This window comes from Vicugna pacos, chromosome 27, assembly GCF_048564905.1.
Source record: "Vicugna pacos chromosome 27, VicPac4, whole genome shotgun sequence".
NCBI lineage: Eukaryota > Metazoa > Chordata > Mammalia > Artiodactyla > Camelidae > Vicugna > Vicugna pacos.
The window spans coordinates 6,981,017-7,268,228 of NC_133013.1; the positions used below are offsets into that span (position 1 = coordinate 6,981,017).

The window sequence follows — 287,212 nt, forward strand, 5'->3', positions numbered from 1 at the left end:
TGGAATAAACCAGTGGGGAATAGGACATGGTGCATGCTCCAGAAAAATAAACCAGTGGGGAATACTTTGCGGTGCATGCCCCAGTGGAATAAATCAGTGGGGAATAAGCCGCAGTGCATGCCCCAGTGGAATAAACCAGTGGGGAATACACCGAGGTGCGCGCCTAATGGAATAAACCTGTGGGGTATCCACCACGGTGCATGCCACTGTGGAATAAACCAGTAGGGAATACGACGCGGTGCAGGCTCCTGTGGAATAAACCAGTGGGGAATACGCAGCGGCGCATTCCCCAGTGGAATAAATCAGTGGGGTCTACGCTGCGCTACATGCCCCAGTGGAATAAACAGGTGGGGAAGTCACTGCGTTGCATTCCGCAGTGGAATAAACCAGTGGGAACTACACCGCGCTACATGCCCCAGTGGAATAAACCAGTGGGGAATACACCGCGGTGCATTCCCAAGTGGAATAAACCAATGGGGACTATGTCACGCTACATAACCCAGTGGAATAAACCAGTGGGGCATACACCGCAGTGCATGCCTCAGTTCAATATAACAGTGGGGAATACCCCGCGGTGCATATCCCACTGGAATAACCCAGTGAGGAATACACTGCGATGCTTACTCCAGTGGATTAATCAGTGGGGAATACACCAAGGTCTGTGCCCTAGTGGAATAAACCAGTGGGTTATCCACCACGGTGCATGCCCCAGTGGAATAAACCAGTGGGCAGTACGACGCGGTGCATGCCACAGAGGACTAAACCAGTGCAGAATAAACTGCAGTGCATGCCCCAGTGGAATAAACCAGTGGGGAATACACCGAGGTCTGTGCCCCAATGGAATAAATCAGTGGGCAGTACGACACGGTGCATGCTCCAGTAAAATAAAACAATGGGGAAATCTCCACATTGTATGTCCCAGTGGAATAATCCAGTGGGGTCTACACTGCACTACATGTCCCAATGGAATAAACCCGTGGGGAATAAGCCACGGTACATGCCCCAGTGGAATAAACCGGTAGGAAATACACAGCGGTGCATGGCTTAGTGGAATAAACAAGTGGTGTCTATGCCGCAGTGCTGCCCCAGTGAGAATGTAACAGTGGGGCATACACCACGGTGCATGCCCCATTGGAATAAACCAGTGGGGAATACACCACGGTGCTTGCTCCAGTGGATTAACCAGTAGGATGTACACCGTGGTGTACGCCCCAGTGGAATAAATCAGTGGGGAATACACTGTGGTGAATGCCTGAGTGGAATAAAGCAGTGAGTTCTGCACCTGCGTGCAAACCTAGTGATATAAATCAGTAGGCTCTACACCGCGGTGCATGCACCAGTGAATAAACTAGTGGGTTCTACACCACGGTGCATGCCCCAGTGGATAAACCAGCCGGCAATACTCCGCTGTGCATGCTCCAGTGGAATAAACCAGTGGGTTATATAACTCCATGCATGTCCCAGTGGAATAAACCAGTGGGGAATATTCCGCGGTGCATGCTCCAGTAAAATAAACCAGCGGGGAATACTCCGCGGTGCATGCCCCAGTGGAATAAACCAGTGGGGAAAACGCCGCGGTATATGCCCTATTGGAATAAAGAAGTGGGGTATCCACTGCAGTGCATGCCCTACTGGAATTAACAAGTGTGGAATACGCTGCAGTGCATGTCCCAGTGGAATAAACTAGTGGGGAATACTCTGCAGTGCATGCCCCAGTGGAATACACCGTGGTGTATCCGCCGTGGTGCATGCCCCACAGGAATAAACCTGTGAGGATTACCCCGCGGTGCATGCCCCAGTGGTATAAACAAGTGGGGAATACACCACGGTGCATGCCCTAATGGAAAACACCAGTGGGGAATACAACGCGGTGCATGCCCCAGAGGAATAAACCAGTGGGGTCTACACCGCGGTGAATATTCTGTGGAATAAACCAGTGAGGAATACACCATGGATTGATGTCCCTAAGGAATAATCCAGTGGGGAATACAACACGGTGCATGCCACTCTGGAATAAACCAGTGGGTTTTGCAACTCAGTTCTTGCCTCAGTGGAATATAGCAGTGGGGAATAAACCGAGGTGCATGCCTTCGTGGAATAAACCAGTGGGGTATCCACCGCGGTGCATACCCAAGTGGAATAAACCAGTTGGGAATAGGCCATGGCACATGCCCAGTGGAAGAAACCAGTGGGGTAGACACCGAGGTGCATGCCCCAGTGGAATAAACCAGTGGGTAATACACCACGGTGCATGCCCCAGTGGAATAAACCAGTAGAAAATAAACCGAGTTGCGTGCCCGAGTGGAATAAATCTGTGGGGTATCCACCACAGTGCATGACTCAGTGGAATAAAGCACTGGGGAATACAGCGCAGTGCATGCCCCAGTGGAATAAACAAGTGAGGTCTACACAGCGGTGCATGCCCCAGTTAAATAGACCAGTGGGTAATACACTGCATTGCATGTCCCACTGGAATAAACCATTGAGGAATACACAGCGATGCATGCCACAGTGAAATAAACCAGTGGGTTCTGCAACTCGGTTCATTCCCCAGTGGAATAAACCAGTCAGGAATACACCGAAGTGCATTACCCAGTGGAATAAAGCAGTTGGGTATCCACCGCGGTGCATGCCCAAATGGAATAAATCAGTGGGGAATACGACTCGGGGCATGCTCCGGTAAAATACAGCAGTTGGGAATTCTCTGTGGAACAGCCCCGGTGGAATAATCCAGAGGGGTTAACGCCGCGCTACATGCCCCAGTGGAATAAACAAGTGGGGAATACGCCGCGGTAAATGCCCCAGTGGAAAAAACCAGTAGGAAATACACCGCGGTGCATGGCCAAGTGGAAGAAACAACTGGTGTCTACATTACCGTGCATACACAAGTGGAATAAACCAGCAGGTTGTACACCGCGGTGTATGCCACAGTGGAAAAACAAGTGGAGTCTACAATGCGGTGAATGACCAATGTGGAATAAACCACTGGAGAATACACCGCGGTGCATATACCACTGCAATAAACCAGTGGGGAATACAACGTGGTGATTGCTCCAGTGGAATAAATCAGTAGGCAGTACACCGCGGTGCATGCCCCAGTGGAAGGAACAAGAGGTGTCTACACCACGGTGCATGCGACAGAGGAATAAACCAGTGGGGTATTCACCACAGTGCATGCTCCATTGGAATTAACCAGTGGGGAATACGACGCGGTGCATGCTCCAGTAAAATAAACCAGTGGGGAATACTCTGCGGTGCATGCCCCAGTGGAATAATCCAGTGGGATCTACGCTGCACTACATGTCCCAATGGAATAAACCAGTTGGGAATACACCGTGGTACATACCCCAGTGGAATAAACCAGCAGGAAATACACCGCGGTGCATGGCCCAGTGGAAAAAACAAGTGGTGTCTATGCCGCGGTGCATGCCCATTGGAATATAATGGTGGGGAATACACCGCCGTGCATGTCCCACTGGAATAAACCAGTGGGGAATACACCACTGTGCATGCCCCAGTGGAATAAACCCGTGGGGTACCCAACGCGGTGCATGCCCCACTGTAATAAACCAGTGGGTAATATGCCACAGTGCATGCCCCATTGGAATAAACCAGTGGGGAATACAGCGCGGTGCATGCCCCAGTGGAATAAACAAGTGAGTTTTACACCGCGGTGCATGCCCCAGTTAAATAAACCAGTGGGTAATACACCGCATTCCATGTCCCACTGGAATAAACCATTGGGGAATACACAGAAATGCATGCCACAGTGAAACAAACCAGTGGGTTCTGCAACTTGGTTCATTCCCCAGTGGAATAAACCAGTCGGGAATACACCGAGGTGCATTACCCAGTGGAATAAACAAGTGGGATATCCACCGCGGTGCATGTCCAAATGGAATAAATCAGTGGGGAATACGATGCGGGGCATGTTCCAGTAAAATACAGCAGTTGGGAATATTCTGCGGTGCAGCCCCGGTGGAATAATCCAGAGGGGTCAACGCCGCGCTACATGCCCCAGTGGAATAAACAAGTGGGGAATACACCGCGGTGCATGGCCCAGTGGAAGAAACAATTCGTGTCTACGCTACCGTGCATACACAAGTGGAATAAACCAGCGGGGTGTACACTGCGGTGTATGACACAGTGGAAAAACAAGTGGAGTCTACAACGTGGTGAATGACCCATGTGGAATAAACCACTGGGGAATACACCACGGTGCATGTACCACTGCAATAAACCAGTGGAGAATACACCGTGGTGATTGCTCCAGTGGAATAAATCAGTAGGCAATACACCGCAGTTCATGCCCCAGTGGAAGGATCAAGAGGGGTCTACACCGCGGTGCATGCGACAGAGGAATCAACCAGTGGGGTATCCACCACAGTGCATGCTCCATTGGAATTAACCAGTGGGGAATACGACACGGTGCATGCTCCAGTAAAATAAACCAGTGGAGAATACACCGCGGTGCATGTCCCACTAGAATAAATTAGTGGGGGATACACTGTGGTGCTTGCTTCAGTGGATTAACCAGTGGGGTCTACACCGCACTACATGCACCAGTGGAAAAAACCAGTGGGGAATACACAGCGGTGCATGCCTCAGTATAAATACCAATGGGGTATCCACTTCGGTGCATACCCAAGTGGAATAAACCAGTAGGGAAAATGACGCGGTGCATGCCCGAGTGGAATAACCCAGTTGGGAATATGCCGTGGCTCATGCCCAGTGGAAGAAACCAGTGGGATAGACACCGTGGTGCATGATCCAGTGGAATAAATCAGTGGGGTATGCACTGTGGTGCATGCCCCAGTGGAATATACAGGTGGGGAATTCACCACGGTGCATGTCCCACTGGAATAAACCAGTGGGGAATACACAGCGGTGCATGCTGCAGTGGAATAAACCAGTGGGTTCTACAACTTGGGGCATGCCCCAGTGGAATAAACCAGAGGGTAATACACGAGGTGTGCACCCCAGAGGAAAAACCAGTGGGGTATCCACCATGGTGCATGCCCTACTGCAATAAGCCAGAGGGGAATACACCGAGGTGCATGCCCCAGTGGAATAAAGAAGTGGGGTCTACACCGCGGTGTATGCTCCAGTGGAATAAACCAGTGGGGAATACACTGAGGTGCAGGCCCCAGTGGAATAAACCAGTGGGTTGTGCAACACGGTGCATGCCCCAGTGGAATAAACCAGTGGGGAACACAACGCGGTGCATGCTACAGTAAATAAACCAGTGTGGAATATGCCGCGGTGCATTCCCCAGTGGAAGAAACCAGTGGGTCTATGCCGTGCCACATGTCCCAATGGAATAAGCCAGTGTGGAATTCACCGCAGTGCATGCCCCAGTGGAATAAACCACTGGAGTATACACTGCGGTGCATGCCCCAGTGGAATAACCCATGGGGTACCCAGCGTACTGCATGCCCCACTGGAATAAACCAGTGGGAATATGACGTGGTGCATGCTCCATTAAAATGAAGCAGTGGGGAATACTCCGCGGTGCAGCCCAAGTGGAATAATCCAGTGGGGTAAACACCGCTCCACATGACCCAGCGGAATAAACCAGTGCGGAATCCACCACGGTGCATGCCCCAGTGTAATAAATGACTAGGAAATACACCGCGGTACATGGCCCAGTGGAAGAAACAAGTGGTGTCTATGCCAAGGTGCATGAACCAGTGGAATAAACCAATAGGGTGTATTCCGCGGTGAATGCCCCAGTGGAATAAACAAGAGGGGTCTACACCGTGGTACGTGCTATAGAGGAATAAACCAGTGGGGAATACACCGAGGTGCATGCCCAGTGGAATAAACCAGTCGGGTATCCAGCACTGTGCGTGCTTCAGTGTAATAAACCAGTGGGAAATACTACGCGGTGCATGCCCCAGTGGAATAAACTAGTGGAGTATACACTGCGGTGCATGCCCCAGTGGAATAAACCCGTGAGGTACCCACCGTGGTGCATGCCCCACTGGAAAAAATTGGTGGGTAATACGCTGCGGTGCATGCCCCATTGGAATAAACCAGTGGGGAATACAGCGCGGTGCATGCCCCACTGGAAAAAACAAGTGGGTTCTTCACCGCGTTGATACCCCAGTTAAATAAACCAGTGGGGAATACACCGCATTGCATGTCACACTGGAATAAACCATTGGGGAATACACAGCGATGCATGACCAAGTAGAATAAACCAGTGGGTTCTGCAACTCAGTTAATTCCCCAGTGGAATAAACCAGTGGGGAATACGCCGCAGCGCATGCCCCAGTGCAATAAACCAGTGGGGAATACACGCGGTGCATGTCCCACTGGAATAAACCAGGGTGAAATTCACAGTGGTGCATTCCCCATTAGAATAAACCAGTGGGTTCTGCAACTCGGTTAATGCCTCAATGGAATAAAGCAGTTGGGAATACACCAAGGTGCATTCCACAGTGGAATAAACCAGTGGGTTATCCACCGCAGTGCATGCCCTAGTGAAATAAACCAGGGGTGAGTACGACGCGGTGAATGCCACAGTGGAATAAACCAGTGGGGAATAAACCGCGGTGCATGCCCCGGTGGAATACAGCTTTTCTATTGCTGAAGATGGAGCGGACTGAGGCAAAAAAAAAAAAAAAAAAAAAAAAGAAGAAAAAAAGAAAAAAGAAAAAGTGAGCACTGCGCATGGTCTGTAAAGCTTTTTTTTTCTCTCCCTCCCTCCTTCCCTCCCTCCCTCTCACTACCTGCTACACCCCCACCCCCGCCCAGCCTGTGAAGCTAGGCAAGGCAGGAAAATCAAAGCCAGAAAGCTTTTCCTTTGAAGATTCTAGATTCTTGACCTTACATTTTGCTTTCACACTTATGTCCAGAAAGCCTGCTTTGAATTTGCCCTTCCTCAACTCATTTAGCTTAAAAAAAAAGAAAAAAAGTCTTGTTCCAGGCAGCACCATGGGAAGAGGGGCTTTCTATGGTAAAATGCTCAAGTCTACCTAGCTGACCCACTAAACCTCATAGATGGAGCCATGGGCCAGAAGAGGTTATGTTACATTCATTCAGGATAACAGCAGATTGAAAATACGCAAGAGAGGGAAAGAATAAACACCACGGGGAAGTAAAAAGAGCCTCATATTCTCTTTTCCATTGTTTGTATTGTACAAACGTCACTGGATACTTATCAGTGTACTGAGTATACTCAGTATATTCAACTATCAGTCTGTTTCTATTACAAACTTGCAAGTATTTGTACTCATGCTCAAAGAATAAAAAATACAGCAAGGAGTCTTAAACTTTGCTCGAAGAACCAAACAACAAACGTTTACTGAGCTCTGACTCATCTGAGAAGCAGTACAGCACAGTGATTAAGGCTGAGATGTTGGAGCCTGCTGTCTGGGTTTTGACTCCCAGTCCTCAACCTCCTGGCTGTGTGATCTTAGGGAAATGACTTAACTTCCCTGTGTGTTCTCGCCATCTTTGAAATGGGAATAATAATGTGAGAGTTAAAATGAGTTCATTTATACAAAGCCTTCGCACTAGGCCCGGGCCCCTAATATGTTATCAATGTCTGATGGTTATTTTACCGAAGTTGCTATTACTGTGTTTAAAATTGAGGCATGGAATTGTTTTTCTATATGCAGTTTTCTGACAGCACACTTAAGAACTATGCTGAGGCGTGACATATTTCTATAAATCATCATCTAACTGATTTTTAAAGTGCTCAATTGCATTGCATGATAGAAAAAAAGATTAGGGCAGAATAGGATAAAGGTTCACATTCGCCTGCAGCTGGAAGACGTGTTAAGATGTTGGAAGGGGCACAATACAGGAATTTGGGGAGTCTTCTTAAAGTCAGGACCTGAGTAGGAGAGATGCGGGATGCGGGGAAGGATGCCAGAAGGAGCGGGGGTGGGGTGGGGAAGGGGTTAGCTGGAGCAAGCTCAAGGCCGAGTAGAGACAGGTAGAGACAGGAAGATGGCAATGCAAAGGAGGCCACAGCCCTGCTGTGGAAAAAAGAAGAAAATACATTTACAATATAAATTTATCACCAACATCGCTTTACTTCACGATCACATTCATGCTGGTGAACCCAGAAATAAGGGGGAAACTACAAGTTTTCGACAGAATTTTCAATTCAAGGGTAACTTGTATATATTTTATGAACATAGCTGTTTGACAATGTTAAAGAAATTTCTCCCACCCTTTTATAATTCTGTGAACAGTAGTTCAAAATAGAAAATATTTGCTAAGAATTATTTTTTCCCCAATATAAAAGCCAACTTCTTAGTGGATTTATTTTAAAGTATGCTGATGTTGTAATACGTATATAGTGAAAGATAAAGTAACTTTCTCAATGATTATTACTAACGAAAACATAAATGCAACTTTCAGTCTTTGGAGATTGAAGATAATTGGATGAAGTGCGCTTTATAGTTCAACCAGAATTTTTTTTTTACCTAGGGTCTTTTGTCTCTCCTGTCTTCAACATTCTTTTCCCCACTGCTGTGTACTGGTGTGCCTTGGTCTCTTTTTTCTGTGTGAAAGGTATACTTCGGGGATGCTTTTTTCCAGATACTCCCAAGAAGCCACTTTTCCACGCAGAATCTCAGCATTGCCAGAAGGGGTTCAGTCGATTTAGCACGACGTGTGCGATGGAGAGGCTGCTATCAGCCGAAGGTCTCGCTCCTTCGCCCAGGAGCCCAGGTGAAGATGCTCTGGGGGGTCAGAGAGCGCGGGGAAGAGTCACGCTGTGCAGAAACGCCGGGAGGAGCGCAGCCCGTGGGGCTCGGGGCCCTCTCGGGACCATGGGGTGCCAATCTTGGGACCCCGCTTCAAGCTCCCAGCGAGATCCCCGCGCTTCCCCGCCCCCGCCGAGCCCCGCCCCCCCACCCTCCCGGCCTCCGACTCCGAGTCCATTCAAACCTCGCTTCTCTCGCCTCGTGCATTGTCAGGCGTGTAACTGGGGAAACTCCTCTCCGCCGGGACCCGCCTCGGAGGCGCTGCCCGAGGAGCGGCCGCCTCCCCGCCCCCACCCCGGAGCGCGCGGCGGCCACACAGCGCGCGCAGAGCCCCCCGCCCGGGCCCCGGGGCGCGCGGTGCGCGGCCGGCGGCTGACGGCTGGCGGCTGGCAGTTGGGTGGGCTGCTGCGGGGTCGCCGGACTGCCGGGCCAGGGACCTCCCGCGCCCACCGGCTCCCGCCACCCGGCTGCGTGGACCCGGCGCCAGTGCGGGGGCGGCGCGCCGCGGGGGCTGGGCGTCCCGGCGTCCCGCGTGAGCCCCGCGGAGGGATCCGCGCGCAGACCCGCCGGCCGTCGAGGGCGCGGCCGGCCGCCCGACCCAGTTCCTGTCCGGCGGCGGCGGCGGCGGCGGCGGCGGCGGCGGCGGCGGCGGCGGCGGCGGCGGCGGCGGCGGCGGCTCCCGGAGCAGCGAGGGGGCGGAGGCGAGGCCCCGCGCTCCGGAGGGCGCGGCGCCCGGCCCGAGGCCTGGGACCCCGCGCCCCGCCGCACCATGGCCCTGAAGCTGCTGCTGCTCCTCTTCCTGTTCTCGGGCTTGCACGCGCGGTAAGTGGCGCCCCGGCTCCACGTCCCCGGGGGCTCGGGGCCGGGCGGGAGGGCGGCGGGGGGCGCTGTCGGCCGGCCCGGAGTCCCCGGCGCACCCGCCGGCCGTCAGCTGGGCTGCGGCAGAGCCCGCCGGGGCCCGGGCCGGGCGGGGACGAGCCGCGAAGGCGGCCGGCGCCACACCTGTCCCATCGCCCCCGGACACGGCCCCCTTTGCCTCTCCTGGCTGGGAGGCTGCCGCCTTCTCTGCAGCCTGAAATATGGGGAGTCTGAGATTAACGGGCTCTTCTGGCGGTTTTAGGGTCTGGTGCTTTTATGGGGTTTTGAAAACCAGTTATCGCAGGGGAAAGCCGGCGATATCTACCTTTCACCCCTCCCCGAAGTGTTCCAGGGGCGCGCGCCGAGGCACACACACACGCCCACGCACACCCCCCCACATTCTGTATCATTTACATCACTGAAATTTCCCAGGACCCAGGAGTCACGGTTTCCTAGTTGCCCAGTTGAAACCAGTCCGGCGAGGAGCAGCCCGGCTGGAGGCAGACGGAGTGAGGCACGATATGCAGCTGAGAGCCCTGCTTCTCAGAGAAGATGTCCCTCCCCAGGTCCTGCAAACACACGCACAGTACCCACACACACCCCTTCTACATGAGTCGGTTTCACACACTCGGGCTTGCACAAACCTAGCCCTGCACAACAATGTTGAGATGGACAGTAAGGCTTCTACCTAGTCACTCTAAGAAATTACCTCCGCATAAATACTCTTCACCTTCCTTCCAGAGCACCAGCCAGCTAATGGGAGCTTAGAAATTGTCCAGGAAGAGATGAAGATGGCTCATGAGATTGGGAGGACAGTGGGACCAGAAGGGTTAAACCCCGTTGCTCTAAATGTAATTGGAGATTCTGGGTTTGGTTTCTTTACTTCTGTCTGGGGCTACATCTCTGGCCCAGAGCCTGAAGACTGCCCTGCGCTTTGAAAATTAGAACAGCTCCCTTCCTCTCTCCCAACCCCATCACCACCCCAAGAATCTTAGGGAACCCTTACCCTCCACCAGACACTTTTGATCTGACACGTCTTCATTTCCTGGATCTGGGAGTTAGCATTCCTTTGGTCCATATGCCCTGCAGGGTGTCAGCAGGTAATGCCAGGACGTCTTGTGTGTTCCTTTGTATTTGTGAAAGACCAAGGAACAAGGAAGACTCATTAACAAATCCTACAGCATGTGAATGGCCCCCCAATTCTCACTCCCTACCTCTGACAGGCCCTGAGGAAGAAGGTCCTGGCCCTCCCAACCACACCACTCCACTGGTTTTGGCTAAGAGTTGCGAGTGAGAAAGGCAGACCAGACCACAGTCTCACAGTAGCTCTCAGACACGCAGTGCACTCCTCGGGCCCTTCAGCTGAAGTTTCTTCCTGTCTCAGGAGAGAGCTGGGAAGGGAAATGGAAGTGTGCTCTCTGAGGTTGAGTCTGCCTGGGTGTGTCTCTGTTGACAAGCAGGCAACACTGAGGTCCCAACTCGTATCTAGATCAGGTTGTGACTCATTGACATGTCCTGTTGCCACCGCCTGGATGGAATGACTGCAGTTCATGGAAGGGAACTGCTTACTGTCCTCATCACTTTATGTGCTTAGTGGGACGATGTCTTGGTATCCAACTTAGAGCACTGAGGTTTCTTGGGATTCCCAGATACACAAGCTGTCTCTGGGGTTCTTCATCCTTCGCTCTTACTGAGGCAGATAGAACAACTTTAATATGTTCTATGTTTGGGTTGGTTCCATGCCTTGATAATAAACGTTGCTTATCAGTTGAAAGAAAATCCAAATTTAAAACTAATTTGATTGTTGTATGCCTCTCCTTTGAAAGTGTGCTCTTTGAATAGGTTTTATGGACACATAAAGTAATCCGGTGTCCAGCACCATCTTTCAAAACTTATTAATTATGAGGGGGTTCTCGTTTGCACTCTGCAATGCCTTCCTGGCGTTGAAGAGCCCTGGAGAAGGTTCTGACAGCTGTGCTCCGTGGTGATGGCTCGACAGCTCCATGGAGAGAAATGCACCCCATTCTGACACTTATTATGTAGTAAAACACACTAAGTCACACCTGGACTTTGGTGGCAACTTAAGCGGATGCTTAACTGCTTTCTGAGGTTTAGGAGCTGCTTTTTATGTTTACGGATACTTCCGATTTTGTCTCTGTCCTGGTGGTTGAAGAGAAGGTGTCAGACATGAAAATACCATCTGAGGTTTGAGCCCTTGCTTAACGATGATGGTACAATGCCAGTTGGTTTTCAAGAAGCAGCTAATTGCAGTGATGGTGTTTAGGATTCAACAACCCTAGTAACAGAACGCTCATAAAGATAGTATATAACCTGCTTTAATTTTAGGAGAACAGGTAGTTTTGTTCACATTCCGGTGAGCCCCTGAGATGAGATTTGGTTTTCCCCAAAGGGAGGCTTTTCTATAGGGCTGGTGGTCCTGCGCTCCCACCGGGAAGCTTCTGTTTCGATCCCTGAAGTCCTGCAGCAAACTGACGTGGGGTCAGGATTGGGAGGAGCCCAGTGGCGGCCACGGAGGGGCCAGGAGCACCTCTGCCCGCTGTGCACCCTGACCCAGCCCCAGAGCTGCGGGTGCCGTTTTACCTCCCCGAGAGGGCCCGGGCTGGAGAGGACGCTGCCGCTGTCCCTTTGTCTCCCCACCCCGTCACCTGCCCTGGCCTCTCAGGAAGACGCTTGCGCAATTTCAGGAAAACCCTCTCATCACCACTTTACCACTAGAGGGAGGGTTAGGCTCATTACCATACCTGTTACTGAAGTAGCTCAAACAGGTTCATGCTGCACAGCACAGGGAACTATATTCAATATCTTGCAGTAACTCATGGTGAAAAAGAATATGAAAATGAATGTATGTATGTTCATGTATGAGTGACGCATTGTGCTGTCTACCAGTAAATTATCAGTTTACACTGTAAACTGATAAGACTTCACTAAAAAAAAATACATATATATATAAAAGAAAGAAACTAAGGCTGTGTATACAGAGGACTGATGGGGAGTTAGTGTGCTCCTTCTGTGTGCATGTGACTCTGGGGGGCGATAGAAGGTACAGTGTGGAGAGCATGGTCTAGCCTTGTGCTGGTGAGCTGTCTCTGGGGGTGGGGGAAGGAAGCCAGGAAGAGGGGAAAAGGAGAAGGGGAAGGGAAGAGATTAAGAGACAGTAGAGAGAGAGAGGAGAGCACTGTGGGCGAGTTGGAACAAGTCCTGAGAACAGCTATATGTGATTCTGCCCAGGTGACCTGTCCTCTCTGTCCGCGGGCCCCCAGGTGCTGTTGCTCTGGACGAACCGCCAGGTCCTGTGGGCAGTGGCTGGCTCCCAGCAATCCATGTCCTATTTTTAAGATGATAAAATTAGTATTCCTGACAATATTCCTGATAAAATAAAATTCTCTACCATGACATTTTAAATTCTATAGTGTTATTTGTAAAAGTTCAGGTTGACAAATAATGAAATGAAGCGTATCACTTCTTGAATATGTCCCAGATCTCACAAGTTCCTTTTGATTGTAAGTATTATTCAGGGTGAATAAGAAAATCCACGGCAACTTGGAGTTCCTATGGATGATTTATTTTAACCTTCCAGTCAAGAAATAGAATTACAGTTTAACATCAACCTAGAAGAAACTTGAATGAAGCCAGTCTTCAAGACACACGTCATGCACTCATGATCAAAATCTCACACGTATGTGTATATTCATACAGGACTAGGCTGACACTGCTGTGGTCTGTGTTCAAGCTGCTGGCTAACACTCATAGGAGAATTCATGTACTTAGTATATGATAGACACATATGATTAGACATTACATATTGTAGCTATATATTGTATTATTATATATATATATGATTTAAAGATTTAAACAGTAAGATAATGAACTTTAAAAAGTTTACTTTTTTCTTTTATTTCATGTTCATTTCATGATTCTAAAAATTCACTTAAGGAAACATGGCCCAGAGCACAGCTGCCCTGAGATGTTGTTAACATTCTGGCTCCTGTTCGGGAAACTAAACAGAAATGAGCTTATCCTCAGGACAAATAAACCTCAGTGCAATTTTCTGTTTCTACGTTTCGTTCTCCTTGGTGAAGGAAAACGTCATTAAGGCATGCACGCTGACAGGCTGGGAGGAGGGTGTGTGTCCGAGGAGCCTTTTGCCCTGGGAAATGCAGTCCGCCTGGAAGTGCTGCTTTGCATAGAAGGGGACTCCTCTTTTCAAAGCCTGATCAGCTGTGTTGTTGGGACGGCCTCACTCACTCAGAGAACCAGCTTGTCATTTCGAGACCTCTCCATTTCAAGTGCGCCATCAGTATGTGTCAGCCCAGAGAGGCGGCTGTCAGGCTCAGCCCTGCACGGGACAGACTCAGAGATGCTCTGCGTTGACTTGGACCCATTTATGATGGGGCCGAGCGAGGAAGTGAGGAAGACATGTTAGAAAGGTTTTAATTTTTAATGTCTGTATTAGCCTGCTCTGTAAGAGATGAATCCCTTTGTGCAGTAGGATGTAAAGTCACCAGCCGTGTCCACCAACCAGCTACTGTTACTTGTCACTGCCCATGAGTGCTGGCCAAGCATGCCACCTCGTGATGTCCCTGTGTCTGCCTCCACCAAAGGCCCTAGTCCCATGAGAAGCACAGAGTCAGACTCAGAGTGACTACATTCTGCAAAAGCTGTTCTTACCTTCAGCTCAGATGAAATCTTGGTGGTGGGGACTGGAGACGGCAAGATAAAGTCACCGTCTGACAGTCGTCTGTGTTGACCGTCGGAGGTTCTCGGGTTGGATCCAAGGAGGGCTGATGATCTGCTGGTTGGCTGGCTATCTTGCACTGAATTACTTAGTATGATGTTTGTAGTTTAACACAGACATGGGGTCATTTTGTGACATTTAATGAAAGCACCATGCTATTTTAATAGCAGTGGCATTCTTCTTACTGGATTCTTTTCTAGTTTGTGTTTTGTTTTATTAGTTTTTTTTTTTTTAACTTTTAGAGGTAACCTGTTGGTTGGGCTGAGGGTACTGGGGACTTTCTACCTAGTCCATTGGATGCGTGGGTGGACCGTGCTGAAGACACTTCCTGGAGCCATTTCTACAACTTATATATCACACTTTGTGCCATAATTCCAGGTCCAGGAAGGTGGAAGAGGACGAATACGAAGATTCATCATCAAACCAAAAGTGGGTCTTGGCTCCCAAATCCCAGGACAGAGACGTGACTCTTATTCTCAACAAGCTGCTCAGAGAATATGATAAGAAGCTGAGGCCGGATATTGGACGTGAGTGTTGCAATAGAAAACACACTGTGAAGATATATCTTTTTAAGTTTTTATTTTAAGTAATTACAGATTCACAGATCATGACAGTAGGATGATACCAGACCAGGAGTTGATAATGGTGCAGTGCGTGTTGCTGGCTGCACGCCATCCTTTCACATGTGGATCTGGGTAGTGACCACTGTACTTCAGAAGCAGAGCTATTTCATTGCTGTGAAGATTTCTCCCTTTGCTACCCCTTAGAGTCACCCCCATTTCCCTCCTCCAAAATCTCTAACCTGCCAGCCACTAATTTGTTCTCCATGTCTGTATTTTTCTCATATTGAGAATGTTAAATATGTGCAGTGGCCTTTTGAGATTGGCTTTCCCTCGCTCGGCAAAATGATTTTGGGGTCCACTGAAGTTGTTGTCTGGACCCACTTTACTCTTTGTTACTGCTGAGTAATCATCCATGGCATAGGTGGACCACCGTTCGTTAATTCTCTTACTGAGGAGCGTCTTGACGGTTCCCAGTTTTTGTCTACTACAGACAAAGTGGCGGGGTGCGTTGCGTTTGCATGCAGGCATTTGTGTAGACGTAAGGTTATATTCTCTGGGATAGGTGTCCAGAAGTATGATTGGTAGGTCCTAGGATAAATGATAAACTGAACAAGTTTTTTTTTTTTGGAAACTGTGAAACACTTCCCAAGGTTTCTGTTCCATTTTCTTTTCCCACCAGCAGTGTGTGAGGGATCCAGTTTCTCTGGGTCTTCACCAGCAGTTGGTATTGTCGCTGTTTTTTATTTTAGCTGCTCTAATGGGTGTGTGTTCAATAGGTTGACATCTCACTGTGGTCTTTAACTTGCATTTTCCTAATTGTTAGTGGTATTGACTTCTTTTTATCTGCTTATTTGCCAATTGAAATATCTCCTCATATTAGTTGCTGCTTTAAAAACTGGATTATTCTTTTTTGAACACTTTTTTATTGAGTTATAATCATTTTACAGTGTTTTGACTAATTCCAGTGTAGAGCACAATTTTTCAGTTGTACCTGAACATATATATAATTCATTGTTATGTTTTTTTTTTCACTGTGAGCTGCCACAGATCTTGTATACATTTCCCTGTGCTATACAGTATAATGTTGTTTATCTTTTCTACATATGCCTGTCAGTATCTACAAATTTTGAAATCCCAGTCTGTCCCTTCCTACCCCCCACCCCCTTGACAACCACAAGTTTGTATTCTATATCTGTGAGTCTGTTTCTGTCCTGTATTTATTTATTTATTTACTTATTTATTTTTTTAGATTCCACATATGAGCAGTCTCATATGGTATTTTTCTTCCTCTTTCTGGCTTACTTCACTTAGAATGACATTCTCCAGGGACATCCATGTTGCTGCAAATGGTGTTATGTTGTTGGTTTTTATGGCTGAATAGTATTCCATTGTATAAATATACCACATCTTCTTTATCCAGTCGTCTGTTGATGGACATTTAGACTGTTTTTTCCGTGTCTTGGCTATTGTAAATAGTGCTGCTATGAACATTGGGGTGCAGGTGTCTTTTTGAAGTAGGGTTCCTTCTGGATACAACCCCAGGAGCAGGATTCCTGGGTTATATGGTAGGTCTATTCCTAGTCTTTTGAAGAATCCCCACACTGTTTTCCACAGTGGCTGCACCAAACTGCATTCCCACTGGATTACTCTGTTTTATTTATTTCTGCTACTTTGTTAAAAGTTCTCCATAGATTCTAGATATGATTCCTTTGCCCGATGTAGTTTGCAAATGTTTTCTCTCAGTATGTGACCTATCTTTTCATCCTTTCAACGAGATCTTTCACAGAGGAAAAGTTTTTAATACTGATGAAGTCCAGTTTATTGACTTTTACCCTTTTTATGGAACATACTTTGGAGTAATGTCCAAGAACTCTTCATGAAGCCCTAGTTTCTGAAGATTTTCCCCTTTGTTTTCCTCTAAACGTTTTATAATTTTATGTTTTACATTTAATTCATTATCAGTTTTGAGTCAGTTTTTATGTAAAATCAAAAGTGTGACGTTTAGAGCTAAGTCTTTTTTTTCCCTTTGCTTATGAACGTCCAGTGGCTTGATTAACATTTGTTGAAATGACTGTCCTTCCTCTGTTGAATTACATGTGCACGTTTGTGAAGTTAGTTGGCCTGACTTCTGTGGGCTGCTTCTGGGATCTCTGTTTTCTTCCATTTGTCTGTGTGACTATCACTGTGTCAGTGCCTGTAGTCCTGACTATCATGGCTATGTAAGGAAGCTTGGAGTGGGTTGGTAATTCACCCTCTTTATTTTTATTCTTCAAAATTATTTTAATTCATAACCTGTATTTGCCATATGAATTTTAAAATATCTTTCTATATCTACAAAAACTCTTTGTTAAATCTTTGTATCAATTTGGGAAGAATTGACATCTTTACTTGTTTCAGTCCACAAAAATTACATGTGTTTCCATTTATTTAGTTCTTTAATTTCTCACGTCCAGTGTTTTACAGCTTTTAGTATACAAGTTTTGAATATATTTTGTTAGATTTGCATCTAGGTATTTCTTGGTTTTGGAGTGCTTGTAAATGGTACAATACTTTAAAATTTCTTTTTCCCTTTGTTCATTGATGGTATACAGAAATACATTAACTTTTTGTAAGTTAATATTGTGTCCTCTGACTGCTAAACTCACTGGCTTTAGGAAGGTTTTGTTTGTTTTTTGATAGGTTACTTGAGATTTTCTACATACATCCCATGTCATCTGTAAATAAGATGTTATTTCTATATGCCTTTAACTGTTACTTTTCTTGTCTTATTGCACTGGCTAGGACTTCCAGTGCTATGCTGAATAGCAGTAGTGTGAGTGACATCTTGCCTTGTTCCAGATCTTAGAGGAAAGCGTTCAGTCTTTCACCATCAAGTGTAATGTTAGCTAGAGATATTTTATGTATATTCTTTACCAACTTGAGAAAGTTCTGTCTATTCTTAGTTTTCTGGGAGTATATTTTTTTTAAATCACGAATGAGTGTTGAATTTTGCCAAATACATTTTCTTCATCAATTTTTTTTTGTTATTTTTTTTTAGTCACTTAATATGGTGGATTACATTGGTTGATTTTCAAATATTGAACCAGGCTTGCATCCTTAGCATAAATCCCACCTAGTTATCATGTTTAATGATGCTCTTTTTTTCAAAAACTCTTTTCATATATTGCTAAATTCTGTTTGCTCATCCCTTATAATCCTTTTAATATTGGTGGGGCCTGTAATAGTATTTCTTGCTTCACTTCTGACATTGGTGATATGTGTCAGCTTTCTTTTCTCTTTGTCATCTTGCTAGAAGTTGGTTTCTTTGGCCTTTTGGAAGAACCAAATTTTGTTTCACTATTTTTCTGTTGTTTTTCTAGTTTCAATTTTATTACATTGTCCTTTTTATCTTTATCATTTGCTTTCTTCTGTTTGCTTTGAGTTTATTTTGCTTTGCTTCTTGGAGGTAGCATGGAAAGTCTTGACTTGAGACTGTTTCTTCCAGTGTGTGCATTTAGTGCTTTAACGGCCCTCTCAGCACTGCCTTAGCTGTGTCTCACAGAGTTTGGTATTCTGTATTTTTGTTTTCATCCAGTTCAGTGTATTTTTTTATTTCCCATGGGATCCCCCCCCTTACCTCATGGATTATTTGGAAGTGTGTTTTTAGTTTCCCAGTGTTTGCAGATTTCCCTCTTGCCTGTTACTGATTTTTACTGATTTCTAGTTTGATTCCGTTGTGATGGGAGAACATTTCTGTACGAGTTTAGGAATTCTTTTAAATTTGTTAATATGCAATTTAGGGCTCAGGATGTGGTTTGTTTAGGTGAATGTTCCAGGGGTGCCTGAAAAGAATGTGTATTCTGCTGTTGTTGGATGGATTGGATCCTGTTGTCTGATGATTTTGTTGAGTTCTTCTCTATCTTTGCTGATTTCCTGTTTAGTTTTTCTGTCAGTCGTTTTGATAGATTGACAGTTGATAGCTGTAGAGGTAGATCCTGATCTAAGACCAAGACAAGAGTGGTGTTCCGGGCCAGGAGAGAAAGGCACACCTATTCGTGGTGAAGACCAGAGAACACGGCTGTTGTCTCAGACACATTTGTCTTGGATGCACTTAGATTTGGGCTTGTGTCCTCTTCTCTGTGGGGCTCGGTTTCATTCAGAGTGCTGCAGCTGGCCGACCCTCACACCCCATCCCTCTGTTTTTCCAAGTTTGAGGCTCATGTCTCCGATTTTTTTGTAGCAGAATGTAGAGTTACTGTTCCAATAGGCATAGAACTTCAGAATCGTGGTGTGGCGCGCAGAGGGAGATGCATGTCCTGTGCAGTGTTGGAGCAGGCTTACTGTCTTTTTGTGTCTCAGTTGCCTCTTCCTTACGATGAAGGATGGGAACCAGTTACTCTTAAACTTCCTCCTAGCTTTAAGGTATTTATTCAGTGAGCGATATATCTAAATTGCCATTGCACAAGGTTCATAAATTCAACTGTCGACACGGTTATTCCATCACAGTTACATAGAAAGTCTCTCCAGTGCGAAAAGGGTGCAGCAATCCTGCATTTATGTGGAAAGAGAAGACTGAGAAAATGTTGTTAATTTCCTCATTAACTATCAGACACTGTGCTTAACCTTAGAGCAAAGATGAATGAGACTCGCTCGTTGCCCTTCTGAGTAAGTTTAGTCCAGTTGGTCCTTTGCTTGTACTGGAACACAGCAGAGCACCTTCCATGTCACTCAGCACCACCTTCACCCTCTGAGGTGGAAAACTGGGCATGGGTAGAAAGTGGGGTGAGCCTGGCTTCCAACCCGGGTCTCTGATTATAGCTCGATCACTTAGCCACTGAACTATTTATAGAAAATGCAAGGCAGGCCTACTCCAAGTCAGGGCCCCCCTCTTGCACACTCAGCACGACACCTGCAGGGGATGTACTGAGGCTTTCTCATGTGCAACAGGCAAGCCGAATTCACAATTACATAGAGATTTTATTTTTCCTTCATTACATAAAGAATATTGAATTTTCCCAATGAAGCAGCCCAATTTGAAGAAAGAACGCTTCTTTCTGAAAAGGCAGCTCTTCCAAAGCCTCATGTCATTTGGTCCTCAGAAGCCATTTTCATCTGTCAAAAGAGCTCTGTGGTTTTTGAGTGAAAGAGATTTAAAGAGCAACTAACTATAAAACCACAAAGCAGGGCGCTTCGCTTTGGTGTCACGACTTGACAGTTCCGCCGTGCGCGTGGTCGGGGCCTCGGAGCCGCGGAGGGGGCTGGTGAAGGGCCCCGGGATTCCTCTTTCTGTCTCATTTCAGTGCTCAGTGACGCCTGAGCAGCAGAACCCAGCACCTCACTGATGTTCAGGGTAACTGCCCGAGGGCAGCTCTCCTGGTAGAAGATGCTGAATTAGACACCATTTTCTTCCATGGTTCAACAGGGCTCTGCTCTAAGGGTTAATTTACTATAAATACACCAATTTCTTTTCTTTTCTCACTACTTTTTTTCCCACATGGAGCAGTATTTTATTTGTTGTAACCATGCTGACGCCCCATGGACGCACAATCAGCTTGTATTTACATGATGCAGGGCTGTGCATGGATCTGTCAGTAGTTTGTCCTCATTAGCAGTTTACATGCTCACCGTCTTCCTCGTTCCCTCCTTCGGCCAGTCAGCCCATATTTACTGAGCATTCCCTCTGCACTGAGCCCTGGGGTGTGGACGGGTTGGGGGAGCACCGACACCGTCTACACTCATGGTCTTCTGAGCAGAAGGGAAAGGGGAAGAGATCTGCAAGGATCTGATGATGGTTTTCCTGCTTTGGAGGAAAACTGGCCTGTTAAGGCTCTTGCTGGCTTAACCTCCTTAAAAACTCCACGTGCTTCTAGGATGAAGTCCAAGCCTCTTCAGCTCAGACAAAGGGAAGCTGTTCTCTGGCCCCTGCCTGCCTCTTTATGTGTCACCCCCTCTGCTGACACCCACCCTCTGGTTTTCTTCATCTGCATCCTTGCTCTGGTGGTTATCTCGTTGCAGCCTGTGGTCCTCTTCACCTCTCTCACACTCCCACATCGAGCTCATACCTACCTCTTCCAGCCTCAGTGTTTTCTCCCCCTGAAGTCCTTCCTCCACAGCCTGCACCCCCTCACCTTCCTGCTGGGCTGGATCAGTTGTCTCCACTCCGAGCTCCTTCTAGCATCAGCTTTTCATCTTTCAGATGGGATTAATACTTTTGAAAGACCATCTTGAGGATGATGTGATGCAGTGGAACCATGAAACCATGGCAGCAACATTTTTGTGTACTTTCTGCAAGTCAGCAGCTGAGAATTGCCCCCTAGGACACAATTCCTAACTCCTAACTTTAGGCACATCTGCTTATGTTGGCATCTCCCAATGTAGAAAGTCCAACTGCGTCCACAGAGATCCGCCGTCAGGAAATAAATGAAATGGCTTATCACTGTTATTGGCAACGAGAGAGAGAATCGGACAGACTCGTTTACATTGAGTGGAAGTCACACATCCACATGTTACAGTTAGCTTTCGTGATGCAAATTGATAATTTTGTTTTAAAAATACTCGCTGTTTTCCCAGCTGTTATCTTTCCTCAACTAGCTTCTGAATTCTGGATGCGTTTGATTTAGTTCCCCGTCTTTAACTATCCATCACTCTAAGTAATACTTCAGCTGTGTCCTTTGCCCATTCAGGGTAACGCAGGGTGTCATTCATCTCGGCAACAGAGCTTGTCATGTGAGCTCAAAAATGCCGGAGGAGGATAAACCTTTCAATAAGATAATGTTGAAAAGGAAGGGGAATGACCTGAGTAAAGTTTTCTCCCTTCAGGGTTTCGAGAAATCTGAAGCCCTCTCCAGAAAATAGATTATTAGAGAATGCAAATGCCCTCCCTGGCCGTAGTCTGGAGAGTCTAGGCCAAATGCAATCAGTATTGGGAAGAATAAAATTGGCTTTAAAAGGTGAGTGAACACTGTGAAGGCATGCTTAGTGCCTAGAAATGACCCAGAGGCTCATTTGATTCAGGCGAACATCCAAGAAGCCTCCTCTCGGCTGTGTCCGGGCCGAGAGGTTCACATGCTGTTCCCCTTGCCCAGGTGTGCATAGCTGGGTTTCTCTTCCAGGCTTTCCCAAAGCTCATTCCCCAGTTTAGTTAAGACTCCCAAATGTGGAATGATGGACCTCCAGTGTGAGAGGAAGCTGGCCACGTGGCCAGGGACCCCCATTCCCCCGAGCAGGGGTGTCCCACACACCCCGTAGGAGTCCGAGCTCGGGAGGAGATGCTCCTGGCCCTTCTTTGCTTCAGACTTGACGGAGGTGGAGGTGGCAGCCCGGCACTGATGCAGGAGTCCTGAAGTGACCCAGGCCGTCCCCACCGGGCACTGCGAGAGGAGCCCTGCTTGTTCCAGGGTCTTGTTCCCAATGAGGTGGGACAGTGGAAAATGCCTAGTGGGAATATGGAGTTACTTTTGTTGCAGATAATATATGTTAAAACAAAATAAATCAAAAGTGGGCCTTGAAGTATAATTTTTCAAAGCAAGTCTTATCATGCTGCTCTTTAATATCTTTCAGTGAAAAAATTATAAGCTTGATTGAGTTAGCACAGCACTATAAAATGTGTGCTTACAGACCCTTGGCCACAGGTGTGATCTCTCTGAGAAAGTCTGAGAAAGCCCCTGCGTGTTCCTGCCTTGGTCCTGATCTGTGTACCTGCGACAGCTCTGCCCACCTGGGCCAGGGTTTGGGGAATTCAAATTTTGAAATATGTGAAGGGCTGTATGGAGAATCAGATATTAAGACACTGTGATTTATATTGGTCATATAGGAGTATCCGTCATCCAGATGAGTTTCCAATTTTAAGAAAAAATAAGAGACACAGGGTTTTAAGTCGAAGGAACGCAGTACACATGTTGAACTTGTGGTGCGTGTGTGTATCAGAGGAGGAGGGAGCTGGAGGTAGGCTGTGGGGTATTTTGGGGTCCCTGGAGCATGGTGGACTAACAGGTCACAATCTGACTGGCTCAGCTGGGTGCTGATTTTTGGACCATTGCTCTGAAAACTCAAGTCAGACCATTGTTTCCTTTCTTAATGCACGTCGGATGACTGTCTCAGCTATGCTTGGGTTAGCCGGGCTGGTCCTCACCTACAAACCGCAGCCGACTATACAAATGGGTGAGCTGGCGTTTCCAGGCAATTACTGTATATCCAGAAAATAATTCAAATGTATTCACTCTCAGAACAGATGTAGGAGGAGAGGAAACAGGCATTCTTAATTGCTGTGCTTGAAGTAGAAGCTATGACTGTATACTTAGTTAGCTGATTCCCTCACAAAGTTAATTCAGATGCACAAGGGAGGTGGAGAACAAATTCTGTGGAGAAATTATACCTGTCATCTCTGTGAGCGACTAATTAGGTATCCGGAGGATGCGGAGTTAAGACCCACTGCCTCACCTGACACACGTCAGCAGGTGACCGTTCCCCACGTCTCCCCACCTTCACACACGTACCTCAGCCCTTAGGATTCCACGTGGCACGCTTGCCTGCCGCAGAACTCTGTGTAAGGCACCGCTGTATTATAGCTTCTGTGTGCAGTTCAATTCATTAAAAATACTTTTTTCCCCCAGGCTGTTTTTTTTTTTTCTTGTAGGGAACATATTGAGGTTTCAATGTACAAGAATTTGGTATTTTCTTATATGTAATTTGGTAAATAACTCAGGTCACGTTAGGAATACTCTGATGACTGCTCTCGACTTGAATATGCAGTTCAGTTTATAGAATAACAAATGACCTGTTTCTTAGTGTTTATTCATTGCTACTGCAGGAATGGAGCAAAATGGCTTCATGTGGATTAGAGAGTGTTCGAAAATGTGAGAAAAGATCTGGACTCAAATAATAAGTTCTTTTCTCAGTTAACAGCAGATCTGCTGACCTCAGTGACAGAGGTTTCCATCTATAAATGCGATAATTAAAACCACATCCAAGTCCTGTTGTAAGAATTCCGGGTTATAACACCTGGCCTGGAGAGAGGACCGAAAGTAGCAGGTGGCTTCTGTCCCTTGTGTCCCCAGACCCACAGCCTGTCGTTTCAGATCGATTTATGAGTGTGGGTTAGAGCCCTCAGACAGCTCTACTGTCAAGAAATCTCTGCCTTAAATTGAGATTTCTGTTGAGCTGTCGGCATTCCATCAGCCTGTCATTAGCATCTTGATCCAAAGTCTTACAGATCCTTTTATACAGTGGTGCTGTGCCCATGCTGATTGGCTTGCTATCCTGCTAATGCACATCCGAGGGACAAATGCAGATGTAGTAACAATCGCCTTCAGGCTGGTCCCCTTTACTCATTTCACCCTCCCCTTGTCCCACCCCTTTCCCTCTGGTAACCACTACTCTGTTCTCTGTATCTACATGTGTGATTTTGTCTGGTTAGGTTTGTTGATTTATTTTGTGTGTTTGCTTTATATATTGCATGTCTGAGTGAGATCATGCAGTATTTGTCTTTTTGTCTGACTTATTTCACTAAGCAGAATACCTTCAATGTCCATGCATGTTGTCACATGTGGCAAGATTTCACCCTTTTTCATGGCCGAGTAGTATTCCATTGTCTGTATATCATATCTTCTTTATCCAGTCGTCTGTCGATAAGCACTTAGCTTGTTTCCATATCTTGGCTGTTGTAAAGAGTGCCGCAGTGAATATAGCATATGTAATTTTTCGAGTTAGTGTTTTTGTATTCTTTGGATATATACCCAGGAGTGGGATAGCTGGATCCTATGGTAGCTCTGTTCTTAGTTTTTTTTGAGGACTGTCCATACTGTTTTCTATTGTGGCTGCAGCAGTTTACATTCTCACCAACTGTGTACTAGGGTTCCTTTTTCTCTACATTCTCACCAATATTTGTTATTTCTCGCCTTTGCTGATAGCAGCCATTATAACAGGCACGAGGTGATATCTCCTTGATTTGCATTTCTGCATTAATTAGTGATGTTGAGCATCTTTTCATGTGCTTGTTGGCTATCTGTATGTGTTCGGAAAAATGTCTATTGAGTCCCTCTGCCCATTTTTAAATGTAGATGCTTTTTTTTTTTTGATTCTTGAGTTGTATGAGTTCTTTACATAGTTTAGATATTAACCCCTTGTTAGATATATGGTTTGGAAATATCTTTTCCCATTCAGTTGTCCTTTTGTTTTGTTGATAGTTTCCTGTGCTCAGCAGGAGCATTTTAGTTTGATGGAGTCACATTTGTTTATTTTTTGCTTTTGTTTCCCTTGCCTGAGGAGACGTGTCTAGAAAGATACTGCTCTGACTTACATCAGAGAGCATACTGCCTGTGTTTTCTTCTAGGAGTTTTATGGTTTTAGGTCTTCCATTCAAGTCTTTAAAATTCATTTAGAGTTGATTTCTGTGTGTGGTGTGAGATAGTGGTCTAGTTTCATTTTCTTGCAGGTAGCTATCCAGTTTCCCCATCATCATTTATTGAAGAGATGATCTTTTCTCTATTGTATGTTCTTTGCTACTTTGTTGCAAATTAATTGTCCATATATGTGTGGGTTATTTCTTGGCTCTCAATTCTGTTCCATTGATCTCTGTTATATGTTTTTCTGCCAATACTATGCTGTTTTGATTATGATAACTTTGTAATATAGTTTGAAATCTAGATAGTGTGATACCTCTGACTTTGTTCTTTTCTTCTCAATATTGGTTTGGCTATTCATGGTCTTTTGTGTTTCCATATGATTTTAGAATTATTTGCTCTAGTTCTGTGAAAAACACCATTGGTGTTTTGATAGGAATTGCATTGTCTGTAGATTGCTGTAGGTAATATGGACATTTTAAACAACATTAAATTTTCCAGTCCAAGAGTACAGACTATCTCTTCATTTATTTGAGTCATCTTCAATTTCATTTAACAGTGTCTTATAGTTTCCAGTATACAGATCTTTCACCTCCTTTGTTAAATTTCTTCTTAGGTACTTTATTCTTTTTATTATGATTGTAAATGGTATTTTTTCTTAAATTCTCTGTATGCTCATTGTTAGCATACAGAAATACAACTGATTTTTGTATGTTAATTTTGTACCCTGCAACTGTACTGTTTTGGTTTTTTTTGGTGGAGTTTTTAAGGTTTCTTATATATAAAATCATGTCATCCATAAATAGTGACAGTTTTACTGCTTCCTTCCCAATTGGATGCGTTATTTTTGTTTTCTTGCCTAATTTGTTTGACTTCCAATGCTGTGCTGAATAAGAGCAGCAAGAGTAGACGTCCTTGTTTTGTTCCTGATTTTAGAGGAAATGCTTTCAGGTTTTCACCATCCAGTATGCTGCTAGCTGTGGGTTTGTTATGCGTGGCTCTTGATGTGTTGAGGTACATTCCTTTCAATGGATATTCTGTTGAGAGTTTTAACCATAAGTGGATGTTGAATTTTGTCAAATGCTTTTTCTGCATCTACTGAGATGACCATCTGGCTTTCACCTCCTTCTGTTAATGTGGCGCGTCACAGGGAGAGGCTTGTGGGTGTGGACTCACCCTTGCACTTCTGGAGCAAATCCCACTTGGTCATGGTGTATGGTCATTTTAATGCACTCTCGCATGCTGTCTGCTCATATTTTATTGAGGGTTTTTGCATCTATATTCATCAGAGACATTGGCTTGTGATTTTCCTTTTTTTGTTGTCTTTGTCTGGCTTTGGTATCAGGGTAATACTGGCTTTGTAAAATGACTTAGCAAGTGTTCCCACCTCTCTAGTTTTGGGGAAGAGCTTGAGAATGATAGGTATTAAATCTTAAATCTTCTTTTTTTTTCATTTTTCATTTCTAAAAGGTAGAATTGTTACAATTTGACTGCACACATACAATATATTGCATGTAAGTACGTACATACAATATACTGCACGTTATTTTTATTTGGTTAATGTATATATGCTGATTATTGTTTCTAAGAACAGTTTGGAGCTTTAGCTTTTAAACTTACATAGTTATCAGAGGAATAAAGCCAACTGCAAAGTAAGAATCAACAGAATCCACTCATAAAGGACAGTCAAATGTGCTTACACGTATTCAAGAAATCAGTCATGTAAGTTATAAATAATAAGTAGTTCATTTGTGTCTTTTTTTTTAAGACTCCACATGTAAATGATATCATATGGCGTTTCTCTTTCTCTTTCCGGCCCACTTCACTTAGAATGACATTCATTCTTCAGGTCCATCTGTATTGCTGCAAATGGTATTATATTTTTGCATGGCTGAGTAGTGTTGCATTGTATATATGTACCACATCTTCTATATCCAGTCATCTGTTGATGGACATTTGGTTTGTTTCCATGTCCTGGCTATTGTAAATAGTGCTGCTATGAACATTGGGGTGCAGGTGTCTTTTTGAATTAGTTTTCTTGGGGTATATGCCCAGGAGTGGGATTGCTAGATCACATGGTAAGTCTACTTTTAGTTTATTGAGGAATCTCCGTACTGTTTCCCATAATGGCTGCAGCAAACCACATTCCCACCAGCAGTGTAGGAGGGTTGCCTTTTCTCCACACCCTCTACAGCATTTATCATTTGTGGACTTCTTTTTTTTGTGTATATATATATTATTGAAGTCTTATCAGTTTACAATGTTGTGTCAATTTCTAGTGTACAGCATAATGCTTCAGTCATACATAAACATACATATATGCGTTTTCATGTTCTTTTTTACCATAAGTTACCACAAGATATTGAATATACTTCCCTGTGATATACAGTATGAACTTGTTTATCAGATTTTTGTGAGAGACTCCTGTACTTTGAAGTGAGAGACATTCTGCCAGAGTTCAGTAGGTGTTCTGTGTGATTCAGTGGGTTTGTAGATGTAATTCTTAGTGTATTTGTGGGAGAGGGCGAGCTGTGAGTCTCTCTACTCTGCCATCTTGGCACCTTCCCTTTGTGGACTCTTGAATGATGGCCATTCTGACTGGTGTGAGGTGATACCTCATTGTAGTTTTGATGTGCATTTCTCTGATTATTAGCGATACTGAGCATTTTTTCATGTGTCTGTTGATCATTTGTATGTCTTCCTTGGAGAATTGCCCATTTTTGGATTGGGTTGTTTGTTTTTTTGTTATTAAGTTCCATGAGCTATTTATATATTCTAGAAATTAAGCCTTTGTCAGTCGCATCATTTGCAAATAATTTCCCCCATTCTGTAGGTAGTCATTTTGTTTTGCTGATGGTTTCCTTCGCTGTGCAAAAGCTTACTGGCTTTTGACAGTTTTATATATAGTGTATCTTGGAGAAATTCTTTTTTGTGTTCTGTTAGATTCATGGATGTGTATACCTTGTTTCTTCCCCAGGTTTGGGAAATTTTCAGCTGTTATTTCTTTAAATAGCTCTCTGCTCCCTTCTCCCTCTCTTCTTGTAAGAGACCCACTATCCAAATGTTGCCCTTCGTTAAAGAATTGGCTAGCTCTCAGAATGTCCTCATTTTTCCCAGATCTTATTTCTCTTCCTCTTCTACTTGTCTCATTCTAGATTTCTTATCTTAGAGCTCTCTCACCCATCCAGCTGTTCTATTTCCAGGGCTAATGCACTCTCCATCGTGTTTATTGAGCTCTTCAACTCCAGAATTTCTGTTTGCTTCTTCTTAAGAGTTTCAGTCTCTCTGGTACCAAAAAGTATTCCTTCTGCCCATTAATTTTTATCCCTGAGCTCACTGAACTGTCTTTCTGAGTTGTCTTGTAACTCACCGAGTTTCTTCATGACAGCTGCTTTGAATTATCAGGTCATGGTATTCTGTGACTTTAAGTTTGGTTTCTGGAGAATTGTTGTTCCCTTCTTGTAGTACAGTGTTACTGTGCTTCTTCGTCGTCCTTCCTGAGTTGTCGCTCTGCCAGTGCATTTGAAATAGCAAATACTTGCTTTTTTTAAAACTTGATTCTGATGATTCAACAGGTTAGCAATTAGAGGCCTTTCTTTTGTTTTCCAGTAGGTGGTGCTACAGCACACATTTTTGGTTTTCTGAACGCCTCTGGTTACATTTGAGAGTTGGCACTTTCCACTTTCCACCGCCTCTTTCAGCGGTGTTGCCTGTGCCTCTGCGGTCACCGGTGCCTTGCTGTGGCTGGTGTCACTGGCCTCATTGCACAGGGCACTGGGATGGTGGACTCTTCCTCTGTATTGGGATCTCCTGGGTCTCAGGCTTGGTGGAGGTGAGGAGGTGGGAGGGGTTGGAGCTGCAACACCTCCGCCGTGTCTGTGTTGTCAGTGGCTGGGGGGACAGGGTCCCAGGTCTCACTGCCGCTGCTGCCCAGTTAGCTGTGTCCACTGGTGCCACAGTGGCGGGGAGGCTGAAGTCATACGAGCCGCCTCCCCTGCTGCTCTGGGGCTGGGGGACAAGGAGAGCAGGCCCCACCTCCGCTCTTCCCCTGGTTCTGCCTCCTCTGTGCTCCAGTCCGCCCACCTTTAGAGGTGCAGGCATGTGGAAGCCTCTGGTGTCCTGGCGTGTTGGGCAGAGCCACCTTTGTTGAGTTGTAGATGTTTCACTGATTGTAGGTTGAAGGACCAAGAGGACGTCTCACTACACTGTGATGCTGAGGCCACTCCTATTTTGCCCTATTTTTAGTTTCTTAAAATGGAAGATAAAGTCATTGATTTGAGACCTTTTTTTAATTTTGGTGTTTAGTGCTATAAATGTCCTCCTGAGTATTACTATAGCGGCATCCTGCAGATTTCAATATTTTGATTTCATTTACATTCAGTGAAAACATACCTACTAATTTCCTTTTTTTCCCCGACCTATGTGTGATGTTCATTTAGCTATGTGGTGTTCATTTTCCAAATATTTGAAATTATTCCATGTAACTTGTGGCTCTTGATTTGTAATTTATATCCACTCTGAGCATAGTTTGTATAACTTGAATTCTTTTAAATTTGTGACTTGTTTTGTGGCACAGAATGTGATCTATATTGCTGTACACTTGGAAAGCATGTGTATTCTGCTATTGTTAGGTGAAGCGTTCTATAAATTAGATCAGTTAAATGAAGTTGATTCATACTTCTGTAAAAATCTACTTGCTGATTTTTTAAAACCAATTTTTTATCAATTATACAGAGTAGGGGATTGAAATCTCTGGCAATAACTGTGGCTCCGTTGATTCCTCTTTATAGTTCTATAAGCGTTTGCATCATTAATTTTGAAGCACTGTTACTAGGGCTAAAATCATTTAGGATTTTTGTGTCCCCTTGATTAATTGACCACTTTATTATTAGAAAACTAATACCTTCATACCCGGTAATATTCTTTGCTATGAAATCTACTTTGATCTTTTTGTGTGTGTGTGTGTATATATATATATGTGTATATATATATGTGTGTGTGTGTATATATATAGATAGATAGATAGATAGATGATAGATAGATAGATATAATTGAAGTATAGTCAGTTAACAATGTTATATACTTGGTTTGATAGTAAAGTAGACATTCCAGGTTTCTTTTGACTGGTGTTAGTGTGGTAGCATCTTTCCATCCCATTACTTTTAATCTATATTTGTCATTAGGTTAAAAGTATGCTTCTTGTAGGCACCACATAGGTGGGTCTTGCTTTTTTGAGTCCAACCTAATAGTGTTTTAATTGGAGTCTTTAGACCATTTATATTTAATGTGATTATTGATGTGGTAAGAGTTGTCTGTCATCTTTTTCTTGGTTTTCTGTAGATCCTGTCTCTGTTCCTTTCTCCCTTTTTATGATTCCACTTTATTTGCTTTGTTATTAGCTATAACCCTTCATTTTGCTATTTAGTAGTTGTGTTAAAGACTGGTAGTATACATCTTTAACATAACCATAGTCTATCTTCAAGTGATATTAAACTACTTCACACATAGTATGAAAACATGGCAATAGTATATTTCTATCTCTTTCCTCCCAGACTTCATGCTGTTGTGGCCATTCTTTCACTTAAACATATGTTATGAGCCCTCCAGTGTGTTGTTACTATTTTTATTTAAATAGACATTCATCTCTTAAAGATATTAAATTATACATGAACCACACAGTCATGTCATCCATTTCTGGTGCTTTTCCTTCCTTTGTAAATCAATGTTTCTGTTTTTTATTGTTTTTCTTTTACTCAAAGGATTTCCTTTAACTTTTCTGTATGAGTCTGTTGGTGATGAGTTCTTTCAGTATTTGTATGCCTGAAAGTATTTTTAGTTTACCTTCCTTTCTTAACATCTTATTGAGATATAATCCATGTACCACAAAATTCATTCAATTAAAGTATACAATTCAGTGGGTTTTTTAGATGTTCACAAAGTTGTGTAGCCATGAGTTAAGTTTAGAACATTGTGATCACCCCTAGAAGAGACAGATACACCTTTTAGCAGTCACTCCCCATTGCTTCTCCCTCCCCTCTCTGAGCCCTGGCAACCAGCCACCTAATTTATGTCTCAGTAGACTTGTTCACCCTGCGCTTTGCATGTAAATGGAATCATAGAATATGTGGACTTTTGTGACTGACTTCTCTTACCAAGCATAATGTTTTTAAGATAGATGTATTTGATAGACTGTATCAGTATTTCATTCTTTCTGTCTGCTGGATGATGTTCTGTTGTATGGCTGTACCATGTAATAACAAAATTCCATGAGACGTTTTGATTGTTTTCACTTTTGGCTTGTCTGAATGATGCTGCTCTGAATATGTGCGTATTTTGTATGGACATATAATTTGATTTCTCAGATACACATACAGGGATGAAACTGCTGGATGGTGTCTTTTTTTGACCAGTGTTTATTTAGAAATATATTGTAGACTTTCTGCATATTTGTAAATTTATCAAATTTCTTTCTCTTACTGATTTCTAATACATTTCTAGTATGGTTAGAATACATACTTGGAATGACTTCAGTCCTTTAACATTTGTGCGGCTTGATTCATGGCCTGACACCTGCTCTGTCATCTAGAATTTTCTTTGTGAACTTAAGAAAAGTGTATTCTCTGCTCTTGTTGTGTGTAGTGTTCTGCAGAAGTCTGTCTGAATCTGGTCATTCTGTAGTGTTGTTCAAGTCCGCTACGCCCCTGTTGGTCTTCTGTCCAGTTCTGTTGTTAGCAGTAGAGACTGGACATCTTCAAGTGTGGTATGTTGTATTATCTGTTCCTTCTTTGAGTTTTGTCTGCTTTCTTCTTTATATAATTTTGAGCTGTGTTAATACTTATAATTATTGTTATTTGCTGAAATATTGACTGTCATGAAATATTCCTCTTTATCTTGAGTAGCATTTTTTAAACTTGAAGTGTATTTGTTTAATATTACTATAGTTATTCAATCTCTTTGGTTGCTGTTGGCATCTTTCTGGTTTCAAACTGTGTCTTTGCCCATCTTTTCCATCTTTCTGATTTCAAACTGTATCTGTGAATCTGGAATGTGTCTCCTGAAAACAGCAGAGTGTTTCATGTTGTTTTCATGTCTATTTAGATCATTTTCCATTAGTTTACATTTAATGATACTACTGATATGGTTAGGCTTCCATCAGACCTTTCACTTTTGTTTTCTGTGTCTCGAGTCTTCTTTTGTTTCCCTGTTCCTTCTTTACTGCTTCCTTTTATTTTCTGTCTTTCCTGTTATAACATTTTAGTTTCTTTAGTGATTTATTGAAAAACTTTATATTTCAGAGCAGTTTTAGACTTACAACAAAATTGAGAGGAAGGTACAGAGATTTCTAGTCGGCTCTGCATCCCCACACATGCATCACCTGCCCGTTATCCCATTGCCACAAGAATTGTGTATTTTTCCAAGGAGAAGCCTGCACTGATGCGTCACATCACACAAGGTCTGTAGCTGACTTAGGGGCCACTCTTGGTGGTGTACATCTTATGGGTTTGGACAAATGTGTATGACACGTATCCATCATTATAGTGTCATGCGGAGTATTTTCACTGCCTAGAACGCCTCTGTGCTCAGTGACCTGTGTTCACCTCCCCGACCCTGGCGACCACCGATCTTTCTAGTGTGTCCATACTTGGCCTTTCCCAGAATGTCATGCAGTTGAAATGCAGGCTTTTCAGATTGGCTTCTTTCACTTAGTAATAGGCCCTTAGGACCCCTCCATGTCTTTCCATGGCTTGATAGTTCATTTCTTTTTCATGCTGAATAATCTTTAATTATCTGGAGATAGCGCAGTTCATTCATTAACCTACTGAAGGACATCTTGGTTGCTTCCAGGTTTTGGCAAATATTAATAAAGGTGCTACAAATATTTCTGTGCAGGTTTTTGTGTAGATTGATGGTTTATAAATTATATTTTTGAATTATTCTCTTAGTGTTTGTAAGCCTATTACAATATATATCTCATCAAGGTCTTTTCTACTCGTAACAGTATCTACCTTAGATTATACTAACTTAATTTGAATTATATGTAGAAATTTACTCTAATAGCTCCATTCACTCACCCATTTTTGTTCCATTACACATACTATATCCCTGTATATTATAAACCCGATGACTTATTTTTATGTTTATTATTTACATAGGCTTATTTTTTTAAGTATGTTTATTATTTAAATGCTATTATTTATCATTTCTGAGCCTTGTCATTTCCTCCTGTGGGCTGGAGTCGTCATCTGGGGATCATTACCTGTTTCAGTACAGCTGTGTCTCCACCCTTCTTTGTGCTCTTGCTGTTAAACATATTACTTGTCTTTTGCTATTGTTAAATATATCTTATTAAATGTATTTGTCAACAAATATATTTGTTATATGTATTTTTATTTAAAAATACATTACTTGTCATAGGCTTAACAATGCAATTATATACATAGCGTTTTTTGCAATTGCCTTTTAAATCTTTTATAAAAGAAGATATATGCAATGATACTGCTTTTTCTAATAAGCTGCATAATTACATTTATCCAGGTTTTTTGCTTGTTTGTTTGTTTGTTTGTTTAGATTTGACTTACTGTCCCGGGTCATTTCCTTCCCCCTGAAGAATGTCCTTAGTCTTTCCTCGTAAGGCAGATCTGCTAGCAATACACTCTCTTATTTAGTTTAACTGGCGATGCCTTTATATTGCCTTACAGCTGACCCTTTAACAACATGAGTTTGAACTGTACAAACCCACTTCTGTGTAGATTTTTTTTTCTGTAGTAAATACTACAGTGCAACACTGTCTGTGGTTGGTTGAATCCACTGATGTGGAATCACGGGATGGAGGAACTGTGTGGTTATATGCTGACTTTTGACTGCAGGGAGGGTGGGTGCCTCCAAGCCCTGTGTTGTTCAAGGGTCAAATGTGTTTTGAAAGATAGTTTTTTATGTTTAGCACTTTGAATATGTCATCCCACTGCCTTCTGCCTTCCATTGTTTCTGATGATAAGTCAGCTTTTAATCTAATTGAGCTTCGTTGAATGTGATGAGTTACTTTTCTCTTTCTGCTTTCAGGACTTTCTCTTTATTTTTGGATTTCAACTTTTTTTTTAATTGACGTACAGTCTGTTACAAAGTGTCAATTCTGGTGTACAGCACAATGCCCCAGTCATGCATAGACATATATGTGTTCATTTTCATATTCTTTTTCATTTAAGGTATTCCAAGGTTTTGAATACAGTTCCCTGTGCTATACAGAAGAAACCTGTTTTTTAAAATCGATTTTTACATATGGTGGCTAACATTTGCAAATCTCAAACTCCCAAATTTATCCCTTCCCACCTCCTTTCCCCTGGTTACCATAAGATTGTTTACTCTGTGAGTCTGTTTCTGTTTTGTAGATGAGTTTCATTAGTGTCCTCTTTCTTCTTCTTCTTTTTAGATTGCACATATGAGTGATATCATGTGGTATTTTTCTTTGTGTTTCTGGCTTGCTTCACTTAGAATGACAATCTCTAGGACCATCTGTGTTGCTGCAAATGGCATTATTTTATCATTTTTTATGGCTGGCTGAGTAGTGTTCCATTGTATAAATATACCACAGCTTCTTTATCCAGTCATCTGTTGATGAACATTTAGGGTGTTTCTATGTTTTGGTTATGGTAAACAGTGCTACTGTGAACACTGGGTACACATATCTTTTCGAATTAAGAGTTCCCTCTGGATATATGCCCAGTAGTGGGATTGCTGGATCATATGGTAAATCTGTTTTTAGTTTCTTGAGGAATCTCCATGCTGTTTTCCCTAATGGCTGCACCAAACTGCATTCCCACCAGCAGTGCAGGAGGGCTCCCTTTTCTCCACTGAGTTTCAGCATTTTGACTGTGATATGTGTAAATGTGGATTTCTTTGTGTTTATCTTTCTCGGAGTTAAGTTTCCTAGAGGTGTTGATTACTGTTTTCCATCTAATACGGGAAGATTTTAAATTGTATTCCTCTGACTATACTCTCTGCTCCTTCCCCTTTCTCCTCAGAGTCCCATTATATTTATGTATTCAGGGAGGCCCTGCATTTCTCTGAGTCTGTTGATTTTTTACAATCTTTTTTCCTTTCTGTTCTTCAAATTCCAAGTTATCCTCAAGTTTGACAATTCTTTCTTCTACCAGCTTAAATCTACAGTTGAATCTCTCCAGTGAATTCTTTTATCTTGGTTATTATACTTTCATATTTTGGAAGTTTTATTCATTTTTTTTTGTTACCATTTCCGTTTCTTTGTTGATATTCTCTATTCCGTGAGATTTTGTTATCATACTTTCCTTTGATTCTTTAGATACAGTTTTCTTCAGTTCTTTGAATGTATTTAATGTATCTCTTTTGAAGTCTTTATTAAGTCCAACATCTGGAACCTCTCAAGAGTAGTGTCTGTTGTCTATTTTCCCCTCTATGTGTGGGTCATTCTTTCCTGTTCATTTGCATGTATTATACTGTTGTTTTTTTTTCTTTTTTCTGAAAAGTTGACACTTTAAATACTATATTGTAGCAGCTCTGGGTACTGATCCTCCATCATTTAGACATTGGTGGTGTTTTTGTTTGTTTGGTCCTTTTATTTGTTGTTTACATGTACTAACTCCAGGAAGTCTGTTTCTCCCAGAGTGGACAACCTGCGATATCCTTGCTCAGATCTTTTTCTGCCTTGTTTCCATGTATTTGCCTAACTGCTTAGTGGTTTCCTCTTGCCTGGGTTGGCATTTCTACTTATTAGCCGGATGTTTTCTTTAAGTCCCCAGTTAGATTTTTTTTATCAATGGCTGTTTGTGTGCCTTGGGAGCTGCTGTCACAGTTCAGGGATTTCATGTGTTACTCCACGTTCAGCTAAGGACTGGTAGCCTGGGTGTTCCTCCCCCACAGCTCCTGAGATGCTGCAGCCGTTGTCACGCACAGACAGCCCGACTCCCAGGCCTGCAGAAGGTTTTATTTAGAACCTATTTCATTAGAATTGCACCTAGGGCAGAACAGCGTGTTGTGTAGCAGTGTTTGGCCAGTGGTTGTGCTTAAGTCTCCGTGTCAGTGAGGCTTGCGGCCCGTGGTGGTGTGTGTGCCTGCATGTCTTGGGAATGTTTTCAGTGTGCTTCGTACCTTGCTCTGACTGGTCCTGAGCAGATACAGTTTAGGGCAGATGTACGGAATTTCTGACACGCAAGGTTGACCGCGATTCCAGGAAGGGTCTTTATAGATATCTCTTTCTCTGGTTCCCTTTGTTCAACTTCTGATTGCTCTGTTGATTTTCTTTTCTTTTTTTTTTCTTTTCCAAACCAGTATCATAAAGCTAAAAGCACCCTCTTAATAGCTCTCTACCAAGATCTATATTGTTCTCAACAACACCCTTAGGCACTTTGTGTCACTTTGTATCAGACGTCATCCTCCTTCTGTACATCTGCAGAATGCTTCATACTTAACGGCTTTCCTCTTCTCCTGGAAAGAACCTCTGTGCCACTGACATGTGCTGGAGACTGGGACAGTAGCCCGCCACTCCCAGAGTGACATCTCTGCTGTACCAGCACTGGGGGGAGGAAGGTTGGTAACCATGGTCTAGTTGGCTTCCTCTTATCAGCATGGAACCTCCATCCTACAAGTGAACAAGGCATGGGCATCTAGACTAAGTTTCACCCCCCGAGGAAGGACACCGTGGAGAAAGGGAACATGGTCCCCCCAGACCATGCCTACTTGAAATAGAACTCCTTAAACATGAGGCTGCGGGAGCGAGGGGACCTGCCCCTCCTGAGTTGAAACCATAACCCTAGACCTTGAGCCTGGAGGAGTAGCTGTCTTGGCGAAACCCGCTCAGCACAGGGTGACAGAATAGAGTTTCTGTTCGATGGGTCTGGGTGTGGGGCAGAGGGAGAATTTTGTGGCCAAAAATGCATAGACTCTCACTGTTCTTTCTTATTTAGTAGATTTTCTTAAATGACTATTTCTCTATTTCCTGTATTGCCTTAGGACAATTTCCAGAGCCTTTAAATTCTTCCCCCTCCCAGGTTTTTTGAGATATAGTTGATAAATAAAATTGTAAGGTATTTAATGTGTACATCATGATGATTGGGTGTACGTACGCATTGTGACGTACGTATACATCTAGCTAATTAACACATCCATAATGTCACAAGTTCACATATATGTGTATTTATTTATTTGGGACAACATTTAAATTCTACTGCCCTAGGTAGTTTCAGTTATTCAGTACAGTTTTACTAGCTGTAGTCACCGTGTTATACATTGGGTCCTCATACTTTTAACCAGTTAAATGGCTACTTTCTTTGGACGTGGGGCCACTGAGGCCCTCATTCTTCCTTTCTGGAAGTCCTGTCTCCTGCCTTCATTTTTAATATAGGATTCTGGATTGATAGACATTTGTTTGTTTGTTTATTCCCTTTCAGTCCTCCACTGTCTCCCACTTCCTTTTCCTGATGAATATGCTGTCATAATTAGCTTTATTTGTCTATATTTCATATGTTTTCCCCTGTTCTTTTTTTTTAAATTGAAGTACGATCAGTGACAGTGTGTCAATTTCTGGTGTACAGCACAGTTATCCCAGTCATGCATTTACATACATGTGTTTATTTTCATATACTTTTTCATTAAGGTTATTGCACAATACTGACTGTAGTTCCCTGTGCTATGCAGGAGAAATTTGGTTGTTGTCAACTTTTGTAGGTAGTGGTTAACATTGCACATCTCCCTATGGATCCTTTTGAGACTTTCCTCTTTGCCACTGGAGCTGAGCAGTTGGAGTATGATCTGCCTTCTGGCACTTTTCTCATGCTTGAGTCTCCTTGAGCTTCTTGGACTTGTGGGTTGATGGTACTTTTTATTACATTTTGACAATTTCAGATATTATTTCTGCAGGAATGTATTTTTTCTAGTTCCCCTCATCTCTCTCCACTTCACTCTAGTTACGAGTATTTTAGGCGGCTTGAGTTTGTTCCATAGCTCCCTGATGTTCTTTCCATCACAGAGTCTTCTTCGTGTAAGTTTCCTTTTCGATAAGTTTCTGTTGCTGTATCTTCACCTTCATTGTTCTTTTCTCCTGAGACGTGGAATCTGCCGTTTACCTTTTCCTGTGTATTTATCATCTCATATGTCCTAGTGTTTACCTCTAGAAGTTTAATTTGTGTCTCATTATATCTTCCATGTCTCCACTTAACTTTTTGAACATCCCTGTTTTTTGAGTATTTGGGATACAGTTAATAACTGCTGTGACATCCTGGCTTCTAACTGTAACATTGTGTCGGTCTGGGTCAGTCCCTGTGGACGGATCATTCTCCTCATGGTGGAGTGTGTTTTCCAGTGGTCGGCTCTCCTCTTCCTCTCAGTCGGCATTTCAGACACCATGACTTCTATCTACCTTGCTGACGACCAGATAGTCTTGTGCTCCCATGAATATTCTTGGGCACCACTCTGAGGTTCAGTTATGTTACTTGGAAACAGTTTGGTCCTTTGGATTTGTGAGACGGAAGGGCTCTGGCAGGTTTAGGACTTGTTACCCTCCACCGCTGAGTCAAGACTTCCCTGAATACGAAAAACCCAGTGAATTCTGAATTTTCACCTCTGGCTTTTCAGACTGGGCACTGTTCCCAGTCATATGGGGACACAGGAAACTGTCCCATGATTCTTCATATCCGGTTCTTACGCTGACTCCCCCTAGTGCTCCTTGCACACCTGTGCTGGGTGCCACTGGGGTCCCTCTGCAGTCCTCTGTGATTCTGTCTGCACGGCCCTTTCTTCTTCTCGGTTGTGTTCTGGGCACTCCGATTGCTCTGGTGGTCTCCTGGGACCCCCATTCATCTCCTCCACTCGGGAATCCATGGAGCTCTGCCTGGATACTTTGTCCTGAGCCACAGCCTGGCAGCTCATCCGAGGCAGCACGTGGGGGCAGTTGTAAGGCTAACCTTGCTTGTTTCCAGTCTCAGTGACCATGGTCCCTCATTGCCTGATGCCCAGGGCCTTGAAAATGGGTGTTTGCTGTATTTTGCCTGATGTTTATACTGTTTTCAGTAAAAGAGTAAAACCAGTTCCTGTGACTCCATCCTGAGTGGAAACAGGACGGTCTTCTCTTCCTGGCTGGGTTTGGTATCGCAAGCCCTGTGACCTCTCTGTAGGCCAGCATTTGTGGCCCTTGACTTCCTTCTCAGGGCCGCTTTATCTGAGGAGCTGCTACATAAGCTGGCACAGCGGGACGGCGCAGTGCTTCTTTTCAGCCACTTCCTTCCTGGGATACGTGCTCCTTATTCAGTTGTGTTTGTCCCAAGGCAGACGTGTGCCGTGGTGAGTCACTGCGCTCACACTGGCTTTATACCCAGCACTCTGTTCCCAGACTGGCCCATGGTGGGTTGTGGGGAGAGTGGGGGACGGGCTCTGTTTCCTCTGAGTCAGCCCCCGAATCTGGGTGCGTCAGCCAACTACTGCCTAGCTCAGGAGCGGGCGGACGAAGGGGCTTTTTCTTGGAGGGAGAAGCCCACCGCCCAGCGTTTTAGACTCTAGTCAGGGCAGAGCGGACTCTTTAGGGAGTATTGGGGTGTTGTTAGCGAACGGCAGATGTTGTAGGGTAGCTGGTGTGTGCAGGGATCGCATATATGTTTTTACAGCGATTACATAGGAAAACACTCATTTTTACCTGGGTCAAGTACAACAATGAAAAAGCTTAAACTTTTGAAATGTTCCTGTCAGTAAACTTAAACTTCCAACAACAGACAAGTTTAAAAAAATGATCACTACTTTATTCAAGTATTGGGAACCCCTCTGCCGTTGCATCACTCAAGCCATAGCTGTAAGGCAGTTTGTTGAAGCCTGTTGCCTGGACTCGCTCCCTGATGGCAGTGCTGTCAGAGCTCATTGGCCCCGGGGAAGCTTTCAGTGTCATCCCAGGACCAAGTCTGTGTGGTGTCTGAACCCATCTGTGTCTCCCTGGCAGCAGGCCAGTCTTCGTGGATAACAGTTCCTTTCTCAGTGGATCGTTCTGATTTCATAAACTTCTTTAGAAAATTTCACAACAGGATCATGGCAGTATTTGTTTAAACGATTTAACGTTTTCCCTCTACATTTAAATTGCTAAGAACCTTAATGAAATAATCTGCTTTGGGTGCAACGTTGCATTTTCCCTTTGCTGATTATTTGCATTTTTAGGTTAAAAAGAGATTGTTTTGTAAAACTGGGATGTGTGAAATAGTATAAAAAATAAAAAACTCACCTCCCTACTCAGAAGTTATCACAGGAATATTTTGACATTCTTCTTTCAGGCTTCTATTAAAATTTTATTTATTTATTTATTTTTAAAATTTTATTGAGTTATAGTCAGTTTACAATGTTGTGTCAATTTCCAATGTAGAGCACAATTTTTCAGTTATACACAAACATACACATATTCATTGTTGCATTCTTTTTCACCGTGAGCTACCACAAGATCTTGTATATATTTCCCTGTGCCATACAGTATAATCTTGTTTATCTATTCTATATATACCTGTCAGTATCTACAAATTTCCAACTCCCAGTCTGTCCCTTCCGACCCCTCTCCCCACTTGGCAACCACAAGTTTGTATTCTATGTCTATGAGTCTGTTTCTGTTTTGTATTTATGTTCATTTGTTTTTTTCTTTTCTTTCTTTTTTTAAATTTTAGAATTTTTATTATTTTTTTTTTTAGATTCCACATATTAGTGATCTCATATGGTATTTTTCTTTCTCTTTCTGACTTACTTCACTTAAAGTGACTTTTTTTAGGGACATCCATGTTGCTGCAAATGGTGTTATGTTGTCTTTTTTTGTGGCTGAATAGTATTAAAAATTTAAGTATAGTGAAATTAGAAAGTTTAGTAGTCTTCACCTTTCCATGTAACGTTATGTAGTTGGTAACTGAGTATCATGAAATATTGTAAAACTGAGTATCATGAAATATTGTAAAACTGTAATTTGTTTTGTATTTTTCTTTTGTTGGATGTTTACTTGGTTGAAAATTTTTCTTTACTATAAACACCACCAGTGCATGACTTCTTATCCACATTTGACATTACTATGAAATAAACCACTCCAGGCTTTAATGTCTTAGAACATGTTACTGTGTGATTTGGCAGTATGAGCAGTAATCAGGTGGGGTGGGCTTGGCTGGGGGGACAGCTCAGGGCTGGCTGGTGCCTGGTGGCCTCATTGACCTGCCTGGGCTTCAGATGGGATGATGGAACTGGCCGTGACACCTGGGCCCCTCTGTCTGTGTGGTCTGTCTCTCCACATCATCTCTTCCTCAAGGCGGCTAGTCTGGGCTTGCTTACGGAGGAGCTGTTGGAATTCGGATCGAACCAGAATCAGGTTATGTGTAGACGTCACACAGCATCACTTCTATGATGACGTGTTAGTTCAGGTCACAAGGCGAACCTAGATTAAGTAGACTGTACCCTTGCTGGTAGAGTTCTTGGCTGTTTTCAGTCTACAATGCCAATTTTTCCCTAACTTGAATTTGTAGAATCAGAACTACTTGTCTGGAGGATGCAGACTTTGCAGACACATGTCCTTGCTGCTCACTTGTGCCAGCAGGGCCTGGAGGTGAGCGCCCGTCTCCAGAAACTTACCAGTCTTCTACTTCTAGATCAGAACCTTGAGCATCATTAGTACAAGATACGGTGAAAGGGAATGAATAGCTTTATTCGGTCACCTCAATAGTTACTGACTCTTCCTGGGACCAGCGCTCTGGGCTTTATGTAGGCATACATTTTCCAGATGCAAAATTTTGGAAGAAGTTTCCCCAATGAATCTTATCCACTGTCCATCTTCCCTTTCTAGAGAATAATACAAACTGTCACTGAACGTATCATAGTTACTGTTACATATGACACTGGTGGTGAATGAAAATTAGCCACAATTTTCCCAGGGTGTGAGTCATTTAAGCATAATTCAGCCAAATAATTATTTTAGATACATTATTTTAAAATGTAACAGAAAACATTCACATCTAGAAACAGGGTTGAAAATATATATGTATTAAGGTACTCAAATATATTAGAACATAGTCACTGAATATTAGCATTAATGTATGCTGTTACCATAGAAGGTTAACAGCGAACCTCAATGGATAAAACCAATGACGAACTCTTTAAATAGTCTCACATTATGAACGTTTGATTTGCACCTCAGGTGAATGTGCACATGCCCTTAATTTTAATTCTAAAATTGTGATAAACAATTGTTCTTCCAAATATAGATGGGTTAGGAAACTGATATTTTTCTTATTTTTATTGAAATATAGTTGATTTACAATGTTAGTTTCAGGTGTACAGCAAAGTGATTCAGTTGTACACATATATACGTGTATATATATATATATATATTTCACTTTCTTTCCCATTATGGCTCATTACAAGAAATTAAATATAGTTCCCTGTGCTATGCAGTACGTCCTTGTTGTTTATGTATTTTGTATATAGTAATGTGTTTCTGTTTGTCCCAAACTCCTGATGGGAGAGGAAACTTCTGTCACTCAAAGATTCAGTCAAAAACAGAATCGGGGTTCAGTGGCCTGGATTCTGCTCTGATAGAAGCTGACAGGCATGTGTGGCTTCTGTAAATAAAACTACCTACTTAATCCAGCTGTTGTGTTCAATTCTCAGATTGCTTGCTTAAGCACTGGATGTTGGCAGCTTTCTTTTTAAAAAAAAGCAGTCTCCCTTCACCACTTGGTACCAACCCCTTGCGAAGAGGGGACAGAATTTTTCTAAGCCGGAAGGAAAGGAAAGGGGACGATGTTAATGGGATGGAGGCCCAGCAGACCACCCTCTCGCTGGCTTCCAGGGGTCTTCTTGCGCTGAGACCTCTGCATCCCTGCTCGGGGTGAGGTTTGGGGTGGGAGGGGGCTTCCCCTGAGCTTTCTCAGCCGTCCTGGTGACAGGCTGGGTCAGAGGAGAGTTCAGAACCTGTTCCCCTTTTTATAATAGCTGCGGCCCTGCGGGTGTGGGGAACGCCGTCAGAGGAGAGAGTGAGGGCAGGGTGAGGACTGGGAGCTGGGGGAGGGGAAGGAGGGACGGGGAAACAGCCTCCAGCAAGGCTCTGCTGGGAGCCTGGTCCCGTCTACCAGGGGCTTGTCCGCCAGCTGCTTCGGGGTCCCAGGGCTGCTGGGGCTGCCTCGGGGTGGTGGGGCGGTCCCGTCCCGGCAGCCCTGTGTGGACAGCGGTCTGTGTGGAGCCTCCGTCCGCGCTGGAGCGGGGCGGCTGGCCCTCGGGGTGTGCTTGCATTTCTTCTCACTTCTGTCCTGATTTCCTCTCGCCAGGATGGCTATGCAAACTGGAAAGTGCTGATCCTCCCAACACGTTTGTGTTTTATCTGGCGATATGTGTGGATTGAGGCGTTATTAGGGTCCAGTAATAAATACATACGTACACACATACACACGCATCAACATAGGTAGATAGGAAAATAAGAAAACAAAACAAAAAATAAAGCTCTAGCCAGATAAGGAAGAAATCTGAGGAAGATGGGAATCTTGCCGTGTGTTCTAATGCTTCCGATGTGTGTTCAGTTGACTCGGGCGTTACTCAGCGAGCTCACTGCCAAGACCACAGGGCTGTTACAAACGCTCGGTAAATGCTAGCTAGTGTTGTTCTTGTGGCAACGGTAGTTCTCATCCTCAAGGCAGACCCTTTTGAGGTCCTGTGTTGCAAACATAGTGCCAACAATGTAAAGAATGGGCAGCCAGGAAGGGCTGGGCATACTCCAGTGGTCGCGTGCATGCTTCAGCGCAGAACTGACCCCTTCTCCAAAGACGGGAAGCCTTCCTAGGGTGGGAGCCCTGTGTTCTCCAGCCAGTGGCTCCTAACCCTGAAAAGCTAACGGTGCTTGAGCTGTTATCTGCCTAGACTGATGCGTCTCATCCTTAGATCCACCCCCCCACCCCCCACACACTTACCCAGGAACCTTGTCCTCTCTCTGTTAACACTTTGTTCCGAAAGAGTCTTCATTATGGAATGCCCGGGCCATAAGGAGAGAGAGGGTTCTACCTTTAGCAATCAGAAAAAGCAGATTATGAAATATTCTAGAAATATACTAATGCTGCTTGACCCTTTTACGTAGAAAAACAGAGACAGCTTCACTATGGTCAAAATTACCTCCCCAGACGTTCCTAAATGAAAAGGAGGCCTAGGGTAGCACCAGCTTAGATTTGGGGAACAGCAGAGTGAGATTAAATTAGGTTTGGTGAACTCTGTGTTCTCGAATTGTTTCCACCCCATGTTCAGCCTTCTCTCTCAGTGACCTTCCCTCCCTCCGTATTCCCTTTGACCTGTTTCATCCTCCTCTCTTTTCTCATCTCCGTTCCCCTCTTTTTAACAACCCACGCGTGTCGCAAACTCTTTGTTGTCGTAGATCCAGGGCTTACCCAGTTTCAAAGAGCTTCATTTCCATTCTGTTTCCCGTACCACTGTCCCCAGATTTGGACATAACTCAGAGCTGCCTACACACTGAAATTCTTACTCGTATCATATTTTTATTTTTATTTATTTGGGGGGGTAATTAGGTTTATTTGTGTATTTTTATTTTAATGAGTGGTACTGGGGATGGAACCCAGGACCTCATGCATGCTAGGCACACACTCCACCACTGGGCTATACCCTCCCCCCTTACTCTTATTTTGAATTCTGACCACAGCATCTACTCTTTACTTCTCCAGCTCTCTTAGCCCTTTCAGAAGTGTCCTCTCTCTTCACTGCATCCTGTGCAACCTTGACACCTGCTCCCCTTTGCTTCAGTGAAATGCCTTCTCCTTTGTCACTGTCCCCTCTGGCTGCCTCCCACCACCCAGATTCCTTCCTGGACCATCACTAAGTTATGTTTCATTCTCTTCTTTCTCTCTTTTAAAATCACCTTTCAGTATTTGTGGCTTCAACCACCATCCCCATGTATTAATACATATTTTCCAAAATCTGTGACTTTGGCCTGGACGACTTTACGGCCTAGATCTACGTTTGCAGCTTACTTCTGGGTATTTGAGGTGTGTGGCTCTGTCAGAGTCTTTATCTTCACATACACAGAAGCTTTTAAAATGAGCCCCAGCTGGCCTGACAGTTATGCGCCTCACCCTTAGGGCCTTCCACTGTTGCCAGAACCATCTGGATAAAGTCCGCTGTGATACAGAGGCTTTCCTTGTTAAAACTCTTCAACGTGAAAGTTAACCTTTATTCTGGCAACAAACTTTTATAATGTTTTTTGTAGTAAACCTTCCTTCCGACATATTTTTCCTTCTTTCTTCCATGCACGCTGAATACGAGTTACAAGCAGTTATCTAATGATGCCAGTGTGTTTTTAGTGACTTCCACCTTCCACCTGCTCCTGCTGTCCCCACTGCCCGGGGTACCTGTCTCTCAGTGTAGCCTCTCTTCAGAAAGGCCACTTGTCCACTGAGCTTTCTTTGCAAACCACAGTAAACGCCCCATGTGTGATTTGCACAGGACGTGTTACTTTCAACATCGTTCTCTTCTCAGACACGTGTTTCTCATTTCCCTTATTTCACCACAGGGGTCTCACAGGCCCTTCATGTAATTTGTCCCCGTGTTCTGCTTGGTATGACATTTTGTCATAGTGGGGCCATGGAAGGTTTGGACTGAATTAAGTCAGATACTGTCTAGTAACCACATAGCCAGTCTTTTCCTATGCTCTACATTCCTCCTTGCAGATCCAGGCTTCCAGATGCTGTAATTTCTTTAAATCGTATGAGGACTTTCTTTATTATTTGTACAGTGCAGGTCTCCTGCAGACAAATTCTCTCAGACTTTGAAGACATGTTTATTTCCCCTTTCTTTCCAAAGGAATACTTTTTTTGGGGGGGTGCAGAATTATAAGTTAACATTTTGTTTCCTTTCAGTACTTCAAAAACCTTGGACCACTGCTTTCTGTCTTGTATTACTATTATTATTTTTTTATGCTGTGTTAGCCATCATTTTCCCTCTTGGTATAATTTACCTGTATTTGGCTGCTTTTAAGATTTCTTTAAGGACTGCTCAGCAGTTTGCTAATGGCAATCTTAGGAATAGTTTTCTTTATATTTATGATTCCTGGGGTTTGATGAATTACTTATATCTGTGATTTGATATCTTTCATCAGTTTTGGAAATTTCTTGAATATAATCTCTTTGAATTTTTTTTTCTTTCCACTGTCTTTCTGGGACTCCAAATTTTTATCCTTATAACTCATTAGATGTAATTGGAATGTAATTGCTTATTCAAAACCAGTTACAGGCCAAGCTATATGAACTGTAGAGGGTGTTGATGGCGACAGGGGAGTGAGGCACTGTGTCTAAGGTAGGCACCCAGCCCCACCCCATGGTCACTCTGTCTTGGTACCCAGGTTTGTTCCCTTCAGAGTACTCACCACCCTCAAACACCAGGTTTATGGATCAGGTTATTTGCTTTGTATCTGTTTAACCCACTGTGATTTATGCTCCATGAATGTAAGAGCTTTGTGTCTTGCCTGTGGTCTGTCCCCAGTTCCTGGAACTCTGTCCAGCTTGGTAATCACTGGCTGATGATTTGTTGAATGAATAAAGAATGGTAAGTAGGAAGGCAAGGATAGGTAACAGGTCAGTATTAACAAAACCTGTTCACTGTAACACTGGAAAACTGAATTGTGAAAGTAGATTTACAAAGAAAAGTAAATAATTCAGAATAATTCAGTGAAAAATCTTTTGTTTGTACTATTTAGGTTTAATCAGTTGTAATAGGGTGAGCGAATTTCACAGCTGGCTTTTGACAGCTTTTAATACTTCATAGTAGTGAAACCATACAGTATGTGTCCTTTGGTGACTGGCTTATTTCATTTAACATAATGTCATTAAGATTCATCCATGTTGTAGCATATGACCGGATTTCCTTTCCTAAGGCTGAGTAATGTTCCGTTGTGTGTATACACCACACTTTCTTTAATTCACTCCTGATGGATAGAGAAGGTGTAAGGTACATCTGCTTTGCACAGGCCGATGGACATGGAGGTAACTCCCTCCTCCCGGCTGTTGTGATGTGCAGAAGTTTTTACATTTAATATGATCCCATTTGTCTATCTTTGCCTTTGTTGCCTGAGCTTCTGATGTCACATGCAAGAAATCACTGCCAAATCCAATGTCACGAAACTTTTCCCACGTGGTTTTAAGACTGGGTGTCTTGAAGTGTTGTCTTCCAGTTAAGAGCTTTGATCCACTTTGAGCTGGTGTCTCTCGTGGAGTTAGGTCAGGGGCTGGCTCTGTTCTTTGGCTTGTAGCTCTCCACGTTTCCCAACATTGTTTGTTGAAGACTATCCTTTCCCAATGGAATGATAACGTAGTCTTGGCACTGTTGTGCAGAGTTACTTGGCCGTGCACCCAAGGGCTTACTCCTGGGTTCTTTGTTCTGTTCCGTTGCTTAATGTATCTGTCTTTATGCTGGTGCCACACTGTCTTGGTTACTGTTGCTTTGTAGTTGTTTCAAAATGGAGAAGTGTGAGACTGCTGACTTTATTACTTTTTTTAGAAGGCATTTTTGCTCCTCAGGGTTCACATGTGTTTAAAATTCCCTTGTGATTTCTGACTTGATCCGTTGGTTTAGGAATGAGTTAATTTCCACATGTTTGTGGATTTTCCTGTTTCCCTTCTTGTACTGACTTCTAGTGTCATTCCACTGGTCAGATGGATGCTTTGTAGGTGTGATTCCAGTCTTTGTAGATTTGTTATGACTTTTTAAAAAATTTGCTTGTTTTGGGGGAAGGTAATTAGATTTATTTATTTACTTAAAGTTTATTTATTTTTTTTATTGGTGGGGAGTTAACTAGGTTTACTTAGTATTTATTTATTCTTAGGGGTGTTACTGGAGATTTCACCGAGGACCTCATGCGTGCTAAGCTTGTGCTCTACCCCTTGAGCTATACCCTCCCCCCAGGACTTTTTTTTTAAATGGTAAAACATGCAGCTTATCTTGAAGAAAGCTCTATGGCATTTGATAAGAACGAGTGAATTCCGCGGTTGTTGTGTTGGAGGGTCTTGTGTATGACTCTCAGTGCAGGTGGTCTGTAGGGATTTCAGGCCCTCTGCTTCCTGACTGGTCTTCTGTCCCATTGTTGGATCTGTAACTGAAAGCAGGGGGTGGAAACCTTCTGCAGTCGGTGTGTTGCTGTCTGGTTTTCCTTCAGTTCTGTCAGTGTTTGCTAGGTGTGCTGGGGAACTCTGTTGTCAGGAGCATATATATTTATAATTGCTACGTCCTCCAGGTGAGTTGGCCTTTTTAGCATTATGTAATGACCTTTGCCCCTTGTGACACAGTTAATAGTGACTTATCTTGTATCATAATTAAAAGTGATTTATGCGCATACATTACTATACTGCAGTGGTCTAATTTGTCCATGTACTTTTTCACCAGGGAGTTTTATGTTTCTGTATGGTTTTGTGTTGCTGTTTATTGGTGCTCGCTTCAGTTTGAAGGCATCACTGTAGCATTTCTTGTAGGACAGGTCTAGTGGTCATGAACTCCCTCAGCTTTTGTTTAGCTGAGAAAATTGTAATTTCTCCTTGACTTCCAAGGGCAGTTTTGCTGCCTGAAGTATTCTTGTTGGCAGTTTTTCTTTCCTTTCTGCACTGTGAATGTATCACTTTTTTATCGTTTAGCCTTCAAAATGTCTGCTGAGAGCTTAATGATGATCTAACAGGAGCTTCCTTACACGTGCTGTGTCACTTCTCTCAGCTTGCCTGTGATTTTCTACAGCTTTATGATACTGCATCTCTGGGTAGGTCTCTTTAGGTTTATCCTATTCGGAGTTTTTTGAGCTTCCTGAGTTTGTATCTCCATTTCTCTTCTCCAAGTTGGGATGTTTGGGGCCATTATTTCTTCTAACAGGCTCTCTGCTCTTTCTCTCTTTCTTCTCCTCTTAGAGCGCCCCCATGCATGTGTTGCTCTGCTTGGTGGTGTTCCAGAAGCCCCTCAGGCCCTCCTCACTTTTCTTTGTAATTTCTTCTTCTTGCTCTTCTGTCTTGGTAATTTCAGACATCCTGTCTTTGAGTTCACTGGTTCTGTCATCTACGCCGGACTGCTGCTGATCCCCTGTGGTGAGTATTTCAGTTTAGTTATTACATTCTTCAGCTCTAAAGTTTCTGTTTGGCTCTTCTTTATGATTTTTCTCTTTTTCTAATACCCTTCATGTTTTCCTGATTCCATTTAGTTGTCCATCTGTGTTCCGTTTTCATTTATGGAGCGTCCTTATAATGGTCATTTTGAATTCTTTGGTAATGCATATTTCTGTTTCATTTCCCAGAGATTTAATGTTCTCCTTTGACTGAACTGTGTTTCTCTTTCTTTGTATGCCTTGTCATCTCCTGTGGGATTTAGGCATTTGAGAAAAATCAGCCCCTTTCCCCAGTCTTCGCGGTCTGGTTTTGTACAGGAAAGACTTTTCACCAGTCTTCTGACTAGAGAGGCTGGCGGTCTTGCAAACCTTGTCTGGGGGAGTGCATCCTCCCAGGCTTTGGCGTGTAATCTACCAGAAGTGGTCTGCAGATTTCTCTCTGGGAGCTCTCTCTGGTCTCCAGTCCTGAGCCCTTTCTGGTGCCGGAGTGTTCCCTAGTGTCTCTCTGAGGTACTACAGACTGCTGATGGGCCAAACTGATTGCTTTTGTTCTCAGTATCCCCCAGCCTCGTGTCTCCTTCCTGGAAGGGCTTAAAATCAGGGAAGACAGAAACCATTCCCTTGGGCAGCCCTCCCAAAATCAGGTCATTGAATGTATGTTCCACGTTTCTCTTCCCTTCCCCTGGGGGGAGTGGGGAGCTGGGCGTCTTCCCTCAGTGTCAGGGCCCTGGGGAGCATGTGCTGTGGATTTTCCCCTGGGCTCCCTTGTGACTGGCATCTAGCTCACCCGAGGGGAAGGACCCTCTTTGCTGCCTTCTGAGTTTCTTGCAAAGGCGGTTGGTCCGGGTATTGTTGCCAAGGTGGGTCTTCTGTGGGGAGGAGGATCTGGGGCTCCCTCTTCCACGGTCTTGCTGATGTCACTCTGTTAGGCGTTTGAAGTCCAGTGAGCTCCGTCAGCATCTGGACCGCCCACACTGTCTGCAGTCTTTTCACTGCTTACCGGTGGGCCGCGGTTGGCTTTCTACACGTGCTCCCGAGTGAAAACTGTTGGTGGGTGCTGTTTGGTATTCCCAGCCAGACGGTAGAAAGGAGACGTTGCTATTATAAAGGGAATTGTTAAAAGTTATCTTTCCTGTTATAGCTAATAACGTTTATGGTTGGAAGGAAAACTTACTTCAGATTCTCAGCTTGCACTGGAGAAAATGAGTCCCAGAAAATTTAAATTGCTTTTACAAGGTCACATGGCCACTTCAGAGTCAAATTTGTAAGATTATAAGACTTCTTGCAGGTGGTTTTCTCATTTTGTTTGTGTTCTTACCACCAGACTCTGATATGAGGTGGAAATGTAGAGGAGCTTTTTGGAGCACCTCCTTCTTGGAGCTCTGAAGGATTTGAGGTTCTTCTGAGAATGTGAATTCTCAGACTTTCTACTTCAGTAATACATTTTACGTGAGTGCATGCAGATGTGGGATCTCGCTGTTTTACCATCTTTACCACATTGCTTATCAAATCTGACCCAGGTCTGAGGTAACGGCAGTTTTACCTTTTTTTTTCAATTAAAGTTTTTTTAATTGGGGTAAAATATACATAAAATTTACCATTTCAACCATCTTAAGTATGTAGTTCAGTGGCATTAAGTACATTCATAATGTCGTGCAACCATCATGCTATTTCCAGAACTTTTTTTATTTTTATTTTTTACTGAAATATAGTCAGTTTACAATGTTTTGTCAATTTCTGGTGTACAGGCACAGTGCTTCAGTCACACGTGAACATACAGGCAGTTTTATCTTGATCTTGGTGAACTCTTTTTGGCCCAATTGAAATCACACGGTGAGCCTTGAAGTTGAGAGGAGAGAACCTCAGGGTTGAATCCACAGTTCTGGCTTCCTGGGGGTGGGGTTAGCTATGAACCCAGGAGTCAGAGCTGTCCACGTGGGAACCCAGCAGACCTGAAACAGGACCCAGAGCAGTGGCTGCCTCGTCTCAGTGTTGCAGCACCGAGACGTTTCTGCATGGACCTAAGGCCTTGGCAGAACTGTAATATTAGCCAAGTTTGCCCATTCGATGTAGTACCTCTTACCCCAGTGCCTTCATCCACCCGCCTGGTAACCTAATATTGTCCAAGCTGGAGAAGAGCATTTGGAAACACACCTCCTTCCAGATCGCATAGATGAACTTACTAAAAGCCTCAGAGACAGAGTGTTTGCGTGTTAAGAAGCACCTGGAAAGCTTATTTGCGATGATGATGATGATGATGATGATGATGATGATGATGATGATGGTAAGCTCCCTTTGAGGCCATTGTTCCCCAGAACCCTGCTGTGCTTTTTACCACAGTGAAGCCTCTGGGAGGGTGAGGGTGGGCCTCTGGGGCTATGCTTCTGTGAGGCTGCAGACTCCTGGGTAAGTCACCTCCTCAGTCATGTTCTGACTTCCAGTCTGTAGGTGGGCATGAAAGTGGTGCTGCGTACTGAGTCAGTGCAGGGCGCTTACCAGAGTGCCGTCTGCCGGCTGCTGACAGTGGAAGGAAGTACTTGAAGTGGGGGTGGTGATGGGGTTGGGGGGCTGGTCTGCCTCGTGCGCCATCTTGCCCAGGGGGACTCTTGGTTCAGGGAAAGGAAGGGGGCATTAAGCTGGAGGGGCCAACAGCACAGGAGCCCCCACTCCCTTTCCTCAAAGGCCAGGAAGGTTGCAAGGGAGGTCCCCAGCTATCGGAAGAGCCAGTATTTAACTATAATCTATTTAACCACCATGGGCAAGAGAGTTGGTATTGTTTATTTCTCTTTTCCCCACTCACTTGTTGATATTTAAATCTTTCTATCAGTACCTTGAAACTTCTTATGAAAAAATACAACTTTAAGTGACCAGGGTTATGGTTAGGCATAAATATTATTTGGAAAACAGCAGATGTGAGATTTTGGCATTCTTTTCTGTGTCTGGTTCCAGGGGTCCCAGTGATCATAGCAAAACAATGTACTGAATGCCTACTGTTTACTTCACAGCACCCCCTCAGCACCCCATCATGAATTAGGTTCTGTTGTCAGCTCATGGTAGACACAGGGGGACCAAGGCACAGAGAGGTTAAGAGACGTTTCAAGATTGCGGAGCTGGGGAGGGCAGGGCCACTCTTTGCGGCCAGGTGACCAGGCGGCGTGCCCCCCTCGGCTGTCACCCATGGAGCACATCTGCTCAGTGCTCTCTGGGGCCTCCGTTCCTCATCCCCTGCTGCTGCTGGTCTGGGGGCAGCTCGTGAGGGTGGCCTCTGCGGCAGCTGCAGTCACCCCACTCCGCAGTCCTGTCCCTGTCAGCACTCTCAGCCCAGGTTCCGTCTCCTCCAGCCTGCGCTGCGCTCATCCTCTGTTTCCTGCTTGTTTATGAGGGAGTAAAAGTGGCCCCACCTGTTCTCTTAGTGCCGCTGTCAGGGAGCTAATCTAATCTCTGTTGTAACAGGTGCCTATTTTTGGGAGTATCCTAGTCTTGGACAGTCTGTTATCAGCTCTCTGCCCGTTTGACGGCTTGAGTCAGCCCATGGTCACTGTCAGGTTCCAGGGGACCTTAAAAAGTCACTCTTCCTGCTGCAGTGTTTAATCTCATGCGAACATTTAACATGTAAAGCCCAAGTAAATATAATAACCTAAAACCCATAATTTTCAGGAACCAGGGTCACACACCAGTTCGCAGGTGTTTACTGTGTCCAGGAGCTGTGGCGGGTGCGCGGGGGAGGGGCGAAGGTGACCTGCATGTGAGCCCTCCCCTCCAGGGGCCAGCCCTGCTCACTGGAGTGTTCAGGGGTGCTCTTGACCTAACAATACGGAGATGAAGAGAAGGACTATATATATGTATGTTCTTAGCTTTTAAAAAAATTTTTAATTAATTTTTTATTGAAGTATAGTTACAACGTGTCAATTTCTGGTCTACAGTATAATGTCCCAGTCATGCATATGCATGTATATACATATATTTTCATATTTTTTTATTTAAAGTTATTACAAGATATTAAATATAGTTCCCTGTGCTATACGGAAGAACTCTGTGTATCTATTTTATACATAGTAGTTAGTATCTTCAAACTTCCCAAATTTATCCCTTCTCACCCCCTTTCCCCCCTATAACCATGATTGTTTACTGCGTCTGTGAGTCTGTTTCTGGTTTGTAGGTGAGTTCATTAGTGTCCTCTTTGTTTTTTTTTTTTAGATTCCACATGTGAGTGATCTCATATGGTATTTTTCTTTCTCTTTCTGGCTTACTTCACTTAGAATGACCATCTCCAGGTCCTTCCATGTTACTGCAAATGTAGTATTTTATTCTTAGTTTCTTCATGTACATTTTCCTAAAAGACCCCAGACACTTATTCCAAACCTGTATGAGACTGTCTTTAGTAAGAGGTGTTACCCAGATGACTGGAGAAGACCCACGTGACTGTTAGTGCTGGTCCTCGCGGTCTTTGAGGTCTGCGCCTGCAGCACGCTGGGTGTTTTGTGCACTGCTGTAGCCTCGTTCCTCGGGGGATGGATTCCTGCCTCTCCGCCTTCCCCAGAGAGCGGACATGGGCCGACCAGGACCCCGTGAATCACATCGCGTGGGGCCGAACTAAGCTGGCGGCTTCCTGTTTTCTCTTTTTCTTATCTCCCCCAGTTTTGTAAAGTAAAATATATCATAGTAAATTCAGTGGCTTTACAAAGAAACTTCTGGGGGTTGTGAGAAACCAGCTCCATACAACGCTCCATTTCATTGTGGAAAAATTAGGAGATGTGGAATCAGGTCATCCTGTCTGCCACTGGCCCTGCTCTGGGAGAAGCTTGGAGCTGATTGAGTTGTGAGGGCTATGACATCCTTGACTTGTTGAATGACATCTGTGCCTACCTCTCGGAGCCCAGGGCCAGAAGAGTAACCACCCAGCTTGGTCAGACAGAAAAATGAAAGGTGTTTCTTAGGACTGCAGTACCACTGGGCAGCAGTGAACTGGTGGTGGTGACACAGAAATGTGTTATTTATTACCTGTTGTATTTATTCAGAGTTGGCATTTTAGACATGTGCTGGGAAGTACCCATTTGTGACCCTCAAATGGGGCCCCTTAACAGGTAACTGTCAGGCAGTTTGGAAATAAAAGTCGATTTTTTTTCCCGCAAGAGGGGCTGAAGTGTGTTTAATAGGTATGTGGGACTGTATTACATCTGGTTTTGGTTGTCTAGCCCCAAAGAGATTGACATCAAGATTTTATTTTTCTGTTAAAATATAATCTATTTACTTTTTGCCATGACACAATTTCTTTTGTGTCCCCAATAAACAAGACAAAGAGTCTGTTCGCCTCCAGGCTCCAAGTAGCATTTTGGAGAAGAAAAGTCAACAGCCAGCGTGGCCCAGTCCTGCATCTCCCCCAACAGGGCCACCGTGACCCATGCCGTTTCCTGTCTGTGTGTCTGGGTTGTGCCCTCAGCTCATGACTGATTGTTCTAGGAAGAGGGAGCCCAGGGTGGGTGGAGAAAAGCCATTGCTTCTGCTCCGGGGGTGAGTGGGGAGTGCAGCCTTTGGCTGCTCCGGCTTTGAAGGGGCAACGGTGGCTGACATGTAGCCAGGAGTCCCCGTTGCATCAGCATGGTTCATGCACACTGCACAACTTGTGAGTTTGTGATTCTTCTCAGACATACTAATTCTGGATTTTTCGAAAAGAGTGCCATGCACATAGGTAAGGTAGAACTGAAATGAAGGATTGGGAGTGAATCCATTTTTGAACTAGATGTGGGGACTCAGTTCCACCCGCCCTATTCTATGCTCTTTTTCAACAGAATTTCCCCTCTTACTCAGAAAACTGCCATCCCTCTCTCCCTGTTCCTGAGTTTTTTCTTTTTTTTTTTTAACCTCTTAGTAATTCTTCATCCTTCTCCCGACTGTCCAGAGTTTAATTAAAAAAAAATTCTGGTTAAATACACATAACATAAAACTCGCCGTCTTGGCACTTTGAAGTGTGCATTTCAGTGGCATTAAGGGCGTTCACACTGTGGTGCGGCCGTTACCCCCATCAATCTCCGGAGCGCTCTTCATCTTGCAAAACAGAAACCCTGTATCCTTTAAACACTAAGTCCCCATTCCTGCCTCCCACCCAGTGACAGCCACCATCCTGCTTTCTGTCTCTGTGAACTTGACTCCTGTAGGTCTCTCACACACGTGGAGTCATACAGTGTGTGTCTTTCTGTGATGGGCTGATTTCACTCAGCCTAATGTCCTCAGGGTTCATCCATGTGTCAGTTTATCGTATGACCATCTTACTGTATATATATTTATATTTATATTTAAAATTTTCTGTATATTATGATGTTTTGACATTTAAAAACCTTTCCTGGCTGGGGAGAGACTGCTCCCCCCAGGGGTAAACAATGCATAGAGGTGGCCGGGGGCCCAACCTGGGGGGAAGTAACCAGTCCAGGGCCACTCCTCCTCTGTATGGCCCATGCACCCCAGGAGCCAGTACCCCTCTGTCTTAATCACCCCAGAGCCAAGTGCCCGGCCACTGGAGACCACCCCTGTGTCCCAAAGCCCACGGGAATGATTCAGACGAGCCAAAACAGCCAGCCCTGCCTGTTTACCCTGCCTGCCCTGCCCCTCCCTCAGAAACCCCGATTCAGATCACGGCCTGGGCGCCTCCTCTCTGGCCCTGTCTTCTGCCTCCTGGCCACCCTGGTGTCCTTCCCGTGCAGTCCTGCAAAGCATGCCGTACCTCCTGTCTCTAGGACCTGGGAGTAAAAAGACTTTGTTTTCCTGAGCCTCTCCTCTTGCAGCTGCACCTGACCATCACATAAACAAACGTGAAACAGTCGGAATCCCCTTGCTTCTAAAGGCAGAGTAAGAGTCCCTGTGTATGAACTGCACGGGTTTACCATTTATCCCTCTGTGGGCTGCTTCCACTTTCTGGCTGTTGTGAATAGTGCTGCTGTGAATATGGATGGACAAATACATGTTTGAGTCCCTGCTTTTAATTCTTTTGGGTACATGCCCAGAAATGGAATCGCGTGGTCGTGTGGCCATTCTGTGCTTAAGTTTTTGAGGAACTTCCATGCTGCTTTCCACAGTGCCCGCATCGTTTGACCCTCCCACCAGCAGTGCACCAGGGTTTCAGTTTCCTGTATCTTTGCCGACACTTGTTATTTTCTGGGAATTTTTTTTTTCTGACGGCAGCCATCGTTATGGATACAAAGTGGCATTTCATTATGTTCTGATTTGCATTTGCCTAGTGACTAATAATGTTAATTACCTTCTCATGTGCTTATCGGCCAGTTGGATGTCTCTTTGGTGAAATGTCTAAGTCCTTCACCCATTTTAAAGTCAGGTTGCTCTCCTTCATTGTTGCTGAGTTGTGGGAGCCCCTTTTATTTGCTGGGTATATCCAGATACCACTTACCACATACGATTTGCAGATGCCTTCTCCCATTCTGAGGGGTGCCTTTCCACTGCGTTGGTTGTGTCTTTTGATGCACAGAAGTTTTTAATTTTGATGTAGTCCAATGTATTTATTTGTTTTTCTTTGGTTGCCTGTGGTTTTGGTGTCATATGCAAGAAATCATTGCCAAATCCAATGTCATGAAATTTTTCTCTTAGCGTATTCTTCTAAGAGTTTTGTAGTTTCAAATCTCACCTTTATGTCTCGGATCCATTTTGAGTTAAATGTTGTATATTGTGTAAGGTAAGGGGTCAGCTTCACTTATTTTGCTCGCAGATATCCAGTTTACCCAACACCATTTGTTGAAAAGACTTTGCCCCACTGAATGGTCTTGGCATCTTTGCTGAAGATCGTTTGTCAGGGCTTAATCACGAGGCTTTGGATTATAAACCTTGAGTCTCCTGTGGCCGGTCTCTTTCCTGGGTACCACTGTCAGATCCACTCTCCTAAATGCTCCTTTTACCTTAGCGTGATGCTGCTTAAATGAGCATTTGCTTAAAACAGTTTATTTTCCCCAGATTATGTGTGTGTGTGTGTGTGTGTGTGTGTGTGTGTGTTTTCCAAACTCTTATCTCGTAAAACCTTTATTTATCCAATTGCACTCAATACTCACTTGGCCCTTCCCACGTCAAGTTGTTAAGGCTTTACATCTGTAGGTCTTTTTTATTTAATGAGATTAAAAGCTGTGGAAGCCTACAATCTAATAAGTACCGTGAAAAAACCAGAAAAGGCTCTTGCAAAACGCAGGTCCTCAGCTGACCAACTTCACACAGCCTTCGTCCAGCATCACGAAAGGTGATGCAGCCTTCGGAGACAGAGCACTTGCTGAATCCAGTTAAGCTGAAGAAAGATGCTACTTTACTGTTCACCTGAGTTGGCAAAGCTCAGTCTGAAATGAATAGCCCTCTTACGAAATTTAAACACTATATACGTGGTTTGTAGACTTGTATTGGGGTGTTTTCCAAAATGCTAACAGCCTTTTGAAGCTAACGTGACTTGGTTGTACCAGCAGATGTTGGAGTAGTTGGCTCCCATTTATAATCATTATTTCCATTTTCGTGGAAGTCTGGAGAACATGGCTCAGGCTGCAGACTGCTGGATACATAATTTAACAACAGACTGTGAGCATAGAAGTGCTACTCATCCTTCCGAAAGCGGAGCGCAGAAGTCCACTTATGAATGATCAGCTATTCAGTGAAGCTGAAGAAGCTCCTTGAAGTAATTGCAGATGTAAACACTCCCGTTTCCATGGAAACATGCTGCATTCACATGCAGAGGTTCGGGAGTCTTGTTCCCATTTGGAAGGGAGCTCCTCCTTCTCGGGTGGCCCGGACCCCCGGCTCAGAGGTTGGCTGTCTCCGCAGGCTCATTACCGGTCTCCCCAGTTCCGTTTCTGCCAAGGAACAGGAAACCGATTTTCTTTAAGGTTAAATGAGCCAATTTTACCCCTAAAGGCACAATGTTAGATGTTATGGTTTCTTATTATATGAATTTTATGCCCTCAAAGTTGAAACAGTAATTCCTCAACCTGCTAAAGTGTTATTCTTTTTTTGTGTGTCCGGATCTGAAGTCTGTGATATGGGGGTATGTGTCTTTAGGTTACACTCTTAACAATAATCAGTATTTCTTGTCTTCCTTCAGTGTATGTGCTCTCTGGGTCTTTGCTTTGAGTTGCAACCAGGTGATGGATGAGTAACCTGAACTATACCTGGTATCAGTCTTCACTTGGGTTTGGCTTCAGAGCATGAATTTGACATCAAATCTGTTTTGCAATATCTTCTAGTTCATCTTTTTATTTTTTTTTTGTTGTATGATCAGGTAAACAAATGTTACAGAGTATCTTTATAGTCACGTCTCACTGGCAGCTTGAAGTGTATAGATGTTCTGTTTTTCTAGAATTTATTAAATATGGGTAAGAATCTTCCATCCTTTAGAATTGTGACTACAAGGCAAGTCCCATCTCTTTCCAACCTGCCCCTGGCTGTGCATGTGGGATGAAAGGAGGCTGGGCAGCGCTTGCCTTGGTCCTTGGCACAGAGTACTAACACACACGTGTTTTTCTCCACAGTGAAGCCCACCGTCATCGATGTGGACATCTATGTTAACAGCATCGGTCCCGTGTCCTCAATAAACATGGTAAGACGCTGGTTTCTTTTCTGACCTGACGGTCTTTCTGTCTGTTCTTGCTCGCGTCCTCACCGTGAGTTTCCGTCCGAGATTGATCGTGTGGTTTTAAACTCATGGGTTTCCGTCCGAGATTGATCGTGTGGTTTTAAACTCACAATTGGCTTCTTAAACCTGTGGCAATTGTTGGTAGCTTCGGTGTTGGAAATGGTAAAACTCGAGGAGTGGCGTTCGTGACGCTAGCAGTGGGTCACTGCTCTGAGGATGGATAGTGTCTCACCCCCCGCCTTGTCCGCACGTGGATCTCCAGGTGATGTGATTTGCGCTTGTGCTGTCGCTGGCTGAGTCTGACCTCACTGATACTGAGGATGAATAGAAACGATGTTTGTACTTTTGTTCATTCTTCATGATCCAGAGGACCTGCCTTTCATTAGTGTTTCTCAGGAAAGGATCTGAGATTATCCGGCTCATACCTCTGTCTGCAGTTTGAACTCTGAGGGTAAACATGCTGCCTTTCTTTTTTTTTTTACCAGGAGAAAGTATGGGACCAAGTATGTGGTTTCCCCGAGTCAGGTGTTTTCACAGACAAAAGCAAAGTGAGCCCCAGAAGTAACTGTTCGCAGGCTAGAGATTGCCTTCCCTGTACCAGGGGTTGGCTCTTAGGAAGGGGCTGTGCTGGCATCTGTCACTGCAGGCAGATCGTGCGGGATTCCAGGAGCAGGCACTTGCCTCACCCACCCGGCGGTGGCAGGAGCTCCTGGACGCAGGGGGCCTCCTTTGTGCTTCCCCGCTGCACAGTGGCTCCTCGATTCGGGGGATGCATGAGGCTGACGGGGCGTTCGTTGCACGGTGCCAACTGAAGATGCCATCCTTTCATTGTATGATTCTGTAGTTGGACGTAACCCTTCCAAAATGAATCGCAAAATCATTTCTTTTCATTGCCAGATAATGCAAATGTTCATCTTCTCTCTGATGAATATATAAAGGTTCCATGTGGGGGTGAAGTGATACTCAGTGGGGGTGACTTACTTAAAAATCCCTCATGTCACCCGTAAACTGGAGATGGGGCACCAGCAAGGAGGTGACGTGAATAAAAGAGGGTTTACCGCATACAACCTGTGGGCTGCAGATTGTGAACGTAAACTGCAAGTGTGACAGTCCCCTCCCCTGGTAAATAATTCTTCGATTGACCACACAGAGTCATCACTTCTTAGTTTGCTTCTTATTCTGGCGTTCTGTTATGTTAGTTACACAACACTTCATTCAGACGCTGACCCTACAACAGAAGTGCCCCCATGGACACATAGTCACAATGTCATTTTAGGGACAGCGGCTTGCACCTGGGGGTCTGGGGGTTTTTCATGAACTCCTGTAACGTTGAGATCCACTTTGTGCCCAGGGTTAGGCTTTGCTGTTGGAATGGACAGACATCTCTGTACGAAAACCCTACACCGCAGGAGAGGCTGAGAGTAAGTGACACAGGGCGATAAGGACTTTGTTAATGACGGGCACCCCGCCCCCGGAAAGCCTGCAGTTGGAGTAGATTGCTCCAATGAGGTCTTCTCAGCCTGACGCCTGGCTGCTAGGCAGGAGCCTGCCAGGTGGGACAGCGTGGGAAGGTCCCCGTGAAAGGGTGGACGGCAGGTGTGGCACACGGTTGGGGTCTGAGGGGCTGACGTGCTGCTTGAATGCCACGTGGTGGTGGGCGGAGCTGGGTTGTGCGGGGGCTGAGGCTCTGACCGTAGTCACGTCACCCTCAGGCCCCAGACAGACCCCGCCCCGGGGAAGTGTGCGGACACTTCCATGTGAGGTGTGTGCACATCCAGCTTCACGAGAGATTAGTTCAAATCCAGATTTATAAACAAACCATCAGGGAACCCAGGAAACCAGAGCAAAGACAGGTGCAGGGCTGAGCGACCAGAGGAGGGAACATGCAGGACCCCCGAGGGAGGTTTCAGAGGCCTCAGAAGGTAGGGGCTTCTGCGTTGCTTTTTTTTGTTTTTAAGTTTAAACTTTTATTTTTGAAAAGATTTATTTTTCTGGAGCTGTTTTAGGTTCACAGCCAAATTGAGAGGAAGCTCCAGAGAAGGTCCCATATCCTCCCTGCCCCTCCCCCCACACGCATAGCCTCCTCCACTATCAACATCCCCCACCAGGTGGTACATTTGTACGAGCAGTGGACACACGCTGACATGTCATCATCACCCAAAGCCTGTAGTTGACACTAGAATTCACCTTTGGTGTTAACATCTGTGGGTCCGGACAAGCATGTAATGACACGTTTTCACCGTTACACAGAGTAGTGTCGCTGCCCTGAAAATTCTCTCTGCACATCTGCTTCCTCAAGGGTGAGTATTTCTAGCTTTTGTCTTCTTGGCACTTTGTTTAGAAGTTGGAATGATACAAGGCTTCTCACGTTGCTGAGTACGTCCCATGTACCCACTCTGTCTATGAAACCTAATGACACAGTTTCAAAAGAATGTGAAATGCTTTAAAGTGGACCTCGTGAAAAATAAGAGCAATTTAAAAGTAGAGAACTGACTGTTTAAGTGGGTTTTGGGGACTGAGTCATCAATAATAATTTTAAAAAAGGTGAGAGAGACTAAAGCAAATTTAAAATACATTCTGCGAAAAAGGCGCAATTTAGAGATGTGTACAGGATTGAAGGATATAAATTTTTATTGAGGTTTTGACCATAAGCTAAATAAAGTCTTGTAAAATTATGCCCCCCCAAATAGTCATTTAACCATCAAGTAAAGAGAGGAAACAGCTGTTTCTTCCTCCCCTTCTCCTCTTTCCTACTTGTCTGCTTCTTTTATTGGTGTTATTAGTACTGAAGATTCAGTTTCAGACATCCTCTCCACTAAAGAAAAATGAAGTTGCATTTCAGTCTCTTGTTTAACAGATTGATTTTCATTATCTTGTCTCTCCTGGAGTTTTTGCTTTTTCTGGTTACAGAGATTAGAAATGGTTCAGCTGGGGTGAGGAGAATCTTTCTTTACAAAGCTTCAATCCATCCTCTGTCTTGGTTGTAATGACATATCGAAATGTGCACAGTTCCTCACAGAGATGGTGCATGGTTTGTTTCAGGCCCATAGGGGCTGCATATGAAGAGGCTTGAGAGTTTATTTTTGAGAATTTTCACTGTAAGAAACCTTTCAGGAAAGGAACAAAGAAAACCAGTGCTTGATACCTATTCTTGGCCATCAGCCTGTGTTGTTGGATCTTCATGAGATTGAGGGAGAGAAGATAGGTCTTTCCCACTTGTGTGTTGGTGAGCGAGCTGGAGCCCACGGGGACAGAGAACCCAGAGCCCTGGTTCTGACCCCACTGTGTCTCTGCGGTTGGTGTGAACCACAGCCCAGCCCCTGCAGAGCTAAAGCTCTAGCTTGGGACTTGAGATGAAACAGGCTCAAGGGTGAGTCTCCCACTAGGACCCCTTTCTTTTATTAAAAAAATAAATTAATAGAGCTGATTTTTTTTAAGCAGTTCAAACTTTTTCCCCAGCTTTGTTGAGATATAATTGACATGTAACATTATATAGTTGAAGACACAGTACCTGGTGCTTGGCTGTGCATACACATTGCGAAATGATGACTGCAGCAAGGTTTGTTAATGCTTCCGTCACCCGACTTAGTTCTGTTTTTGTGATGAGATCTTTTAAGATCTACTCTTAGCAAGTATCAAGTGTATAATACCGTGCTGTTAACGGTGGTCATCATGCCATACGTACATCCCTGCAACTTACTCATCTCAGCACCTGGAAAGTTGTTCCCTTCGACCAACATTTACCTGTAAGTAAACCACCTCCTATCCCATCCCTGGAAACCACCGATCTACTCTCTGTTTCAATGATTTCAGGTTTTTTAAATTCCACATATAAGTAAGATCATACAATTCTTATCTTACTATGTCTGACTTATTTCATGTAGCATAATTTTAAATTTGCAGAGAGATTGGGTAGAAATCACATAAAGTTCCCATATATTTCTGTGTGCGCATGCACGCTTGCGTGTACACACACACACACACACACACACTCCTCCTGCTGTTAACATCTTGCGTCAGTGTGGTACATTTGTTACCATTGATGAGTGGATATTGACACATTGTTATTAACTGGAATCCACAGTCTGCGTTGGGATTCATTTTTGGTGCTGCATGTTCTGCGGGGTTTCACAAGTGTGTGATGACACATATAATGTGTTCACCATTGTTGTACCATCCAAGGTGTTTTCACTGCCCTAAAAATCCTCTGTGCTCCACCTGTTCATGCCTAGTTCCTCACTAACCCCTGGCAGCCACTGATCTTTTTACTGTCGCCATAGTTTTGCTTTTTCCAGAAAGTCGTATAGGTGGAATCATAGAGCATGCAGCCTTCTAAGACTGGCTGATTTCCCTCTGTTTTTCAACGAGCTGGTATAAGCTACCATCTGAGGGTATCCAGGACCTAGTGGTTGAGTGGATATGATGTGACTGTAACAGCTGGTTGTGACTGTGTGTTACCCGGCAATTTAGGAGGAGGCTGTGGAGATCAGAGAGACAGGTTAAAAATCACTGGAATATGCTCCGTTATATGACCCATGGCCTAAAAGGATAGAACTTGCAGGAGGGCGTGCAGCCAGGGGTGGGGTGGGGGAGCGTATGCAGCTTGCTGTGACATCTGTGAACCTCATCTCTGCTCCTGGCACTTTGGGCTGCAGTTTTGAGAGGTGAGCTCAGTGACTATGTGGAATCACAGAAGGCCAGGAGAGAAGAAAGTAAATTCCATTCCAGAAGGGTCTGTTGTCCCTGGAGGATGTCCATTGCTTTGTGAAACTTTTCTGAAGGATCCTCAGCTCAGAAAAGTCCATAAGAAGGGGAGGCTGCCGCACCACAGTGCCACCCTTGTTCTGGTCTTTGCATTTGTGCTGCTTAAGATCCATCTCAGTTTTTGAGTCTGTAGTTTGATATCCTTCATCAGGTTGGGAAAATTTTGGCCATTATTTCTGAAAATATTGCTTCTGCACTGTTCTGCCTTTTCATGTTCTAGGACTCCAGTCCTGTGAATGTTATGCATTGCTCCCAAGTCCTGTTTGTCCCTTAGGATTTCTTCCCATCCCTTTGCCCCCCAGGCTCACTCAGTGCAGACCTTCCAGCCTGCATCTCAGCATCTCAAGACACTCCTCATGTGTCTGTTACCTGTGAGAGCCGTCTGTTGAGTTCTTAATTTCAGTTACTGTGATTTTTTTTGCATCTTTTTTCTTTTTAGTTGAAGTCTAGTCAGTTTACAATGTTGTGTCAGTTTCTGGTGTACAGCATAATGTTTCTGTCATACACATACATACATATATTCATTTTCATATTCTTCTTCATTGTAAGTTACTATGAGATACTGAATATAGTTCCCTGTGCTGTACAGTAGAAACTTGTTGTTCATCTATTTTATATATAGTAGTTAGTACCTGCAAATCTCCAGCTCCCAGTTTGCCCCTTCCCACCCCTATTCTCCCTGGTAACCATACATTTGTTTTCTATGTATTTGAGTCTGTTTCTGTGTTGTAAATAAGTTCATTTGTCTTTTTTGAAAATTCCACACATAAGTGATACCATACGGTATTTTTCTTTGTCTTTCTGACTTCATTTAGAATGACAATCTTCAAGTCCATCCATGTTGCTGCAAACAGCAGCATTTCATTCTGTGTTAACGGCTGAGTAGTGTTCCATTGTATAAATACACCACGGCTTCTTCATCCAGTCATCTGTCAGTGGACATTGAGGCTGTTGCCATGTCTTGGCTGTTGTAAATGTAAACAGTGCTGCTGTGGACATTGGGGTGCATGTATCATTCCGAGTTACTTTCATTTCTAAAATTTTAATTTTGCTTGTTACTAATAGACATCGATTTTCTGGTGAAATTCCACATCTTGCACTCTGTTTTCCTGAACGCATTAATCGTTAAATTCATGGCTAACAGCTGTAGTATCTGGTTATCTGTGGTACCGTTTCTGTCATCTCTTTTGTTGCTTGGCGGCGTTTTTTGTCTGCCTGGTAATTTTGATTGTGTACAAAAGTGGCAGAGACTTCCGGCACCATCCCTCTCATGTCTGGAGGTCGGAGCTGGCATAGGGGCTGTTCTACCATCTTGCTGAGGCTCAGGTGAGCTCTGGTCCCCTCCAGCCCTGAGGACAGCTCCCCAGGGGGCCCGACAGAGGGCTCAGGATGCTTCCCAGGGCCCCGGCCAAATGGTCCCGAACGCTAGTGTTTATGCCTCTGGTGATGTGAAATGGCTGCAAATTCTGTTCTTCTTTTTGAGCCATTTTTCTCCAATTGCTTTTTAACCTCTTGACCCTGTGCAACTTAGTGTATGAATGTACTGAGGGAAAGCCCATGTTGTTTGGCTCATTTCCCCCATCATCTCTTCTCTCTAAAGCTGTGGCCCTCCTCCTGTTCCTCCTCGCGCTCTGCTGGGTCCTCACCCTCAGCAGCCACTCCCCACCCAGCATCAGAGGCTGGCGGGAGGTGAGCTCTGCGGAGAGCGCACTGCCCGCATGAACCTGCCTCCTTGGTGTCTGGCCTCATCAAATAACGTCCGGCTTTTCTATTGTTCTTACTGAGAGTTCTGGCCTAGGAGAAGCTGTCCCGTCACAGCCATGCATTTTCAACCGACATTTTAGGTTTAGTTAGAATAAGGTTGAATTTCTAATAGTCGGCAAGGAAGTAGTTTGGAGCCAAGAGTTAAGTCCTGTGACGCTTTGCTGTGGGATCTCCTTCTCGCTTCAGTAACCTTCCCAGATGGCTTCAGGTTAGTGAGGAAGAGAGAGGTTTTCTAAACTCCAGCGTGTGCAGGTTTCCCCTACAAATAATGTCTCTTTGAGGGAAACTAAAGGGAGTTAGTGATGTATTTCTTCTAGCTGTATCAGCGCGAGGGAACAGAGCTGTGGTCTGTGTGTTAGCAGTTGTTTAAGAACATGGTTTTGTATGTAGCTTTAACGTCCTTTTAAGAAATGGAAAATAACATTTTTATATGTAAAGCTTGTGTGCTTGAGATTTGATTTATCACTAGACAGAAAGCCCTTTCCAAATAGAAATAATAATGATGGTGTCTACAATATACATGTTATTAAGTAAATCAGTAGAATATATTGAGAGAGCCACGCAGGATGAATGGAAATGATTTCTGGAATTAAGAAAAATCTTCAAAAAGAGAAGATGATATTGAAAAGCTTTGAAAGCTAATAAAGGCTTTTAAAACCAGAGCTCCAGTGAACCTCAGTCTGGAGCAGGCGCCCATTTGACTGTGAGCCCATGAGGCCAAAACCCTCCCCTCTTTCTGGTCCCTTGGGATTAAGTCGAGAGGCCCCAGCGGACGAATACATAAGACTCTTGCGCACCAGCTCCTTCAGGTGTGTGAATAGCTTACTTTTCTTTTCATCTTGAGCTTTTCCATTTCTGTTGGATATCTCACAGTTGATTTCCCTCACTCTTCACAGCGTGGGCTACAGTTTGGACCTCGGAAAAGAACACTGTTTTTATGGTGCATATAAAAAGCGTTTTCTGAAAGGGAGGGCCGCCCCGCCCTGTCGACTCCAGTCCACCATTGAAGTCCTTCCCCAGTGTGTTAGGGTGTGACCTTATTGAAACAGAGTCACTGCAGTGTATCTAATTAAGGTGGGGTCTTACTGGAGAAGGGTGAGCCCTACTCCAGTATGACTGGTGTCTCTGTAAAGAGGGGAAGTTTGGAGGCAGACACGCACACAAGGGGGACTCCATGTGAAGACGAAGGCAGAGATCTACAGGCCAGGAAATGCCAAAGATGCCAGCAAACCCACCAGCAGCTGGGTGAGAGAGAGGCCAGGACCAGATCCTCCCTCTGGGTGCTCAGATGGAACCACCCCTGCTGACACCTTGGTGTTGGGCTTCCAGCCTCCAGACGGTGAGATGAGACATGGCTGTTGCCTGAGCCGCCTGGTTTGGGGCACTCCGTTACGGGAACCCTAGCAAACCGACCTCGGGCTCGTCCCCCGTTTTGCAAGCTCCAGCCGTTTCTAAGAGATGCTCACTTTTCACGTGACCCTGACTTGACCAGGGAGGACGCAGCTCCCCCCACCCTCACCTCCCTCTCTGGGGACCTCTCCGTCCCTGGACAGCTGCTCTCCTGCTTAGGTTCCGTCCGTCACTGTCTCGCGGGTCCCAGAACTGCCCGGTGAGGGAGGGGTTCCTGTTCCACTTGAAAGCGGGACCACGAGACCCGCCTGTGGAGAGTAAGTGGAAGTCGGCCTGGAATCCAGGGCTGGTCCTGGGGTGTGAGCGCTCCTTCCTGAGTGCCCTGCTCTGAGAAGCCGCGCTGTTCCCTTGTTCTGGAAGAGCCAGGCTGGATCCTGTGACTGGGCGCTGCTCCTCTCAGCTCCCGGGCAGCAAGGCTTGCTGCGTGGGCATGGGGGTTTCAGGGGGACACTGGACCGGACCCAGTGCAGTGGGAGGACCCAGATGTGGGAGGGAGAGTGGCGCTCCGTCCCCCTGGGGCATACATCATGTCAGGTCCTTCTGGCCGCTGCACCCCGGGTATGACCAGGGCTTGTGTGTCCCAGGGTCAGGATGAGCCCCGCATGTTAATGACACCCCCACAGCCGTGGTGGCTGGGACACCCCCTCATGGGTGATAACCACTTGTTTACCACCGTCTCCCCCGGGAGACTCTGAAGTCCCCCAGGGCCCAGATGTATGATCTCTCGTCCCCCAGCCTGGCACAGATGCGTGACTCAGAGCAGGCTTCCAGTCAAGACCTGGGCGGCGAGGATGAATGGGGAAGGAATCAAGCAATCTAAGAAGCTGCTTAGCAGAGTCCGGTGGGGAGCATGTGGGGATGGGAATTCTCGGGGCAGGGCCTTACGTCTTGTTCGCACTGCCAGGCACAGGACACCACACACCCGTGTGGACCGGCCGTGCTCACCCTTATCCTCTGATTTAGGTTTGAGAGGCCCAGAGCCCCAGGGCACTCCCCAACCTTTGTGCCTCTCATGATACCCGCCAGCCACGCGGTGCTGCGCACGTGCCTGTGTTTGGTCCCTTTTTCCTTCCGGTTTTATTGGTGCACAGTTGGCACGCGGCTCTGTGTAACTGTAGGGTGTGCAGCATCACGACTTGGTTTACATGCATCTTGAAATGATGACCACAGTAAGCTTGGTGCCCGTCTGTCATCTCGTATGCATACAGGCTTTGTTCTAAATCGGTCTGATATGAGCACTCATTTTGCCCAGCTCCCTGTGTGTACTTGTGTGTGTGAGGTATTGCAGTTACATTTCCCAGCCTGGTACCAGCGGCCTTATGTGGGAGATGTCCCGTGGGGCCCAGCACCGCTGTCCTCTGCCCACCAGAGCTGAATGATTGGGGCGCCCCCCCGATGTGGGCTGACTTAGCCCTTCTTTGCGTCCGGGCTGACTGCTGTGGGCGTGCTTGTAGTCGGTGCTGGCCCCCGGCCTGGTGGCTGCCGGGCCCTGGCTCGTGTGGAGGCTGCTGGCTGCTCGTAGGTGGGGCTGGGTCCTGGAGGGGATGACGGGGGGGCCTGGGGCCCCAGGGCTGCTGTCGCTTTGCTGGTGGGCAGGGCTGGGTCCGGGAGCCCCACTGGTAGATAGATGGATTCAGGTCCTGAAGCAGCTGAGTGGAGGACCTTGGGAGGGGCCTGGGGCTGGTGCCAGCCCCCCAGTGGGTAGGACTGGGTCCTTGCACAGCTGACTGCTTGACTTAGGGGTCCTGGGATTGGTGCTGGCCTGCTGAGGGGTGGGTGAGCCCCCAGTGCTAATAAGCTGGAGGGAAGATTACAAAAATACATTTTGTAATCTTCCTTAATTTAAAGAAAGTCTTTATTGAAGTTCTCAGTCACTCTGGGGCATGGAAAGCTCTCACAGAGCTTTCTCATAGGTCATTACAGAGGTTTCTCATAGATCAGCTCACTCTTCCAGGTAAGGAAGAGGCCAAAAAAAGAAAAGAAAATGGAATCAAGTACTGAATGTTTCAAACAGGGCCAGGGTTATGGGCTTCTGGCCACCTGCTGGAGGCTTTTGTTTTTCCACCTGGACAATGGGTACGGAAGAGCACTGTCAAGACTTTGTGGATCCTGAACTCTTTGAAGTAAACAAGGAAGAGCAGTACAGGGTCAGAAAAAAAGGGAGAGATGGACAATATTTTTATGATGTGTTTCTGCGTTGAAGGTTCAAGCATGTGCTGTTAGACCAGTCTTGGGTCCTACGAGAAGTCAGTGAAGGTATAAAGAGGAATGTGCTAGAATCACGCCTGAAAACTGCTGAGGCAGGAGCGCAGCTGGAGGGGACCAAGCAGCTGCGACCCAGCACGGCGTGTGAAGGGGGCCAGGTGGTCATCACCAGCATTCCCAGAGGCCCAGCTCTGACCGGTGCTGGGCCCCCTGGTGTGCACGCCAGCCCACGCCTGGTGCGCGCTCCAGGCCCTCCTGCTCCGGTGCTGCTCCACTCTGCAATTGCAAAGAAGCAGAACACACACCTACGGGGAACAGAACCAGCCCAGAGCCAACACTCAGGGCTTCCGCTCTGGCAACTTGAGACCCACTCCGCTGCCCCAAGACAGTTGACAGCCACTGAGCAAAGGAGAAACTCAGCTCACACCTGGGTCTGGCTCTGGACCCTGCATCTGCAGCCCAACCTCCTACCAAGGTGCCAGCACACCCTGGGGGAAGACGTGACCCATGCGCACATCAGATCCAGCTCCCCCACCAAGGCCACAGGACACACACACACAAACGGCACAGGGACACTCCCACACAAGGACACTCCTTCAAGACCAGGACAACTGACCATTTCACTGATTTCATAGAGAAAGTTAAACAAAATGAGAAGCCAGAGGAATTTGTTACAAATGAAAAGTACAAACAAAAAAAAACCCTGAAAAAAACAACAAATGAAACAGAGATAATTACCAGATAAAGAGTTCAAAGCATTAGTAATAAGAATGCTAACTGAACTTGGGAAAAGAATAGATGAACACAGTGAGAATTTTAACAAGGAACTAAAAAACAGAAGAAGAATCAGTCAGATGTGAAGAATATAATAACTGAAATGAGCAAGTCACTAAAAGGAATTCACAGAAGACTAGGTGGTACAGAAGAACTCATAAGTGATCTGGAAGACAGAATAATGGAAATCACCCAATCAGAACATACAAAAGAAAAATAAATTTTAGAAATTGAGAACAGCTTAAGGAACCTCATGGGCAATAAGTGTACCAACATTTACATTATGGGGGCCCCCGAAGGAGAAGACAGAAAACAGTTGAAAATATATTTGATAAAATTGCAGCTGGAAACGTTCCAAAGCTGAAGAAGGAAACAGATATCCAGGACAGGAAGCTCAGAGGGTCCCGAACAAGACAAACAAAGTAAAACCTATCCCAAGACAAATCATAACTGAAACAGCAAAGGTTAAAGATAAAGAGAGAACTCTCAAAGCAAAGAGAGAAAGACAGAGTCACATACAAGGAATACCCGCATGACTGTATCAGCTGCTTTTTCTGCAGAAACTTCACAGGCTAGAAGAGAGTGGTGTGATTTATGTAAAGTGGTAAAAGAGAAAAACCTACAACTAAGAACACTACACAGCAAGACCGTCATTTGGAATCAAAAGAAAGATGAAGAACTTCTTACACAAGCAAAAACTAAGAGTTCACCAATACTAGATGGACACTGAAGGAAATGACAAAGGGTCCTCTCTAATTGGAAAAGTAAAAACTACAAGAAATGAGAATCTAAAAGAAAAATCCCACTGGTAAAGGCAAATATACAGTAAAAGCTGAAGGTCAATCATTTAAATAAGCTAGTACAAAAACAAAGACACAAATATTGCAAAATGAACTATAACTACAGCAAACTGTGAAGGGACAGACATGAAGATGTAAAATATGACCTCAAAACAAAATGGGGGGAGGGGAGTAAAAAATGTAGATCTTTTAGAATGTGCTTGAACTTAAATGACTATCAGTTTAAAACAAGTAGATACAGTTATAGGTCAACATATATGAACCCTATGGTAACCACAAATAAAACACAGCTACAGTAGATACACAAAAACTAGAGAGAAGGGAACTCAATCATAAAAACTAGAGAAACTCATCAATCCACAAGGGAAGAAACTAAGAGAAAAAAAGAAAACTACAAAAACAACCAAAAAACAAGGGACAAAATGGCAATAAATACATACCCATCAATAACCACTTTCAGTGTCAACAAACTAAATGCTACAATTAAAAGACAGGGTGACTGACTGAAAAAAAATGGAATCAATCTATATGCTGCTTATGAGAGATTCACTTCTGAACTAAACACACAGACTGAAAATGAAGGGATGGAAAAAATATTTCATGCAAATGTAAATGAAAAGACAGCTTGGGGAGCAATATTCATATCAGATTTTAAAACAAAGAAGAGCACTGTATACTGATAAAGGGATCCATACAAGAAGAATATAACATTCAGGAAGATACATGCACCTAATATAGGAGCATCTAAATATACAGAGCAATTAACAGACATAAAGGGAGAAATTGACAACAATAGCAGGGCACTTCACACCTCACCTAAATCAATGGACAGATCCTTCAGAGAGAAAAATCAGTCAGAACACAGTGGTCCTAAATGACACTTCAGATCAGTTGGACTTAATACATAACTACAGGGCAGTTTATCCAAAAACAGCATAGTAACATTCTTTCCAAGTGCACATGGAACTTTCTCTAAGTAAATCACATACTAGGCCACATAACAAGTCTCAGCAAATTTAAAAGGATAAAATTTATATCAAGCATTTTTTTCTGAACACAATGGTATGCATGAAACTAGAAATCTAGTGTGAAAAGGAAAATGGAAATACCATAAACCCATGGAAACTAAAACAATTTGCTACTTAAAAAAAAAAAGTGAGTCAGTGAGGAAATCAAAGAGGAAATCGGAACATACCTCAGGAAAAATCTATATAAACACAACTTTGAAAATCTTATGGGATGTAGAAAGAGCAGTTCTAAGAGGGAAGTTTATATCGATATACAATTACCTTAAGAAACAAGAAAAATCTCAAATGAACAACCTAACCTACCACTTAAATTTTTAAAAAGATCAGTGAAAGCTCAAAGTCAGCAGAAGGAAAAAATAATAAAGATCAGAGAGAAAATATATAAAACAGAGACCAAAAACTAAAGGAAGGAAGGAAGGGAGGGAGGGAGGGAGAGAGAAAGAAACAGAAAGAAAGAAAGAGAGAAAGAAAGAGAGAAAGGAAGGAAGGAAGGAGAGAGAAGATCAGTGAAGCCAGGAGCTGGTTTGTTGAAAAGATAAAGAAAACTGATAAGCCTGTAACCAGGCTCACCAAGAAAAGAGAGAGGCCCAAATAAACAAAATAAGAAATGAAAGGTGAGAAATAACAACTGATAACACAGAAATACAAAGAAATCATAACAGAATACTATGAATAGTTACATGCCAACAAATTGGATAACCTAGAAGAAATGGATAAATTTCTAGAAACATACAATCTTCCAAGACTGGATTAGGAAGAAAAAGACTATCTGAATAGACTGATCACTAGTACTGAAGTTGAATTAGTAACCAAAAGAATGCCAATAAATAAAAGTCCACTAACAGACAACTTCCAGAGGAATTCTATCAAACAAGAGCTCATACCTATCCTTCTCAAACTAGTTCAAAAAAATTGAAGAGGAGGGAACATTCCCAAATTCATTTTATTAAACCACCATTACCCTGATACCAAAACCAGACAAAGATACTACAAAAAGAAAGAAAATTACAGGCAAATAACTATGATATGTGTGGATTTTTAAAATCAACAAAAATTAGCAAACTGAATCCAACAATATATAAAAAAGATCATACACCATGATTAAGTGGGATTTATACAAGGGATGCAAGTATGGTTCAATATCCACACATCAATCAATGTGATGTATGACATTAACAAAAGGAAGCATAAAATCACACAATCACCTCAATAGATGTAGAAAAAATATTTGACAAAATTGAACAACTACTCATGATGAAAAAAAGCTCATCAAAGATGGTACAGAGGGAGCAAATCTCTACATGATAAAGGCCGTTTTTGAAAACCCACAGCTATCATACTCAGGGCTGAAAAGCTGAAAGCTTTTCTCTAAAATCATGAAAAAGATAGGGTTGCCGACACTCAACACATCTATTTAACACAATATTGGAAGTCTTAGCCACAGCAATCTGACAAGAAAAATAAATAAAAGTCATCCATATTAGAAAGGAAGAAGTAAAACTGTCAGTATTGGCGGATAACATAACAAACAGAGAACGAACCCTAAAAGCTCCACACACACACACACACAAACTCTTAGACTAATAAATGCATTCAGTAACACTGCAGAATATAAGATTAGTATACATACATCTACTGCTTTTCTATACAGTAACAATGTACTATCAGAAGGAGACAGCAAGCGAGCAATCCCATTTAAAATCACATCCAAAAGAATAAAGTCCCTGGGAATAAACTTAACCAAGGAGGTGAAAGATCTGTATGTACTCTGAAAACTGTAAGACACTTATGAAGGAAACTGAAGAGGACACAAAGAAATGGAAAGATATTCCATGTTCATGGATTAGAAGAGTTAATATTGTTAAAATGGCCATACTATCCAAAGCAGTCTATAGATTTACAGCAATCCCTATCAAAACACTTATGACATTTTTTCACAGAAGTAGAACAATTCTAAAATTTACACGGAGCAACAACAACGAAAAGACCCTGACTAGTCAAAGCAATCTTGAGAACCAAGAAGAAAGCCAGAAGCATCACACCCCCAGACTTCAGATCATACTACAAAACTACAGAGATCAAAACAGCATGTTACTGGCACAAAAACAGACACACAGATCAACAGGTTCTCCCTAGAAATAAACCCAGGCACTTATGATGGTCAATTACTCTTATGACAAAGGAGACTATAATATATAGTAGAGAAAAGACAGTCTCTTTAGTAAGTGGTGTTGGGAAAACTGGACAGCTACATGTAAAAGAATAAAATCAGAACATCTCACATTTACAGAAATAAACTCAAAATGTATTAAAGACCTACAGGTTCAAACAGAAACCATAAAACCTCTAGAAGAAAACATAGGCAGAGCATTCTTTGATACAAATCTTACCAATATTTTTTTGTGTCTGTCTCCTAAGGCAAAAGAAATAAAAGCAAAAATAAATTAGACCTGATTAAACTTAAAAGCTTTTGCACAGCAAAGAAAACCGCCGACAAAATGAAAAGGCAACCCACTTAATGCGAGAAAATTTGCAAATGATATAACATAGAAGGGGTTAATATCCAATATAAGTAGCTCATACAACTCAATATTAAAAAAAATTCAATCTTATTCAAAAATGGGCAGACGACCTGAATAGACATTTTTCCAGAGATACACAGATGGCCAACAGGCACATGAAAAGATGTTCAATCATCAGAGAAATGCTAATTAAGACCACAATGAGATACCACCTCACACCTGTCAAAATGGCTATCATCAAAAAGATCACAAAAAACAAATGTGGCGAGGATGTGCAGGAAAGGACACCCTCTTGCACTGTTAGTGGGAATGTATCTTGGTGCAGCCACTATGGAAAACAGCACGGAGGTTTCTCAAAAAACTCAAAATAGAACTCCCATATGATAGATACATCAGTTCTACTCATGGGTATATATCTGAAGCAACCAAAAACATTTAATTTCAAAAGATACACGCACTCCAATGTTCATAGCAGCATTATTTATAATACCCAAGACATGGAAGCAATCTGAGTGTCCATCAGCAGATGAATGGATAAAGAATATGTAACACACACACACACTCAGCCATAAAAAAGAATGAAATATTGCCATTTGTAACAACATAGATGGCCTTAGAGGAATTATGCTTTGTGAAGTAAGTCAGACAGAGAAAGACAGATACAGTATGTTTCCACTTTAAAATCTAAAAATAAACAAATACATATAACAAAACAGAAGCAGACGCACAGACAGAAGAAACTAGTCATCACCAGTGGGTAGAGGGAAGGGGGAGTGGCAAGACAGGCGTAGGGGATTAAGAGGTACAAACTACTAGGTGTGATAAAGTTAGACACAAGACTATATGGTACGACACAGGGGGAAAGGCCAATATTTAATAATGACTTTAAATAGAGTATATTCTATAAAAATACTGCATCACTGTGTTGTACACTGGAAAGTAATACTGTTTTCATCAATTATACTATGATAAAAAAAAAAAAACTCCTTGGGATCCACAGAAAATCCTTTCAAAATAAATTGGAGTTTTCTTTGCAAGCACTGCTGTTTGCATTGAGGCTCATCTAGAGGGAGGAGAGAGCTCAGAGGCAGAGCTCCTGCCCAGCATGCACAAAGTCCTGGGTTCAATTCCCAGTAACTCCACTTAAAAAAGTAAGTCAATAAATAAACCTAGTTACCTCTTCCCCTAAAAAAATGTTTTCAAAAAAGGCCTTGAAGTTCATCCAGCTCATTAGATTTACCTGATCTGCACACTCTCGCCCATACTGGCCACTGGATTAGGGCCCAGAGGCACCACAAGACAACGCTTCAGCATGAGGGTGCGTTTCCGCTTCCTTATGCTGCCCGGTCAGTTAGAGGTTTTATAGTCTGTGGAATACTGGTTCTGAGAAAAGTCTGACAAAGAAGAGATTTGCCCTGACATCTTGCTTGGAGGAAGTTCTTCGACAACTTGTACAGTCTTTTCCACTGCTATTTGTTTCCTTTTCTGGTCCACATTTTACACTTTTATCTTTTCTGCGTGTTGTCCGTCTTACCTAGATTGTTTTGAAGGCTGTACATTAGGTATTTTTAGAGTATTGACTAACCTGTTAAACCTTTTTGCCCGTTCATTTTGTTAGTCAATACTGGATTTCTTGTCTTCCTGAAGAATTGAAAGGGAAGTGGTCTGCCGTCATGGACACTTCATGGGCACTGGGGCGATTTACTGGGGAGTTACCAGAGGAACATGTCGCATGCTTGGATCTTCTGGGATTAACCAGGCTTTACAGCCCGCAACTGGACCACAGAAAGCCATTTTTTCTTTCCTCCAGGTTCCACACCCTGAGGCTCCTCAGGGCTGAGCCCTTCCTCGTGATCTGGTCTCCACATGAAGCAAGGAAGTGGGAAACCTTCCCTCAGAATGCTCTGAAGTTTTGTGATCAAGATAATTCCCTGACCCGGAAGACAGACAGCAAGACTGGTCCATGTCAGGAGTTTGATGAGGGCAGGACAAGGGAATAAACCACTCCTACCAGGCATGACCTTTTTCGTGTCCTCCACTCTGGTCAGCAAAGGAAGTAAGGCAAAATGACAGAAAGTATTCAAGAGAACAGCATTCTTCTTAATTCGTTATAAAAAGATAATGGCCAACTCACCATGGTTTGTACTTTGGATAGATGCTGGCATCTGTATTTTTGGAGGACATGACCCCAATAAACAATAAAATCAGTAGGACACTGTGACAGTTAGTTTTACATGCCAATTTTACAGGGTCAGGGGACGCCAGGTAGCTGGTAAAACATCTGTTCTGAGTGTGTTTCTGAGGGTGTGACCAGAAGAGATCAGCACTTGGATCCTTAGACTGAGCAGAGAAGACAGCCCTCCCCAGTGCAGGTGGACACCATCCAGTTCACTGAGTGAGTGAAGTGGATGAAAAGCGGGAGGAGGCAAACGTGCTCTCTGCCTGCGCTGGGACGTCCGTCCCTCCTGCCCTCATTCCTCGGCGCTCCTGGCTCTCAGTCTGGACTAGAACTACAGCACTGGCTCTCCCGGGGCCTCCAGCCTGCAGATGGCAGACCGCACTCTGCTTAGAAAGGAGACCACAGCCTAATCGTGACCTAAAATGACTGAAGTCAGAAGAATCAACCACTGTAGCTTGTCTCTAGATTTCTCAGCATGGAATGCAAGCCCAAAGAATTCAAAAGACAGGTTAAAAAAAAAAGGCACTACTGACATGTATCGAATTTGTGGATTGTGTCCTGCGCCCAGACCCACCTGGTCACACCTGCACGCCATGCAGCACTGACACGCTAGAGCTCATGAACAACGGAAACAGAAACGTACACGGGGAAATATACACGAGGTTTTGTAGCTCACGGTGAAAACGAACGTGGCAGTGATGGTACATATGTTCACGCATAACCGAGGGACACAGCATTGTAAACTGACTGTAACTCAATAAAATAAAACTTAAAAAAAACAGAAACGTAACAGCATTTGAATCATTTACCTTTCACCCTGCAGAGGAGACAAATTTCTTTGTCATATGAATTAAGAAATGATCAAATTCAGAAGAATGAGACATTATATTGTAAAACTTTTATACACACATTGTATTTTTAAACATTCTACTTTATTTTTGTAAATATATTGAACATCATATTGTAAGCCAGCTAATCATGCGTAACTAGTACGGATGTTGTAATACGTAGTACAATAACTAGTTGTGGTATTTTATTACTAGTGGACTATAGTTTCATTGTATCCATAAACGATTAACTTATAATTTGTTGACTGAATAACTAGTTAACAAAATAGTATATTAAACAGGAAGAAAACATACAAAGATGATACATTATTATCGATTTGGAAATGAAATACACAAGTGTGAACATAACCGACCCCAGAAGTCTGGATGTTAAAGTTCCGACTCAGCACCATCTACATTCCTGTGTTTGCTTTTTCAGAGGAAATCTTGGTCTGTTTGGCTAGCAATGACTTTCCTGCCAGCAAAATTCTCAGACCCTCCTAAGATCCACCCTGAGGTGGTGTTTTATCGGAAGAGCAGCAGCAGGAGGATGAAGTGGTTCGTGCCCGCTTAGGAGCAGGTGGAGGCGGGGCATTCAGAGGTGGGAGGACCCTACTGGGGCAGAGACCCCCGCATTTACGGCTGAGCTGGAGCCTGCCTCAGACGGACAGCGGGCAGCACCCCGGAAGGCCAACACACTCATCCAAGGGGCTGAGAAACGGGTTCAGGCGCAAGACCAGCAGAAGGAGCAGGAAACAGCCCAGTGCAAACACATTCTTCCATACATGACAGAACACACAGCAGTTTTTTTTGTTTTTTCTTTTCTGAAGCTAATCTCACGTCATCCAAGCGCAAGTGGATCACATTAGAGTCTAGGCTCACTTTGTTCGGAGACTGAATCTCACTTAAGAATCTGCATATGCACAGGGATTACCTTTACGCCTTCCTCTGCTGACGACTTGCCTTGCCTCTGCTTCTGAGACAGATTGCTGCCCATCCATCTCAGAACAGGGGACGGGAGCTCACTTACCACAGATCTCATTTAACATGTGTCAGAGAGCATCCCGGGCACCTGGCGTGATTATCTCATCAGCCCCCACCCCGCTGTCTATGGCAGAGGGAAACAAACGAGCTCGGGGGGGCACACACACATGGGCATCTGGTGTCACAGGGCTGGGCGTGCTCCCTCTGGGCCCCTCGCCTCTCCTCCACCCCCACTGCGCCCCCACCCTACACTCTCACAGGCCGTTAGTCTACAGCAAAGGAGGCAGAATGACACAACGGGGAGAAGACAGCCTCTTCAATAAGTGCTGTGGGGAAAGAATCCAACTCCCACACACCATATAGAAGATGAACCGACAGTGGACTGAAGACCAGAAACTATAAAACTCCTAGAAGAAAACACAGGCAGTATGTTCTCTCACACTGGTCTTAGCCCTTCTTTTTGGTTGTTTCCTCAGGCAAGGGAAAACAGAAGCAAAAACAAATGGGACTACAGCAAACTAAAAAATTAAAAAGCTTTTGCACAGTGAAAGAAACTGTCAACAAAACGAACAGGCCACCTACTGAATGAGGGAAGATACTTACAAGTGATCTCTGATAAGGGGTTAATATCCAAAATACACAAAGAACTCATACAACTCAATGTCAAAAAAAATAAATAAATAAACTACCTGATCAAAAAATTGGCCGAGGATCTGAAGAGACATTTTTCCAAAGAAAACACACAGCTGGCCCACAGACACACGAGAAGCAGCTCGACATCGGTACTCATGGCGGGGAGGGCAGAGGTCAAGGGGCAGAGTGCATGCTTAGCACACATAGTGTCTCAGGTTCAATCCCCAGCACCTCCTCTAAAAATAGAAATAAAGAAATAAATAAACCTAGTTACCTCCCCCCCAAAAACAAAACAAACCAAAAATCACTAATCATGAGGGAAATACAAACCAAAGCCACAGTGAGACTGTCCTGGATTGTACAGTAGTTTGCTTAAGTAATGCTCTGATTTGTGGGACTGCTGCCTGGGTCAACATGGCACGTGAAAACAAGGCACTGCTTGAAGGATCGGATTCACCGGGACCCAGGCTGCCTCCTTGCTCGGTGTCTGGGTGCAGACCCATCTCAGCAGGTCGTGTGCCGGTAGGAGGTGCACATGTGGAGCCCGGGCTGAGGTGACCAGCAGGTGCAGGTGGCCCAGAGGCTCCTGGAAGAGAGTGGGGACTGGCTGCACCAGAAGAATGTCTAGTGTCTTAAAGTAGAATTGAGAGGGAGGGCGCTGGGGTCAGGGGAAGTCTCACAGAAGGAACCATTTCAGCAAAGACCTTCAGGAAGTGAGGGCACAAACCTGGTACACATACGGGAGGCCCAACCCCTGCAGAGGGACGGGCCATGCCTGTCTGTGCAGGGCAGGGGTGAGGACGTGGTGCGGTCAGTGAAGGCAGGCGCTGGGGCGCACAAGCAGCACCCGGGCCGACCCAGGCCTCGAGCTCCCACCTGGCTGGAGGGTTCTGAGCCCAGAGGAACCACAACCGAGCTGGGCACACAAATCAATCGCACTGACAGTATTCAAGCCCTCACACCTCTGGGGAAAGATTTCAAAGGCAACTTCCAGACTGGTGTTGAAGAGGAAGACATCTTCCTTTCCTGCAGGAAAACTGTGATGCCGGCTCTCACGGAGCCGAGGGGTGCTATGATTTTCTGGTTTTACGCTGTTAGCATAAATGGCAGTCTCGGGAGTCTGAAACCTGCATGTTGTTCTCAAGCAGCTAAAAGTCTGGTGTTTAGTGCCACTGGGGTTGGTGCAGGAGTGGGGAGGAGCAGGACCCAGGCTGTACCCCAGGCTGTACCCCCCGCTGCCCCCCAGGAGGGGCCGCACACCGCAGCGCTACTGCCCACACTCCCAGAGTCCTGATGCTGAGCACCGGATCAACTCCTTGTGGTCTTTCTAAACACCTCCCTGTCTAGGAGTCTGCTTCTGATGTCAGCCGTGGGCCTGGCACCTGGAATTGACAAGGGCTCCCCTGGAAATTCTGACGTTTCCCAAATACAAGTTCAAAAGCTCTGGATCAGAGGCTGGGCTGGCCCAGAAACAGTGTCAACAGCCCTTCTCAGGAAGAAAGAGAGACTGGGCCCTCAGCAGAGCAACCAGCACAGGAGAGGCCCGGCCCGCCTTCCAGGAGCAGTGGGGCCGTGGCTGTCGGGGGAGGGGCGTATGAGGCCCTTCTGCCCCGCCCGCTGCAGGACCCTTGGCCAGAGCCTCCTCCCAGGCTGCGGCAGGACCCCCCTCGCCCCGAGATGCAGCTGCTCCATCCAGTCCCCACCCCCGCCCCCGCCGAGGTGCAAGAGCCCTTCGGGTGTCACCCTGCCTTTCCCTCCATTCACTAAACAGAAATGAGCTATTCTCAATTCATTTGTTTGAACCCCTGTTCATCTGATTCTCTTTTTTTCTGTAATTCAGTTGTTTCACAAATTAAAATCTTATTTGGGTTCAAAACATTTAGCAAAATGACCTTGATTAAAACCTAATAGCTCCAAATAAAGATAAAGTGTACAATTAAGTTGTCTCCCAGGCCGAGGTAATCCATCTTGCCTCCACTTTTAACCCAAAAATACATTCACAACTGCCTCTCCCAGATCACTAAACTCGGTAGCAGCCTGATAGCAAATACAGTATTATTTCTTTTTTTTTTTTTTTTAAAAACAGAGCCTGGCCATGATTCTCAGAAGCTAAAAACAAGGATGCTTGCAAAGTATGAATATGCACCACTTTAAAATCTGGCATTGCCAGAGATGTCTCAATAAATGGAGTATGATGCAAAGGGAACTGCCCTGAACTTTTCACGTGCAAGAAATATGAGATCTGAGAATCACAAACGCAAAACGAGGCCATACGTGAGCCCCTGTGTCCCTCTCCTCGGAAGTACAAGGCTTTTCCTTTAGTCTCGCAGGCCTCCCCTGAGTCTCAAAAGGCTGACTCAAGAGCGAACCATCAGGAAATGTGAGGATTTAGAAACAAGGAATACCTGCTGGACCCGGAAACTGGTAACAATCTGAACTACAGACCTTCACACAGCAGAGTCACTGAACTCCCAGTTTCCTGTAAGATACAGATAAAGGCCTGACGCACACTCCTAACTTGCTCTTACAGAAAGCAGATCCCCCACCAGGTGAAAACTACCATCTGCAAGCACGCAGACCCCAGACAGGCAGAAACCAGAAGACTGGGGATGCTCGACACGCCACCATGATGCCAGCCATCCAAGAACTGAGCACTGATCATGAGAACCGAGAGCTGATCACGCACCCTGCAGCTCCCTCCCTCACACTGCCTTTAAGAACCTTTCCCTGAAAGCTATCGGGAAGTTGGGGTCCTTTGAGCATGAGCTGCCCATTCTCTTTGCTTGGCACCTGCAATAAACGCTGTACTCTGCTTCACCATGACCTGGTGACAGAAGACTGGCTTTATGACGTGTGGGTGAGTGGACCCAAGTTTGGTTTGGTAACAACTTCTGATCTGTATGGCTAATTATGGTAAGTGCTTATGGCTCCCTCTAAGCCAGGCCACAGGTGTGACAGTCGTGCGTAAGACTCACAGTGATGGAGGTGCTCACACTTCTCCAGTGAGTCTACACACGACTGTATGAGCCAGGAGCCAGGTACAGGTCCTTTACCCAACTTGGGATAATGTGCACTCCTCGGCTTTTTATTCCTCATTTGTGCCAGTGATGTTGTTAGAGCAGGCAGATAGCCAGGTATGAGCAGAGAAAGGGGGATGCAGGCCAAATGGCAGGAAGTGGACAAAAAGGAGGGGAACAGGCCAAATGCAGGAAACCATACATCATGCAAACAACAGGGGTCCCTGGACACAGAAAGAAAACCAGGACCTCTGGGCTGATAAGCGGTCACACATTTTGGGGTGACAAGTGGCTGGAGGCTGACAAAAAAAGGTGAAAAAAGGCAGGAATCTCCAGTGTCCAAATGTAACCTTTTGCTCATTATGCCCTCATTTCAATAAAATGAGCCTTGCAGATTAGAAGTACCCATCATGCACCGATGCCATGACACTTCCGAGCCAGACTAAATAAGGACAAAAATCCCTCCTCCCCTCTGGAAGGTGGAGCTGGCATGGAAATCAGGGGATATGACCCCAAACCCCTCCCTCCCCAATGAATATTCCACCCATTTATTTTCACACCCTGTGTAACCAACTTGCCAAAGCAGCTCAGGGCAGCTGCTCACCTGAGTCGGCCCGCTCTCCCTGTGAGAATACACTATCCATCCCTTAACAAACCCTCTCTACTTTCCTGACCTCCCTGACTCGTCTCAGTTCTTTCTGTGATGGGACAAGAACCTAACTGCCGGCAACCATGTAAGAACCACAAGACTGGAAGGTCCCACTGAGGACAAGAACACTTGACCAGAATGTTCCTTCAGAGCACAGCCACCTCACAATGCCCAGCGTGTTGGGTTTTACATGAATGTGTGACGGTTTGTCCCTGGAAAGGAAGCAAGCATGAAGAATTATGCAATGACTAACTGAGTAAGCAACTGACACCATATGGTGCCACTACAGACATTCTCTTCCGAGGTCTTTCTCCACCTCGGTAACAAAGGATTTTAAATAAGGAACAATGTATGTAAAACAAGATTTACAGGTGTGCCCATGATGGCAGCTGCATTTGGCTACAGTTTTGCCTGAAGACATCAAATTATTCTAAGCGTCTGTGAGCTGCAGATGTGTCTGATTATATTCTGACTCTAAAAGAAGAAAAGCTGGAAGACAAAACTGTAATGAGTGTTCTCTTCCACTCCCAGACTGGAACAATATTTTAAAAGCCTATTTTGGGCCTATTCTCAGACCTCCAGAAAGACACATTTCCCATACGCAAGAGCAAGGAAACGTGGACGTGAGGTGACTTTAAAATCTGGAGATCAAAGGATTTCCTGTCACGATTTTAAAGAGCAAAAGAAGCACAAAGGACCAGCAAATAACTTTGTACTTCAGTTACCCAGAGTGGGGAACAGTCACACCTAATGCAGCTTGTGGAGCCAGCCAGGGCTCTCTGGAGTCCTGGAACCCCGATCCCGGGCTCTCTGTGTACCTGGAGCCTACAGACACCTTAACCCCCACTCCCCACCACAGGACCCTTTGCATACCTGCATTTTTGCAAGATAAAAAAATCTTTCCTTGATATGCTTTTGCCCTAACAAAACCCACCACCCCAGAAGATAGCCTGGCTCATAATCCCCTAGGCAGACAGGCCTCACATCCTGCCTGCATCAGAATCTTAAATCCCATTACTCAGAGAAGCCCCTGACAGACCTCACAACCAGTCAGGGCCCTGTGCTTGGACTGACCATTCAGGGGAGCAGCCCCTACCCCTTGTGTGCACAGCCCCCTTCCCCCAGTAGAAGACCCTGCATGCTCAGCCCCAGTGCTCACACAGGCGCCTCCCTGCTGTGTGGCCGGCTGTTGTCTGCAGCAGGGCATCTATTAAACTGTCCCTTCGTTCTTAACTCCTCGTGGTCTTTGGTAAATTCTTTTACCACCCACGCACCGGCCCACTTTGGTCTCTTGTTTACCAGGAGGAACAATGGGCACAGGCCGGGAAAAGCAGGTCCTAGGATGGAGTTTCATTGCTCCAAGTCACAAGGTGGTAGAAAGGTATCCACTCCATAGAGACACATTTCATCACCATCTGCTGTGTTCCAGGCACTGGGTGGATGGTGAAGTTAAAGATATGTCAAAGATGAAGAAGAAATACTATCGCTGCCCTTAGAAAACTTAAGCTGAATGCAAAGAGGGATTAGAAAGTGCAGGAGATGCGAGGAGTGAAACTAGTGGGTGACAAACTAGGTACGAAGGGATGAGAGCCTTTTGGATGGGGAGGCCTGGGAAGACTCTAAGCCAAGACCTCAGTAGCCAGTCCAGGGCAGAGGTGGGAGAGGTGGGAGGGAAGAGAAAACCCAGCCAGGGCCAAGGGAGCGGTGGTCGCAAAGACCTCTTCTGGAAAACACAAACCAAAGAGCGTGTAACCGAAGGAATAAGTTCTGCAGAGCTTGGAGAATGGAGAAGAAGCAGGATGCTGAAACCCTGCAGAGAGGTGGCTGCATGCCGCCCTGAGAGGGGAGACAGGTGGGAAGGGCCGTCTGGAGTGAAGCCAGACCCCTGTGGGAGGTGCTGCTGGATGCTCTGGGAAGGGGCCCTTGACTAGGCACCTTGACGCTGGTTCTGGAAGCATCGGAACGGCTAGAGGCTGGCTCGACTGCTGCAGACGTGGGAAGGGCCTTATCCAGGCATCACTGATTGGACCAGAAAGCAGGGGGAGCCACAGACCCCAGCCCAAGTTCCCTCCACCCAGCACCCAGTGATCAGCCTCCGGGAGCAGTTGGCGGATGGGTGACCTGAGGTTCCAGGTCACCAAGGAGGGCACTGTCAGGGGCTGGAGCGGGGCTGGTGGACAGCCACTTACTGACGGGCTGGTTGGACCGGAGGTGCGCTGCTGTAGAGAACAGGAGAGACATGTGATGGGACAAGAGGTGAGACAGATGCATAAGCCCTCACAGCCTCCACCAGGAGTTTGTGTTGAATTTCAGGGACCGGAGGAACTTGTTGGGGGCCTTTGGGATGAGAAACACAGGTGGTAACCTTGGTGATGGCGACCTCAGCTGTCACAGCGCTGTCTTTGTGAGCTCGCCGCATGCTGGCCCCCACTCTCAGTGCTCTGCCTCCGGTTCCCATAACAACCCTGTGAGGCAGGACCTCATAGCCCCATTCTACAGAGAGAACCGAGCCACAGAGAGGTTGAGCAATTTGCTCAGCGGCAATTTGCTAGGAAGTAATTTGCTTAAAAGCTTGGCAGCAATTCAAGGTCCTGATTAACTTGGGGAGGGGGAGCATCACCATGCAGGGAGTCTAGAATCAGGCCAGCAAGACATCCAGAGCTTAGTCCCTGCACTGGGGAGGTCCTTTCATGCTGAGGGGCAGCCGTGACCACTTCTTGCACCTGAAGAAACCAAGTCCAACTTACAGATGCGACCCAGGGAGACATGCTCCAAGCGCAGAAGGCTATCTGGTTTTATGCCCACCCCTCCTTCCACCTAAAGAAACAATCACAAGCTCAGGTGGTCTCTACATCCTCCAGAGACCTGCCCTTAGGGCCACAGGGGCCGAGAGGGGCCCCCGATGCGCTCTGCCCTACTTGGGGCAAAGAAAGCATAACCCAAGATTTAGGTCTCAAAGGAAGACTAGAACTAACATCAGAATGAATCTCATTGGTCTAAGGATGGATCATAAGGCTTTGGGATCACTAGCCCTCCCTGGAGTTAACTGGACGTAAGCTGGGCACGTGCCTCAACTGTGTGTGTGTGTGTGTGTTACATCTACCGGAGGCTGGCCCTAACCATTCAGGGGGAGCCAAGGAGACTGAGGCTGGGCAGTGGAGTTTTAAAACTTTATAAACTAGATTATGATTGCATTATCTACTATTTCTGGACTGACCTGCTGAGGAAATGAAACAAAAAAATAATATTTGCAACCTTGCAAAAAATATTGTATTTTCTCGGGAGAATTTTGGTCTAATGCTGTAATGAGACCCAGAGTCATTGGGAAGTTTTGATTACATCTGATGAGCATCCAAGCTGGACTTACAAGTCCTTAGCAGTTTGCTTGGTCCTAATTAAAAACATAATTCTTGAACAGTCAGTCACAGCAACACGTTTTTCTGTTAACTCAACACATTCCACAGGACTTAGAGGGAAAAAAAAGAACTCAAATGTTTGCGTTTATTGACTCACTTGAGGATCGCGCATTCAGAGTTCGCTAAGTAGTGATAAAATATATTTGGAAAATGTAACTGCCTGCTATTTTGATCACCAACCAGCAACATTTCTGATTATACTAAGTAAACTCTATTTTTCAGTAATTAAGTACGTATCTTTTTATAATTTAATATTTGGCATAAAAATGAAGGGGGGGAAATGAGAATGTCTTTAACCAAATAAATATTTTGTCTTCTAGGATCAGATAATATAGGTAAATGTTAGAGTTAGTGTGTTATCCTTCATATGACTTAAATTGCAGACCTGATGTTTAAAAGGACCTAAAGTTCTGCTTCAATTCAGAGACACAGAGAGCTGGAAGGAGCATTGCTTTCAGCCATGCAACAAAAGAAAGCTCAGAAAACCTCAAATTCATGACTTTTTGGACCCTATTAGAAAGACAAGGTCACAGAATAAATCAAGTAGCACAAATGCTAAGGAGGGACAGAAGCCAGCAGGGAGAGACGGTCTTAAGTATTTACTTACCCGAGAGAGACATCACCAAACACCAATGCGGGTCCAGGTAGGGGAGGGAAGCAAGATTTTATAACGAATTTCTGAAGGCTGTGCCTATGGGCTCAGTAAGAATGTGTGAGGTCCCTGAGGGCTGCAGCCCGGGGAGTTCTAATCTTTTGGAGGCTTTTGCTCTGGGAATCCACCCAGTGCCACAGGGGAGATGCGGGGAGGGAGGGGCTGAGAAAGCGCAGGGTGACAGTGGCTGGGAGTGGGCAGAGTGTAGGCACCTAAGATCTCCTTTGGCGTCTCACTGCAGTTGAGAGAGGGGCAGACTCACTGAGATCCAGCTCCCTTAAGTCACAAAAGCTCTAAAATCTGCAGGGTGAGGACACCCAAACCACAAAGGGCACTGATGGACACCGTTGGAAACTGTGCTGCGGGAGGGGGCAGAGGTAAAAGAGAGGCTCAGCTGATAGCCTTATGGGAGTCCCCTTGTATGTTATTTGTTGTTTTCTCTTACAAATTTGAATATTGTCCCTGGGGAAGAGGCATGAATCTGAGTGAAGAGAAGATGGCATCACGTCTGGAGATGGGGCAGGCGCACCTGGAAGTCCAGACTTCCAAGGTTAGGTTCACAGAAGTGGCAGTGGTGCACTGTAATAAACCACCGCCACGAACTTCAAGCCCAGAACAGCTCCCAAAGAGACAAGCACAACAGCCCACACTAGGGACCTGGCGAAGGAAAAGACTTGCTGATTCCCACACCTAAAATGTGTGTACCCTGGTATCTACTGTCCTGTGTGAAACACCAGCCTTCAATAGAAAATTACACACACACATTTTGTGGGAATTGGATGGATTGGTGCAGCCACCATAAGAAATAATAGAGAAGTTCCTCAAAAAATTAAAAACAGAACTACTGTATGATCCAGCAATCCCATTTCTGGGCATTTATCCTAAAGAATTGAAATCAGAATCTCAAAGAGATGTTAGCCCTTGTGTGTTAATTGTAGCATTATTCACAATAGCCAAGATATGGAAATCACTCAAGTGCCCATCAATGAATCAATGGATGAAGAAAATGTGACATACACATGCAATGGAATATGATTCAATCCTAAAAAAAAAAAGGTAAAACTCACAGCAACATGAAAGAATCTTGAGGGCATTACAGTAAGTGAGATAGCCAATCACAGACAGACACCGCGTGGTTCTACTGATGTGAGGATCTGAAATAGTCAAATTCATAAAATCAAATTGTGGGACGGTGGTTGCCAGAGGCTGAAAGGAGGGATAAAGGAGAGTTACTAATTAAAAGGCATAGAGATCCGCTGTACAACTCTGTACGAGTAGTCAACGCAGATGCATTGTGCACTTGAAATTTTATTAACAGGATAGATATGTTGCATGTTCTTTCCAAAATAAAAAATAAAATAAAATAAATAAAATTGAAAGAAAGAGAAATTCTGACCAAAAGCTAAGATGGAAAAAGAGAAAGAAAAAAGAAAAATTGGTCTTATCACAGGTTTTAATGTTTCTTATAATCCTTAAGTTCTGTATTTATTAATATGTAAGAATGGAAGGCTTTTGGCTTCTATCTTGAATGTAATAAACATAGTTTTGCAAAACAAATGTTCTTTATTCCTCACTCCGTTGACATCTATAGTCATTCTAGTTAATGTAAATATTCACATTAAGAATTTTTAATTTTCACACAATATTCTTGAAACTTTACTAAAAATTAAGTCATTACTACAGCAAAAAAGAGCTTATCTACACATAGCACTGTTTCCCAAACTAAATCTTTGCTTAAGTTTTTTAAAAAATACTTTAAGCTAGTTCCAGTTTAACATCTCTTCCTTGATTTTGCACCACATTTAGATTATACTCACCCAAAAGTAGCAGATTCAGAGAAACTCTTTAGGTATTAAGAGCTCTAATAAAAGAATGAGTCTTCATTGAAACTGTGAAACAGTTAATGTGATAAATTGTAAAGTACAGATACTCAGTTTTCTTTTTTTTTCATTTTTCAGTATTATTAGGTAGAATTATTACAGTCTGGCTGCACGTATACACCATATTGCATGTAATACATATACACAATATACTGAACATATTTTTAAATTTACATATATGTACTGTTCATTGTTTTTAAGAATATTTAGAGCTTTAGCTTTTTAAACTTACATAGTTATCAAAGGAATAAAGCCAACCACAAGACAAAAATTAATTTAGAAAGATACATACACCTTACTATTAACAGTAACATTATTTATAATCACCAAGATATGGAAGCATCCTAAGTGCACACCAATAGATGCACAGATAAAGCAGATGCAGCATGTATGTGTAATGGAATGAAACTCACCCATAAGAAAGAAGTATATTTTGCCATTGTGGCCCTTCGTTCACTTCTTTTTTTTTTTCTTTTCACTTCCAAAACCAGAATTTTATAACTGGCATTAACATTTCCATTGCATTAAAAAAATATACCTAGAAATAAACTTAACTGAGGAGGTTACCTATACTTTGAAAACTGTGAAATATTGATTAAGGAAATTGGAGATGATGTAAAGAAATGGAAAGATATCTTGTGCTCTTGGATTGGAAGAATCAACATTATCAAAACGGCCACACTACCCAAAGCAATCCATGGGTCCCATGCAACCCCTGTCAAAATATCCATGACATTCCTCACAGAACTAGAACAAGCAGTTCCAAAATTTATAAGGAACCACAAAAGATCCCAAACTGCCAAAGCAATCTTTTGTAGGTCTTTTTTTTTTTCTCTCTATCTTTCTTCTTTTTGTTCTCTTTTCTTATGGTTTGATGACTAGAGAAGTTCCTTTAACATTTGTTGTAAAAGCTGGTTTGGTGGTGCTGAATTCTTTTAGCTTTTGTTTATCTATGAAGCTTTTGGTTTCTCCATCAAATCTGAACAAGAGACTTGTTGGATAGAGCATTCTTGGTTTTTCCCTCTCATCACTTTAAATGTTAAATTTAAATCATGCCACTCCTTTCTGGCCTGTAGGTTTCTGCTGAAAAATCAGCTGATAGCCTTATGGGAGTCCCTTTGTATGTTATTAGTTGCTTTTCTTTTGCAAATTTGAATATTTTCTCCTCCTTAATTTTTGTAACTTGATTACTATGTGCCTCGGTGTGTTCCTCTTTGGACTGATCCTGTGTGGAACTCTCTGCACTTCCCGGACTTGGGTGACTATTTCATTTCCCAAATTGGGGAAGTTTTCAGTGATTATCTCTCCAAAAATTCTGTCAGGTCCTTTCTCTCTCTCTCTTCTCTTTCTGGGACCCCAATAATGCAAATATTAGCGTGCTTCTTGTTGTCCCAGAGTTCTCTTAATCTATCCTCCTTCCTTTTCATTCTTTTCTCTGTTCTGCAGTAGTGATTTCCACTAATCTGTCTTCTAGCCAATTGATCCATTCTTCTGCCTCATTTAGTCTATTCTTGGTTCCTTCTAGTGTGTTATTCATTTCAGTGATTTTTATTCTTCAACTCTGTTTTGGGTATTCTTTATAGTTTCTAACTGTTTGCTAAAAACTTCACTTTGTGCACCTACACTCCTCTTGAGTTCTCTGAACATCTTCACCATCATTAGTCTAATGTCTTTCTCAGAAAAATTGCCTGTCTCTTCATCACTTATTTCTTCTTCTGTGATTTTATCTTAGGCCTTGGCCTGGGAGATATTCTTTTGCCACCTCATATTGTCTATCTTTCCATTTGTATTTTTAGGTAGGTAAGTTATGTCTGTCGACCTTGGAGAGGTGGCCCTCTGTGGGAGCCATCCTATGCGTCCCAACAGTACACTCCTCTTGTCACCCAAGGGCCAGGGTCCAGCTGGTCCCAGTGTAGAGTCTGGCCTGTGTTTGTGGATTCCTTCTACAGGCTTTGGGATTGTTGTTTCCTTACTTCTAGTGTCTGCCCCTGGTGGAGGAGGCTGGACTAGAGGCTTATGCAGGTTTCCTGGCAGGAGTTGCTGGTTCCTGCCCTCTGCTGGGTGAAGCTTGGTCATGTACCTCTGGTGGGTAGGGTCCTGTCTAAAGGCCTTTGTGGCTCAGGAAGTCTCCTGGTGGGTGGGGCTGTGTTCCCGCCTAGCATGTTGTTTGGCCTGAGGCTTCCCTACAGGCTGTTGGGTGGGGCTAGGTCTTGGTGTTAATGATCCAATCAAGGTGTCAGCCTCCAGGAAAGCTCATGTAGATGAACACTCCTGAATGTCCATCACCAACTTTTATGTTCCCTGAGTGAACTGCAGCCGTCCCCGATGTCTCCAGGAGACCTTTCAAAACAAGCAGGCAGGTCTGGCCCAGGTTCTAGGAAATCACTGCCTCTGCCCTTGGACCTGGCACATGCGAGATTCTGCACACGTGTCCCAAGAGAATGAAGTCTCTGTTTCACTCAGTCCCATGGGGCTCTGGGAGCTAAGCACTGATGGCCTTCAAACCCAGATAACCTGTGGTCTCCTCCTCCTCCTAATGCCAGCACCCTGGGCTGGGGAGCCTGACATGGGGCTTAGAGCTCTCACTCCTGTGGGAGGGCCTCTGCGACTCAATTATCCTTCAGGTTGAGGGTCGCCCACCCAGAGGGCATGGGGCCCAATTATATCATGAACACACCACTCCTACCGCCCTGTTGTGGTTCCCTCTTTATGTTTCCAGTTGAAGAAGAGCTTTCTTGGCTAGGTCCCAGCCTTTTTCCAATGGTTGTTCAGCAGTCGGTTCTGGTTTTGTTGTCACCAGGAGGGATGAGCTCGTGGTCCTCCTGTTCTGCCATCTTGACTGGAAACCCAGATACTCAATTTTCAGTTTGAGTAATTTCGTTGCTCTTCCTTGCTTTACTGGGTCATAGAAACAGTAAGTAATAAATCAGGGTAAGGCAGGAATGTCCCAATGATAAACAAGTTATTACTTCATTATTTCCCAGTCTGTGTCCACAGAACATTTAGTCCCACAGTATTTACAGGCCCTGATTGACACTAGGCATTGCATGGGGTTGGGGGAGAATTCTGTGCTTGATAAATTCTTTCTAAGTTAGATCTTCTCAGAGCCTTTCAGTGTATGTGCTGATTCTTTAAGAGTGGGCAAAAATGCTCAGTGTTTCTCCAATGTATTTCTCTTACAAGGACATTGTGTGTGACTCACAATCCATGGAACAAATTAGATCAGCATCCTGTTAGGGCACAGGTGTCCTAGGGTAGAGGATTATGGCAGGATTAGAGGATTACAGGAGGGAGGGACCAGGTGACAGTGGCACCTCAGGTGCCGGCAGGTAGTGGACACCCAGAGTCAGTCGAGCACTTATAGCTTCTGTTCCTGATGGGGAGGGGTTAACAGCAAGCCAGTGTCCACAAAAAACAGAGAAACTATAGTGAACTCTTGAGCTGAGGCGGACAAGTGGATGCTAAGGTCTGGAGAGACAGGAATATAACAGAAACCAGAAAAGGGGTGTTTTGCCTTCTTTGCTAAAAACCTAAGAGCATTAACTCCCAAGTATGTCGTGAATCTCCATTGCTCAGGGCTCTAATCCAGCCTTGGCTGCCCGTGCCCTCATCCTTAACACTTGCAGGAGATGTGTGGCTTCAGGAGGGTCCACACGCCATCACGGTGTTAGCCACCCTGGTCCAGGTGTTTTGCAAACGTGTGTCTCAAACTCTGCCAAGCATGCCAGCTGGCCAGAGACCTTGTTCTAGTGCAGACACTGACTCAGCAGATCTGGGCCAGAGACTGAGATCCTGCCCTTCTAACAAGCTCCCATGTGATGCCTGTGCTGCTGATCCATGGACCACGATTCGAGGAGCAAAATTCTAGAGCATCAGAAAGAATCCTTCTAACACAAACCCATCACAGTTTATTTCCATCCAGGAGAAGTCTATACCTGTTCTCGGTACTAGACTTCTTGGGCTTGGCTATCGTTTCAGACACTAATTTGATCTCGACATCGCTAAATCCAACATCAGTTTTCCGTCTTCATCTTAGCTGACCTATTCGCTGTATTTAAGCCTTGTGATGGCTACTTCTTTCTAGAAGTGTACGTCCTTTGACTTGACTTCTGGGATACCGTATGGGCCTCATTTTTGTCCTTCCATGGTTCCTGCCCGTCTCCACAGTCTCTCAGGATTGAAGTGCCTCCAGGCTTGGTGCTCAGGACTTTCCGTGTCTCTCCTGACGAGTTCATCTAGTCTCATGGCTTTAGACAGCCTCTGTACCCTTGGACCACTTTCACCCTCAAATGTGTATCCTCAGCTTGCGTCTTTTCCCTGAATCTCAGTCTTACATCTTCAATATCCACACGTGGATGTCTAATACATGCCTCAACTTGCTCTTCGTTTATAAATGTGCTCTAACCAAACCATGTTGCATCTCAGTTAATGAATGTTGCTTTGGCTGAAAACCTGAGAAGCATTCTTAATTCTTTACTTTCTGTCCCCCTCTGATCCATGGATACATCCCATGGCCTCTGCCTTACAAACACACACACAGCACCACTGGCCGCCACCAAGCCAGCTCCATTCCTCAGCCTGGTTTGTGTCCTTGTCTCCTAGGTGGCCTTCTGCTTCCTCCCTTGCTCCCTACAGTTTATTCCCCACACAGTAGCCAGCAGGATTCTGTTAGCAAATAAGATAAATTATACCATTTCACTGCTCAAAACTCCCCACCATCTTCCTAGATTACTCAGGGCCAGTGTTCTTACACTGGTGTGGACTGAAATAAAATGCACAGCCTTGAAGCTGAGAGTTATCTTTTATTCAGCAGACTAAGTGAGGACTCAAGCCTGGGACACAGCACCTCAGATCGCTCTAAAAATCTATTCCAAAGAGGCAGCGTAGAAGCCAGGACACATAGGTTTTTGCAACAAAGACTGGTCAGAACATCAAAATAGTGCTGTTAATGAAAGAAAATTTGACAAGTCAAGTTAAGGAATTCTGTGCTTTTCTCTGTGTGGGAAGGTGCAAAGGTCTGGGCTCACTGAAATCATCCCATTGAGAAGCACCTAGCTGTCTAAGGTGAGTATCCTGTTCTTCCACATCCTGAGTCCCTCAGAGAGCACAGTAGGGGTGGAAGCAGAGGCCAGGCTGCCTGCTTGTCTGCATCCTGAGTTCCCTCTGCTCACTGTCAGGGGTGGCGGTGGCAGCTGATGACTTGATGGACACAGCATCCTTTGTTTGCTGATACGACTGGCAGTATTTTTCATTCACAATGGCTCTCAAGCATCTACAAGATCTAGCGTCCCTTTCCCTCCCCTTCCTGCTCTCACCGGCCCCAGGCATGCTGTCTTCCCAGCTGCTCCTTGAACTCTGAGGGGACCACCCGTGGGTCATTTGCACATGCTGCTCCTGCAACCTATCTTCCTGCAACATGCACACGACCAGCTGCCTTACCATTTTCTGGTCCTTCCTCAGACATCACCTTTTCAGAGAGGCTTTCCCCAACCCTTCTCCTTAAAATTAATCCCAGTGTACACTCTCTGTCTCCTTTTTTCTTTGGCATTTTCTTTCATCACTCATTTAATCATCTGAGATACTTGACAAATGACTTATTTATCGTGTTTATAGCCAGGCTTCTGCCAACCCCAGCACTAGAATGTGACCTCCATGATGGAGGGGCTTCAGAATTCTTTGTTCACTGCTGTATCCTCAGCACCTAGAATTGTCCTGGGTACCTGGTTCCCAGTAGAAATTCAAAACATATTCATTAAGCAGACGAGTAAATGAATGACTTAGTAAGTTAAGTGGCATTAGTGATACAGTTTTATTCAGATGGTTCTGGATAAAGGATTTGTAAAGATCTTTGATGAGGGTGACAAAATGCATCTGGTGTGATATAAACCATGAGCTTGGGCTACAGTTATTGTCATCTCACCCTCTCCTCCTCTTGCTCATCTTTCTCTACTGAGTCCTCTGCCATCCACCAGCTGTAACAGCAGGCAGGTCAACGTCCCCCTCCTGAAGCTCTCCATTTTTTCCCCATCCCCATTACCAAAAGATCAAGGTCTCTTTGAAAACCAGATGTTTAGTTTCATCCACAAACCGGAGAGAAGCGACATCACACAGGGCCCGTCGCAGCCTGCTCTTGCCTCCCACTGTGTGAGTCTGTCATTGTCGAGCCCTATGTTAGGGCTCTTTGGCAGGTGGCTTCTGAATTGCCCTTTCCTGTCCTTGTCCCAGCTGGAGCTGCAGTAATGGTCTCCGTTAAGTACCACGATTATGACCCCGAAATTAAAAACGCCAACAATCCTCCTGGAAGTCCAAGCATTCTGCCAGGGTTTTAGCCCAAGACCCTCTGACAGTGAGCAAAGGTCAGTCCTTAGCCTCGAAGAACCCATAGGTTCTTACACTGGCTGTGCTCCTGAACGTCACTAAGGTAGCTGAATTTCAGACAGTCTATCTCTCTTTCTGCCCTTGAGCTCTGGTACAGGGACCTCTAAGCTGCCTTGAGAGTTTCCAGTATCTGAATCTTTGGAGGAATGATGGGGGTCACATACAGCCCTTTTTACCCCAAAGACTTTGGCATCCTTATACAACTCACATGCTTCTCATTGACCAGTTCAAATGCAGAACGGAGACTTTATCTAATCTCAAAAGCAGAACCACCTCCGGTCGTCATCCTAAGAGCGGGTATGCTCTCCCCTTCATTCGCACAGCCCTCTTCACAGCCTCTGCTCCCTGTGACTTCCTTACCACTCAGAAAAGCACTTGTCAACGTTAAAATAATGTGACATCACCATCATTCTGGGAAACATTTAAGATAACTGGACACATTATTCAGTAAGAGTTTGAAATTTATTCTAAATGAACTGAGAACCACACAACAGTTTGAAACATGGTAAGAACACAATCTGAGTTACATTTGAAGAGAATAACACTGGATTTGGAAGGAGTATGTTTTAGAAGAGCTGAGGTAAAAGTGAACAAGTGGCACAGACAAGACGTGATAAGAGCTTGGGCTAGGCTGGTGGTAGCAGACACCGAAAGAAGTAAAAAGGGTCAAAATGTGTTTTGGAGATGAACTGGATGGGAGGGTGGAGAGTATGAAGGAGGAAGATGACTTCCAGATTGTTGCATGAGCAATCATCTGGGTGGTAGTGTTGCCGGTAGATGTAGCCAGTGTCCAGGTTCTTGTTTTGCCACAGAAAGAATTCAGAAATGGAATAGGGAGGTTAAGAAAGTAGAGTGAGGATTTATTAAGGGATGGATAGTACACTCTCAAGGAGGGAGAGGGCAGACTCAGGTGAGCGGCTGCCCTGAGTTTCTTTGGCAAGTTGGTTACATAGGGTATAGAATTGAATGGGTGGAATATTCATTGGGGAAGGAGGAGTCTGGAGTCATAGTCCTTGATTTTCATCCCAATTCCACCTTCGTGAGGCGAGGAGGGGTTTTTGTCCTTATTCAGTCTGGATTGGAAGTGCCATGACGTCAGTGCATGATGGGTGCTTCTAATCTGCAAGGCTAATTTTATTGAATAAATGAGGGCATAATGAGCAAAAGGTTACATTCGGACACTGGAGATTCCAGCCTTTTCCCACCCACCTTTCTTTGTCGACCTCCAGGATGCTTGTCACCCCAAAATGTGCGACTGCGTATCAGCTCAGAGGTTCCTGTTTTTCTCTGTCTGCCCAGGGACCCCTGGTCTCTACATGATGCAGGGTTTCCTGCATTTGGCCCGGTGCCCCTCCTTTCTGCCCAGTTCCTGCCTTTTGGCCTGCATCCCCCTTTCTCTGCCATATCTAGCTACCTAACTGCTCTGTAGTGCCATCTGTCTCCCTCTTTCCTATCTGTCTATCTATCTATCCATCTGTCTATCTTTCACTCATCTATCTACCTATCTATCTATCTAGATTTTAAAAAAGATTTTGGGAAGGTCATATTTGGTTGGAAAAAAACAGTCATGACTTCAGCTTTGAACACACTTACGCTGAGAACTCTGTGAGACATTCAAGAGGAAATGTCAAGTGAGCCATTGGATGTTCAGTGAAAACATTTCACTGGTTTGCTCTTTCCTAATTCTAAGGGCTCAGACTCAGCTCCAGCCCACTTGAGTTGGTAGGGAATTGAGTTGTCCCCCTCCTGCAGGAAGAAGATGTGAACTTAAAAAATGTTTGTGGCAGAAAAGGTGTCATTCGTAGTCTAAGCAAAAATTATTAAGCAAGAGAAGAAAAGGTTCAGAATGTGGGCCCAAGAAACTTTAATATGTAGGAGAGGATACGCAGAAGGTGTGCCAGGAAAACCAGTCTTGTCTCCATCAGGATGAGCGTTAGGGTGAGTTTCAGGGTCCCCAGGGAGTTGAAAGAAGGTCTTGACTCTAAGGAAGCTGTCAGAAAGAACATTTACCTCCCCTGCTTCTCCACAAACCAGCACTGACATCACCTCAGAGATGTCTGAAATGCAGACCCTTAGCCCCTAGACTTTCCGACTCAAAGTCTGGATTTTAACATGAAGCTCTTGCGACTCGTGAGAGGTTAGTGCCCTTGAAGCTCTCCTGCAAATCCCTTTTTCTCAGCCTTGACTGCACATTATTTTCACCAGGGGAGATTTTGAATCCCCAAATATCTAAGTTACAACCTGGAGAGATTAATCAGAATCTCTGTGGGGATGTGTTGAGGGGAGGTGAGACCCAGATATCAGTATATTTTTAAGCTTCCCAGATGAATCCAGTATGTGGACAGGTTTGAGACCAACTGATGCCAATACAAGCAAAATTAATAGGGGTGTGTGTGAGAGTACCTTTAAGAGGAAATATGTTTACCCTACAAAGTTCAGGTGCAAAAAAAATAATTCATTGTTCTTTCCTAATTCTAAGGGTTCAAACTCAGCTCCAGCCCACTTGAGTCGGTAGGGAACTGAGTTGTCCCCACCCTGCATGGGAGCTTCTCTGTATCTGTGTCTGTACGTACATCACCTGTACTAGCTCAAAAGAGCACATCCTTTATGATTCCAATTTTATTAGATTCTAGAACCAAACCTAGAAGCCAAAGTAATCCTTGATGACAAAAATCAGAAAGTAGTTCTCTCTGGTACGTGGGTGGGGGGAGTTGACTGAATTTACAAGGACGCTTTCTGGCATAATAGAAATATTGTATATCTTCACAGAATAGAACAGTCTGTGTATTTTACTATATGTAAGCTATGTCTCAATAAAAAATACAACTATTGGGAATAAAAGTGTTGGCACAGCTGGATAACCAAATGGAGGATGTCATAAACCAGGACAAATTTCACAAGAACCTAAGAACTTAAAGAAAATAAAACTAGAAGATGGATAATTAGAAGACACAGCAAAATCTATTGCAACTTTAGAGCAGGGAAGGCCTTTCCAAGGCTCATTCAAATCTACAAGCCAAAAAAAAAAAAAAACCACTACAAGCCAGAAAGAAAAAGGAAGAACAGTCATAAGTTTTGTTGCCCTTTTTTCTCTGCTTAGACTTTCAGGTCGTGCTTAATTCCCCGAAGTGTGTTTAGCTTTAAGATCTAGCACATTGTGAGTAATAAACATGTTATTATACTTAAAGGCAACCTGAAGTGTTAAGATGATGACTTCAGGCATACGTTGGGGGAGGGAGATGGGGAGGGGCGGGGGGATGTTAAAGATGGCGGGTAAGTGCTAAAGGGGAAAAGACTGGAAATGGGCTGCTAAAGAATTGTCACCAATTGAAAACTCAGTGAAGCCTGGTCAAGTTCAAGATCGTGGAAGTAAATACTGCAGAATCTGTAGGTAGAACCTGGTCAGGAGACACTGGCATGGGATGGGAGCGTAAAGGGAGTGGCGGGCACAGCATGTTGGCATTGCAATTGTTTTTAATGTCGCGTCCAATTTATTTTGCTTTCAAAATATATTTTCACACATCCCAAGTTTCTTTTTGCCCGCTATGTTTTGGTTTTTTTCTTAACTATTATTTATTAATTCATTTTTGCAGGAGGAGATAATTAGGTTCATTTACTTATTTATTTTTAGAGAAGGTACCAGGGATTGAACCCAGGACCTTGTACATGCTAAGCACACACTCTACCACTGAGCTGTATCTTTTTCCCTTAGATCCTGATTTTTTAATCTCTTTTTTTATTGAAGTATAGTCGGTTTACAATGTTGTGTTAATTTCTGGTGTACAGCCTAGTGATTCAGATATATGCACACATCGCTTTCTAAACAGGAGTGGTGATGTCAGAAAAACACAATTTAAAAAAAATTTCATAGTGATCTAAGACATTTTAACTTGAAGAATATGATTTTTTTAAGCTATCAGATTAGAAAAAGAACACCTCAGTGTTCATGAGATAAAGATAAATATATTTTTGAAATATTTGTCTAGGTTAAGGGTATAGGTGGATTCACCATCCTGAAAAATTTTGCTTAAGCTTGACCGAGCAATTTCATTCCTAGAAGTTTGTCGTAAACTTATTATAAGGATATCTGCAAGGATTTACCAAGAAGGATATATTTCAGCATTATTTATAATATCAAAAAATTGGAAATGACCACATAGGTATCTCCATGTAACAGCATGCTAAGAGAATCATTATTATACGATATGTGATTAGTGACACTGATTCATGTTTATGATAAAGTGAAACACAGAACCTATGTCACTATATACAACATGACCTCATGTACATGCTCATACCTACATGCACGCACAGCCCCAGGGTTCTAGCCCAGTGCAATCTGGATAGCTGCCTTGGGTGGTTAGACATACAGATTTATTCTCACTTGTTTATTTCTAGTATATTCTTCAAGAGCCATGTGTATTTCTTGTGCAGTATATAAAAAAAAAAGTTAACACTGTAAAAAAATTATATTCTGGACCAGAGCAAGTAGTTAAAGTATATAAATACGAATTAACAATCAGGAAGAAATACACGACAGTTGTTACAACTGAATCATAAATTTGGCACTGAGCTCCCAGGCAGCCAAATCATAAAGGGAAACACTCAACTTTTTAATCCTCATTGCCATGAAGATTAAATACATCATCTCCAAGGGAAGGAAAGCTCTAAATGGAATTTCTTACATGAGGCACTTTTCATTTCAGTTTTATATCTTTATTTTTGGCTCCCTCGGTTTTTCTGTCCTTTGAGTAAGAGTGATATGATTATGGATTTTGTTGTTTTAATTTTTTAAAAATGGGACCAGCATCTATTCTAATTGTTAAAAATCACATGCCATATAACAAGTTGTCAACAGTCAGAGCTTTGCACATATATTTGTCACAAGATTTACTATAACAGGATTTTTATCTCTAGCAACCAGAAAAGCAAATGTGATTTTTAATTTATTTTGTTTCCACTTTGTCATTCCTATGCTTCATGTCTTTCTGTTTTCTCTTTTCCTCTTTTAACGACACTGGCAATATGAATGAATGAATTCGGTCTCTTTAAAAGCAGTTCGCAGAGTCACTGTAAAAAGTAGGTCCATTTCCTACTTTTAATAAGCAGATTCTAACTGGATGGCAATCTTTTTGGCATCTGCTTTCATTATTTCCCGTTCAACTTGCAGCTCCATACAATGTCATAAAATATTTTGATTTAGGCTTCTTCCAGCATGATAGAGAGTTTTAGCTGAATTCATAATCAGGGCTAATAGCCATTTCAGTCCAGGTTTCCCTTTGTGCCATCCCACTTAAAACAATTTAGCACTTGATTTTTGAAAGACCAGCATCAGGTTGTCTCCCCACTTCCTCCCATCCCAACTTGGTTTTTCCCCAGAGTACAGCCACTATAAATAGCACTTCATTAAAGGTGGTGAGCACTTGCTCTGCCTGGCACAACATTCACGAGTTTGCAACGTGCAAATTATCCTCACCTGCTTTTCCACAAGTTTGCAACGTGCAAATTGCCCTCTCCTGAATTTCCCCAGGGCTCACAATGTGAGCCTTCCAAGGCAATTCAGGATTCGAAATTATGTCTGTGTCTTTAACAACAGCAACAGTGAGGGGGAAGGGTAGAGCTCAGTGGCAGAGCACGTGCTTAGCATGCTTGAGGTCCTGGGTTCAATCCCCGGTACCTCCATTAAAAAAATTAAATAAATTAACTTAAAAAACGAAAACAGCAACAGTGATTTTTTTAATGTCCATTTTTTAAAAACACCTTTATTGTGGTATGGTTCCTGCACAGTAAACTACACATATTTCAAATGTACACTTTGATGAGTTTTAATAGATGAAATGAAACCATTACCACAATCAAGATAGGTAACATTTATTTCCATCACAAACCCAAGAGGTGCAGTTTTTGAAATCCCAATTTATCCCTTCCTATTCCCTTTAACCCCAGGTGACCGTAAGTTTGTTCTCTATGTCTGTGAGTCTGTTTCTGTTTTGTAGATAAGTTCATTTGTGTCCTTTTTCTTAGATTCCACATATAAGCAATATTATATGGCATTTTTCTTTCTCCTTCTGGCTTACTTCACTTAGAATGATGATCTCCTGGTCCACCCATGTTGCTGCAAATGGTATTATTTTATTCTTTTTTATGGCTGAGTACTATTCCATTGAATATATGTACCACAACTTCTTTATCCATCCATCTGTCGATGGACATTTGGGTTGTTTCCATGTCTTGGCTATTGTATATAGTGCTGCTATAAACACTGAGGTGCATGTATCTTTTCAAATTAGAGTTCCCTCTGGATATATACATAGGAGTGGGATTGCCAGATCATATGGTAAGACTATTTTTAATTTTTTCAGGAATCTCCATACTGTCCCCCATAGTGGCTGCACCAGTGATTTTTAAAGAAGTCTCTCACCATGAGGTGACTCTAGCAGTAGACTGGGACCCATGTCCCTATCCTCAGCCTGTTCCTCCCAGCTTAATTTTTCTCCCAACTCCCTGATAAGATGCAGCAAGCATCAAATGAAACATGAATCATACTAATACTCACGATTGTAAAAATGCTCCACACATATCTGTGCATTCGTGTAAGACATGTGATAAATGCTATATGCATACACTTTTGGACACAAATAAGATCAATGCTTATCTATACACATTTTTATGGAGGCAAACTCTAGTTTTACCACGAGGAATAACAGCTTTCAAGCAAAGAAAATCCAAGGGGGAGTTGGAAGGTAGAGTTACTTCCCCAGTCCCCAGCCACTTAGCTTCTTGCTTCTAGAGACAAGGATGCTAGTGGTTCCTCCCCACCTTCCCTTCCTGGTTCCAGGCCACCCCAAGAAGGCACACGCTGAGAAGTTTGGGTGCAACATTTTTATGGAGAAGAACCGGGAAGGGGGCAGAGTTCATGAGGAAGGTGGCCCGGACGAGTGAGATCGGTGGGTAGGTTGCTGGGGCCGAGCTGGGCAGAAGAGAGAGGGAGGCAGCCACTGGGCGGTGGTCAGATCTCCCCAGGAGGGCATCAGAGATGGACAGGAGGCTGAGACCGTGGAGGGGCACACACAGAGGCCACAGCCCCAGAGAAGCCAGGACACAACCACAGAAGGGAGACCGACACAGAGCCGCGCTTTCGGACGGTGGGCGGCTGGGGGCTGGGGGCACAGCTCAGGGGGTCGCGCACGTGCAGGAGGCATTTCAGTTCCCAGTGCCTCCCTTTGCAAAGAGAAAAAGCAAAGAGAAACCAAAAGAAAGTGGGAGGCTCGATGTTCTGACTCTTTTACTTCATGTGATGCACTTTTATGGAACACGCGCGATAACTTACAGAGGATAGCAGTCTGTTAGGGCTTCCGTAGCGAACTGTCAGAGTGGGGGCCTTAAACAGCACACTTGTGCTTTCTCGTGGTTCTGGGGGCTGGAGGTCCCAGGTCAAGGTGCCGACAGGGCTGGTCTCTCCTGAGGCCTCTCTCCTTGGCTTGTAGACAGCCGCCTTCTCCCTAGGGTCCCACATGGTCCTCCCTCTGGGCGTGACTGTGTCCTCATCTCTTCTTCCTATAAGGACACCCGTCAGATTGGATCAGGCCCACTCCAGGGACCTCATTTTAGCAGAATCACCTCTTTTAAGACCCTGTCTCCAGACGGAGTCACAATGTGAAGGTCCCAGGGGTTAGGGCTTCAACCTATGGGCTTTGAGGGGACACAGTTCAGCCCTCAACACAGGAGAGACCCTTAGCAAATATAAATAAGGCATAAAATGTAAAGAAGACCACCAAATTCAACACAGGCAGCAATAGAAAAAAAGCTCACAAAATGTCGGGGGAAGGAAAGTGGTATGCAGCCCTAACGACCAGGTTGTTTGTGTGACAGAAAAGTCATGCACCCACAAGCAGAAAGAGGGTCTTTAGCTACCCTGTAAAACTACCCAGACTTTGCCAAGTTTGTAGACACTGCCTCACTTAAACATCATACCCAACGGCTTTTCTAGAGACACTTTCTCCCCCTTCTTCCAAGGGGACTCGGGGCTGATGGGTCAACCCTTGAGATAGTTTTGCACACACTGTCTGTGGTGCACTGTGGTAGGTGCCCTGACCTGATGCTGGGGGTCCCAGTGGACCTCTGCCTCTACAGAAGTTCTGTTCTGTCACCACACGTGGGACATGGGATAGGTCTATATTCAGTGACAATCTAGTTCGCAGAGAAAGCCAGCGCCTCGCTCACCTAATGACTCTTGCCAAGTGTTTGACATTTTCAAGGAGGTCATTTATAATTGTGAACCTGGCCAAAGCTTCTTACTGGAAACACTAATACTCGTGATGTCAACACACCATGGGGAGGTTCTGCCCAAGACCCTGTGGGCAGGGTCCCTATTTGGCTCACCTGTGACAACATGTCCATAGCAGCTGGCAAAGAGCTGGTGCCCTCATTCCTTGGGCCGCCTCTTCCCCGGTTCCCATCCCCTGCATCCGGGTGGGTCCTCCCCGCCAGCCCCAGATCATGGTTAGTGCCCCATATAGCTGGTGGTTTCCAGGACCAGCTCAGACCTGTGCTGACCATCAAAGTTCACTCTGACAGGTGAGGCCGGAGCCCTGCTGGCTAGCTCTTGTGAAAACCTCTCTTCACCATAGGCACTTGGTATGAGGGCTATTTATTTTTGGTTTAGGAAATGGAAGGAAACTGGCAAAAAAAAGTACACATTTAATTCAACAAAGGATTACAGATTATTCTGGGTGTGGTGTGTTACTAGGTAATTAAGGGAACTCTAACGGGAATGAAACCTGGTCTTTGAACGCAGGGAGGCTTCAGTCTGTTTGCACTGTGCTTGCTGACGCTGACAGAGTTCAGATTTCACGAACAGTATTTGCCTTCGGAGATTATTCTGATTAAGTCTTCCTACTCAGCTTGACCTATTTAGGCTCTTGGACCGCCTTCACCTGTCTGTTCTCTGCAGTAGCCACCTTTTCGCCCCTCCCCTCCCATCCAAAAAGGCAGTGAAAAGTAAATGGTCTGATGATGGCTTTTTCTAATCTTATCAGAGCACAGCAGAAGGGGACAAGAAGTTCTGTCGCGCCTGCCCTGCCAGGCTTTCAGCAAGCATAACGGGCTGTTGTGTAACATTTAGTTTCAGTCTCTCGATTCCCTGTAAACACTGGGAGTCAAGGTCTGCATGAGCTCGGCAGGCAGTATCCATGGCAACAGCACCTACAGCAGGGTACTTAGCATATGGGAAACAAGGAGCATCACCCACTCCTTTTTTCCAAGAGATCATCTGATGAATAATTGAATATGAAGCAAATTGAAACACTCATGCTAACCGACACCACTTCCATACTGCTTTTTAATCTGTATTTGATTCACACCATTATGCAAAAACACAACCAAAAAAAAAGAAGAAAGAAAGGAAGAATGGAAGGAAGGAAGGAGGGAGGAAGAAGGAGGAAGGGAGGAAGGGAGGAAAAAAAAGGCAAGCAGACATCCTGCTTTGGTTTAAATATTTCCAATGACTTTTTTTTTAATTGAAGTATAGCCAGTTACAATGTGTCAATTTCTGGTGTACAGTATAGTGTCCCGTCATGCATATATATACATTTATTCATTTCATTTTCTTTTTTCATGAAAGATTATTACACGATATTGAATATAGTTCCGTTTGCTATACAGAAGAAATTTTTAAAATCTATTTTTGCGTATAGTGGTTAACCTTTGCAAATCTCAAACTCCCAAATTGATCCCTCCCCACTCCCTTTCCCTGATAACCATAAAATGGTTCACTATGTCTGTGATTCTTCTTCTGTTTTGTAGATTACTTTTTCTGAAAGAAAAATACAATAAAGATAGTCTTGGTGAATTTATGACAACTTCAATGCATAGAAAAAGTCAATGGAAAACGTTAAACATGTTGGATAAATATCAAGGTTTAATTGTCTCATGAAGACACAAAACTGAATCATTTACTAAGGTTTCTTACACATTTCTGCTACTTACATGTATTTCTTGCCTACCCTTGATTCTTACATGAACACCCTGCTGTGGCAAACACTTTGCATCCATGAGTAAGAAAGAAGGCAAGAGGGATGAGACAGAAAAGGGACTGAGTGGTGTCCACCATTTTTAACTACCCTATTGTGCCAATTAAATCAATCACCAAATTCTAGTGTGTCAGAAATGGCTATATTCTCACGTATCATCTTTTTGTGCCTAAAAGAACTGAGAGAACGCTGCATGATCAGAACCCAGGCTTCACCTAATTTTTATCACCCTGAATAATATTCTTTGCAGAGACACTGCCCCAGTCTCCTGAGATGACACCACGCATTTTTCTAAAAGGGCCAAACTTTGATTTCCCAATATTCGCCTGCATCTCCAGCCCACCTTTTCAGAGTTGGATAAAACTGGGAAAACTGAATAAAGTTTACCCAAAAAAAAGGCAGTGCCTACAGAGGTTTAAAGAGGATTTTATTTATGTTGACAGTAGACCCATTGGTGTCTTTTCTCAGCTGCATCACAGACATCTTGTAGTTGTGTCTAATTGATGTTCACTCTGAAAATTCATCCCACATTTTGCAAGTGATTTTTACAGCCAAAGACAGCACTTTTGTGCAGTATGTGTTAAGTGTATCTCCTGTCATCAAATAATAACTGTCTGGCATGGAGCTGGATGTGTAAATATAGTTAGAGACATCAATCAGAAAAACACAGGAGAACATTTTGTTTCATGAATAATCATGGTTCTACAAAAATTTTAAATATGCCTGTAATGTGTTTACGTATTTATATAGTCTTGCCTTATATTTGAAATTCTGTATCACTAAATGGAATGTATTATTATAATCTGCATTTCTTGCTAACATACAAAGACTTCTTTTCATCACTCATGGCTCTGCCACAGACCACTCACCATTATTCCCTGGCACCAAGGTCAAACCACCGACATGTTGTCAGCTTTATTTTCCTTTTCAATATACCAGTGAGATTTTATATAATACAGAAGTATTGGTGCTGATTTTAATATGTTAAATCAATGAAAAGGGAATTATGAATCACATATGCATGTTTGTACTGCATCTCAGAAGGGTGGCACATCTGAAAATAGACTAATATTTTTTTCTTTTTTTGCATATATTTATTCTAATTTTTATTTTATTTATTATTATTTTTTGTTTTTCCCCTCAACGGAGGCCCTGGGGATTGAACCCAGGACCTTGTGCGTGCTAAGCACGTGCTCTACAACTGAGCTATCCCCGCCGAGAATAGACTTTAAATTGTACTTGTGTTAAAATTAGGGTTGTATCAAAACAATAAAATAAGCCAACTTTAAAAACTTTTCTTTGTTTGGGACTATTTTTATACCTGACTATTAGGTGTAAAATAAGCTACAAGGATACATTGTACAACATGGGGAATAGAGCTGTATTTTGTAACTCTAAATGGCGTAGAACCTTGTTACAGCAACCTGACTCCAGGAAGAGACCACGTGACACTCGGAGGGTGGGAGAACTCAGGTTTATTATGCTGCGGGGCCCAGAGGAGTTAACACTCCAAGCTCTGGACCCCGGCTGTAGGTTTACACAGGTTTACTTTTATGGGGTTTTAGATTTTGATTAAGTTTGCTCCACATGCAAATGAGGTGTTAGAAATGGGCTAATCAGGAGTGAGCTTTTGGGAAGCAATGGAATTTTAGGGGTAATTTTCATTTTCCTAGAAGCAAGCCGTTTTACAGAAGCGCAAAAGCAGGAAGGCAACGGCCCCACATGGGAGGTCTTGCTGGCCCCTTTGTGGGTTTTGCCCCTTCAGCCTTTAAAATTGTAAATCACTACATTGTACACCTGTAACTTATATAATACTGTAGAGAAACTATACTTCAATAGAAATTTTTTTTCATGTTTGGGGCTATCTCCTGGGTGGCATGGATGTTCTGACTGACTACCTCAGAAATTGTTAAGGTAGGTGAAAATAAAAATAATCATTGAAAAAAAATCATATGAACTGGGAACCTTGTTTAAACGCAAGTGCAATGTGTTTTCACTAGCCCAAGGTCATTTTGTTCTTCAGCCATAGCTAGAAGACTCGTTTTGTGAAACTGTAAACATGAGGAAGAATGCTTCTGGCAAGCATCTTTGACATCAGTGGAAACGATCTGGGTTAGAGAACATTGCTGAAGATGAGACTGGGACGTGGCTGTCTTTATGGAGGAGAAGGGCATGATGGCAGCGGGGGCATAAGGAAAAAGAGGACAATGATGACTGTGTCAAGGAGTCAGAAAAACTAAACAACTATAAATGTGTATCGATATTACAATTCTTCACATACTATTCATCATCTTTCTTGCCCTTTTTATATTAGTTGACATTGGCCACTCTTGAATAAGTTAAAATAAATAAACAAAAATTAAAAATATCCCTGTGACTTCCAGAACACCACGCCCTCCAGATGGTCCTCCTACCTGCTGGCCACACCTGCCCACCCTCCTTTGTGCGTTTCTCTTCTTCTGCTTTTCCTATAATTTGGGGGTCCCCATCATGTTCTCTTCTAAGCCCATTTCCCTTCTGACTCTGCACACGTTTTTGCTCACTCTAGGGGTGTACATTACCATCTGTACATTGCCAGAAATCTTTATTTTCAACCCAAATTGTTCTCGTGGGCTTCAGACAACCTACTGGGTTTCACCGCATGTAAGTTCCACAGATACTCCAATCTAAAACTCAGAAATCTCCTTTGATTGCTCATCTGCCTGAGTTCTATCCATAATCTAAGTTGATGATATTACTGCCAACTCACGTGCTCAAGACAAAAACTTGGACGCCAGTACCCCTTCTCATATGCCATCAATCACCAAGCTTGACCAATGTTACCTCCTAAATATTCTCGATTACATTCACTTTTTTTTTGTCTCCACCTACAGAACCCTAGACCAGGCTCTCATTTCTCTTCCCTAAATTGTAACAACAGTTCTGTTCCTTTACACTTTATATTCCACATATATCTAGAGATATCTTAATAAAGCATGAATGTGTCACGTTATTTTCTTTCTTAAAATCCTTGTGTCACTTTTCCTCATTGTTAGGATAAAGTCTTTTGTTTAGTTTTATTTTTTAATTAATTAATTTTATTAGTTGAAGTATAGTCAGTTTACAATGTTGGGCTAATTTCTGGTGCACAGCATCGTGTTTCAGTCATACACATACATACATGCATTCCTTTTCACATTCTTTTTCATCATAGGTTCCTGCAAGATATTAAATATAGTTCCCTGTGCTATACAGTAGGATCTTTTTGTTTATCTGGGTTTGAGGATGCTCCTTATATTTCCAAAGTAAGAGATTGGAAAGTTCAGTAGGTATTCTGTGCGAATTGTTCCGTATGTAGGTGTAGCTTTTGATGTCTTCGTGGGAGAGAGAGGGTGAGCCGTGCATCCTTGACTCCGCCACCTTGGCAATCTCTGCTTGGAAAAAGCCTTAACTCCTTGACATTGCTTAAAAGATGCTCACCTCTTAACTGTAGCTATGGTTTTTCACCCTTGTACCCTGCCCTTCATCAAAGCTGAATTCCTTCTTAAAATGAACCATACTATGGTACATAGTCTTCATCCAGGTGTTACCTCTATCTGGAACACCTCGCTGCTGCCATATGCCTTCTGACTTTCCCTCCAGAAACTAAATTAACACATTAATATCAAGTATCCTCACTCTTCCAGGAAGGCTCCCCTGATCAGCCTGCCCCCAACACTGAGATGCCCTTCCTAAGTACTATTGCACACTTAAATTTTTTTTAATTGTCTTAAAAAGATACAAATGAACTTATTTAGAAAACAGAAAGAGGCTCACAGACATAGAAAACAAACTTATGGTTACCATACAATTTTTATTTTCCCTTTCATAGATTTGTCAATGAGGGGATTGTGTGTTCAATTTAACCATGAAAATGAGGATCATGTCGGTGTTACTCATTGCCACAGCCTTAATTGTTAGCACCACCCTTGAGTTTTAGTAGGTAGCTGATATGCTTTTTGAGTGAAAAAAATGCATTTTTTTCACCATTCCAGATGTACGTACTCATTTAAACCAGTCAACTAAAAACAAACACCTTTTTCCCTTAGCAAGTTCTAGCTTTTTAAAAAAAAATCCATTTTAAACAACTCTCTTGTGTCACTTAAAATAAGGATAATTCCTTTTATTCTGTATTAGTCAAGGGTTCAAAGCACACTCAGTAACACAGATTCAGATAAAAGGACCTGGTTAAAAGGGTGAGGACGGAGTGGGTGATGAGACTTTGCACCTGTGACAGACTCATCTCAGAAGCTACAATGAGGATGGACTGATTTATCGGTTAAATATACTCACAAGTGCCTGATCTCTGTTGTCCTGTAAAGTTCACTTTAAAAGGCCAGTGATACAGAAGGAAGTCATGAGGTCAAGATTCCACTTTTCCCCAGTTAGCACTTGCAGATCTGTATTCTGACTAAGCTATTCTCAGTGAACTATCAAATCAAATGTCTCCTGCAGCAAAGGCTGGCATAAATCTAACATCTCTTTATTCCTTCCAACTTAATAAGACAGCAATGGCATTAAATTCCCCAACTAGACAGCTGACCAGGTGATAAACACCTAAGATGATAAACACAGAGACAGAAAACAGCCAGCAACGGACAACAAACCTGCAGGAGGAGAGAAACATCAGAAACATCGACCAGGCGAAAAAGGGCCATTGGACCCCCAGGAGCATCGCTATTAATAGAACACGCATTGACTGTTTTAAGCACAGTGTGTTCAGACTGCTTGCAGGTACTTCTGATCAGCTTCAAAAGATGCCAAATTTTAGGTCTGTTCTGCCTGGTTTGGCAGCTGAAATAATAGACCGTCAGAAATTTCCCTTACTGGTACTTTCTTTCATTGCGTTATAAATTGCTTTTCCTATAGTAACTCGCTGGGGGCAGAATAATAACCATGCCAAAAATGTTAGAGTAAATAATTAAAAACAACTACAATTTTAATACGTTTTGTCCTGTACATTATTTAATGCTAACTTGCAGTGAAACTGCTGAGGAAGTGTTGACTTTGCGCACCCAGCAAGTGCAGGAATTCCCTTTGATGATGGAGGCAATAACAATAAAAATCAATGATCATCGCGTTCCCGTAAATGACCTACACAGAGCCCCCAAGACTTTCCATCTATTCGCCCTTTGAAGCAGGCCTGCTTTCATCGCTTCTCTAATCTGCCATGATCAATAAACACTGCCACAGATTGTATTTCCTGAACCTAATACGATCTCAAAATTGTATTGTTTCAGTTGTTTTCTTTTTCTAAAAGACTTCATTTTGAAAGTATATACTCCAGAATTTTAGAAATCTTTTAGAAATTTTAGAATTTACCGCAGGTTTTAGAGATGTCTATGTGAGGCATGATTATTTTATCCAAGTCTTTCTCTGGTTCTTCCTCAAACGTGGGCCAGTCTGAGGTCAAATGGCACTTTGCTTCAAGAGCCCCCTGCACCAGGAAAGCTTGTCAGCTTTCTGAAGTTACCATTCAGTCCTTCCATTTGCCATTTGTCTTGGCATTATGTAAAACTGAATGACTCATTGATTCTAAAAATATTTACTGCGCTCCTATTATGGGTAAAGCATATTAGTAACATTGAGACGGAAAATGCATGGCTGACCCCGCCTTCCAAGAGTCCCCAGCTGGTGTAAAGGTAATACAACGTGTATGCTAAATGCAGCGGTGGAGCCATGCATTCTGATTTTTGCCAACAAAGAGGAAGACTTCTAATTGGACTTGGGAAGGGGGAGGGACCAAAGAAGGCTTTCAGAAATTCACTGAGGACTCACTTATCCATTCTAAACACCTTATATATTTCTTCTCAGTGTTTATACTTCAAACCTCTATGAATTGCCATTTATTACTGCCATCATTATGCCATTTTTAAAGATAAAATGTGGGGCTGTCGAGAGATTTAAGTAACTTGCCACAAATCCGGATTACGCAGAGCTGGGGGAGCCTGAATTTTAACAAGAGCAGTCTGGCTGGAGGGCTGTCACCCCTCTGGACAACTGGGGCTAGGTCAGTCTTGTTCTTCAGTGGATCATTTGACACTTACTGCCTGGAAATTTTAGTTAACATTTAAAACATCTTCTTATGTCCACAGACACTTTATAAGCATTCAGAGGTTAGAAGCCCTTCAGGCCAGCGGAACAGCCAAGCAGGAACTTAGAATTTATAGCTGAGTGAATTGAATTTAGTCCAAATGCCCTGAGGGTTGGAAAGCCTCTACGCACCTCCATCCACACCAAACTCTCAGGCCAACCCTAGCTGGACTGAAAACCAGTGGAGTCCTATTTCCTGGCACCAAGTGGTAGAAGAAAGAACCCTGGCCCAGTCTTGGAAGACTATGTGCTAATTCTGGCTTTTTCTCTTATTCCCTTGCTGTTTCCTGGCATCAAAAACCGATCATATGATCTTTCTGCCGCTTGGACTTTACCTCCGCAAAATTGTGAACCTAATACCTGACTGCCTGCCACTTATGATTTGGGTATAAAATTAGACAGTTTATTGGAACTGCTATGCAAACTTCAAAGCACCAGAAGGAAACACGGTCATTCATGGTGTCCGTGCAAAACAGGTAATCAGCCGAGGTGGAAACGGCAGTGTGTGCTGAGTCTTGTTCCCTCCCCGTAGGAAAGATTTCCACTTGGCTTCCAGGAGACCACATCCGCCTGGTTTCCCACCCCGCCTCCACTTCACTGGACGCACCCTTCCAGGCATTTTCTGTTGGCACCTCTTCATCTTGACCTTTTAAAACGGAAGTACCCCAGACCCGGTCCCGGGTCCCCTTCTCTTCTCTCCCTCACTCTCTGCGTCATCCCCGCCCCCTTCTACATTTAATGTTAAGTGCTATGTAGATGCTAGTGATGCTCAGACTTACACCTGCAGTTCAGGCTTCTCTCCTGAGCTCTAGATCCAGTATCCAGGGTGATAGTTAAAAAAAAAAATAAAGCCAGATCATGTGACTAACTCCCTGCTCAAAACCCCCCAATGCCTCTTGATTTCACTCGAGGGGAAGCTGATGTCCTTACCGTGGTGGACAAGGTGCCACCTGTGCCAGCCCCTCCTAGATCTTCGGACATCCCCTGTGTCTCCACCGGGCTCCCCGGGCTCCAGCCACACTTGCCTCCTCGCTCCTCCTTAGACGTGCTGGGCACTCCTTTGCCCAGAGCCTTTGCACTGCTCCTCCCTCACCTTGGGCGCCCATCCTGCGCGTGTCCGCATGGCCAAAGCCCTCGACTCCCTCAGTCTCCTTCCAAGGAGGCCCATCCCAGACCAGCCTGTTTAAAGCTGCCACCTGTGTGCCTGTGTCCCAAGAGCCAGGAGCACATGACTCTGCTGCATTTTCCCCTTAGCTCTTGTCACCTTCTAATACACGGGGTCATTTGCTAGTTATCTGGTTGTTATGTTTGCTTTATTGTTTGCCTCTTTTATTCACAAGCTCCATTAAGGGCCAAAATGGTTTTTGTCTGTTTTATTCAATGATGTTTCTCAAAAACCCAGGATACTGTCTAGCATACAGCACACACTGAGCATCCACTGAATGAATTCCAAGGTGCAATACAGACATCTGTGTCAAAATGTATCAGAAAACATCATATTTAGAAATCTTGAGATAAAAGGAGGGTAGGAATGGATATACAAACCTACTGAAAAATGCTTTGAGGGGCCAAACTCCTAGTCCCCAGACTTCACTCTGTGTCTCCCCTGGCACTGCAGACCCAGGACCAGTCTCCCCTCACCCTCAGCAGGAGAGTGGAAGGATTTTTTGAAGAAGTAACTAAAACAAAAAAAAATTTTCTCTTCCTAATGTTTTAAAGATTTATTTTTAGTTCCACTTGAGCAAGAAGGTAAACAGTCTCCTGGTCCCCAGGGTATTTCTCCTCCTTAAAAAAACTTGAAGCTCCTTCAATCAATGATGACAAAATCCATTATTCCACAGTGAGAAAGAGCCCCAAGCCTAAATGCTTTTTCAGAACATTTGTACCTAATCTAATTGAATCGAATCAAAATTCTAATGAAGGAATCAAACAATAAGTATAAATAGCTGATATTGGATGCCTTCTTTTATTTCCATAAAAGGAAGAACTTAAGTGACTTAGAAGGTTCAAGGTACCAGATCTTGGGGCTGCCCCAGTGAAGGGAAGCGGAACATGACAGGCTGAATGTGACAGGTGTGTTAGTTTAGACGGCGTCACAGTCGGTCATCCTTGGCTGCATTCAGCAAGCGGAAGTTTTACGGGCTCTGCTTGGGAACAGAGTAGGGGTAGCCCTGAACCACAGGCAGGCCCTAGGTTGGCCCTTCAAGGCCCCTTCAGGCGTCTGGGACCCCCCGGGGGAACCTGGCTCCAGATAAGAGTCCAGCGGGGTGAGGACCTGGCCCCAGAGTGAGTGTTTGTGCCCAACGAAATGCATGTTAAATCCTAATCCCCAATGTGGCTATGCTTAGACGTGGGCTGTCCGGTGGGGCTTTGGGTCATGAAGGCAGAGCCCTCCTTAATGGCATTAGTGCCCTTACAAGGGGCACCCCGGGGAGCTAGCGGCCCCACCTTCCCTGTGAAGACCCAGCCGGGAGACAGCCATCTACGAACCGGAAACAGGTCCTCACCAGACGTTGGATCCGCCAGCATCTTGATCTTGGGTCACAGCCTCCAGAACAGTGAGAAATGAATGTCTGGTGTTAATACATCATCCAGTCGGGGGTGTCCCATCTGCAATGTCCAGTCTGCAGTGTTCTGTCACAGCCACCCAAGCAGACTGCTTCCCTTTTGCTGCCCCATCTCTGTTTCACACTCCTATGTCCATTTTTTTTAACATGGTCAGTATATACATATATATATAAATATATAAGATTATATATAAAATATATAAATGAAAAAATATAAATATATATGAATATATATGTAAATATATATAGATAAAGAGGACTAGTTAGCCAAGTAATATTGTTCTTAAAACAAAAATTTATATATAAATATATAAAAATATATTTAATATATATAAATATTATATATATACAGAGAGCGAGCGAGAACTAGTTAGCCAACTAACATTGTTCTTAAAACAAAAATTAGGGGGTGGGGGGCAGAGCTCAGTGGTACAGTGCATGCTTGGCATGCACAAGGTTCAATTCCCAGTGCCTCCGTTAAGAAAAATAATAATAATTAATTCTAGTATCAAATAAGAAGAGTTTGGTAAATGCCTTCAGTTTAGCCAGACTACAGCACAAGAAGGAATAGTTTGTATAAATACAGTTGTCTCTCTGTTGAGTGAACTTCTCACTTCCCGTTTCTCAACTGGCTATTTTTCCAGAAATAATTCCCACTTCATACCTGTCTCAAGACTCCTGATGCTCTGCTTGTAAAAATATTGCCCATAATTCTTCACATCACCATCAGCCCAGCACACATGTGGGCACATAAAACTGAATTGAAGGGTCCGAAAGGGAAGTATACTTACAGAAAAATGTTTTCCATAATCCCTTCCTCGGTTCAACAGTGTCTCTATTCAGGTGCTAACAATAATAGCAAAGATCAGGGTATATTCTCTGATTGTAATTTGATTGATTATTTTTTTTTAAATTACCGATTTGTTTTCTTATTTTTTTAATGGAGGTACTGGGGCTTGAACTCAGGACCTCATGCATGTTGAGCACTGCTCTACCACTGAGCTATACCCTCCCCCATCTATTTATTTTAAGAATATACCATAACAATGTTCTTCCCTCAGTTCCGAGAATAAGTTAGACACCACCTTGATTGGAAGGGGTCACACAGAGAGGAGATATCAAGAAACACACAATGCTTTTCCCAAAATTTCCTCACGGCCTCTAATATGGATATCTTTCTCATTTACACTTTCAGGATTCCTGTTGTTACTCCCATGTCTTACATAAAGACCATGGTCCATAAATAGCTTTGCCTATTAAATCTTAACATGTTGGAGAATTGCCTATTTTTCTGTGATTTATCAGTTCACCGGACTATTACATCCACTTTCCCTGTATTTGGTAAAACGGTCTAGAGAAACTGTGAAATTATCTCATGTTGTTAACAGAAGGGGCAGCTTAAATCCATAAACAACTTGTTAGCACAGGTTTCAAATCTTTAAATATTCACTTGGTATGAGTCATGCTCAAGGCCTTCCTTCCATATTATTTCTAAATGTACAAAAAACAGAATTGATTGGTTCCTGAAGCCAGTTTTATGAGCTCAGTCCTCAGTGTCCACCCCCACCCCAGCCTTGGTTATCAGTTTCTTCAAGCTGGATAACAAGAATGCCCCCAAACCCTGATCTTGCCCAAGAGTAAACAGAGCACCCCAGATGCACCCCATGGCATTTGGAAGCCTCATGCTAACAGAAGGACCATCTCTCCTATTGGAGAGAACACCGAGGAACCACAGATGGTTCAGGAACACACAACAGGGGCCAAGTTTTAACATTTCAGTGTTGCCACATTGGGTTTTGTTTCCCAGTAATGATGCAGCCAAGTATCTTGAAATGCCTGCCCCTGGCAGGAGGCTGCTTCTCGGTGGTTCTTGCTCCACAGAGTTCGTGTTCCAAGGATCCCATTGTTTCCTTCATCGGATGGAAAATTAAAGTCAGTGCAACCATCTAGTCATACTTGTGGTCCAAAGATGTCATACTGCATTTTGAATCTGGGCTACTTACAGCTCTGGGAAACACAAATAATTGGAAAGCATTTTATTTTTCATCAGTTTCTCAAAACCCCTTTACCAAGTGGGGCGGTGTTACTGAGGGGTCATTGCGAACGCAGTGATGGGCGATGGGCTGTTACCTTTTTACCCAGAAAGCAGCAAAATGAGGTGGTGAATGAAAAACCCCACCAGAGTCTTTCCTTAAAAACTGATCATTGTCATTTACCAAGATCTAACACGTCACCTGAAGTTGGATGTGCCTGCTTATAAAGTGTGTGCAGTGGGAATCTGGAAGATGTGAGAGGAAGTCTAGAGAGTCCACCTGCCCTGTGTCGGAAGGGCTCAGTGCAAGCCCTGAGCCTCCCCGGAGCCTGCTGGGGCTCCAGCTTCTGCTTTCTCAAGATAGGTATGGTTTTTCAGTCAGGAACTGCAAAGGACTTTGTGTGGAAGGTCTCAGACCGTGCTCAGGAGATGCACTGCCCCAGTGGCCTCACCGGCTGAGGCTTGCGTATCAGGCTGTGTGCCACACGCTCGCGCTCCTTTGGAACCTTTCCTTGCAAATTGAAAACAGCCCCTAAAAATTAAAAATCAGGTCATTGTGACAATGAATATATATATGTTCATGTATAACTGAAAAATTGTGCTCTACACTGGAATTTGACACAACATTGTAAAATGATTATAAATCAATAAAAAATGTTTTAAAAAAATCAGGTCATTGGAAAAGCAATTTCTTTAAGGACCAGATTGCTGAAACTGCCTGGGTTTTCTGTCCCTGGGATTCCCCCTGCTGTCTATCCCTGGCCCCGCTGTAATTAGACATGGGACACTGTTCACTGGAAAGGACAAAATGCGCCTCCCTCTTTGGTTGCGTGGTCTTGTACACACAGCTACATCGTGCGAGGAGGCTCCCTCTGCCTTTGGTTGGCTAACCACGGAGCGCTGAACCCATCCCAGCAGAAGGATGAAGGCTTCCCTGAGCGCACGTGCAGTCTGATGGTCCAGCCTTGCTGGCCCCCAGGGAACGAAGGTCACGGGCCGGCTCTGACAAGAGCCCCATCAGGGTGCGTAGCCAGGGCAGAGGGACAGTGAAGTTCAAAGCAGTGACCTGAACCACCTCTGACTTATGCAAGCACGTCTATACAATCCTTAAATCAACACCAGTTCCCCAGCCATTGAAGTGGATTTGCTTATTGTAGGTGACTCCGCAGTCATGGGCTTGTGTGCTGGTGAACTTTGCCTTTTCTTCAGTGACAAGTTTTCTCACAAGAGACCACCGCAGCGCCTCTGATTCTATCTGTGCCTTAGATAGAAAGACATTAAAACAACCTAGAATACCTTTAGGGTGGCATGACCACGTGCCCTCAGCCATAGATCTGTTTCGTGAGACAGTAATTCCAACTTTGGAGATTTCCACCATACATTCAGCATTCAGGCTTTCTGTGAAATATAATGAATTATCTCCAGTTCTAATCCTGTCTGTTTTATTTCAACCTTTATTAATTTATTTAGCGGAGGCGCTAGGGATTGAAGCCAGGACCTCGTGCATGCTAAGCATGTGCTCTACCACAGAGCTATTACCCTCCCCCTAACCCTGTCTGTTTTATTAACCAAGACCTGGAAAGGTGAGGGATTTGGAGAAAAAATAAGTGCATGATAAATTACCAATCGTCTATAAAGGGCATAACAAAATGAGTTGCTAGTAACTGATTATTACAATGACTTTTCCAAGGAGGTTGGCAATACCTGAATCCTGTTCCAGGTCAGTTACTTGTACCTTCCTTGTCTACAACCAAAGTGAATGTGTGATAGTATGTCCAGCAGAGCAGGGAAAACAACACACGTTTTTGGGTGGGTCTTCAATTCATAAACTAGGCTGTCGCATGAGGACATTTTGCACCCTAATGCTTTGGGCTGAGGACCCACACCTGAGCCTTCTGATGAGCGTAAGTCAGTCCAAACCACAGGTAGCTCAGAGCTGACTGACAGGTGGTGGCGGTGTGGAGCCTTGTTACCACTGCAGGCAAAGGCCAGGCGAGGAGGAGGACCACGTGGTACGTTGTGCCTGGAAGCACTGGCACCCCCTGGGGCTGTGGTTCAGTAAGAGCCTCAATTCCTCGAGCTGCAAGTGGTGAAGACTCAGTTCAGCCTATGTCAAAGGCAGGCTTTCTGACCGTGGATGGGGGAAGAAGGCTTAGGCTGGTGGTAACTGGAAGCGGGGTCTCCTCTCCTCCTTTGTCTCCCTTGAGACTGCGGCATGGTGCTCACACGTCTGCACTCGCTTCCTCCCAAGTCACTGCCAAACAGAAAAGGAGGCACGTGTCTCCTGGCGTCCATGTAGAAAACCCTCAGGGACACTCTGAATATGGCTGACTTGGGTCTTTGTGTCAAATACTGTGGCCAGGAAGATGAAGAGCGATGGCTCAGCGTGATTTTGATGCTTACAGTCATGCCCAGGGATCAGGGTCTGCTGCCAGAGTCAGTGCGTCGTGTATACACGTGAGCACGGGGAGCCAGCACTGCACACACACAGACGGAACCCCTGTGTGCAGCCATTTTCCAGAACATGGTGAATCAGAGCACCATTCTTTTGCTCTGGGGTGAAGTAAGGGTAAAGGTAGGTGGAGAGGAAGGGAGGACCCTAAAAAATCAACCTTCCTTCCTTCCTTTCTTCCTTTCTTTCCTTCCTTCTTTTCTTTCTTTCTTTCTTTCTTTCTTTCTTTCTTTCTTTCTTTCTTTCTTTCTTTCTTTCTTTCTTTCTTTCTTTCTTTCTTTCTTTCTTTCTTTCTTTCTTTCTTTCTTTCTCTTTCTTTCTTTCTTCCTGTCTTTCCTCCTTTCCTCCTTCATCTCTTTTTTCTTGACATAGGAAAACATTTACATACCTCTGACTCCCTTCAGTGATGACTTTAAGAACACACTGAGGACGTGAGCGGTCTGAAAGTGAGGTGGTGCTGAGACTCCCTTTCGGTCTCCCCGGCCTTGTCTGCTGGTTTCGGTAGCACATCCCGTGGCATCAGTAGGATGCTTCCATCAGTGCCCCATCTTGCATCTTCATTTTCTCCACTGGCCATAACTGTAATCTGGTACACATTTTTTTAATTTACTACTAGATTACCTCCTGGTATGAACCACAGGCATCAAAAACTGAGTTTCTTCACTCTTTACTCAGACTTGATTAAAAGTTCCCTTTTATGCAAGGGCTGTTAAAGCTTAAAGACTCAGAACCGTGTCTCCAGTCACGCTGTGACAGCACCAGGGCCAGAACGCAACATCCTCTGGCTCTCAATCTGCTGTCAGGTCGAGTTTGGTTGTACCATGGAGCCTCGTGTCTTATCCATGCAAAGTTTAGCATTATAATTTCAAAACCACACTTTTACAAGGTTTATATGCTAAATATTTAATAATTTGTATAATCATTTCAGTTTTATACATTACTATTCATAATACTGCTATAAAGCCAAACCAAACTTTCCTAACCTCATAATAGCTTCCGATCGCTGCTGTGACAAACTATCACAAAAATTGCCACTTGAAATTTCACAAATCTATTGTCTTACACCTCTGGAGGTTAGAGCCCTAAGATGAAGTATCAGCAAGGCTGCCTTCCTTCTGGAGACTCTAGGGGAGAACCCATTCCTTGCCTTTCCCTACTTCTAGGGGCCACCCACATTCCTCGGCTTATGGCCCCATATCACTCAGACTCATGCTGCCAGCACCGCATTTTCTTCTCTTGCCCAGACTCCGCCACTTTCCCCTGTCACTTACAAGGACTTCCGTGCTTGGAAGTCCTTATACATTAGACTGGGTCCACCTGGTTCATCCAGGATAATCTCCCATCCCAAGATCCTTAGCTTAATCACATCTGCAAAGTCCCTTTCCCATGTATAGTCACCGGTTCCGGGCGTGAGTACCTGGACGTCTTTGGGGACTGTTCTTTTACCTACCGCAAGTCATCTGGAAAAAAGCAGAGAGAAATCTGGAAAAAGAGGAGCTGCTGCAATGTCCCTAAGTGGCTCCTGGAACTGTAAGCCAGACCTTGACCAAAAGAGCCTCACACAGAACACTCAGGCGGTGAGGACCCTGCCTCTCCTGGCTCACCTGATCCACGTGACCCAGCTATTGAGTGGGGTTTCAGGGGGGCCTTCCCGGGAGACTGGGGCTGTGGAAAGGGGGTTCCTTTAGCTAAAAGACCTGTGTGACTTAGGGGGAGGTCATGGATAAGCAATCCAACATGTACAGGACTGATGACAAGCTGTAGACCCACCCCTGGGGTTTTGTGTAAACCGAGCAGAGATCCAGGGCTTTCTCATGAGTTGGGGGTGGGGGTGGGACCTGCTTGGAGAAGGTGGGTCTGCTGTGAGGTAAGCATCTCAGGAGGTCCCGGAAGCCCTTGCTGCTGCCTTCTTTTCACCCTCAGCCACTCCGTTTCCTTTTCTCCTGTCTCATTATTTTGTCATTGTAGTGGAGCATTTGCTACAGATGGCCACAGTTAAAACAGGCTGGGCTTTTCAGACTGTACACGTGCCACCACCCCGGGGCCAGCGGGGCTGGGAGGACCAGGCAGAGGAGGGGGCAGGCACAGGCCCCCTCCACCTTTATCTCACGGCTCTGGTTGGCGTACAAACAAAACAGCGACAGGAATATAAAGCCTGCTCTTGTGAGGGGATAAATGTCCTCAGTGCATCATGGGCATTCTACTTATTCCTTAAGCAATTTTTTGACTAAAATATAATTGATGTACAATATTATATAAGTTATAGATGGACAATATAGTGATTCACAATATTTAAAGGTTATGCTTCATTTATAGTTATTATAAAATCCTGGCTATGTTATACAATATACCCTTGCAGATTACTTACGTGCTACATAATTGTTTGTACTTCTTAATCCTCTGCCTCTATTTTGACCCCTCCTTCTTCCCTCTCCCCACTGGTAGCCACTAGTTTGTTCTCTGTATCTGTGAGTCTGTTTCTTTTTCATTATATTCACTAGTTTGTTGCATTTTGTAGATTCCACATATATGTGATATCATACAGCATTTATCTTTCTCTGTCTGACTTATTTCACTTAGCATAATACCCATGTTGTTGCAAATGGCAAAATTTCATTATTTTTTATGGCTGAGTAGTGTTCCATTGTATGTATACTACATCTTCTTTATCCAGTCATCTGTTGATGGACACTTAGGTTGCTTCCATATTTTGGCAGTTGTAAATAATGCTGCTATAAACATTGCAGTGCATGTATCTTTTCAGTTTTTTGAGAGAGGGGAAATTCGTGTTTTTGTTTCTTTCAGATGTGTACCTAGGATGGAAATTGCTGGGCCTGATGGTAGTTCTGTTTTTAGTTTTTGAGGAACCTCCATACTGTTTTCCACAGTGGCTGTATCAACTTACACTCCCACCAGCAGTGGAGGAGGGTTCCCTTTTCTCCACACACACCCTCTCCAGCACTTTTTGATGCTAGCCATTCTGACAGATGTGAGGTGATCTCTCATTGTGGTTTTGATTTGCATTTTCCTGCTAATTAGCAATGTTGAGCATCTTTTCATGTGCCTGTGGGACATCTGGATGTCCTCTTTGGAAAAAAAAAAGTTTATTCAGGTCTTCTGCCCATTTTTTAACCAGGTAGTTTTTTTTTTCATGTTAACTTAGATGAGCTGTTTATATATTTTGACTACTAACCCCTTATCAGTCATATCATTTGCAAATACTTTCACTCATTCTGTAGATTGTCTTTTCATTTTGTCAGTGGTTTCCTTTGTTATGCAAAAGCTTTTAAGTTTAATTAGGTCCCATTTGTTTACTTTTGTTTTTATTTCCTTTGCTTTAGGAGACAAATCCAAAAAAATTTTGCTACAATTTGTGTCAAAGTGTGTTCTGCCTGTGTTTTCCTCTAAGAGTTGAGTATTTGGTCTTACATTTAAGTCTTTAATCCATTTTGAGATTATTTTTGTACAGGTGTTAATGTTATAAATTCATTCTTTTACATGTAACTGTCCACTTGTTCCAGCACGACTTATTGAAGAGATTGTCTTTTTCCATTGTATAGTCTTGCCTCCTTTGTCACAGATTAATTGACCATAACTGCATTGCTTTATTTCTGGGCTCTCTATTCTGTCCCGTTGATCCAGGTGTCTTTTGATGTGCCGACACCTTACTGTTTTGATTACTGTGGCTTTGTAGTATAGTCTGAAGTCAGGGAGCATGATTCCTCCAGCTCTGGTCTTCTTTCTCAATATTGTTTTGGCTATTTGAGCTCTTTTGTGTTTCCACACAAATTTTTAAATTATTTATTCTAGTTCTGTGAAAAATCCCATTGGTATTTTGATAGAGATTGCACCGAATCTGTCAATTGCCTTGGATAGTAATTGTAACAATATTAGTTCTTCCAATCCAAGAAAATGGTATATCTTTCCATCTGTTTGTATTGTCTTCCGTTTCTTTCATCAATGTCTTATAGTTTTCTGAGTGCTGGTTTTCTACCTCCCTAGATAGGTTTATTCCTAGATGTTTTCTTTTTTTTGGTGTGATTGTAAATGGGACTATTTCCTTAATTTCTCTTTCTAATAGTTTATTGTTTGTGTATAGAGATGAATCCGATTTCTGTATATTAATTTTGATCTTGCAACTTTACCAAATTCATGGATGAGCTCTGGTAGCCTTCTGGGGTGTCTTTCAGATTTTCCATGCATAGTATCAGGTCATCGGCAAACAGTGACAGATTTACTCCTTCTTTTCCAATTTGGGTTCCTTTCATTTCTTTTTTTTCTCTGATTGCTGTGGTGAGGGCTTCCATTACCATGTTGAATAAAAGTGGTGAGAGTTGGCATCCTTGTCTTGTTCCTGATCTTAGAGAAAAATGCTTTCAACTTTGTAATTAACATTTTTAACTTTTAAAAAATACTGTGTTTGTCTAAAGTACTGCTGAGTAACTCCAGATGTACAGATTCATTGCTTCAGTAGTATCAGGAGACAGGCATCAACGTGTCCCCAGATGGATAGTAAGTCAGAAACTTCCCTAGAGACTGGACCAGGAGTCTTTCCCATGGTAAACAGGAAGTCAGGTAATGAAGCGGAACACGAATATTCCTTCAGGGGATGGAGAGACAAGGCCCTTCTGGGTAAGAGGACATTATGTAAGGAGCCTATGAGATAGGTCCAAAGTCAGATTCTTCCTCTCAAAGAACAAAGCCTGGTGGGTTATCAGATCTGGGCCCCAGTATGCATTTGAGCCCTGTAACAAAGTGGCCCTATTCTGAATCCACACTTAGGAAGCAGCCCCTAACCTCACCTCCGCTGGGACTGTGCCGAGGGGGTCTTGTGCACGTGACAGCTGTGACTTTACTGGACATTGTGAAATGGACAGTCTTCTGGCCTAGGTAAGACCCTAGGCTTGGGATGCTCAGCCTGAGGGAGTGGGGGTTCTCGCCTGGCCAGTGCCACTCTGTGGGCGCCTCTTTGAGTAATGCGTATTTGTTTTGTTCCTTTGCACACTTAAAAAAAAAAGAACATGCCCATTATGATCCATATCTCCAGAAACACTGAGTTATGGAGCACAGAACAGAGAAACTCCCCCTAGCTGATCACACGTTCCTTATTAAGTGCAGCATGTCAGAGTCTCAGAGTGTTCCGGGGGCCAAACTGGATGACCCCGGGATCCTACCTCAGAGCAAGGAGGCAGCTGCAGTGTCCGGCATGGTCTGCCTGAATCTCAGCTAGACCATCATAACCTGATGGTGTCCCCACCCATCCTATGAGCTTCACCCTGGGGCCCATCCACACCCACTTTCTTGAATTCCTCCCCATAGAGGAAAGCCCAGTGCAGAGACTTGCGGATGAGCCTTATGTCTGCAGCTGTTCTGGCTTTGTGAGAACTTTGTCTTGGCGGCCTTGCATGACCCTTTAGAAATCACTTTGCCACTACCCTGTCCTTCTGTTGTCTCGTGTGCTCATGTTGCATTCTGGCAGTTCAGAATCTCTGCCTTTTCCAGTCCGGGTTGTGCTCCCATCACAAAGTGTCCACAGCATCGTCTAGTCCTGGGCTCTCAACATACCTGCAGTACCTGGTACCTGGGGTCTGATCAAAGTAGCTTACTTCTGAGGATGAGCTAAGTTGGTGTTTTAACTTCTTGAAAAAGAGCTGGATGACTTGAAGAAGCATCAGTATAATTCATAGATTCAGCATTTCAACAATATGGCACAATTTTGTCTCCCAGACATTTTTAGGGAGAACAGACCAGATGTGTGGGTGAGCGGAGGGGAGGGGGTGACTGCCTGGGTGAGTGGACTCCGGGAATGGTGCAGAAGCCTCTTTCCCCACTCAGTTGTGCTCAGCAAACCAGCAGGTGCAAAGTTATTTTTAACTGAGCTCCACCCCGTGGGTCTACACAGAACTGACGCTGTCTATTGAGACCAGCTTCCTGCATATTTGGAGCGACTCATGGACCCTGTGGGGACACGTCAGTTCATCAACTGTAGCATTTATAAAGATGGGAAACGTTTTAGAAAAAAATACTTACCACCCCAAAACAGTCCCCAAAAGAGCACAGAGGTTAAATCCAACGTGTCCCACTGACAGCTGGCTAGTGCCACTGACCTCTCCAGTAGAACTTTCCATGGTGACAAATGCTCTATATCTGATCCGGCCAATACAGCAGCTTTTAGACACATGTGATTATTGAGCACTTAAAATGTGACTTGTGTGACTGGGGAACTAAATGTTTAATTCTGTCCAATTTTGATTAATTTTAATGTAAATAACCAGATGCAGCTGGTAGATATCATATTGTAGAGTTCAAGGGTAGCATGGTTTAGCTTATGGTAGTGAAATCTGTGGTAATGGCTACAGAAGGAATGTAATTACTTAAGAATCATCCTCTTGCCAGCCCTCTGTGTACTTGGGATATTCTGTTATTTCTAGTTTTAAAAGGAGTATAATAGGACTCGGTAAATTTTGCCACTTTAATCAAAGCTTTTCGCATTGCTCATATACTTGGATAAGTAAAAAGACCATACCTGTAAGCTGTATTTTAAACTGACCTCACTTCCAATGGCAATATAATGACACTGGCTTTTTCATTCGTGAGGCTAATAAACGCTATTGTATCTTTTACGTTTATTTGTGAAGATTTTGATGGCCAAAGAAAAAGCAGGAAACTCTTTGAGAAAATTTTATGTCTTTGTAGTATTTCAAAAATAGAAACTTTGAGAGGAGAAAAAAAATTCAATCACAATTACCTCCAGCAACATGGAATTTAGGAATGCTGGTCCGCAGACCTCTGCAAATGTTTCACGCAGTCTGTTGGTGAAAGTTGTATCTCCCTAGCAACGAAGCAGCAGGGAACACTTTTCCTTCCAAGGCAACTAGGCACGGACTGAACAGAACCACGGTTTGTTTTATTCTGTAGAATGAAACAACAAATCACATTTATTGAGCACTTGCCAAGTGTCAGACACTCTTCTCTGCAACTTACATGTATTAACTCCTTTTAATCCTTATAATACCATCACAGTGTTGTTTGCTATTATTATTCACATTTTGTAGTTGGATGAACTGAGAGAGAAGTTGGTTGGACAAGTTTCCGAAGGTTATAATACTAGTGAAGAACGAGGCTTCTAGCTCTGTAGCCCTGTTGACACACGTTCACTGATATATTTAGTCCCCACCATCTGATCATACTTGTACTAACTCGTGAGAGTATAAAACTGAAGAAAACCTTTTCCCCGTGCACCCTGTCTATTCAGAAAGACACATAAGTAAGTCAAAAGATAAAATTTATTGTAAAAGGAGTGTTTGATGTGTTTAAGTTTTTGCATTTACAGCCCTGAGTCCCATATGCATGTGTTTTTACCTCTTCAGCAGTCTGGTTCCTTTCCTTAAAGATCTGTCAATCAAGACTGTTGGTCAACAAGGTCTGGGAACGAGCTAGAAAATGCAGATTCCCAGGCACGACCCAGAGATGTTGATTCAGAATAGGTGAGGGGATGCCTTTGGGGTCTGGCTTCTTTCACGTAGCAAAGTGTGTTTGTTTGTTTTTCTTTAAGGGGAAGTGGTAATTTGGTTTATTTATTTATTTTTGTAAATAGAGGTACTGGGGATTGAACCCAGGACCTCTTGCATGCTAAGCACACGCTCTACCCCTGAGCTATGTACCCTCCTCCCAGCAAAAAGCTTCACCTGTATTCTTGAGTGAATTAGTGGTCCATTCTCATTTACTGCTGAGTCTTATTCCAGCTTATGGACCATCACAGCATGTTTATCCATGGCGGGGTGACAGGCATCGTGCCTGGTTACAGTTTGGAGCTACTATGAAAAAAAGTTACCACAAACATTTTCATGCAGGTTTTTGTGTCAGCAGACGCTTTCGGTTCACCCGGGTGAATGCTTAGGAGTGGGACTGCTTGATGTACAGTTAATTTTACAAGCTGTTGTTGTCCAGAGTGGTACTGTCATTTTGCATTTCCCCCAGTGAGAAATGAGATTTCCTGATGGCCTGGATCACTGCCAATGTTTGCTATTCTTTTGTTTGTTTTGCCATTCTAATAGATGTATATTGGTATCCCCTAATTTTCATTTCCCAAGTGACAAATAGTCAACCTTGTCAAATAAACATCTTCACCACCCTTGTATTTTATTTGGCGAAGTGTTTGCTCGGATATTTTGCTCAGTTTTCAAAGCTGTGTACTTGATTTTCTTACAGATGAGTTTTAAGTTTTCTTTGTACGTTCTAGACACAAGTCCTTCATCATGTAAGTGACTTTTACAATGCTTTCTCCCAGTCTGTGGCTTGTCTTTTCACTTGTTTAACAATGGATTCCCCAGAGCTAAGATTATAATTTTAATAAAGTCCAGTTTCTCAGCTTTTTTCTTTTATAGATGAGGCTTTTGTTATTGTATTCAGATTTCCTCCCATTTATTTCGGTCTATGACCCATTTGTATAAAGTGTTAAGTATACATCAGTTCATTTCTGTGCATGTGAACATCCAGCTGTAACAGCACTGTTTATGACAACTGTCCTTTGTCCATGAATTTGCTTTAGCACCTATGTCAAAAATTAACTGACTATATATTTACAAAACAGAAACAGACTCACAGATACAGAAAACAGACTTACCAAAGGTTACCAAAGGGGAAAGAGGTTGGGGGGAGGAATAAATTAGGAATTTGGGACTAACATATACACATTACCATATATAAAATGAACAACAGGGACCTACTGTACAGCACAGGGAACTGTATTAAATATCATGTAATAACCTGTAGTGGAAAAGAATCTGAAAACGTATGTGTATATATATCAGTTATAAAACAGTTTATTGAGATTATATATATATGAAACAGTTTACTGAGATTTTATTTGGCTGTCATGCTTCTATAGATCATGCAGTGAAAAATTAACATCTTAAAAACAGTCTTCTCATCCACAAACATGCTGTACTTTTTCATTTAGAAATTCAAAAAATTTTTTAATTTAAAATAATTTTTTTTCTTTCATCGGTGTTTTGAAGTTTTCAGTACACAAATGCAACACGTGTCCTGTTTGATGTGCACCTAGGTACTTGTGTGAGTGTGTATGTCTCTTGGAAGTCATTCTGTTTCATCATTTCAAATCCCAATTGTTCAGGCTGGTCCCCACCTACTTACTACAGATGACTTTTGTATATTGCTCATGTACAGAGGTGAACTTGCTAAACTAACATGAGCTCTAATAGCTTTTTTTTTGTAGTTTCTTTTGAATTTTCCATATACGATCATGCTGCCTGTTAATTAATACACTTTTATTTATTTTCCTTTCCTTTTTTCCCCTCCTTATCTCTTGGGCTAGAACTTCCAGGACAAGGTTGTTCCTGATTCTGATGGATGGGGGGAGGAGATGTTGCATCTTTCTTTTGTGGATAATCTTTATTAGGTTAAATAATTTTGTTTAATTCCATTTGCTTAGAGTTTTTCTTATGAATTGATATTGAATTGTATTGAGTGCCTTTTCTTCATCAATTAATAATGATCATATGGGTTTTCTAATTAGTCTGTTAATATAATGAATTACATTAATTGATTTTCAGGCACTGAGCCAATCTTGCATCCTGACAGGAACCCTACTTGATAATGACATGTTACCTTTTTATGTATTCCGTATCCAATTTGCTAACAATACTGTGTTGAAGAGTTTTACATCTATGGTCACGAGACATTTTGATCTTTGGTTTTCCTTCGTGTGATGTCTTTGTCTGGCTTGGGTGTTAGGGTAGCGTTAGCTTTATAAAACAGGCTGGGAACTGTTTTCTATTTTCTGGAAGAGGTTGTAGATAATTTATATTATTTTTCTCAACTATTTGGAAGAATTTGTGAGTGAAATCATATGGACCCAGAGTTTTCTTCCTTTTTCTGTAGGAAGAGAGAATATATTTAACTGAAAATTCTATTTATAAGAAATAGAGCACTATGCATATTCTCCCTTTTTTAAGTAAATTTTGATTGAATTTTATCTTTAAAGAATTAGTCAATTTTGCCTAATTTGTTGAATTTATGGTCACAGAATTGTTCATAGTATTTCTTATTTATCTTTTTAATGTCCATGAGGTCAGTATTAATGTCCCCCTTCTTATTTCTGATATCGGAAGTCTGTGGGGTTTTCTTTTTTTCTGTCAGTCTGGCTAGAATTTTATCAGTCTTGTAAAAATCTTTTTAAAGAACCAGCTTTTAGTTTCTTTTTTAATGTACTTTCTGTACCTTTGATTTCTCTGTATTTTCTTATTTTTTCTTTCAATAATTTCTACTCTAATGTTTATAACTCGCTGACTTCTGCTAGCTGTGGGTCTACTTGGTTCCTTCCTCCACTAGTTTCTAAAGGTGGATATTTAGATAATTGATTTTAGAACGTCCTTATTTTCTGTCATGTTTGCTCAACACTGTAAGTTGCCTTCTAACCACTGTCTTAGGGACAGCCCACTAAATCTGACATGTTATATTTTCATTTCCGTTAACGTCATTTTTTTTAAATCCCCTTGGGACTTCCTCTTTGATCCTTGAGTCATTTAAAGGTGTGTTGTTTACCAATTTGAAGGTTTTTGAATACTCATTGATTTCTAGTGTAATTCTATTATGATCAGACATATACGTCACATGATTTCTGTTCTTGTAACTTTGTCGTGGGTTTATTTGGGCTTGTCTGGTATCCCAGACTACGGTCCATCGCGGTGAGTGACCTGTGTGCCCCTGGGAAGAGTTCGCTGCTGTGGGTGTGTGAAGAGCTGGTGGGCAGTGCTTGTGTGACTGTGAAGAGGAGCCCCCCGCCAGCCCCCACGCCTGCCCTCTGCCAAGGCGGTTTAGGCCCTGCGCGTGCTCCGTCCACCTGCGGAGGGTGCCCGTTTTCTAGTCCCTCTAGTGTTCTTACCACCTGGGCTTTCTTCTCCCCTCACTCGGCAAACGACGAGCCCTTTCCACAGAGGGACTAGCTTCCCATCATGTGAACATTTTATTCACTCATTTTGATCATTTTGTCACTCAGCAAATGTTTGTTGAGTGACTACTGTATGCCAGGCTGAGAATACCATCATGAACAAAAGAGAACAGAAAACCCCAGCCCTCAAAGAGTTTGTTTTGTGGTTCTGTTCTTTCATCCAAGCCTATGAGTAATTAGAAAAGGTACCCACAATTAGCCTGCCATCCTGCTCCACTTTCTAGACTTATGGTGCCAGTATCACAGGGCATCTGATGGTGATTCTGAAGCCCTCTTTACTAGGAAACGCACATGGGGAAAGACTGGGAGATGAACGCTGGTGACAGCTTCCTCTATGCTGAGCCCTGGGGAGACAGCTGGTAAAGGACTGCTTCTTTGTTTGCTATAATCTTGGGCCACTGCTGGCCACTAGACCCAAGGGCCTAAGGGGCACACCCCCTTAGTGGCAGTCACAAAATCAGGGGGTGTGTTGCAGCAGACATGTGTACAAGCTCCTTCCAGGGGGATGCTGGCGACCTGTGAAGGGCAGAGGGTCCACATGAAGATGGAGCCTGTCAGCCTTCCCCATCTCTGAAGAAGACTGCAGCTGGCCATCATCTCATGGTCCATTTTCCTGTAACAGTGTGAAGACACAGTTTCTCTCTGTGATTTATAGTCTCCTTCAAAAACAGCCAAACATCACCATCATTGGGGAGGAAGATATTTTCCTTTACCCTTAAGTTCTTCTGGCTGTTACCAAACAAAAGTTCATGTGTCCCACGCCCAATAAGGCCAAACAAACTGAAAGGCTGGAATTTGGAGCAGAGAAAGGTTAAGTGCAGGGCCAAGCAAGGAGGATGGAGAGCTCATGGTCAAAAATCCTAAACTCCCTGAGCCTTTCCAGGGAAAGGGATTTTATAGACAAAATTGGGGGGGGGGGGCAGCAGCGTGTGTGACTTCCTTCTGATTGGTTGGTGGTGAGGTAGCAGGGCAGCGCTCCAGGAACCTTGTGCTCAGCCTGAAGTCGCCATCCCCCGCCTGGGTGGGGGCCTTACTTCCTGCAGAAGAACTCAGATATTGTCACGTCTATTTCTTGATGAGGAGCCAGGACCCTGCCTCAGGGCTGTGCTGTTATTTCCTGACTCTCTTCCCTTGTTTCTGAATCCCCTCCCTTCCCTGATTAGCAACAGTTTGACTCTGCCCTCTGGAACTCAGGGGAGGTCAAGGAGGCTGAATGAAACCTATTTCTTACAAACAAGAAATGGGAGACACAGAAAGAATTTGTACTGGGGAGGACCCCACAGGGTCCTGCTCTGTTTCAAGGCTGGTCTAATAATTAGACTGACATGAGACGGACTAACAGGAGGAAATGAAACAAAAGTTTAATGACACATATACATGGGCGAGACCCAGGAAAACTGAGTAACTCCCCCAGATGGCCTCATCTTGATGCAGGAAAACGGATGTGGGCATGAGGAGGGCTGTGTCCCAGGTCCCGGCTGAACCTCTGAGACGTGCCCTGCCAGGTGTGGGTCCTTGACAGTGCAGGAAAGAACTCAAGTGCAAGCCACTGTTGAGTAAAGGTAGATTTATTTAGAGAGATACACACTGCATAGAGTGTAAGGCAAGGGAAAGGCAAGGAAAGAGGTGTGGGAGTTGGGTGCTCAGATTAAAGTAAAAGTAGGCACACATTCCACGGACAGTGCGGGCCGTCTCCAAAGAGGAGGGAGTGATAAAGGGCGCTAGACGTGGTGTTGCCAGTTTTTATGGGCTCTGTAGTTTCACAGGCCTACAGGTGGGACCATTCCAACTGCCCTGGGGAAGGGGCTGGGATTCCCAGGAACTGGGCCACAGCCACTTTTTGACCTTTTATGGTCAGCCTGGGAGCTGTCATGGCCCCTGGGGGAGTGCCATTTAGCAGCTATTATCACAGTGAGTGTATTTTGAAGCTCAAGGTGTTAGAGCAGGCAGTTAGCTAGATATGAGCCATGAAAGGGGGACGCAGGCCAAATGGCAGAAATTGGGCAGAAAAGAGGGGCACAGGCCAAATGCAGGAAATCCTGCATCATGTCAGCACCAGGGGTCCCTGGGCAGAGAAAGAAAAGCAGGAACCTCTGGGCTGATACACAATCACACATTTTGGGGTGGCAAGCAGCCTGGAGGCCAACAAAGAAAGGTGGGAAAAGGCTGGAATCTCCAGCCAAACGTAACCTTCTGTTCATTATGCCCTCATTTCAATAAAATTAGCCTTGCAAATTAGAACTACCCATCATACATCGACACCATGACACTTCTGATCCAAACTAAATAAGGACAAAAATCCCTCCTCCCTTTGGGAAGGTGGAATTGGGATGATATTCAGGGAATAAGACCCCAAACCCTTCCCTCCCCAATGAATATTCTGCCCTCTCATTTTTACATCTTATGCAACAAACTTGCCAAAGAAACTCAGGGCAGCTGCTTGCTTAAGACTGCCCGCTCTCCCTTTGAGAGTGCACTATCCATCCCTTAATAAATCCTCTCTTTACTTTCTTAACCTCTGTGTCTTGTCTCTGAATTCTTTCTGGGATGGGACAAGAACCTGACACCAGCTACATCTATAAACTCCCAATAAAGGTCTATTGGAAGTTAAATCTTCCACCATCTCGGTGATAATTGCTGTGTCTTCCTTTTAATGGCTGTGCCCTGCCCCCTCCCCTCCTGTCTCATTATGAGAGTAGATCTCATATTAATACCACATAGAAAAAAACACAAAGGAGCAGAGGAACTTTTTGGAGGCTATCTTGACCTTCGTGATGGTTCCACAGGTGTATCCATATGTCCAAACTGATCAAATTGTATGTTAAATATGTGCTGCATTCTGTGCCTCAATAAAGCTGTTAACAATAACAGGGGTATCTTTTGTAGGCCAAATCTGCACAGTATCTGCTCAAATTTCCTAAAACTGCTCTAAAAAAATAAAATCTAGTGTTTTTTAAAAAATGATCCAATGGTCCCAAGTAGATGCAAGGGAAAAGTCAAGTCAGAGGCAGACAGTCAAAAGGTGAGAAAACAGCAGGCACCAGAAATGAAGATGTGAGAAACCAGTTCCGGAGACAGAGGGTAATAAAGTGCAGTTAAAAAAAGCTCAAGACTGAGGGAAAAAACTGCACTGAATAGGAGGGAAATAGTATAAAAATAGCACAGAATATGGAAAGAAAAGCTTGTTCTTGCAAGCTGACTGCCTTGTAATCTCAGGGGGAAAGCTCATAGTACAAGTATATATATATCTGCTCTTCAAAGAGTTTTCCATCTCAGAGGCTCCTTTGAAATGCAACTTCCTATTTAGAAGCCTGGCTTTTCACATTTTCCTCTGATACCTGGTCCTGTTTGTGGCAAATGAAACCTACTGTGTACAGCTGGAAGACACTAGAGGCAAACATAAGTTTGCTGTTTTTCTGCAGAGAAAAACATGCACAGTGTTTTTCCTGTTGAGCAAGAAGTGTCAGCAGGATGGGAGAGGGCATTGTAACTCGTAGCACAGCCTCCAGCATCACAGGCTGCTTTCCAGGTTTTAGACTATTTCAACCATTGATTGGACAAAGATCATTTGGAGAATGACACAGGTCAACTAAAAAGGATCCTACTAAACATAGCACTATTGAACTTAGTAGAAGGTGTAGGGAAAGTGGACACATGGTATAGAGTAACAAATTATTTGTTGAGCACTTATTATTTGCCACGACTCACTCTGCCAAATGTATGTCACATCAACCCTGAGAAGTAGACACTATGGTTAACCTTTCTTTAATCATGAGGAGATGGACTTTGAGAGACAGACACACTGACCATCACATAAGAGCGGAGAGCCGAGATGAGATGTCAGCATCCCACAGCGTCCCATGCGGTCCTCAGTGATGGTGCCTGCAGATGAAGGATGCTCGCTGTGCACTGTGGCTTACAGCTACTATTTCTGGTCCATACAAGTCTTTGTAAAGCAAGGGCTTATTCTTGCTTTACTGATGCGAAATCCAAGTCTAAATAACTGATAAGCTTATCCAAGGTCACATGGTTAATAAGGAGACAAGTCAGAATCTGAACACAAGCCAACTGGACTCCAGAATGGAAGGGATCCTTGTTTGTTCTGTTTTGATTAATATAGTAATATCATCATGGGTACGTAGCTTCCAATACATCACTGACTGGCTGTTGATGCTGAGCACATATTCGTGCTCTTTTCTTTCTGCTTGTAGACAAGTAGGTCATGTACCTCTAGTGTTCTATCTAGAGTTGGCCAAACAAACAAACAGAAAAAGTCGTTGAACAGTTAAGCATGGTGAATCTAACATTCCTCTTCAGTTTGTCTCCCAGAGGATGTTCTATCAAGTAAACTTAATCAATGGTTTATTCATCACTTTTTTTTTTGGTACATGAAAAAGGAATTGTCTGCAAGAGAGAACTTGGGAATTGGTAAAGGAATTTTAATTTCCTGAGAGTTAGATCTCAGAAAGAAATGGCTTCAGGAAGCCAAGAATTCACAACTGGTAAAACTGTCACTATATGCAGATGACATGATACTACACATGGAAAACCCTGAAGTCTCCACACAAAAACTACTGGAGCTGATAAAAGAATTCAGCAAGGTAGCACGGTGCAAGATTAACATACAGAAATCAGTTGCATTTCTTTACACTAACAATGAAATATCAGAAAAGGAAAGTAAAAAAAAAAAAAAACCCTTTTAAAACCACATCCCCCCAGATAAAATACTTAGGAATAAATCTGAGCAAGGAGGTGAAAGACATATATGCAGAGAATAACAAAACATTGATTAAGGAAATTAAGATGATGTAAAGAAATGGAAAGATATTCCATGCTCTTGGATTGGAATAATTAATATTGGTAAAATGGTCATACTACCCAAAGCAATCTATAAATTTAATATGATCCCTATCAAATTACTCAGGACATTTATCACGGAACTAGAACAATCCTAAAATTTATATGTAATCACAAAAGACCCAGAATTGCCAAAGCATTACTGAAGGAAAAGAATGACGCTGAGGATTAACCCTCCCAGACTTCAGACAATACTACAGAGCTACAGTAATCAAGACAGTATGGTACTGGCATAAAAACAGACATGTGAGTCAATGGAACAGAATGGAGAACCCAGAAATAAACCTACAGACCTATGGTCAACTAATCTTCAACAAAGGAAGCAAGAATCTACAATGGAGAAAAGACAGTCTTCAGCAAGTGGTATTGGGAAAACTGGACAGCAGCATGTAAATCAATGAAGCTAGAACACTCCCTCACACAAAAATAAACTCAAAATGACTTAAAGACTTAAACATAAGACAAGACACTATACACTGCCTAGAAGAAAACATAAGCAAAACACTTTCCAACACAAATCTTACCAATATTCTCCTAGGAAAGTCTACACAGGCAATAGAAATAAAGCAAAAATTAACAAATGGGACCTAATTAAACTTACAAGCTTTTGTGCAGCAAAGGAAACCATAAGCAAAACAAAAAGACAACCCATGGAATGAGAGAAAATATTTGCAAAAGATGAGACTGACAAGAGCTTAATTTCCAGAACATAAAAGCAGCTCATATGACTTAATAAGAAAAAAACAAACAACCCAATCCATAAATGGGCAGAAGACCTAAACAAGCAATTCTGCAATGAAGACATACAAATGGCCAATAGGCACATGAAAAAATGCTCAATATCACTAATTATCAGAGAAATGCAAATCAAAACTACAATGAAGTATCATCTCACACCACTCAGAATGGCCATCATTCAGAAGTCTACAAACGATGAATGCTGGAGAGGGTGTGGAAAAAAGGGAACCCTCCTACATTGTTGGTGGGAATGTAGTTTGGTGGAGCCATTATGGAAAACAGTATGGAGATCCCTTAAAAAACTAAAAATAGACTTACCCTGTGATCCAGCAACCCTACTCCTGGGCATAGGTCTGGAGGAAACTTTAATTTGAAAAGACACCTGCACCCCAATGTTCATAGGAGCACTATATACAATAGCCAAGACTTGGAAACAACCTAAATGTCCATTGACAGAGGACTCGATAAAGAAGATGTGGTATATTTATACAATATACTCAGCCATAAAAAAGAACAAAATAATGCCATTTGCAGCAAAATGGGTAGGCCTGGAGATCATCATTCCATGTGAAGTAAGCCAGAAAGAGAAAGAAAAATACCATATGATAGTACTCAGATGTGGAATCTTGAAAAACAAAACAAAACAAAAAGACACAAATGAACTTATTTGCAAAACAGAAACAGACTCACAGACATAGGAAACAAACTTATGTTACCAAGGGGGAAAAGGATGGGAAAGGATAAATTGGAAGTTTGAGATTTGCAGATACCAACTAATATATATAAAATGGATAAACAAATTTCTATTGTATGACACAAGGAACTGTATTTAATATCTTGTAGTCACCTAGAATGAAAAAGAATATGAAAAGGAATATCTGTATGTATATCTATGACTGAAGCATTATGCTGAACACCAGAAATTAACACAACATTGTAAACTGATTATACTTCAATAAAATTAATAATAATAAATTTTAAAACTCCAAGAAGTTTAGATTTTAAAAAAAATGAATCCACCGCTGGACTATCTACACTGAACCTACCAATTAGTTCTACCATTTATATTGTCAGTAGATTAGAACCCCGGGGTCCTGCTTGGTCTTTGTGTGACCTGGAAGGAGTCTCAGAACGAATTTAACTTACCCCCCGAATTTTTCAAGTGAGAACAACTGAGATCCTGTAAAGTAAAATATCTAGCTAAGTTCACTTGTTTTGAGGTGGAAATGAGAACACAGAATCCCTCTTCTCTTGTATTCCACCCAGTTTTCAGCCTGATGTCCAGGGATGGCCAGCACTGGCGTTTCCATGGGCTCAGAGGTCAGCTGCTCCAAAGTGCGCGTGTGATGAAATCCGACTGCCAGTGTGTGGAGCAGTGTGGGTCTGGGAAGGGCCCGCCCCCGCCCAGCACCCTGCCCTCCCCTGCGGTAGAGGGACTGTTCCTCCACTTACCCTTGGATGTGCTATCACACCCACTTTGATGCAACTGAGAGGAAGTGATTTAACCCTTGTCGATATCACCCACCTTCCAGCACAAAGTCAGAGGCAGAATCTTGGAAACTAACGTTCAGGGACCGTGTCATATTCAAGGCAGCAGCCTAGCACTTCTCACACCTACGTCACCTTGTTGAATCCCGCTAACGACGTTGTGCGGGGTAGTGTGTAATATGACTGCACCACGGGGGAGAAACAGGCTCACAGAAGGCCAGTGACTGTTTTTCGCTGTCGGGAAATGAATGGATGGAGGTCCGTGGCTCCAACGCCCAGACATCCTGAGCAGTGTTTCGTTAGAGCAATAACCTCATGTTGAAGCAGCCCAAAAACAATTCCTTTTCCCAAGTACGTGATGTAGAGCCAAGGCCGTTGAAGATTTTTCTTTTCTTTTTCTAATTAGAGGGAGGATGTTAGAAAATAAAACTGCAAAACGGAAACCCAAGCTGGTAAGACTATGGAAAAATGGATGCTCAGGCTGCACTTATATATCTACAGTCAACACGCAGAGAGGCTAGATTAATAGAGCAGAGTGGGATGGTGATTACCCTGGTAACGAAATCTCCATTAAGCCCTGCTCGAGGAGAAAATGAGACGCTCCAACATCTGTCAAGTTCAACCAGAGTTCATTGAGCGTAGAAAGTGTTACATGCTCTTTTTTTTTTTTTAATTGGCGGTAGCAGAATAAACACAGATCACCTAGTGTCTGGGAGCTCAGAGGCTCAGAGCTCGCATCAGGGTCCAGGGAGCGACGCGGAGTGACCCAGCGGTACCCACACATCCTCCCCGCAGCCAATCAGAATTATTCCCATGAAAAAGTAAACCATCGCCTGAAATTCCACCGTTTCACTAAACCAAATTTAGCCCCCCGTTTCAGACTGTTGAAGGAGCTTGTTAGCCCTGGGGTTGGCTTCAATAATCAAAGCCATCTGGCCTTTTTTTTAATTGTCCTTCTTGTCTAACTAGATGGAGAGGTGGTCTCCATCAAAGTTAGCTTTTCTTACCTTCTTGGGCAGAACAGTTTAAGCAAACCCCCTCACATGAAAAGAACAATGGTTCTATCCTTGTGTTTACTGACGCCTCACCCCCAGCCTCACTGCTGTTTACCTGTCAGCATCCACTGTCGGTTCGGTAAAATCTTACCAGACTTACCATTTTTAAAAATTGAAATATATTTGACCTATAACATTGTGTAAATTCATAGTGTTCAACATGTGTTTTTTCTTTATTTCAAACAACTTTTTTTGGAGTATAGTTGATTTACAATGTTGTGTTAGTTTCTGGTGTACAGTAAAGTGATTCAGATATAGATATAGATATACACACATACCCTTTTTCATATTCTTTTCCATTATAGTTTATTACAGGATATTGAATATAGTTCCCTGTGCTATACAGTAGGACCTTGCTGTTTGTTTTATATATAATAGTTTATAATTTATCCCTCCTCCCACTTCCCCCCCTGGTAACCGTAAGTTTGTTTTCTATGTCTGGGAGTCCGTTTCTGTTTTGTAAATAAGTTCATTTGTTTCATATTTTAGATTTCGCATATGAGTGATATATGATATTTGTCTTTGTCTGACTTACTTCACTTAGTATGATAACCTCTAGGTCCATCCTACAACGCATTGATTTGATACATTTATGTATTGTAATATGACTGCCAATGTAGCAATAATTAACACCTCTATTATATTATATAATTTTCATTTCTTTTTAGCGGTTGGAGTAATTAAGTTCTACACTTCTAGCAAGTTTGATGATTGTAATATAATATCATTGTCTATATTCACTATACTGTGTATTAAGTCTTTAGGGCTTGTTGCAGTTTATGCCTGGAAACAACACCCCTCCTGGCCCTCCATTCCCTAGTCCCTGGTAACCACCGTGTCACTCTGTTTTTATGAGTCTGGCTTTTTTCGATACCACGTATAAGTGACACTATACAGTATCTGTCTTTCTCCCTCTGACTCATCTCACGTAGCATAGCATGATCACAAGTTACAGGATGTCCTTCTTTCTCATGGCTGAATAATATTCCACTTGACTCACATGAACATAAAAAGATGCTCAACATCACTAATCATAAGGAAAATGCAAATCAAAACCACGATGAGATTATCACCTCACACCTGTTAGAATGGTCATTATCAAGAAGTCAAGTGTTGGAGAGGATGTGGAGAAAACAAACTCCTTGGGCCCTGTTGGTAGGAATGTAAATAGTTCAGCCACTATGGAAAACAGTATGCAGGTGCTTCAAAAAGTTAAAAACAGATCTACTATATCACCATACTTTTAAAGGCATATAGACACATAATTGTACCCACTAGAAGTAGTGTTTTGTGTTGTTTGCTTTTTTTAGACACCATTTCGCACTGTTTTTTTCACTCAATAGTATGTTTTGGGATTTGTTCATTCCATAAAAATCGACCCTATTATATCCAACTGCTACAGTATATTCTCTAGTATGCATTGTCCATTCCATTATTGGTAGTACCTCCCAATTTTTCTTACTGTTCACAAACAATGCTCTGAAAACCACCCTTGGCCATGCCTGCTTGTCTGTGTTGGGTTTCCTTATGATCGTATGGTAGATTCACGCGGCATCAGTTTCATCCTGCCCCTGCCGTGCCTCTCGGCAGGCAAAGCACATCCCCTGTCCCATCACGTGGTGATCACCACATCCAAGTGGATGCTCTGCTCGTGGCAATTTGGTCCAGCTCTACCTGTTGCCTTGGGAACAACACATCTGAGATCAGGGCTGCTTCCCCACCTGTGGCTCTAGAATAGCAGCACACGGAGAGAGGACCAGAGCTGACCTGCAGCCCCGCCATGGGGTGACGGAGAAAGAGATGTTTATGGTTATCCCATGCTGAGATACTACATTCATTCAAAGCCATGCACAGCAGAAGCTGAAAAGCACAACTGAATTCTGAGAAGTAGAAGGGTTGAGTCATAAGTTTAAGTTGATTCCACAAATATTTTGAGATGGATATTTTGAGCCTCATGTTCTAGATTCTGGAGATGAGAGCAGTGAATAGCAGTGAAGAAAGCCAAATTCCCACTCTCAGGTTGCTTACATTTTGTGCATATCATAAAAATTTCAAATTTTAAGAGACACTGCCAAGTTGCCCTCCTCCCTATTTATTTATAAAGAGAAAATGAGGAAATGAAGGGTCCTTACTCTTTCCAGCTTGCTTCTCTTCTGTTCTCCAGTCGTCGAAGAAATGTTTTCACCCTGATCATGGACTCAACGAAGCTGGATTTGCACTAACCCTCGCCCTGTGGACACTGGCAGCCAGTCCAACCACTGGTACTCAACTGGCAACATCGTCTTCCAGCTTAGCTTTGCTTTGACCCCTCAGCATAAAGGGATGGCTCTGGCTTTACTCACACGCCAGGGACAAATGGGACAAATGGGATTATGGAAGGTCATGGTGACAACAGCACATAGCCCAGGATGGGAGCAGACCTTTCTGTGGTTACATCACCAAAAGGGACCATAGAGCTGATGAGGCTCAGCATGGTGGAGAGAGTGGAGTGAGCAGAGGGAGAGCAGCTGGTCCTGGATGGTAGCGTTGGCACCTGGAGCCCATGGGTCCCACCGTGGGAGAGATGCAGGGGTAGGGGGAGGAAGGGGAGAAGAACCTGACTCCAGGGCTCAACTTCCCCAGGCAGAGTTGCACCTCAGATGTGGCAGTATCCCCTTGCCATCGTCCTGAAGTCCTGGCAGCTGTGGACACAGTCTCGGTCCCTGCACATCCCCTGAGTCACACATCGCTCACCAGTCCTTTCTCTTCTGTTCTCTTCAACACCTAGTGTCCTTCTAAGGAGGTGGCCTTGTTCTGAAGTACTCAGTGAGGCTTCTCATGCCTTTTTTTTAATATTTATTTATTATTGTATTTTTTAGTAGGGGGTAATTAAGTTTATTTGTTTTTAACGGAGGTGCTGGGGATTGAACCCAGGACCTCCTGCAGGCTAAGCGTGTTCTCTACCACTTGTGCTATACCCTCCCCAAGCTCCTGGCGTCTTGATGGACAACTGTTGTCAAAGCCTTTTTTAGAGGGACTAGGACCAGCTACCTGCCTCCGAGAAGGCACTGGTTCCCTGGAATTTCCATCCAGCCAGTCTCCTCTATTCTTAGTGCTGCCTGCCTCTGCTTTGCTGGGTCGCTCTGGGCTCCAGTCTGTTCTTGGCAACTTCCTCTAACTCCTGTCCTCCCCAAACCTAGTTTCTGTATCTGCTCTGGGGTCTGTGTCACTGAGTCCTCGTGCTTCCTCCCAGCCAGTGCCCAAGTTTGTAACCAACATGCCCACGTGCTCTTGAATTGCTTGAATACCAATGTCTTTGGAAAAATACCTACAGGGGTCTTGCTTTTGAATCCTACTCTGGGCTTAGAAAGAGCACACCCTCCAGCAGTCAGCCGCAACCACACAGGCACAGTAGCAAACATGTACACGATGATACAATGCGTACTCTTTGCACGTACTAGTCTAAGAATTTTACATATATTTATCATCACACACCCCTATGAGTTATCTCCTTTTTAAAGGTGAGGAAATTGAAGCACAGAGAAGTTAAACACCTAACCCAAGGTCACACAGCTATTCAAAAGGCATCCTTGAAAGGAAGCCAAGAAACTCCTAGGTGATACAGTTCTGGAGACAGAACTAATTTGTTTCCACCAAATGAAAGAATTTCCTAATTAACATCATTGAAGATTGCTTACAAATTTTAAAGGTGTATGAGCCCAAATGTGTTCCTACATTACCATAATTTCTGAATATATTTTCTGGAAAAGTAATTTGAATGAAGTTTACTCTCAATTTAAAAACAAAATAAAAAGATAATCTCAGTTCACAGTCTGGGCTCAACCTTGCCTTTACATGGAATATTAAGGAGGCAAATAATGCAGTGGTGAAAACTAAGGCATAAAACCACAGAATTTGCTAATTCCTTGATTGTAAGGAGTGAGGGTGAGGTGGCAGTAGAGAATGACTCCCACGTTTCTGGTTTAGATCCAACCTCCGGTACTTGCAAGAGAGCAGGCTAATGGAAAGGCACAGTCCCTGACTTTGGGGGTAATAAGCTGAGTGACTTGGCATTGAGTTTTGGCTCCCTGGGGACTGTGAGTGAATGCACGGTGCCGTCAGGACCGCCTGCTGCATGGACCGTGCAAGTGCTCAGTTTGAGCCCTGGGAAGTTGGGAAGTCAGGTTCCAGCCTGTTTCTAGGCCTCAGAGCTTCCCCTCTCTGCCTGTGACCAGGGAAAGGCATCAAACATGGGACCAGCATTTTCCCACCTGTAACGTGGTGATACAGTAAGTCCTGCTTCATAGAACCAGGAATCACCAACATATGGGCCAGTGAACAGTAGAGTGAAGCTTGAGTGAGCCTTGGTAAAGCCCATGTGAACACAGCTGTAGCAGACGTAGCTGCAGCATCTCCTGGCAGCCCTCCTTGTCCCCAGAGAATCCCATAAGGCCATTGATGGATGGCCCCTTTCAAGGACACAGATGGTCCACCAAGAGAGGACTTGGTGACACTCTAGATCCCTACGTCTTAGGGCTCTCCTTAGTGAAGGGTTTTAGATTTTACTTTGTTTTAGGTAAACTGATTCTTCCAATATATATCAAAAATCTTACAAACTAGACAACAACAAAATAACGGAGTGGAAACACCAACTCGCCTGTGTCCTCGACTTTCAGAAATAACTTCCAAAGCTGGAAAAGTGTTTTCCATGTCCGTGAGAGTGTGGACTTTGCGGTCTGCAACACCCAGCTGCGTGGGGAGGTGCTCCTGCTGCCTCAGGATACATGATTGAAATGGGGTGGGTGGAACAGGATGAGAAATTCTCACTTGTTTCAAAATAAAACAGCAACCATCTAGAGAAATTATTTCTACAAACACATCCTACTTCTAGGCTTGGAATGCCTGACAGCCCACTTAACTATTTCGTTGTTGGTTTTGTTTTGGTGGGAGGGGTAGGTAATTAGATTTATTTATTTTTAGGTTCAAACTCCAGGACATTGTGCATGCTAAGCATGTGCTCTACCACTTGAGCTATACCCGCCCACCCCCCAAGGGTTTAAAATGAATCACAGTTTGAATTTGTTTTCACCCCGTCAGGTTGATGATTTGGCATAGAGGGAGATGGGTGTGATTGATTCAGCTCCACAGACAGAAAGCAAGATTTAAAAAAAAATGAGGCCATAATGGAAAACTAATTACAGTAGCAAGGAGAGCATCGTCTTTGCTGCAAAGGCATGTTGTCCCTTTATTTGGCCGCGCTGGAGAAATTATTAGACAAAAAGAGAAATTAAAAATGGTGGCACCCAGGGCACATTCAACTGGGGTCATTTAAGACATATACATAACATGTTGGCTGGGAAGAGAAATTGGGGAAGATCTATCTAGTTACAGACTTCCTGTCACATCCAGAAAGTGGCAGTTTATGGGGGAAGGGTATAGCTCAATTGGTAGAGTGCATGCTCAGCACACAAGAGGTCCCGGGTTCAATCCCCGGTACCTCCTCCAAGCGGAAATCAATGAAGAAACCTAATTACCTCCCCTCTGAATACAGAAAGGGGTAGCTTAGCAGTGCAGCACCGGGGCCCAGATTCCCTGATTCCTGGTCTCATTTGATTTCCAGTGACCAGGCTTTATTTTTATTTATACTTCCTGTCCTCCAGTTCAAATGCGCAACTTCTCTGTGCAGCATCCTTTGGCCCCTCTGGCCTGGAAGTGCTCTACCCATTTCTGACTCCCATGCCTCCACCCTCTGGTAGGCTCTGGTGGTGACACTGTACTTCCTTCCATCATTTTCGCTCAGCCCATGGCTTTTTTCTGTTGGGCCCAACCAGGTGACCAGGATGGAAGTTTACTGCTGCTTCTTGGAGATACTGGGAAAAAGGAAACAAGCCGGGCTTACTCCAGAAGGTGAGAAGTAGCATTTATTTTAAGAATTAAAAGACCCTGCCCATTGCTCACTGGAAAAGCTGTAGCATACCGTGGCTGAGTGTAATTCCACATCAGTAAAACCGCAGGCGTCTACTCTTTCTGTTTAAAAAGTGTAATTTCCAAAAGGAGTCATCTCCTTGAGTTACTCCATTTTATGATAAGTCTACATTTAATTTTCAATAATGGAAAAGAGAAACAGAGCTCCAAATGTAAAGGGATTTTACACAGTCCAGGCTGCGTTTAATTATAAATACCAGTAGGTATAACAGCAAGGCACTGAGCAGCCAGGTGGCTGTGAAATTTAGTTACCATGGCAACAGCGCAATTACAATGATGGGAGGTCATGCGACTGTTCCGGGTGGGCCTAGAAAGTCTGCAAAAGGAGGAGAATTGAATGGCCTTTAGTGACCGCTTCAGAACATAGGTAGAAAAATCATCTCTGTGAGATAGGGGAGGGACTCCCTTACTTTTTTGCTGCAGGGCAGATAGAGTTGTAGAGTTGCAGTTCCATTTATTTACTTTGTCGGTGAAGGAGGAGGAGTTGGCAATGACCTTTTTGTTCCAGCTTTATTGAGATAGAACTGGCATGCAACACTGTATTAGTTTCAAGTGCACAAAGTAATGATTTGCATAAGTGTGTATTGCCAAATGAGCACCACGAAAATCCTACTTAACATCCAGCACCTAACTTGGCTACAAAGTGTTTTTCTTGTGACGAGAACTTTTAAGATCCACTCTCTTAATTAATATAGTAGGCTGTTTTATTCTCCAGAAATCCATGATCAATGAACCATAACCAATATATGAGGATCAAAACAGTGATTTTTTTTCAGAGAATATGTGTTTCCCTCAACCCCCATCACCGTGCTAACAAGTATGGAGTAAAAATAACAGTGGAATACAACTTGGAGAGCTGCAAGAGACACTCTCTCTTTTTTTAATTAAAAAAACTAGGGGGTGGGGGCATGGTAATTAAGTTTTTGTTTATTTATTTATCTTTAATGGAGGTGCTGGGGATTGAACCCAGGACCTTGTGCACGCTAAGCACACACTCTACCACTGAGCTCTACCCTCCCTACCAGGAGACACAGTGATTTTGGGGAATTTGAGTCTTCTAAGGAATTGGTCTACATCATATCAGTTTTCAAATTTAAGGCCACAATGCTGATTGTGGTATTCTGTTGTTATTTCTTTAATGTCTGTGGGAGTGATGTTGATGCTGCCTGCTTGAGTCATGATATTGCTAACTTGTTTTTTCTTTATGAGCCCCGCTAGAGGTGTACCAATTGTACTGACCCCCTTTGAGAACAAGCTCTCTATTTTTGTTTCTGTTTTTTTTTCTGTTCTGTTTTCAATTGTATTGACTTGCTCTAATTTGTACTGTTTCATTATGTCTGCTTGCTTTAGCTTTAATTGTCTCTTTCCTTGTCTTTTTGTGGCCTGATAGCTCAGTTATATTTAATCACTAAATAATATTCTGTTGTATGGATATGCCACAGTTTATCCATTCACCTAGTTAAGGACATCTTGGTTGCTTCTAATTCTCAGCAATTATGAATAAAGTTGTTAAAAACATCCATGTGCAGGCTTTTGTGCAGACATAAGTTTTTAACTCACTTGGAGTTAAATATACCTAGGAGAGCAATTGCTGGATCATATGGTAAGCATATGTTTGATTTTGTAAAAACACTGCCAAACCATTTTGCATTTCCACCAGCGGTGAATGGGAGCATTTGTTACCGTACATTCTTGTCAGCATTTAGTATTGTCAATGTTTTGAATTTCAGCACTCTAATAGGTATACAGTGTTATCTCTTTGTTATTTTAATTTGCAATCTCTGGTGACTTATGATGCTGAGCATCTTTGCATGTGTTTCTTTGTCATCTGTGCATCTTCTCTGGTGAGACGTCTGTTCAGATCTTCCCCTCATTTTAAAAATTGGGTTGTTTTCTTATTGTTGAGATTTAAGAGTTTTTCATCTACTTTGGATACCAGTCCTTTATTGGATGGGCATTTTGCAAATATTTTCTCCAAATCTGAGGCTTGTCATTTTACTCTTTGAACAATGTTTTTTGCAGATCAGTTTTTCATCTTAATGAAATCTAACTCGTGGGTTTTTTCTTTTGTGGATTATGCTTTTGGTGTTGTATCTAAAAAGTCATCACCATAAGTAGATACATACATACATACATAAAAAATAAAAAGTCATCACCATAAATAAGTAAATACATAAAAAAATTAAAAATCATCACCAGTCCCAAGGTCACCTAGATTTTCTCCTCTGTTATCTTCTCAGAATTTACTAGTTTTGTGTTTTACATTTAGGTCTATGATCTATTTTAAGTTAATCTTTGTGTAAGGTTTGTGTGTAGATTTTTTTGCACGTGCTTGTCTATTTGTTGAAAAGATTATACTTCCTCTATTAAATTGCCTGTGCTCGTTTTCAAAGACCATATTTATGCAAGTCTTTTTCTCGGCTCTCCATTCTGTTTCATTGATCTACTCACCTGCTCTTTCACTAAGACGCACCATCTTGATTACTGTAGCTTTGCAGTAAGTCTTGACGTTGGGTAACGTCAATGCGCTCTTAAGTTGTTCTCCTCCAATAATGTGTTGCCTATCCTGGGTCTTTGCCTTTCCATGTAAACTGTAGAACCTGCTTGTCGGTGCCCACAAAATAACTTGCTGGGATTTAGGAGACGATTGCATTGAATCTATAGATCATGTTAGGAAGAACTGACATTTGACAATATTGACTTTTCCCTTTCATGCACGTGAAATATCTCTATTTATTTCAATTTTTTAAATGTGTTTCAGTAGAGTTTTGTAGTTTTCTTCATAGAAATCTTGTATATTTACTTATAAATCTTGTACATATTTTGCTAGCTTTATATCTATTTCTTTTGGGGGGAAGGTTGCCAAAGTGAATTGTATTGTGTTTTAAATTTCCAACTAATTGTTCATTGCTGGAATGTAAGAAAACAATTGCCTTTTGTATGTTAACCTCATATCCTACAATCTTTCTGTAATCTCTTTCTAGTTCCAGGAATTTTTCTGATGTTGACACTTCAGGGTTTTATGTATAGACAATTATGTCATCTGTGAACAAATAGTTCTATTTCTTTTTTTGCAACCCTTTTCTTGTCTTATTGCATTAGCTAGCTTTTCCAATATGATGTTGAATAGGAGAGGTGAGAAGAGATACCCTTGCCTTGTTTCTGATCTTAGTAAGAAATCATCTAGTTTCTCACCATTGAGTATGACATTAGCTGTAGAATTTATAGATGTACTTTTTACATTTGAGAAAATTCCCCTCTCTTCCTAGTTTGCTGAGAGTTTTTGTCATGAATGGGTGTTGGATTTTATCAGATTTTTTTTGTGTATCTATTGACATGATCATATTATCTCTGCTGATGCAATGGATGACATTTACTGTTTTCCAAATGTTGAAATGTTGAAAATATTGCATATCTGGGGGGAAAAAAATCCCATATGGCCATTACATATAATTCTTTTAAACATTATTGAGTCCAGTTTACTAACAAATTTTTTTTAGGATTTTGCTTTTCATTCTCTTTTATTTCAAAATATGATGTTAAATTTCTCTTGAGACTTCCTTTTCACCTATGTTTTATTTTTAAGCATTTTTTTTAATTTCTAAGAATTGAGATTTTTCAGATATCTTTTTAAATTGATTTCCAGTTTAATTTTCTTATGGTTCAAAAAATACTTTGTATGATTCTTTTTTCTTCACCCTGGGGCCAGTTCAGCTGTGGGGCTTGGAGGGCTGTGTGCTATGGAGGCCTACTCCCATGTGGGGCTGAGTCCCAAGGCCCCCGATGCTACTGCCACCCCACTCACAGGGCTCAACTTGGCCACCCTGCCTGTATGATTTATAGTCTTTTAAATTTGTTAAGTTTTTTTGTGTGTGTTTTAGTAAATGTTTCATGTGTCTCCTGGTACTATTGAGTAGATCATTTTATAATGTCAGTTAGGTCGAGTAGATTGGTAGTGTTTCTGTCATCTGTATATAACCCTACTGGTTTTCTGTCTACTTGTCTTATTAGTTACTGAGAGAGGAGTATTGAAATATCCAGCTATAACTGTAGATTTGTCTATTCTTGTTTTCAAATCTACACCAGCTTTTAATTTCGTATAATTTTTAGCTCTCCTGCTAAGTCATTTTACATTCCTTCATTCTTAAAGGATAATACTAAAATATACTGATAATTCTGGGCTGACAGATTATTTTTCTTCTAGCACTTTAAACTTGAAACAACATATCACTCCATTTTTTTTTCTTGGTTGTATGATTCCTGATAAGAAGATGATCATAATTCTTATCCTTGATTTCTTTTAGGTTATCACAGTGTGTGTGTGTGTGTGTGTGTCTGTGTGCACGCAGGCACTTGTGTGTGTTTTTCTCCAATGTTTTGGTATCTATCACTAACTTTAGAGAATTCTCAGCCATTATATTTTTCAATAATTTCTGCTTCTCCAAAATCTTCTTAGGATTTCCAATTTTTTGTGGTGTCACCCAGCTTTTGTATTCTCTGTTCTGTTTTTTGTTGGGTCTTAGGGAGTTTTTTGGTTGCTCATTATTCATTTTGGTTCTTTTTTCTCTCTTTGCCTTTAGCTTAGGTAATTTTCATTGTACTATCTCTAAGTTTCTGATTCTTTGCTCAGCTGTGTTGAGTATGATGATAAGCCTATTGAAGGCATTCTTAATATCTGTAGCTTATTTTTATCCTTTTCATATTTCCTTATTTTCCTGAAAAACTCTTGGCTCTTACATGTTCTCTACTTTTTTCATGAATCGTATTTATTGTAAATTCCCTATCTGATAGTTCCTACATCTGTGTTACATATGGATTTGACTCAAAAGCAGAACCTTGAAGAGATACTTACACAATTATGTTCATAACAACATTATTCATGGTAGCCAAGAGGTGGAAGCAACCCAGATGTCTATCAATGGATGAATAGGTCAAGAAATTGTGGTATATTCATACAACAGAATACTATGCAATCTTAAAAAGAGAAAGAAATCATATCATATGCTGCAACATGGATAACCTTGAAGACATGATGTGAAGTGAAATAAGCCAGTCACAAAAAGACAAATACTGTTTCATTCTACTTGTATGAGGTACCTAAAGTAGTCATTTTCATAGATACAGAAAGTAGAATCTTGGTTACCAGGGACCGGAGTGTATGAGTGTTGTACCTGGAGCCTGCTATGCAGCTATTGATCTAATATCTTCTTTCTAAATCTTATCAACAAAGGCAATCGTTTTATGCAGTTTGCTTTACGTGACAAGTACAGAAATAGATCTTTCTTCTCTTAACCCCAGGCTATATGTGCTCTCTTGTTCTTTTTTAATATATTGTTTGGAAAGAAGTTGACTATGTAATGATCTATAGGCCATCACATTGGTCAATTATAATGACGTCATCATGCTGAATGAATCTTGAAAATGGAATATAGTGAGCAGCTCTTGTGAGATTCACGTATATCTGATAAGTTCTACAAAAGTTCAAGAACATAACATACCATTGAGGTGTCCAGGGACAGTGAAAAGAGGAGTTAAATGTAAAAGCATTTAGCAAAGTCAACATTTCCTTGAAGAAATGCAAGAGAGTCAGACTTCAGAAGACTTGGCAAGTCAAATCATAGCAAGCATTTAGATGGGAAAGACTTCTACAAAACTGTCAAGGTTAATGAGTTTACACTTAATCTGTTTGTGATGGAGGAAGAGTAATTTTCTCGCATGATTGTCATCTCCACAAAGGCATGACACATCCTCAGATATATTCAGTTTTTAGAGTTCAAGGTTGAATTTCTTTTTGCTAGAGAATCAGCAACTGATAGAAAATTCTCATGGTTTTATTTATTCTGCAGGCTAGAACTCTACAGGTTGTTTTTTAAATTATCTCAGGGTACAAAGTGTTTTTTTTTTCTTTTTAACCTGCCTGTGGGATGCATACCCACAGGGGATGCAGGGGAAGCTGTCAGTTTTACCCCAATACCACACATCAGAAAATGCTCCTTCCGTTTCTTCTTTCTTAGGCTTAGAGGTTTGGAGGTTCTGGTGATCAAGAGAGAAATGTTTCCACTAGAGAACACAGTCCTGGTGGCATTAAGCTGAGACTTGTCCACTTGGGGCCCCACATGCCCCTGAAACTACACACGGTTAAGGAAGTTCACCCTACTGCTCAGTGTGGTATAGGTTTCGGGCGAGCTTTACTAGTGGGCATCTCCCCCTGATGACGCTGTCGCTGATGCAATGTAGTTTTCTCCCAGTGGGAGCACTTGTTTCTTGAACAAACACAAAAATAGCTGGATGTTGACAGGAAAAAAATGGTGGACTATGTTGGGCTGTCTGCTTTTGCTCTTCTGGCCCACTCCCCACTCTCTGCATCCATCGGTGCCCAGGATGGGTTCCTCTATGGTGTATTCCCCCAGAAACCCCCATCTTCTAGCTTCCAATTGGGTTTGCAAGAGATATAAGGACAACGTGTGACCGATCATTCACTGAAACCCTCCACACCGGGCTCCTGGGTGGCCAGTGTCGACCTTCCTCTTCAGGGAACCCACCTTCTCGACTGTGGCCTTCTCTCAAAGCCATGGTTTCCTTTCCAAAGTCCAGTGGCCTCTCTCCAGCAATCCCTGCAAGCCTACAGGAGGGCTGGGGTTCTTACCATTGCTGGCCCTAGAGTGCCTCACTGTGCTTTGGCACCTTCCATGCCTTTGCCCATGTTGTAGTGGGTAGTTGTTTCATCAACGCTTTCTTCAGTAAGCCACCTGTTCCCTGTTGGGATGCTGATCGTAACCATCACAATTTCATAAAACATCAGGGGATGCAAGTGACCATATCAAAAATCACTCTCTCATAGCCTGCTCTCCTCCACTGAAGTTATTTACTAGGATTGCTTAAAATGACCTCATATCAGAGTGTAGAATTGAACACATCTCTAAAGATGGATGGCCCCCTCTCAGAATTCTGTGGAGGAACTCAGACCCCAGACAGCCATTGGACTGAATGAGCTTTACTGTTCTTCTAACCCTCCCAGCACAAACTCTTACTGGTTTCCACCTGGCTTGGAGTCAGTTTCATGTATTCTTACCATGTGAGTACAGTGTGACCATTTATGAGAATCTGGTCTTGGTAGTGAAGGACTCCAGTATTTTCCGGAAGGCAGATCATATGATGCTGAGTCACTCTGTGTTTCTTAAGTCAGAATCTGGAAATAAACCCGGATAATGTATTATCCCTCCACTGTAAAAGGCAGTCCAGAGATGTTGGTCAAGAATGAATATCAAAAGGACAGAAATTCAGAAATAAAGAATAGAGTTGAGCCCAAATCACTGTGTAAAAGATGAAAGATGAATTAAACTGCTTGATATGTAATGCTGTAACAGCTGAATAGCTTGGAATAAGATGGGATGGAGAGAGCTAGAAACACTGGAAAGACAGACCAAGCAAAGCCATCATTTACACTTTGTTAAGTGACAAAGTAAATCTTATATAATCACAAGGCTTTGTTTTCTAACCTTTAGTTTTCCATATGGAAAAGTGTTTTTGGTACTTAGAACAGTGTGGTATGTAGTTAAGTCCTCAGTGAATATTTAAGAGAAAGAATAATACTTCTATATAAAATTGTAGGAGCAAGCTTAACGATTCCTGTTATAATTGGTGTAGATGTGTCACAATTTAAAAAGATGTCAGTCAGCATTATAAAGTAGCCAGCTTCTGTTTATTATGGCAGGAAGACGAGGGTGTCAGGAAGAACTGAACCCTCTCACACGTGTACCCAAAACTCTAGCACAGGAATATGAGAAGCTACTCATGAATGCCAGGCACAAGAATGAGGGGAAGCAGGGTGAGGAGACATCTTCCTCCCTTGGTAACTCAAAGCTGGATGACAAAAGGAGCTTTGAGTTTTCTCTAGCTCTTCCAAAGATCGTACTCAATTCCATCCCAGTTCCATTGTGCTCTCGCTTCTGTTATTCTCATCACCCTGGGGGGCCCAGTTGTCAAGCAATCAGAAAGCCAACAAGACTATTGCTTTGTACAAAGTTCTTGTCCTTCACCCAGGAGCCTACAAGGTGACTGGAATTCCTCCATTTTCCATTCTGTCGGCGTACAAGAAAATGCATTATTTTCTTTGTAATAGTCGTGCGATGTTATTTCTCTAGTGCTGTGTGAGCTGCCTGTGAACTGGAGGTCTAGCACAGCTGCTGCTCCCTTTTTCTAGGGAGAGGCAGGTTATCCACAATTGTGGGTGGTGAGATGTTGAGCAGAGTTCACATCCTCCCAAGTGGTCACTGAGTCTGCTAGCTTCTCAGTGGTTAGTCTCATGCAAAGACAATTGAAGACAGAAGAAAGCAGGTAAATGAAACACATGACTGGTAGGCATAAAATGTATTTTGTGATGTGATTGGCAATGATGCATTTAACTTGTCAAATTCTCTGAAATGGATCTCTCAGTTTGAGAGAGTAATTCTTAGTAGCCTGGGAGGTATGGGTCTATCTGAATCTCAGAATACTGTGTGGTTACATTTGTAACCAGAGAAGTGGTAAAAATGCCATCCCTCATTTTTCAATGAAAGTGATCTCCACAAAGTGTTTTAAAGAAAAGTCACCTGTTACTAATAAAACAAATCACTTTCTCTCTCATATTTAGTGTTTGGTAACCATGGTGATATGTCCTGATTTTTGTAGGCTATTATTTTTAAGATAATTCCTTAAGCCTATTTAGATGTAGCACGTCTTACAGACTGCAGTTTCGTACAATAGTACTTTTAAGGCATCTAGACTTAATTATTTTAAAACCTTTAATAAATGCTCAGATTCAAGAGCTCTACAGAGCCAAAGTCTAGGAATTAGAAAGATGCCATCAAAAAATTCTATTGTACATTTCTCTTCCCAGCCTGCAGAGTTTTCAATCCTGATACTACAGCAGAATCTCCTGGGGGAGATTTTTTTAACCACTGATGTCTGGGCTCTAACTGAATCAGAAAGTCTCAGGTGAGATGGGGGAACCATGCATATTTCCTAAAAGATCCCCTGGGTGATTCTAATATGCCCCCATGGGATAGTACCCTTGGCTTCTATTCTATGAAATGAATCAAGAGATTGATTTAAGTTTCAACACCCCGAAGTTCTTGAAATTTTTTACGAAAATTCCACGGTCATAATCTCTTCCATCCACATATGGAGGGAAGTCGAGAGCCAGGCATTCTCTGACAAGTAATTCTCTTCCGTGGGGAAGATGAGGTTGTCAGTACCTGGGAGATGATGAAGTGAAGACGAGGGGAACCACGTCATGCTCCTCCCTCTCTGGGTGCCTCTCAGTTCCTCTGCTGTAAGCAGAATGTGACTCTAAAAATAGCACAATCAAGTGAGATACCTTGAGAGGAAAGAAAAAAGAAAGACTGAGCTGCTTCCTCAGCATGTCTCTTTTCCTGGTACATTTATCGGTTTATATTATTAACTATAAGTCAGATTTTATTTGGAACTATATTCTGCTTGTATCAGGATTTTTTACTTACTCCATCAGAATTCTTTAATATGATTTTATTTTTAAAATGTTAAGAGCTCAGGGAGTGTGTTTCCAGAAACTTACAGCAATTATTCTTGCTTTAATTGTCTATATGTTTGTATAAAACATGCTTTTTCAATTCAGAAATCCATGGAACTACCTTTAAGTGTAACCACAGAAATATCAGTAAATGTAGTAACTATAAAATTAGATGAGACTCTCAAATAAAACTCGATCTTTACAGCATATAAACTGTCATATATGGGAACTGACAGCTTTCATATGGGAGCTTCCACGTACATCACCAGCCTTGTGTGCTTTGAATTGCAACCTTGTCAAAAGACACTCTGAAAAGACTGATGGGTCTTATTCACCTAAAAAATGAAGAGAATTGCCGATATGCATCAATATAGAGAAAGTAGAATATAGCCCAACCAACACCTTGATAACATCTATACCAAGGAGGGCTTCCCCAGAAACTGTCAAGCAGATTTTGTAAGGTAAACAAGTCAACTCAGAAGAATGGTTAGCCTTTTGAAAAGAATTACTTGGACTTGAATTAAGAGACTACCATTATACCTACATTCTCATTAGGTTTTGAGACACAACTTACACTGTTTCTTAGCTAGTATGTTCAAAAGAGGAATAGGACCACTTTTCCACAAAGCGTAAACTAGCAACATATCATTCCTGGCTCCCCCAGCTGGCCCTGGACCATGCTGTGCAGTGGAAACCTGGAGGTGGCTGGGACAACTCCGCTTCAGTGGGAATGTCTAAAATTACTATCCATTGGATACTGCTATTAATGCTATTAATATCTAATACCAATATCCAATAATGTATTCAGTATACAGACCAAACATACACTCTTCATAGAAAATGTGGCCATCAAGAATTGGAATACCAGATTTTCCTAATTAATCCTGTAAGAGGAAAAAAAATGGAAATACCATAAATGATAGGAAATAAATGGCAGTAGGTAACCTAGGCAAGAATAAATAAGAGAAGTAACTTTCTTTCTTTAGACATTATGCATTAATGGATAACATATAACTTAGTGATAAGAGCAGGTTCTAAAGAGAAACTTTGACAGTATATGTGCAGATGTGCTGCTTTAAGTTTCACAGTATTCAGCTCTCAATGCAGACCTAGAAAGAACAGTCAAAACAGGATTGTTTTATGCCACCAACTCATTAGGATGGTTTGTGTTGTAAAAATAATAAAGATGGTGATGTCATCATCATCTGATGATGGTGATGAAGATGGTGATGATGGTTAAGATGGTGATGATAATGGTGATGTGGATGATGATGGTGATGCAGTGATGATGATGGTAATGATATGGTGATGATGATGATAATGGTGATGATGATGATGGTGGTGATGATGGTGATGATGATGATAATGGTGATGATGGTGATGATGGTGATGATGGTGATGGTGATAATGGATAATTAAGATTTATTAGGTAGATGATATGTACAAGCACTGTTCTAAGACCTGTACAGGTGTTATCCCATTTAATCTTCATAGTAACTATGAGGTGGGTATCATTATAATCTCCATTGTACACATACCTGATGCTCAGGGACATTAAATACCTTGCTCAAGGTCATTATAGCTCATAATGCTAGGGCTAGGAATGAAGTCCAAATGGGAATCTGAAACCTATGCTTTCTACATATATAGCATGCAAATATATGGTGACTATTTTGTAAATACCTGTATGTTACCCTGCTTCCCCAAATACAGCAAAATTCCCCATGTAGAGTCTTAAACTAGTCATGTTTGGGCGTTACTCAAACAAATGGTATTTTATCTTATGAATAGCTGGTACCACTTTCTCTGAACACCTGACCATACCCCTCACAGAAGCCTGATCTTATCCTCGCTCCTTCCTCTGCTTGCCTCATCACACAGCTTTCTGCATAATATTGTTATGCAAAGAAAACCAGTACCTGGAAATCAAGTGTTTTTCCTGACAAATGTTCCTCTTTCAGTATTTAGACAAAGACAATTACTGGTAGTAGAATTTGACATTCTACCTAATGTTAGTTAACATGACCCGAGGAAGTACTGAGCAAGTACATATCAAAGTATTTTTCCTTTGGCCAAATTTCAGGTGAAATTTCCCATATGTTTCACTCGAAGGGATAAAGTTAGTGCTGTGGAAATATCTTATTTTTATCCAGATCAAAAGAAAGGTTGTGATTATGGTGATGGTTCCATAGGAGTATACAGCTATCAGAATTCATCAAATTGTACATCTGAAATATGTGTAGTTTACTGTACTGAATTATACGACAACAAATGTGGGTTTTTTTTTTTTTAAAAGAAAGGTTGTGAAATCTGTTATTACCATCATTCTTCTGGGTTCACAGATGTGACACAGAGCTGTGAAGTGACATGATCACGGCCACAGAGTTAGGAAAAGCAGGCTAAATCTGATCAGTCATCCATCAGTGCACCCCAAACTATACAGTAAGCTGCAGAGCTGTGACCACAGCCAATGCAGCAGACCAGATGCCTAAGAGAGCAAGTGGCAGGCCATGCTGCAGGCATGTTGTCAACACAGCCTCACTCTAGGGATGCTTTCCCAGGACTTGCAAATGGAAAGCAAGAGAGCTTTTAAGAACACTGTTTTTTTTTTTTAATTCATTCTTTCATTCTACAAATATTTATTGAGCACATACCATGGGGCCCAGCAGACAGGCCCTGTCCTCCATAAGCTCAAAGCACAGAAGGGGGACTCCTTACCCAGTGCCACTGAAGCCTTTTATAAAAGGGCCACTCAGCAGCTGAGTCTTGAGGAACCAGTAGCGTAGTCTTTACCCTGAGATGCTGCCATGGAGAAGGGTAGAGCAGATGAAGGCTTGGGAAAACAACCTGCTCAAGGAGCTTGATGAGCTGGGACATGAGGGGCATGTGAGGCTGTGTGTGGGGAGAACAGAGCAGTCGGGTCAGATAATGGAGAGCTTTATGAGAGAAGTTATCTTGGAAGCCAACAGGAAGGACTGGAGAATCTTACTAGGGAGAAGAACACAACCTAACTTGGAGAACTGTGGGGTGATTGCAGAGGGATGGAGATGAGTGAAGGAAGCACTTTGGAGGACTATTGCTTGGGTTAGAGTGAAATCACAGTGAGGGTTTAAACTGGAGAAGTAGTAAATTAATGGAGTAGGGCACGGTGACTGACTTGATATGTGGGCTCAATATGAAGGTTGGCTTGTATTTTGTTTTGATAATTGAGGAGATGTTTGGTGTTGACTAAGGGAATAAATCCAGGAAGAAGTGTTCAGGGGACTGAAGTGGGGAGGGTAACATGATGAGCTTGAAGTGTTTGCAAGATGCTGAGATGAATCTGAAACAAAGTGTCTGAGGCTGAGGAAGGTGGACAAAGCTGAAAAAAGAAACTGGAAGTTTTCTGCAGTATTTTACAGATAAAGCCAAGGAGGCAAATAGGTTGGGTCAAACAGATCTTATCTCATAAGAATAAGATTCATAGACAAAACCATGAGGAATAGCAGCATTTATATGGCACCAAAACAAGGTAAGACAAAAAACCCACCAAAAAAAAAAAACCAAAAAACAAGCAACAACAACAACAAAACCAAACAACAGATTGTTTGGAAAATAATTGTTTGAGTTGTTTTTGGAAGAAAGCCAACAGAATGGAGTGGCATAAAAAGCAAGCTTCCAGTTTCAGCTCAGACATGCATAGCACTTGGAAGTCTTTCTTACAATAAGGAAAAGTTAGAAAAAGAAAATCTTGGTGACTTTTCTTGACCCCAGCAGAGAACTGAAGTTTCAGGGTGAATCATCATTACAAAATCAGGAGAGCCCTGACATATCCAGAGAGATACAGCTCTCAAGATTTGCTTACCTGGAGCAGAAGGATGCCTTAAGCCAGTAGGAATACTTAAATAGTAACATTGATGACCTGCTGGATGCTGATTCACTCCTGGGGAATTGCAATCACAATGATAATGCTCATATTTTTGCAGGTGACTCCTCTAGAAACTCCACCAGATTTTCACAAAAGGAGTCCAAGAAAGCTCCCAACATGGCCCTGCCTGGAAAAGGGGAAGAGTAATTAGTTGCCTTGAAACCCTTCCCAAGGCTTCTACCAAATAACGGAAAATTCTGAAACCTTAACACTGTTGGAAAAAAGGACTTCTGCCCCACTGTGGGCTGCTCCAGCATTCCTATTTCTAAGAGAAAAGGAAATTCACAGTGAATAGAGGACAGAGCATAAAGGAGCAGACACAAAAGCAAATGGTGGCTTGTGGGAGATATTTAACACCTAGAAGGATGGTCCTAAAACACTGCTGAAGGCAATAGTCATGAGTCACAAGCCCACTAGAAGAATGATATTTAATCAGAAGATTAGAGGATGTCCTCCTCCCACATATTCTAAGATGAAACAAATAATCTTCCATTAATAACAGCAGATTGCAGTTAAAAAAAACTGCAAGACACATACTGTCTAAGGAGCAGTATAAAGGGAAACACAGAGGACAGGAGGGGAGGGAAAATACAAGTCCATTAGAGGAATTTGAACCTTCTGCTGCCAATAGCAACATCAAGCATTAAATGTAGCCCAACTGATAGATTAACATAAATTCTCATATGAAAGGAATTTACCTCCCTCAGTGCTTATTACCCTGTAAAACATGACTGGATCTCTACAAGCATTAAACAAGAATAAACATAGTGTGACTGGATAAAGAAGGTGTGGTACAATGTGGTACAATGGAATACTATTCAGCCATAAAAACAGACAGCATAACGCCATTTGCAGCAACATGGATGTTCCTGGAGAATGTCATTCTAAGTGAAGTAAGCCAGAAAGAGAAAGAAAAATACCATATGAGATCGCTCATATGTGGAATCTAAATAAATAAATAACAGAAACAGACTCATAGACATAGAGTACAAACTTGTGGTTGCCAAGGGGGCAAGGGGTGGGAAGGGACAGACTGGGATTTCAAAATGTAGAATAGATAAACAAGATTATACTGTACAGCACAGGGATATATATACAAGATCTTATGGCAGCTCCCAGTGAGAAAAAATATGACAATGAATACATGTATGTTCATGTATAACTGAAAAATTGTGCTCTACACTGGAATTTGACACAACATTGTAAAATGACTATAACTCAATTTTTAAAAAGTTAAAAAAAAATGAAATGTATTGCCACTGACCTACCTGGTCTTCCATAAAGTTCATTCTCATAGAAAAGAAAAAGAATAAACTTACTGTGATGACACAAAGCAATCATCAGAAACAGACTCAGATATCACATAGATGTTGGAATTATCATAGAAAGAATTTAAATAACTATGATTAACATGGTAAAGCCACCAGTGGAAACAGTAGACAACATACACCACTAAATGGAAATAGTAGCAAAGGGATAGCAAAACACTGAAAACAATCAAAAGGAAATGCTAGGAATCAAAAGCACATTAATCGAAATGAAGAATATTTTGACAGGGTCATCAGCAGATTCCACACAAACGAAGAAGAAATCGATGAACCTGGAAGCTGGTCAATGGAAACTTCACAAAGGGAAACACAAAAGTGATGTAAATAACAGAAGAAACTTCCCGGAATTGTGGACACTATCAAAAGCTATAACATACAAATAATTGGAATGGCAGAAGAATGGAACAGAAGAAATATTTGAAGAAATAATGACTGAAAACTTTCCAAAATTAATGACAGATACCAACCACAGATTTTAAAAACTCACAAAATAACAAGCAGAGTATAAAATTTCAAAAGAAAAAATGGGTCAGATCATATTCAAATTGCAGACATAAAAAATAGAGAAAATCTTGAAGGAAGACAGAGGGAATAAAACACCTTATTTACAGATGAACAAGGATATGAATCATAGCAGATTCTCATCAGACACCATTCAAGCAAGAGAACAGTAAAGTAAAAATCTTTAAATTGTTAAAAGAGAAAAACAGCTACCAGCTTAGAAACCTACATCTTATCCCACCTGACTTGCCCAAGCACTTTGGTTACAGAACATCCACTTGTAGGTGGCCTTTTGGAACCACCTCCATCATTGGGCTTGTTTGCTTGGATCAGTTTTCCATCCTCCCCTTTTACATCTTCCTCCAGTCGTGAGGTTTTATATGGCCCAGGGCTAAGCCTAGTCAAATTGCACATGTGTAAGGGTTTGCAATTCTTTTCTTTCCTCTCACAGCATCTGTTGCAAGGTAAAAACGGAGCTTACTGCCCTGTACCAGGCTCTGGCCTCAGAGCTGGAGAAACAGACTTGAACATGAAGTACCCTTTGAGCATCTCAAAGTTATCGGTCCCTTAGACAGAGTTTCTCCAGTCATCCCTCTGTTGGATAATGCTCCTATCTTCTAGAAGAGCTCATGAGTCCAGTATTTTCTGAACTGTTACCTGTCTAAACCTATATTCTGTTAACCTTGTTGTTTAAAAGACAGTTTAGATATAATAAATCCTTTGTCCCGCTTTATTTTCTTGAGTGTCTTGAAAATGGTTCACCTGTGTTGCTTGAGTTTTATGTCACTTTTGGAGTGTCTGATCCCAACCTGTGTCTCTTGCCTTTATATATTTTTTTGTCTTTTTTGCCCTGAAGGCCCTGACTTTTTTTTTTTTTTTTACTTTTAAGGTCTGAAAGTTTTGTCTTGGAGTTAATCTTTCTGGGTTAGATTTCTCCACATATGTTGTAGAACTTTTCCATATGTTAATTTCAGGCTCCTTTCTTCTTTTATTTTTAAAATATGTCTTGGATCATAGTTTTAAATGTTGGTTCTGTTCCATTGTTTTGTTTTCATATTATAATTATAAGAGTGCTGGATCTCTCTTTTTTTTTAAATTGAGTTATAGTGAGTTTACATGTTGTGTCAATTTCTGGTGCCCAGCACAGCACTTCAGCCACACATGCACACACACATATTCACTTTCATATTCTTCCTCACTGTGAGCTCCTACAAGGTATGGAATGTAGTTCCCAGAGTGCTGGATCTCTTGTACTCATTTTCTATGTCAACTATTTTAACTGATCCTTTTGACTCCTCTCTTCATAAATCAAATTTTCTTCCTCTTGGATGTTTTCCTGCTTTTTTTTTCCAGTATAACTTATTACATTTTTAATCAAATCTATTCTCCTTGGGAAACCTGTGGGTCCACACAAAAGCTACTAGAGCTGATTGCAGAATTCAGCAAGGTAGCAGGTTACAAAATTAACGTTCAAAAATCAGTTGCATTTCTTTACACTAACGATAAATCAACAGAAAAAGAAAGTAAAGAAACAATCCCCTTTAAAATAGCACCCAAAGTAATAAAATATCTGGGAATAAATCTAACCAGGGAGGTGAAAGAATTATACACAGAAAATCTAATTTGATTTTTTATTCCATTTTTTTTTCCTGGAATTTGAAAATCTCTTTCCTTTTTTTTTTCTGCTGTTGTTGTTCCTCTTTTCCTATTCTTAGTTTTTGTGCATCTGCTTTAATATTTTTTAAAGGATCTCTATTTCAGTTTAGAGTGCTGTGTTAAAGGGTTTTTTTTTTCTGATGCTTGGTTGTTTATTGGGTTAGGAATATTCTTCAATAGACATATGTTGATTTTCATTGTCTTTTTTTCTTCATTCAGTAGCTTTAAACAGATCAAGATTTAAGTTTGTTCATTTTGTGAGCACAGTTGATATTCCACAGTGAACTATAAGATTTCCAGTTCTAGAGTATCCTTTTTTTCAGTATAGCAAAGAAGAGTAATGTGGTTTATTTAATAAATGGCTTTTTTAATGAGTGTGTTGGGAGTCCCCAAAGACTCATAGGACTTGGAAAGCTTTTGTATTCCTCATTACAGTTTATTACAGCAAAATGATAGTTTAAAGTTAACAACAGAAAAAGATGCATGTGACAAAGTCCAGGAGAAACAAAGTGCAAGTTTCCAGGTGTTCTTCTCAGTGGGATTATACTAATGCAGTAAAGGTATGTGACAAGAGGTACAGAGCGGTACCAACCAGGGAAGCTCACCCAAGCCTTGATGTCCAGAGCTTTTATTAGGAGTCAGTCACACAGACCTGCAGCAACTGCATTATCTACCCCTGGCAGCCAGACTCCAGCTTCTTTTGAGCAAAAACAAGCATTCACATGAACTGCTTTTGTTAGTGTCAACTCTGATCAGGCTACTCTGCCTGTAGAGGCTTTCTTATTAGGCAGAATATTCCTAAGACTTGGAGCTTATCTCCCAGAAGCTGGCCAAGGGCTTTTGCTGGGAATGTGCAAGGTTTTAGCCACTCAGGTCTGCTGAGTTAACCCTTGTCTGCACAGAAGAAGATGGGCTGTGGGCCCTTTGGATTTCCCCTTTCCTTTCATCTCCCAGAACCTACATTTCTTTTATTGCTTCTTCTCCTCACTAGCCAGTACCCAAAGGGCTCCTCATCTTCTCTATTTTCAGCATCGTCACCCACTTTCGCCTCAGAAGCAGTGCATTTTGGAGACTGTCCCCTCAAGCCCTCTGTGCTTTTAAATCTCTTCCCTAAAGTCAGTTCTTTGAAATTCTAGGACTCCTTCAGGTGGTGATGTTTGTCCAAATCTTAGGCTTTCTTGTTTCTTCTCTCTTACATAGAGTTCATCCAGCTTCTTCTACTTGCCCCAATTCTTCCAGGGGAAGCTTGAGCTCCACTAAATCGAATGTTTTTTTTTTTTTCATTTGTTTAGAAGTACTCTTTTATATTGTCTCTAACCTTCCAGTTTTGTTAAGGATGTGGCATTTTGTGTGGTTTTATGTATTTTTCTTGTTAATCTGTATAGTCATTGTTGATTTCTTTTCTTTTTTTTTTTTTTTCATTTTGTTGTGTTTTTGAAGATTGTGGTGAGATTTTGATTAAGTAATTTCCATGATCTCTGATCTCTTTTACTACTCTTTTCACAGCTACACTCCTTCCTTTGTTTTTCCTACACTGGCAATATATTTAAATTGGATTAGAAAATTAAAAGCAAAACTAGAAAAGAAACAAACAGAAAAACACAGCACCAAAAGCATGCACTTATGTTCATGTTTCATGTTCCCTGTACCTTCTCTGTATATAAATAAGGATATAGAGAGATATACACATTTTTATTAAAGTACAAATTTTTAAAAAATAGAACTCTTTCTACATATGCTGTTTTATATTCTATTATCATTTGTTATATTGCAAAAACATGCTCCCTTCAAAAGTATGTATCCAAAATTATCCTGTTAAGTGGTCATCTTGCATAAATATACTTAACACACTTTTTGGTTGTACATTTAAGTGTGATTCATTTTTCTCAATATTTAAAGGTAAACTATAGTTCCTTTAAGAGTCCCTGTGTTCTCATCGTATTTTCTCTTTCATTCCTCTATACAAATGATAATATATTCAAAAGTTCATCTGAAAGTTGTTTATATGACTATTAATATGACTTGCTGTCCATATGAACTGTGTAAGGTAACAGTATAAGTCATTAATTATCACTTCCATTAGAGAATATGAATAGTGCCTGTTCAGCTTACTCTACAGTCTTTTCCCCTTGACTTCAGCACCACTACAGGAGAAAAATCGAGAATTTCTTCTTTGATTTCTGAAATTCAAAGTTCAGTGGTTTTAATAGAGTTCCTGTGAATTTCAGTTTTCACTTGTGAGAGGAACCGTATTTCAGAAATTCACTTTTAACCTTTTGGGAGCTACTTCAATAAGCACAAATCTGCGCCCAGGTAAGAATTTTGCTGTTGCACTCAAAATAATGAAAACTCTTGTTTGTGACGTATTCTCAATGGCAGGTGCTGTTTTCATATAATTGGATCTGCTGAAAGAAATAGAAATATTCACAAAGAAGTAGATTTTAGAATTAAATGGAATAACTTCAAATCATTGCCTATTTTATTTTTCATAGTTCCTTGTTCAGTTTTGAGCTACTAATTGAGAGCTATGCATTCTTTTTCTTTTTTGGTGGCCTTTAAGTTATTAACAAATATACTTGAACAAAATAAATAATCAATGTCTACATCCTCCCAAAAAAGATAAAAGTCTTAGCATGATATGTCTCTACTTCTCCTCTTCTATTTTTATCTGGCATTTTGTTACCAGATTTACAGTGTAAAACTGAAAAACAAGTCATTTATGCAAAAGTATCTTCCACTAGTATCTTTGATCATTTTTTTGTATCCTATTTCTTCATCATGCTTTAATTTTCCTTGCTGAAATATAATTTCTGCTCATTTTTGCAGAGTCTGTCTTAGAAAAAAATTCCGAGTTCTTTATGATCTAAGCGTCATTATTTTGCTCTTACATTTGAGTGAAGTTCTCCTTAATGTAGAATTCCACTTTAAAAAGCTCTTTCTTTCAGCACTTTTAAAATATTGTTCCATTATCCTCTTAGGGTTATTCTTGTTAATGAGAGACTAATGTTAATCTGAATTTTGCTATTTGTAGGATATTTGTTTTTCTCTCTGGTAATAAAGAATTTTTTCATGTTTTCTTTTTTATTTTGGTTGTTTTCACATCTGATTCCAGGAAAGTTATCAGGTATATATATATGACATGCGCAGAAAAGTTCAAAAATAAAGATGTCCAGTCAGTGATTTAGCACAAAATGCAATACTTTGTGTAGTACTTGTGTAACACCACTCACAAGAAAAGAAATTATCATAACTCCAGAAACATCACTTATGTCAGTCACCAGCAAATTAAGATTAAAGGATTTATCTCATTTTGACAAAGAACATCTACTAAAAACCCATCACCATATCACTGGTGAAAGACTGAATACTTTCCCTCTTAGAGTGAGAACAAGCAAGGAATCCACTTTGATCCCTCTTATCCAGCATAGTTCTAGCCAGTGCTATAAGGCAAGAAAAAGAAATAGAAGGCACACAGATTGAAAAGGAAGACATAAAACTTTGCTTATTTCAGATGATACAATAGTTTAATAGAGAATTTCAAACAATCTATAGAACAAACAAATTGCTAGAATTTAGAAACATGTTCAGCATATCACAGGACATAAGATCCACACCCCCAAATCAACCACATATCTATATACTTAACAATGAACATGTGGAAACTAAAATTAAAAACACAATATCATTCACAATCACTCTAAGTTTAATGGTATACTTAACAAAGTAATGTACAAGACCTGTATGATGAAAATGACAAAATGCTGGTGAAAGCAATCAAAAAAGACCTGAATATGGAGAGAGGCATATCATGTTCATGAACTGAAAGATTCAACATAGTCAAGATGTCGATTCTTACCAAATCGATCTGGAGGTTTCTATTAATATCTATCAAGACCCTGTCAAGGTTTTTTGTAAATGTAGACAAGTCTAGTCTAGTCTAAAATTTATATGGAGAGGAACAGAACTTAGAGTAGCTAATGCAATCAATAAAGGAGAATAAATTGAAAGGAATTACTCTGATGCGAAACATTACTATATAGTCACAGTGATCATGATAGTGTGGACAGTGTGGACATTGTGGCAGGAGAGATACATAAAGCAATGGGACAAAGTAAGAACCTAGAAATAGACCTACATGTAGTCTCAACTGATTTTTGACAATGGTGCACAAGCAATTTAATGAATAGCCACAAACCAATTGGATCATAATCAACCAATCCAGTCATAGTCAAAAAAAATTAATCTTGAACTTAACCTTATACCATATGCAAAAAAAAAAAAACAAACTCAAAATGGGCCACAAACTTAACTTTAAAATGTGAAACTATAAGGAAAAAATAATAGAAACCTTTGGGATATAGTACAAGGCAGTTCTTAGACTTAACCTAAAAGTATTATCCATAAAAAGAAAATTCAATTAATTGGATTTTCACAGAAAATTTTGCTGTGAAAGCCCATGTAAAGAGAATGAAATGACAAGATACAGATTTAAAGAAAATATTTGCAAAATACATATTTGACAAAGAACTAGTATCTAGAACACATATAGAGATCTCTTAAAATACAAAGTAAACTAAACAACCTAATAGACAATGGGCAAAAGGTATAAGGAAATTTTTCATCAAAGAGCATGTGCAGATGGCAGATAGGAAGATGCAAAGATGTTTAACATCATTATCCATTTGCAAAATGCAAATTAAAGCCACAATGAGATATCACTGTATACATATCTGAATAGCTGAAAGAAATAATACTGACATGAAATGCTGGCAAGGACATAGGAAAACTGGACTGCTCACACACTGCTTGTGTGGTACAGCCATTCTGGAAAACAGTTTGTCAGTTTCTTATAAAACTAAACATGCAATTACCATATGAACTAGCAATTAATTGCACTCCTGGGCATTTATTGCAGAAAAATGAAAACTTATGTTCATACATTTAAAAAAACTTATGTACATGAATGTCAGTAGCTTTATTTGTAATTGCCCAAAATTGGAATCAGCCCACAAGTTCTTGAACAAAGCGAATAGATAAACTGTTGTACACACGTCCTAGGGCGATAAAGAACAATCTACCAACACATGAAACAATTTGGATGAATCGCCAGGGAATTATGCTTAGTGAAAAAAAAAATCTAACCCCAAAAAGTTATGCATTGTGTTTTTCCATTCAGGTAACAGTATTTTAAATTAAAAATGAAAAAAAAATGGAAATGGAGGACGGATTAGTAGGTGCCAGGGGTTTGGGAGAAGGAAGTAGGTAGAGTTATAAAAGGGAAACAACAGGGATCTTCATGGTGTTAACTGTTCAGTATCTTTACTCTTGCAGTGGATGCACTAACCTACACAGATGATAAAATTGTGTAGAACCTAATAACCACACTCATATGTGAATATACGTGAAACTGGGGAAATCTGAATAAGAGTAGTGGATTACATCAGTGTTAATATCCTGGTTGTGCTATTATGATTTTGCAAAATGTTATCATGGGGGAAAAATTGGGCAAAGGCTACAAAGTGTTTCTCAGTATTATTTCTACAGTTGCATGTGATTCTGCACTTACCACAAGAAAAATTTCAACTAGAAAAGAATAAATACTAAGAATAGAGCAGACCAATGAGCCCATCCTAGTAACAGTGACTTATTCCTGAGCAAAAGAGCTCTACCTTATGACAATGCTAAAAAGGGATATGAAATTAGTCAGCTCTCAGGGTGGGAACCACTTGTATTTTTCAGTTGTGATGTGCAGTCCCCTATACACTAAATAAATACCACAAACTGAGCCACATTGCACTTTTTGGAAATGTCACTTCGTTTATATGATTTAACTGCTAAGGATATACAATTATTTTCTCTCTGAGAGACAGTCTAAAGCATGGGGGATAGTTAATGTAGGAATGAATAAACAAGGTAGGCACATGGGGAGGTCATGTGCGTTGGGGTCTCCCAAGAATTAAACATGTTGTCCTATGATTCCAAGGTGAAGGGTGAAGGGACTACCTCTGGATGGTGGGGGGGACCTGGGGTGAGGCAGGAGGGATCAGCTTGATTTGCAGAGGCTGTTATCTTAGGACTTAGTAGGGCACAGACTGGAGGTGGGGACATGAGTGTGAGGAGAAGGAGCCTTGTCTTGGGGGGTCGGATGTGGCAGGAGGTGGGGAGGCACGGACTGGGTGGGGGATCGGAGAGCTGGAGGAGTGGGGCTGGGGGCTGTGGCCTGGCTCTTGGTCCCTGGTGGTTCTGGTTGGGTGCCAGGACCCGTCGATGGCAGGATGGGGACCTTAAGGATGGAAACCCCGCGGGGCGGGTAGGGGGTGGGGCGGTGCCGTCCCACCGCCAGGCCCCGCCCCCCCAAGACCGGCCCCAGTCCCCACGTCCGTCCGCGCTGGGGGCGGGAGGACGAGGGGCGTGCACGCGCGCGTGGACGGACAGACTCGGGGACGCGGACCCCCCAGAGCGTGTGGAAGCCGGGCGGGAGCCGGGCGTTCCCGGACCAGCTCCCGGAAGAGGAACGCGGCCTGGGGTCTGGGCCGCCGCTTGCTGTGCCTCCGCTGCCGTCGCCGAGCAGGTAAGGGGGCGCTGGTGGGGGCGCGAGGGCGGGGAGCCGGCGGGTGCGGCGGCCTGGGCTGCGCGTTGGGAGAGGCTCGCGGGTAGCGGTGCGTGGTTGAGGCCCGGGCTGCGCGACCCGTTAGGATCCTGAAGTAGGTCGGCGCCACCGCGCGGTTCGTGGTGCCCATCCCTCCCCGCCCCCCCATTACTAGTCCGTGAACGCCGCCTCTTGTCTGCAGCTTATACCCGGGTTTGGGAAATCGGGTGCCGCCCCGGGAGATAGGAGGGAGCCGTTCCGCCAGGGAGCACCTCCTACTGGCCTTCAGGCCATGGCCTGCTCCGGGAGGCGCGTGCGGTGCTGTCAGGGTGCGGCGGAAGGGAGGGAGGTGCGGTGGCATCGGCGGCGGCGGCGGCGGCGGCGGCGGCGGCGGCGGCGGCGGCGGCGGCGGCGGCACCCCCGCGTGCGGGAGAGGAGTCTGCTTTTGGGAGCGGGGTGTGCCCTTGGGAGCCTGTGAAATTGCTCCTGTCTCCCCCGCGTCCTGTCCTGGGGGCCGGCTCTGCTTCCCCATGTTGGCGGGGTGCACTTCTGGCCATCAGCCTGCTCTTGGGAGGCGGGCGCTGTGCGGAGAGTGTTTGGGGGTGGGGGTGGGTCGGGGGTGGGGGGCGGCGGCAGCGACAGGGAAATGAAAGCAAAAGCCCGCGCCCGCACAGGGCAGCCCCAGTCCCGCCATCGCCGCCGCCTCCCCCTGACAGCACGGCTCCTGCCTTCCAGGAGCAGGCTGACCTGTACCCTGAGCCCCGCGAACCTGGGGCAGCGGAGGCGGAGGCCAGGACAGGCCGCGGGGTCATTTGAAACAATCCACAGGCTCGCAGAGGCGAACCCCTAAAGCCGCCGCTGCCGACACTGCCTCCGACCGTGCCGCGCCCGCATCTTGGGAGCAGGCTGACCTGGGGACGCGCCTGGGGCAGCAGAGGCTGCCCCCAGGCCGTGCCGCAGCGGGTGTGGGGGCAAATGGGCCAGTTCGCCAGGGGCGGCGCCCCTTTTCCGCCGCTGCCCCAGGATCGCGGGGTCACTTGTTCCCAGGTCAGTGGGCCCCCGGAGGCAGGCGTGGTGCGGTTTGGGGGCGGCGGCAGAGAGGGGTGCTGATCCCCCCCCCGGGGGGAGGGGAGATGGACTTGCTCCCATCTCCCCGTGGGCCTGTCTTGGCTGCGGCTTCTGCTGCCCCAAGTTCATAGGAAGCATGTCTTCCTGTCAGCCTGCTCCTGGGAGGAGGGCGCATTGCGGTCAGGGGGCAGCTTCTGCGGCGAGCAAGGACTTTCCCAGGACTGGGCTGTACTCAGGGTAACTCACTCTCCTTTCCTCTCTTGCTTCCTCAGTTGGTGGCTATAGCGGCTTTTCTGTTTTAGGTTGTTACCTATACCGGGTGTGGAACATAGGTTTCTGTGCTATACAGAAAAAATTTTCTAAAAACTCTGTTTTGTATATCGTGGCTAACATTCGTAAATCTCAAATTCCCAAATTAATCCCTTCCCACCCCCTTTACCTGGAAACCATAAGATTGTGTACCAAGTCTGCGAATCTGTTTCTCTTTTGTAGGTGAGTTCATAGTAGTGTTGTGTTTTTCAGATTGCACGTATCCGTGATATCATATGGCATTTTTCTCTTTGTGGCTCATTTCACTTAGAATGATGGTCTCTAGGTTCATCCATGTTGCTGCAGGTGACATTATTTTATCTTTTTTTTAAGGCAGAGTAGTAGTCCATTGTATACATTGGACTACTTTATCCAGTCATCTGTTGCTTCATTTAGGTTGCTTCCATGTCTTGGCTGTTGTATATAGTGATGCTGTGAATACTGGGGTGCAGGTATCTTTTGCATTGGAGCTCCCTCTCAGTATATACCCAGAAGAGGGATTGCTGGATCATAGGGTAAGTTAATTTTTACAGTTTTTTGAGGCATTTGCATACTGTTTTCCGGAATGGGTACACCAAAGTACGTTCCCACCAGCAGTGTAAGAGGGTCCCGTTTTCTCGACACCCTCTCCTCTCCAGCATTTATCATTCGTGAACATGTGCGTGACGGCCATTCTGACCGGTGTGAGCTGATACCTCACTGTAGTTTTGATTTGCATTTCTCTGAGAATTAGTGATTTTGAGCATTGTTTTGTGTGCCTCTTGGCCATTTGTAGTCTTCACTGGAGAAATGCTCGTTTAGGTCTTCTGCCCATGTTTGGGTTGGGTTGCTTGTTTTTTGTTACTAAGTTCTATGAGCTGTTAATATATTCTGGAAATTAAGCCTTTGTCGGTCGACTCATTTACAGATGTGTTCTCCCATTCTGTAGGGTGTTGTTTCGTTTTGCTTATGGTTTCCTTTGCTGTGCAAAAGCTTGTAAGTTCAGTTAGGTCCTGTTTGTTTCTTTGTTTGTGCTTTTATTTCTGTTGCTTGGGTAGGCTGCCCTAGGAGATCATGGCTGAGCGGTTACGTCAGGTAATGTTTTGCCTGTTTGTTTTCTTCTAAGATTTATAGAGTCTCGTGTGCATGTTTAAGTCTTGAAGCCGCTTTGAACTTCTTCCTGTGTAGGGTGTGAGGGAGTATTGTAACTTCGTTGATTTGCGTGCAGCTGTCCAGTTTTCCCTACATCTTTTGCTGAAGAGACCGTGTGTACTCACTGTGTGTTCTTGCCTCCTTTGTCAAAGATTAATTGAGCAAAAGTTTGTGGGCTTATTTCTGGGCTCTCTATTCTGTTCCGTTGATCTGTAGGTCGTGTTTCCCCCCCCCCTTTCCAGTTTTATTAGGTAGAATTACTACAGTTGAACTGCACATACCCATTATATTGCCTGAAGATACATACATACAGAATACTGCACTATCTTTTAGTTTTCGTGTATGTGCTAACCGTTTTGATAAGAGGTTAGATTTTGAAACTTACATACTTACCAAAGGAAGAAAACCAACTACAAAGTAAGAATCAACAGATTGTGGTAATCCAATCACAGAGGATAGTCAGATGTGCTTAAAACACATATTTAAGAAATCAAAACGATAATTAGTCCATTTGTGGCCTTACTCTTCCTGTTGTTATTTTTTAGATTTCTCGTATGAGTGATGGCATATGGCGTGTTTCTTTCTCTTTCTGGCCCGCTTCATTTAGAATGACAATCTTCAGACCCATCTGGATTGCTGCAAATGGTATTATTTTCTCCTTTTCGTATGGCTGAGTAGTGTTCCATTGTATATACGTACCACATCTTCTTTGTCCAGTCGTCTGTCGATGGGACACTTGGGTTGTTTCCGTATCTTGGCTGTCGTAAATAGTGCTGCTGTGAACACTGGGGTGGGGCGCCTGTGTCATTTTGAATTTTATTTTTCTCTGGACATGTGCCCAGGAGTGGGATTTCTGGATCACATGGTACATCTATTGTCAGTCTTTTAAGGGACCTCCATAGTGTCCTCCATAGTGGCTGCAGCAATCTGCACTCCCACTGACAGTGTAGGAGGGTTCCCTTTTCTCCACACCCTCTGCAGCATCTCTCACTTGTAGTCTTCTCAGCAGATGGCCATTGTGGCTGGTGTAAGGTGATGTCGCATTGTACTTTTGATCTGCGTTTCTCTGGCAACTAGTGATGCTGAGCATTTTCATGTGCCCGTTGGCTATTTGTGTGTCTTCACTGGAGAACTGCTTGTTTATAGGTCTTGAGCCCCTTTTTGGATCCGGTTGCTTGTTTCCTGGATGTTAAGGTGTCTGAGCTGTTTGTATGTTTTGGAAATGAGTCTCCTGTCAGTCACTTCATTTGCAAAGATTTTCTCCCACTGTGTACGTTGTCCTTTCATTTCGCTGACGGTATCCTTAGTTGGGTAACAGCTTTTAAGTCTAATTGGATCCCGTTTGTTTCTTTTTGCTTTTGTTTCCAGTAGTCCAGGAGCTGGTCCCAGAACTGTGTTGCTGTGATGTACGTCCGCCAGTGTTGTGCCTCTGTTTTCCTCCAGGAGTTTTGTAGTGTCTGGCCTTACGTTGAGGTCCTTCATCCGTGCTGAGTTTATTTTTGTACGTGCTGTTAGAGAATGTTGTAATGTGAGTCTTTCACAGGTAGCGGTCCAGTTTTCCCAGCACCGCTTACTGAAGAGATTTTCTTTTCTCCCTTGTATGTGCTTGCCTCCTTTGTCATGGATTGATTGACCATACGTGCGTGGGTTTCTTTCTGGGCTTTCTGTCCTGTTCCACTGATCCCGTGTGTGTGTTTTGGTACCAATACGGTGCTGTTTTGACTGTAGCTCTGTAGAAGTATTGTCTGAAGTCTGGAAGGGTTATTCCTCTAGCTTTGTTCTTCTTCTTCAGTAGTGCTTTGGCAATCCTGGGTCTTTTGTGATTCCATGTAAATTTTAGGATGACTTGTTGTAGTTCTGTGAAAAAATGTCCTGGGTAATTCGGTAGGGATCGCATGAAATGTGTAGAGTGCTTTGGGCAGTATGGCCATTTGAAGATGATTCATTCTTCCAATGCAAGAACGTGGGGTGTCTTTGCATTTCTTTAAGGCCTCTTTAATTTCTTTATCCAGGGTTTTGTAGGTCTCCACATGTCAGTCTTTGACTTCCTGGGTCAGATTTATCCGTAAGTATTTTGTTTTGGGGGATGCAGTGTTGAAGGGATTATTACTTTTCGTGTGAAGAAGTGCCACTCATTCCTGTATGTTGATGTTGTGTTCTGCTACCTTGCCAAATTCTTCTATTAGCCCTAGCCGTTTTCTCTATGTGGAGCCTCAGGGGTTTTCTATATATAGTGTCATTTCATCCAGATGTAATGACAGTTTTAGCTCTCCTTTTCCAAGGTGGATCCTTTTTCTTTCCTTTGCTTGTCCAGTCACTGTACTAGGACTTGCAGTACTCTGTTGAATAGAAGTGGTGAGCGTGGGCAATCCTTGTCTTGTTCCAGATTTAGCAGACAGGCCTTCAGCTTATTTTGGCCTAGTATTACGCTGGCTGTAGGTTTGTCATGAGTCACTTTGATTATGCTGGGGACATGTTCCCTGTGTTCCCTGTGTACCCACTTTGGTAAGAACGGGGGCTTGGTGTGGTCAGGGGGCTTGGGAGGATGGTGGGGCAGTAGCAGGGGCAGGAGGAGGGGGGCTGCCCCTTGGAAGCCAGTCATCTGCTCCCATCGCCCCCACAGCTGCTGCCCCGGGTTGACTGGACCCACGTCTTTAGGTCAGGAGGCTGGCATGGTGATGTCAGGGGCGAGGGTGGCGGTGGCGGGAGTGAGGCAGCTGTGTGCAAGCCCTGCGTTTACTCTCATCTCCCCAGTGGCCTGGCTTTGGGACAGCTTCTGCTGCCCCAGGTTTGCAGGACTCACGTGCTTAGGTCACGACCCTCCTCCCTGGAGGCCGGCGTGGTTGGATCAGGGAGCAGCGGGGTGACTGTGGAGGTGGAGGTGGCGTCTGAGGCAGTTGCGGTGGGGGTGGGGGCCTGCCCTGTGGCAGCCTATGGGTTTTCTCCCCTGTCCCCCGTGGCCTGGCCTGGGGGCGGCCTCTGCTGCCCCAGGCTCCCTGGAGGCATGTCCTCAGGTCAGCCTACTCCTGAGAGGCCTGCTTGGTGCAGTCATTGGGGCGCGGCGGGGCGGGGGGCAGCAGCAGCGACAGTGACAGCGGGAAATGGGAGCAAATTCCTGCTCTAGCATGGGGCAGCCCCAATCCTGTCATCGCTGCCGCTGCTGAGTCCCCGCTCACCACACCCCGTCTGCCTCCCAGGAGCAGGCTAACAGGGAGGAGGAATTCTTTTCAGGAAGCTGGGGCAACAGAGGCTGCCCCCAGGCCAGGCAGTGGGGGAGATGGGAGCAAGTCGACTGGCTCTCCCGGGGCAGCCCCCCTCCACGCTTCTGCCTCTGCTGCTGCCTGGTGTCCATTCCGGGCCGGCCTGCCCCCTCCCTCCCTCCCAGCAGCACCATCAACTAGCCAAGGCCCCCTGGCGAGTGGTGTGCAGCCCAGTACCACCCTGATCCATCAGCTCAGAGGAGGCACTGGGCCGGGGGTGGGGGTGGGGGCGGCGGCGGGGGGCCCAGTTGAGAATGGGAACTGCCTCCAACCCCCACGTGGGCCCAGGAGCCTGGGACACAGGCCTGTGTACCCACACAGTGCCAGGGATCCCTGCCTGGCGGCTGTTGCCATAGTGATGGGAGCCCAGACCGGCCGCCCCCCTCCCCCCCCGCCCCCCTCCCCCCGCGCTGCTGGAGGGGTGAGGGTGTCAGCTGGGATAGGGTTGCACTCTGGGCTTGGGGGGATCCCGCGGTGAGAGGGGGGACAGGCTGAGGGATGAGGGATCGCTGGGAGTGGAAGTGACCAGGCTGAGGGGTAGGGGGTGATTCCAAGGTGAAGGGTGAAGGGACTACCTCTGGATGGTGGGGGGGACCTGGGGTGAGGCAGGAGGGATCAGCTTGATTTGCAGAGGCTGTTATCTTAGGACTTAGTAGGGCACAGACTGGAGGTGGGGACATGAGTGTGAGGAGAAGGAGCCTTGTCTTGGGGGGTCGGATGTGGCAGGAGGTGGGGAGGCACGGACTGGGTGGGGGATCGGAGAGCTGGAGGAGTGGGGCTGGGGGCTGTGGCCTGGCTCTTGGTCCCTGGTGGTTCTGGTTGGGTGCCAGGACCCGTCGATGGCAGGATGGGGACCTTAAGGATGGAAACCCCGCGGGGCGGGTAGGGGGTGGGGCGGTGCCGTCCCACCGCCAGGCCCCGCCCCCCCAAGACCGGCCCCAGTCCCCACGTCCGTCCGCGCTGGGGGCGGGAGGACGAGGGGCGTGCACGCGCGCGTGGACGGACAGACTCGGGGACGCGGACCCCCCAGAGCGAGTGGAAGCCGGGCGGGAGCCGGGCGTTCCCGGACCAGCTCCCGGAAGAGGAACGCGGCCTGGGGTCTGGGCCGCCGCTTGCTGTGCCTCCGCTGCCGTCGCCGAGCAGGTAAGGGGGCGCTGGTGGGGGCGCGAGGGCGGGGAGCCGGCGGGTGCGGCGGCCTGGGCTGCGCGTTGGGAGAGGCTCGCGGGTAGCGGTGCGTGGTTGAGGCCCGGGCTGCGCGACCCGTTAGGATCCTGAAGTAGGTCGGCGCCACCGCGCGGTTCGTGGTGCCCATCCCTCCCCGCCCCCCCATTACTAGTCCGTGAACGCCGCCTCTTGTCTGCAGCTTATACCCGGGTTTGGGAAATCGGGTGCCGCCCCGGGAGATAGGAGGGAGCCGTTCCGCCAGGGAGCACCTCCTACTGGCCTTCAGGCCATGGCCTGCTCCGGGAGGCGCGTGCGGTGCTGTCAGGGTGCGGCGGAAGGGAGGGAGGTGCGGTGGCATCGGCGGCGGCGGCGGCGGCGGCGGCGGCGGCGGCGGCACCCCCGCGTGCGGGAGAGGAGTCTGCTTTTGGGAGCGGGGTGTGCCCTTGGGAGCCTGTGAAATTGCTCCTGTCTCCCCCGCGTCCTGTCCTGGGGGCCGGCTCTGCTTCCCCATGTTGGCGGGGTGCACTTCTGGCCATCAGCCTGCTCTTGGGAGGCGGGCGCTGTGCGGAGAGTGTTTGGGGGTGGGGGTGGGTGGGGGGTGGGGGGCGGCGGCAGCGACAGGGAAATGAAAGCAAAAGCCCGCGCCCGCACAGGGCAGCCCCAGTCCCGCCATCGCCGCCGCCTCCCCCTGACAGCACGGCTCCTGCCTTCCAGGAGCAGGCTGACCTGTACCCTGAGCCCCGCGAACCTGGGGCAGCGGAGGCGGAGGCCAGGACAGGCCGCGGGGTCATTTGAAACAATCCACAGGCTCGCAGAGGCGAACCCCTAAAGCCGCCGCTGCCGCCGCTGCCGACACTGCCTCCGACCGTGCCGCGCCCGCATCTTGGGAGCAGGCTGACCTGGGGACGCGCCTGGGGCAGCAGAGGCTGCCCCCAGGCCGTGCCGCAGCGGGTGTGGGGGCAAATGGGCCAGTTCGCCAGGGGCGGCGCCCCTTTTCCGCCGCTGCCCCAGGATCGCGGGGTCACTTGTTCCCAGGTCAGTGGGCCCCCGGAGGCAGGCGTGGTGCGGTTTGGGGGCGGCGGCAGAGAGGGGTGCTGATCCCCCCCCCGGGGGGAGGGGAGATGGACTTGCTCCCATCTCCCCGTGGGCCTGTCTTGGCTGCGGCTTCTGCTGCCCCAAGTTCATAGGAAGCATGTCTTCCTGTCAGCCTGCTCCTGGGAGGAGGGCGCATTGCGGTCAGGGGGCAGCTTCTGCGGCGAGCAAGGACTTTCCCAGGACTGGGCTGTACTCAGGGTAACTCACTCTCCTTTCCTCTCTTGCTTCCTCAGTTGGTGGCTATAGCGGCTTTTCTGTTTTAGGTTGTTACCTATACCGGGTGTGGAACATAGGTTTCTGTGCTATACAGAAAAAATTTTCTAAAAACTCTGTTTTGTATATCGTGGCTAACATTCGTAAATCTCAAATTCCCAAATTAATCCCTTCCCACCCCCTTTACCTGGAAACCATAAGATTGTGTACCAAGTCTGCGAATCTGTTTCTCTTTTGTAGGTGAGTTCATAGTAGTGTTGTGTTTTTCAGATTGCACGTATCCGTGATATCATATGGCATTTTTCTCTTTGTGGCTCATTTCACTTAGAATGATGGTCTCTAGGTTCATCCATGTTGCTGCAGGTGACATTATTTTATCTTTTTTTTAAGGCAGAGTAGTAGTCCATTGTATACATTGGACTACTTTATCCAGTCATCTGTTGCTTCATTTAGGTTGCTTCCATGTCTTGGCTGTTGTATATAGTGATGCTGTGAATACTGGGGTGCAGGTATCTTTTGCATTGGAGCTCCCTCTCAGTATATACCCAGAAGAGGGATTGCTGGATCATAGGGTAAGTTAATTTTTACAGTTTTTTGAGGCATTTGCATACTGTTTTCCGGAATGGGTACACCAAAGTACGTTCCCACCAGCAGTGTAAGAGGGTCCCGTTTTCTCGACACCCTCTCCTCTCCAGCATTTATCATTCGTGAACATGTGCGTGACGGCCATTCTGACCGGTGTGAGCTGATACCTCACTGTAGTTTTGATTTGCATTTCTCTGAGAATTAGTGATTTTGAGCATTGTTTTGTGTGCCTCTTGGCCATTTGTAGTCTTCACTGGAGAAATGCTCGTTTAGGTCTTCTGCCCATGTTTGGGTTGGGTTGCTTGTTTTTTGTTACTAAGTTCTATGAGCTGTTAATATATTCTGGAAATTAAGCCTTTGTCGGTCGACTCATTTACAGATATGTTCTCCCATTCTGTAGGGTGTTGTTTCGTTTTGCTTATGGTTTCCTTTGCTGTGCAAAAGCTTGTAAGTTCAGTTAGGTCCTGCTTGTTTCTTTGTGCTTTTTATTTCTGTTGCTTGGGTAGGCTGCCCTAGGAGATCATGGCTGAGAGGTTACGTCAGGTAATGTTTTGCCTGTTTGTTTTCTTCTAAGATTTATAGTGTCTCGTGTGCATGTTTACGTCTTTAAGCCACTTTGAATTTATTTCTGTGTCGGGTGTGAAGGAGTATTCTAACTTCATTGATTTGCATGCAGCAGTCCAGTTTTCTCTACATCTTTTGCTGAAGAGACTGTCTTCCCTCCATGGTATGTTCTTGCCTCCTTTGTCAAAGATTAATTGAGCAAAAGTTTGTGGGTTATTTCTTGGGTCTCATTTGTGTTCCAGTGATCTGTATGTGTGTTTTTGTAAGAATACCGTGCTGTTTTGATTGTAGGTCTGTAATACTGTCTGAAGTCTAGGAGGGTTATTCCTCCAGCTTTGTTCTTTTTCTTGAGTAATGCTTCAGTAATGGTAGGTTTTCTCTGATTCCATACAAATTTTAAGATGATTTTCTCTGGTTGTGTGAAAGATGTCCTGCGTAATTTGGCAGGGATCTGCATTCAGTCTGTCGATGCCTCGGGGCAGGTATGGCCATTTTAACAATATTCTTCCAATACAAGGACATAGGCTATTTTTTGTTTTCTCTAAGTCCTCTTTAAATCCCTTAAGTGTTTAATGGGTTTCTGCATGTAAGTCTTTCACGTCCTTGGTTAGATTTAATCCTAAGTATTTTATTTTTCAGATGCAGTTTTAAAAGGGAGTATTACATTCATGTGAAGGAATGCCACTGATTTCTGTAGGTCGATGTTGTATTCTGCTACCTTGCCAAATACTTTAATTAGCTTTAGTCATTTTTGTGTGGAGCCTTAAGGATTTTCTATAGACAGTATCATGTCATCTGCATATTATGACCATTTTACCTCTTCTCTTTTAATTTGGACCCCTTTTATTTCTTTTTGTTGTCTAGTTGCTATGTGTAGGACTTCCAATACTATATTGAATAATAGGGGTGAGAGTGGGCATCTTTGTCTTGTTCCAGATTTTAGTGGCATATTTTTCAGTTTTTCACTGTTAGTACTGTGTTAGCTGTAGGTTTTTCATAAATAGCTTTTATTATGTTCAGATATGTTCCCTCTATGCCCACTTTATTATAAGCTTTTATTATAAATGGCTGAATTTTGTTTTGCTTTTTCATCATCCATTGAGATGACCACATGGTTTTTGTCCTTTATTTTGTGAAGTGGTATATCACATTGATAAATTTGTATTTTGAACCATCCTTGTGTCCCTGGGATGAATCCAGCTTATGTTGTATGATGTTTTTTATGTGTTGTTGGATTCTGTTTGCTAATATTTTGTGGATGATTTTTAGATGTATGTTCATCAGTGATATTCACCTGTAATTTTCGTTTTTAGTAGTGTCTTTGTTTTGTTTTGGTATATGGGTGATGGTTCGTAGAATGAGTTTAGGAGTATTCTTTCCTTTTCAATGTTTTTAGAATTTGAAAAGGATCGGTATAAGTTCTTTGTATGTTTCGCAAAATTCCTGAGTGAAGCCATCTGATCTGGACTTTTGTTTGAAGGGGGGTTTTGCTAATTTCTAGTTATTGCTAATTGTTTCATTTCTTGTGATTGGTCTATTCTAGTAATCTGTTTCTTTTGTCATGGTGGACTGTATGTTTTCAGAAACTTGTCCATTTCTTCTAGGTTGTCCAATTTGTTTCCATATAGTTGTTTTAGTATTCTGTTATGATATTTTGTTTTTGTGTGATACTGGTTTTAGGAGCTTAGTTTTTAAATGTTTTTAAGATTGGCGTAGCAAAATTCACATTCAGTAAAGCAATGGTTTATCTCTTGTAAACTGACTAAGTTGATTATTTTTACTATCTTGAGCCTTTGCCCAAAAATCTAGTGTGATCCTCACATCCCTTCTGAAAGGTTTTGTTTCAGAGAGGACTTAGAAGCAAGACAGGAGCTGTGGTTGTTCCTAGGAAAACACAGTGGGTGTGAATGGACATGCTCATTGAGGGGGTTGTACACAATTCATTCACCTAGTAACTGTGATATGTTAATTTATTCATTGATCTATCTTGACATCATAGCGTATCTCTGGACATTTTTTCCTGTTATATTGATGTACATGTCTTTTTTTTTTTTTAGCAATACCATACTGTCTTTATTTAGTTTTTATAGGAAGTCTTGAAATCAAACAGTGTAAGTCTTCCAACTTAGTTTTTTTCCAAAATTGTTTCAACTATTCTAGGTCTAGTCTTCTTGAATTTCTTCTAGGAATATTTTATGTTTCAGAGTAGAGATCTCTCGCATATTCTGTAGAATTTATTCCTGAGTAGTTAATATTTTCATGCAGTATAGTTAATTTTTATACACTGACCTTCTGTCTTGCAGCTTTGCTAAACTCACGTAGTAGTTCTAATACCATTTTTTTGTCGATTTCTTAGAATTTTCTATTTGGGACATATCTGTGAATGAAGAAAGTTTTACGTTTTCCTTTTTTTCATATATATGATTGTGTGTGTGTGTGTATTTTGTAAATTTATTTTTTTGCTTTATTTCACTGGCCACAATCTCTAGTGTATTTTGAATAGAAGTAGTGAGAGGTCCTTGCTGTGTTCTCAGTCTTATGGGCAAGCATTCAGTCTTTCACTGTTAAGTATGATGTTAGGTGTAAGTTTTTCGTGTGTGCCCTTTATTATGTTGAGGAAATTCCTCTTAATCCTAGCTTGTTAAAATGTTTTTTTCTTGTTTAAAGTCATGATTATATATTGAATTTTATCTCATGCTTTTTCCACATTTATTGATAGGATCCTGTGATTTTTCTTTTAGTATGAAATGCATTGATTGATATTCAGTGTTAAACTTACAATCTTGCATTCTTAAAGTAAAATCGTTGTCTGATTTTGGTATTAGAGTAGTCGTAGTCTCATAAAATGAGTTCGAATTTGTTCCTTTTCTGCTTTCTGGTAGGATTTGTATTACTTCTTTCTCAAAATTTGGTGAAATTCAGCAGTGAATTCAGAGCCTGGAGTTTGTGAAGTTTTTAACTATTAGTTTAATTCACTTGATAGACAAAGTGGTGTTACTGGCTTTTTTATTTTTTCTTGAGTGAGTCTTGATATTTTGGGTCTTTACAGAAACTTGTCCATTTCACCTAAGTTGTCAAGTTTATGAGCATAATGATGTTTTATTATTCTCTTTTGAATACATGTATGGTCTGTAGTGTTACTATTTTTATTCCTAATGTTGAAAATTTGTCATTTCTCTTTTTCTCTTTATTAGTCTGGCTAGAGCTATATGATACTACTGAGTTCTCAAAAAATTAATGTTTGGGTATCACTGATTTTTCTCTCTTGTTTTTATGGTTTTAGTTCCATAATTTCTACTCTTTATCATTTCTTTCTGATTTTGTGGATTTAATTTGCTCCCCTTCTGGTAGCTTAAAATGGAAGCTTATGTCATTTATTTGAGGCTTTTTTCTTTCTTAATATAAAAATCAAAAAAAGAATAAATTTCTTGCAGACAACTGTTTTAGCTACATATAACAGTGTTTTTTTTTAACATTCCATTGAAAGTCCTTTTTATTTTATCTTGTGATTTCTTCCTTGACCTTCATAGTTTATTTAGAAGTGAATTACTTAATTTCCAAGTATTTGGAGTACTTTCCAGTTACTGTTTTAACTTAATCTTTTTGTGGTCAGAGAAACGACTTGGTATGATTTCAGTTCTCTTTAAATTCATTGAGAGTTGTTGTACGTCCTAGAATATGATCTGTCTTGGTGAATGTTTTAAGTGTATGTGAAAAGAATGTTTATATGCTGTTTTGGGTAGTGTATTCTGTAAATGTCCGTTAGATCAAGGTGGTCAGCTTCATTTTCTGACCTCTTGTTCTGTCAGTTATTGTGAAACAAATGTTGAACTGTCCAGCTATAGTTGTGGGTTTGTCTCTTCTGTTCTGCTTTTGCTTCCTGTATTTTGAAGTTCACTCCTGACAGACATTAAAGGTTGTCCTGTCCTCTTTGTCCATTGACCCCTTTGTTATTATGGAATGTCTCTCCATCCTCAGTATTTTTTGAGCTGATAGTATAGTTGTCCCAGCTTTCTTTTGATTAGTGTTTTTGTGGGATGTCTTTTTTCCTTCCTTGTACTTTTAACCTGTCTTTGTCTCTGTTGAATCTGTGTCTGTGTGTGTAGACAGCATGGAGTTGGGTCTTGTTTTTGTTGTTGTTGCTGCTGATGTTTGATCCAGTCGGCCCATCTCTGCCTTTTATTTGGAGTTTTTTTTTTTGAAAAAGACCATTTTATATAATGTAATTATGATTTGTTCAGGTTTCAAGCTACCCTTAGTGTGGCTAGTTTTCTATTTGTCCTGTGTGTTCTTTATGTTGTTTTCCCACTTCCCTGCCCTGTTTTGAGTTAAGTTGTTGTCGTTGTTTAAATGAACCCCTTTTATCTCCACTCCTGGCTTATTAGCTGTGCCTCTGTTGTTTCACAATGGTTACTCTAGACTTTGCACATGTTTAACCGATGATAGCTAATCTTCAAATAATATACCAGTTACGTAGAGTGTACGATCCTTGAAACAATAAACTTCCATTTCTCCCTTCCTATTTAGTCCTCCTTCACTTCTTCATGTTGTGATGCCCCACAATACATTATTGTTAGTGTGCTTTAAATCATCTTTTAAATTTATTAAAAGTGAGAAGAAATCTTTATATTTACTCAAGTATTGATACTTTCCAGCTCACCATTCCTTTAAATTCACATGTCCATCTAGATGGTGTCATTTTCTTTTTGCTTGATAAACTTTCTTTTAATGTGTCTCACGGTGCAGCCCTGCTGGCAGTTAATCCTCTAAGCTTGTGTTTGCCTGGTATTATATCATCTTCATTTTTACTTGGTGTGGAGTTCTAGGATGATAGCTTTCCCCTCTGTAGGTCCCCATCTGAAATCTCTAGAGAATAAGCCATGGGCTGAACTGATAAACAAGCTGTGAGGAAAGTCATGCATCCAGGCTGGATAAGAAATGGCCTACTTAATGTACCCAGTATGGACAGCTGGCTGGCCAGTGACGGGTAAGATCCTCAGAGGAGGACAACCTAAGACAGGCACGGCCGGCTGGATAAGAAATGGCCTATTTGAAGTATCCAGTATGGACAGCTGGCTGGCCAGTGACGGGTAAGATCCTCAGAGGAGGACAACCTAAGACAGGCACGGCCGGCTGGATAAGAAATGGCCTATTTGAAGTATCCAGTATGGACGGCTGGCTGGCCAGTGACGGGTAAGATCCTCAGAGGAGGACAACCTAAGACAGGCGCAGCCGGCTGGATAAGAGGTGGCCTACTTAATGAAGTTTCGTGATGAACTTTAAAACAATTTGTCCTTGATCATGTAACATCCTGTGCTTACTGCAGGAGCTTGGGGACCTAAATAGTTTTAAGATTATTAACATTGTTATAACTTAGATGATATGGGAGGCAAGGTGCATGTCCTATATAAACCCTTTTCTAAGAATCAATAAACAGAGAACTGCTTTGCCACTATCCGCATGGTGTTTGTGTGTACATACTGTGCCACCGACACCCTCCCTTGTTAAGGATGTCCCTCCATTGTCTCCTGCCGTACATAGTTTCTGAAAAGCAGTTTGCTCTCATTCTGTCTTTATTCATTTTAGTGTGTCCTTTTTTCTCTAATGTTTAAATTAATTTATTTATCACTAAGTTTGATGTGATGTACCTTTGTGTGGTTTTCTTCATGTTTATTTAGGATCTGTCGTGTTTTCTTGGATCTGTGGGATTATGGTTTTTATCATCATTTTAAAATAATTTAGCCATTACTTTAACATTATTTTTCCTATCCTCTCCCTCTCTCCTCTTTCTCACCCCAATGACATGTGTGTGATACAACTGAATATTGTCCCACCAGTCGCTGATAATTTGTTAATTTGTGTTTCAGTCGTTCTTGGTCTCTCTGTGCTTCATATTGGATAGTTTTTATTGTTGTTTCTTAAAATTTCCTGATCTTCTGCAATGTCTAATTTGCTTTAATCCCAACCTTGTGTTTTCCTCTGTTGGAAGTGCCACTTGATTCATTTACTTTGTATCTACCATTTCTTTGCTTCCTTTTGCTCTACCATCTTACTACATGGAATATATTTATAATTCTGTAATAGTTTTGTTGAGATCTAATCATATTGGTATATAATTTACCCACTTATACTGTATAAACCAATGTCTTTTAGCATATTAACAGAGTTGTGTAACCATATGCACAATCTAAATTTTAGATTATTTTTATCACCCCTCAGAGGAACTCTGTCCGCTTTAGCAGTCAGTCCCCATTCTGTCCTTCTCTCCAGCCCAGGCAACCACAAATCTACTTTCTGTCTCCATAGATTTGATTACTCAGGACATCTCATATAAATGGAATCGTATGTGTTCTTTTGTGACTGCTTTTTTTCCCACTTAGCATAATGATTTCAAGGTTCATCCCCATTGTAGCATGCTCAGTACTTCATCTCTTTTTATTGCTGAATAATAATCCACTGTATGGATATACTACATTTTACTCATTCATCAGTTGATGGACATTTGGATTGTTTCTCCTTTTTGGCTGTTATGAATAATGCTGCTGTGAACACTTGTGTACAGGCTTTTTTGTGTGGACACAAATTTTCATTTCTCTTGGGTATGTACCTAGGAGTGGAGTTGCTGGATCATATGACAACCATATGTTTAACCTTTTAAGGAATCACCAAACATTTCCCCAAGAAGCTATACCAGTATAATATTGTTTAATGTTCTCATCTGCTAATTGCATTCTCTCTTGTCATTTCTGAGCCTTTTTTTCTGTTGATTGCTTTTTCTGCTGGTTATGGGTCATAATTTCTTCTTCTTTTGCCTGCCTGATGATTTTTCCTTGGATACCAGACATACATTGTTGGGTGCCAGATTTTGTTGTAGTCCTTCAAACAGTGCTGGACTTTCTGGCATGCAGTTAAGTTACTGGGACTTAGTTGTATCATTTTGAAGCTAGTTTTTAGGCTTTGTTAGGGCAGGTCCAGGGCAGCTATTAGTTTAGGGATGATTTAGCTCCATTCCTGAGGTGGTGCTCTTCTGAGGATTTTGTCTGATGCCATGTGTATTAGGAATCATTTCCACTCTTGCTGGTGGAGCCATGAACTATTCCTGGCCCTGTGTGAGCTCTGGGCTTCTTAGACCAACTGTTCTCTGGTGCTGGTCTCCCCAGCTTTATTTTTTAAAATATATTTTTTATTGAAGTATAGTCAGTTTACAGTGTTGTGCCAATTTCTGGTGTACAGCACAATGCTTCAGTCATATAGGAACATACATGTATTTGTTTTCATACTCTTTTTCACCATAAGCTACCAAGATACTGAATATAGTTCCCTGTGCTATATAGTATACTTCTTGCTTTCCCCAAATTTAGATAATCTCCTCTTGCACAGATCAGAATTCAACCTGACTCTAGGGCAACTCTGTGCTGTCCCCTCCTCCCAGGGGTGCTGTCCTGCCAAATCTAGCCATCTTGGCCTCCCTGAATATTGATCTCTGTCCCTCAAACTCAGTGTGACTAGTGTCCTCTGAGTTTTCCCTTCTCTGTACTGTGACTTGGAAACTGCCTCCTGGCACTAAATTCAGACAGTCATCAGGCTTGCCTCTCTTTTTTCACTGTTCTCAGGAATTAAGTTCTATGCCCAGTGGTAGAGCACTTGCTTATTTGCATGCATGCGGTCCTGGGTTCAATCCCTAGAACCTCTATTAAAATAAACAAATAGATAAACCTAATTACCTCCCCCCCCCAAAAAAAACCCCACAACAAACCAAACAAAAAACATCTTTTTTTTTTCAGTTTTATTAGGTAGGATTCTGACAATTTGACTGCACATATACAATATATTGCATATAAATACATACATACAATATATTGTACATATTTTATGTTAGTTTATGTATATGTACTGATCATTGTTTCTAAGAACAGATTAGAGCTTTAACTTTTTAAACTTAAATAGTTATCAAAGGAATAAAGCCAACCACAAAATGAGAATCAACAGAATGCAGTAATCTGATCATAAAGGACAGTCAGATATGCTTACACATATTCAAGAAATCAGTCCTTAAAGTTATAAATAATAAGTTCATTTGTGTTTTTTTTTCTTAAGATTTCACATATAAGTGATAAATAGCATTTTTCTCTCTCTTTCCAGCCCACTTCAATTAGAATGACCATCTCCAGGTCCATCTGTGTTGCTTCAAATGGCATTTTTTATGGTTGAGTAGTATTTCATTGTGTGTGTAAGTATATGTATAAATGTGTGTGTATATGTATGTATGTGTGTATATGTGTGCGTGTAGGTATATGTATGTGTATATGTGTGTGTGTGTGTGTGTGTATGCATGTGTGTATATGTGTGTGTAGGTATATATGTGTATATATGTCTCTCACAACTTCTTTATCCAGTCATCTGTTGATGGACATTTGGACTATTTCTATGTCTTGGCTATTGCTGCTGTGAACATTGGGGTGCATGTGTGGTTTTGAATTTTATTTTTCTCTGGATATATGCCCGTGAGTGGGACTGCTGGATCACATGGTAGGCCTATTTTTAGTTTTTTAAGGAACCTCCACTTTGTTCTCCTTAGTGGCTGTACCAGTCTACACACCTACCAACAGTGTAAGGTTTTCCTTTTTTCTATACCCTCTCCAGCATCTATCATTTGTAGACATAATGATGGCCATTTTGGCTGGTGTGAGGTGATACTGTAGTTTTGATCTGTATTTCTCTCAGAATGAGCGATGCTGAGCTAATTAATGTACCTGTTGGCCAATTGTATGTCTTCATTGGAGAATTGCTTGTTTAGGTCTTGTGCCCATTTTTAGATTGGGTGGCTTGTTTTTTTGATATTAAGATATATGAGCTGTTTATATATTTTCTGAATTAGTCTGTTGTAGTTCACATCATTTGCAAATATTTTCTCCTATTGTGTAAGTTGTCTTTTAATTTGGTTGATGGTATCCTTAAGTGTGCAAAAGCTTTCAAGTTTAATTAGATCACATTTATTTTCACTTTTATTTGAGTTACTCCAGGAGGTGGATCAAAAATATACCGCTGGGATTTAGTCAGAGTACACTGCCTATGTGTGTGAATGCACGTGCCAGGGTACCTGATCCTAAGCCTGGTGCTCCCACAAGCGCTCCCCCCTCTTCCTGATGTCATCTTACACTGGCCTCCCCCTCTGTGTGCCTTGTGCGGTGCCTCTGAAGGTGCCCAGTGCTCAGGCACCAGCCATAAAGTGCAGTGGTGCAAGGAGATCCAGTGGGTCAGAGCACTGGCAGCTGCGTGGATCCCTTGGTGAGCTGGCTGGCTGACGTGCAGTTGGGCCATGTCCCCAGGCACCTGCTGAACTCGAGCACCTGAGGACGTCTACACTGAGGAGGGTGTGAGCCACCATGCCAAAGCTGCAAGTGGACCTGGAGCGGGTTGCGGGAGCCATTGGGGGTTGGGGGGCCAGGGCTGTGCGGCAAGATAGACAGCTTGGGCCCCACGAGTGCTCCGTTTTGGGGGTGGGGACCCTGTGGCATCCATCACGGCGCCCTGGCACCTGAGGCTCCCAAGGATGCAGGAGCGAGCACCGAGCGGGTCTTCGTGGAGAGGTGACTTTTTCCACTTGGCCCTATCAGCGGGGGACCCAGGAAACAAGGGAATGACAGCAGGTGCCTGGCTACTTTTCCTATCAGCGTTTTAGTCCGCCAGGCCAGGGTCCTCGCTGCTGCCGCTGCTCCAACCTGCTGGAGCTCCTTGCACCTTGGGTCCTTATGGCTGGCATTGGTGCACTGGGCTCCAAGGGAGGCACCATGCACCGGGATGGTGGGCACTCAGACGAATCTTCGGGCGCCTCCAAACCCCCGCTTTCCCCCGCCTTACCCGCCATTGCCCATGCAGCAGTTGGGCCTTGAGGCACACACTCTTCCCAGGTTGTGCCTGCCAAGCTGGCTGGGGCGGCCAGGGTGAAGGCACATGCCAGGGTAACGTATTGGAAGCCTGGCACTCCCCCAGGCACTATCCCCGCCCCTCTCCTGCTGTCGTCTGGCATTGGCCTCCCACTCTGTGTGCCTTGTGCGGTGCCTCTAAGGGTGGCCAGGGCTCAGGCACCAGTCATCAAGTGCAATGGTGCAAGGAGCTCCAGAGGGTCATAGCGGTGGCAGCGGGGAAGATCCCTGGGCTGGCTCGCTGACGTGTAGTTGGGCCATGTCCCCAGGCACCTACTAAACTGGAGCGCCCAAGGACGTCTACGGTGAGGAAGGTGTGAGCTGCCGAGACAAAGCCGTGCACGGACCTGGTGCTGGTCTTGGGAGCCATTGAGGGTTGGGCACAAGAGGGCTGAGTGGCAGACAGCTGGGGCGCCACAAGGGTGTCTGGGTTGGGGTTGGTGCTCCTGGTGCAACCTTGCGCAGAGCTCTGGCATCGTAGCTTCCCAGCAGTGACATTCTCTGCTTAGACCCTCAAGCTGGTGGACCCTAGGAATCCCGGGAGGGAGCGCAGGACGCCTAGGGGCTGTGCTCCCCATTTAGGCTAGGCACCGCGAGAGGAAGGGAAGGGCAGCAAGTTGCACCCCCCCACCCAGAGTGTACCAGTAGGCTGACCGCTTCTGGAAATGGCTGGCTGGCTCACGGAGCCTAGGGTACGCGCAGTGGCGTGATGTGCTGCCGGAAGCCTGAAGGAGTCACTCAGGCCGGTCGCGATGTTCGTGTGACCAGGAGGCTGACAGACTGCGCCAGGAGGGTGGCCACAGGCTCTCCCCGGGAAGGGGGAGGCTTTTTAGGATCGGTTACTGATTGAGGCTCAGGATTCTGTAAGGACCCTCCCCTGGCAGCAGCTGGTTGGCTTAGGGTAGCAGGAAGATGTAATTATTACAGTCTTCCCAGTGAGGGGTTGTGGCGGCAGGCATGGTGGCCCCCTGCTGGGCCAGGTGGGTGCCCTGCTTCTGGCACCCCCGCATCACGCACGCTACCCAGAGAGACTTGGAGTGGAGTTCACGCCATCTGGTGGGTCTGGGGAAAGGTGGAGAGGTGTGGCAGGGCACAGAACCCTGGGGCCTGGTGTATTTTCAGGGCGACAGTGGCGAGAACCAGTCCCGGGGGCCAGGGGGATCTGCTTCTGAAACTCAAGAGTGGCTCCCTTGGAGCTCACTCTCTGCCCCAAAGTGTTCTTATGGCTGCCTGCCTGTCGCTTCCCCCATGAATGCAGACTTGGCAGATTTCTGGATTCAGGACTTTTCTGCGTGGCTGGCTCCTATGGAGCAAAAATAAAGTGATCATCAGGGATTCCTTCCTGTGATTCATGCTGTCAGTGCAAGCTGTGGGTGGTTTTGGAGCCGGAAATGTAAAGCGCACCTGTGTTTTCTGTCATCAGAGGAGAACTTCAGACAAGGGCTTTCCTGAGGGGCCTCAGCCCCGGGGGTCCTGGGGCTTTGCTCACAGTAACCGTGGGTCCTGGTGGACCGTGTGTCTGACTGGAACTTGCAGGCCTGGTAATCTGTGACTTCAGGAGGACTTGCTTGCAGTTGTGAATTAACTGTATTATTAGAAAATCCCCAGGCATCTCAGCATGGCCTAAAGGAGTCCAAGAGCCTCATCCAAAAGGAGTCTTTCACTCCCTCAAAGCTAACACCACAGAACCCTTTCCCGTTTCCCACACCTTGGAAGGAACAGCATTTGGATTTAAGGTTAGTGTACATTAAAAACACCATTTTCATTCTAGTTCCTTTATATTCTCTGCAGAAGATTATAGGTAACCAAAGCAAAAAATGATGAAATCAAGAAAAAATGGTCATTTCTGTCACATCAAGTTGTTACTCTGGTGTTTAAAAAAAAGTCATTAATCAGAATTTTCCAGTAGACAAATTGTCTGATGTAGGTAGCTGGGTAACTCACAGATGTGGCTCTGATAGTAATTTTGTAGACTGTGACTTTCTCATGGCTTGGAAGGGACCAACTTAAAATATTTTACACCCCACATCTGGCAACATGACCAGCAGGCTGTGGGGAGTACTCTGCACAAGCACATCTGGGCTGGGAGGGCTGTGGACCCACTGAACAGGAACAGCATGAAACACTCCAGTCCTGGAGCACACTACCCCTGTCCCCACCACGAGTCCATCTCAGCTCAGGAGTTCCACAAGTGGGGCCTTTATTCTCCCTGGTCACCTGCCAAGGGAGGCTGCTTTTTGTCTGTGAGCCCCTCCTGCCCCCTGTGGCCTCCCCTCACTAATTTCCTCTGTTCTTGATTAAGAAGTGTTGAATGACTTACCCCAGTGATCAGTGTTAGTTTCAAGACCACAGTGAATTCTTTTTGCAGGCAAAGCATTCTCTGTGGTTAAGAATCATTTTCAGGGGGTGGGAGGGGATAGACATATTTCAAAATGTAGAATAGGTAAACAAGATTATACTGTACAGCACAGGGAAATGCATACAAGATCTTGTGGTAGCTAACAGAAAAAATGTGATAATGAATTATATATATAACAAAAATTGTGCTGTACACTGAAATTTGACACATTGCAAAATGATTATAAATCAATAAAAAAAGTTAAAAAAAGGATCATTCTGATCAACGACTGGTTTACGTGTAAGTTGTATTTATTCAATAACTGTCTTCCCAGCTGATAGTCAACTTTGCAAGTAGGTGCTGTTGTCTTTGGTCACAAACCCTGATCTGGGTGATTTCATGTTTATTCATGACAAATGCTCTGGTTCCTGGGAGCTAATTGTGGGCCTCGGGGTTGGATAGTGGCGGTGCAGGGTGCAGACTCATCTTTAACTCCTGCACCTGCTGTTAGAAGGGCAGTTACGTTTACTGCACGAGCGCTTTCCAGGGCTTAACAGCAGCAATAAACGACAGGTTTTGAATCGGTGTGGCTCTCCTGGAAAAGGCAGTGGGAGTCCACGTGCAGAGCCAGCTTTTCTTTTTTCTGTGTGGTTTGTGCACTGGCCTCATCTTTGATAAGAGTGTCGGTCAGGCAGCCTCTTGAGGGATCCCCTCACTCTAAGACCCCTGTCCTGAGGGTGCCCATTTTTGGCTGTTGCTACACTTCCCATGAGGAGCTTCAGTTGGGTGACTCAGGGAACACGTCTCCAGATTCGGTGCCTATGGTTTTCCATGCTGGGGTGGACTGTGTTTGTTTTTGAAGGCTGTGTCTTCCTTGGAGGGTCTCCAAGGAGTTGAGCTCACCAGTCCGATTAGGACAGCTTCCGTGTGGCCTGTGCCGTCCGGCCTTCCAGGACAGCTGCACGATGATGTCTCTGGAGGGACAGCCTGGCCCACTTTTTGGATCTGGCTGTGGAGGGCCCACTCTCGGCTTGGAGGTGGGCTGCTAGTGGGCTCAGGAAGTCAGGACCCCACCCCTCTCCCAGGATTAAGTTTCCCCTGAGGAACATGGCATTTCTTTGGAGCCAAGAATGGTACCTGCCTTTAAGGGAAGCTTATGAAGTAAATCTGAAGGATGTAGGGCCATCACTGCACAGCCTCTGAGGGTGGGGCAGGGTGGCCAGTCTGGAAAGGAAACGAGTACCCAGGGTAGCAGGGGTTCTGCAGCTCTTTAAAGCAACCAAACAGCACCTCTGAGTCTTCAGTTCATCCACTGGCTTGTTCCTCTAGTGATACTTTATTAAAAGAGTCACAACAGGCACTCAGTTTAAAAAAATGTATCTTCTTTTGCATTATAAGTAGTCCCAGCAATTCCACTTCTGGGAATGTATCCTAAGGAAACAGATGTTCTCTTCAGCTTTGTTTTAGAGTTTTAGTGGAACTCCTGAGCTGAGATGGACTCGTGGTGGGGACAGGGGTAGTGTGCTCCAGGACTGGAGTGTTTCATGCTGTTCCTGTTCAGTGGGTCCACAGCCCTCCCAGCTGCTTGCACAGCTCCCACAGCCTGCTTTGTTTTAGAGTAAAATCCAATAACTGCAGATTGGATAAGTTCATTATGATACAGCATTTTGAAAAAAGATACACATCCAGTACAAATTCATTATGATACAGCAGTTTTTTAAAAGACACACATCCACTACAAAGATGGAAGTTCAAGTATTTAATGCTGTTATGCTAAGTGGAGGAAGCATGTTGTAAAACAGGATGCACAGTGTGGTCCCCTTTCCCTGAAGCAGCTTAGCAGAAGGCTATCTAGGAGGACCCCCAGGGCCCAGGGAGAGAGGGGCTGTTCGCCCTGTGGCATCTGCACCTTGCTGGAGTGGGGGGCCTCTTTTAGAGCAGGCTCCCCGGGGACTCTCTCTGGGCCATTCCCTGAGCTGCCCACTAGGGAGGCCCAGTGTCAGGGCCTTTGCAAGGGCCTTGCCAGCCCATGTGTGCTCCCGGGACATAGAGGGTCATACCCCAAATGGCACTTCCTCAATGAGTGGACTCCATTAGTCCACCTCCCTACCTCCCAGTTGCCAGCTAGTGTAACACAGGGTTTTACTCACTTACATATGGGTGTCTGGTCCCCACTTCTGCCAGTGTGCCTGGCATTGCCTGAGCTCTTACTCTGTGCCACGTGCCCTACAGAGCATGGTATGTGCACTGGCTTCTTCGCGGCACCAGCCCCATGAGGCCAGCCCCTCGGAAGAGGGGCCAAACCAGAAGGAGGGTCAGTTCTGTCTGAGGTCTGGCTGAGCTGGATCTGTAGCCATTGTCCCCAGGGCCCCTGGCTGCAGGGTCGTGTGTCTGGGTCAGGGCGGGGTGCCGGCCCGGGGACCCGGGTGCAGTGCTTGCTGAGCGAGTGGACACTTCTTATTGAGGGATGTGGAGCCTGGAGGTGGTTATTGAGTTTTTTTTTCCTTTTTTTCTATTCACATCAGAATGTGTTTGGCCTTAGGTCACAGAAAGTCCCAAAGTGGCCTCAGCAGGACTGTTACAGCAGGACTGTTATCTCCTAGTGAGGCTGGGACAGAATGTGGGAGAACCCTGATTCTTCTTCCATTCCTGCTCTGTGGCCCCTCTCAGTGGCGGCTTGACCCCCCGCATTGCAGAGGGCCATCACCATTCAAGGTCGTCACTCAGGTGTGACAGCTGGCGGAACAGGGGAACTTGTCCCTCGCTGAGGTCCCCGAGCTGCCATATCAAAGACCCTCTGGAGCGCGTATGCAGAAACAGAGCACAGGTTGTCCTCAGCTGAGGTCAAGTCAGGGGAGGTTTTCTTGGACCCCAGAGTGGTCATTCTGTAACCTGGCTCTTCCTGCCTTGTGGTTTTGCCCCTGTCACCCTCATCCAGCCCAGAGCAAGGTGAGCTGGGGGCCACGTGGGCTCTTCTGCTCCAGCTCCCTTGGCCTGTGTCCCGTGCGCACTGGCCTCAAGGCCTCAGGGGAGGTGGGGAAGAAGCAGACTGGGTTTGTATTGGGCTGTTGCTGTGAAGCCTTCCTGGTTTCATTTTTGGAGTGAAGACACCTCACCTGGTAGTTCTTCAGAAGTGTTTCCCTCCTGTCCCTTCATGCCTGACCAGGTGTAGCAGGAAGGATGGGACTTAGATTAATCTTAAGGCACCTTTGGGCTGAGCTGCACCTGGTGCCTTGGCCCCTGGGGACCAAGCCCACTCCTCTTAGAAGTCAGGACGGGGTGACTGGTTATTTACCAACAGTGTCTTGTATGTGGCTGTTCTGGATTTGTAAATTGCCTAGGGCATGTAACACTTGTGTAATTTAACGTCTTAAAGGAAACTTTATGCATCATCCATCTGGTAAAGATTTCAAAAATACTGTAAAGTGAATAGGACAGAGAAGCACCTTCTGAGGACCCACTGAACCCTGTGTTGTGAGTCCCCCTTTGATCCATCAATCACAGGATCATCATCCGATGGATGCACATGTCTGTCCATAGGGTTGTCTGCTCATAACTCCCAGAATCTCTGGCTAATGCTAACACCATGGAATCCACAGAATCCACCAGAAGGACCCGGACCAACCTCCATCCTGAGGAAAAGTCAGAGCCCCATGGCAGGCTCTGTGGGAGCCTCTCTGCACTCCATCCCAGCCTTGCTCTGTGAGGTTGAGCGTCCACAGGCTGCTGTCTTCTACCCTGAGGTATGCAGGGCACCTGGGTAGGGGTGGCGCTGGGCCAGGCAGACCTACCGTCTTGTTCTGTGGCCCCAGGGGATAACTCATATCTGGCCTTGCCCCAGGAGAAGACTGGAGTGCAGCCTGGGGGGAGGGCGAGAGTCACCACGTCTCAGGTTGTCCTACAGTGTGTCTCATACTGTTAGGAGAGATGCCACATAGGTGGGTGAGATCAGGTTCTGTGTTGCTGAAGTGCAGGGGTGTCCCCGGAGACCACTTGGATTGTGACTGGGCATGTACATGCCATTCTTGGGTGCTGCCTCTGAGCACTGTCCCTCTGTTAGTTTTTCTCTGTTCTAGGTTTAGGGTGTACTTTGCGGAGTATTCAGTGTTTTCCCAGGAAGCCAGAATAGGCAGAACCTGGTGGTCAGTGTTTTATTGTCGGACTTGGTAATGCATTTCCTTGACTCCCAGATCTTCTCTTTGTCATGTTTATCCCACTTTTGGAAGCTCATCTTCTTTATCTTCCCAGCCTTCCCTATTTAACAGAGCCCTTGTCCATTTTACCTTGCTTGCTTTAGTTGTCTGTCCTTGAACCTTCTCCAGCTTTGCCTTTAGGAAACATGTGACTAGAACCGCACCTGTTACCCTGGGGCCAGGAAGCACCAGGATTTTTACACAGATAGGTGATGCTTTCTGATTTATTCCAATTACCTCTTTTGATGAGGGCTAGCATTTTGTTGATGTTTTGGAGGCTGTCATATTTCCTCAGTTAGCCTTAGAAAGAGAGGTGAGTTATTCACTTTTGATCATCTGACTTGCTGAGCTCCAGCAAATGGGTCATACCTGTTACCATGTTGGAGGTGTAGCAGAGGTCGATGCTGGCAGTGGTTACAGGTCTCTGTACTGCACAGTAAGTGGGTTTAGCTGAATCAGAGACCCTCCTATCCCCATTGTGATTTGTGAGTTGCCCTGTTGTGGTTTCCGTAGAACTAGACTTAGGTAGTATGATATACTTGGATTGAGAATCTGTCTTACTGGTTATCAGTAATAAACTAATGACCAACAGTGATCAGCTGGCTTTTATATAAAAGAAGACACATTTGATGGATTGATGTTTTAATGGCAGACACACGACTTTTGTCTCTGTCAGGCCAGATTTAGGCAAAGCTTAGCATTTCTGTTACTGGTGATACTGACCCTCCAACTGCTGCCTTGAGTCTCTCTTACTGTCTTTCAGCTGTTTATCATAATTAGAAGGCATTTCATAAACTTATCCCGTGTAGCATGTTAGCTGATACTCCCTTAAGATTTGTTATTCTTTGGCATATTTGCATTTTAATGCTACTCCAAGAAACAAAGTGACAACTCCTTGGTGCTGGAATGATTTTGGAGAGTTGGATGGGAGAAGTAGGTACACACCCTTCTGCTTCCTCATGAGGCTAGTTCTACTAAGTGGACACTCAGATTTGTTAAGTAACAAATATGTCAAAGCTTTGCTCTCATAGTCTCACACACTAATTTTTTTCGAGTTACTTTTTTTTTTAATTGAAGTTTAGTCAGTTATAGTGTGTAAGTGTCTGGTGTACAGCATGTCCCAGTCATGCAATATATATACATATGTTGATTTTCATATTCTTTTCCATTAAAGGTTACTACAAGGTATTGAATATAGTCTCCTGTGCTCTACAGAAAAAATTCATTTTTAATCTATTTTTAACATTTGCAAATCTCAAACTCCCAAATTTATTAAATTTGTCCAAATTAGCCACTGTAGCTCAACTCGCTTGTTGTGAGGATGAGTCCAGTCAGTGATCCACTGAGGTTATCTCTGAAACTCAGCCTGTTTGAGTGGACGGTGGTCAGTGGGAAACATCTGGACTGTGTTAGTGCATCCAGCCCTCCGCATGTGCACCCACTGTGGGTATTCTGCCTTTTTATAAGTGATTTTAATTAGTATGGCATAAACAACTGAATTCAGTAGACTGTTAGTAAAGCATCCAGATTTTTTTCCAACAGGATAGCTAGATGGCTTTTAAGCAGTGAACTAAAGAAAAACAAAAACAAAAACCTTCAAACTCCGTAATCGGACAATATTGAAAATGCTTCATTCCAGCAGGCTGGAGTCAGGGAGTGGACTGGGAATCCCTGCCTGAGTGTGGCCTGGCAGAGCTCCTGTCATATAGTCTACACAGCTAATGCTGGTCAGGGAGCAGCTACGAGGCAGGAAACCAAAAAGCTTTAGGTCTTTTGCTGAATTATTTTAATGTGTTTCTAAAGGAAGTAAAAACCATCTATAAAAAGGTGAGAATAATACTGAATGGCCTCTACTATTATGCAGATCGTTGCTGTCTTTTCAAGGTCCTTTGCAGCTCACTTAGGACTAATGCCTTTTTGGAGAAGAGAACTCTGAAACATGTTTTGGATGAAATTTTGCAGTGCTGGCTGCTTGCCAGTTTAAATATCTTTCTAAGATCATCAGTTTAAGGCTTTAAATCCTTTTTATGATTTAAGGGGCATAGTTTACATTTAAAATGATACCCTAAGATATATTTTAAACTTTCATGGTGGGGTGTGTTTCCAGATCTTGATCAAACATAGAAGGAGCTTTTTCTAACAGATGAGTGAGTTGAGAAGGCAAAGCTAACACTTATCCCTGTTTTACTCCAGACCAAGATAGGCTTACGACAGAACATTGTGGCCCTGCAGAAGCTGAAGCCCAGTGCCCCTCACACCATCGCCCTGTCCTCCCTGTATCCTGATGGGGAAGAAGGTCAGATGACAGGAAGAGGCAACCCCGGTAAGTGAACCTGGACTCCTGTGGCTTTTTTAGTAACCATCATGGGGATGGTATCACATATTCTGCTGAAAACACTGGAGTGACAGAGTTTTACTAAACTTTTAAAATGCTTGTTAATAATGCTCTTCATTGTTTTTTTATTTTGATTTTTTTGTCTCTTTTGGAGGTGGGGGGCAATTAGGTTTTATTTATATATTTTTCAATGGAGATACTGGGAATTGAACCCAGGACCTCGTGCACACTAAGCATAGACTCTACCCCTGAGCTATAACCTCCCCCCAAAGATCTTAATTGTTTTTAATATCCTTACTAGAGTTACCTATCTCTGGTCTTGGAGAAGGGTGTTTATTACCTTCTAGGATAACACAGGCAAACTATGCTCTGAGGCCACAATACCTTCCTTGTGGAGGGATGAGACATGTACCCGATGATCACAGACATTTTTTCCTTTATTCACTACTTCAATGGGTATTTGTGGGGTGCCTACTACAGGGGTCCTGTGTTCTAGGGTTCCCAGGACCCCTCAGTAAACCTGGGCTTCGTGTGTGCTGAGTTGTTAGGGTCACACGTGATGTGCTTTCTGTGCATTTCAGATTCTTTGAATACCATGAGGAAACAAAGTGCAAACTTCAACCAGCACTTTGACCATTCGCTGGGAGTGAAATCCTCCTCAATACAAGCTCTTCTGTGCACCAACAGTGGGTGGTCCAGAGGAGCTGGTCATGATTTCCTGCAGGGAAAAGTGAATGTTAGTTTCAACTGTAGATTGCTAAGTGGAGATCAAGAGTTAACCAGTTTACCACAGAGTTGAAGGAGTTCATGTTCCTTCAGTAGAACCTGACGAAGGGTAGTCAGTTGGTGCCTTTGAAGCCTGGGTGATGGGGGCTTCTGGAGGATTGGGACTGGGGGAATCGAATCATACCACGGAGTTTTCAAGAAGGAGCGAGGGCGTGTGTGGCGAAGTCTTCATGAACTTTTACAATAGTTTGTATGGGGGCACATCCTTAGGTCCCAATATTATAGAACCTGCTTCTTGACTTGGTCTTGAGTTAATATTTTGAGTATTTTATTGTTCAAAGTGTTATTTCTTGTATAAGGTTTTCAAATCAAGTACTTTACATTTTATTAACTCTTTAGGTGCCAATCCCTGGGAATACCGATTATGTCATTCTGTGGAATCTGCAGCCGGATACCCCATACACCATTACAGTGGTTCCCATTTATCCTGAGGGTGATGGAGGGCGTACACCAGACACTGGAAGGACATGGAAGTAAGAAGGCAGAAAAATTCTGCATTTTGCTTTTTAGAATAGTGTAAAGTTTAAAGAAAATTTGGGAAATTCATAATGATGGAATAAAAATGTAACAATTGCACATAGTTTACCTCCCAACCTCCACCAATTGTTAATAAATAAAATTGAAATAAAAATGTATAATGACATTCTTCTGAAATGATAACTTCAGGATTTATAAGTGTGTATATACAGTTATCAGTATTCTCTGTCACTGACAAGTTCATGAGCTTTGCTTTCTGCTTGATAAATTTGTGTGAAGCAGTGTTTTGTCACTGGCTTTCAGTGTCAGTTGTAATCTGTTGGTCATGTTACTTAATAGCACACTTCTCAAGGCTTTTGGTGCATACCTCTAAATATTCTTTTGGCTTAAAAATATACTTGCTGATGGCTAAAAGAAAGCAAGTATGGATGACTTCTTTTGGTAGAAGATTAGTGGTCTAGAGAAATGATGTTATTGGCTAAACTGGAGTTTGGGGTTAACACATGGATTTAATTTGCATGTCTTTCTAAGTCCCTATTGAGGCAGTTAATTGAGAACTGAGTGTATCTTTGATTTCTCCTTATGTTGCCTTTTCTTTGAATCACAGAAGACATTCAGTGTCTGTTGAATGAGAAGAAATGAATGATTGAAACCAGCTAACCTAGCTGCCTGGATTCGATGGGCGTCCTTGGTGTTGTCAGTTCTCATTTAGAGGCAGAGGTGATGGAATCCTCTTGTCTGTCTCTCCTGACCTGTGCTGAAAAACTGAAGCTGCTTTTCCAGTTTCTCGCTCTTGCCGCTTGTCCTTTTGTGGCCAACCCAGTGCTACTACTTTTACTCCCTTGTTTTTATTGGCACCAACTTAGCTTCTGTAGAGACCAAGGCCCTAGTTGGCTAAGTTTGGCTAAGTGTGGATTTGGAGAGTTTTCACCTGCTTTTGTTTGTAGATAATTCAAAGTTTAAGGAAGTCAGTATTTCTCCTACTACAGAGCAGAAGCTCAGGGGAAGTGATAGCTCGACATGTGTAAGTAGACATACGAAATATGTGTTGGCTTTTCTTTTCTCAGTGGTGAGAGGACTGGCCAGAAATGTCCAAGTGTACAATCCGACGCCAAACAGCTGGGACGTTGGCTGGACCCCGCCCCTGGCCGGTGCAGCAGCTCCCCTGGCTGGCACGAGGCCCCTGAAACCTGTAAGTACTGTTGTCAGCTTAGAGCTGGCAGAATTTTGTAGATTTTATGGCGCCTTCTCCTGTAGTTGCTGGTGCAGGGCAGTAGATGGGTTGGTGTGGCCCTGGGTCATGTGCACACTCATTTCCTGATGAACTTAGTCTCATATTTGTGTCATGCTTGGCAGCCTGTGAGAATGCAGGCCACAAACATGCCCACGTACAATGCTTAAGTGATTGCTTTTGATGAATTAAATCATAAGGGTATATCAACTGTAGCGTTAGTAAACAAAAATGCATTTGGGGAAAATGCAAATGCTGTATGAGTTATAGCACTTAGCTATATGAGTTAAAAAACCCCAGTAGTAAATGCAAATCATTCATAGGACTTGTCAGTATGGGCTTTTATTATAATACACACATCTTTGTTAGAAACCTACCTGGAAGTTTGCCTTCATTGACTCTTAACAGATTGCCAATCTACCTTGGTACTATTCCATTTTCTAAGTAGCTTAATAACACAGAGAGCAGAAATTACTAATTTGAGTAGGAAGAGTATCAGAACACCTGAGGGAAGGTACATTTACAAGACTTTACAAAAAGAAGCAGGGACCATGAACAAAGATAAACACAAGTTGAGCCTGTCCGAATGTTGATTTGCATCCTGTGTGTGGCAGGACGTGTTCAGACATTGATTGCCTTTATCCATCGCATGGAGCAGCTATTTTAATAGAAAAACCTCTCCCTAAGAAGTGTATCTCACGTGTACATGCCTCTGACATTCGGGATGCTTTGGGGTCACTGTCGTAAGCCATGGATGTTGTATGTGAGAACCTTCCCCAGGAACCTAAATGGGAGGTTGCTGAAGTTGGCTAAGGGTCAAGTGTGAGCTCGCACTTAATGGAGAGGGAATTTATGAGGGTAAATTACATCTAACACTGTGGTCTGGGCAGATCTCACGAGGTAGCACAGAGGTTGGCATCTGCTGTGTCTGGACTCAGCCCTTTACTATAAATGTTACTATGCTGACTAATAAAAGACTTGGTAAGCATTTGGGTTGTCGACAGACAAAATTAGTCAGGTCCTCCCCTCCAGATTGTGGTGCCAGGAAATACCCACACGGGGCACTTGGAGCAGCTGAGTCCAGAACATCATTGCCCTCCACTTGGATGGAGGGGGCATCCCAGCCCCGCCCAGGGCACCAACACATGGGGCTGAAATCCTTTCCACCCAATTCCTGTGTGATTCAGTGAGAAAGGCTGGACAGGTGGGTGGTGAGGGAGGGGTGCTGAGAGCTGCCTCCACCTTGCGCAGGTGAGAGGAGGCTTGGCGCCTACTTCTGCCCGGGTTCCCCACGTTCTCATTCAGGTTGAAGGCCCTCTGGGACTGAGTGAGTGTCACTGGGCCATCTTCTCATCTGGGACCTTTGTTAAGGAGGTTCCTTCCCTTCTCCTGCCCTGCAGTGGCTCTTCTCACCAACTGGGCACTTTTGAAATGTGAGGGCTTGGCCTCTCATTCAACAGGAAGTGGTCAGAGTAGTTGAAACCCCTTTCTCTCCCAGTCTGTACATTTAGGTTCCAACCTAGTCTCTGTCCCTGAAAGATCAGCACGTAACCAGCTCTGAGTGGAGCACTTTATTTTTAAACAATTTTTTTATTCAGTTATAGTCAGTTTACAGTGTCAATTTCCAGTGTACAGCACGATTTTTCATTTATACACGAACATACATAATATTCATTGTCACATTCTTTTTCGTGAGCTACCACAAGATCTTGTATTTCTTTCCCTGTGCTATACAGTATAACCTTGTTTATCTATTCTACATACGCCTGTCAGTATCTACAAATTTCAAACTCCCAGTCTGTCCCTACCCACCCCTCTCCCCTTTGGCAACCACAAGTTTGTATTCTATGTCTGTGAGTCTGTTTCTGTTTTGTATGTATGTTTTTTTTTCCGGCTTCCACATATGAGTGATCTCATATGGTATTTTTCTTTCTCTTTCTGGCTCAGTTCACTTAGAATGACATTCTCCAGGAGCATCCACGTTGCTGCAAATGGTGTTATGTTGTCACATTTTATGGCTGAATAGTATTTATTCCATATTGTAAAAATAAACCACATCTTCTTTATCCAGTCATCTGTCGATGGACATTTAGGCTGTTTCCATGGCTTGGCTGCTGTAAATAGTGCTGCTATGAACATTGGGGTGCAGGTGTCTTTCTGAAGTAGGGTTCCTTCTGGATATATGCCCAGGAGCAGGATTCCTGGGTCATACAGTAAGTCTATTCCTAGTCTTTTGAGGAATCTCCATACTGTTTTCCACAGTGGCTGCACCAACCTGCATTCCCACCAGCAGTGTAGGAGGGTTCCCTTTTCTCCACAGCCTCTCCAGCATTTGTCATTTGTGGACTTTTGAATGATGGCCATTCTGGCTGGTGTGAGGTGATACCTCGTTGTAGTTTTGATTTGCACTTCTCTGATAATTAGTGATAATGAGCATTTTTTCATGTACCTGTTGGTCATTTATATTTCTTCCTTGGAGAATTGCTTGTTTAGGTCTTTGCCCAATTTTGGATTAGGTTGTTTGGTTTTTTCTTAAGTCATATGAGCTGTTTATATATACTGGTGATCAAGTCTTTGTCAGTTTCATCTTTTGCAAAAATTTTCTCCCATTCTGTAGGTTGTCATTTTGTTTTGTTCATGGTTTCCTTTGCTGTGCAGAAGTTTGTACGTCTAATTAGGTCCCATTTGTTTATTCTTGCTTTTATTTCTATTTTTTGGGTAGACTGCCTGAGGAGAATATTTTTGAGATGTATATGAGACAGTGTTTTGCCTATATTTTCTTCTAGGAGGTTTATTGTATCTTGTCTTATGTTTAAGTTTTTGATGCATTTTGAGTTTATTTTTGTGTATGATGTAAGGGAGTGTTCTAGCTTCATTGTTTTACATGCTGCTGTCCAGTTTTCCCAACACCATTTGCTGAAGAGACTGTCTTTATTCCATTGTATATTCTTGCCTCCTTTGTCAAAGATCAGTTGACCAAAAGTTTGTGGGTTCATTTCTGGCTCTCTGTTCTGATACTCATTCATTTGAACATTTTGTAACATGTTGCCTGGTTGGAGGATGAAATTAAGCTTTGTTCTTTAGGAAGTACTGTGATGACAGTTGAGTCTTGTCTCTTGTGTTACAGTCTGATATTGTGTCCTGTGTGACTCTCATGTGACAGTCACATTTTGTATGACTTTTTCTGACCTGGCCAATCAGAATCCTCCCCAGCTTGGGGGTGGTGACTTGGGGCTATGCTTGGCAGTGCAGTGGGGGCCAAGACTGAGGCAGGAGACCTGGAGCCCCCACTGGAAGTCCTGGGCCTGGGACCCTCCCCCACAGCAGGGGGCGCTGTCACCTCCCTGGTGGTCCTGCCTCCTGGCATCTTGTCTTGGGGCCCTGCTGGGATCCTCTCACCTGGCCCTGCATCAGGAGAGTTACCTTTCAGGAGTTCTGTCAGCCTCTTGGGCTTATTTTTCTTCGTATGGTCTTCTCACTTTCCTGTTGGTTCTTTGTGCTTTTCTTATACTGATTTGAAGACTTATTTTTAAAATTTCTATTACCCAGAGCCCCTGGGCTCAGAGGCGGTGGACATCTGACTAGGGCCAGTATCGTGCGAGTGCCAGCTGTACAGGGAGGCCGATATTGGGCCCCTGCCCGGCCTGTGCACAGTGCCCTGCAGCCTGGGCTGGACCCAGCCTGGCTGGAGAGGACTCACAGCCCCTGAGGAGAGGGCAGACCAGGTGCAAGAAGGCCTGAAGCATTATTTTTTAATGTTGTGCAGGTTAATCTTTTATTGATTCTTTTCTCCTGTGAATACTCATTTCCTTGTCTGCTGTTTGCAGGTTAATTTTATTTTGTTTCTTGCTTACAGACAGAAAAATTTGCTTGATTTTATACTGATCCTCAATCCAATAGCCATGCTTTAATTCACTGACTAATTATAAATGTCTTTGGATTGTGGTGGATTTTCCATGCATATGATAATGCCATGCACATACAATGACCGTTTTCTTGCTTACAATTTGATCTTTATGCCTATTTTATTGTTGTTATTGCATTATTATCCTTTCTTCAGTACATATTGAATAGAAGGGGTGAAAGCTGGCATCTGGTTCCAGTTACAGGGAAAACTCGTTCAATATTTGCTCATTAATTATATCATTTGTTATTGTTACTGAGTCCAAACTCATTCCGCTCAGTGCACAACAGGCCAATAAATCAGAAGACAAGGTTTTGGGGCAAGGACTAGTGACTTTATTCAGAAAGTTGGCTGACCCAGAAGATGGTAGACTGATGTCCTGCAGAACCATTTTCTGCAAGTCAGAATTCAGGCTTCTTTTATACCAAAAAGAAGAGGGGGAATTCTTGGTTGTTGCAAACTTCTTGGTGTAGGAATTCTTTGTTCTTGGAATCCTGTGTTCTTGCAGCTGTCCCTGTGGGTCAGATTGTGGTGTTTCGGTAAGCCTCCAATGAAACAAATGTTATTTTCTGTATTGCAACTTACTATCTTTATATGAATGGAAACATGTTAATGTCCTTTAGGTCAGAACCTTGAGAATAGGCTCTCCTATACATTTCAGGCTATTGGCAGCTTTATTTTATAAAAGGTGCAGAGCCAGCAAGAGGAAGCCTAGGAAACAGCACAGGGTTAAAGTCAAAGGAACAGATCTAACCTGGAGTCAGATTTGTTCTTTTCTATTCCATTATCAGTTCACTTAGATAATCAGATTCAGGAAGTTGCTTTCTTTCCTTTTGTTTTCTTTATGGTTCATGGTGTTCTGAGTGTGTTTCTTCCTGTCTGGATTCTAAACATTACTGGACTCATCATGCTCAATCATGTTGGATTCATTGTTCTGTTTCCTTCCTCTGCACCTTGCTTTGCATTTCTGTCTAGTAAAAAGCCAGTTTTCAGTCTTATTTCTTCCCAGAAAATTTGAACAATACTGTTAATGGGGTTTCTGTTGGTAAAGAAATAAAGATGGCAATCTTTACTAGAGAACTTCTACTGCAGAGGGAGGAGTAACTACAGCTGAAGTGACCTGGGTAATTGCAGCCCCCTGCAGGACCTGCCTGCACGGTTTCAGGTTTCTGTAAAGCAGAATGGAATTGTCACTTTTGTTTCTGAACAAAAGGCGAGAGAACTTGCTGTGTTTTTGTTTCTCTCCTGTGCTGTTTGCATTTTCTTGGACTGCTGAGTGTGATTTCGGTACTTGGGCACCTGGACTCTGAAACTTAACGTCTGGTGCAGGATGCCTTCTCTTTATTCCCACATTGCTCATCCTGAAGTGCTTGTGCTGACTCATCAGGATGGGGTGTTAGAGTGGACATATGTTACTGTGCTGTAGAGTAAGCCCACCCCCTGCCACCCCCACCGTCCTCACCCACTCCAGAAATAGCAATAAGACCCAAAGTATATTTTTGTTACAGAACCACAATTAGAGAGTTGCTCAGAGTTAATAATAACAGCCCTCTTCTTTGTAGCAAAACAAAACACACACATCAAACCCTCAACAGTTAATGAGCTGATTCTGGATGTGCTGTACTTCATTTAAGTTTCACTTAGATATTTTTGTTTAGCAGGAAGATGCCTAAGAACAATGGAGTGTCTAATTTTTATCTTGTGTGGAGACCAGAGCTACCCTGTGCTGATGCTCTTACCAGGCTGCTGTGGCTGGTGCTGCCACCATGCTGTGACGACTGCCTGTCTTCCTGGTTTTTATTCATCTTATTACAGTTTTCAAAGCATCATTAACCCCATTCTTTCTTAGTACAGCTTTGCAGGATAAGCAATGCAGGTTTTCACATCCTAAGTTTTATATGTAAATGAAAATTGAAGGTCAGAGACTTGAAGTGGCTGGAATCAGAACTGATTAAGTAGTAAGACGTAGTCTAGTAGGATGAAGGTCTGTGCACTTTTGTTCTGGTTCCAAGACAGGTCTGAGTCCTGGCTGTGCCACTGTCTTGGGAAAATTGCTTAACTTCCCCAAGCCACAGTTTCATTCTTTGTAAAATTACCTATGATACAGGTCTTTTTACGATTGATTGTCTTATAAGTGAGATAATGTGAATTAAGCTCTTAGCACAATGATCACCAAAGGATGTACCCAAGGTTACCATAATTATTATTGTTGTTGTTGTTATTATTACTAATGTTGCTAAATGTTCACATTATCCCAAATATATCCTTTTACAAATTGCATAGCTGTTAGGTTTGTTTGTTTTTATTGAGATATAATAGACATATAACTTTATATTAGGTTCTGGTAAACAACATAATAATTGATTTGTATATATATTGTGAAGTGATTACCACAGTGAATTTACTTAACTTCCATCATTACATATATTTACAAATTTTTTTCTTGTGATAAGATTCTACTCCCTTAGTAATATCAAATATTTTATGTGGTATTATTACTTACAGTCACCACAGTGTATGTGTCATGACCCCATGTTATTTATTTTGTAAGTGGAAGTTTATGTCTTTTGGCCGCGTTCACCAGAATTGCTCCTCTCCTCCTCCCCACACCTGGCAACCACCAGTCTGTTCTCTGTATCTGTGAGCTTGTTTTTGGTTTTGTCTTAGTTCCCACCTGTAAGTGAAACCATGCATGTTTCTCTCTGTCTAATTTATTTCATTTAGCATAATGCCCTCAGGGTCAATCCACATTGATGCAAATAGCAAGATTTCATTCTTTCTAATGACTCAATAGTGTTTTGTTAGATATATACAGGCATACCAGATTTTCTTCATCCATTTCATCCACTGATGGACACTTCAGTTGTTTCTGCATCTTGATTGTTGCAATTAATGCTGCAGTGAAGATGGGCCTGCAGATCTCTCAAATTAGTGTTTTCATTTCTTTCAGAGAAGTAAGAATGGAGTTGCTGGATCATATTGTAGCCCTATGCTTAATATTTTGGGAAACTTCCATGTGGTTTTTATATTGTGGCTCCACTAATTTATATTCCTGACAGTCACAGGGTCCCTTTTTTCCATGTCTTGCCAACACTTGTTATGTCTCGTCTTTTTGATAACAGTCATCCTAACACGTGGGAGGTGATACCTTGTTGTGGCATTGATTTCTGCTTCCCTGGTGACTAGTGATATTGATCCTTTTCATGTTTTAATCAGATTGGGGTTTTTTGTTTCGTTGTTGTTACTGAGCTGTAGGAGCTTTTTAATATATTTTGTATGTCAGCCCCTTTTCGGTTGTTTTGTTTGCAGTTCTCTTCTTCCGTTCAGTTAGGTATTTTTTCATGTTTTTGTTAATTTCCTTTGCTGTGCAGGAGCTTTCTAGTTTGATACAATCACACATGCTTATCTTTAGTTTTGTTTCCTTTGCTTTTGGGTGTCAAATCCAAAAGCTCATCACCAAGATTGATGTCAGGGAGCTTACTGTCTATGATTTCTTACAGTAGTTTTATGGTTTCAGGTCTTGAGTTCAAGTCCTTCATGCATTTTGAGTTGAATTTGGGGTATGGTAAAAAGATAGGGGTCCATTTTCATTCTTTTGCACGTAGCTATACAGGTTTTCCCACATCACTTAGTGAAGAAACTGTCTTTTCCCCATTGTATATTTTTGACTCCCTTGTTGTAAATTATTGATGATATATGCCTGGGTTTATTGATGAGCTGTATTCTATTCCGTTGATACATGTGTCTGTTTCCAAGCCAATGCCAGACTGTTTTGATTATTTTCACTTTGTCATGGAAGTTGCTTTCTTTTACAGTTTTGCTAAGAGTTATTTTCATGACTGATTGATGAAGTTTATTAAATGCCTTTTTACATTTATCCTACTTAATCATTATTTTATCATTGCTTTTCTGCTAACGGGATAATTTAGTTATTTTTGAATCTTGACTAGTATTGCATTTTCCAGTATAGCCTATTATTCTGTTATGTTTACATAATGGCTTAATTCATATAATAATACTTCATTTGAGTATGTACAGCATAGTTCTTTAGTTATATATATTATACATATATATTCCTTTTCATATTTTTCACTGTGGTTTATTACAGGATATTGAAAATTTTCCTGTGCTATACAGGAAGACCTTGTTTTTTATTTATTTTATATGTAGTAGTTTGTATCTATTGTTGTTTGTATCTGCTCATCCCAAACATCTAATGTATCTTCCTTCTTGCTTTCCACCTGGTAATCATAAGTTTTTTTTTCATGTCTCTGAGTCTGTTCTGTTTTGTAAATAAGTTCACTTGTGGCATGTTTTAAATTCCACATACAAATGATATAATGTGATATTTTTCTTTCTGTTACCAACTTACTTAGTGTAATCTCTAGGTCCATGCATGTTGCTGCAAATAGTATCATTTCATTCTTTTTTTTTAATGGCTGAGTACTATTCTAGTGTGTGTGTGTATAAAATGTATGTATATATAAAACATTTCTTCTTTATCCACTTATGTGACAAGGGACATGTAGGTTGCTTCCCTGTCTTGGCTGCTGTAAATAATGTTGAACATTGGGATGCATATATCCTTTTAATTTAGTGCTTTCTCTGGATAAGTCCAAGAATGGGATTGTTGGGTCACATGGTAGCTCTACTTTTAGTTTTTTAAGGAACCGCCATGCTGTTTTTCGTAATAGTTGTACCAATTTGCAGTACCACCAGCAGTGTAGGAGAGTTCCCTTTTCCCAGTATCTCCAGCATTTGTTATTTGTAGACATTTTAATGATGACCATTCTGACTGGTGTGAAGTGATATCTCATTGTAGTTTTGATGTGAATTTCTCTGATAATTAGCAATGTTCAGCATCTTTTCATGCGCCTGTTGGCCATTTGTAGTTTTCTTTGGAGAAATGACTATTTAGGTCTTCAGCCTGTTTTGGGGTTTGAGTCATCTGTTTTGTTGTTGTTACTGAGTTTAATGTGCTGTTTGTGTATTTTGGAAATTAAGCCCTTTTTGGTCACATTGATTGCAAATATTTTCTTCAGTTTCATAGTTTGTCTTTTCATTTTCTTTATGGTTTGATGGTTTGCTTTGTTGTGCAAAAACTTACAAGTTTGATTAGGTCCCATCTGTTTATTTGTGCTTTCATTTCTTGCCTTGGGAGACTGACCTAAGAACACATTGCTATAATTTATGTCAGAGAAAGTTTTGCCTGTGTTCTGTTCTAGGAGTTCTATGGTGTTATGTCTTATATTTCAATCTTGAAGCCATTTTGAGTTTATTTTTAAGTATGGTGTGAGGGAGTGTCCTAACTTCATTCATTTACATGCTGCTATCCAGTTTTCCCAACACCTGCTGAAGAGACTGCCATTTCTCCACTGTATATCTTGCCTCCTTTGCCGAAGATGAACTGTAGGTCTGTGTGTTTATTTCTGGGCTCTCTATTCTGTTCCATTGATCCAACACCACAGTGTTTTGAGTACTGTAGCTCTGCAGTATTGTCTGAAGTTTGGAGGATCATTCCTCTAGCTTTATTCTTCTTCTTCAGTAATGCTTTGGCAATTCTGCATCTTTTATGATTCCATATAAATTTTAGGATTACTTGCTCTAGTTCTGTGAAAAATGTCCTGGGTAGCCTGATAGGGATTGTGTTAAATCTGTAGATTGCCTTGGACAGTATGGCCATTTTAATAATATTAATTCTTCCAATCCAAGAATATAGGATATCTTTCCATTTCTTTAAGTCATCTTTCATTTCTTTAATCAATGTTTTGTAGTTCTTCATGTATATAAGTCTTTCACCTGCTTGGCCAAATTTTTTCATAAGTATTTTATTGTTTTGGATGTGATTTTTTTTTTTACTTTCTTTTCCTACCATTTCATTGTTAATGTAAAGAAATGCAAACTTACTTGTGTATGTTAATCTTCTATCCTTCTGCTTTGCCAAGTGTTTTTGTAGTCCTTCTCTGTCTTTCTTCCTTCATACTCTTCTGTTATGGTTAGTTGATTTTCTTTATTGTTACATTTGTGTTTCTCTAGTTTGTTTTTGCACATCTAATGTAGGTTTTTGATTTATGGTTACCATGAAGTTCATATACTTTGCTCCATTACAATATCTGATTGTCTTAAAGTGATTGTCATTTAAGGTCATATAAATTCTAAATGATCTCCTGTTTTACTCCCCCACCCTTTTTTTTGTTTTTGATTTCATTTTACATCTTCATATGCCTCATGTAAGTGTTTACTGTAATTATAGTTGCTTTTACAATTTTTGTTTTTGCCCTTAAAGTGGGATTTTCCCCTTCACACAAGTTCTTATTTCTTACTCTGTTTCACATAAAGAAAACCTTTTAATACATCTTGTAAGGTTAGTTTAGGATTGATGAACTCTTAGTTTTTGCTTATCTGAGAAGCTCTTTAATTGTCTTTAAATTGTGATTAATCTTTGCTGAGTAGGTAGCCTCAGTTCTAAGTTTTTCCTTTTAAGTAATTTAAATATATCGTGACTGTTCCTTATGGCCTGCAGTGACTCTGTTGAAAAACAGCTGATTGGCCTCCATGACCTCTCCTCACAACTGCAATGAAACAACTGACTTCTAAACAAGCATCAAATAAAAGACTGGAACCTAGCAAAAAAGGTCTTCAACTGGAAATATAAAAAGGGAGCCACAGCAGGATGGTGCGAGAGGCATTCTCATGATATAATCAGGCCCTATACCCCTCAGGGTGGGTGAACCAGAAGCTGAAGAATAAATCACAGAGACCCTCTCACCGGACTGAGTTCTAAACCCCACATCAGGTTCTGCAGCCCAGGATTCCAGCATCGGGAGGTGGAGGAGACCCCAGGACATCTGGTTTTGAAGGCCAGTGGGGCTTAGCTCTAGGAGCTACACAGGACTTGGGGGAAACAGGCTTCACTCTCTTGGGAAGCATACACACAATCTCATGTGTGTCAGGTTCAAGGGCAGAGGTAGTGATTTCATAGGAACCTGGGCCAGACCTGCCTATTGGCTTTGGAAGGTCTGGGGACATAGAGGACATCTGTGGCTCACCCAGGGGACATAAAAGCTGGTAGAAGACATTCTGGGAGTGTTCATCTACACGAGCTTTCCTGGAGGCTGACATCTTGATTGGATCATTAGAACCAAGACCAGCCCCACCCAACAGCCTGTAGGGAAGCCTCAGGCCAAACGACATACAGGGTGGGAACACAGCCCCACCCATCAGCAGACTTCCTGAGCCACAGAGGCTTCTGAACAGGGCTCTACCCACCAGAGGTCCAGGACCGAGGTTCACCCAGCAGTTGGCAGGCACTGGCTCCTCCAGCCAGGAAACCTGCGTAAGCCTCTAGTCCAGCCTCATCCACCAGGGAGCAGATACCAGAAAGAAGGAAACAACAATCCCAAAACCTGTAGAAGGAATCCACACACAAGCCAGATTCCACACTGGGACTGGCTGGACCTTGGCCCTTGGGTGACAAGAGAGGAGCATACTGCTGGGACACACAGGACATCTGCCACAGAACGCTGCTTCTTCAAGGTCAAGAAATGTAACTAAACTACCTAAAAATACATACAGAAAGAATGAGGCAGCAGACAATATCTCCCAGGCCAAGGCACAAAGATAAAATCCCACAAGAAATAAGTGATGAGGAGACAGGAATTTTTTCTGAGAAAGTTTTAAAGTGATGATGGTGAAGATGTTTAGAGAACTGAGGAGGAGTACAGATGCACAGAGCAAAATTTTTAGCAAAAAGTTGGAAAATAGAAAGAATACCCAAACAGTTGAAGAATAAAATCACTGAAATGACTTTAATGATCTAACACACTAGAAGGAACCAAGAATAGACTAAATGAAGCAGAACTAGAACTGATCAGTGAGCTAGAAGACAAATTAGTGGAAGTCACTACTGCAGAACAGAAAAAAAAAATGAAAAGGAATGAAGACAGTTTAAGAGAACCCTGGGACAACGTGGAACACACTAGTATTCACATTATAGGGGTCCCTGAAAGAGAAGAGAGAGAGAAAGGACCTAGAAAAATTTTGGTGAGATAATAACCAAAAACTTTCCCAGCTTGGGAAAGGAAACAGTCACCCAAGTCCTGGATCAACACAAAGAGGAACACACCAAGAAGGCACATAGTCATCAAATTGGCAAAAATTATGAATAAGGAGAAAATGTTAAAATCAGTAAGAGGAAAGCAACAAAACAACACACAAGGGAACTCACATAAGGTTATCAGCTGATTTCTCAGCAGAAAGTCTACAGACCAGAAGGGATCAGCACGACATATTTAAAGTGATAAGAAGAGAAAAATGTACAATGAAGAATAAACACTCTATCCAGAAAGGCTCATGTTCAGACTTGATGCAGAAATCAAAAGCTTCACAGATAGACAAAAGCTAGAAGAATTCAGCACCTCCAAACCAGCTTTACAGCAAATGTTAAAGGAACTTCTCTATTCATCAAACCACAAGAAAAGACAACAAAAAAGAAGAAAGCAGGAAAGGAAAAAAAAAAAAGACATAGACAAGATTGTTTTGGCTGTTAGGGGTCTTTTATTGTTCCACATAAATTTTGTAATTGTTCTAGTTCTGTGAAAAATGCCATGAGTGTTGACAGGGGTTGCATTGAATCTGTAGATTTCTTTGGGTAGATGGCCATTTTGATAATGTTGTTGCTTCCAATCCAAGAGCATAAGATATCTTTCCATTTCTTTATGTCATCTTCAATTTCCTTCATCAATGTTTTACAGTTTTCAGAATATACGTAACCTCCTTGAATAAGTTTATTTCTAGGTATTTTGTTGGTTTTGATGCAATGGAAATGTTTATGCCAGTTCTAAAATTCTGGGTTTTGAAGTGAAAAAAATTGGTGAACGAAGGGCCACAAATGGAAAAATACCCTTCTCTCTTATGGGTGAACTGTATTCCATTACCTACATATGGTGCATCTCCTTTATCCATTCATCTGTTGATGTGCACTTGGGATGCTTTCATGTCTTGGCAATTGTAAATAGTGTTGCTGTTAATAGTGGGATGCGTGTATCTTTCTGAATTTTTATTTTGTGTTTGGTTTTATTCCTTTAATAACTACGTAAGTTTAAAAAGCTAAAGCTCTATAAACATTCTTAGAGACAATCAACAGTGCATATACATAAATTTAAAAAATATGTGCAGTAAAAGCAGCTGATAGGCTCATGAGGGATTTCATTTTCTGTGACACTCCTTTTTTCTTGCTGCCTTTAGAAATTCTATCATTATCTTTAAATTCTGCTTTTTGAATGATGGTATGTCTTGATGTGGGTCTGTCTCAGCTGATCCTGTTTGAGACTCTCTGATTCCTGTGCCTGGATATTCGTTTCCTTCTTCAGATTAGGGGAGTTTTCAGCCTTAATCTTATCCAACGTTTTCTCAGCCTTTCTCTCTTCAGAGACCCCAGTAATGTGAGTCTTACTATGCTTGATGCTGTCTCAGAAGTGCCTTAAACTCATGTAACAGGCCTTTTCTTCTTGCTTTTTTGATTGGGTGTTTTACATTCTGACTTCCAGATTGCTAATGGATCATCTGCATTGCCTAATCTTCTGTACTACCTGCAGTTCTGCTCTGATTGGTTCTTTTTTATATTTTCTAGTTCTTTTTGAAAATTCTCCCTGTGCTCATCTGTTCTTTTTCCCAGTTCAGTTATCATTCTTGTTGCTATTGCTTTGACCTCTTTGTCAGGTAAATTATTTCTTTTCATTATGTTTGTTTTGTTATTCTTTCATTGAAAACATGTTCTTGTGTCTTCTCATTTTAACTTTCTGTATTTCTGTGAAATTAGGTGAATCAGGTACCTGCCCCAGAATGAAAGGTGTCCTTGTGTGAGAGCACTGCTGTGCAGTCTTCTGTGCCCAGCGGGCTTGTTGGGAAGAGCTGGACCTGAAGTGATCCTGGGCTGCCCTCTTCCCCCAGGACGTGCTGGCAGCCACTGCAGTGGGGCGGCAGGGCTGGAGTCAGAGGCACTGGAACCAGTTCCAGGTTGAAGCAGGGGCTTCTCTGCTCAGTGACTGTTCCAGCCCTATCAGGGGTGGCACAGGGTCCCATGGGGCTGGAACAGGATCTCTGTGGGAGTGGGGTTCTCCTGGGTGTGATGGCAGTCTCTGTTTTGGTTTGGGTTGTGGCTGAGGCCTGAGGGCTTGCAGTGGCCCTTCTGTACTGGTTTTACCTTTCCTCCAGTGTGCACACCTTGGCTAGAGGGTGGGTAGGGGCCAGAGAGATTGAGGCTGCACCACTGAGCTGGCCCCACCCTGTCAGGTGTGCACAGGAAAGTGAGTTCTGGGGATGGCAGGCTCTTCCCTGTTGCTGGTGCTGTTCCCTGCAGAGGGTGTGCGGGGACGCTAGCTGGCCGTGACTGCCGGCCGTTTTTTCAGAGGCAGGGCCACACCCAGGCCTCCACCTGAGTGGGAAGCAGCACCAGAACATGGAGGGTGGGAGCAGGAGCCTGGGGGAGTCCGGGGGTCCCCCTGAGCCACCCCTGCCAGCCGACTGGAGCCGAAGGCAGTGTTCACCCTGCTGTGTCCCTGCCATGATGGGGAGTCAGCGAGTGTCTGCACAGGCTCTTCAAGAACAGTGGCTCCGTGTCTTACAGTGCCCCAGCAAGCTCGCTGGTTTTCACCCCAGCTGAGGGGGCTCCTCGTCCCGGTGCTGAACCCCGTGCCTGGGTGCCTGACATGTGGTTCAGACCATGACTTAAGGCGTGGACGGTTGTCAGGGCTGGAGCACCGCTGTGACACCATGCTTCTGAGCACGGATGCCCACAGCTCCTGCTGTGTGTGGCTGGTGGGGAGCCCTGCAGGGAGCGGCTGTACGTCTGTCTGGCACAGACAGATGGGGCTTGTTATGATCATTCCTCATAAAGATAGTATAAGGACAGGATATGCCGTCTGGTTTTCCAAGGGATTGAATATTATAATGTGTGATGTGCCCCAGCTGCCTAGTGTGAGGAACATGACTGCAGGTGCTCTGGGTCCAGGAATGCAAACTCCAGTTATGCCCTTGGGAACCAAAGGAGCAGGTCCTAAAGGGGTCTGCTTACTGTAAATTCTCTTACAGATGTCAGTCGTAGGGAAACACCAGATTAGGAAATGGATGCTGCCTGAGTTTAGTGTTGAATTATTATAAAATGTAAGGAACCTACAAGATTCTGGGTAAAAATTAGTGTAGTGACAAGTGGAAGTGATCCAAGGAGTACATACAGTAAGAAACAGAGTCCTGAATTAAATCATCTTGTCTGATTTTCTTAGTGGGTAGTAAATGATTAGGGTTTTGACTCATGTTGTTTTGATTAAACTCTAGAATGTGGTCAGTTGTGAAGTGTAAAAGTCTAAGGATGTTTGTAGTAAGGGTACTTGGGATGATATAGTTTTGGGGATTAATGATTGCTGGGATGGATGAAATCGGCTGGCTGTGTGTGCTGGTGGAAGAAGAGAAGTTGTTGATGCAAGTGGAGGCACTAACAGGAGGCTAGTGAAAAGTGAATGCTAGTGTCAGTTGATTCAGGAAGAATGAGCTGATAAGGCTGGTTAATAGACCATAAGGTTTAGTGTTAATTCAGAGGGTATAATTTTTGGTAATCATGTTAATTGTATTAATATAATGTTTGGAATAATGAGTTTTAGCCTTGAAGAAGGTTAAGATTTTGTACATAATCAGTACCGTAGGCGTTGGATCCCACAGCTGTTAGTGATGGTCCCGGTGTAGCCACACAGGCGGGAGCACTGATGGTAGGTGTTATGCCAGCTCATGTAGAATGGGTGCTGAGCATGGTGACAGCAGCTGTAATGAAAAACGATGTTATTGTGCCATATAAGCATAGTAATGGGGATGTTAAGTGTGATTTATATATTAGTATCCATATAGGGTACTGTAAATGCAAAAAGGATAGTAATATAGATGAATGCCATTTGATAATTATGAAGTTAATTATAGTTTTATGAGTCAAAATGTTTTTGTTTAAAGTAATTATCATACGTTCATTCTAATCCTTTTAAATTCATTCATAGGCTAACCTTAGGGCTACTAGTAATGCGATTACAGTTTGTGCCATGTGAAGAGTTTAGTTTCTAGGTTACTCTTGAGATGCTCAGGGTAAGGGTAGGAGGAGGGCAACTTTTAGGTCAAATAATAGGAAAGTAGTGACAACTGAGAGTAAGTAAATGGAGAAGGTGGGCGTGCTGGCCCTAGAGTCACAGCCGCATGCGTGTGGGCTTGGTGTTCCGGGACACTGACCAGAGGAGGTCAGAGTGCGGTCAGGACAAGCTGTGAGTCTGGTCATGTGTGGTGAGTGACATCAGTGTAAGCTTTATTAGTGTTTCCACAGCTACAGGAAAAGCTGTAGATTGGAAGTCAGTTGTTCTACTTAATACTAAAAGAATAAAATGCTCATCGATAGATAGCGATCTATAGGAACAATCACACTTTACCTTACCTACAAAATGCACTATCAGGCCACTGACTGAAATCCAAAATAATTAGATGTATAGGGAAATTTTAGTTGGCATAGAAAGCACAGAAGGAGAAAAGTGGAGCCAATAATTCTGTGTAGTCAGTGGAAGCTTTTAACCTTGAAAACTACTGAGCCAGAAACTCCTTCTGAAATTGTGAATTGTATATTCTTCTGACACTTGGAATAATGTAAGTTCCTAGAAGAACTGTGATGAATGAGACTTGAAGTATTGTTTATGATTTCTTTCTGTTAGATGATGGTGAGTGCAAGTGAGGGGAGCTTCAGAGGCTCATAGAACTGAAGTATTAAGAAGTTACTGTGGGAACTGTGTGTGTGGTCAGTGTGTTGTTAGGTGGTATGAGTACATATCTTTATCTTTTTTCTGATCAGAAGGTAGATGGTCATTTTAGGATCTGTGTGCATTTATTTGCCTTTGTGTGTGTGTGTGTGTGTGTGCATGTGTGTGGTGTGTGTTTGCGTGTGTGTGTGTGTTGAGAGTTTGGTCATGGGGAGAAGCACTGTGAACTTAACCCACCCTGTACTGAGAGCTGTAGGATCTCCTTCCCTGCTAAAAATGACCCTGCTCTTGTCACCACATCCCCACCCATGACAGCACTTCTTTGTAATGAATGTATGTAATGTCCTGTTTGTCATGGACCAATGCAATGCATCCATTTATAGTTCATAAAGTTATTTATATTTTTAATTAAATACTCATATGTATGATAGATTTTATGTTTTTACTCTTATTTACCTTGGTGCCCAAATTAATAATAGAAGACCCGTTTCCTGAGACAAAGTTGAGTTGCCGTTGAGACACAGGATCCCTCGTGAACACATCCTCACCGTTTGTCCTGACTGATGCATGACTTAATGCCATTGCAAGAGGAATTTCCCAAGGAAAAGCCAACAGTCTTCCTCAGAACCCCAGGGAGCAGGTCACAGAATGGGCTCCAGGTGGATCCCTTTCGAAGGTAGACCTTGGTTCAGGGTAAAGTTACAGCGCTCGCCAGCCCCGAGACCCTTAGCTGATTCACATCCCCTCGGTCTTCTCATCCATAAAATGGGTTGTTGAGAATGTTGTGTAGTTGGAACACTGCACTTTTGAATTTGGTCAGTTGGCACATTTTATTGCTTAGTTTGAGACCTCAATACCTTTGACCTGATGTTAATTGATTTATAGGGGGTCCCGACTCCTGAGAGTTGGAAGGAATTCTGATTGACAGTAGAAGGAGACCGAGGATCCCGGAAGCCTGCTCACCCTGGATGGGACTCAGTCCCTCCAGACAGGGGATCCTGGAGCCAGCACAGCGCCTGAAGCCTGGCTGTGGGACCAGGAAGGCCCAGCAGTGCAGTTGGAAATGCAGCCCCACTGGGTCTGTGAGGAGTTAGGGTCAGCTCTCCACAGGGCAGGCTCTGGAGTTTCCTCCCCAAGGGCAGCCCATTCTCCTGGACGTCAGCCCCGATAGGGACAGACACAGAGGCTGCTACCAGCAGTCCCAAGAAAAATGGGAGGTACCAGTCTTTGCAAGTACAGTGGCCCCTGGGGAGCTCAGCTCCAGGGAGGTGAGAGCCTTAGAGCGGGAGGGACTGTGATGCCAGGATTCCTGCCTTTTCTGCCCCCTCCACTCAGGGCCCCTTCCCAGAGTCAGGCCACCCTGGCCCTTCATCCTCCACCATGCACTGTGGGCTGGCTCCCTCTTTTCTTCTTGCCTTGTCTTGTACTTGCTCTCCCTACGTGGTTCCCCCTGTCACTGTCTGTCACTCTAGGACTTGACCCCCACCTCCCTCTCTCAGTCACTCATGCACTGTCTCTCTCCCTGCCTGCCTCTGTCTTTCTCCACAGGCCCCTTAGGCCCTGGGCTCTGGTCCAGCCCTGTCCAGGGCCACAGGGCTGCACCTCTCCCAGCCCTCCCACCCTCACTGCCATGTTTTGGCCCCAGCCCTGCTCACAGTGGAGGAGCCCAGTTACAGAGGCTGCTCCTGCTGGTACGGCTGGACTGCTGTTCCCCCTCTTCCCGGGCAGCACGGTCACACCTTGACCTGTTGGTGGCCCTTGACCAGCTGGTGGCCCAACCTGGACCCCAGAGCTGCTGCAGGGCTGGCCACCTGCCCCAGGTGGAAGGAGGGAGGGCACTGCGGGCTTAAGGGGCTCCTGGGGGATTGGATTGAGGAACGTGTAATGAGCCAGGTATTTTCACCCAACTCCTCTTTGTCAATGGCAGAGCGTCCCAAACCACTGACTGCCCCCTGCCCATTTCTCACTAAGAACACTGGGCACACTGTGGGAGCTCCTGAGACTTAGGAGCGAGCTGCTGCCCTCAGCCCCCCTCAGGGTTTGCTTGGAATTGGGGCTCCTGGGGGCAGCTGGCAGGGCTGGGGCCCAAAGCCTGGATGAGCACGGGGCCCTCTCACTGGACTGAGCACGGGGCCCTCTCACTGGACTCTGGTGGCCACTCCAGGCATCTCATCCCTTCCTCGCTGTCAGCAGTTGGTCACTTCATGGGGACAGATACGAGGGTCTCTCTGACCCTTAAGACTGGCAGACCCCACGTGCTCAGTATTTCTTGATTGAGTGAACACAACCACCTCCCATATCTAGACACCAAGTCTTCCCACCGCCCCAAAAGGGTTTCTCAGTCCCCCTCAGAGCCAGTACTGCCCCAAAGCACAACTTTGCTTCTGTCCCACATGGTAGTTTCTGCCTCCTTGGACCTGGGTGTACACAAATCACCCAAGTGTAGGGGGTGTGACAATATATAACTATTTTTTATAGTTATATATATATTTGGCAAAAACCATAGGGCTTACTTATATGCATATAAGATAGGTACTTAAAATCAATGTGTCACCTACAGGTGTACTACAGATAAGGACGGCCACATGGGTGTGGTGGTGTGATTAAGATGGTGTGCTGTTAGGGTCTTCTCCACCTTGTGGACGTTCTCTCTGCATTTTGTGTGCAGTGCTGAGTGAAGGGGAGTGAGGACCTCCCACCCTGCCTGTATATTTGATTCCTCTTGGTTCTGTCATTCTTTGCCTCACATGTTTTTCAGCCACTGCCCAAGGGAAATCCTGGGAATTTGAAAAAGGAGGAGGGAGCACCCCAGAAGTAGGGGGCAGGGGACATGGGTTGGGCAGGACCAGAAAGCATAAGGTCAGAAAAGTTTGCAGAGAGGACCCAGGGTTGGATGGCAGTTGGTGGTGGGGGATCAGTTAGGCAGGGCACGTTCTAAAAGTGAGGTCACCCGGAATGTCCACTGTGAGGTACCAGGGGCAAAGGCAGGTGATTGGTCAGAGAGAGGGCATAAGACACTGGCGTTGCTAAGGCAGCGTTCAGACAGGAGGAGGCTTGGAGGGAGGCGTCTCGTCCCCTCCAGCTGCTCCTGAGAGTTCGCTTGCTTGCTGTTTGTTTTCCTGACCTGCTGACCGTCTCCTGACCTGACTGAACCCTCCTTCCTCCCCTCAAGAGCTTGATTGGCCCTCATCCTTTCTGTGGTCCCCTTCTCCTCCTCCCAAGTGCCCAACCCCTCTTCCTATTACACTCCTTCCCCAACCCCCTCCCCTCCCCTCCCCTCCCCTCCATGTTCCTCCCCCTCCCCTCCCCCCACCTCCTGCCTGGGGACCTCAGGCATGGAGATGATGGGGATGTTCTGGCCCCACGTGCTGGGGTGTACCGGATATGAAAACACAACTGTGAGTAAACATCGGGCACCAGGGGTGTTCTCCTTTTTCCTGGGCTCTTTCACACTGTGGTTAAATCCCTGCTTTCTCATGGGGTCCTTGATGGGAAAGCATCGTTGGTGAAGCCCGAGGCCCTCAGGACAGGTTTCTTGACCAACCTGCACCAGCCCTGGCCACTGGCGCCCTCAAGATCTGAGTCCTGTCAGGACCTCTTGGACCAAGCACAGCAGGTTGACAGGATGAAACCTGAAATAGTTACTTTATTGCATCAAAGAAGGAAATGTGAATGTACTAAAAGCCACTGAGTTGTATGCCTAAAATGGGGGAATGGGGGAATTATATCTCACTAAAGCAGTTTTTTAAAAAGCGAGAAACTCTTATTTACTAGAAGTCATAGTGAGACTTTCTCCCGGAAAGCTGGTCAGGATCCTGCTTCAAGTTATGCGCATTCTGGTGCCGTCCCCGTCCCCGTGTGGTGCGCTGTCCTGTGCGTGCGCCCTTCCTGGTGGTGACGTCTGGCAGTCCTGGGAGCAGTGGGGTCTCAGCACTGGGTTGGTGCTGGTTTGTTAAACAGTGAAATGTCATCTGTGCTCTGTGTTTTCTGGTTTGTTGACTTACAGCAACTTTGTTTTTTCTTTGAAGTGTGTTTTTTTCAGGAATTTTAATGTAACAAATATTCAATAGCCATATAAATTTAAAATATTTTTATTGAAGTATAGTCAGCTTATCATGTTGTGTCCATTTCTGGTGTACAACAGAATGCTGTATTCATATAGGAAAATGCATATATTCATTTTCATATTCTTTTTTACCATAAATTACAGGATATTAAATAGACTTCCCTGTGCTGTACAGTGTAAACTAGTTGTCTACTTTATATAGATTAGTATCCATGAATCTCAAACTTCCAGTTTTTCCCTTCCCACTCCCTTCCCCCTGGTAACCATAAGTTTGTTTTCTTTGCTGTAAGTCTGTTTCTGTTTTGTAAATAAGTTTGTCTTTTTTTTTATTCCACATATAAGTGATATCATATGGTATTTTTCTTTTGCTTTCTGACTACTTCACTTAGAATGATAATCTCCAGGTCCGTCCATTCCCTGTTGCTGCAAATGGCATCATTTTATCATTTTTTATGACTGAGTAGTATTCCATTGTATAAATATACCACATCTTCTTTATCCAGTGATCTGTTGATGGACATTTAGGCTGTTTCCATGTCTTGGCTATTGTAAATAGTGCTACTATGAACATTGGGGTGCAGGTGTCTTTTTGAAGTAGGGTTCCTTCTGGATATATGCCCAGGAGCAGGATTCCTGGGTCATACAGTAAGTCTATTCCTAGTCTTTTGAGGAATCTCCCTCCTGTTTTCCACAGTGGCTGCACCAACCTGCATTCCCACCAGCAGTGTAGGAGGGTTCCCTTTTCTCCACAGCCTCTCCAGCATTTGTCATTTGTGGACTTTTGAATGATGGCCATTCTGACTGGTGTGAGGTGATACCTTGTTGTAGTTTTGGTTTGCATTTCTCTGATAATTAGTGATAATGAGCATTTTTTTCATGTGCCTGTTGGCCATTTGTATGTCTTCACTGGAGAGCTGCTTGTTTAGGTCTTCTGCCCATTTTTGGATTGAGTTGTTTGTTTTTCTTATTTAGTTGTGTGAGCTGTTTATATATTCTGGCAATTAAGCCTTTGTCAGTTTCATCTTTTGCAAAAATTTTCTCCCATTCTGTAGGTTGTCTTTTTGTTTTGCTTATGGTTTCCATTGCTGTGCAAAAAATTCCAAGTTTAATTAGGTCCCATTTGTTTATTTTTGCTTTTATTTTTATTGTACTTCTAGCAAATTCTTAGTTATCCCTTTCCTTCTCATCTTGGAGGCTGCCCCCAGGGACTCTGTGTCCAGCTAGGTTGATGGGAGCCCTGAGAGCCGAGCTGATGTGAAAACCAGTGGCTGCAACCTGCTGTGATGTTTATAATGAGGAAATGCTTAGGAGGGACATGACCAGGAGGTGGACAAGTTGTTTTTTTTTTTAGTGACGTATCCTTGTGAAGAATGTTGATTTCCTCAAAGCAGAAAGTGTCCTTCCTTAGAATTGTCCAAATATAAAGAAAATTCATTTACATGCTGTGAAATTTTTACTGTGTCAGGAAAAAGCACCTCCACACCCCAAAAAAGAAAGACTGAGAACACCTCATGGATTTAAGTGGGTTTGTTCAGATAGGCTTGCAGCAGATTCTTATGGCCCTGGAAAAATCACGTGTCAGGAACAATCTTTGCACTGAGGCAGAATCACACCATGTGAACAGTCCACCCAAAGAAAAGCATGTTCTGTGTCTTCTGAGCCTGCTAAAGAGGGCGTTTCTAGGTCATCTTTATTGGGATTTTTTTCCCTTAGAGGGAATGAGGCTGAGTTCTCATAGGTTAGTTAGCCCTCTTTCCCTACCACATCTTTGAGCATTTGGATAAACTAACTTGTCTTTCTCCACTGTTGCTCACAGAACCTGAGTCCATCGGCCCTGGTGGGTAGACTCTAGGTAGGAGGCACCTACTGACGTCAGCGCTCAGACAGTGCCCTGTGTAACAAGCATGCCCACGACGGAGGGGGTTCTACCAGTTAGCGACTAGATGGTGTTTGTGTTTTTGTGCCTTTGATCTTCATGTCTCTCCTTTGTGCTGAGACCCACTGCTCTCTCAGGCAGCGTCTACTCAAAGACAGTGCATGTTTCCCACCAGCACACATTTTACTGACCTCAACTGTGAGAGCTGACAAAAACGATATTATCGATTTCAGAGGCTGCTTTCTAGAGAGGTTTTGTTTGCACAAGACTGAAGCTTAGTGTCTAGATTAGTACAAATTACATCGCGCATTTATTCCCTCCTATAGTACTTACAAATCTAGTTTTTACAAAACTATGTGTTTGCCTTTTGTTTTCGTGACTGTACATTCCAGAAATACAAATTAATTTTTGTGGTGGCTGTTAATGGATGTAGGTGCAGTTCTGTGAAATATGCATGTAAATTATTTGTACTTATTATTTTGAGTTCTCTTTTTATGTAACTTCATTCTTTGAGTGATCTTGTATAATATAATTAAAACTCTATTATACAAATTCTTATTTATTTCAGAAGTCTGACGTGCTCTGGTTCAGAACCAAAGGGAATATTGAAGAAAACCTCCATGGTTTTTAGATAGTTGGGCTAAAATAAATCATTAATTTTTGCTGGAATAGTAATTTTGACATTATTATAAGTGCTCGTCTGCTTTCTCACTCATGTCCAGTCTATAAATGTAGAAATACATCTCTGTACAGCTCTCTGTATTTTAACACATACCTTCATTGCTCTTTCCCCATAATGTTGGGTGTATTTTTGGAGACATTTCATAGGGGTTTGTCCAGGTACTTCGTGAACATACAATAGAAAATGAAGGTGTCCCATGCCCTGTAGGTTTGTTTTTGCTTATTTTCAATTTCAAGTTGGCTTCTACATACATAAGTTCTGTTAACTATTTTAAAAATATTTACTGTGTGTCTGTCAGCAAAGTCAAAGCTCTAACATTTTGTGTATCAGATATTTGACATATGTGAGCAGCAGTGAAACTATCACCAAACAAAGACAGTAGACATAGCCACACTCCCAAGAGCATCCTCCTGCTCCTTTTGAACTCGTGTCCCTTCTCACCTCTCTGTGGAGCTATTTGAGGGGTGTGGTTGAGGGTTCCTAAAGATGATTCTCTGTGACAGATACACTGTGAATGTCTTTGAGGTTCCTCATTATCTCCAATATCTTTTCAGATCCTCCACTCTCTCGTTCTCCTTTCCCATACTGGGTCTGATGTTTATGAACTTCTGTGGAAGCTTATTCTTCTTGCTGCCTTCTGGGGAGTATGTAGTTTTCTCTTGCTCGTCTGGAGGACCGTCCTTGCGGTGAGTATTACTAAAGTACCTTATAGTGTCCTTTTAATCACACCTACCAGGAATTTTTATAGTCACTGGACATTTTATTTGCCTGCCTGGGCCAGAATCCATAAGTCTTTTTTTTGTTTCCTTTTAGATTACTAAATTGAACAGAAATTAGTTTTGAAATGGAAATTTGTTGCAAAATCTTTATAGTAAGAACTCATTGAGCAAGATAACAGTATATTCTCAATGAGCAAATGACAATTTATAAACTCTTCTATTCAATAATAAAATAGGAGGGTTAAGTGTTTGGTGAGCCCATCTCTCTCCCCACCTGCCCCACCTGTGTGTTGGGTGACAGGGGACAGGGACTCTCAGTGTTCCCTGAGCAAGTGTGAAGTGAAGGGAACATCTGTGGCTTTCTGTTTGCCCTCCATGGGTGCATTCTTCTACAGCCACGGTATTGCCCCTGGAGCTTCGATACTGTGATGATGCCCCAGTGTCTTGGCAAAGTTAGGGCTGGCCTCAGTCTCTGATCATCACTTACAGTTTTGAATGAAGAAATATGTGTTAAGGGTCAGGAAAATGTGTCTTTACGTGGTATTACAGTGGAGTCCTGCCTGGGTTTTATTGAGCTATGTTTCCTCAAATGATGACTCATGTCTGAGTCAAGAAGCACGTTCACTTCTTGAAAATGGTCACTGTCTGTCCTGCTGCTGTGTGTGCTTTTGTTACAGCCATTGCTCACTTTCATTCTCATCTGATGTCTCATTTGATGTCTGTTTGTTTTTAGTGGTCTTGACAAATCTTACGACCTAATATGTTACAATTGCTTGTCAATTCAACAGTAAACTCTATAAGATATCAGAAAATCTTTCATTGAATGAAAGGGGTGCATCTTAGTATAAAGATTTTGCCTTTATTTTTCTTTTAGTTTTTCTCCTCTGTCTCTCTCTCTTTTGAAGGTTACACAACAATCCAGGTTCTGCACTTAAGTGTGGATGTTTGGTTTGCCAAAATGGTGCATTAGAAGAACGTATTATGATAATAATATAATTCAGTGTTATGAAACATGAATATGCATTATGAAAATTGAGTAGAGTGGTGTTTATTTAACAAAATGTAAACAGATCTTTTGTGTAAAATAAGTTATTTACCAGTGTGCTATCAGAAATGGTGAGTGAAAGATCATGCCTGAAGTAGGAAATTCGATTTTTCCTGAGTTTTAATCATATAAATCATGCTGAACCAAAGTGGTAATCGTAATTTCAATGGATTACTGTTTTGATAGTTTATTAGAAACTGTATGTTTACTAATTATATGTTTTGACTTCAAATTTAATGTTTCTTCCTCTCTAGGTAAAGCCTCCGATGTTTCAAGGTAAAATATTAGGGTTTAGTTTCCTTTGTAATGTTTTCTCAATACCAGGATTCAATGTGGGTTTTAGTTCAACTAAAAGCAAACACAATGACTTCTGATGTCAGACTCCTTAACTCTTGAAAATTCTACTCCTGTGATGGTGTCTGAATGACATTGTAGAGGAAGTTGGCATCTATTGAGATAAGAGACCAGAAGGGTCACAGGAGTAGGGAAACTAGGATGAGTTTAATTTTGCATAGCAACCTTGAGGAAGCAGGTGATGAGAAGAGTCTAATGTTTGGAGTGAGTCCCTGACATGACCTGGCTCCTGGTGAAAAGGAAAGACACTGAAACATGACTTGAGCCTGTCAGGACTCTCCAGGCTCAGGGAGGGATGCAGAAGTGGCCAGGCGTGTGTGTCACAGCAGAGGGGAAGCATGGGTGAAGGGAGCCACTCCTGGCAATGAGGACTTAATGGAATGTGTGATCCAGCCTGAGGATGATGCTTTCTGTGCAGGCTTCACAGGCTCTGCTGACTGAGTGGGGCTGTGCGTGGTGGACAGGGTGGCTGCCTGATGCTCAGTAGGCCCTCGAGGGCTGGTGGTGACAGTGGATGCACAAGTGCTGGTGCTGAGAAGAGGAATCTTAGCATCAGAGCGTCCCCGCTGAGCAGAGAGAAGATGCGTGTGCACTGTGCAGTCAGATGAGGGAATTAGATGCCCAAGAGAGGAGGCTGGTTCTGACGGCTGCGTTCTAGAGCGTCACATGTGGAGTCACTTGTGACCGGCTGCTTTATGTGTGCTTTTTTCCTGAAGCAGTGATGGGAGCATTCTCATCCTGGCGATGGAAAACTTGTCATTTAGGGACTGTGTGTTACCCAGGTCCTCCAGTGACTAGGTGGGGAAGCCCACATGGTATCAAAGTGTTTAATTCCAGTGACCTTGTCCTCCAGGGCCCCCAGCGTGGTTTTCATGAAATACGATTTGACAGGCAGCAGGACAACACTGGGGGCCTGCCTGTGCGGGCCCAGTCAGGCGACATGTTGAACTTGCCTTCTGTGGTGCTGCAGATAGGGCCTGGCTGTGCAGTGAACCTGCGTGGGATGAGGGTTCTTTTTTTTTTTTTTTCTTTTAAGCAGGGGCATGTTTACTTAGGAGGAGAGAATGTTAAGAGGACAGGATGCTTGGTTTTTCTTTTTCATCTCTGGTGATGTCAGAAGTATTTGAATGATTGAATTTTCTAAGAATGGTGCTTAACTTATAGCCAGGAGAGAATTTAGGAGAAGACTTTTTATTGTGTTTCTGCATCTTTGAAAAAAATTGAACTAGGAATCTCAGCAATCTCACATTTAGAATGCCACTAAGATTTGCTTCCTTTAGGCACAGTAGTAAAGTTACAAAGTTAATTACACTCATAGTGCCAGCCAGAGAGATGTCTCTGCTGCTAATAAATTGGGATAATTCTATTTTACTGGGTTTTCCTGCCAAAATGCTTTACCTCCTTTTAGTTACTTTAAAGCAGATGACTGAGAAGATCAACAATTTTGAGAAAGAAAACAAAGAACTTGAAGAAAATGTATCCTCTTGGGAGCAGAAGGTATCATTGTCCTTTTGATTTTTTGTGTGTGTGTGTGACTTCACCTTCAGTTCCTTCCCCCTTCTGGCAGTTCAGTTCTTGGCTCTCTTTTCTTTCATCCTTAACTGTCCTGTTCCATATGTTCTATAAGAGGTCTAGATTCAAAGCAAAGCAAGTGTCCTAGATAAAAACAAAACAAAACAAAACAAATTTCTTCTGTAGAGCACAGGGAACTCTACTTGTTATCTTGAAATGTATAATGAAAAAGAATGTGAAGACAAGCATAGGTATATATATATATGTGACTGAAAGACATTATGCTGTACACCAGAAAATTGACACATTGTAACTGACTATATTTCAGAAAAAAAATAAACTAAGCAAATGTCGTAGATGTAAAGCACCATTTGCTGTATTAGTGGAAGGGGTCACACACAAGATAGGTTTGGCTAGCAGAGTAACTAGTATTTGTAATTCTGTTTCCTTCATTACGTATTTGCATAGACCAACAACACAAAGAAATGCTTAGAGGCCATTAGGCAAAAGAAGATGCTCTCTGAGGAAGCACTGAAGTTTAAGGTACAAGCCTCTTCTTCTCCTAAATTACATTCTGAAAACAGAATTGAAAGTAATAAGTAATTGTTACTAATTCAGTGTTTCATTGAAGGAGAACTTGAAAATCATTGAGAGGAAGAGTGAGTATTTGAATGACACCATTCAGATTGCTCGAGCTAAGCTGCAGGCAGCGAGGGACCAGAACGCCAAGAGCCCACACGTGGTAAGAGCTTGGCTGCCACATTGACCACAGCTGGGTGAGATGCGTGCTCCCACTCCTCCTGTTTTTTGGCCACAGCAGAGTGTGAGAGCCCAGGAGCAGAACCTCCCTGTGAACAATGACCCAGAATTTCATGGACTAAAACCTCTGTGACTTCTCCTATTTCGGAGACTAGGAAATATGTCTTATTTTCACAACCTAGAGAGTTTTCTCACCACTCACACTGCCCTCCAAGATACATGGAAAATGCCAGGAAATACCTGAGAGTTGAAGGAAGTTACTAGCTGAGTTGTACAGCCCCTTGCCCTGTTGATGTTAAACAGAGAATTTTCCACATGAATTTGGGTAAACTTTGTTTATATTTCACTCGGGATGCTCATTTGTGAGCTCTTTGACATGAGCAGTTTCCCACCCTTGCTTCCCCTTGTCGTCCAGTCATGCCCTCCATTGTCCAGTGAGGAGGAAGTCTGTGGAGGCGAGGAAATATCTGTGCCTGGAGGTCTCTTCTTTCCACATTTCTTCATGGGCTTGACATCTGTCCTGGGCCCAGCCTGGATCAGCTGCCATCACAGGAAACTTAGGGGCGGCTGTGGGTACTGGCTGAGAAGGGACAGGATTCCAAAAGGGTTGAAGAGAAGCAAGTGCCCATCAGAACAAACCAAGACTTGCTGGAAGAGCTTGGCAGGCTGGCAGTGGAAGAGGACCCGCTGAGGAAGGAAATGCAAGACGCAGGGTGTCAGAACGAGCTGCTAGGACGCCCGGTGCTAGAACTCGGAGGAGAGGCCCTGTCTGCTGTAAACTCTCAAACGGAGCACTGTCTTCAGCCCCAAACTGAAACTCAGGGAAAGTCCCAGATGCTTTCAAGCATGTGTAAGGGAACGTATGACACTTGCTTTCTTTATAAAACTTGTATGTTCAGAATCATTTCACTGCCTTAATATCTTCTGGAGAGAATGCTCACCAAAGTCTTTGGACTTGCACCAGGGCTAATATATTTATTTTCTATGGTTTGTTTTGCAGTTAACAAAATACTTTGTTTTTGGGAAAAAAGGTTACACTTTTTAAGCATATCACCCTGAGTTTTCATTGAAATCATAGTACATGCTTTAATTCTGTCCTGTGTGAAGATACTGGAAAAAAGAACGTCTCCAGAGACCTTGAAAGGTGCTGTTTCAATGAACACTTCAGGAATCTGAGGTAAATGCCTCCAGTTGCAGCAGGATTTCCACTGTACACATGAGCTTTCACAAAGAACAACAATCTCATGCCTTAGAAGATTAAATGTTGATGTCTATTCAAGTTACTTTTCTTGGGATTTAGTCATCAATGAGAGAGTTTTAGGTTGAAATTGCTCTTAATAAATCTCATGTCTGTGAAGCCACAGTGAAATCTGAAGAAATGCATGTGCAGGAGGATGTTCAGCTCAGCAGCAAGAAGAGAGTAAGAGGCGTTACTCAACCCCAGAGGTACTTAACTCAAGAGAACTGAGCATCACTGTGTCAGTGTCTAATTGTGCTGTGACACACATAAAGCAGATGGCCCATCTTAGCTGATTCCAAGTGTACGATCCTCTCACGTTAAGTACGTTCACGTTGCTGTGGAGCAGTACTTCTTGAACGTCTTTTCTCACGTCTTGCAGCCACGTGTTTTGAAGACCAGATCTGAGGATACGATGCAGAGAGCCGAGACAACTGAGGACTGCAGCCTGGAAGGTATGTTGCTTGTTGGGAAGCAAACCTCATATGCAGGCTTCCGGGAGATGTTATGGCTTCAGTTCTAGACCCCTAGAATAAAGTTAATATCATAGTAAAGAGAATCAAATGTACACTATCCTGTAGTCTATTAAGTGAGCAACACCACTGTGTCTAAAACCCCCAATGTTCGTAACTTAATAAAAATATACTTTATTACTAAAAGCTACTAGCCATCATCTTAGCCTCCAGTGAGGTGTTATCTTTTTGTTGGTGGATGGTCTTTTTTTTAAACTTTTTTTTTTATTGAGTTACAGTCATTTTGGTGGATGGTCTGGAATTGATAATGACTGCTGACCGATCATTGTGGTGGTTGCTGAAGATTGGTGTGGCTTTTTGCAATTTCTTAAAGTAAGACCACAATGAAGTTTGTCACAGGATTAACTCTCCCTTTCAGGAGCAAGTCCTCTGTAGCAGGAAGTGCTATTTGATACATTTTACACACAGGAGGACTTCTTTACAAATTGGAGTCAATCCTCTCAAACCCTGTGGTAGTTTCTCAGCTAAGTTTGTGCACTCTTATAAGTCCTTTGTTATTTCAACCTTCTTCACGGCATCTTCACCAGTAGAGTCCATCTCAAGAAAACAACTTCTTTGCTCGTCCATAAGAAACAGCTCCTCATTCATGCACATTTATCATGAGACTGCAGCCATTCAGTCACGTCTTCAGGCTCCACTTCTAACTCTAGTTCTCCTGCTGTTTTCAGCACATCTGCAGTTCCTTCCTGCACTGAAGTCTTGAGCCCCTCAAAGTCACACATCAAGATTGGAATCAATTCCGTCCAAACCCTGGTTGTTGACATTTTGACTTCTTTTCATGAATCATGAATGTTCTTAATGGCACCTAAAATGCTGAATCCTTTACAGAAAGTTTTCCATTTATTTACCCAGACCCATCAGTGGTATCACTGTCTGTGGCAGCTAAAGCCTTCCAAAATGTATTTTAAATAAGACTTGAAAGTCATAATTACTCCTGATCCATGGGCTCCAGAATGGATGTCATATTAAGCATGGAAACAGCACTCATCTCATATGTCTCCATCAGAGCTCGTGGGTGACCTGGTGCATTGTCCATGAGCAGTAATATTTTGAAAGAATTTTTTTTTCTGAGTATTAGTTCTCAACAGTGGGCTAAAATATTCATGTTGTAAACAGATGTGCTGTCATCCAGGCTTTATTCCATTTATAGAGCACAGATAGATTTCCCATGATTCTCATGGGACAGAGGATTTTCAGAATGTTAAATGAGCATTGGCTTCAACTTTACAACCATCAGCTGCATTAGCCCCTAACAAGAAAATCAGCCTGTCCATTGAAGCTTTGATGCCAGGCACTGACTTCTCCTCTCCAGCTATGAAAGTGCTGGATGGCTTCCCCTTGCAGTTCTCTGCATTGAAAATCTGTTGTTTAGTGTATCCACCTTCATTATTAGCTGTCTTAGCTTCATCTCCTAGAGAACGTGCAGCAGCGTCTGGTTTAGCTCTTCCTGCTTTACCTTGCACAGGTATGCAGTGGAGATGGAATCTTGCCTGAAACTTCATGGACCAATCCCTGCTGGCTTCAGAGTTTCCTTTTGTAGCCTCTTCATCTCTCAGGCTTGCAGAATTGCTGAGAATTAGGGACTTCCACTGGCTTAGGCTTTGCCTTAAAAGAATGTCATGCCTATTTTAATGAAAATGATAAAGAATGAAGTATTTCAAGAATTACCAAAGTGTGACACAGAGATAAGAAATGAGCAAATGCTGTCAGAAAAAATAGTCACCGATAAAATTGCTGGACTCAGGGTTGCTACAGGTCTTCAATTTGTTTTAAAAAATGCATTATTGGGAAGGACAATAAAATGAGACACACCTATAGTAGACATGAGTTTACACTGGGAAGGTAAAAAATGGGTTCCTGCATTCAGGATTCTCTCCTTTCTCCACTGCCCAGCACAGCCAAGCTGTTGAGTGCACATACAAAGACAAACTGTCTCATGTTCACAGAACTTGAAAAGAAAATGCAAGACCACCATGCCACATTGGGATCTGTGACAGGAGAGGAAGCCAATTTCCAGAGGCTGGAGCGGAGAATACGTTTCCCTAAAGATACTTCTGGACAGACAGACGGGCACGTTGAAGAGTAAGATGTTCCCATGTTAATTATGACAAATGTGTGGATGGATGTGTGAAATCACGTAGATATTATATTTCCGAATACTTAACCACCATATTTCCTTTACCACATTCAGCCAGCACAGATTTGTGTTGACTTTTCTGCCTTGATTTCTGTAACCTGCTGCTTCTGTTCGTTCTGACTGGTTACCAGAGTTCTTGTTGTATTTAGTTTGAGATCTTAGCGGGCTCTTGGGCCAGATTTAGTCACTTCATTATCTAGATCCCCCAGATCCATTTTTATTGTCCTTAGGTTTCAACTGCATCATACTGTCATGACCTGCCATGTGTCTATCATTTTTACTGAACTCTAGATATGGGGTAGAAAATAGAGAAAATTTGAGGCCTGGTGTGAGGTTAATTTGCTGCAGAGAAGGTGGGCATGACAGCTGGCAGGTGATCAGGGTACCAGCAGTGCTACATCCTGTTAACCCAGTTAGCAGCTGAGATCAGTCAGTGCAGCCAGCCCTCCTGAGGCCAGTGTGTCTGCTGTCCAGCTTTATTCCTGGCATGTAGCTCTGATGGATCCCAGCTAAGGCCTGCAGGTGTCACTAGGGATTGCCTGCGCTGACAGGCTGCGAGCTCCAGCCATCTGACTGTGGTGCCCATGTGGGGGGGGGCACCAGCTGCCGGACTGCTCTGCATCTCAGTGGCTTCCCCTGCAGTTTTGGCCTCATGTTCCTTCCTGGCTTGTTAGCAATTTGGTACATTTGAGCATGGATTTCATAATTTGTACAGAGTTCCTGTCATTCTCAGGGAGAGGTCATGGACATCACACCCATTAGCCCACATTCAAAACCAAACATTTTCTCATATTCCCTGAAAAACCAGGTTTGCCCCAAGCTTTGACTGAAATCAGGGCTCTCTGTGGGAGAAATCAAACAAGTCATGAACGCTTGCTTCACCCTAATGTGTTTGGTAGTGAAGACTTGGTCAGACCCTGAGTCCCACATTGAAACGTGAACTCGCGCTGTCCCCGTCACAGGAGCCTGAGCCAAGGAGGGGCGCAGAGTGCACCTCATGTGGGCTTTTCCTGTGTGTTTACTTTATGCACAGATTAGAATAGGTGTGGGGACGCTGAAGGGAAGGCCAGATACCAAACACTTGCCAGAGGCCTCAGTGTAGCTTTTTCATATGTATTAGTGGGGGCCTTTAATTCTTTCCTCTGTATCTGTCAGTCTGAGCACTTATGGGGAAGGGCAAAAGGAACATTGAATTGTTCCCCTCCAATTTCTGGGAGGGAAACTGGCAGAATTTTGCAGAGTTTCTTTCCCCTCTCAGGAAGGTGGACATGAAAGGATGTGAGCTGGTGGAGAAGCAGCAGCTATTGGCAGCAGAGGAGAAGGCAAAACTGGCTGAAGATGAGACACGACAGTACAAGTGAGTTCAGCTCCTGTGCACCTGCGGCGCCGACACCACTGTTGGGTTTTTAAAAACTTTTCTAAAATGTTCAGGCACAATATCACACACAGACCAAAACACATGTTTAGAAGAGATTTGTATAGATACTTCACACAGAAGAAAAAATGTTAAGTTTTACACATGTTAAATTAAAGGTTTAACTTTAAAAAGTATTAAGTTACTAAGAATTTCCTGGTCTTAATGCTGGCCAGACTGAGTGGAAAGACAGTTCACAGAGATGTTTCTGAAGGTGCTATAAATTGTTCTCAACCTGAGGTAAGCAGTTTGGTGTAGCATCAGTTGGACCAATAAATATGACCATGTCACTGGAGAGACCCACTTGTAAGCCTGAGAAATAGGATAAGGATGTAAGGAAAAGAAGATTCAAGGTTTATGATGAAAGATACTCAACACAGGATAAGTGAGGGAAGTGTTGAGAACGGGAAAGGAAATTGTGTCAGCGCAGAACCTGGCAGACGTAAAATAATAGTGACAGAAGGAGTGACTGCAGTGATAGCTTCTACAGCCGTGTGCAGTGTGTCTTGTGTGGTGATACTGTGTGTGAGTGTGCAGTGCAGATAACGTGAGTTACTGTGTGTGAGTGTGCAGTGTGTCTTGTGTGGTGAGATGATATGTGGAGTGTGCATTGCAGATAACGTGATGAGATACTGTGTGTGAGTGTGTGAGTGTGCAGTGTGTCTTGTATGTGAGTGTGTAGTGCAGATAACATGGACTGGAGCAAGTTATTTAACAGCATGCCCAGCATTGTGTTTTCTCTTATGAAACAATTTGTAACTCGTAGGAGAAGGCTTGAGGAATGTCACAGGCAGATGCAGGGAGCAGACATCGCCTTGAGACTCCAGGTAACCTGCCTTCCTCCTGACACACGGAGTCCTCAGCACCTGAAGCAGACGGTTACTGTGGTCCTGAGAACCACTTGCCATGGGGTGTTTCTTGATGTGTTGACTTTTTCAGATCACTCGTGCCAAGAAGAAGTCCCAAGACAACTGGGTAAGAATTTGTTTCCTTCCTTCCCTTTGTGCACAGTCTGCCACAGCTGAACATCGATGTGTTTTCCCCCACAGATCAGGGCTCGGGAGCTGGAGAGGGAAAACACTGAGCTTAGAAGGGAGGCCGCCCACCTGAAACAGAGGTACAGAATTTTCACACATTTTTAAGGGTGTTCTGAGATTTTTAAGGATTGGCTGTTTTGTGTCTAGAAGAGGAATTGATGATGTAATTCTCATTGAAGCCATTCTTTCTGTGTCTTTAAGATTGGATGCAATCTGCATACAGAGGCAGGCAGAGAAGTACATGAGGCAGGAGCCCACCCCAGGAGGACCGTACAGGCTGCATCCTTCCCTGAGACGTAAGGAGCACACTGTGAACTGCAGCAGCTTCATTTCTGCTGCAAAAGCCTCCAAGTGGGCTTCTTGTCCCCGTGGGTGATTGCTGGGTTTCCTGGACACCACACCACACACTCACCACAGGGGGCAGGTTCTCAGCTGGGTGACAAGATGTTTTCTTCACGTGCTGCCAGCCAGCAGGGCTCTGTCTCCTGTGAGCAGTGGAGCTCATGCCCCTCCAGGGACTGTGGGCCACCCTCCAGGCCCTTGGTTGGCTGGCATGGCTGCTTTCTGTGTGCTAGAAGACATGAGTGTCAGCACTCTCTTCCAGCCTGGACACGGTGTTGAAGGCTGCTTTCTCCTTGTAGTTGAGAAAAATAACATGCACAGAGTTTTGGAATGAAGGCAGTATGTCCTGATGAGAAAAAATTTTTCTTCATTTGCCTTGGTGGATAAATATTCTATTCAAGATCTGCTTTAAGACAGCAGGCATTTCTTTACTAATTATGCAGGTCCCTTCGTTCTTATAAGAAATGTTGCACGGTGACCTAGAGTAGCCCGCTAGGAAGTGACATGACTACGTAGTCTCCCTCTTCTAGAGTCACACGTGTAACTCTAAAGTCTTCCAACAGGTTCTCCGTGTAATTCACCGTTCTTCTGCTGATTATTACAATATTAGTCTTTCTAAGGCTACTTGTTTCATAAATGTTTACATAACACGCAGTCACTTGTACAAGACATGTCCTATCGGACGAGGATTGTAACAGCTTACCAGCGGGCTGAGGAGGGAGAGGTGCAGCTCATGGTCAGGGGTTGTTATGCTGTTTCTATGAAAGACACTTCTCACTTTAATATGTAGCCTGTGCAGAGACTGGTTTCCCCTGAACTGCATTGTGAGCCACCTGTGTTAGTGTTGATTTCCAGGGATCTGAGCCCTCAGCTCCCATCCAGGGTGATTAGCTATGAAAACACCTGAACCAGGGCTCTGTGGTGTCCTCATCACGGGTCAGGGGTCCAGCCTCTCCTCGTCCTCGGGGTCACCTGAGACATGAGGGGGACCTGCGGCCTCTGTGCGGAGCCCGGGGCGCGGGCAGGAGTGACAGCTCCTGGGGGAGGGCATGGACGGCTCATGCTTCCCCCCACGGCCTCTGTCAGAGAGGACCCACCCTCAGCGCTGCTCTCCCTTTACAGCCTCAGGGCCTGGTGGCCCCCCTGTGAGGAACGGCAGCGACTTCCGTGCTCAGGAGGCCGAGGAGACACAGGTAAGTGATTTGTTTCCAGTTGTGTCAGAGTGATCACTTTGTGTTGGGATTTGATCTCTGGAGATATCTGCTGTCTTTCCAATCGCCCTCTCCTGCCTTGCATCTGGATTGTGTGTTCCGTGATGGGTCTGCTGTGTCATTTACTTTTCAAAAGCAAACTCTTTGCTGGATCTTCCCAAAGGCCTCAACACACAGCTGGTCATCTTTGGTGGAAACTTTCATGTTTTTATAAAAGTAGGAAAAACACTCTAAATAGTTACATGAATTCTCTACTGGAGAGCCAAAGCAGTCTCCCTGAGAAAGAAAACACAGTGGGGGCACCACTACTCTGGATTTCAAGCTGTATCATAAAACTATAGGTATCAGAACTGGCATGAAAACAGACTCAACACCAATGTAACACGCTCAAGGGCCCAGAAATACACCCACGCAAATACAGTCAATTGACATTTGACAAGGGAGCCAACAGTACTAAATGGAGAAAAGGCAGTGTCTGAAATAAATGGTGCTGGGAAAATAGGATGCTCCCGTGTAAAAGGCTTAAATCCCTGTCACATGCTCTTCAAGGGGGTTGACTTGAAATGAATTAAAGACTTAAAGGTAACACCTAAAACCACCATTCTCTCTCATTCTCTCTGCTCATAATATGTAAACAAGGGGCTTTTGTGCTGGTGAAGGGCTGAGTGGAGAGTGGCACTAGGGGTAGAAGCATGCTTGTCTCTGTGATGCCCCAGGACCAGCCCCTTTCCTCCCTACATTTCCAGACACTGGCAGTGGCTTACTGCTGGGCCTAAAACGTCCATAAGCTCACACGGCGACACAGGAGAGTAGAGATTTCTGGCACGGATGCTGTTCTTTAGAACCCTGGTGCATTTGAAGGTCTTGGGGACTATTCCTGTTCCAGTTGGTGTTTCTCTCTTTTCCAATAATACTGATATATTTAAAAACTGCATCTCTTGTTCTGCAGGACTATGGGCCTAGAAGAGGCCCCAGAACTATCCCAGCACCATGGGAAGATTTCTACCCCTGGGGATGTCCACCAGAACCATTCATTAGATACAGGCCACTGGCACCTAGACGACCCACGTGCCTTCTAGGACCTTATCCACAACCTATATCTCCAGTCATTGGTAAGATGAAAGCATATGTCTATTTTCTTGTTGAGTCTCTGCAGAAGAATGGAAGATGCCAAGCTAAGAATTTCCAATGCCTGGAAAAATCAGATTGAGTAAATTGTAACATTCTTTTAGGTAATTAGGATACACATTTATTTCATAGCCTATGTCATTTCCCAATCATGACCTAGAAAGGAGGAGTATCTTACAGAGAAAAGGTCTGACAGAAGGCAAAAACATCACTACTACGTATCTTCAACATACACCATAATCTGGGCTCTCTGACGGATGAAGCACCGCTAATGATTTCTCCCAACTAATTTAAGCCGTGAACTTGCACAGCTGATGATAAGTCCCAAAACACAAAACTAGAGAAATATGGTCTCTTCCTGAAGAGTCAGGACACTTACAATCCTATATTTGTGATGTGGAGACGAGTGGGATCCGGGGAAGGAAGGCTCACCAGGTTTTGTGTGGCTTCAGCAAAGTCTTCGCAGGCGAGCCTAATCCTCCATCCCTTCTGTGGTTTTCAGCCCACGTAGGACCTGGCCCGGCCCCGGCATTGGCCGGCAGCTCCCGCCCGCCTGCGGCGGCCCCGGAGGCCCAGGTAAGTGGGGTGGCCGTGCTCCGTTGGACGTCGTCCTGGGAAAGGTGAGCTTCCTGTTTTCCCGGAAGCCATTCCCGCCCTCATCTCCAGACTGTGTGTCCTGTGACGGGTCTGGAGTGTCGTTTGCTTTCAAATTCAATCTCCCCAGGGGCCAGTGGGCTGCTTGTCCCTGGAGCCCGTCACCTTGGCGGGTGCCTGCCTAAGCCACGAGGGAGTGCTCAGAAGCCGAGGCCCGCAGACTTTGGCTGTGGGTTTCTCGAGATAGCGTGCGGAGGGTGAGCCCTCGCTCCACACTGGCTTCTCCTGGCTCTGCTGACTCCTTCCTGACGACCTGCACCTGGGGTTGCTCCTGGGTCACTGAGGCAGAGTCCTGTGTCGTCACTCGTTTGACTTGTTCCCTTGCTGAGGCCAGGTGATTCTCCTGTTTAGCATGCCCATTGAAATCCTCGTAACTGAGAAAGGGGCAAAGCCCTCCCTCCAGCTTTGTCCTGTGTGCTTTGTGCAGCTTTGAGTCTACCTGTTTGGTGTGGGATAAATGTCAGAACCCGTGACCGTCTATTCTCGGGACGGAGATGTGCCTGGCCCGCCGTGTCCAGTTGTACTCTGGGTAGATGTTGCTTTTGTAGTAAGAAATAGAGGCTTGCAGGGAAAGTGGCCCGCAGTGAAGAGGCCTACTTCCCTGCAGGGGAATTGCGACGCGCAGCAGCGTCCTCCCGTCGTGCTCCCCACCGCTGCTCCTGGTCGGGCCTGCCCTGCCCTGGAAACTGTCAGAGCTGCTCCTGTGCGTCAGCATGACACGCCGCGGGATTTTGCGCCCGGGCTAGTAGGGTCCTTTTGGTGTCAGTTGTGGGATCCAGACATCCCACTTGAGTTTGCCGAAGGACACAAGTAGTGCGCGCTTCGTAGCGCACTGAAAACCCAGACGTCCCTGAGGATAGCGGTGATTGTAGCGGAGCGTGACTACCTCCTGTGGGCAGCGTTGTCCCTTCAGGAGCACTTGGGCAGCTCCCCCGCAGGACTCCGGGGTGCCCAGCTCCCCAGTGCACTTTGCGCCCAGGGGAAGCCCCTGCAGGTCGGAGGAGATTACTTCGTTGGGGGGGGGGGAGGAGAGGGCCAGGCAGGGTCCTGGAGGCAGAGCGGTGACCCAGGTGCGGCTCTGATTGCACGTGTGGAGGACGAGCTTTTCACGTCCGTCCCTTCTGCGTGTTCCTGGTCGGCGCCGGGCCAGCTCCCGTGGAGCTGGGGTGGTGGCGAGGAGGGCTGTCCTGCCCAAAGGGGCTGCCTGTTGTGAAGGCGCTGCTTTAGTCAGAGTGCTGGAAGCTCTGTGTGCATCCTCGCAGGCAGGACCCTTGGCTTCGTCCACTGGGCGACAGCGGGGGCGTCGTGTGGTGCCATTGTTGTCCCCCCGTGTCCTGCTGCGCGGCCCGGGCTGCCGGCTGCAGGCCCCAGAGGGCTGGGTGGAGCGTGGGGCACTGTGCTGCTGGGTGGGCACCCGGCGGGGTGTGGGGAGGGTGCCCGGAGCCGACAGCTGATGCGTTGGGTTTCGGCATTTGTCGGTGGTCGCTCCGTTTCTGTCGCCTGACACGGCTCTCCCTTCTGCCCTGCAGGTTCCCTTGCAGCATCCCGGCCTTTGCAAGGACCGGCCCGTGTTGCCACCACCAGCTGGGCCCCCATTGGGCCCTGTCCAGCCTCGCTCTCCTGTACCGGATACTCCACTTGGTAAGATGAAAGCGTAGATTCCTCTGTTTGTTCCTTGCGTCACTGCAGGAGAAGGGCAGATCGCTCTCCAGGTCCCTCCCAGGGCATGGGCCACCCTGACTGGGCTCTCGGCCGTGCTCCCCTGGTGCCTTAGCGGACGCAATTGATGGACCGCCTCTTACCCTCCCCAATCCTGCCCTGAGGAGGAGGTGTCCCTTGTAGAGTGCTACGGAGTAAGAGGCCTGTGACAGAAGGCAGGCGTGTCAGTTCTGCACACGGGCCTTCAACAGGGAGCACGTTCCGGGCTCCCCGAAGGAGAAGCCCACCCCTGCCATTGTCTGCAGCGTGTGGAGCCCTGACCTTCCACGGCCGTTGATCGGCTATGGAAGAGACACCTGAACCCGTGGCCTGTGGTGTCTCCCTCAGGGTCACGAGACCTGTCTCCCACTCGGTCTGATGCGGGGACGAGTGGGATCCGGGGAAGGAAGGCTCACCAGGTTTTGTGTGGCTTCAGCAAAGTCTTCGCAGGCGAGCCTAATCCTCCATCCCTTCTGTGGTTTTCAGCCCACGTAGGACCTGGCCCGGCCCCGGCATTGGCCGGCAGCTCCCGCCCGCCTGCGGCGGCCCCGGAGGCCCAGGTAAGTGGGGTGGCCGTGCTCCGTTGGACATCGTCCTGGGAAAGGTGAGCTTCCTGTTTTCCCGGAAGCCATTCCCGCCCTCATCTCCAGACTATGTGTCCTGTGACGGGTCTGGAGTGTCGTTTGCTTTCAAATTCAATCTCCCCAGGGGCCAGTGGGCTGCTTGTCCCTGGAGCCCGTCACCTTGGCGGGTGCCTGCCTAAGCCACGAGGGAGTGCTCAGAAGCCGAGGCCCGCAGACTTTGGCTGTGGGTTTCTCGAGATAGCGTGCGGAGGGTGAGCCCTCGCTCCACACTGGCTTCTCCTGGCTCTGCTGACTCCTTCCTGACGACCTGCACCTGGGGTTGCTCCTGGGTCACTGAGGCAGAGTCCTGTGTCGTCACTCGTTTGACTTGTTCCCTTGCTGAGGCCAGGTGATTCTCCTGTTTAGCATGCCCATTGAAATCCTCGTAACTGAGAAAGGGGCAAAGCCCTCCCTCCAGCTTTGTCCTGTGTGCTTTGTGCAGCTTTGAGTCTACCTGTTTGGTGTGGGATAAATGTCAGAACCCGTGACCGTCTATTCTCGGGACGGAGATGTGCCTGGCCCGCCGCGTCCAGTTGTACTCTGGGTAGATGTTGCTTTTGTAGTAAGAAATAGAGGCTTGCAGGGAAAGTGGCCCGCAGTGAAGAGGCCTACTTCCCTGCAGGGGAATTGCGACGCGCAGCAGCGTCCTCCCGTCGTGCTCCCCACCGCTGCTCCTGGTCGGGCCTGCCCTGCCCTGGAAGCTGTCAGAGCTGCTCCTGTGCGTCAGCATGACACGCCGCGGGATTTTGCGCCCGGGCTAGTAGGGTCCTTTTGGTGTCAGTTGTGGGATCCAGACATCCCACTTGAGTTTGCCGAAGGACACAAGTAGTGCGCGCTTCGTAGCGCACTGAAAACCCAGACGTCCCTGAGGATAGCGGTGATTGTAGCGGAGCGTGACTACCTCCTGTGGGCAGCGTTGTCCCTTCAGGAGCACTTGGGCAGCTCCCCCGCAGGACTCCGGGGTGCCCAGCTCCCCAGTGCACTTTGCGCCCAGGGGAAGCCCCTGCAGGTCGGAGGAGATTACTTCGTTGGGGGGGGGGGAGGAGAGGGCCAGGCAGGGTCCTGGAGGCAGAGCGGTGACCCAGGTGCGGCTCTGATTGCACGTGTGGAGGACGAGCTTTTCACGTCCGTCCCTTCTGCGTGTTCCTGGTCGGCGCCGGGCCAGCTCCCGTGGAGCTGGGGTGGTGGCGAGGAGGGCTGTCCTGCCCAAAGGGGCTGCCTGTTGTGAAGGCGCTGCTTTAGTCAGAGTGCTGGAAGCTCTGTGTGCATCCTCGCAGGCAGGACCCTTGGCTTCGTCCACTGGGCGACAGCGGGGGCGTCGTGTGGTGCCATTGTTGTCCCCCCGTGTCCTGCTGCGCGGCCCGGGCTGCCGGCTGCAGGCCCCAGAGGGCTGGGTGGAGCGTGGGGCACTGTGCTGCTGGGTGGGCACCCGGCGGGGTGTGGGGAGGGTGCCCGGAGCCGACAGCTGATGCGTTGGGTTTCGGCATTTGTCGGTGGTCGCTCCATTTCTGTCGCCTGACACGGCTCTCCCTTCTGCCCTGCAGGTTCCCTTGCAGCATCCCGGCCTTTGCAAGGACCGGCCCGTGTTGCCACCACCAGCTGGGCCCCCATTGGGCCCTGTCCAGCCTCGCTCTCCTGTACCGGATACTCCACTTGGTAAGATGAAAGCGTAGATTCCTCTGTTTGTTCCTTGCGTCACTGCAGGAGAAGGGCAGATCGCTCTCCAGGTCCCTCCCAGGGCATGGGCCACCCTGACTGGGCTCTCGGCCGTGCTCCCCTGGTGCCTTAGCGGACGCAATTGATGGACCGCCTCTTACCCTCCCCAATCCTGCCCTGAGGAGGAGGTGTCCCTTGTAGAGTGCTACGGAGTAAGAGGCCTGTGACAGAAGGCAGGCGTGTCAGTTCTGCACACGGGCCTTCAACAGGGAGCACGTTCCGGGCTCCCCGAAGGAGAAGCCCACCCCTGCCATTGTCTGCAGCGTGTGGAGCCCTGACCTTCCACGGCCGTTGATCGGCTATGGAAGAGACACCTGAACCCGTGGCCTGTGGTGTCTCCCTCAGGGTCACGAGACCTGTCTCCCACTCGGTCTGATGCGGGGACGAGTGGGATCCGGGGAAGGAAGGCTCACCAGGTTTTGTGTGGCTTCAGCAAAGTCTTCGCAGGCGAGCCTAATCCTCCATCCCTTCTGTGGTTTTCAGCCCACGTAGGACCTGGCCCGGCCCCGGCATTGGCCGGCAGCTCCCGCCCGCCTGCGGCGGCCCCGGAGGCCCAGGTAAGTGGGGTGGCCGTGCTCCGTTGGACGTCGTCCTGGGAAAGGTGAGCTTCCTGTTTTCCCGGAAGCCATTCCCGCCCTCATCTCCAGACTGTGTGTCCTGTGACGGGTCTGGAGTGTCGTTTGCTTTCAAATTCAATCTCCCCAGGGGCCAGTGGGCTGCTTGTCCCTGGAGCCCGTCACCTTGGCGGGTGCCTGCCTAAGCCACGAGGGAGTGCTCAGAAGCCGAGGCCCGCAGACTTTGGCTGTGGGTTTCTCGAGATAGCGTGCGGAGGGTGAGCCCTCGCTCCACACTGGCTTCTCCTGGCTCTGCTGACTCCTTCCTGACGACCTGCACCTGGGGTTGCTCCTGGGTCACTGAGGCAGAGTCCTGTGTCGTCACTCGTTTGACTTGTTCCCTTGCTGAGGCCAGGTGATTCTCCTGTTTAGCATGCCCATTGAAATCCTCGTAACTGAGAAAGGGGCAAAGCCCTCCCTCCAGCTTTGTCCTGTGTGCTTTGTGCAGCTTTGAGTCTACCTGTTTGGTGTGGGATAAATGTCAGAACCCGTGACCGTCTATTCTCGGGACGGAGATGTGCCTGGCCCGCCGCGTCCAGTTGTACTCTGGGTAGATGTTGCTTTTGTAGTAAGAAATAGAGGCTTGCAGGGAAAGTGGCCCGCAGTGAAGAGGCCTACTTCCCTGCAGGGGAATTGCGACGCGCAGCAGCGTCCTCCCGTCGTGCTCCCCACCGCTGCTCCTGGTCGGGCCTGCCCTGCCCTGGAAGCTGTCAGAGCTGCTCCTGTGCGTCAGCATGACACGCCGCGGGATTTTGCGCCCGGGCTAGTAGGGTCCTTTTGGTGTCAGTTGTGGGATCCAGACATCCCACTTGAGTTTGCCGAAGGACACAAGTAGTGCGCGCTTCGTAGCGCACTGAAAACCCAGACGTCCCTGAGGATAGCGGTGATTGTAGCGGAGCGTGACTACCTCCTGTGGGCAGCGTTGTCCCTTCAGGAGCACTTGGGCAGCTCCCCCGCAGGACTCCGGGGTGCCCAGCTCCCCAGTGCACTTTGCGCCCAGGGGAAGCCCCTGCAGGTCGGAGGAGATTACTTCGTTGGGGGGGGGGGAGGAGAGGGCCAGGCAGGGTCCTGGAGGCAGAGCGGTGACCCAGGTGCGGCTCTGATTGCACGTGTGGAGGACGAGCTTTTCACGTCCGTCCCTTCTGCGTGTTCCTGGTCGGCGCCGGGCCAGCTCCCGTGGAGCTGGGGTGGTGGCGAGGAGGGCTGTCCTGCCCAAAGGGGCTGCCTGTTGTGAAGGCGCTGCTTTAGTCAGAGTGCTGGAAGCTCTGTGTGCATCCTCGCAGGCAGGACCCTTGGCTTCGTCCACTGGGCGACAGCGGGGGCGTCGTGTGGTGCCATTGTTGTCCCCCCGTGTCCTGCTGCGCGGCCCGGGCTGCCGGCTGCAGGCCCCAGAGGGCTGGGTGGAGCGTGGGGCACTGTGCTGCTGGGTGGGCACCCGGCGGGGTGTGGGGAGGGTGCCCGGTGCCGACAGCTGATGCGTTGGGTTTCGGCATTTGTCGGTGGTCGCTCCGTTTCTGTCGCCTGACACGGCTCTCCCTTCTGCCCTGCAGGTTCCCTTGCAGCATCCCGGCCTTTGCAAGGACCGGCCCGTGTTGCCACCACCAGCTGGGCCCCCATTGGGCCCTGTCCAGCCTCGCTCACCTGTACCGGATACTCCACTTGGTAAGATGAAAGCGTAGATTCCTCTGTTTGTTCCTTGCGTCACTGCAGGAGAAGGGCAGATCGCTCTCCAGGTCCCTCCCAGGGCATGGGCCACCCTGACTGGGCTCTCGGCCGTGCTCCCCTGGTGCCTTAGCGGACGCAATTGATGGACCGCCTCTTACCCTCCCCAATCCTGCCCTGAGGAGGAGGTGTCCCTTGTAGAGCGCTACGGAGTAAGAGGCCTGTGACAGAAGGCAGGCGTGTCAGTTCTGCACACGGGCCTTCAACAGGGAGCACGTTCCGGGCTCCCCGAAGGAGAAGCCCACCCCTGCCATTGTCTGCAGCGTGTGGAGCCCTGACCTTCCACGGCCGTTGATCGGCTATGGAAGAGACACCTGAACCCGTGGCCTGTGGTGTCTCCCTCAGGGTCACGAGACCTGTCTCCCACTCGGTCTGATGCGGGGACGAGTGGGATCCGGGGAAGGAAGGCTCACCAGGTTTTGTGTGGCTTCAGCAAAGTCTTCGCAGGCGAGCCTAATCCTCCATCCCTTCTGTGGTTTTCAGCCCACGTAGGACCTGGCCCGGCCCCGGCATTGGCCGGCAGCTCCCGCCCGCCTGCGGCGGCCCCGGAGGCCCAGGTAAGTGGGGTGGCCGTGCTCCGTTGGACGTCGTCCTGGGAAAGGTGAGCTTCCTGTTTTCCCGGAAGCCATTCCCGCCCTCATCTCCAGACTGTGTGTCCTGTGACGGGTCTGGAGTGTCGTTTGCTTTCAAATTCAATCTCCCCAGGGGCCAGTGGGCTGCTTGTCCCTGGAGCCCGTCACCTTGGCGGGTGCCTGCCTAAGCCACGAGGGAGTGCTCAGAAGCCGAGGCCCGCAGACTTTGGCTGTGGGTTTCTCGAGATAGCGTGCGGAGGGTGAGCCCTCGCTCCACACTGGCTTCTCCTGGCTCTGCTGACTCCTTCCTGACGACCTGCACCTGGGGTTGCTCCTGGGTCACTGAGGCAGAGTCCTGTGTCGTCACTCGTTTGACTTGTTCCCTTGCTGAGGCCAGGTGATTCTCCTGTTTAGCATGCCCATTGAAATCCTCGTAACTGAGAAAGGGGCAAAGCCCTCCCTCCAGCTTTGTCCTGTGTGCTTTGTGCAGCTTTGAGTCTACCTGTTTGGTGTGGGATAAATGTCAGAACCCGTGACCGTCTATTCTCGGGACGGAGATGTGCCTGGCCCGCTGCGTCCAGTTGTACTCTGGGTAGATGTTGCTTTTGTAGTAAGAAATAGAGGCTTGCAGGGAAAGTGGCCCGCAGTGAAGAGGCCTACTTCCCTGCAGGGGAATTGCGACGCGCAGCAGCGTCCTCCCGACGTGCTCCCTAGCCCTGCGCCTGGTCGGGCCTGCCCTGCCCTGGAAGCTGTCAGAGCTGCTCCTGTGCGTCAGCATGACACGCCGCGGGATTTTGCGCCCGGGCTAGTAGGGTCCTTTTGGTGTCAGTTGTGGGATCCAGACATCCCACTTGAGTTTGCCGAAGGACACAAGTAGTGCGCGCTTCGTAGCGCACTGAAAACCCAGACGTCCCTGAGGATAGCGGTGATTGTAGCGGAGCGTGACTACCTCCTGTGGGCAGCGTTGTCCCTTCAGGAGCACTTGGGCAGCTCCCCCGCAGGACTCCGGGGTACCCAGCTCCCCAGTGCACTTTGCGCCCAGGGGAAGCCCCTGCAGGTCGGAGGAGATTACTTCGTTGGGGGGGGGGGGAGGAGAGGGCCAGGCAGGGTCCTGGAGGCAGAGCGGTGACCCAGGTGCGGCTCTGATTGCACGTGTGGAGGACGAGCTTTTCACGTCCGTCCCTTCTGCGTGTTCCTGGTCGGCGCCGGGCCAGCTCCCGTGGAGCTGGGGTGGTGGCGAGGAGGGCTGTCCTGCCCAAAGGGGCTGCCTGTTGTGAAGGCGCTGCTTTAGTCAGAGTGCTGGAAGCTCTGTGTGCATCCTCGCAGGCAGGACCCTTGGCTTCGTCCACTGGGCGACAGCGGGGGCGTCGTGTGGTGCCATTGTTGTCCCCCCGTGTCCTGCTGCGCGGCCCGGGCTGCCGGCTGCAGGCCCCAGAGGGCTGGGTGGAGCGTGGGGCACTGTGCTGCTGGGTGGGCACCCGGCGGGGTGTGGGGAGGGTGCCCGGTGCCGACAGCTGATGCGTTGGGTTTCGGCATTTGTCGGTGGTCGCTCCGTTTCTGTCGCCTGACACGGCTCTCCCTTCTGCCCTGCAGGTTCCCTTGCAGCATCCCGGCCTTTGCAAGGACCGGCCCGTGTTGCCACCACCAGCTGGGCCCCCATTGGGCCCTGTCCAGCCTCGCTCACCTGTACCGGATACTCCACTTGGTAAGATGAAAGCGTAGATTCCTCTGTTTGTTCCTTGCGTCACTGCAGGAGAAGGGCAGATCGCTCTCTAGGTCCCTCCCAGGGCATGGGCCACCCTGACTGGGCTCTCGGCCGTGCTCCCCTGGTGCCTTAGCGGACGCAATTGATGGACCGCCTCTTACCCTCCCCAATCCTGCCCTGGGGAGGAGGTGTCCCTTGTAGAGTGCTACGGAGTAAGAGGCCTGTGACAGAAGGCAGGCGTGTCAGTTCTGCACACGGGCCTTCAACAGGGAGCACGTTCCGGGCTCCCCGAAGGAGAAGCCCACCCCTGCCATTGTCTGCAGCGTGTGGAGCCCTGACCTTCCACGGCCGTTGATCGGCTATGGAAGAGACACCTGAACCCGTGGCCTGTGGTGTCTCCCTCAGGGTCACGAGACCTGTCTCCCACTCGGTCTGATGCGGGGACGAGTGGGATCCGGGGAAGGAAGGCTCACCAGGTTTTGTGTGGCTTCAGCAAAGTCTTCGCAGGCGAGCCTAATCCTCCATCCCTTCTGTGGTTTTCAGCCCACGTAGGACCTGGCCCGGCCCCGGCATTGGCCGGCAGCTCCCGCCCGCCTGCGGCGGCCCCGGAGGCCCAGGTAAGTGGGGTGGCCGTGCTCCGTTGGACGTCGTCCTGGGAAAGGTGAGCTTCCTGTTTTCCCGGAAGCCATTCCCGCCCTCATCTCCAGACTGTGTGTCCTGTGACGGGTCTGGAGTGTCGTTCGCTTTCAAATTCAATCTCCCCAGGGGCCAGTGGGCTGCTTGTCCCTGGAGCCCGTCACCTTGGCGGGTGCCTGCCTAAGCCACGAGGGAGTGCTCAGAAGCCGAGGCCCGCAGACTTTGGCTGTGGGTTTCTCGAGATAGCGTGCGGAGGGTGAGCCCTCGCTCCACACTGGCTTCTCCTGGCTCTGCTGACTCCTTCCTGACGACCTGCACCTGGGGTTGCTCCTGGGTCACTGAGGCAGAGTCCTGTGTCGTCACTCGTTTGACTTGTTCCCTTGCTGAGGCCAGGTGATTCTCCTGTTTAGCATGCCCATTGAAATCCTCGTAACTGAGAAAGGGGCAAAGCCCTCCCTCCAGCTTTGTCCTGTGTGCTTTGTGCAGCTTTGAGTCTACCTGTTTGGTGTGGGATAAATGTCAGAACCCGTGACCGTCTATTCTCGGGACGGAGATGTGCCTGGCCCGCCGCGTCCAGTTGTACTCTGGGTAGATGTTGCTTTTGTAGTAAGAAATAGAGGCTTGCAGGGAAAGTGGCCCGCAGTGAAGAGGCCTACTTCCCTGCAGGGGAATTGCGACGCGCAGCAGCGTCCTCCCGACGTGCTCCCCAGCCCTGCGCCTGGTCGGGCCTGCCCTGCCCTGGAAGCTGTCAGAGCTGCTCCTGTGCGTCAGCATGACACGCCGCGGGATTTTGCGCCCGGGCTAGTAGGGTCCTTTTGGTGTCAGTTGTGGGATCCAGACATCCCACTTGAGTTTGCCGAAGGACACAAGTAGTGCGCGCTTCGTAGCGCACTGAAAACCCAGACGTCCCTGAGGATAGCGGTGATTGTAGCGGAGCGTGACTACCTCCTGTGGGCAGCGTTGTCCCTTCAGGAGCACTTGGGCAGCTCCCCCGCAGGACTCCGGGGTGCCCAGCTCCCCAGTGCACTTTGTGCCCAGGGGAAGCCCCTGCAGGTCGGAGGAGATTACTTCGTTGGGGGGGGGGGAGGAGAGGGCCAGGCAGGGTCCTGGAGGCAGAGCGGTGACCCAGGTGCGGCTCTGATTGCACGTGTGGAGGACGAGCTTTTCACGTCCGTCCCTTCTGCGTGTTCCTGGTCGGCGCCGGGCCAGCTCCCGTGGAGCTGGGGTGGTGGCGAGGAGGGCTGTCCTGCCCAAAGGGGCTGCCTGTTGTGAAGGCGCTGCTTTAGTCAGAGTGCTGGAAGCTCTGTGTGCATCCTCGCAGGCAGGACCCTTGGCTTCGTCCACTGGGCGACAGCGGGGGCGTCGTGTGGTGCCATTGTTGTCCCCCCGTGTCCTGCTGCGCGGCCCGGGCTGCCGGCTGCAGGCCCCAGAGGGCTGGGTGGAGCGTGGGGCACTGTGCTGCTGGGTGGGCACCCGGCGGGGTGTGGGGAGGGTGCCCGGTGCCGACAGCTGATGCGTTGGGTTTCGGCATTTGTCGGTGGTCGCTCCGTTTCTGTCGCCTGACACGGCTCTCCCTTCTGCCCTGCAGGTTCCCTTGCAGCATCCCGGCCTTTGCAAGGACCGGCCCGTGTGGCCACCACCAGCTGGGCCCCCATTGGGCCCTGTCCAGCCTCGCTCACCTGTACCGGATACTCCACTTGGTAAGATGAAAGCGTAGATTCCTCTGTTTGTTCCTTGCGTCACTGCAGGAGAAGGGCAGATCGCTCTCCAGGTCCCTCCCAGGGCATGGGCCACCCTGACTGGGCTCTCGGCCGTGCTCCCCTGGTGCCTTAGCGGACGCAATTGATGGACCGCCTCTTACCCTCCCCAATCCTGCCCTGGGGAGGAGGTGTCCCTTGTAGAGTGCTACGGAGTAAGAGGCCTGTGACAGAAGGCAGGCGTGTCAGTTCTGCACACGGGCCTTCAACAGGGAGCACGTTCCGGGCTCCCCGAAGGAGAAGCCCACCCCTGCCATTGTCTGCAGCGTGTGGAGCCCTGACCTTCCACGGCCGTTGATCGGCTATGGAAGAGACACCTGAACCCGTGGCCTGTGGTGTCTCCCTCAGGGTCACGAGACCTGTCTCCCACTCGGTCTGATGCGGGGACGAGTGGGATCCGGGGAAGGAAGGCTCACCAGGTTTTGTGTGGCTTCAGCAAAGTCTTCGCAGGCGAGCCTAATCCTCCATCCCTTCTGTGGTTTTCAGCCCACGTAGGACCTGGCCCGGCCCCGGCATTGGCCGGCAGCTCCCGCCCGCCTGCGGCGGCCCCGGAGGCCCAGGTAAGTGGGGTGGCCGTGCTCCGTTGGACGTCGTCCTGGGAAAGGTGAGCTTCCTGTTTTCCCGGAAGCCATTCCCGCCCTCATCTCCAGACTGTGTGTCCTGTGACGGGTCTGGAGTGTCGTTCGCTTTCAAATTCAATCTCCCCAGGGGCCAGTGGGCTGCTTGTCCCTGGAGCCCGTCACCTTGGCGGGTGCCTGCCTAAGCCACGAGGGAGTGCTCAGAAGCCGAGGCCCGCAGACTTTGGCTGTGGGTTTCTCGAGATAGCGTGCGGAGGGTGAGCCCTCGCTCCACACTGGCTTCTCCTGGCTCTGCTGACTCCTTCCTGACGACCTGCACCTGGGGTTGCTCCTGGGTCACTGAGGCAGAGTCCTGTGTCGTCACTCGTTTGACTTGTTCCCTTGCTGAGGCCAGGTGATTCTCCTGTTTAGCATGCCCATTGAAATCCTCGTAACTGAGAAAGGGGCAAAGCCCTCCCTCCAGCTTTGTCCTGTGTGCTTTGTGCAGCTTTGAGTCTACCTGTTTGGTGTGGGATAAATGTCAGAACCCGTGACCGTCTATTCTCGGGACGGAGATGTGCCTGGCCCGCCGCGTCCAGTTGTACTCTGGGTAGATGTTGCTTTTGTAGTAAGAAATAGAGGCTTGCAGGGAAAGTGGCCCGCAGTGAAGAGGCCTACTTCCCTGCAGGGGAATTGCGACGCGCAGCAGCGTCCTCCCGACGTGCTCCCCAGCCCTGCGCCTGGTCGGGCCTGCCCTGCCCTGGAAGCTGTCAGAGCTGCTCCTGTGCGTCAGCATGACACGCCGCGGGATTTTGCGCCCGGGCTAGTAGGGTCCTTTTGGTGTCAGTTGTGGGATCCAGACATCCCACTTGAGTTTGCCGAAGGACACAAGTAGTGCGCGCTTCGTAGCGCACTGAAAACCCAGACGTCCCTGAGGATAGCGGTGATTGTAGCGGAGCGTGACTACCTCCTGTGGGCAGCGTTGTCCCTTCAGGAGCACTTGGGCAGCTCCCCCGCAGGACTCCGGGGTGCCCAGCTCCCCAGTGCACTTTGTGCCCAGGGGAAGCCCCTGCAGGTCGGAGGAGATTACTTCGTTGGGGGGGGGGGAGGAGAGGGCCAGGCAGGGTCCTGGAGGCAGAGCGGTGACCCAGGTGCGGCTCTGATTGCACGTGTGGAGGACGAGCTTTTCACGTCCGTCCCTTCTGCGTGTTCCTGGTCGGCGCCGGGCCAGCTCCCGTGGAGCTGGGGTGGTGGCGAGGAGGGCTGTCCTGCCCAAAGGGGCTGCCTGTTGTGAAGGCGCTGCTTTAGTCAGAGTGCTGGAAGCTCTGTGTGCATCCTCGCAGGCAGGACCCTTGGCTTCGTCCACTGGGCGACAGCGGGGGCGTCGTGTGGTGCCATTGTTGTCCCCCCGTGTCCTGCTGCGCGGCCCGGGCTGCCGGCTGCAGGCCCCAGAGGGCTGGGTGGAGCGTGGGGCACTGTGCTGCTGGGTGGGCACCCGGCGGGGTGTGGGGAGGGTGCCCGGTGCCGACAGCTGATGCGTTGGGTTTCGGCATTTGTCGGTGGTCGCTCCGTTTCTGTCGCCTGACACGGCTCTCCCTTCTGCCCTGCAGGTTCCCTTGCAGCATCCCGGCCTTTGCAAGGACCGGCCCGTGTTGCCACCACCAGCTGGGCCCCCATTGGGCCCTGTCCAGCCTCGCTCACCTGTACCGGATACTCCACTTGGTAAGATGAAAGCGTAGATTCCTCTGTTTGTTCCTTGCGTCACTGCAGGAGAAGGGCAGATCGCTCTCCAGGTCCCTCCCAGGGCATGGGCCACCCTGACTGGGCTCTCGGCCGTGCTCCCCTGGTGCCTTAGCGGACGCAATTGATGGACCGCCTCTTACCCTCCCCAATCCTGCCCTGGGGAGGAGGTGTCCCTTGTAGAGTGCTACGGAGTAAGAGGCCTGTGACAGAAGGCAGGCGTGTCAGTTCTGCACACGGGCCTTCAACAGGGAGCACGTTCCGGGCTCCCCGAAGGAGAAGCCCACCCCTGCCATTGTCTGCAGCGTGTGGAGCCCTGACCTTCCACGGCCGTTGATCGGCTATGGAAGAGACACCTGAACCCGTGGCCTGTGGTGTCTCCCTCAGGGTCACGAGACCTGTCTCCCACTCGGTCTGATGCGGGGACGAGTGGGATCCGGGGAAGGAAGGCTCACCAGGTTTTGTGTGGCTTCAGCAAAGTCTTCGCAGGCGAGCCTAATCCTCCATCCCTTCTGTGGTTTTCAGCCCACGTAGGACCTGGCCCGGCCCCGGCATTGGCCGGCAGCTCCCGCCCGCCTGCGGCGGCCCCGGAGGCCCAGGTAAGTGGGGTGGCCGTGCTCCGTTGGACGTCGTCCTGGGAAAGGTGAGCTTCCTGTTTTCCCGGAAGCCATTCCCGCCCTCATCTCCAGACTGTGTGTCCTGTGACGGGTCTGGAGTGTCGTTCGCTTTCAAATTCAATCTCCCCAGGGGCCAGTGGGCTGCTTGTCCCTGGAGCCCGTCACCTTGGCGGGTGCCTGCCTAAGCCACGAGGGAGTGCTCAGAAGCCGAGGCCCGCAGACTTTGGCTGTGGGTTTCTCGAGATAGCGTGCGGAGGGTGAGCCCTCGCTCCACACTGGCTTCTCCTGGCTCTGCTGACTCCTTCCTGACGACCTGCACCTGGGGTTGCTCCTGGGTCACTGAGGCAGAGTCCTGTGTCGTCACTCGTTTGACTTGTTCCCTTGCTGAGGCCAGGTGATTCTCCTGTTTAGCATGCCCATTGAAATCCTCGTAACTGAGAAAGGGGCAAAGCCCTCCCTCCAGCTTTGTCCTGTGTGCTTTGTGCAGCTTTGAGTCTACCTGTTTGGTGTGGGATAAATGTCAGAACCCGTGACCGTCTATTCTCGGGACGGAGATGTGCCTGGCCCGCCGCGTCCAGTTGTACTCTGGGTAGATGTTGCTTTTGTAGTAAGAAATAGAGGCTTGCAGGGAAAGTGGCCCGCAGTGAAGAGGCCTACTTCCCTGCAGGGGAATTGCGACGCGCAGCAGCGTCCTCCCGACGTGCTCCCCAGCCCTGCGCCTGGTCGGGCCTGCCCTGCCCTGGAAGCTGTCAGAGCTGCTCCTGTGCGTCAGCATGACACGCCGCGGGATTTTGCGCCCGGGCTAGTAGGGTCCTTTTGGTGTCAGTTGTGGGATCCAGACATCCCACTTGAGTTTGCCGAAGGACACAAGTAGTGCGCGCTTCGTAGCGCACTGAAAACCCAGACGTCCCTGAGGATAGCGGTGATTGTAGCGGAGCGTGACTACCTCCTGTGGGCAGCGTTGTCCCTTCAGGAGCACTTGGGCAGCTCCCCCGCAGGACTCCGGGGTGCCCAGCTCCCCAGTGCACTTTGCGCCCAGGGGAAGCCCCTGCAGGTCGGAGGAGATTACTTCGTTGGGGGGGGGGGGAGGAGAGGGCCAGGCAGGGTCCTGGAGGCAGAGCGGTGACCCAGGTGCGGCTCTGATTGCACGTGTGGAGGACGAGCTTTTCACGTCCGTCCCTTCTGCGTGTTCCTGGTCGGCGCCGGGCCAGCTCCCGTGGAGCTGGGGTGGTGGCGAGGAGGGCTGTCCTGCCCAAAGGGGCTGCCTGTTGTGAAGGCGCTGCTTTAGTCAGAGTGCTGGAAGCTCTGTGTGCATCCTCGCAGGCAGGACCCTTGGCTTCGTCCACTGGGCGACAGCGGGGGCGTCGTGTGGTGCCATTGTTGTCCCCCCGTGTCCTGCTGCGCGGCCCGGGCTGCCGGCTGCAGGCCCCAGAGGGCTGGGTGGAGCGTGGGGCACTGTGCTGCTGGGTGGGCACCCGGCGGGGTGTGGGGAGGGTGCCCGGAGCCGACAGCTGATGCGTTGGGTTTCGGCATTTGTCGGTGGTCGCTCCGTTTCTGTCGCCTGACACGGCTCTCCCTTCTGCCCTGCAGGTTCCCTTGCAGCATCCCGGCCTTTGCAAGGACCGGCCCGTGTTGCCACCACCAGCTGGGCCCCCATTGGGCCCTGTCCAGCCTCGCTCTCCTGTACCGGATACTCCACTTGGTAAGATGAAAGCGTAGATTCCTCTGTTTGTTCCTTGCGTCACTGCAGGAGAAGGGCAGATCGCTCTCCAGGTCCCTCCCAGGGCATGGGCCACCCTGACTGGGCTCTCGGCCGTGCTCCCCTGGTGCCTTAGCGGACGCAATTGATGGACCGCCTCTTACCCTCCCCAATCCTGCCCTGAGGAGGAGGTGTCCCTTGTAGAGTGCTACGGAGTAAGAGGCCTGTGACAGAAGGCAGGCGTGTCAGTTCTGCACACGGGCCTTCAACAGGGAGCACGTTCCGGGCTCCCCGAAGGAGAAGCCCACCCCTGCCATTGTCTGCAGCGTGTGGAGCCCTGACCTTCCACGGCCGTTGATCGGCTATGGAAGAGACACCTGAACCCGTGGCCTGTGGTGTCTCCCTCAGGGTCACGAGACCTGTCTCCCACTCGGTCTGATGCGGGGACGAGTGGGATCCGGGGAAGGAAGGCTCACCAGGTTTTGTGTGGCTTCAGCAAAGTCTTCGCAGGCGAGCCTAATCCTCCATCCCTTCTGTGGTTTTCAGCCCACGTAGGACCTGGCCCGGCCCCGGCATTGGCCGGCAGCTCCCGCCCGCCTGCGGTGGCCCCGGAGGCCCAGGTAAGTGGGGTGGCCGTGCTCCGTTGGACGTCGTCCTGGGAAAGGTGAGCTTCCTGTTTTCCCGGAAGCCATTCCCGCCCTCATCTCCAGACTGTGTGTCCTGTGACGGGTCTGGAGTGTCGTTCGCTTTCAAATTCAATCTCCCCAGGGGCCAGTGGGCTGCTTGTCCCTGGAGCCCGTCACCTTGGCGGGTGCCTGCCTAAGCCACGAGGGAGTGCTCAGAAGCCGAGGCCCGCAGACTTTGGCTGTGGGTTTCTCGAGATAGCGTGCGGAGGGTGAGCCCTCGCTCCACACTGGCTTCTCCTGGCTCTGCTGACTCCTTCCTGACGACCTGCACCTGGGGTTGCTCCTGGGTCACTGAGGCAGAGTCCTGTGTCGTCACTCGTTTGACTTGTTCCCTTGCTGAGGCCAGGTGATTCTCCTGTTTAGCATGCCCATTGAAATCCTCGTAACTGAGAAAGGGGCAAAGCCCTCCCTCCAGCTTTGTCCTGTGTGCTTTGTGCAGCTTTGAGTCTACCTGTTTGGTGTGGGATAAATGTCAGAACCCGTGACCGTCTATTCTCGGGACGGAGATGTGCCTGGCCCGCCGCGTCCAGTTGTACTCTGGGTAGATGTTGCTTTTGTAGTAAGAAATAGAGGCTTGCAGGGAAAGTGGCCCGCAGTGAAGAGGCCTACTTCCCTGCAGGGGAATTGCGACGCGCAGCAGCGTCCTCCCGACGTGCTCCCCAGCCCTGCGCCTGGTCGGGCCTGCCCTGCCCTGGAAGCTGTCAGAGCTGCTCCTGTGCGTCAGCATGACACGCCGCGGGATTTTGCGCCCGGGCTAGTAGGGTCCTTTTGGTGTCAGTTGTGGGATCCAGACATCCCACTTGAGTTTGCCGAAGGACACAAGTAGTGCGCGCTTCGTAGCGCACTGAAAACCCAGACGTCCCTGAGGATAGCGGTGATTGTAGCGGAGCGTGACTACCTCCTGTGGGCAGCGTTGTCCCTTCAGGAGCACTTGGGCAGCTCCCCCGCAGGACTCCGGGGTGCCCAGCTCCCCAGTGCACTTTGCGCCCAGGGGAAGCCCCTGCAGGTCGGAGGAGATTACTTCGTTGGGGGGGGGGGAGGAGAGGGCCAGGCAGGGTCCTGGAGGCAGAGCGGTGACCCAGGTGCGGCTCTGATTGCACGTGTGGAGGACGAGCTTTTCACGTCCGTCCCTTCTGCGTGTTCCTGGTCGGCGCCGGGCCAGCTCCCGTGGAGCTGGGGTGGTGGCGAGGAGGGCTGTCCTGCCCAAAGGGGCTGCCTGTTGTGAAGGCGCTGCTTTAGTCAGAGTGCTGGAAGCTCTGTGTGCATCCTCGCAGGCAGGACCCTTGGCTTCGTCCACTGGGCGACAGCGGGGGCGTCGTGTGGTGCCATTGTTGTCCCCCCGTGTCCTGCTGCGCGGCCCGGGCTGCCGGCTGCAGGCCCCAGAGGGCTGGGTGGAGCGTGGGGCACTGTGCTGCTGGGTGGGCACCCGGCGGGGTGTGGGGAGGGTGCCCGGAGCCGACAGCTGATGCGTTGGGTTTCGGCATTTGTCGGTGGTCGCTCCGTTTCTGTCGCCTGACACGGCTCTCCCTTCTGCCCTGCAGGTTCCCTTGCAGCATCCCGGCCTTTGCAAGGACCGGCCCGTGTTGCCACCACCAGCTGGGCCCCCATTGGGCCCTGTCCAGCCTCGCTCACCTGTACCGGATACTCCACTTGGTAAGATGAAAGCGTAGATTCCTCTGTTTGTTCCTTGCGTCACTGCAGGAGAAGGGCAGATCGCTCTCCAGGTCCCTCCCAGGGCATGGGCCACCCTGACTGGGCTCTCGGCCGTGCTCCCCTGGTGCCTTAGCGGACGCAATTGATGGACCGCCTCTTACCCTCCCCAATCCTGCCCTGGGGAGGAGGTGTCCCTTGTAGAGTGCTACGGAGTAAGAGGCCTGTGACAGAAGGCAGGCGTGTCAGTTCTGCACACGGGCCTTCAACAGGGAGCACGTTCCGGGCTCCCCGAAGGAGAAGCCCACCCCTGCCATTGTCTGCAGCGTGTGGAGCCCTGACCTTCCACGGCCGTTGATCGGCTATGGAAGAGACACCTGAACCCGTGGCCTGTGGTGTCTCCCTCAGGGTCACGAGACCTGTCTCCCACTCGGTCTGATGCGGGGACGAGTGGGATCCGGGGAAGGAAGGCTCACCAGGTTTTGTGTGGCTTCAGCAAAGTCTTCGCAGGCGAGCCTAATCCTCCATCCCTTCTGTGGTTTTCAGCCCACGTAGGACCTGGCCCGGCCCCGGCATTGGCCGGCAGCTCCCGCCCGCCTGCGGCGGCCCCGGAGGCCCAGGTAAGTGGGGTGGCCGTGCTCCGTTGGACGTCGTCCTGGGAAAGGTGGGCTTCCTGTTTTCCCGGAAGCCATTCCCGCCCTCATCTCCAGACTGTGTGTCCTGTGACGGGTCTGGAGTGTCGTTCGCTTTCAAATTCAATCTCCCCAGGGGCCAGTGGGCTGCTTGTCCCTGGAGCCCGTCACCTTGGCGGGTGCCTGCCTAAGCCACGAGGGAGTGCTCAGAAGCCGAGGCCCGCAGACTTTGGCTGTGGGTTTCTCGAGATAGCGTGCGGAGGGTGAGCCCTCGCTCCACACTGGCTTCTCCTGGCTCTGCTGACTCCTTCCTGACGACCTGCACCTGGGGTTGCTCCTGGGTCACTGAGGCAGAGTCCTGTGTCGTCACTCGTTTGACTTGTTCCCTTGCTGAGGCCAGGTGATTCTCCTGTTTAGCATGCCCATTGAAATCCTCGTAACTGAGAAAGGGGCAAAGCCCTCCCTCCAGCTTTGTCCTGTGTGCTTTGTGCAGCTTTGAGTCTACCTGTTTGGTGTGGGATAAATGTCAGAACCCGTGACCGTCTATTCTCGGGACGGAGATGTGCCTGGCCCGCCGCGTCCAGTTGTACTCTGGGTAGATGTTGCTTTTGTAGTAAGAAATAGAGGCTTACAGGGAAAGTGGCCCGCAGTGAAGAGGCCTACTTCCCTGCAGGGGAATTGCGACGCGCAGCAGCGTCCTCCCGACGTGCTCCCCAGCCTTGCGCCTGGTCGGGCCTGCCCTGCCCTGGAAGCTGTCAGAGCTGCTCCTGTGCGTCAGCATGACACGCCGCGGGATTTTGCGCCCGGGCTAGTAGGGTCCTTTTGGTGTCAGTTGTGGGATCCAGACATCCCACTTGAGTTTGCCGAAGGACACAAGTAGTGCGCGCTTCGTAGCGCACTGAAAACCCAGACGTCCCTGAGGATAGCGGTGATTGTAGCGGAGCGTGACTACCTCCTGTGGGCAGCGTTGTCCCTTCAGGAGCACTTGGGCAGCTCCCCGGCAGGACTCCGGGGTGCCCAGCTCCCCAGTGCACTTTGCGCCCAGGGGAAGCCCCTGCAGGTCGGAGGAGATTACTTCGTTGGGGGGGGGGGAGGAGAGGGCCAGGCAGGGTCCTGGAGGCAGAGCGGTGACCCAGGTGCGGCTCTGATTGCACGTGTGGAGGACGAGCTTTTCACGTCCGTCCCTTCTGCGTGTTCCTGGTCGGCGCCGGGCCAGCTCCCGTGGAGCTGGGGTGGTGGCGAGGAGGGCTGTCCTGCCCAAAGGGGCTGCCTGTTGTGAAGGCGCTGCTTTAGTCAGAGTGCTGGAAGCTCTGTGTGCATCCTCGCAGGCAGGACCCTTGGCTTCGTCCACTGGGCGACAGCGGGGGCGTCGTGTGGTGCCATTGTTGTCCCCCCGTGTCCTGCTGCGCGGCCCGGGCTGCCGGCTGCAGGCCCCAGAGGGCTGGGTGGAGCGTGGGGCACTGTGCTGCTGGGTGGGCACCCGGCGGGGTGTGGGGAGGGTGCCCGGTGCCGACAGCTGATGCGTTGGGTTTCGGCATTTGTCGGTGGTCGCTCCGTTTCTGTCGCCTGACACGGCTCTCCCTTCTGCCCTGCAGGTTCCCTTGCAGCATCCCGGCCTTTGCAAGGACCGGCCCGTGTTGCCACCACCAGCTGGGCCCCCATTGGGCCCTGTCCAGCCTCGCTCACCTGTACCGGATACTCCACTTGGTAAGATGAAAGCGTAGATTCCTCTGTTTGTTCCTTGCGTCACTGCAGGAGAAGGGCAGATCGCTCTCCAGGTCCCTCCCAGGGCATGAGCCACCCTGACTGGGCTCTCGGCCGTGCTCCCCTGGTGCCTTAGCGGACGCAATTGATGGACCGCCTCTTACCCTCCCCAATCCTGCCCTGGGGAGGAGGTGTCCCTTGTAGAGTGCTACGGAGTAAGAGGCCTGTGACAGAAGGCAGGCGTGTCAGTTCTGCACACGGGCCTTCAACAGGGAGCACGTTCCGGGCTCCCCGAAGGAGAAGCCCACCCCTGCCATTGTCTGCAGCGTGTGGAGCCCTGACCTTCCACGGCCGTTGATCGGCTATGGAAGAGACACCTGAACCCGTGGCCTGTGGTGTCTCCCTCAGGGTCACGAGACCTGTCTCCCACTCGGTCTGATGCGGGGACGAGTGGGATCCGGGGAAGGAAGGCTCACCAGGTTTTGTGTGGCTTCAGCAAAGTCTTCGCAGGCGAGCCTAATCCTCCATCCCTTCTGTGGTTTTCAGCCCACGTAGGACCTGGCCCGGCCCCGGCATTGGCCGGCAGCTCCCGCCCGCCTGCGGCGGCCCCGGAGGCCCAGGTAAGTGGGGTGGCCGTGCTCCGTTGGACATCGTCCTGGGAAAGGTGAGCTTCCTGTTTTCCCGGAAGCCATTCCCGCCCTCATCTCCAGACTATGTGTCCTGTGACGGGTCTGGAGTGTCGTTTGCTTTCAAATTCAATCTCCCCAGGGGCCAGTGGGCTGCTTGTCCCTGGAGCCCGTCACCTTGGCGGGTGCCTGCCTAAGCCACGAGGGAGTGCTCAGAAGCCGAGGCCCGCAGACTTTGGCTGTGGGTTTCTCGAGATAGCGTGCGGAGGGTGAGCCCTCGCTCCACACTGGCTTCTCCTGGCTCTGCTGACTCCTTCCTGACGACCTGCACCTGGGGTTGCTCCTGGGTCACTGAGGCAGAGTCCTGTGTCGTCACTCGTTTGACTTGTTCCCTTGCTGAGGCCAGGTGATTCTCCTGTTTAGCATGCCCATTGAAATCCTCGTAACTGAGAAAGGGGCAAAGCCCTCCCTCCAGCTTTGTCCTGTGTGCTTTGTGCAGCTTTGAGTCTACCTGTTTGGTGTGGGATAAATGTCAGAACCCGTGACCGTCTATTCTCGGGACGGAGATGTGCCTGGCCCGCCGCGTCCAGTTGTACTCTGGGTAGATGTTGCTTTTGTAGTAAGAAATAGAGGCTTGCAGGGAAAGTGGCCCGCAGTGAAGAGGCCTACTTCCCTGCAGGGGAATTGCGACGCGCAGCAGCGTCCTCCCGTCGTGCTCCCCACCGCTGCTCCTGGTCGGGCCTGCCCTGCCCTGGAAGCTGTCAGAGCTGCTCCTGTGCGTCAGCATGACACGCCGCGGGATTTTGCGCCCGGGCTAGTAGGGTCCTTTTGGTGTCAGTTGTGGGATCCAGACATCCCACTTGAGTTTGCCGAAGGACACAAGTAGTGCGCGCTTCGTAGCGCACTGAAAACCCAGACGTCCCTGAGGATAGCGGTGATTGTAGCGGAGCGTGACTACCTCCTGTGGGCAGCGTTGTCCCTTCAGGAGCACTTGGGCAGCTCCCCCGCAGGACTCCGGGGTGCCCAGCTCCCCAGTGCACTTTGCGCCCAGGGGAAGCCCCTGCAGGTCGGAGGAGATTACTTCGTTGGGGGGGGGGGAGGAGAGGGCCAGGCAGGGTCCTGGAGGCAGAGCGGTGACCCAGGTGCGGCTCTGATTGCACGTGTGGAGGACGAGCTTTTCACGTCCGTCCCTTCTGCGTGTTCCTGGTCGGCGCCGGGCCAGCTCCCGTGGAGCTGGGGTGGTGGCGAGGAGGGCTGTCCTGCCCAAAGGGGCTGCCTGTTGTGAAGGCGCTGCTTTAGTCAGAGTGCTGGAAGCTCTGTGTGCATCCTCGCAGGCAGGACCCTTGGCTTCGTCCACTGGGCGACAGCGGGGGCGTCGTGTGGTGCCATTGTTGTCCCCCCGTGTCCTGCTGCGCGGCCCGGGCTGCCGGCTGCAGGCCCCAGAGGGCTGGTTGGAGCGTGGGGCACTGTGCTGCTGGGTGGGCACCCGGCGGGGTGTGGGGAGGGTGCCCGGAGCCGACAGCTGATGCGTTGGGTTTCGGCATTTGTCGGTGGTCGCTCCATTTCTGTCGCCTGACACGGCTCTCCCTTCTGCCCTGCAGGTTCCCTTGCAGCATCCCGGCCTTTGCAAGGACCGGCCCGTGTTGCCACCACCAGCTGGGCCCCCATTGGGCCCTGTCCAGCCTCGCTCTCCTGTACCGGATACTCCACTTGGTAAGATGAAAGCGTAGATTCCTCTGTTTGTTCCTTGCGTCACTGCAGGAGAAGGGCAGATCGCTCTCCAGGTCCCTCCCAGGGCATGGGCCACCCTGACTGGGCTCTCGGCCGTGCTCCCCTGGTGCCTTAGCGGACGCAATTGATGGACCGCCTCTTACCCTCCCCAATCCTGCCCTGAGGAGGAGGTGTCCCTTGTAGAGTGCTACGGAGTAAGAGGCCTGTGACAGAAGGCAGGCGTGTCAGTTCTGCACACGGGCCTTCAACAGGGAGCACGTTCCGGGCTCCCCGAAGGAGAAGCCCACCCCTGCCATTGTCTGCAGCGTGTGGAGCCCTGACCTTCCACGGCCGTTGATCGGCTATGGAAGAGACACCTGAACCCGTGGCCTGTGGTGTCTCCCTCAGGGTCACGAGACCTGTCTCCCACTCGGTCTGATGCGGGGACGAGTGGGATCCGGGGAAGGAAGGCTCACCAGGTTTTGTGTGGCTTCAGCAAAGTCTTCGCAGGCGAGCCTAATCCTCCATCCCTTCTGTGGTTTTCAGCCCACGTAGGACCTGGCCCGGCCCCGGCATTGGCCGGCAGCTCCCGCCCGCCTGCGGCGGCCCCGGAGGCCCAGGTAAGTGGGGTGGCCGTGCTCCGTTGGACGTCGTCCTGGGAAAGGTGAGCTTCCTGTTTTCCCGGAAGCCATTCCCGCCCTCATCTCCAGACTGTGTGTCCTGTGACGGGTCTGGAGTGTCGTTTGCTTTCAAATTCAATCTCCCCAGGGGCCAGTGGGCTGCTTGTCCCTGGAGCCCGTCACCTTGGCGGGTGCCTGCCTAAGCCACGAGGGAGTGCTCAGAAGCCGAGGCCCGCAGACTTTGGCTGTGGGTTTCTCGAGATAGCGTGCGGAGGGTGAGCCCTCGCTCCACACTGGCTTCTCCTGGCTCTGCTGACTCCTTCCTGACGACCTGCACCTGGGGTTGCTCCTGGGTCACTGAGGCAGAGTCCTGTGTCGTCACTCGTTTGACTTGTTCCCTTGCTGAGGCCAGGTGATTCTCCTGTTTAGCATGCCCATTGAAATCCTCGTAACTGAGAAAGGGGCAAAGCCCTCCCTCCAGCTTTGTCCTGTGTGCTTTGTGCAGCTTTGAGTCTACCTGTTTGGTGTGGGATAAATGTCAGAACCCGTGACCGTCTATTCTCGGGACGGAGATGTGCCTGGCCCGCCGTGTCCAGTTGTACTCTGGGTAGATGTTGCTTTTGTAGTAAGAAATAGAGGCTTGCAGGGAAAGTGGCCCGCAGTGAAGAGGCCTACTTCCCTGCAGGGGAATTGCGACGCGCAGCAGCGTCCTCCCGTCGTGCTCCCCACCGCTGCTCCTGGTCGGGCCTGCCCTGCCCTGGAAACTGTCAGAGCTGCTCCTGTGCGTCAGCATGACACGCCGCGGGATTTTGCGCCCGGGCTAGTAGGGTCCTTTTGGTGTCAGTTGTGGGATCCAGACATCCCACTTGAGTTTGCCGAAGGACACAAGTAGTGCGCGCTTCGTAGCGCACTGAAAACCCAGACGTCCCTGAGGATAGCGGTGATTGTAGCGGAGCGTGACTACCTCCTGTGGGCAGCGTTGTCCCTTCAGGAGCACTTGGGCAGCTCCCCCGCAGGACTCCGGGGTGCCCAGCTCCCCAGTGCACTTTGCGCCCAGGGGAAGCCCCTGCAGGTCGGAGGAGATTACTTCGTTGGGGGGGGGGGAGGAGAGGGCCAGGCAGGGTCCTGGAGGCAGAGCGGTGACCCAGGTGCGGCTCTGATTGCACGTGTGGAGGACGAGCTTTTCACGTCCGTCCCTTCTGCGTGTTCCTGGTCGGCGCCGGGCCAGCTCCCGTGGAGCTGGGGTGGTGGCGAGGAGGGCTGTCCTGCCCAAAGGGGCTGCCTGTTGTGAAGGCGCTGCTTTAGTCAGAGTGCTGGAAGCTCTGTGTGCATCCTCGCAGGCAGGACCCTTGGCTTCGTCCACTGGGCGACAGCGGGGGCGTCGTGTGGTGCCATTGTTGTCCCCCCGTGTCCTGCTGCGCGGCCCGGGCTGCCGGCTGCAGGCCCCAGAGGGCTGGGTGGAGAGTGGGGCACTGTGCTGCTGGGTGGGCACCCGGCGGGGTGTGGGGAGGGTGCCCGGTGCCGACAGCTGATGCGTTGGGTTTCGGCATTTGTCGGTGGTCGCTCCGTTTCTGTCGCCTGACACGGCTCTCCCTTCTGCCCTGCAGGTTCCCTTGCAGCATCCCGGCCTTTGCAAGGACCGGCCCGTGTGGCCACCACCAGCTGGGCCCCCATTGGGCCCTGTCCAGCCTCGCTCACCTGTACCGGATACTCCACTTGGTAAGATGAAAGCGTAGATTCCTCTGTTTGTTCCTTGCGTCACTGCAGGAGAAGGGCAGATCGCTCTCCAGGTCCCTCCCAGGGCATGGGCCACCCTGACTGGGCTCTCGGCCGTGCTCCCCTGGTGCCTTAGCGGACGCAATTGATGGACCGCCTCTTACCCTCCCCAATCCTGCCCTGGGGAGGAGGTGTCCCTTGTAGAGTGCTACGGAGTAAGAGGCCTGTGACAGAAGGCAGGCGTGTCAGTTCTGCACACGGGCCTTCAACAGGGAGCACGTTCCGGGCTCCCCGAAGGAGAAGCCCACCCCTGCCATTGTCTGCAGCGTGTGGAGCCCTGACCTTCCACGGCCGTTGATCGGCTATGGAAGAGACACCTGAACCCGTGGCCTGTGGTGTCTCCCTCAGGGTCACGAGACCTGTCTCCCACTCGGTCTGATGCGGGGACGAGTGGGATCCGGGGAAGGAAGGCTCACCAGGTTTTGTGTGGCTTCAGCAAAGTCTTCGCAGGCGAGCCTAATCCTCCATCCCTTCTGTGGTTTTCAGCCCACGTAGGACCTGGCCCGGCCCCGGCATTGGCCGGCAGCTCCCGCCCGCCTGCGGCGGCCCCGGAGGCCCAGGTAAGTGGGGTGGCCGTGCTCCGTTGGACGTCGTCCTGGGAAAGGTGAGCTTCCTGTTTTCCCGGAAGCCATTCCCGCCCTCATCTCCAGACTGTGTGTCCTGTGACGGGTCTGGAGTGTCGTTCGCTTTCAAATTCAATCTCCCCAGGGGCCAGTGGGCTGCTTGTCCCTGGAGCCCGTCACCTTGGCGGGTGCCTGCCTAAGCCACGAGGGAGTGCTCAGAAGCCGAGGCCCGCAGACTTTGGCTGTGGGTTTCTCGAGATAGCGTGCGGAGGGTGAGCCCTCGCTCCACACTGGCTTCTCCTGGCTCTGCTGACTCCTTCCTGACGACCTGCACCTGGGGTTGCTCCTGGGTCACTGAGGCAGAGTCCTGTGTCGTCACTCGTTTGACTTGTTCCCTTGCTGAGGCCAGGTGATTCTCCTGTTTAGCATGCCCATTGAAATCCTCGTAACTGAGAAAGGGGCAAAGCCCTCCCTCCAGCTTTGTCCTGTGTGCTTTGTGCAGCTTTGAGTCTACCTGTTTGGTGTGGGATAAATGTCAGAACCCGTGACCGTCTATTCTCGGGACGGAGATGTGCCTGGCCCGCCGCGTCCAGTTGTACTCTGGGTAGATGTTGCTTTTGTAGTAAGAAATAGAGGCTTGCAGGGAAGGTGGCCCGCAGTGAAGAGGCCTACTTCCCTGCAGGGGAATTGCGACGCGCAGCAGCGTCCTCCCGACGTGCTCCCCAGCCCTGCGCCTGGTCGGGCCTGCCCTGCCCTGGAAGCTGTCAGAGCTGCTCCTGTGCGTCAGCATGACACGCCGCGGGATTTTGCGCCCGGGCTAGTAGGGTCCTTTTGGTGTCAGTTGTGGGATCCAGACATCCCACTTGAGTTTGCCGAAGGACACAAGTAGTGCGCGCTTCGTAGCGCACTGAAAACCCAGACGTCCCTGAGGATAGCGGTGATTGTAGCGGAGCGTGACTACCTCCTGTGGGCAGCGTTGTCCCTTCAGGAGCACTTGGGCAGCTCCCCGGCAGGACTCCGGGGTGCCCAGCTCCCCAGTGCACTTTGCGCCCAGGGGAAGCCCCTGCAGGTCGGAGGAGATTACTTCGTTGGGGGGGGGGGAGGAGAGGGCCAGGCAGGGTCCTGGAGGCAGAGCGGTGACCCAGGTGCGGCTCTGATTGCACGTGTGGAGGACGAGCTTTTCACGTCCGTCCCTTCTGCGTGTTCCTGGTCGGCGCCGGGCCAGCTCCCGTGGAGCTGGGGTGGTGGCGAGGAGGGCTGTCCTGCCCAAAGGGGCTGCCTGTTGTGAAGGCGCTGCTTTAGTCAGAGTGCTGGAAGCTCTGTGTGCATCCTCGCAGGCAGGACCCTTGGCTTCGTCCACTGGGCGACAGCGGGGGCGTCGTGTGGTGCCATTGTTGTCCCCCCGTGTCCTGCTGCGCGGCCCGGGCTGCCGGCTGCAGGCCCCAGAGGGCTGGGTGGAGCGTGGGGCACTGTGCTGCTGGGTGGGCACCCGGCGGGGTGTGGGGAGGGTGCCCGGTGCCGACAGCTGATGCGTTGGGTTTCGGCATTTGTCGGTGGTCGCTCCGTTTCTGTCGCCTGACACGGCTCTCCCTTCTGCCCTGCAGGTTCCCTTGCAGCATCCCGGCCTTTGCAAGGACCGGCCCGTGTGGCCACCACCAGCTGGGCCCCCATTGGGCCCTGTCCAGCCTCGCTCACCTGTACCGGATACTCCACTTGGTAAGATGAAAGCGTAGATTCCTCTGTTTGTTCCTTGCGTCACTGCAGGAGAAGGGCAGATCGCTCTCCAGGTCCCTCCCAGGGCATGGGCCACCCTGACTGGGCTCTCGGCCGTGCTCCCCTGGTGCCTTAGCGGACGCAATTGATGGACCGCCTCTTACCCTCCCCAATCCTGCCCTGGGGAGGAGGTGTCCCTTGTAGAGTGCTACGGAGTAAGAGGCCTGTGACAGAAGGCAGGCGTGTCAGTTCTGCACACGGGCCTTCAACAGGGAGCACGTTCCGGGCTCCCCGAAGGAGAAGCCCACCCCTGCCATTGTCTGCAGCGTGTGGAGCCCTGACCTTCCACGGCCGTTGATCGGCTATGGAAGAGACACCTGAACCCGTGGCCTGTGGTGTCTCCCTCAGGGTCACGAGACCTGTCTCCCACTCGGTCTGATGCGGGGACGAGTGGGATCCGGGGAAGGAAGGCTCACCAGGTTTTGTGTGGCTTCAGCAAAGTCTTCGCAGGCGAGCCTAATCCTCCATCCCTTCTGTGGTTTTCAGCCCACGTAGGACCTGGCCCGGCCCCGGCATTGGCCGGCAGCTCCCGCCCGCCTGCGGCGGCCCCGGAGGCCCAGGTAAGTGGGGTGGCCGTGCTCCGTTGGACGTCGTCCTGGGAAAGGTGAGCTTCCTGTTTTCCCGGAAGCCATTCCCGCCCTCATCTCCAGACTGTGTGTCCTGTGACGGGTCTGGAGTGTCGTTCGCTTTCAAATTCAATCTCCCCAGGGGCCAGTGGGCTGCTTGTCCCTGGAGCCCGTCACCTTGGCGGGTGCCTGCCTAAGCCACGAGGGAGTGCTCAGAAGCCGAGGCCCGCAGACTTTGGCTGTGGGTTTCTCGAGATAGCGTGCGGAGGGTGAGCCTTCGCTCCACACTGGCTTCTCCTGGCTCTGCTGACTCCTTCCTGACGACCTGCACCTGGGGTTGCTCCTGGGTCACTGAGGCAGAGTCCTGTGTCGTCACTCGTTTGACTTGTTCCCTTGCTGAGGCCAGGTGATTCTCCTGTTTAGCATGCCCATTGAAATCCTCGTAACTGAGAAAGGGGCAAAGCCCTCCCTCCAGCTTTGTCCTGTGTGCTTTGTGCAGCTTTGAGTCTACCTGTTTGGTGTGGGATAAATGTCAGAACCCGTGACCGTCTATTCTCGGGACGGAGATGTGCCTGGCCCGCCGCGTCCAGGTGTACTCTGGGTAGATGTTGCTTTTGTAGTAACAAATAGAGGCTTGCAGGGAAAGTGGCCCGCAGTGAAGAGGCCTACTTCCCTGCAGGGGAATTGCGACGCGCAGCAGCGTCCTCCCGACGTGCTCCCCAGCCCTGCGCCTGGTCGGGCCTGCCCTGCCCTGGAAACTGTCAGAGCTGCTCCTGTGCGTCAGCATGACACGCCGCGGGATTTTGCGCCCGGGCTAGTAGGGTCCTTTTGGTGTCAGTTGTGGGATCCAGACATCCCACTTGAGTTTGCCGAAGGACACAAGTAGTGCGCGCTTCGTAGCGCACTGAAAACCCACACGTCCCTGAGGATAGCGGTGATTGTAGCGGAGCGTGACTACCTCCTGTGGGCAGCGTTGTCCCTTCAGGAGCACTTGGGCAGCTCCCCGGCAGGACTCCGGGGTGCCCAGCTCCCCAGTGCACTTTGCGCCCAGGGGAAGCCCCTGCAGGTCGGAGGAGATTACTTCGTTGGGGGGGGGGGAGGAGAGGGCCAGGCAGGGTCCTGGAGGCAGAGCGGTGACCCAGGTGCGGCTCTGATTGCACGTGTGGAGGACGAGCTTTTCACGTCCGTCCCTTCTGCGTGTTCCTGGTCGGCGCCGGGCCAGCTCCCGTGGAGCTGGGGTGGTGGCGAGGAGGGCTGTCCTGCCCAAAGGGGCTGCCTGTTGTGAAGGCGCTGCTTTAGTCAGAGTGCTGGAAGCTCTGTGTGCATCCTCGCAGGCAGGACCCTTGGCTTCGTCCACTGGGCGACAGCGGGGGCGTCGTGTGGTGCCATTGTTGTCCCCCCGTGTCCTGCTGCGCGGCCCGGGCTGCCGGCTGCAGGCCCCAGAGGGCTGGGTGGAGCGTGGGGCACTGTGCTGCTGGGTGGGCACCCGGCGGGGTGTGGGGAGGGTGCCCGGTGCCGACAGCTGATGCGTTGGGTTTCGGCATTTGTCGGTGGTCGCTCCGTTTCTGTCGCCTGACACGGCTCTCCCTTCTGCCCTGCAGGTTCCCTTGCAGCATCCCGGCCTTTGCAAGGACCGGCCCGTGTGGCCACCACCAGCTGGGCCCCCATTGGGCCCTGTCCAGCCTCGCTCACCTGTACCGGATACTCCACTTGGTAAGATGAAAGCGTAGATTCCTCTGTTTGTTCCTTGCGTCACTGCAGGAGAAGGGCAGATCGCTCTCCAGGTCCCTCCCAGGGCATGGGCCACCCTGACTGGGCTCTCGGCCGTGCTCCCCTGGTGCCTTAGCGGACGCAATTGATGGACCGCCTCTTACCCTCCCCAATCCTGCCCTGGGGAGGAGGTGTCCCTTGTAGAGTGCTACGGAGTAAGAGGCCTGTGACAGAAGGCAGGCGTGTCAGTTCTGCACACGGGCCTTCAACAGGGAGCACGTTCCGGGCTCCCCGAAGGAGAAGCCCACCCCTGCCATTGTCTGCAGCGTGTGGAGCCCTGACCTTCCACGGCCGTTGATCGGCTATGGAAGAGACACCTGAACCCGTGGCCTGTGGTGTCTCCCTCAGGGTCACGAGACCTGTCTCCCACTCGGTCTGATGCGGGGACGAGTGGGATCCGGGGAAGGAAGGCTCACCAGGTTTTGTGTGGCTTCAGCAAAGTCTTCGCAGGCGAGCCTAATCCTCCATCCCTTCTGTGGTTTTCAGCCCACGTAGGACCTGGCCCGGCCCCGGCATTGGCCGGCAGCTCCCGCCCGCCTGCGGCGGCCCCGGAGGCCCAGGTAAGTGGGGTGGCCGTGCTCCGTTGGACGTCGTCCTGGGAAAGGTGAGCTTCCTGTTTTCCCGGAAGCCATTCCCGCCCTCATCTCCAGACTGTGTGTCCTGTGACGGGTCTGGAGTGTCGTTCGCTTTCAAATTCAATCTCCCCAGGGGCCAGTGGGCTGCTTGTCCCTGGAGCCCGTCACCTTGGCGGGTGCCTGCCTAAGCCACGAGGGAGTGCTCAGAAGCCGAGGCCCGCAGACTTTGGCTGTGGGTTTCTCGAGATAGCGTGCGGAGGGTGAGCCCTCGCTCCACACTGGCTTCTCCTGGCTCTGCTGACTCCTTCCTGACGACCTGCACCTGGGGTTGCTCCTGGGTCACTGAGGCAGAGTCCTGTGTCGTCACTCGTTTGACTTGTTCCCTTGCTGAGGCCAGGTGATTCTCCTGTTTAGCATGCCCATTGAAATCCTCGTAACTGAGAAAGGGGCAAAGCCCTCCCTCCAGCTTTGTCCTGTGTGCTTTGTGCAGCTTTGAGTCTACCTGTTTGGTGTGGGATAAATGTCAGAACCCGTGACCGTCTATTCTCGGGACGGAGATGTGCCTGGCCCGCCGCGTCCAGGTGTACTCTGGGTAGATGTTGCTTTTGTAGTAACAAATAGAGGCTTGCAGGGAAAGTGGCCCGCAGTGAAGAGGCCTACTTCCCTGCAGGGGAATTGCGACGCGCAGCAGCGTCCTCCCGACGTGCTCCCCAGCCCTGCGCCTGGTCGGGCCTGCCCTGCCCTGGAAGCTGTCAGAGCTGCTCCTGTGCGTCAGCATGACACGCCGCGGGATTTTGCGCCCGGGCTAGTAGGGTCCTTTTGGTGTCAGTTGTGGGATCCAGACATCCCACTTGAGTTTGCCGAAGGACACAAGTAGTGCGCGCTTCGTAGCGCACTGAAAACCCAGACGTCCCTGAGGATAGCGGTGATTGTAGCGGAGCGTGACTACCTCCTGTGGGCAGCGTTGTCCCTTCAGGAGCACTTGGGCAGCTCCCCGGCAGGACTCCGGGGTGCCCAGCTCCCCAGTGCACTTTGCGCCCAGGGGAAGCCCCTGCAGGTCGGAGGAGATTACTTCGTTGGGGGGGGGGAGGAGAGGGCCAGGCAGGGTCCTGGAGGCAGAGCGGTGACCCAGGTGCGGCTCTGATTGCACGTGTGGAGGACGAGCTTTTCACGTCCGTCCCTTCTGCGTGTTCCTGGTCGGCGCCGGGCCAGCTCCCGTGGAGCTGGGGTGGTGGCGAGGAGGGCTGTCCTGCCCAAAGGGGCTGCCTGTTGTGAAGGCGCTGCTTTAGTCAAGAGTGCTGGAAGCTCTGTGTGCATCCTCGCAGGCAGGACCCTTGGCTTCGTCCACTGGGCGACAGCGGGGGCGTCGTGTGGTGCCATTGTTGTCCCCCCGTGTCCTGCTGCGCGGCCCGGGCTGCCGGCTGCAGGCCCCAGAGGGCTGGGTGGAGCGTGGGGCACTGTGCTGCTGGGTGGGCACCCGGCGGGGTGTGGGGAGGGTGCCCGGTGCCGACAGCTGATGCGTTGGGTTTCGGCATTTGTCGGTGGTCGCTCCGTTTCTGTCGCCTGACACGGCTCTCCCTTCTGCCCTGCAGGTTCCCTTGCAGCATCCCGGCCTTTGCAAGGACCGGCCCGTGTGGCCACCACCAGCTGGGCCCCCATTGGGCCCTGTCCAGCCTCGCTCACCTGTACCGGATACTCCACTTGGTAAGATGAAAGCGTAGATTCCTCTGTTTGTTCCTTGCGTCACTGCAGGAGAAGGGCAGATCGCTCTCCAGGTCCCTCCCAGGGCATGAGCCACCCTGACTGGGCTCTCGGCCGTGCTCCCCTGGTGCCTTAGCGGACGCAATTGATGGACCGCCTCTTACCCTCCCCAATCCTGCCCTGGGGAGGAGGTGTCCCTTGTAGAGTGCTACGGAGTAAGAGGCCTGTGACAGAAGGCAGGCGTGTCAGTTCTGCACACGGGCCTTCAACAGGGAGCACGTTCCGGGCTCCCCGAAGGAGAAGCCCACCCCTGCCATTGTCTGCAGCGTGTGGAGCCCTGACCTTCCACGGCCGTTGATCGGCTATGGAAGAGACACCTGAACCCGTGGCCTGTGGTGTCTCCCTCAGGGTCACGAGACCTGTCTCCCACTCGGTCTGATGCGGGGACGAGTGGGATCCGGGGAAGGAAGGCTCACCAGGTTTTGTGTGGCTTCAGCAAAGTCTTCGCAGGCGAGCCTAATCCTCCATCCCTTCTGTGGTTTTCAGCCCACGTAGGACCTGGCCCGGCCCCGGCATTGGCCGGCAGCTCCCGCCCGCCTGCGGCGGCCCCGGAGTCCCAGGTAAGTGGGGTGGCCGTGCTCCATTGGACGTCGTCCTGGGAAAGGTGAGCTTCCTGTTTTCCCGGAAGCCATTCCCGCCCTCATCTCCAGACTGTGTGTCCTGTGACGGGTCTGGAGTGTCGTTCGCTTTCAAATTCAATCTCCCCAGGGGCCAGTGGGCTGCTTGTCCCTGGAGCCCGTCACCTTGGCGGGTGCCTGCCTAAGCCACGAGGGAGTGCTCAGAAGCCGAGGCCCGCAGACTTTGGCTGTGGGTTTCTCGAGATAGCGTGCGGAGGGTGAGCCCTCGCTCCACACTGGCTTCTCCTGGCTCTGCTGACTCCTTCCTGACGACCTGCACCTGGGGTTGCTCCTGGGTCACTGAGGCAGAGTCCTGTGTCGTCACTCGTTTGACTTGTTCCCTTGCTGAGGCCAGGTGATTCTCCTGTTTAGCATGCCCATTGAAATCCTCGTAACTGAGAAAGGGGCAAAGCCCTCCCTCCAGCTTTGTCCTGTGTGCTTTGTGCAGCTTTGAGTCTACCTGTTTGGTGTGGGATAAATGTCAGAACCCGTGACCGTCTATTCTCGGGACGGAGATGTGCCTGGCCCGCTGCGTCCAGGTGTACTCTGGGTAGATGTTGCTTTTGTAGTAACAAATAGAGGCTTGCAGGGAAAGTGGCCCGCAGTGAAGAGGCCTACTTCCCTGCAGGGGAATTGCGACGCGCAGCAGCGTCCTCCCGACGTGCTCCCCAGCCCTGCGCCTGGTCGGGCCTGCCCTGCCCTGGAAGCTGTCAGAGCTGCTCCTGTGCGTCAGCATGACACGCCGCGGGATTTTGCGCCCGGGCTAGTAGGGTCCTTTTGGTGTCAGTTGTGGGATCCAGACATCCCACTTGAGTTTGCCGAAGGACACAAGTAGTGCGCGCTTCGTAGCGCACTGAAAACCCAGACGTCCCTGAGGATAGCGGTGATTGTAGCGGAGCGTGACTACCTCCTGTGGGCAGCGTTGTCCCTTCAGGAGCACTTGGGCAGCTCCCCGGCAGGACTCCGGGGTGCCCAGCTCCCCAGTGCACTTTGCGCCCAGGGGAAGCCCCTGCAGGTCGGAGGAGATTACTTCGTTGGGGGGGGGGGAGGAGAGGGCCAGGCAGGGTCCTGGAGGCAGAGCGGTGACCCAGGTGCGGCTCTGATTGCACGTGTGGAGGACGAGCTTTTCACGTCCGTCCCTTCTGCGTGTTCCTGGTCGGCGCCGGGCCAGCTCCCGTGGAGCTGGGGTGGTGGCGAGGAGGGCTGTCCTGCCCAAAGGGGCTGCCTGTTGTGAAGGCGCTGCTTTAGTCAGAGTGCTGGAAGCTCTGGGTGCATCCTCGCAGGCAGGACCCTTGGCTTCGTCCACTGGGCGACAGCGGGGGCGTCGTGTGGTGCCATTGTTGTCCCCCCGTGTCCTGCTGCGCGGCCCGGGCTGCCGGCTGCAGGCCCCAGAGGGCTGGGTGGAGCGTGGGGCACTGTGCTGCTGGGTGGGCACCCGGCGGGGTGTGGGGAGGGTGCCCGGTGCCGACAGCTGATGCGTTGGGTTTCGGCATTTGTCGGTGGTCGCTCCGTTTCTGTCGCCTGACACGGCTCTCCCTTCTGCCCTGCAGGTTCCCTTGCAGCATCCCGGCCTTTGCAAGGACCGGCCCGTGTGGCCACCACCAGCTGGGCCCCCATTGGGCCCTGTCCAGCCTCGCTCACCTGTACCGGATACTCCACTTGGTAAGATGAAAGCGTAGATTCCTCTGTTTGTTCCTTGCGTCACTGCAGGAGAAGGGCAGATCGCTCTCCAGGTCCCTCCCAGGGCATGAGCCACCCTGACTGGGCTCTCGGCCGTGCTCCCCTGGTGCCTTAGCGGACGCAATTGATGGACCGCCTCTTACCCTCCCCAATCCTGCCCTGGGGAGGAGGTGTCCCTTGTAGAGTGCTACGGAGTAAGAGGCCTGTGACAGAAGGCAGGCGTGTCAGTTCTGCACACGGGCCTTCAACAGGGAGCACGTTCCGGGCTCCCCGAAGGAGAAGCCCACCCCTGCCATTGTCTGCAGCGTGTGGAGCCCTGACCTTCCACGGCCGTTGATCGGCTATGGAAGAGACACCTGAACCCGTGGCCTGTGGTGTCTCCCTCAGGGTCACGAGACCTGTCTCCCACTCGGTCTGATGCGGGGACGAGTGGGATCCGGGGAAGGAAGGCTCACCAGGTTTTGTGTGGCTTCAGCAAAGTCTTCGCAGGCGAGCCTAATCCTCCATCCCTTCTGTGGTTTTCAGCCCACGTAGGACCTGGCCCGGCCCCGGCATTGGCCGGCAGCTCCCGCCCGCCTGCGGCGGCCCCGGAGGCCCAGGTAAGTGGGGTGGCCGTGCTCCGTTGGACGTCGTCCTGGGAAAGGTGAGCTTCCTGTTTTCCCGGAAGCCATTCCCGCCCTCATCTCCAGACTGTGTGTCCTGTGACGGGTCTGGAGTGTCGTTCGCTTTCAAATTCAATCTCCCCAGGGGCCAGTGGGCTGCTTGTCCCTGGAGCCCGTCACCTTGGCGGGTGCCTGCCTAAGCCACGAGGGAGTGCTCAGAAGCCGAGGCCCGCAGACTTTGGCTGTGGGTTTCTCGAGATAGCGTGCGGAGGGTGAGCCCTCGCTCCACACTGGCTTCTCCTGGCTCTGCTGACTCCTTCCTGACGACCTGCACCTGGGGTTGCTCCTGGGTCACTGAGGCAGAGTCCTGTGTCGTCACTCGTTTGACTTGTTCCCTTGCTGAGGCCAGGTGATTCTCCTGTTTAGCATGCCCATTGAAATCCTCGTAACTGAGAAAGGGGCAAAGCCCTCCCTCCAGCTTTGTCCTGTGTGCTTTGTGCAGCTTTGAGTCTACCTGTTTGGTGTGGGATAAATGTCAGAACCCGTGACCGTCTATTCTCGGGACGGAGATGTGCCTGGCCCGCTGCGTCCAGGTGTACTCTGGGTAGATGTTGCTTTTGTAGTAACAAATAGAGGCTTGCAGGGAAAGTGGCCCGCAGTGAAGAGGCCTACTTCCCTGCAGGGGAATTGCGACGCGCAGCAGCGTCCTCCCGACGTGCTCCCCAGCCCTGCGCCTGGTCGGGCCTGCCCTGCCCTGGAAGCTGTCAGAGCTGCTCCTGTGCGTCAGCATGACACGCCGCGGGATTTTGCGCCCGGGCTAGTAGGGTCCTTTTGGTGTCAGTTGTGGGATCCAGACATCCCACTTGAGTTTGCCGAAGGACACAAGTAGTGCGCGCTTCGTAGCGCACTGAAAACCCAGACGTCCCTGAGGATAGCGGTGATTGTAGCGGAGCGTGACTACCTCCTGTGGGCAGCGTTGTCCCTTCAGGAGCACTTGGGCAGCTCCCCGGCAGGACTCCGGGGTGCCCAGCTCCCCAGTGCACTTTGCGCCCAGGGGAAGCCCCTGCAGGTCGGAGGAGATTACTTCGTTGGGGGGGGGGGAGGAGAGGGCCAGGCAGGGTCCTGGAGGCAGAGCGGTGACCCAGGTGCGGCTCTGATTGCACGTGTGGAGGACGAGCTTTTCACGTCCGTCCCTTCTGCGTGTTCCTGGTCGGCGCCGGGCCAGCTCCCGTGGAGCTGGGGTGGTGGCGAGGAGGGCTGTCCTGCCCAAAGGGGCTGCCTGTTGTGAAGGCGCTGCTTTAGTCAAGAGTGCTGGAAGCTCTGTGTGCATCCTCGCAGGCAGGACCCTTGGCTTCGTCCACTGGGCGACAGCGGGGGCGTCGTGTGGTGCCATTGTTGTCCCCCCGTGTCCTGCTGCGCGGCCCGGGCTGCCGGCTGCAGGCCCCAGAGGGCTGGGTGGAGCGTGGGGCACTGTGCTGCTGGGTGGGCACCCGGCGGGGTGTGGGGAGGGTGCCCGGTGCCGACAGCTGATGCGTTGGGTTTCGGCATTTGTCGGTGGTCGCTCCGTTTCTGTCGCCTGACACGGCTCTCCCTTCTGCCCTGCAGGTTCCCTTGCAGCATCCCGGCCTTTGCAAGGACCGGCCCGTGTGGCCACCACCAGCTGGGCCCCCATTGGGCCCTGTCCAGCCTCGCTCACCTGTACCGGATACTCCACTTGGTAAGATGAAAGCGTAGATTCCTCTGTTTGTTCCTTGCGTCACTGCAGGAGAAGGGCAGATCGCTCTCCAGGTCCCTCCCAGGGCATGAGCCACCCTGACTGGGCTCTCGGCCGTGCTCCCCTGGTGCCTTAGCGGACGCAATTGATGGACCGCCTCTTACCCTCCCCAATCCTGCCCTGGGGAGGAGGTGTCCCTTGTAGAGTGCTACGGAGTAAGAGGCCTGTGACAGAAGGCAGGCGTGTCAGTTCTGCACACGGGCCTTCAACAGGGAGCACGTTCCGGGCTCCCCGAAGGAGAAGCCCACCCCTGCCATTGTCTGCAGCGTGTGGAGCCCTGACCTTCCACGGCCGTTGATCGGCTATGGAAGAGACACCTGAACCCGTGGCCTGTGGTGTCTCCCTCAGGGTCACGAGACCTGTCTCCCACTCGGTCTGATGCGGGGACGAGTGGGATCCGGGGAAGGAAGGCTCACCAGGTTTTGTGTGGCTTCAGCAAAGTCTTCGCAGGCGAGCCTAATCCTCCATCCCTTCTGTGGTTTTCAGCCCACGTAGGACCTGGCCCGGCCCCGGCATTGGCCGGCAGCTCCCGCCCGCCTGCGGCGGCCCCGGAGGCCCAGGTAAGTGGGGTGGCCGTGCTCCGTTGGACGTCGTCCTGGGAAAGGTGAGCTTCCTGTTTTCCCGGAAGCCATTCCCGCCCTCATCTCCAGACTGTGTGTCCTGTGACGGGTCTGGAGTGTCGTTCGCTTTCAAATTCAATCTCCCCAGGGGCCAGTGGGCTGCTTGTCCCTGGAGCCCGTCACCTTGGCGGGTGCCTGCCTAAGCCACGAGGGAGTGCTCAGAAGCCGAGGCCCGCAGACTTTGGCTGTGGGTTTCTCGAGATAGCGTGCGGAGGGTGAGCCCTCACTCCACACTGGCTTCTCCTGGCTCTGCTGACTCCTTCCTGACGACCTGCACCTGGGGTTGCTCCTGGGTCACTGAGGCAGACTCCTGTGTCGTCACTCGTTTGACTTGTTCCCTTGCTGAGGCCAGGTGATTCTCCTGTTTAGCATGCCCATTGAAATCCTCGTAACTGAGAAAGGGGCAAAGCCCTCCCTCCAGCTTTGTCCTGTGTGCTTTGTGCAGCTTTGAGTCTACCTGTTTGGTGTGGGATAAATGTCAGAACCCGTGACCGTCTATTCTCGGGACGGAGATGTGCCTGGCCCGCTGCGTCCAGGTGTACTCTGGGTAGATGTTGCTTTTGTAGTAACAAATAGAGGCTTGCAGGGAAAGTGGCCCGCAGTGAAGAGGCCTACTTCCCTGCAGGGGAATTGCGACGCGCAGCAGCGTCCTCCCGACGTGCTCCCCAGCCCTGCGCCTGGTCGGGCCTGCCCTGCCCTGGAAGCTGTCAGAGCTGCTCCTGTGCGTCAGCATGACACGCCGCGGGATTTTGCGCCCGGGCTAGTAGGGTCCTTTTGGTGTCAGTTGTGGGATCCAGACATCCCACTTGAGTTTGCCGAAGGACACAAGTAGTGCGCGCTTCGTAGCGCACTGAAAACCCAGACGTCCCTGAGGATAGCGGTGATTGTAGCGGAGCGTGACTACCTCCTGTGGGCAGCGTTGTCCCTTCAGGAGCACTTGGGCAGCTCCCCGGCAGGACTCCGGGGTGCCCAGCTCCCCAGTGCACTTTGCGCCCAGGGGAAGCCCCTGCAGGTCGGAGGAGATTACTTCGTTGGGGGGGGGGGAGGAGAGGGCCAGGCAGGGTCCTGGAGGCAGAGCGGTGACCCAGGTGCGGCTCTGATTGCACGTGTGGAGGACGAGCTTTTCACGTCCGTCCCTTCTGCGTGTTCCTGGTCGGCGCCGGGCCAGCTCCCGTGGAGCTGGGGTGGTGGCGAGGAGGGCTGTCCTGCCCAAAGGGGCTGCCTGTTGTGAAGGCGCTGCTTTAGTCAGAGTGCTGGAAGCTCTGTGTGCATCCTCGCAGGCAGGACCCTTGGCTTCGTCCACTGGGCGACAGCGGGGGCGTCGTGTGGTGCCATTGTTGTCCCCCCGTGTCCTGCTGCGCGGCCCGGGCTGCCGGCTGCAGGCCCCAGAGGGCTGGGTGGAGCGTGGGGCACTGTGCTGCTGGGTGGGCACCCGGCGGGGTGTGGGGAGGGTGCCCGGTGCCGACAGCTGATGCGTTGGGTTTCGGCATTTGTCGGTGGTCGCTCCGTTTCTGTCGCCTGACACGGCTCTCCCTTCTGCCCTGCAGGTTCCCTTGCAGCATCCCGGCCTTTGCAAGGACCGGCCCGTGTTGCCACCACCAGCTGGGCCCCCATTGGGCCCTGTCCAGCCTCGCTCACCTGTACCGGATACTCCACTTGGTAAGATGAAAGCGTAGATTCCTCTGTTTGTTCCTTGCGTCACTGCAGGAGAAGGGCAGATCGCTCTCCAGGTCCCTCCCAGGGCATGAGCCACCCTGACTGGGCTCTCGGCCGTGCTCCCCTGGTGCCTTAGCGGACGCAATTGATGGACCGCCTCTTACCCTCCCCAATCCTGCCCTGGGGAGGAGGTGTCCCTTGTAGAGTGCTACGGAGTAAGAGGCCTGTGACAGAAGGCAGGCGTGTCAGTTCTGCACACGGGCCTTCAACAGGGAGCACGTTCCGGGCTCCCCGAAGGAGAAGCCCACCCCTGCCATTGTCTGCAGCGTGTGGAGCCCTGACCTTCCACGGCCGTTGATCGGCTATGGAAGAGACACCTGAACCCGTGGCCTGTGGTGTCTCCCTCAGGGTCACGAGACCTGTCTCCCACTCGGTCTGATGCGGGGACGAGTGGGATCCGGGGAAGGAAGGCTCACCAGGTTTTGTGTGGCTTCAGCAAAGTCTTCGCAGGCGAGCCTAATCCTCCATCCCTTCTGTGGTTTTCAGCCCACGTAGGACCTGGCCCGGCCCCGGCATTGGCCGGCAGCTCCCGCCCGCCTGCGGCGGCCCCGGAGGCCCAGGTAAGTGGGGTGGCCGTGCTCCGTTGGACGTCGTCCTGGGAAAGGTGAGCTTCCTGTTTTCCCAGAAGCCATTCCCGCCCTCATCTCCAGACTGTGTGTCCTGTGACGGGTCTGGAGTGTCGTTCGCTTTCAAATTCAATCTCCCCAGGGGCCAGTGGGCTGCTTGTCCCTGGAGCCCGTCACCTTGGCGGGTGCCTGCCTAAGCCACGAGGGAGTGCTCAGAAGCCGAGGCCCGCAGACTTTGGCTGTGGGTTTCTCGAGATAGCGTGCGGAGGGTGAGCCCTCGCTCCACACTGGCTTCTCCTGGCTCTGCTGACTCCTTCCTGACGACCTGCACCTGGGGTTGCTCCTGGGTCACTGAGGCAGAGTCCTGTGTCGTCACTCGTTTGACTTGTTCCCTTGCTGAGGCCAGGTGATTCTCCTGTTTAGCATGCCCATTGAAATCCTCGTAACTGAGAAAGGGGCAAAGCCCTCCCTCCAGCTTTGTCCTGTGTGCTTTGTGCAGCTTTGAGTCTACCTGTTTGGTGTGGGATAAATGTCAGAACCCGTGACCGTCTGTTCTCGGGACGGAGATGTGCCTGGCCCGCCGCGTCCAGGTGTACTCTGGGTAGATGTTGCTTTTGTAGTAACAAATAGAGGCTTGCAGGGAAAGTGGCCCGCAGTGAAGAGGCCTACTTCCCTGCAGGGGAATTGCGACGCGCAGCAGCGTCCTCCCGACGTGCTCCCCAGCCCTGCGCCTGGTCGGGCCTGCCCTGCCCTGGAAGCTGTCAGAGCTGCTCCTGTGCGTCAGCATGACACGCCGCGGGATTTTGCGCCCGGGCTAGTAGGGTCCTTTTGGTGTCAGTTGTGGGATCCAGACATCCCACTTGAGTTTGCCAAAGGACACAAGTAGTGCGCGCTTCGTAGCGCACTGAAAACCCAGACGTCCCTGAGGATAGCGGTGATTGTAGCGGAGCGTGACTACCTCCTGTGGGCAGCGTTGTCCCTTCAGGAGCACTTGGGCAGCTCCCCGGCAGGACTCCGGGGTGCCCAGCTCCCCAGTGCACTTTGCGCCCAGGGGAAGCCCCTGCAGGTCGGAGGAGATTACTTCGTTGGGGGGGGGGGGGAGGAGAGGGCCAGGCAGGGTCCTGGAGGCAGAGCGGTGACCCAGGTGCGGCTCTGATTGCACGTGTGGAGGACGAGCTTTTCACGTCCGTCCCTTCTGCGTGTTCCTGGTCGGCGCCGGGCCAGCTCCCGTGGAGCTGGGGTGGTGGCGAGGAGGGCTGTCCTGCCCAAAGGGGCTGCCTGTTGTGAAGGCGCTGCTTTAGTCAGAGTGCTGGAAGCTCTGTGTGCATCCTCGCAGGCAGGACCCTTGGCTTCGTCCACTGGGCGACAGCGGGGGCGTCGTGTGGTGCCATTGTTGTCCCCCCGTGTCCTGCTGCGCGGCCCGGGCTGCCGGCTGCAGGCCCCAGAGGGCTGGGTGGAGCGTGGGGCACTGTGCTGCTGGGTGGGCACCCGGCGGGGTGTGGGGAGGGTGCCCGGTGCCGACAGCTGATGCGTTGGGTTTCGGCATTTGTCGGTGGTCGCTCCGTTTCTGTCGCCTGACACGGCTCTCCCTTCTGCCCTGCAGGTTCCCTTGCAGCATCCCGGCCTTTGCAAGGACCGGCCCGTGTTGCCACCACCAGCTGGGCCCCCATTGGGCCCTGTCCAGCCTCGCTCACCTGTACCGGATACTCCACTTGGTAAGATGAAAGCGTAGATTCCTCTGTTTGTTCCTTGCGTCACTGCAGGAGAAGGGCAGATCGCTCTCCAGGTCCCTCCCAGGGCATGGGCCACCCTGACTGGGCTCTCGGCCGTGCTCCCCTGGTGCCTTAGCGGACGCAATTGATGGACCGCCTCTTACCCTCCCCAATCCTGCCCTGGGGAGGAGGTGTCCCTTGTAGAGTGCTACGGAGTAAGAGGCCTGTGACAGAAGGCAGGCGTGTCAGTTCTGCACACGGGCCTTCAACAGGGAGCACGTTCCGGGCTCCCCGAAGGAGAAGCCCACCCCTGCCATTGTCTGCAGCGTGTGGAGCCCTGACCTTCCACGGCCGTTGATCGGCTATGGAAGAGACACCTGAACCCGTGGCCTGTGGTGTCTCCCTCAGGGTCACGAGACCTGTCTCCCACTCGGTCTGATGCGGGGACGAGTGGGATCCGGGGAAGGAAGGCTCACCAGGTTTTGTGTGGCTTCAGCAAAGTCTTCGCAGGCGAGCCTAATCCTCCATCCCTTCTGTGGTTTTCAGCCCACGTAGGACCTGGCCCGGCCCCGGCATTGGCCGGCAGCTCCCGCCCGCCTGCGGCGGCCCCGGAGGCCCAGGTAAGTGGGGTGGCCGTGCTCCGTTGGACGTCGTCCTGGGAAAGGTGAGCTTCCTGTTTTCCCGGAAGCCATTCCCGCCCTCATCTCCAGACTGTGTGTCCTGTGACGGGTCTGGAGTGTCGTTCGCTTTCAAATTCAATCTCCCCAGGGGCCAGTGGGCTGCTTGTCCCTGGAGCCCGTCACCTTGGCGGGTGCCTGCCTAAGCCACGAGGGAGTGCTCAGAAGCCGAGGCCCGCAGACTTTGGCTGTGGGTTTCTCGAGATAGCGTGCGGAGGGTGAGCCCTCGCTCCACACTGGCTTCTCCTGGCTCTGCTGACTCCTTCCTGACGACCTGCACCTGGGGTTGCTCCTGGGTCACTGAGGCAGAGTCCTGTGTCGTCACTCGTTTGACTTGTTCCCTTGCTGAGGCCAGGTGATTCTCCTGTTTAGCATGCCCATTGAAATCCTCGTAACTGAGAAAGGGGCAAAGCCCTCCCTCCAGCTTTGTCCTGTGTGCTTTGTGCAGCTTTGAGTCTACCTGTTTGGTGTGGGATAAATGTCAGAACCCGTGACCGTCTGTTCTCGGGACGGAGATGTGCCTGGCCCGCCGCGTCCAGGTGTACTCTGGGTAGATGTTGCTTTTGTAGTAACAAATAGAGGCTTGCAGGGAAAGTGGCCCGCAGTGAAGAGGCCTACTTCCCTGCAGGGGAATTGCGACGCGCAGCAGCGTCCTCCCGACGTGCTCCCCAGCCCTGCGCCTGGTCGGGCCTGCCCTGCCCTGGAAGCTGTCAGAGCTGCTCCTGTGCGTCAGCATGACACGCCGCGGGATTTTGCGCCCGGGCTAGTAGGGTCCTTTTGGTGTCAGTTGTGGGATCCAGACATCCCACTTGAGTTTGCCGAAGGACACAAGTAGTGCGCGCTTCGTAGCGCACTGAAAACCCAGACGTCCCTGAGGATAGCGGTGATTGTAGCGGAGCGTGACTACCTCCTGTGGGCAGCGTTGTCCCTTCAGGAGCACTTGGGCAGCTCCCCGGCAGGACTCCGGGGTGCCCAGCTCCCCAGTGCACTTTGCGCCCAGGGGAAGCCCCTGCAGGTCGGAGGAGATTACTTCGTTGGGGGGGGGGAGGAGAGGGCCAGGCAGGGTCCTGGAGGCAGAGCGGTGACCCAGGTGCGGCTCTGATTGCACGTGTGGAGGACGAGCTTTTCACGTCCGTCCCTTCTGCGTGTTCCTGGTCGGCGCCGGGCCAGCTCCCGTGGAGCTGGGGTGGTGGCGAGGAGGGCTGTCCTGCCCAAAGGGGCTGCCTGTTGTGAAGGCGCTGCTTTAGTCAAGAGTGCTGGAAGCTCTGTGTGCATCCTCGCAGGCAGGACCCTTGGCTTCGTCCACTGGGCGACTGCGGGGGCGTCGTGTGGTGCCATTGTTGTCCCCCCGTGTCCTGCTGCGCGGCCCGGGCTGCCGGCTGCAGGCCCCAGAGGGCTGGGTGGAGCGTGGGGCACTGTGCTGCTGGGTGGGCACCCGGCGGGGTGTGGGGAGGGTGCCCGGTGCCGACAGCTGATGCGTTGGGTTTCGGCATTTGTCGGTGGTCGCTCCGTTTCTGTCGCCTGACACGGCTCTCCCTTCTGCCCTGCAGGTTCCCTTGCAGCATCCCGGCCTTTGCAAGGACCGGCCCGTGTTGCCACCACCAGCTGGGCCCCCATTGGGCCCTGTCCAGCCTCGCTCACCTGTACCGGATACTCCACTTGGTAAGATGAAAGCGTAGATTCCTCTGTTTGTTCCTTGCGTCACTGCAGGAGAAGGGCAGATCGCTCTCCAGGTCCCTCCCAGGGCATGAGCCACCCTGACTGGGCTCTCGGCCGTGCTCCCCTGGTGCCTTAGCGGACGCAATTGATGGACCGCCTCTTACCCTCCCCAATCCTGCCCTGGGGAGGAGGTGTCCCTTGTAGAGTGCTACGGAGTAAGAGGCCTGTGACAGAAGGCAGGCGTGTCAGTTCTGCACACGGGCCTTCAACAGGGAGCACGTTCCGGGCTCCCCGAAGGAGAAGCCCACCCCTGCCATTGTCTGCAGCGTGTGGAGCCCTGAACTTCCACGGCCGTTGATCGGCTATGGAAGAGACACCTGAACCCGTGGCCTGTGGTGTCTCCCTCAGGGTCACGAGACCTGTCTCCCACTCGGTCTGATGCGGGGACGAGTGGGATCCGGGGAAGGAAGGCTCACCAGGTTTTGTGTGGCTTCAGCAAAGTCTTCGCAGGCGAGCCTAATCCTCCATCCCTTCTGTGGTTTTCAGCCCACGTAGGACCTGGCCCGGCCCCGGCATTGGCCGGCAGCTCCCGCCCGCCTGCGGCGGCCCCGGAGGCCCAGGTAAGTGGGGTGGCCGTGCTCCGTTGGACGTCGTCCTGGGAAAGGTGAGCTTCCTGTTTTCCCGGAAGCCATTCCCGCCCTCATCTCCAGACTGTGTGTCCTGTGACGGGTCTGGAGTGTCGTTCGCTTTCAAATTCAATCTCCCCAGGGGCCAGTGGGCTGCTTGTCCCTGGAGCCCGTCACCTTGGCGGGTGCCTGCCTAAGCCACGAGGGAGTGCTCAGAAGCCGAGGCCCGCAGACTTTGGCTGTGGGTTTCTCGAGATAGCGTGCGGAGGGTGAGCCCTCGCTCCACACTGGCTTCTCCTGGCTCTGCTGACTCCTTCCTGACGACCTGCACCTGGGGTTGCTCCTGGGTCACTGAGGCAGAGTCCTGTGTCGTCACTCGTTTGACTTGTTCCCTTGCTGAGGCCAGGTGATTCTCCTGTTTAGCATGCCCATTGAAATCCTCGTAACTGAGAAAGGGGCAAAGCCCTCCCTCCAGCTTTGTCCTGTGTGCTTTGTGCAGCTTTGAGTCTACCTGTTTGGTGTGGGATAAATGTCAGAACCCGTGACCGTCTATTCTCGGGACGGAGATGTGCCTGGCCCGCTGCGTCCAGGTGTACTCTGGGTAGATGTTGCTTTTGTAGTAACAAATAGAGGCTTGCAGGGAAAGTGGCCCGCAGTGAAGAGGCCTACTTCCCTGCAGGGGAATTGCGACGCGCAGCAGCGTCCTCCCGACGTGCTCCCCAGCCCTGCGCCTGGTCGGGCCTGCCCTGCCCTGGAAGCTGTCAGAGCTGCTCCTGTGCGTCAGCATGACACGCCGCGGGATTTTGCGCCCGGGCTAGTAGGGTCCTTTTGGTGTCAGTTGTGGGATCCAGACATCCCACTTGAGTTTGCCGCAGGACACAAGTAGTGCGCGCTTCGTAGCGCACTGAAAACCCAGACGTCCCTGAGGATAGCGGTGATTGTAGCGGAGCGTGACTACCTCCTGTGGGCAGCGTTGTCCCTTCAGGAGCACTTGGGCAGCTCCCCGGCAGGACTCCGGGGTGCCCAGCTCCCCAGTGCACTTTGCGCCCAGGGGAAGCCCCTGCAGGTCGGAGGAGATTACTTCGTTGGGGGGGGGGGAGGAGAGGGCCAGGCAGGGTCCTGGAGGCAGAGCGGTGACCCAGGTGCGGCTCTGATTGCACGTGTGGAGGACGAGCTTTTCACGTCCGTCCCTTCTGCGTGTTCCTGGTCGGCGCCGGGCCAGCTCCCGTGGAGCTGGGGTGGTGGCGAGGAGGGCTGTCCTGCCCAAAGGGGCTGCCTGTTGTGAAGGCGCTGCTTTAGTCAGAGTGCTGGAAGCTCTGTGTGCATCCTCGCAGGCAGGACCCTTGGCTTCGTCCACTGGGCGACAGCGGGGGCGTCGTGTGGTGCCATTGTTGTCCCCCCGTGTCCTGCTGCGCGGCCCGGGCTGCCGGCTGCAGGCCCCAGAGGGCTGGGTGGAGCGTGGGGCACTGTGCTGCTGGGTGGGCACCCGGCGGGGTGTGGGGAGGGTGCCCGGTGCCGACAGCTGATGCGTTGGGTTTCGGCATTTGTCGGTGGTCGCTCCGTTTCTGTCGCCTGACACGGCTCTCCCTTCTGCCCTGCAGGTTCCCTTGCAGCATCCCGGCCTTTGCAAGGACCGGCCCGTGTTGCCACCACCAGCTGGGCCCCCATTGGGCCCTGTCCAGCCTCGCTCACCTGTACCGGATACTCCACTTGGTAAGATGAAAGCGTAGATTCCTCTGTTTGTTCCTTGCGTCACTGCAGGAGAAGGGCAGATCGCTCTCCAGGTCCCTCCCAGGGCATGAGCCACCCTGACTGGGCTCTCGGCCGTGCTCCCCTGGTGCCTTAGCGGACGCAATTGATGGACCGCCTCTTACCCTCCCCAATCCTGCCCTGGGGAGGAGGTGTCCCTTGTAGAGTGCTACGGAGTAAGAGGCCTGTGACAGAAGGCAGGCGTGTCAGTTCTGCACACGGGCCTTCAACAGGGAGCACGTTCCGGGCTCCCCGAAGGAGAAGCCCACCCCTGCCATTGTCTGCAGCGTGTGGAGCCCTGACCTTCCACGGCCGTTGATCGGCTATGGAAGAGACACCTGAACCCGTGGCCTGTGGTGTCTCCCTCAGGGTCACGAGACCTGTCTCCCACTCGGTCTGATGCGGGGACGAGTGGGATCCGGGGAAGGAAGGCTCACCAGGTTTTGTGTGGCTTCAGCAAAGTCTTCGCAGGCGAGCCTAATCCTCCATCCCTTCTGTGGTTTTCAGCCCACGTAGGACCTGGCCCGGCCCCGGCATTGGCCGGCAGCTCCCGCCCGCCTGCGGCGGCCCCGGAGGCCCAGGTAAGTGGGGTGGCCGTGCTCCGTTGGACGTCGTCCTGGGAAAGGTGAGCTTCCTGTTTTCCCAGAAGCCATTCCCGCCCTCATCTCCAGACTGTGTGTCCTGTGACGGGTCTGGAGTGTCGTTCGCTTTCAAATTCAATCTCCCCAGGGGCCAGTGGGCTGCTTGTCCCTGGAGCCCGTCACCTTGGCGGGTGCCTGCCTAAGCCACGAGGGAGTGCTCAGAAGCCGAGGCCCGCAGACTTTGGCTGTGGGTTTCTCGAGATAGCGTGCGGAGGGTGAGCCCTCGCTCCACACTGGCTTCTCCTGGCTCTGCTGACTCCTTCCTGACGACCTGCACCTGGGGTTGCTCCTGGGTCACTGAGGCAGAGTCCTGTGTCGTCACTCGTTTGACTTGTTCCCTTGCTGAGGCCAGGTGATTCTCCTGTTTAGCATGCCCATTGAAATCCTCGTAACTGAGAAAGGGGCAAAGCCCTCCCTCCAGCTTTGTCCTGTGTGCTTTGTGCAGCTTTGAGTCTACCTGTTTGGTGTGGGATAAATGTCAGAACCCGTGACCGTCTGTTCTCGGGACGGAGATGTGCCTGGCCCGCCGCGTCCAGGTGTACTCTGGGTAGATGTTGCTTTTGTAGTAACAAATAGAGGCTTGCAGGGAAAGTGGCCCGCAGTGAAGAGGCCTACTTCCCTGCAGGGGAATTGCGACGCGCAGCAGCGTCCTCCCGACGTGCTCCCCAGCCCTGCGCCTGGTCGGGCCTGCCCTGCCCTGGAAGCTGTCAGAGCTGCTCCTGTGCGTCAGCATGACACGCCGCGGGATTTTGCGCCCGGGCTAGTAGGGTCCTTTTGGTGTCAGTTGTGGGATCCAGACATCCCACTTGAGTTTGCCAAAGGACACAAGTAGTGCGCGCTTCGTAGCGCACTGAAAACCCAGACGTCCCTGAGGATAGCGGTGATTGTAGCGGAGCGTGACTACCTCCTGTGGGCAGCGTTGTCCCTTCAGGAGCACTTGGGCAGCTCCCCGGCAGGACTCCGGGGTGCCCAGCTCCCCAGTGCACTTTGCGCCCAGGGGAAGCCCCTGCAGGTCGGAGGAGATTACTTCGTTGGGGGGGGGGGGGAGGAGAGGGCCAGGCAGGGTCCTGGAGGCAGAGCGGTGACCCAGGTGCGGCTCTGATTGCACGTGTGGAGGACGAGCTTTTCACGTCCGTCCCTTCTGCGTGTTCCTGGTCGGCGCCGGGCCAGCTCCCGTGGAGCTGGGGTGGTGGCGAGGAGGGCTGTCCTGCCCAAAGGGGCTGCCTGTTGTGAAGGCGCTGCTTTAGTCAGAGTGCTGGAAGCTCTGTGTGCATCCTCGCAGGCAGGACCCTTGGCTTCGTCCACTGGGCGACAGCGGGGGCGTCGTGTGGTGCCATTGTTGTCCCCCCGTGTCCTGCTGCGCGGCCCGGGCTGCCGGCTGCAGGCCCCAGAGGGCTGGGTGGAGCGTGGGGCACTGTGCTGCTGGGTGGGCACCCGGCGGGGTGTGGGGAGGGTGCCCGGTGCCGACAGCTGATGCGTTGGGTTTCGGCATTTGTCGGTGGTCGCTCCGTTTCTGTCGCCTGACACGGCTCTCCCTTCTGCCCTGCAGGTTCCCTTGCAGCATCCCGGCCTTTGCAAGGACCGGCCCGTGTTGCCACCACCAGCTGGGCCCCCATTGGGCCCTGTCCAGCCTCGCTCACCTGTACCGGATACTCCACTTGGTAAGATGAAAGCGTAGATTCCTCTGTTTGTTCCTTGCGTCACTGCAGGAGAAGGGCAGATCGCTCTCCAGGTCCCTCCCAGGGCATGGGCCACCCTGACTGGGCTCTCGGCCGTGCTCCCCTGGTGCCTTAGCGGACGCAATTGATGGACCGCCTCTTACCCTCCCCAATCCTGCCCTGGGGAGGAGGTGTCCCTTGTAGAGTGCTACGGAGTAAGAGGCCTGTGACAGAAGGCAGGCGTGTCAGTTCTGCACACGGGCCTTCAACAGGGAGCACGTTCCGGGCTCCCCGAAGGAGAAGCCCACCCCTGCCATTGTCTGCAGCGTGTGGAGCCCTGACCTTCCACGGCCGTTGATCGGCTATGGAAGAGACACCTGAACCCGTGGCCTGTGGTGTCTCCCTCAGGGTCACGAGACCTGTCTCCCACTCGGTCTGATGCGGGGACGAGTGGGATCCGGGGAAGGAAGGCTCACCAGGTTTTGTGTGGCTTCAGCAAAGTCTTCGCAGGCGAGCCTAATCCTCCATCCCTTCTGTGGTTTTCAGCCCACGTAGGACCTGGCCCGGCCCCGGCATTGGCCGGCAGCTCCCGCCCGCCTGCGGCGGCCCCGGAGGCCCAGGTAAGTGGGGTGGCCGTGCTCCGTTGGACGTCGTCCTGGGAAAGGTGAGCTTCCTGTTTTCCCGGAAGCCATTCCCGCCCTCATCTCCAGACTGTGTGTCCTGTGACGGGTCTGGAGTGTCGTTCGCTTTCAAATTCAATCTCCCCAGGGGCCAGTGGGCTGCTTGTCCCTGGAGCCCGTCACCTTGGCGGGTGCCTGCCTAAGCCACGAGGGAGTGCTCAGAAGCCGAGGCCCGCAGACTTTGGCTGTGGGTTTCTCGAGATAGCGTGCGGAGGGTGAGCCCTCGCTCCACACTGGCTTCTCCTGGCTCTGCTGACTCCTTCCTGACGACCTGCACCTGGGGTTGCTCCTGGGTCACTGAGGCAGAGTCCTGTGTCGTCACTCGTTTGACTTGTTCCCTTGCTGAGGCCAGGTGATTCTCCTGTTTAGCATGCCCATTGAAATCCTCGTAACTGAGAAAGGGGCAAAGCCCTCCCTCCAGCTTTGTCCTGTGTGCTTTGTGCAGCTTTGAGTCTACCTGTTTGGTGTGGGATAAATGTCAGAACCCGTGACCGTCTGTTCTCGGGACGGAGATGTGCCTGGCCCGCCGCGTCCAGGTGTACTCTGGGTAGATGTTGCTTTTGTAGTAACAAATAGAGGCTTGCAGGGAAAGTGGCCCGCAGTGAAGAGGCCTACTTCCCTGCAGGGGAATTGCGACGCGCAGCAGCGTCCTCCCGACGTGCTCCCCAGCCCTGCGCCTGGTCGGGCCTGCCCTGCCCTGGAAGCTGTCAGAGCTGCTCCTGTGCGTCAGCATGACACGCCGCGGGATTTTGCGCCCGGGCTAGTAGGGTCCTTTTGGTGTCAGTTGTGGGATCCAGACATCCCACTTGAGTTTGCCGAAGGACACAAGTAGTGCGCGCTTCGTAGCGCACTGAAAACCCAGACGTCCCTGAGGATAGCGGTGATTGTAGCGGAGCGTGACTACCTCCTGTGGGCAGCGTTGTCCCTTCAGGAGCACTTGGGCAGCTCCCCGGCAGGACTCCGGGGTGCCCAGCTCCCCAGTGCACTTTGCGCCCAGGGGAAGCCCCTGCAGGTCGGAGGAGATTACTTCGTTGGGGGGGGGGGGGAGGAGAGGGCCAGGCAGGGTCCTGGAGGCAGAGCGGTGACCCAGGTGCGGCTCTGATTGCACGTGTGGAGGACGAGCTTTTCACGTCCGTCCCTTCTGCGTGTTCCTGGTCGGCGCCGGGCCAGCTCCCGTGGAGCTGGGGTGGTGGCGAGGAGGGCTGTCCTGCCCAAAGGGGCTGCCTGTTGTGAAGGCGCTGCTTTAGTCAAGAGTGCTGGAAGCTCTGTGTGCATCCTCGCAGGCAGGACCCTTGGCTTCGTCCACTGGGCGACTGCGGGGGCGTCGTGTGGTGCCATTGTTGTCCCCCCGTGTCCTGCTGCGCGGCCCGGGCTGCCGGCTGCAGGCCCCAGAGGGCTGGGTGGAGCGTGGGGCACTGTGCTGCTGGGTGGGCACCCGGCGGGGTGTGGGGAGGGTGCCCGGTGCCGACAGCTGATGCGTTGGGTTTCGGCATTTGTCGGTGGTCGCTCCGTTTCTGTCGCCTGACACGGCTCTCCCTTCTGCCCTGCAGGTTCCCTTGCAGCATCCCGGCCTTTGCAAGGACCGGCCCGTGTTGCCACCACCAGCTGGGCCCCCATTGGGCCCTGTCCAGCCTCGCTCACCTGTACCGGATACTCCACTTGGTAAGATGAAAGCGTAGATTCCTCTGTTTGTTCCTTGCGTCACTGCAGGAGAAGGGCAGATCGCTCTCCAGGTCCCTCCCAGGGCATGAGCCACCCTGACTGGGCTCTCGGCCGTGCTCCCCTGGTGCCTTAGCGGACGCAATTGATGGACCGCCTCTTACCCTCCCCAATCCTGCCCTGGGGAGGAGGTGTCCCTTGTAGAGTGCTACGGAGTAAGAGGCCTGTGACAGAAGGCAGGCGTGTCAGTTCTGCACACGGGCCTTCAACAGGGAGCACGTTCCGGGCTCCCCGAAGGAGAAGCCCACCCCTGCCATTGTCTGCAGCGTGTGGAGCCCTGAACTTCCACGGCCGTTGATCGGCTATGGAAGAGACACCTGAACCCGTGGCCTGTGGTGTCTCCCTCAGGGTCACGAGACCTGTCTCCCACTCGGTCTGATGCGGGGACGAGTGGGATCCGGGGAAGGAAGGCTCACCAGGTTTTGTGTGGCTTCAGCAAAGTCTTCGCAGGCGAGCCTAATCCTCCATCCCTTCTGTGGTTTTCAGCCCACGTAGGACCTGGCCCGGCCCCGGCATTGGCCGGCAGCTCCCGCCCGCCTGCGGCGGCCCCGGAGGCCCAGGTAAGTGGGGTGGCCGTGCTCCGTTGGACGTCGTCCTGGGAAAGGTGAGCTTCCTGTTTTCCCGGAAGCCATTCCCGCCCTCATCTCCAGACTGTGTGTCCTGTGACGGGTCTGGAGTGTCGTTCGCTTTCAAATTCAATCTCCCCAGGGGCCAGTGGGCTGCTTGTCCCTGGAGCCCGTCACCTTGGCGGGTGCCTGCCTAAGCCACGAGGGAGTGCTCAGAAGCCGAGGCCCGCAGACTTTGGCTGTGGGTTTCTCGAGATAGCGTGCGGAGGGTGAGCCCTCGCTCCACACTGGCTTCTCCTGGCTCTGCTGACTCCTTCCTGACGACCTGCACCTGGGGTTGCTCCTGGGTCACTGAGGCAGAGTCCTGTGTCGTCACTCGTTTGACTTGTTCCCTTGCTGAGGCCAGGTGATTCTCCTGTTTAGCATGCCCATTGAAATCCTCGTAACTGAGAAAGGGGCAAAGCCCTCCCTCCAGCTTTGTCCTGTGTGCTTTGTGCAGCTTTGAGTCTACCTGTTTGGTGTGGGATAAATGTCAGAACCCGTGACCGTCTATTCTCGGGACGGAGATGTGCCTGGCCCGCTGCGTCCAGGTGTACTCTGGGTAGATGTTGCTTTTGTAGTAACAAATAGAGGCTTGCAGGGAAAGTGGCCCGCAGTGAAGAGGCCTACTTCCCTGCAGGGGAATTGCGACGCGCAGCAGCGTCCTCCCGACGTGCTCCCCAGCCCTGCGCCTGGTCGGGCCTGCCCTGCCCTGGAAGCTGTCAGAGCTGCTCCTGTGCGTCAGCATGACACGCCGCGGGATTTTGCGCCCGGGCTAGTAGGGTCCTTTTGGTGTCAGTTGTGGGATCCAGACATCCCACTTGAGTTTGCCGCAGGACACAAGTAGTGCGCGCTTCGTAGCGCACTGAAAACCCAGACGTCCCTGAGGATAGCGGTGATTGTAGCGGAGCGTGACTACCTCCTGTGGGCAGCGTTGTCCCTTCAGGAGCACTTGGGCAGCTCCCCGGCAGGACTCCGGGGTGCCCAGCTCCCCAGTGCACTTTGCGCCCAGGGGAAGCCCCTGCAGGTCGGAGGAGATTACTTCGTTGGGGGGGGGGGAGGAGAGGGCCAGGCAGGGTCCTGGAGGCAGAGCGGTGACCCAGGTGCGGCTCTGATTGCACGTGTGGAGGACGAGCTTTTCACGTCCGTCCCTTCTGCGTGTTCCTGGTCGGCGCCGGGCCAGCTCCCGTG

At 47.0% G+C, this 287,212-nt stretch overlaps 2 protein-coding genes and 1 long non-coding RNA gene across 8 annotated transcripts; 2 read left to right on the forward strand and 1 right to left on the reverse strand.

Annotated features, from left to right (window-relative positions):
- Positions 1 to 6,577: 6,577 nt before the first annotated feature.
- LOC140689802 (uncharacterized) lies at positions 6,578 to 8,945 on the reverse strand. The gene is made up of 3 exons (XR_012064927.1): positions 8,908 to 8,945; positions 8,442 to 8,699; positions 6,578 to 6,607 (listed from the first exon to the last, which is right to left on the reverse strand). It is a non-coding gene; the product is annotated as an uncharacterized lncRNA (long non-coding RNA).
- A 455-nt stretch (positions 8,946 to 9,400) lies between these two features.
- On the forward strand, positions 9,401 to 158,855 carry LOC140689821 (gamma-aminobutyric acid receptor subunit gamma-3-like). Of its 6 annotated transcripts, XM_072951177.1 has the most exons (5): positions 9,401 to 9,545; positions 14,716 to 14,864; positions 58,823 to 58,890; positions 142,922 to 142,997; positions 158,792 to 158,855. In XM_072951177.1, the coding sequence occupies exons 1-5, from the start codon at positions 9,493 to 9,495 to the stop codon at positions 158,806 to 158,808; spliced, it is 363 nt and encodes a 120-aa protein (XP_072807278.1). In that variant the 5' UTR covers positions 9,401 to 9,492; the 3' UTR covers positions 158,809 to 158,855. The 6 variants fall into 6 exon arrangements, with proteins under 6 accessions (XP_072807278.1, XP_072807280.1, XP_072807277.1 ...); XM_072951179.1 differs by lacking the exons at positions 142,922 to 142,997; positions 158,792 to 158,855 and adding an exon at positions 109,363 to 109,482; XM_072951176.1 differs by lacking the exons at positions 142,922 to 142,997; positions 158,792 to 158,855 and adding an exon at positions 81,347 to 81,639.
- Positions 158,856 to 174,590: 15,735 nt separating this feature from the next.
- On the forward strand, positions 174,591 to 236,392 carry LOC116286037 (uncharacterized). Its single transcript, XM_072950671.1, has 21 exons — positions 174,591 to 174,810; positions 191,779 to 191,981; positions 194,625 to 194,754; positions 195,892 to 196,025; positions 197,097 to 197,221; positions 221,125 to 221,256; positions 222,589 to 222,610; positions 224,097 to 224,185; positions 224,669 to 224,743; positions 224,832 to 224,942; positions 226,579 to 226,651; positions 228,676 to 228,811; positions 230,125 to 230,223; positions 231,047 to 231,107; positions 231,220 to 231,255; positions 231,330 to 231,397; positions 231,519 to 231,613; positions 232,782 to 232,852; positions 233,820 to 233,982; positions 234,501 to 234,574; positions 236,182 to 236,392. The coding sequence occupies exons 4-21, from the start codon at positions 195,917 to 195,919 to the stop codon at positions 236,308 to 236,310; spliced, it is 1,668 nt and encodes a 555-aa protein (XP_072806772.1). The 5' UTR covers positions 174,591 to 174,810; positions 191,779 to 191,981; positions 194,625 to 194,754; positions 195,892 to 195,916; the 3' UTR covers positions 236,311 to 236,392.
- Positions 236,393 to 287,212: the final 50,820 nt, after the last annotated feature.

Excerpts from the sequence above, each read along its gene's own strand:
- LOC140689821 (XM_072951176.1), top strand. The coding sequence starts at position 9,493 with ATGGCCCTGAAGCTGCTGCTGCTCCTCTTCCTGTTCTCGGGCTTGCAC. Across the intron at positions 9,546-14,715 it reads TTCTCGGGCTTGCACGCGCG|GTCCAGGAAGGTGGAAGAGG; the intron begins GTAAGTGGCGCC and ends CCATAATTCCAG. Across the intron at positions 14,865-58,822 it reads GCTGAGGCCGGATATTGGAC|TGAAGCCCACCGTCATCGAT; the intron begins GTGAGTGTTGCA and ends TTTTCTCCACAG.
- LOC116286037 (XM_072950671.1), top strand. The coding sequence starts at position 195,917 with ATGTCATTCTGTGGAATCTGCAGCCGGATACCCCATACACCATTACAG. Across the intron at positions 231,108-231,219 it reads ACATCGCCTTGAGACTCCAG|ATCACTCGTGCCAAGAAGAA; the intron begins GTAACCTGCCTT and ends TGACTTTTTCAG. Across the intron at positions 231,256-231,329 it reads AGAAGTCCCAAGACAACTGG|ATCAGGGCTCGGGAGCTGGA; the intron begins GTAAGAATTTGT and ends TTTCCCCCACAG.